Below are 288,358 nucleotides of genomic sequence, written 5' to 3' on the forward strand. Positions count from 1 at the left end.
ACATGGCCTGCTTGAGATCATCAAATGCCTACTGACAGCTAACTGTCCACTGGACCTTCTTGGACCTTCTTTTTCATTTAATATCATCCAAGGGAGTTACTATAGACCCATATCCTTTCACAAATCTTCTGTAGTACCCAGTCAGGCCCAAGAAAGCTCTGACCTGAGTCTGGGTAGTTGGAGCAACCCAGTCCATGATGGTCTGGATTTTGTTCTGTAATGGTTGAACCTGGCCTTCACCCACAAGGTGTCCCAGGTACACAGCTTTGCTCTGCCCTATGTGGCACTTAGTAGCCTTGATAGTGAGGCCTGATTTCTGCAGAGCCTCCAAAACATTCTTCAAGTGGACCAGGTGATCCTCCCAGGTGCAGCTAAAGGGAGCTGTATCATCTGGATATGCTGCACTATGGGCCTCCAAACCTGTAAGGACTTTATTCACCAGCCTTTGGAATATTGCAGGTGCATTCTTCAAACCAAAGGGCATGCGTGGAAGCAAGTCTCATACAAATTGAGGTCCAGGCTTTCGTAGTTGAAAAGGGAGGCTTTATTTCAGTGAGCAGGAATACAGAGACCCCATCCAGCAGCTGATCTTGAGCAACTGCTTTCTCAGTTCAAGTAGTGCTAGGCAACCTTCACCACATTCCAGAATCAGGAACCTGTGGTTTACAAAGAAGGTGCAGAACACCACATCACCTCCCTCTTTATAAACAAATAGCAGAAAGAAAATAAAACACAACTACAGAAGAAACAAGTAAATCACAATAAGAGAAATTCACATTAAGCAGTATATTCTTGAAAACGAAGAGGAACCCGCTTTAAACGAAGCGGTCTTGAACAAATCTCAGGAACCACAGATTCACGTCGAACTGACAGTGAAGAGGAACTTGCAGCAGAATTTGCAGAAGAAAAATTACATTTAGCGACCCTGTCCAAGTTCCATATTCTGTGATCACTTGTTTTAATGGCATTTTTAAACACTTTGATGACCTGTATAGGTTGATTGTATTTCGACACGGCAGAGCTTCTCTTAGACAATCTGATCTTGACCCAGTCACCAACTTCAATCAACATATTCTTCACAGCTTTCCTCGAATCATAACTAATCTTCCTTTTATCCTTTTTTTCATTTCTTTTTCCTTTCAACCATCCGTGCAACCCACATTTCCATCAACCAACACTCTCTTTGCAGAAACCCAAGAGGGAGACATCTCCACATTCCCCATTCTGCCCTTAAAGAGTCGAAAGGGAGCCACGCCTATTGAGGCATGAGGGGTAAAACGATATTCTCTTACTTTCTTTTGCAGCCAACTCCCAACAATCACCACAAGACCTAGCTTGTTGTATAGCTTCTTTAAGCACCTTGATAAACCTCTCAACCACACCCTTACTTTGTGGGTGATAAAGAGCAGATGTTTTGTGTTTAATACCCCTTGTTGACAGAAAATCCTCAACCAAACGAGAGGTGAATTGTACACCATTGTCAGACAAGATTGTTTGAGGGAAGCCCTCTCGCTCAAAAAGCTCATCCAAGAACTCTATCACAACAGAAGACTCAACAGAATTCACGATCTTGATTTCCGGCCACCGCGAAAACATATCCATATAGACGATGACATAGCAATCTTGCGATCTAAACTTCACCAGACCCAAGATGTCCAAAGAAATAGCAGCCTGCTCTCTTATCACCATATGTTGTGTCCTACACTTGATCGATTTTCAAAATTGGCACAGTCTGCACATTCCCGCACAAGCCTTTCTATAAAAACATCCATGGAGGGCCACCAGTACACTTCTCTGATTTTTTCCTTCATTTTAGCTATACCCATGTGAGAGGCATGGGCACTCAAAACCAATTTCTCTCTTAGGACATGATGTGGAATAAGTATGCTTCCACGCATAAGCACACCATCCACAACCGCCAACTTTTGGTAAACAGACAAGATATCGACTACAAAATATCGAATGGACATAATATCGAGTTTAAAATATAGGCTGGACAGAATATCGAATGGACAGAATATAGACATAAAAAATATAGTTTTGAAGGTAAGTAATGTAATATCGAATTTTAAAATATAGTCAAAATATCAAAGTACATAATATAGGTTAAGAAAAATATCGAAATTTTAATATAAACATTTTTATAGTGTATTTTATGTGTTAAAATAGTTTATTTATGTTATAATGTAATTTAATTAATGAATTTAATGTTATTTAAATTTTTCGTAATTTAATTCTGTAGGGGGTTGTGGTTTATAGGGGAATAGGGTGGGAAAAAATGTAATTATAATTAATTAAATATGTAAATTTATTTATTGGTATTTGTTTATAAGTAATTGTTAATTTTTATTTAGTAATTAATTAAATTTTAATTCGCAATTAATGTTATTTAATTGATTATTTGATAATTATGTTAATTTAACTAATTTATTTCTGTAGCGGGTTGTGGGTTTATAGGGAAGTAGGGTGGGAAGTAATTTAATTTAATTATTTATATATGTTAATTTATGTAGTGTAATTTAATTATAATTAATTAAATATGTTAATGTATGTAGTGTAATTTAATTATGATTAATTAAATATGTAAATTTATTTATTGGTATGTGTTTATAAGTAATTGTTAATTCATTTGTATTTAGTAATTAATTACAGTTTAATTGCCAATTAATTTTATTTAATTGATTAATTGATAATTTTGTTAATTTAAATAATTTAATTTCTGTAGCGGGTTGTGGGTTTATAGGGGAGTAGGGTGGGAAGTAATTTAATTATAATAATTAAATATGTTAATTTATGTAGTGTAATTTAATTATAATTAATTAAATATATTCATTTATTTATTGGTATTTGGGTAGAATTAATTGTTAAATTATATTCTTTTGGTAACGAATTAAATTTTAAATGCTAAATAATTTTATTTAATTGATTAATTGATAATTATGTTAATTTAAGTAATTTAATTTCTGTAGTGGGTTGTGGGTTCATAGGGGAATAGGGTGGGAAGTAATTAAATTATAACTAATTACATATGTTAATTTTTTTGTGTATGTATTAGATTTTAATTGTTAAGTAACTGTTTAATAATAATGAATTAATTAATTTGTAATTAATTAGTGTTAATAGATAATTAATTGTCATGATTAAATTAAATTAGTATTTGTAATTAATTAATAATTATATTTTAGTAAAGTGGTAATTGCTTTTAATTAAATTTTTTATAGATAATATATATATATTTTTTTAAATAATATATGAAATATCTACTTTCTCTACTGTTGCACTCACTGGAGTGGGAATAGTAATTTTTACCCCTACGCTATCCAACCCTTTCCCTACTGTTGCACTCTCTGGAGTGGGATTAGTAATTTTTACCCCTACGCTATCCAACGCTTTCCCTACTGTTGCACTCTCTCAAGTGGGAATAGTAATTTTGACCCCTACGCTATCCAACGCTTTCCCTACTGTTGGACTCTCTGGAGTGGGAATAGTAATTTTTACCCCTACGCTATCCAACGCTTTCCCTACTGTTGCACTCTCTCAAGTGGGAATAGTAATTTTGACCCCTACGCTATCCAACGCTTTCCCTACTGTTGGACTCTCTGGAGTGGGAATAGTAATTTTTACCCCTATGCTATCCAACGCTTTCCTTACTGTTGCAGTCTCTGGAGTGGGAATAGTAATTTTTACCCCTACACTGTCCAACGCTTTCCCTACTGTTGCACTCTCTGGATTGGGAATAGTAATTTTTTCCCCTACGCTATCCAATGCTTTCCCTACTGTTGCACTCTTTGGAGTGGGAATAGTAAATTTTACCGCTACGCTATCCAACCCTTTCCCTACTGTTGCACTCTCTGGAGTGGGAATAGTAATTTGTACCCCTACGCTATCCAAACCTTTCCCTACTGTTGCAGTCTCTGGAGTGGGAATAGTAATTTTTACCTCTACGCTATCCAATACTTTCCCTACTGTTGCACTCTCTGGAGTGGGAATAGTAATTTTTACCCCTACGCTATCCAACGCTTTCCCTACTGTTGCACTCTCTGGAGTAGGAATAGTAATTTTTACCCCTACGCTATCTAACGCTTTCCCTACTGTTGAACTCTCTGGAGTGGGAATAGTAAGTTTTACCCCTACGCTAGCCAACCCTTTCCTACTGTTGCACTCTCTGGAGTGGGAATAGTAATTTTTACCCCTACGCTATCCAACGCTTTCCCTACTGTTGCACTTTCTGGAGTGGGAATAGTAATTTTTATCTCTACGCCATCACACGCCTTATCTACTGTTGCACTCTCTGGAGTGGGAATAGTAATTTTATAATTCCGCTATCCTACGGTAATAATATTGGATATATTTTAATTATATTATCTTACTATATATATATGTTTTAACAAATATGATTGTAACATTTTTTTTACAACTTTAATTAATTATTATAAGGTAATTTAAGTATTTTTAAGTATATTTTAGTAAATAATTTTTAATTTTTATTTAATTTAACATTGTTTTTAATAAAGTCTGTATTTTTACAAACTATATTTTTGTAAACAATATTTTTTACTCGATATTTTTGTACTTACCTGTTTGTAGATACAAAGTCGATATTATGTCCCTCGATATTATGTCAGTGATCCCTTCTTTTACATGCCAAAAAACCCTCAAATGATCATCACAATTTTTTTTTTACAGCAACCACTAATCACCATAGTGATGACTTTTTGTAAGGAGTCTTCAGTAGAGAGGTGTTCCTTCCATTCATCTTCCGAAACCAGACCTTCACTGATCAAACATACATTCACAACCTCATCCATAATTTCTCCAGCAATGCACTCGTTGTCATCAACCATGTCATCATCCACACCATCAAGTCTCAAAACACAATCAGCTAAAACATTTTTGGAACCAGGTAAATACAGTAGTTCAAATTCAAATTCATGTAGAGCCACGCCCCACTTGCGAATGTGGTGAGAGACAAAATCTACACCCTTCTTTGTAAAGACTTCTTTGAGCGGTTTGTTGTCAGAAAGAATTTGAAACCTTTTGCCCCATAAGAATTTCCTTAACTTACGCACAGCCCAGAGCACAACTAGCACCTCTTTTCCAATGACAGAGTGGTTGCATTCTGCGTCTCTTAGGGGCCTTGAGATGAACAAAATGTTTTTTTATATTCCATCTACTTTTTGTAGTATTACTGCTCCTAGACCAGTCGAACTTGCATCAGTCATAAGAAAAGAGGGGTTAGAAGGGTCAAAACTACTCAGACATGGCACATGGTTGAGGTGATTCCTAATATCAATGAATTCTTCTTCACAAATTTTTGACTACTCAAATTCACACCCTTTTTTCAACAAAGTCTATAGTGATAATGTCTTTCCTGCAAAATTCGATATGAATCTATGATAGAATTCTGACATACCCAAAAACTAAATGAGTTCATCCTTGTTAGAAAGTGAACACAACTTGAAAATAGAATCAACAAGTTATTTCTTTAGTTTGATTCCTTCTGCTTAAACAAAATGTCCAAGGAATTCAATTTCCTTGACATTGAACTTACATTTGTCAGCCCGTAAAGTAAGTCCATCATTTTGTAAGTTCTCTAAAACAGACCTCAACCTAGAATCATGTTGCTCTAAATCAGCTCCAAACATAAGCACATTGTATTGTATTGTATCCAGACTTATATATCGCACTGTAACCCTGCGGGCATCCTCAGCAAATTCCCAGCGATAAGGGGGAGAGTCACCGCCTGCCGTCTAGTTGTCAGATAGGTTCGAAACCATTCCAGGGCTACTCCTCTCACCCCTTCAACCTTGCCATGAGAACTGTGTGGTTGACCATATCCAATGCGGCAGACAGGTACAGTAAAATCAGTATAGCTGATTGTCCAGTCTGCTCGTATTCGAAGATCGTCCAAGACGGTCACCAGAGCTGTCTCCATTCCATGGCCTGGGCGGAACTCAAACTGCACGTCCTCCAACTTGTTGTTACACTCCAAAAACTGGAGAGTTCCCTACTGACCAGGCGCTCTATGATCTTTACTGGGTAGCGGAGGAGGGATATGGGTCTATAACTCTTAGGGCATGTTGGGTCAAGTGCAGGGTTTTTCAGCAAAGGTGTCATTATTGCTTGTTTCCAGCTTTCCGGAACCTGTCCACTGCTTAATGATTGGTTGCACAGCTGTCGAAGTATTGGGAATAGTTCACATCCCAGCTCCTTCCAAGTTTTAGGAGGTAGGGGATCCAGAGGAGAGCCAGACAAGACTCCTGAGGCAATCTTAATAAACTCCTCCTCAGAGGGATGCTCGAAGTGATCAAGGCAAGCCGCCTGATCACCAGACTCAGCCCCACACACCCAGCTCTTTTGCTTACTAGTTGACGACCATCCCTCTATCGTGCCAGATATGACAGCATCGTCAATTTTCAGCCCCTCTATAACTTTACTTATTTTGTCCTCAAAGAACGTGGCTAGACTATTACATAGTTCCTGACTAGGTAGGGTCTTGTTATTTGTACATTCAGGACTGGCGACAATATCCTTCACAATTTTAAATATACTCTTAGTACTATTGGGCACCGTCTGGATAATTTCGGCATAGTATTCTGCCGGGAAACATCCTTTACAACGCAACTTTTACCACGCAGTGCCTTTACCACGCAACTTTTACAATGCAAACCATTACAACGCATTGCGCTGGGGGGTGCTCTAGGATAGGGAATAAGTTTAATTTACTATCCAACACCTTCCCTAGTGTCCACGGGGACTGGAGTTGGAATAGTAAATGAAACTATTCACTATCCAGCACCCCAAAGCGATATGTGTTGTAAAGGTTTTTGTTGTAAAAACCACGTTGTAAAGGCATGCGTGGTAAAAGCATGCGTTGTAATGTCATACATCCTATTCTGCCTTATCATTCACAATTTCCTTTTTATATTTGCCTATTTTCTCCTTGCAGAGGGCTTTATCTATCTCTGCATATGCCTTCCTCCATTGCGGCTCTGCCAGTTTACATTCCTTTTTTATGGTCCTTAATGTTTCATTTTACCTCGGGGCAGAGGGTCTCCCCAACTTCCTAATGTTCTTTACAGGAACGACCTGGTCAAGAGTTTCAATGACATGTCCGCAAAAGTTAGCATAATTCTGGTTCACGGATTTCAAGGGATCCAGAAGCCCATTGACCTTAAATATAGAGGATAGTTCAGCCCTCTTCATGAGGCTCTTCCAGTCCCTGCCTAGCAAGTTTCTTCCCCTTATGACAGTATCTACCCTCGAATTAGGGATGGCCACCCGAAATTGGACCGGATAGTGGTCAGACCAGCCCATCGGGACAATATTTTCCATTTTGTCAGAGTCTTTTTCTGCAAAGATCAAGTCCAAAACATAGCCCCCCTTATGAGTACGTCCTAAAACCCGATGTGTTAAATTTAAATTCTCACAGGACTGTATCAAATTATTATACCCAGCGTCCAGACTTCCATTGGCCCACAGGTTGAAATCTCCTCGGACCACCAATCTGGTGTGGATGGGTGCCGTATTGCTAAGTACATCAGCCATGTCCTGCTGATGTTGAAGACAAATTGACACGGGGGTCTATAGCATAATTAGCCCATCCAACAAAGCCCATTGTGTTCTTTTAGGCATAGGCCCAGCCATTCAATGCCTGAAAACCTCATTGATATCCATTGATGAGATATCCCATATCTCCTTAAATATAATCCTGACGCCCCCCTCAGCCACTAGCTCTAGGTTTATGTAATGCTTTATATATAGGTGGTTTACAAAAGGGGGTGGTGATGAACAGAGTGTCTGAATTGAGCAGACCACTCTTACCCAGTCCAAAGATCAGGGCTTGATCCATCACCGTTATTTGTCTCACTGCCCCATCCCAGCTCAGAACCTGGCTATATGCAAATCAGTCTGTCCCTGGCCCAGTGGATCATGGGAACAGGGCAGACTAAACTACCAAGCCAATTCTTTACCAGAAAGGAGACAAGCTACCGGGGACCGGTTTCTGGCATTTCAGCCTCTTCGGCCCGGCTTGCTTGAATCCTGATGGAGCAGTGAGAAAGGGACTCATGTCTGAGTATACCCTGCCACACCTATAGTGGCCAAAATCGATTTACAAAAGACGGCTGTAATGCCAGAAACCGGTCCCCGGGAGCTTGTTTCCTTCCCAGTGTAAGAATTGGCTTTTGTAGTTTGGTTTGCCCTGTTCCCATCATGCACTGGGACAGGAACAGACTAATTTGCATACAGCCAGGTTCTGAAACTGGGATGGTGCAGTGAGCTAAAAAACGGTGTTGGATCTAGCCCTGATCTCTTGACTGGGTGAGAGCTTTCTGCTTAATTCAGAGACTCTGTCCCTCACCACCCCTTGTTGTAAATATTTTTGTCCACCCTAAGCGTGGAAGGGTATTCTCAGATGTGAGACCCTTGCTCATTGCACCATCAGGATTCAAGCAAACCGGGCCGAAGACGGCTGTAATGCCAGAAACCGGTCCCCGGGAGCTTGTTTCCTTCCCAGTGTAAGAATTGGCTTTTGTAGTTTGGTTTGCCCTGTTCCCATCATGCACTGGGACAGGAACAGACTAATTTGCATACAGCCAGGTTCTGAAACTGGGATGGTGCAGTGAGCTAAAAAACGGTGTTGGATCTAGCCCTGATCTCTTGACTGGGTGAGAGCTTTCTGCTTAATTCAGAGACTCTGTCCCTCACCACCCCTTGTTGTAAATATTTTTGTCCACCCTAAGCGTGGAAGGGTATTCTCAGATGTGAGACCCTTGCTCATTGCACCATCAGGATTCAAGCAAACCGGGCCGAAGACGGCTGTAATGCCAGAAACCGGTCCCCGGGAGCTTGTTTCCTTCCCAGTGTAAGAATTGGCTTTTGTAGTTTGGTTTGCCCTGTTCCCATCATGCACTGGGACAGGAACAGACTAATTTGCATACAGCCAGGTTCTGAAACTGGGATGGTGCAGTGAGCTAAAAAACGGTGTTGGATCTAGCCCTGATCTCTTGACTGGGTGAGAGCTTTCTGCTTAATTCAGAGACTCTGTCCCTCACCACCCCTTGTTGTAAATATTTTTGTCCACCCTAAGCGTGGAAGGGTATTCTCAGATGTGAGACCCTTGCTCATTGCACCATCAGGATTCAAGCAAACCGGGCCGAAGACGGCTGTAATGCCAGAAACCGGTCCCCGGGAGCTTGTTTCCTTCCCAGTGTAAGAATTGGCTTTTGTAGTTTGGTTTGCCCTGTTCCCATCATGCACTGGGACAGGAACAGACTAATTTGCATACAGCCAGGTTCTGAAACTGGGATGGTGCAGTGAGCTAAAAAACGGTGTTGGATCTAGCCCTGATCTCTTGACTGGGTGAGAGCTTTCTGCTTAATTCAGAGACTCTGTCCCTCACCACCCCTTGTTGTAAATATTTTTGTCCACCGTAAGCGTGGAAGGGTATTCTCAGATGTGAGACCCTTGCTCATTGCACCATCAGGATTCAAGCAAACCGGGCCGAAGACGGCTGTAATGCCAGAAACCGGTCCCCGGGAGCTTGTTTCCTTCCCAGTGTAAGAATTGGCTTTTGTAGTTTGGTTTGCCCTGTTCCCATCATGCACTGGGACAGGAACAGACTAATTTGCATACAGCCAGGTTCTGAAACTGGGATGGTGCAGTGAGCTAAAAAACGGTGTTGGATCTAGCCCTGATCTCTTGACTGGGTGAGAGCTTTCTGCTTAATTCAGAGACTCTGTCCCTCACCACCCCTTGTTGTAAATATTTTTGTCCACCCTAAGCGTGGAAGGGTATTCTCAGATGTGAGACCCTTGCTCATTGCACCATCAGGATTCAAGCAAACCGGGCCGAAGACGGCTGTAATGCCAGAAACCGGTCCCCGGGAGCTTGTTTCCTTCCCAGTGTAAGAATTTGCTTTTGTAGTTTGGTTTGCCCTGTTCCCATCATGCACTGGGACAGGAACAGACTAATTTGCATACAGCCAGGTTCTGAAACTGGGATGGTGCAGTGAGCTAAAAAACGGTGTTGGATCTAGCCCTGATCTCTTGACTGGGTGAGAGCTTTCTGCTTAATTCAGAGACTCTGTCCCTCACCACCCCTTGTTATATATAGGTGGGCACATCAGGCCCAATTCCAGATCGGACCCGGGAGGCAACCAGGTCTCTGTCATAAACAAGATATCTAGATGATTACTTTCTAATAGTAGTTGAGCTTCTAAGTAATTCTTTGGCAGCGACCTCACATTGAGCAGGTTACATCTTAAGGAATCTACATCATCTTGATACACCTTCACTCCCTTTAATTTTCCAAGAATGCTCTCCATCACCCTTTGAAAATCTGAGGCAGCCGATATTAAACTGAAAGGCATTCTTAGAAACTTAAAAGTACCAAACGGTGTCCTAAAAGTAGTGTACTCTTGACAAGAAGGATGTAGCTTATCTGGTGGTAAGTGGAGGTTCAATCCAAAGAGGAAAAATGCTTTGCTCCCTCAAGAGAACAAAGCATTTCAGCGATGTTGGGCAGAGGATAGTGATCAACGACTACGGCTCTCTTGTGTTCCCTCAAGTCGACACAGTCGAGCCTCACCATTTGCCTTACGAGCCATTACCACCGGAGAGACCCACTCCGTTGCCTCAACCTCTTGGATAATACCCTTCACCAGGAGCTTGTCCAGTTCTTTCTTCATACTATCTCTCACTAAGGGAGGAACAATTCTAACATTAGCAACTTTAGGAATAACATTTTCTTTAACCCCTTCCGTGCTCATGATGAGCTCAGCTCGTCATGAGTCACGGTGCCGCTGTGCTCATGACAAGCTGAGCTCGTGATGACATGCGCAGCGCTAACACGCGGGGCTAATTTCCCGCGGTGCTGAGCGTTCAATGGAAACGGGCGTGCTCATGACGAGCTCGGCTCGTCATGAGCACAGCGCCACCGTGCTGCATCACAAGCTGAGCTCGTCACGAGCACCGCGTCGCCGCGCGCGGCTCCCCTCCCCCCCACCACAGCAGGGGAATTAGCCCAGCAGGAAGGGGTCACGTTTTATCTAATGTACGTAAAGACACTAGGAAATTCCTTAATTAAATCATTAACCAGGACACTTACCACCCTGACAGGTGGCAAATCCTTTAGACAGACTTGAGAATCTTCATTGGGATCAAGAAACACATGGAGATCTCTGTGGTGAAACCAACTTCTAAGTGAGTCACCTTTCATTGACACATAACTTTTGCCCGAGATCACTCTCCCCTTAAAATGTATAGACCCCCAAATGGAACCAAGTAAGTCAATGGTGACACCACCATATCCTTTTGGTCTTATGTCAGGTTTTTTAAGGACAACCTTATCTTGTAAAAACTTTCTTAAAACACTTTAGGAACAAGTGTAATCTTGGCTCCGGAGTCGAACAGCATTTTAACCAAAGCATCATTAATTAGAAAATCCTCATAAAGGCCATCAGGCTTATTTTCAGAAACTTGACAAATAATGACTTCTTCAGCATTGTCATCATAAATATCGACTTCTTTAACATAATTACAGACCATACTAGATCTACAACATTTGGAAACATTACCTTTCTTTCCACAAATTTTGCAAATTTCTTTCCAACCTGGACATTTTTTTAAATCAGCCATGTGACCAGAGTCACCACACCTGTAGCACTTGCCTTGAAACTGTTTTGAATTCCAAGATTTTTGACCTGGAAAAGAAGACCTCTGAGTATGATTCCTTTTTGAGGTTGACTAGACTGTTTCTGATCTATGATATTTTTAGGTTTAACAGCCTTATCTGAAACAGTCTTTACATCAAAGGTATCTTTCTTTTCTGAAGAAGAATCTTTTTTTATAATATCAACACACGTCTTCGAGTGTTCATGACTCTTTGCTATGATAATGACCTCTTGTAAAGGAGGATCATCTTTTTGCCAAAGAGCATCCTAGTCTTTTCTTGAACAAAACCCAGCACAAACTGATCTCTCAGGCATTCCTCCAAAGAGGCTCCAAAGTTGCATGTCGAGGCTAATTTGCACAAGATCGTTATATATTGCTCCATAGACTCATCTTGCCTTTGCATCCTTCCACCAAAGTGATATCGTTCCAGAACAGTACTAATCTTGGGTAGTGCAAATCAAGTTTTTTAATACAAATCTCATACTCATTAAGAGACGCTGAGTCACTATCAGTAAGATCAGGTAGGTGCTTAAAAACCTCTTGCCCCTCAACACCCAAGCAGTGCATGAGTAGAGAAGTCTTCCTTTCCGCACTGACAGAGGTACCACACACCCGAGCATAGTGAACAAACACCTTCTTCCACTTTTGCCAGAGTAGGGGAGGTTCACCTGGGCGAAGAGAGAAATAATGGAGGTGCAGGAACATTTTGCATTCTTATACTAATGAACAGTCAACACATAAATTGAAAAAGAAATAATGTAGCCTGTAAGATCAATCAATTGCTGAAATTAAACAAGCTATGTGCATAAGCATGTTAACACAAATTTTGTTGAGAAAGAAAAAGCTGTGCGCATCAGCGCATAGGATCAGAATTTATTTTGTATTGCGAAAGCACCACAATGATGAGATATCAGCTGTGCATGTCAGCGCAGAATTTCAACACCTTATAGTGACTGACACGCAAACATAATGTAAAAATAGCTGTGCATGTCAGCACCCAAGTTTCAAGGCGAAGCAGATGAACTTTCACACTGACAGGTAAACGAAGTGTGGAATCAGCTGTGCGTGTTAGCGAAGAGTTTCAACACCTTGCAGAAACTGACAAACAAATGTAATGCAAAAACAGCTGTGCGTGTCAGCGCGCAACTTTCAAGCAAAATTCGGCGGTGGGCAAGAGAACTAGAACAGCTCCGTTTCCAAAGAAGGATTAGAGAAACTCACTTAAGATGGCCACCACGTCTTCACATGATGATGTCACAGGAAGACTTAACAAAACCCTTCTTTTATTTTACCTAAGATGGATGCAGAGCTGTCACGCAACGACTTTTGAATCAGGCACATAGAGAGGAGACAACTAAAATGGCCGCCGCGTCTTTGCGTGATGACATCAGGACCAGGCAGACCACCGGTAAAGTCAGGCAAAATGGAGAGCAGGCCACTGCGAAGTAAGAGTAGCAGATAGCCCTTCAGCCCCTTAGCAAAATTGGAGCCCTTCGCACATACCTCGAAGCCACAGTTCACCAAGGCCATCACACCTCTTTCTTCAGGATCGGCTCAACCCCACAAATACTTCATGAGGGAGAAAACCTTGACTGAAGCTTGAACAGCACATTAGGATACCAGGGAACTCGAGTGAACCAGGAGATCCCTTCCCTCTTCAGCAGAAGAAGCAGTGATTGAAGATCAGTGCTCCAAAGGGTAGGAGAAGCATCTGTGGTGGTGGGACAGAGGTAGAACTGTCGTTTTCTAAAGTTGGCTGTTGGGGTCTCTTGTTTTGCATATGTACCTCGTCACCAAAATGTGGAAGCAAGTCTCATACAAATTGAGGTCCAGGCTTTTGTAGTTGAAAAGGGAGGCTTTATTTCAGTGAGCAGGAATACAGAAACCCCATCCAGCAGCTGATCTTGAGCAACTGCTTTCTCAGTTCAAGTAGTGCTAGGCAACCTTCACCACATTCCAGAATCAGGAACCTGTGGTTTACAAAGAAGGTGCAGAACACCACATCATCTGGCAGATGCATCAACGGAAATACCTCCCGGTAAAACTGCGAATCGGTAAAACAGGCCGATACCGAACGCAAAACCAGAAAATGCTATGCATCAAACAATGAATCGCTAAAAAATAAAGAATCGCTAATAACCCCCGCGGTAAAATACCGAATCGCAAAACAGACAATCGGAATTACCGACCCCCAAAGCGGCCATCAGAAATACCGAATCGGTAATAACGAATCGCAATGGTATGCATGAAAATTCGCTAATACCGAAAAACCCGAAAATCGCTATTTAGCATGAGCAAATTAAGGGGAATCACAATCAGGAGGTAAAGTAAACGGAAGGACAGAAAAAAAAATTACAACCCCCTACTGCAGGTGCTCTCAATCAGTAACCCTTCAAAAAAGCCCTGGGAAACCCCACATGTCTTCCAAAATGGCTGCCCTGTACGTGCTTGCTAGGAGGAGGAGGATCAACGCCCAGGGCCAGCGCAGGAGGATGATCCAGGACAGGATCTTCAGGGTGCGCATCACTTTGCTGGGGCAGACCGAGGAACAGGTCTACGACAAGTATAGACTGAACCGTGCCATGATAATGCACCTAATAGCAGACCTGGTACCATTACTGCAGCACGAGACCCGTAGGACCCACGCCATACCAGCCCATGTGCATGTCCTATGCTGCCTGCACCTGCTTGCGTCTGGAAGCTTCCAGGGGGTAATAGCAGAGACTGGAGGCGTGTTGCAAAGCGCTTAATCACGCTTCTTCCACCGGTTCCTAGAGGCCATGCTGACATTAATTAATCGCCACATCACCTTCCCCACAACCCCCCAGCAGCTGACCCGCACCAAACGGGAATTCTACCAGGTGGCACAATTCCCCCATGTCATAGGGTGTGTTGACTGCACGCATGTCCCCATCTGTCCTCCATCAGCCACCGAATACATTTTCCGCAACCGGAAATCATATCACTCTTTAAATGTGCAGGTGGTGTGCAATGCCAAGTACATCATTACGGACCTTGTAGCCGAATTCCCCGGGAGCACACACAACGCTTATAGATTCCGTCACTGTGGCCTCCACAGGCGCCTGATCAACGGTGAATTTGGAGAGGGACACCTACTAGGTACATATTGATGCATCATCATACTCTCCACCCACTCCATCCCCACATGTATATGTTCAATCATGCTGATGTCCATTCTCTCCCCATCCTGCAGGTGACAGCGCATACGCATTGCGTGAATATCTACTCACTCCCTACCTGAACCCAGCGACACCACAAGAGCAGCGCTACAACAGAGCACACATCAGCACAAGGAATGTGGTTGAGCGTACATTCGGCATCCTCAAGAGCCGCTTCCGTATACTGCACAAGACTGGAGGTGCCTTGCAGTACGACCCAGTGACCTGCTGCCAGATCATTGCTGTGTGTGCCATCCTGCACAACATCGCCACACGCAGGGGGATACCCATAGAGGTGGACGGAGAGGATGAACTGCGTGCACAGCAACCACCCCCCCAACACCGACAGGCGCATGTGCCCAACACAGCTGAAGGGCAACGGAGGCGGACATACATCACACGGAATCATTTCTGAGACAGGTAAGAGAGAGACTTGACAACAGGGCTCGATTTGCAAGGGTTTAATGGGCATGGACACCTGAGTGGTGCAGAGAAACAAAACAAAAACATGCTGCTGCTGCAGTCAAAGTCAAACTTAAATTGCACGTCCTCAGAACGGGTGATGCGTGCGGCACTTAAGTCTGGCCATGGCTACGTCACCAAGGACAGTGTAACTTAGTCACATGTTCACTTGCGTTTGCCGCGTACCCCCAGTCTCTTGTCCTGTGACTCCTCGGCTTCTACTCGATGGGAGTCTGTGGCAGTTGCATTGCGGCCACTGCGCCTCCTCCCGCTGGTGTCCGATAGGGAGACGCTGCTGACACTGGAGGCTGCCTCACTACCCTCTTCCGCCCCCAGTATGCTGACACTGGCTGACCCAGGCTGCATTTGCTCCACTGCGGTGGTCACCCTCTCAAGGGCCTTTGCCACATCCCCACAGTAATGACCTAGGTCCACTTGCAGGGACACGGACCTGCGGGACAGCACAGCCGTGCTGTTGCAGAGCTTATCGATGGCCTTGTTGGTTGAAGTCACTGCCAGCATGATCTGCCTGTGGCGACGCCGCTCACTCTGTTGGCCTGCCACTACGGCACGTGTGAGTTCTTGCAGGCACAGCTTTATGTCATTGTTGCCGGCAGCTACGGCAGCGGTGTGGTCACGCATAGCGTCTGTCATCTTGCTAACTTTGTTGCATAGCTTGGTCATGGAGAGTTTCATGGCACCCATGTGTCTCCCCTGCAGGCGCTGGACACGCAGCATCCGGGTCTCCACAACTCCGTACCCTCCGGACAGATCGACTGGTCTTGCAGCACCACGAGCCGGGGTCACAGCCCTCTGCCTGATGCGCTGTCGTGATGATGTTTGGCTGGTTGGAGTGACGACAGCCTGGCGTGGAACATTTGGGGGTGCTGAACTGTGATCAGATTCCATCAGGGGCAGGGAGGGAACATCAGCTCTGCGGCTCTGCGGCTCTGCGGAGTGGCCCGCACTGGTGGTGGTTGTGTTGGTGGTGGTGGTGTCTTGGACTGCGAGTTGGTGGTGGTGGTGTCTTGGACTGCGAGGTTGGTGCTGGTGGTGGTGGTGGTGCCTTGGACTGCAGGGATGGTGGAGGTGTCGACCGCCCTGGTGGTGAAGGGGAGAACATGTCTTCAGCTCTATGTGAGCACTCGGCTTCTGACAACACTGGCGTCTCAGAGATGACGAGGCGGGCACTGTCGTCTGAATCGTAGGGGGATGCATCTGTGTGTGAAACAGTGCATAGTTATAATCATGGTATATTATGTGGAAATAGCAGTGGCATCTCACAATAAATAACATTTTCAGTCTGACAATTGGCCCTTAGCTGCTGTATTCATCTCTGTGCTCTGGCATGCACCCATTCATGTATGGACTACAACTCCCATGGTGCAACACTTTGGTGAGGTTATGTGTTTAGGGCAACACTACATGGGCACTGGGTCTGGCATGGGGGATTGGGCTGGGACTTACTACACGCTGCATTGTTACGCTGCCATGCTTCTTACCTTGTCCTCCTTCCACAGCACCAGAGGTGTCCAGACGTGTGACCCCCACAACAGCTTCCCGTTCTATGGTGGACTCCACTAGATCCTCCAGGACAGTGTTTGGCGTCACGTTGGATGTGCCCCCTCCTGTGCCATCAGCATCCTTGACCCTCTGTGCAATCTTCTCCTTGGCCCTCTTCCTTAGGTCATACCACCGTTTTTTTAGGTCGTCGATGCTGCGGTGGGTGACTCCGCAGGCATTTACCTTGTCCTTGATGCGCAGCCACATCTTGCGCTTTTCTGCTTCTGGCACCTTCAGGGACAATTTGCCAAACAGTCTGTCATTATTGCTGGTCACACACTCGATGAGGATTTCCAGCTCCTTATCAGAAAACTTCCTTTTGCGCTTTCGGTGTGTGTCCTTTCCCTGCTGGGGGGCCTCCTTCTCCATCTTCTCCTGCCTGCCTTGTCCTGCTTGCTACAGGTTCACTCTTGCTCCTCAGCTCCTGTGCTCTGCCTCCTTCTCAGTGCAACTCCGAACACAGAATGCAGCGTGGCTGTCCTACTTCCTGGTTGTGATGTCATCGGCCCGCATCCGAAGCGTCGCGTAATTTGCCCGTTTTCGCTATTACCGAAATCGCTAATACCGGATTCACTAATACCGATTCGGTATTAGCTAACTCGGTATTTGCTACTCAAGCGGGTGAACTTTCGCTATTTAATAGCGATTTTTACCGAATCGGTAAATTTTACCGATTTGTTTGATGCATCGCGGTTTGCATGTCCTTAATAGCGGATCGTTATTTTTCGCTATTACCGACGTGTATTACCGAATGTTGATGCATATGCCCGCATGACAATACATTGATAATGCCCACTGGAGTTTAAAAATGCTGTTTTCGGTTTGGCAACCTCAGCTAGTCTGATTTGTCAATAGCCAGCTGTAAGGTCAAATGTATTCAAGAACTTGGCTGAGGCCAAATGTCAATGAGTTCATCTGCCCTTACACTTGGGTGAGCATCAGTCCTAGTGACTGCATTGAGCCCACTGCAGTCAACACAAACCCTCATTTCTCTTTTACCACCCTGGGTATAAGGTTTAGGTAAGGAGAAACAAAGTGGGTTGCTGAACCGTTCCTGGTTAGGGGAATTATGTGTATTTGGCGTGACCAGGGGTGTACATGTGGTACCCTTGGGCATCCATTTTGTTGGATGTATTTGCCTCACACACCCGAATGGGTGTCATGCTTCATCATCGGCGTTGCTCCTCGTCGGGGAGGCGGTGCAATCCCCGACGGGCTCACCTCAAAGAGGGGCTCTTTACCGGAGATCTTTATTCTGGGGGTCTCCTGCTACGGTTAAAAACGTGAATATAACTCTCTTGGTACCACTAGGTTAGGTATAATGGCACTAGATAAGGTTAGAGAAGAAAATGGTCAACATGTTTCTCGCATCAAGAAAATATCCGCGATTCATCAGGACCTATATAAAATTTAAGGACTTAACAGTCATTCAACAGCATGCTAGTGTCATGTGTGATATAAAAATTATAGGTTTTGGTTACCTCTGTAGTGATATCCTATGCCTAAAGGTCAGGGACAATGCACTACATGAGTGTTCGGCGGTGAGCAAACATCAGGGGAGCCTTTTGATGTGGCTCTTTCATCCTATGTTGCTGCCTCGTGACCTACCCATCGCCGCCGTCGCAGTTAATCAGGGCGAGAAGGATTTGTTCAGATGAGAACCAAGGGCTCGAGACCATCAAAAGTATGCGAAAGGATTACAAAGAGAGAGGTTACCCAGAGACACTACATGAACATGCTGAGAACAGAGTGAGAACCATGTCTAGATCCACAATGTTAGAGAAGAGTGAGAGAGTGAGAGGCAAGAGAGAAGTCTATGTACTTAAATTCTCTACAGCCGCAGCGGCCATAAAAAAATGCATAAGGAAAAGATGGGAGATTATTGAGCAAGAACCCGACTTCAGACAGGTATTTTTAGATAAACCATTGTTTGCACATTCCAGGTCGAGGAACCTTAAGGAGATTCTTAAAGGTCGCGGATATGAAATAAAAGATCTAGGCCAAAAAGGCATGATGAAGTGTCAAAACTGTGGACATTGTGGTAACGTGTTGGTTGGAAACTTATTTGCTCATCCACAAACTGGTAAAAGGATAACTCTTAAACACACATCTGATTGTAATTCCAGTGTTCTGATATACGCAATTAAATGTCCATGTGGACTTGTTTATGTTGGGCATACCGCAAGGAAGGTGAAGGTGCGGATGACCGAGCATAAAAGCATTATACGTACCATGAACATGAAATCTTGTTTGGCTGCACATTGGCATGAATATGGTCACACAATACCTCAACTAAGATTTACTGTGTTAGAGAGATTGGTGGAGAAACCACATGTTGATATAGCGAGACTACTGGCACAAAGAGAAACACACTGGATAAAGTCCCTTAGGACGCTGATTCCCTATGGACTCAATAACAAGATAGAAATGATTTGCTTTCTGTACATACTACATAATTGTGTTGAAACAATGCTTGTTATCTCTTGTACTATAATCACATTTATGTGTTATCAGATTTCATGCTCATAAAACCTCACAAACATTTATTACAGGGTTCCAATTAGGATTGCTTGAATATCTCATATATATGTTATTATTTAATTTTAAAATATTTTACATACAGGCAATTGTTTATTTTTAGTGAAGTATTCATCAGTATTTGAGTGAGCACAAAAGTAGTGAGATTGTGAGATTCGATTCGGGCTTGTTCAGAACAAGCGTGTGCAAATATACGCCATCTTGGATAGAGTGGGCAGGCTTGTAGTCCGTTTTTGATGTTCGCACCAAGGGTGACGTCAGACGCCAAGTACCGGCACTCTGAGATTTTTCAGAATCACCGGGAGAGCGAGTGGTAAACGTTCCGGACGAGCATATGAAAATATAGGTAAGAACTGGGTATTGTAGAGCGGTAGAGCATATAGGTTTTCAGTTTCATCAACAACATGGGTTGCAAGCTTTACACGGCGGTATTATTAGTATATTTCAGATAAAGGAAAGAGACCAAGTCTAATTAGTGTCACGAAAATCTGGACGGCATTATAAAGACAAGTGAGCGAGTATTTGGTGTTACGGACATAGGATAAACTTAAGTAAAGACATAATAACTTAGACATTTACGGACTATATCACTTTTGTTGTAGAATAAAGTTATCGATTATTATTTGGATACAACGCGCTTACCTGCTCGTTGGTTGCTAGTAAAGGTAGGATTGTCAATAAATTAGAGGCATGTTTAGACACACTTGGAAACAGACACGCTTTTTTGGTGAACATTGTTTTGGGCACGGAGATTACATGGTGCAGTTTTATTCTTTGGCTTTTCTGATTTATTCATTCTTTGGTTTCTCAGTCACTGGTGAACTTTTATGAGCATGACAATTGGCATTACACGATATGTGACAACCTAGCTGGTAATTCTCTGGTTTCTGTTAAAACAGATTAAATAACCCACATGCATTATTTGATTAGAAAATGTTAAAAACTCGTGAATCTTCTTAAATGTGATAGACTTTTATGTTATTTGTAGAGCATGCCCCTGACGAAGGTGTATACAGAAATGCATTGGGATATGTCATCATATGTTGATTTGTGGAGAGTTGTTTGAAGATTTCAAACAAACACATTTGATGATGGAAAAAGAAGAATAAAAGCGTTTTTTGAAGAACGAAAACTCAACCACCGTTTTATGACATTTCTGCTTTTGTTTAGCTTTTGGTCTGATTACAATGATTGTGCAATATGATGACTAACAATCATGTGTTTAAATTTTGGAGAGTAATTTATTTGAAAAATCTTTTGATACGTTTGGATTGAAAATATATATGAAAATTAGAGAACAGCGCATCTCGCAATAGTGAGCCAGTGGATAGTGCACCCCATAACACAGGTTTCTGTGGTTTATTCATTCATACTAACTTGACTTGGGCTAGTCAAGATATGGGTCTGCACCAGATGTAATTGCAAAACATTAAGTTTAAAGTGATTTTCAAAAAAGGAGTTCAAATTATTACCATTGTGTATACTTGTTTTCTTTATTGTTCATCACTTTCCTCTCCCCTCACGTTTTGGCTCTTGTTTCATTTATCCCCTCACTCCTTACCTAGGGATGATGGTGGCCAGGAAGATTCCTCAAGGAGACTGAATTTGAAGACCCTGTGAAGATATAAAAAGAAAACCAGGACAACTCAGAAATGTACATTAAAGACGAATGAAGTTCTAACAAAGCCCTAATAAAGTCTATAGGTAGAAGCAACATTTACGTGAAAACCATTTCTTTTATCAACGTCTCACACCATGGGTGGCACATCCTTTTCTGTTCAAGCAGCCAAACTATGGAACTCTTTACTCACCAACATAAGATCCATGGGCAGCCACCTTATCTTCAGAAAACTTCTCACAAATTGGCTCTTCCCCTCATAAGCACCATACGCAAACAGAAATTTACAGCATATCCCTCTGTAGATAATCATTTATTTTTACTATAAAAATGTACCTATCTTTGTGTATTGCTTTGTATAAACATGTAGAATTATTATGTTAAAAAAATGTTTTTTTAAATTAAAGTACATAAAAACACGAAAACCAGGGTTTATCTGGTGCATCTTTGGTCTACATGTACTTTTTCCATTGTGCATCTATGTACCTTCTATGTACCTGTATCTCTGTGTTTATTACTTTCCTCCTGAAAAGCATATTCAATGCACTACCCTATTTCTCAACTTGTACCTCTATCTATATCTTTAATCTACATATACCTACCCCCTTTATGCATCTATATACTTTCAATGTACTTATAGATCTATATTTTTATCACGTTCTTCTAACTCAGCATATTCAATGCACTACCCTATTTCTCACCCTATACTTCTCTCAATATATCTTCTAATCCAACTTTCTGACTCATCTCAAACTTTTTTCTACTACTCTTTCCAATGCACTGCCCTAGTTCTCACCCTAATCATCTATCAATATATCCTCTACACCATTCTCTCATTTATCCCAAACCCCATACCACTACTATGATCCCCAAAACAAACCTTTCATGACGCTCTCTACTCTACCTCTCCGTGGTGACTCGGGGCGAAGCACAGACACGCTACATGTACAAGTGCTTTATTGGTCTAAACACCCTTTTCCAATATGGTACAGTGAGGTTCCGTGACAATTGTAAGTGGTGTTTTCGACTCGCACGAATATGGTCGAGTCTGGTATCTATGAACCGCAAATGACGAGTTTAGTAAGTGTGCGCAGTTTCGCTGTGCTAACTTAAACCGTTTGTTTGTTATGTGGGTTTTTCATCTGTACCCACGGGTTCCATCTTAGATACGGCATCCATTTTGTCTCTTGCCCTCAAGTAGCCAGCGAACGGACGCTGTCCGCTTCGCGACCCTGGGACTCCCAAGATATTTGCGGAAGACACATGTCCTTTGTAAGTGTCTTTATGACGAGGGGGATGATACTGTAAGGCAGATGGCCCCGCTCGAGGCTCATCTCGCCGTGCCGGTTTATTGTCTCAGCCGTGCATCTCATTAGGCACGTCCCTTTGATGCCTGTATCTCGTGTTTCCCGATACCTCCCCTTTTACACCCTTTCCGATCTCCCCACTGTCTCCGTCTTCCTCTGCACCTGTCCTTGTTCCTATTTCGATCTGTTTTACTGCCGATTGGAATGCACTAATGTTGGGAAGATGGTTTTTTACAGTTGGGAACCGCCAAATGTTTCCGCACTTATGTTCCGGACCTTATGTGTATCAAAGTGACCGAAGCGACCCCTCTGGGGGATAATGGTGGGAACCGGGTTGTAAACCTTTGTGTACCATGTTGTCCTATGGGTAAAAACTGTATAAAAGGAGCGATCCACAGAACCAATTTGAAGCAGTCTCCCCAAGTTGCACGAGTTGTACTTGTCGTGATATCTGTGTTCCCTGCAGCAAATAAACCTTGAATCTTTGACGCCGAAGGAAGTGTCCCGTGTCTCTGTCATTCGTACGCCGGAGCAGGTTACCCACGAAGGTTTCAGGTGTTGTGCCCTGGCACCGCTGGGTCTTAAAGAACCCAGTCCTTCAGTTGGCGCCCAACGTGGGGCTGCATCAGTGGTACCGGTCCAAGCCCGACGATCGTGAGGAACTTCGTGTGAAATCTCCGAGGGAAGGTGCACTCCGCTTCATCGATCCTGTTGTCGAAACAAGTGGCCCAAAGACTTTTCCCGCGAAGATTCCCGCCTCCTGACGGCTGCGACGGACTGCTGCCCTGACTGTAGACCTGTTTTGGCGCCTGGCGTAGACCTTGGTAGAGCGAGACGATTGACGGGCCTTCCTGGAGACGCCATCGATCTTTGAGTTAAGTATTTGTGGGTCGCTCCCAGAGTTCTTGGTTGTGGTTACTTAGTGGTTGCATGGTTCCATTGCATTTGTAGTTCTTGGTATTTTGTTGTGTTGTTTGACGACTGCAGCCGCCAAAAACCGAGGGTTTTGTTCTTTGCTGGGACTTGGTAAATCCCGTAACCCTTGAAATTTGTGAAACTCGGCTAGTGTGCAAGATGCCTGGTCGTAGTACTTTGTTTAGTTGTTTCAGACCTTGTGGTACGGATTCCCGACTGGAGGACTCGTGTCCGATACCTCCGGTTGGAACTCCCACTTATGAACTGTACAGCAAACATGGGCTAGGCCCGATTACTTTTAATGAATACTGGATCAAATATACGAAGAAGGACGGTGACCTTCGCTGGCCACCACATGGTAGCTTCGAGGCCCCGATCTTAGATAATCTAGAGGTTAAATTGTTCGCGAAAAAGTCAAGGCCGGCCATGTTTGATGCCTTTCGGTTGTGGCGCAAAGAAGCCCGACAGAAAGAAATCAGACAGACTAAGCGAAATCAGAGAGATAGTGCTGGTACCATTGTAAAGAAAGCAGAGCAGTTTCAGCATGATAAGGAGGTTAGGGAAAAGGAAGTGTTTGACAGATTACAGCATATGACTATAGATAAATGTTATCCTGCTTTGCCTACGGAGCCGGAAAAGAAGGATGAGTCAGTTGAGGATCCTTTAATGTCCTATCTTATGAAATCGCCACCTCCGTACGTACAGGGTACCACAGCCCCTGTGATTCCCCCGTACCTGTTCCTGCACCTATTCTTCCTTTGCCTGTTCCTCAACCTGCACCCGTTCTTCCGACTGTTCCTGCTCCTTCGTCTGTTGCTATTCCTACTGCTCCTCCGCTTCCACATACTCCTGCTCCCGCTACTGCTCCTGCTCTATTAACCCCTGCTGTTGTTTCTGTTTCTACTCCTTCACTTGTTAGTCCTGTGTCCTATACTTCTCCCTCTACTCGTAGTCGTAATTCCCCTCTTGCGGCTAGCTTCTTTCATTCGCTCGGACCTGTTCTTGGGTCCGCTGGTTCAGATGGTCCTCAGAGACGTAGTCAGCTTCCAGGTAACAGAGAACGTGCTTCGCTATATAATATGGCGATGGGTTGGATGACGCACCCCCTTAGAAATCCACCCCGTATTGTACTCGACACGTTTTGTCAGTTCAATATACCAACCCAGAGATTTGTGTTCGAGGAAATGTGCAAGGTCCTTCGCGATCAGATATCGGCCGACGCACCTGACGAGGTGCTGACCGCGTTGTCTGATTTACAGCTTCAGTTTTCGGCTGGACTGATAGTGGATACCAACGTTCGACGAGCCGTTGAACGGTTGCTATCTTTTCGTCCCACTCCTATACCTCAAGCCTTGTTTGTTGAGGATATTGAAAGACAGCCAGACGAGTCTGGTCAATTTCCTATGCGAGAAGTTCCACCAGTATGGATGCCTGGTAACCCAGCAGCAAACCCCCCGATTTTGCCTTTCTTCCAGAGAATATGGATACATCTCCCATGGAAACGCTCGGAAGTATTACAGGTGAAGCAATCTTTGCCTGACCCACGCAAAAATCCTACAGGGTATTACAAAGAATTATCGCAGCTCGTAGATGCTACGGTAATGAATCTTGCCGATATCGATATGTTGTTCGGCAATGTCGTACCGCAACCGGTATGGGCTAAGATTCGCCATGAAAACCATCCGAATGAATTGGGTGGTGCTTGGGCTGCCATTGTAGCGGCAGATGCCGGACAAACGGCTGCTGCTAAACCCGACCAGCTGATTGTTGATCTTCCTCAAAGAATTATAACATTAATGAAAACTCTTATGCCAGCTATGAGGGTAAATTGGGACAAATTGTCAGCTTGTAAGCAAAAGAAGGACGAGAGTGTTTCCGACTTCTTTACGAGGTTCGAGGAAGCATTCATCGACCATAGTGGTCAGGATATGAGCACTGAGGGTGGTCAAAGGTTGTTCGTGGATAAATTTGTTTCGAACTTATTGCCCGATTTGAGCAATAAATTGAAGAATTCAGAAAGTGCATGGGCCGTTTCTACCTCAGCTCAGATATTGGCTACGGCACAATATTATGAGAACAGAGAGAAAGAAGAGAATGACCGTGCTGATAAAAAGACGAAAGAGCTAAAAACTAAAGTGCTGCTTCAGCAAGCGTATCCTCCACGTTCGAATCAGAATAATTCGCAACAAAATAGATCGCAGCCGCAATCGAACCGATCCCAAACTCGTAATGACTCCTCTTCCCAAAGATCCTCGTTAGGGTACAATCAATGTGCTTATTGTAGACAAGAGGGTCACATTAAATTCAATTGTCCTGTTCTAAATGAACGTAATAGTGGTAACTCATCTAGAGGAGGTCGTGGTGGTTCGCAGCAGGCACCACGTGGTAGAGGTCGCGGTGCTCAGAACGATCGTTCAGATACCTCATCCAATTCCGATAATTGTTTTGATCAACGTGGATCGTCGCAAGGACGATCCGCGCAGTACAATGTAGACGATTATTACGTCGATCAGGGAACTGACGACAGTAATTACTAGGACAGCCATAGACAAGGAGAGGGAGTGGTATCAGTTCCGGTTGATCAGAGAGGGCCTTACGTCGCAGTTGCTACATCGGGCGTCGTTGAGCCTTTTCTGTTGGACACTGGTGCAGCGAAAAGTTCCATTAAGCATTCGAAACTCCCTGGCCCACCTTTGTCTGGCTTAACAAATGTTTCCGTTGGATTCTCTGGCGCCCCTGTTAGCAATCCAGTTTCGTGCCCATTGCTCCTTAAAATTGGGCCTCGTGAACTCGAAGCTCCGTTGCTTTTAACCACGGGTTGTGGTGAAAATCTTTTGGGCCTGGATTTGCTCAAACGTTTGTATGCGACTTTGTATTGTTCTCCCGCGGGTGTAAAGCTTACGTTGGGAGAGAGGGTTGTCCCTCCCATGTACTTGTCTCTCGATAAGCTTCCACCGGAATTGAGTTCTCTTCCTGCGTCTTTGTGGGCGACAGGTCCCAACGATGTGGGCCTACTTGATATCTCCCCATATGTTGTTCAGTTGAAATCTAATGTGCGATTGCCACGTATTCCCCAATATCGTATCTCCCTTGATGGTGAACGAGCACTGTTAGCGATCATCTATGATTTGATCGAGAAAGATGTTATTGAAGAGACTCGGGGAAACGTGTGCAATAGTCCTGTACTGCCCATTCTAAAACGTACTGATCCTTCGAAACCACCTGTTTATCGCTTTGTTATCGATTTACGGGAGGTGAATAAAATTGTGGTTCCTCAATTCCCTGTTGTGCCTGACATCACGGCGCTACTGACTCTGATTCCAGCTTCTGCATCGTGGTTTTCGGTGATTGACTTGAAGAATGCGTTCTTCAGCATCCCGATTGCAGAAGAGAGCAGAGACCTTTTCGGTTTCTCTCTCGGTGGACGCAGCTTCCGGTTCAAACGCGCTCCTCAGGGCTACTGTGAAAGTCCATCAATTTACAGTCAAGCCTTGAAGGGTCAACTGGATGCGTTTAGGTTGCCGGCTGGTGCGGCCTTAATCCAATACGTCGATGACCTATTGGTAGCTGCTGATACTCAGGACATTTGCAAAATTGCTACGGTGTCGTTGCTGCAACATCTCTGTGAGTTGAATCATAAGGTGTCCCCTTCTAAACTCCAATATTGTTGTCAAGAAGTAACCTATCTAGGTCACTTATTGTCAAAGGAGGGAAGGAGGTTGACCCCAGAGAGGATTGCAGCAATTGCGCGCATGGCTGTGCCAACAACCCAAAGAGATGTGCGTGCCTTTCTAGGTATTACGTCGTACTGCAGGCAATGGATTCCAAATTTTTCATTGCTAGCGAAACCATTAGTGGCTCTTACGTGCAAGGATGTCTCGACTCCTTTACCATGGACGGAAGAATGTCAGAAAAGTTTTTCTGAACTGCGTGATTCATTGTGTTCGGCTCCTGTGTTAGGTACCCCTGACTATAGCAAGCCGTTTACATTATATGTTCACGAGAGAGAAGGTTGTGCTTTGAGTGTCTTAACGCAACCTTTTGGTGGTAAGCAACGTCCATGTGCATATTTTTCCTCGACCTTGGACCCGGTAGCTAGAGCATTGCCGAGTTGTTTGAGAGCAACAGCGGCAGCCGCGGTCTCCATCCGACAATCAGCAGGATTGGTCATGGATAATATGCTTACGGTGATGGTTCCGCACGCAGTCGATACTCTCTTGATTCGTACGAAAACTCAGCACTTGACGAGTGCGAGGTTGTCTGGGTATGAGTTGACGCTGTTGGCAAGCCACATTCAAATAAAACGTTGTAATGTTCTGAACCCGGCAACTTTGTTACCAATTAGCACAGAGTCAGATGAAGTAGCAGAACATGATTGTTACTTGAGGACTGAAGAAGAAACAAAAGGTCGAGTGGACCTTAAAAACACCCCATTGGAAGATCCGGATGGTACACTGTATGTGGATGGGTCATGCTTTAAGTTGCCGAATGGCGATGTGACTACTGCTTATGCTGTTGTAACGTTGAATACTGTTGTTGAGACTGCAAGATTAAATCAGAATTCTGCCCAAGCTGCAGAGCTGATTGCTCTTACTAGAGCGTGTGTGTTAGCGAAAGGGAAACGTGTGAATGTGTTTACCGACAGCCAATATGCATTTGGCGTCGCACATAGTTTTGGACGATTGTGGAGAGAGAGAGGTTTCTTGACGTCGCATGGTACGAAGATTCAGCATGGACAGCTTGTGAATGATCTCTTGGATGCATTGACGTTGCCTAAGCAAGTAGCGATTGTTAAATGTAGTGCGCATCGTAAGGTGACGGATGATGTTGGTCGTGGTAATGCGTTTGCGTATGAGACTGCTAAGGAGACTGCCCGGAACCTTAGCACTCGAATGTATGTGACGAGTTCGGTTAGGTGGCCTACAGAATCGAGTATGTGTGAGGACACTATCGAGAGTGTGAAAGCAATTCAGAATGAGGCCACCGACACTGAAAAGACGAAGTGGAAAGAAAGTACGGGAAAGTTGGATGCGAATGGTTGTTGGATTGATTTGTCAGATCAGAAAAGATGGATGTTACCGGATGCGTATGTGCTGGCTGTTGTGACAATGGCGCATGGGTTAGCACATATTAGCACGAAAGGTATTTGCAAATTGCTGTCTCCTGTATGGAAGAATGATGGTATCACGAAGTGTGCTGAACGTCTGGTGAAGAATTGTATGGTGTGTATGATGTACAATCCTGGCAAAGGAACCCCAACTCCTCCTGGCAGTTTTGCTCCCCCTTCATGTCCCTTTGAGGTGATTCAATTGGACTTCATCCATATGGAGCGATGCAATAACCTGAAATACGTTTTAGTCGTGGTTTGCGCATTCTCCCGATGGATCGAGGCTTATCCTCTCAAAGACAATACTGCTTTGTCTACTGCGAAAATCCTACTGAAGGAATACTTTCCTCGGTATGGAATGCCTAGAGTCGTGTGGTCAGATAACGGAAGTGAGTTTGTGGGTAGTGTGATGAAGAGTGTGTGTAAGGGCCTTGGAATTAATCAGAAATTCCACAGCGCCAATCATCCCCAGTCAGCTGGTTTGGTTGAAGGGTATAACGGCACCCTTAAACTAAAGTTAGCGAAGATTCAGGCTACGACTGGTCTTTCGTGGCCTGACGCTTTACCTTTAGCATTACTGTCAACTAGGGCGACTGTACACTCCCGAGTAGGGCTTAGTCCCTACGAAATAGTGTTCGGTCGTCCTGCGAATGTGTGGGGGGTTCCTAGGCCAGGTATTTTCTGTGATCTTGAGTATCCAATGTTGATCGATTATCTTCATGACTTGACTGCTAAACTGAGGTTAATTCACCAACAGGTTCACGAAGCATTGCCGACGCAGACGGAGGGTCCAGGCCACCAGCTCCAGCCCGGAGATTGGGTGGTGACGCGGAACTTTTCGCGCAAGAACAACTTGGACCCGAGGTTCACCGGACCCTACCAGGTCCTCCTTGCCACGAGAACTGCAGTTCGTCTTGAGGGGCGGAAGAATTGGGTGCACGCCACCCACACGAAGAAAGTCCCCATCCCGTTGCCAGCAGACTCGTGGGTGAGGAAAGGCATTGCATCAACTGAAACCGAAGGATTGCCGGCGTTTGTACCTTTCAGCGACGCACAACCTGACGGAGAATCCTCAGTGCAGCAGAGAGACACTGTTGAACAATTGTCAGCAAAAGACTCAAGACCAAAACATTCAGCTGATCAACAGGACGCTGTCCCTTCAACGGATCCTTTGTTTGACGAACAGACACGTCCTGGGAAAACTCGATACTTTTTGCGATCTAGCACTAAAGACTAATAAAAGATCCTGCTTTACTGTATTGACAACTGCATTATCCCGTTTTCCGTGATCAGTTTTGAACATTCGTACCATTGTGATTATTTTGTACATATTCATTGAGCTTCGTTCCTTACACTTTTTGCTTCCACAGCTGAGAGACATTGTTTTTGTATACATATATATTGTGCATTAAAGGCCGTAGGGCCGCGCGCGTACTTCCTTCTGGATAGTAGGTTTTGACGCTAGGTTAAAGACCGTCGGTTCCTGGGAACTCCTAGGGATTGACTATTGCTACACAGAACGAAGTGCGTCAAGAAACGTTGCGGACGGTCATAGGGAATGGCATTCTTGAAGTTGAAGGATTTGGAAGGAGCTCAGGCTCATAGATTCAAGCTGCAGCAACTCAGTCGCACCAAATGTTTTATATTCCAAATATTTGTATTGTTTTTGACTGCTTCTGCATTATTGGCGGGTGGGGTGTATTACACGATGTCTTACTTCTTACCTCCTGCTACACCTACTCCTACCCCTGACCCTAAACTTACCTCCACTGCATCTCCCCATTCTTTCCATATCTTACCCGAACACGAACAGGCTAGACGTGCAGAATTCTGCAACAATTCCTTTATTCAGCTCCTCCATCAGCATCAGTTAGTGGTTAACACTACTAATTGTTGGGTGTGTGGGTTGATGCCACATACTACGGATAAGGGAATTCCATATCTGGTGTTACCGTATAGTTCCCAAGGGTCTGCTCGAGCATTTCAGACAATGTTTCGAAGCGCACTGGGTTTCCACCCCATTCGAGAACCACGTTCCCCCTACTCTGGTCCTACCTCGTATCAAAAACCTTTGTCGATAGCAATAGAGGACCTAGATAGCGATATCTATGATCCCTCGCTTATTCCCGAAGAAGAGGTACAAGCCTATAGGGTCCTAAGTAGAGGCGAATATAGTGTGTTCACCAGTGAAAAGCAGCTTAAAAGCTCGCCTCCGATATGGGTCGTACCCCACATTGGTAATTTTTGTCTCATGGGTCGTGGGCGAAGATCGCAAGCCCGACTTGGAGCGAGTGCTTGCACTGAAAATTACATCCTGCCGATGGTCTCGTCCCCTGTGTTTCTGGCTGCCAAGGGTACATACTTTATCTGCCATGATTGTGCATACGCATGGTTGCCCGCTGACTTCATGGGCTCATGCTTCATTGCAAATCTGTTGCCTCCGACGTTCACTGTAGATGCCGATTATCATAAGACTAGAGTTGTGCGAGGCGTAATTAGCGAAGAGGATACTGCCGGTCAAGAGGCAGGAGACTTTTTCAAGGGTTTCCTCCCGTTTTGGGGACCTATGGTTAATAGTAGGAACCTGAGACAGTTGACTCGAGTGGTAGAATCGACTGCTAATATTACTGCCAGTGCCCTTGGTAATATCACCACTGAACTTCAGGCGGATAGGCTTATGACGTTACAAAACCGTATGGTTTTAGATGTTATCTTAGCAGATCGAGGTGGGGTATGTAAGGTGATCCATTCGAGCTGCTGCATTTTCATTCCAGATAACGCCCCAACTGTCTATCAAGCCATCTCGAAGTTGCATAAGATCTCCGAATCCATACACGTGGATGTAGGGGATTGGACGCTACTTGGATGGTTTTGGGGCCTGATGTCGACTTGGGGTTGGAAGATTCTGATGATCATCGGAGTCGTTGTGGCGTTCCTGTTCACGTGTTGCCTTTGTGTGCAGTGCGGTCCTGCCTTATGTGGCCTCTGTGCTACAACGTGTATGAGACAGCCACCTGTTACCAAGGGGACTCGGTTGGACAGAGCTATGCTACAGCAACATCTCGATGGTCTGATGAATATCGAATATGATTCCGACTAGTGCTTGCCTACATGAGGGCAAAAGGAGCGTCTGAGGTTCCGTGACAATTGTAAGTGGTGTTTTCGACTCGCACGAATATGGTCGAGTCTGGTATCTATGAACCGCAAATGACGAGTTTAGTAAGTGTGCGCAGTTTCGCTGTGCTAACTTAAACCGTTTGTTTGTTATGTGGGTTTTTCATCTGTACCCACGGGTTCCATCTTAGATACGGCATCCATTTTGTCTCTTGCCCTCAAGTAGCCAGCGAACGGACGCTGTCCGCTTCGCGACCCTGGGACTCCCAAGATATTTGCGGAAGACACATGTCCTTTGTAAGTGTCTTTATGACGAGGGGGATGATACTGTAAGGCAGATGGCCCCGCTCGAGGCTCATCTCGCCGTGCCGGTTTATTGTCTCAGCCGTGCATCTCATTAGGCACGTCCCTTTGATGCCTGTATCTCGTGTTTCCCGATACCTCCCCTTTTACACCCTTTCCGATCTCCCCACTGTCTCCGTCTTCCTCTGCACCTGTCCTTGTTCCTATTTCGATCTGTTTTACTGCCGATTGGAATGCACTAATGTTGGGAAGATGGTTTTTTACAGTTGGGAACCGCCAAATGTTTCCGCACTTATGTTCCGGACCTTATGTGTATCAAAGTGACCGAAGCGACCCCTCTGGGGGATAATGGTGGGAACCGGGTTGTAAACCTTTGTGTACCATGTTGTCCTATGGGTAAAAACTGTATAAAAGGAGCGATCCACAGAACCAATTTGAAGCAGTCTCCCCAAGTTGCACGAGTTGTACTTGTCGTGATATCTGTGTTCCCTGCAGCAAATAAACCTTGAATCTTTGACGCCGAAGGAAGTGTCCCGTGTCTCTGTCATTCGTACGCCGGAGCAGGTTACCCACGAAGGTTTCAGGTGTTGTGCCCTGGCACCGCTGGGTCTTAAAGAACCCAGTCCTTCAACAGGTCTATAATATGGTAGAGGGGGCTCCGATGTCTTCTCGGGTGATTCCCTGCCCCTCAGTGAAATCCGTCCTCTCCTTCTGCACTCCCGTGCAGGGTCGTCAGGTCGAGGACCCGTCTTGGGGAAGGCGTGTAAAAAAACAAAAAAAACTAAGGACTCTGTTTGAGTGGGTTGCTCAACAACTCAAATGCTAGTGAGGGAGGGTAGGTGAGGAAACACTCAGTGCGTGGTCCGTATTTACAAGTGAGGTGTGCTCGGGGCGGGGGTTCCGGGATAGAAGGAACGCGGTGTCTATCGTGGCGGTCTTTCCCTTTTCCCCACCCAACCCGTGAAACGATCGCGTACCTGCGCTAGCCACGCTCCTCCTGGAACGTGGCTGGGCGACCCACAGGGACGTTGGCCTCCTGGCTCCGACGCGTCTTCAGGCTCCTCTCCTCCTCCTTTGTATTCCGTATGCTTCGGACCTCTCTCCACGCTAGCATTCACTCCAACTCCTCCTCCGGTGTACACAAACCCTGCCCTCTCTCGGCTTCCTGGTTTTGACGGTCCAGTCCCTTCCAACGACTTTGAAGGGACCCATCCACTCTGCTTGGAACTTCTTTGTACTTGATGGTAACAATACCAGAACCCAATCATTAATTTCCATCTTTCTCCATTTCTTCCCTCGGTCGTAATACGCTTTCTGTTTACCTTGATTCTTCTCCAGGTTGGAATATGCTAAGTCTCTCAGAATTCCTAGTTTTGCTTTTAGCGCCTGGGTGTATTCCAACATACCACGTTCTTCCCCCTCCTCCTCTCTCTCCCAGGCGTCTTTAGTCATCTCCAATAATGACCGTGGTTGGCGCCCATACAGCATTTCAAAGGGCGAACACCCTAAACTGCTCTGTTTTTGACCCCTGATAACATAAAGTGCGAGAGGTAATAATTGGTCCCATTCTCTCCCATTGACTTCAAGCATTTTCTTTAGGGTGGACTTGAGGGTACCATTATACCTTTCGACGAGTCCGTCGGTTTGTGGGTGGTAGACAGATGTTCTTATCTGCCTCAGATTTAACAACCCACAAACTTCCCTCATTAGTTTTGACACGAAAGGGGTGCCCTGGTCTGTCAGGATCTCTTTGGGGAACCCTACTCGAGAGAACAGCTCCAGGAATTTTTCTGAAATCCTGCGTGTAGTTGGAGCTCTTAAAGGAAACACTTCTGGAAATCTACCGGTAGATGCATCAACGTTTTAATCTGCGATTTCTTATTTGCGAAAAATAAGGAATCGCATATAAAGAATCGCAAATGGCTATGCATCATTTTTTTCGCAAAATTTTTGCGTTTCGGTAAAAATCGCATTTTTCACAAAATCGCATTATTTATGCGATTCTTTAATAGCGAAATCGCATTTTGCGATATCGCAAAATGCGATTTCACACACATGATGCATCTCATTTACAGCCCAACTGCCTAAAAGCCAGTACAGCAATTAGGCGCAGCTGCCCCTCAGTTTGAAGGTGTGGTAAGGGCGTTCACAGTGTGAGCTGTTCGTGGAGGTTGCTGTTGGAGTCTGGGACTTGCTTTTGAAAATGGAAAATGAGAATCCCGTTGCAGAGGGGCCTTCTCGAAAACGCAAAATCAAGTTCTCTGATCAAGAACTGGAAATACTCATCGAGGAGGTGACTGCAAGACATGAGCAGCTGTTTGGAAAGCTGTCTCTTAAGGTTCCTGAGGCTGTGAAAAGGAACCTATGGATTGCAATACAATCGAAAGTAAATGCAGTCGGAGTGGCACATCGTGATATCAATAATCTCCAGAAAAGGTGGTATGACCTGCGCAGCCGTGCAAAAGAGAAGCTTGCCAAAAGAATGAAATCTTCAAATCTCACCGGAGGCGGGACACCCAGGGATACTGCAAACACTCCCCTAGAAGAAATGGTGGAAGCCACACTTTTGCCGGAGACTGTAGTCGGAGTCACAAACATCGACACATCGGAGATTCCAACTCCTACTGAAGGTAAGTGAATGCTATGTGGGTTAAAAAGTGTGACTTCAGTCCATGAATTACCAAGTAATGATGTGTGTGCTGCATTTTGATTAAAAACTGATGTGCCAGAGTCCCAAAGTCTCTCCCAGTCATGTTCAGAAAGACTTCGGAACAGTGCATTGTGGTAGTTGTAGGTCTTTTGTCGGAGTACACAATGATGAACATTTGCATCACATATAAACATAGCCACATGCAAATAGGAAGGACACGACATCATTTATAGTCAATTTCTTCTTACACTTTAATATATATAGTAATGTTAGTGCAAACCAAAAGTAACAAATGTTTTCCCATTTCTTTGATTCATAGAGCAATTACAAGAACTCATTGAGCATGACTTAAGGGATTTGCACCACCCAGAAGTGCTTGAAAATCAAAATGAAAATGCTCCCAGTACGTCTAATGCAAATTCACTGCCAAGTGAGAGAGAGAGAGTGCGTCAACTGCTCCAGACTGATTCCGAAACAGAGCAAAATGTAAATGTCACACCAAGCCAGCCACAAACCACTCCTGCAGTGTCAAATACAACGATGAGCAGGCGTAGGAGACTGCAACACTTCAGACTGAGTCGAAGTGCAGCGCGTGAAAGTGGTCAGGATGATGATGGAACCTTCACAGGCAATCTTGTGGAGGACAAAATTTTAAAGGTGCAGCGTCTGCAAGGAAAAGACATTCGGATAATAAAAGGCAAAATGGGTCACATAAGCGAACAAATGGGCACTTTAGCAAGCAGTATGAATGCTATGATCAATGTGATGAAAACTGGCCATGAATCAACAGCATTAAAGCTTGACCGGATTGCAAACTCTTTGGAAATAATGTGCAATTTGATGCAAAAGCAACAAAAGATTAGTGCCAAAAAACAGGAGAAACTCTTGAACAGCATGCAGACACATTACAAGGAAATAACTTCCCTTACTAATTGTACCCGTGCCCTCTGCAAGCAAACACTATCCACACAGGTACTTTTGATGAAAACTTTCAAACACATACAAAAAGGTGTGGGGGCATCCCTAGAGACATCTGCCGAAACACAGTCCAAGGCATCCACTGTAAATGTCATTGAAAATGAGGAGCGGGGTAACACCAGTGCTGAGAGTGGCACTTCTCAGCATACCTTGTGTGGCACACGGAGAAGTATAAGGAAACAGAGTGATGCCACTCATGCCAAAATGCACACTGTGAAAAGTCCTGGGAAGGCATTAGGAGTGCGTGGCCACAAAAAATGACATTTCAAAACATCTTGCAGGGTATGCATGTGTTCCATTTTTGATCAAGTTCAGTTGTTCATTTGAACCTGCCTGGTTTTTTGGGCCACAATTTAATTTACATTTCATGTTGAGTACAAGTAATGTAGCCATTCATTTTATTTAACCATTAAAATGCAAACAATTATCTCAACATATACTTTTCGGAGTTTTTCTTACCTCTTTCAAAAATAATGCTGTGTGATCTCTGCCCTTCTCCTCCTGCCCTCTGCTGCCTCTGGTCCATGTGCTCTTGGTTGAGGTTGTGGAGGCTGAATTATGTTCGGAGGTAAAACATCGTCCTCATCAAGTTCGATTCCCCTTTCCGTTGCTAGATTATGTAGCATTGCACATGCAGCGACAATTTTGCAACAAATGTCTGGTTGGTACTGCAATGCTCCTCCAGTTTTATGTAGAATCCTGAAGCGTGATTTCATGACTCCAAAGGTACGCTCTATGACATTCCTTGTTGATATGTGTGCCTGGTTGTAGTGTTGCTCTTTCCTTGTAGTTGGGTTTAGGTATAGAGTTAATATGTAAGACCTCACTCCATAGGCACTATCTCCTGAAATGACAAGCAATGTCAATGTAATGTAAGCATACATGTTTCGAAATTAAAACTGAGTTTGTTGAGTATAATGAAATTTTTACCTAGTAGGTATCCATCTCCAAATTCCCCGGAAAGCAATCTCGCATGAATGGCACTATGTCTAAAGATGAATGAGTCATGGGCACTTCCAGGGTAACTAGCAACTAGGTCTGTAACTATGGTTTTTGCATTACAGATAGCTTGAATATTAAGGGAATGGAAGCATTTCCTATTGCGATAAATATATTCATTTTCAGAGGGAGGACAGATGGGAATATGTGTACCATCTACACAACCAATTACATGAGGAAATTGTGCCATGTTGTAGAAATCCAGTTTGGTCTTCATTAAATCCTGGGGTGTGGTTGGGAATTGGATATGTAACCTTATTCGTTGTAACATGGCATTTAAAAAGGAATTGAAAAATCTGGAAAGGGAACTCTGGGACACGCCACCAGCAATGGCCACTACCCCCCTGAAATGACCCAGATGCAAGGAGGTGCAACGAACACAATACCTGCACATGGGTAGGTATGGCTTGTGTCCTGCGTGTTTGTCTCTGCAGGATTGGGTCCAATTCCTGGATTAAATCTAATATTAAAGTGGCATTCAGCCTATATTTCTTGAATATCTCTGCCTCAGTCTGCCCCAATAACGTTATGCGCACTCTGAAGATTCTCTCCTCTATGAGCCTTCTCCTCAAACCTGCAGCTGCTCTCAGCCTCTGTCTGCGTGCCAAAAAGTAAAGTGCAGCCATCTTGAAAGGCTTGGTCATGGTCTGAGAGGTCCTTATATGCAGTACAGGTGATTGACAGATCCAGTTCTGCCACTTGCTGAAATTAGCACCACGTTCAAGTTCTTCTTATTTTTGCAATTCCTAATAGCGAATTTTGACAAAATCGCAAATTGCTAATTTTGATGCATTGACACGAAATCGCAATTTTAGCAAACTTTTTAGAGAATCGCAATTGAAAATGCGATTCCAAAATATGCGAAACACTGCCAAATAATGATGCATTCCGATGACATGCATTGCATTCGCAAACGGCCGTATATAGCGATTCGCACCGTTTGCGAATGCAAATATTGTTGATGCATCTGGGCACTAGTGTTGTAATCTATAAATACTAGAGCATATTGGTTCCCACGCCCGGTCTTAGGTAGAGGTCCTATCAGGTCCATTCCTACTCTCTTGAATGGAGTTCCTATTATGGGGAGAGGTTGTAGAGGTACAGCTGGGGGGCGATGCGTATTTCTCTTCTGACAAATGTTGCATGCTTGGCAATGGGTTTTTATATCCCATATATCCCAGGCCAAAAAAAGTGTCTTAAGACATTCTGAATGGTTTTTTCACTCCCCATGTGCCCCACTGTTAGGTATGAATGAGCAAAGAACATGATCTGTTCCCTAAATGTCAAGGGTACTAGGAGTTGATGGGATTCTTCTTTATTGATCTGACGGTATAAGAGACCATCCTTGATTAGGAACCTCGGATAGGAAGGATTAATGCATGTCTGAGAACTATGAGCCTGGTCCCAAGCGTTAAATAAGGAAGCATCATTCGCTTGGACGAATCTGAAACTTTTGTCCAGGGTCCACGGCTCAGGGGTAATCAGTGCTGGCATGGGAGTGTTGTCTTTCTGTCTCAGGGGAACCTGGGGATGCGATTTGGGCTGGCCCTGTAAGGTATGTAAGAATAGGTATAAAAATCTAGGGTTGTCTGTCCCTGCAATCAATTCTTCGGGCAACGTATCCATCACCCCCATCCGTATGACATAAGTCCTCCCATCTGACGGATCTAGGAGTATGGTCGCAACGGGGTAGGGCTTGACATCGCCATGAACACATCTAATGTGCACCATGCTATCAGGGATCACTTGGTTGGGTTTTATAAACACCCCCTGTATTACAGATTGTTAGCAACCCGAGTCTAGCAAGGCTTTTATCTCTTTCCCATTCACCCGTACACTCATGTGATATGCGCTCCCCAACTCAGCGGTGTAAAGAACCGATTTAGGTATGCATCCCACTTCCATCGGGTCTTCTGCTGGCTTTATCTGATGGCAGAGTCTGGCGATATGCCCCCATGCCCCACACTCAAAGCATTGGGGCCCTCTAAAGGAGGGGACTACTGGTCTGTTTGTTCTTGGTTTGACGGTTTCCATCACCATGCGGGGTTTCTTCTTAAATGTGGGTTTGTTTGGTTTTTCAGGGTCTCCTACATACAGTTTTGGCTGGGCTTTAGAAAAGATAGTGGGCATGTCAATGGCTTGTTCCGGCGTAAGATGTGAGTGCTGCCGCAGCCATTTCTACGTGTTAAAAGGAAGAGCGTCAAGGTACTGCTCGAGATAGATCTTATTCATGATTTCTTCCTTGCTGCTTGTGTTTGGTGTTAGCCACTTATCCACGGCCATTTTCAAGCGGAAAAAGAGGGTTTTGGGGTTTTACCCGGGCAACCCCCGTTCCCTATGGACCCTCACCCGATATGCTTTTGAGTCTAATCCTAGGTGATCAAGTATCACCTGTTTTATTTCATTGTATGGGGTGTTTCCGTCTGCAGTGGCCACCTGGTAGGCGGCTTGGGCCTCCCCGGTTAATAAGGGGGCTAGAAAGAACTGCCACTTCTTCATTGGCCAGCCACAGGCCCGTGCAGCTCATTCAAAATTTAACAAGAAAGCGTCAGGGTCTTCCCCTGACGTATACTTCTGTGGTGAAATCCCCGAAGGTCCTGAGTGGGGGTTTCGTTGTTCCGGAGGTACAGGGTGGGAAGGATCTCTTATCTTATGTAAGCCCTCGATCTGGGCCCAGATGGTAGCTTTGAACGTGTCTCTGTCTGCCTCGGCAGAGGTGAGTTGTTGCTCTACTGCCCATCCGAGCTGTTCTTGGCCCTTCACGAGGTTTTGGATTAGGGTGTCCATCTTAATATTGCAGATGGTGGTCAGACTGCCCGCATTCTCCACAAGTTGTGGTGACTCGGGACGAAGCACAGAGACGGTACTTGTACTCAACAAGTGCTTTATTGGTCTAAACACCCTTTTCCGATATGGTACAGGTCTATAATATGGTAGATGGGGCTCCGATGTCTTCTCGGGTGATTCCCTGCCCCTCTGTGAGATCCGTCCTCTTCTTCTGCACTCCCGTGCAGGGTCGTCAGGTCGAGGATCCGTCTTGGGGAAGGCGTGTAAGAAAACAAAAAAAACAAAGGATCTCTGTTTGAGGTGGTTGCTCAACAACTCAAATGCTAGTGAGGGAGGGTAGGTCTGGAAACACTAGTAAGGTGTGCTTGGAGCTGGGGTACCGGGATAGAAGGAACGGGGTGTCTATCGTGGCGGTCTTCCCCTTTTGCCCACCCAACCCGTGAAACGATTGCGTACCTGAGCTAGCCACACTCCTCCTGGAACGTGGCTGGGCGACCCACAGGGATGTTGGCCTCCTGGCTCTGACGCGTCTTCAGGCTCCTCTCCAGCTCCTTCGTATTCCGTCTGCTTCGGACCTCTCGCCACGCTCGCATTCACTCCAACTCCTCCTCCGGTGTACACACAGCCTGCTCTCTCTCTGCTTCCTGGTTTTGATGGTCCAGCCCCTTCCACATCATTGTTCAAGGCGGGGTTCTGAGTGAGCTCTCCCCAGTTAAAGAAACAGTGTTCTATTCCATCCTCCTCGGAAGAATGTAAGAAAGCCGTGCTAGTCCAATCATCCTGTGGTTGAGAAAGAAAAGGAGAGACTTTGTAGTTTTCCTGACTTCCAGCCTCACTGTTTGATATCCGGCTCGTAGCCAGTCCGCCCCTGTCACATTCTCCTTGCATCATCTGACACCTCTTTTACTATACTGATCCCCAAAACAAACCTTTCCAAACTCTTCCCCCCCACAACCCCTTTTTACTAATCCAAAAGCCTCTTCCTACTGCTATGACCTCCCAAAAAATAATCAGTTACTCTCTTATCCCTCCACTATCCTTTTCAATCAAAATAACAGACTAATATGTTCACTTCCCAAATTTCATATTCCACTATACTAATTCACCACTAATCCTGTATGGGTCCCAGAGTAGAGTGCTACTCGCCAAAAAGTGCTTCAACACCTCATCAGAGGTAAGAAAGCATTATATAAATGCAAACCTTGTTCCCTCTTCTATCCCTCCGCTACCCTTATCCATCCAACTGAATAACACATCCACCACTCAAACTACTTTCCTATTTCACTATACTAATTTTCAGCACTAATCCTTTATGGGTTCCAGAGTAGCGTGCTACTCACCCCCCAAAAAGAAGTGTTTCAAACGCATCAGGGGTAGCAAGCGCTATATAAATACAAACCTCTTTCCCTTTTCTATCCTGCCGCTACCCTTCTCTATCCAAATAACTGAATAACATTGTCAGGCTTCGGTCCAGGACTCTTCAGGATTACACCGATGATGTTATGGGCTCCATCTCATGACGGCCCCAAAGTTTGAAGTAGATTACACAGACTATTGGGATAGTCACACGAGGGAGAAATAAGAAAACAGAAAGATAGAAAGCCGGGAAGGAAAGGAAGGGAACAGCGGGGAGGGAGATCTGTAACGACAAGTAACAGATATTCAAACACAATGTTGTTTTGTGAATACGTAACCAAATTCACATTCATTCCCTCTATGTTGTTGCTACCCTATTCTCTGCCTACCTGTAAAGAAAAATACGATGGGCTTTATTTAGGAGAGTTCTAGGAATGGAACAAGGAATTTGGGTAACTGGGAGAAAGGAGAAAACAAGAATTGTGTGTTTTAACATTGGTAATACATTCTGAACGCTGAGAATAGGATTCTAATCATTTTAGGAAACACACCTGGGAATCTTGTCTTATTGCTTAACCAAACCCACTGACAGTTCCTCCGTTCTTTCTCTCCTATAAAATATAAACAGGAATACAACTTGAAAATAAACTGTGCAGCTTTGAGAGTTAATAATTCTTAACCTTGAGACTGTTGATATTAATTATTGGTTTCTCATCTCTCCGGAATGAAAATACAGTGTGCAGAATATAAAGGTCTTTGCCTCAAAACCAAGGGCAATGTATAGCCACTAATGTTCGCAGCTATAACTCAATGCACCGCAAACGTTTAGGCTCTGCGAGCCAATGAATCGTGCACCAGCTTAAGACTCTTAACCTCAGAGCCCACGATACTTGGTAAAGAATCCCCAATCACGGGAAATGCCCAAAACAAAGTCAATAACGAGGGAAGAAATAACCCCCTTTGCTGGTTTGATAACAAAGTTTGATTCTCCTTGAAAACCAATGTTGGGTCACGCTTCAACTCCAATATCGCACTTTAAACACCCCAAGCGGGAAGACAAAGAATCCTGCTTCTTCGTCAAACCCGTAAGACAAATACAGGAACCAAGTCAAGGAGAACATGGAACAGCCTTACCGGACTTCTTTGAGACACGCCAGACACACGAAGAATTATCGGCAGCGTTCTGTAATCCTTGACTCCCTTTACTTCCTGAATGACGTCACCACGTGCAGGACGCCTGACGCTCCGTCTCTCCCGTGCTAGCATGCCGGGAGTGGTAGTTTCTGTCTCCCGACCGGCTCTGATACCTAAAAGAAGAACAGTTCGAGGCTGGCCGTGTGACCTCGGTGACGGCCGTCACGAAGTAAACATGTGAAACATGACAAACATATCCACCACTCAAATTACTTCATATTTCACTATACTAATTTTCAACACTAATCCTTTTATGGGTTCCGGAGTAGCATGCTACTCACCAGAAAGGCGCTTCAACTCCCCATCCGGGATAACAAGCGCTATATGAATGCAAACCTTTCTCCCCTGCTATCCCTCCGCTTTCTTTCTCACTCCAAATAACTGACTAATATCCACCTGTAATGACCTGATAATTCTGCCAATCACCAGGGCATACTGACCCTATCCCCTCTTGGGACCCAAAAGGATAGAACACTTCACAATACTTACCCAAGAAAGGAATAATACTAATGGTTACCTAGAATATATGGCTATTGCTGAGGAGCTCGCAAACCATAAGAACAACGCAGAAACAATAACAATACCAGTGGCGACAACAACGCAAACAACCTGGGAAAACAACGCAAACAAGGGGCCACTTGGTAAACAACGCAACAAAGCCCACCCAGGTGGGACTGTATAAACAACGCATACCCCTCCTAACAATGCCTCGGGGTGGATTACTTGTTACTTTGGCTTTCCCTGGATGAGAGCGGGGACATCCCTCTCTCAATAACTACCTGCAGGAAGGGAAACTTACCATCCTTCCAAAGCTACAGCACTTGGGTCAGAAGGGTCCTGACCTCCCATCCCAAGGAACACAGACAAATAATGATGTACTTTCTTTATTACACAAAGGTAGAAGGACAAAAGAAAGAAATCACTACTATGTCACAATAGGCCTTCTTCACATCGATCCCTAAACAATTGCTAAAATGCAATCAGTATGTACATATACAGAGCTAATATGTATTCAAATAATTGGAACCTGAAAATAGGAGAAGATAGTTAGATAAGAACAGCTAGAAAATAAGAGTTAGTGGAACACCTCACCAAGTTTCAACACATCCCACTTCCACTTTGCCAGAGGGGAGTCCGTTTCTCCAGCCGAATCAGGATTCTCTGCTCCACCGTCACAGCTACACGTCTTTACTGTGATGAACTACCTGTGGTCGAGACCCGAACACTCCCTTTAGTACAAGTAGAAACATTGGTTTAAGCTTCTAACAAGCCTCGCCCCCTGTTCCAATAAGATTCCGTACCACTCCACGCCAAGGTCACAGCATCAGCTAGCTAGGCGTCTTTTATGACTCCGAGGCAGAGCGAGCACATTCCTCCGAGTAGGAACCGGTTTCTACCAGCATACGAAGTGCGAAAAACAAGTGAGAAGTAAAACATGACTCCTCACCTTGAAAAGCTTAGAAGATGGCGACAGCTTAGAAAGTGGAGTCGATTAAGCATAGGCCACTATTCCCGTAAAGAGCCCGAATTAGTATGCAAGATGGCATGCCAAAGCCAATAGGTAAGCCCTGCCTTTGAGCAAGATACAGTTAGACACAGAAATAACATTATAGAGTCTTACTTTACAGCTGGTTCATATCATGCAGGCCTACACAGCTCTATATTAGAGCAAAATATACTAAGATGGTAGTGGGCAATGGTCATAATCGAGCCAATTATCCATAAAAATGGCTCAATCACCACATTCCACCCATGACCATTGTCCAATTCCAGCGAATGTATATAAACATTAAACAGGACGTAAATCAGTACTAGAATAATAGGAAACATAACTAACAGATCGTGATAAAATATCAGGCTGAAACATATTTAAAAGATTAGGTACACACTGGATGCAGCAACAAATAGCAATAGTAAAGGAGATTGCTAACAGTGCACCACCCAAAATAGAACGAAGGAAATTAAAATCAGGCAACCACCCAAAAAGCCAATTAAACCAGCCCAGATCCAAATTTTGACGAACTTCCATGGACAAATTATGCAGAGCATTAATGTGGGACTGAATAGTTCTCAAATGGTCTGACAGATTAAAGCAACACAGGCCCCCAAAAGCGGAGCACCCGTGATCATGTTTCAAAAGAAGATAGTCAATGGCAGCCCTATTTCGTAAAATAGCTCGGCGCTCGCCCTATGCATCTAATAAAAATTCTGATAAAGCAATTGAAGTGTGATTATTGGATTTGACCATGCGACATGCTAATTTACTAATGGCTCTAGAATTGTAAATTGTGAGCCCAGGAATTCCGACAATTGAATCAGCCAGGCAAACATATTCTGACTTAGAAAGCAAATGCATATTAGATTCACAACGTTCATTCAATTGAGGTGCCCTGCGTGCCCGTTCGAGTATGCATAGATGGTAGCAAAGGAAACATAGTCAGGCTGAATCTGGCTAAGGCACATGGTCCACCGGAAATGTACGCAGGAATAAAGGACCAAGACATATTCCTGCAGGAAAATAACCATCCATTTGGCAAAAGAATGTGCTTATAGTAACTAACTGAAAGAATTGTCATTCTACAGGACATAGAGTTACGAACTGAAAGGCACATATGGGGTTTACGATTATAACACAAAATCTGTACATGTTGGGGGATCATGGAAACATTCTCCAATTTAGATTGAATACATTTGCCAATCAATCGTGGGTCATACGTAAAATCAAAGCAACTATCGCCTTCTGCAATGTTATAAGTGGTAATGGCAAAAGTCTGCGGCGGGTCAAGATCAGGTAACACTGTGCAGGAAGCACAATAGTCAGACACTGACAGCTGACTTTTTATCGTGTCGATGTCAACACTGCTATCGACATTTGTAACATTGAAAGCTTTTATTAAGACTGCTGTCGGAGTTGGAACTGAAACCAGGCATGTGGACAAAATGTCTGGGATGCTTCTCATGTTGGACATGCAGAAATAGGAGTGATTCAGAACTTTGGTAGCCAAATTTTCCCAAACGTTTGCGGTGTCAAAAAGGAGCGAATCCGTCCTGCACTCTCTGATAATCGTCTCGCTTTTGATCCTCCACGGCCCATCTCGGCCCCAAATGCACCATGCCGAAAGGAGTCCAGCGACGACACATTCTGCAGCGACAATCCATCCAATGATCTAAAGAGAACAAGTCAAAAACAGGCATTATTCATTTTCGAAGAGAACATTTGTCGGCGGGCACGTGGTCCCATTATTCCTGTCCAGGTTTCATGAATAATATAGTGTTATCACTGCCCGTGGCGATTATTTCAGCTGGTTCAGGGGGTCGATTAGGCGACTGTACCCACACTTTGGCTCCTGGGTTTTTATCAGTTGAGCCAAAACCTCCTTCTCCACGTACAGTTGGGAGGGTTGGGGCAGTCCCTTTTTTTACCACCCCTCCAAGGACTGGCATTATAACCAAATGGGCAACTCGATCACCAGGTTGAACTGTCAAATCCACATCACCACTGTTCAACAGAATAATTTTAATTTCACCTTCATAATCAGAATCGATTACACCGCCCAGCACCTGGATGCCTTTCAGCGAGCGCTAGTCCTGAGCGTGGGGCGATCAGATCAAAGTGTCCTGCTGGCATTTGGACACCAATTCCAGTTATCATGAGGACAATATCTCTCTGCTTTAATACATATTGTTTCAAAGTATGCAAATCTAAACCAGCAGCTCCAGGAGTTGCTCTGTGTGGAGCCAAGGCTCTAGGAGTAATTTCCCAATAAACAATGGTAGCTACTGCTGTATGGGGTTGCACATTCACAGAAGGGGACAACATTCGTATAATGGGTGTATCAGAATTATGTACAGGTTTAATATTAAGAATTTGTAAGACATCAATTAGGTGAATTCTCCAATTATCTAAAGAACCATTAGACATTTTTTTCAATTGATCTTTCAAAAGGCCATTCATGCGCACGATGAGACCCGCTGCCTTTGGGTAATAAGAAATATAAAAAACCCACGCGATATTGCGTTGAGCACAATATTCTTGCACCATCCTCCCTTTAAAGTGTGTGGCATTGTCCGATTGAATTTGTAAAGGCACCCATAATAAAGAGCAATCAAATCCAAAGTTTTCAATGTATTTACCTGAGTAGCACTTTTATAAGGGGATGCAACCACATATCCTGAATACGTGTCTACAACTGTACATACATATTGACAACCTCTGCATGTTGGCAAGGGACCTATGTAATCTATCTGCCAGATCTGTGCTCGTGACTTACCTCGATGTAACTTTCCTCTCACTATCTGTGGTAGCACTGGTTGTCGAGAATGTTGGCAAATAGGACATTGCAAAATTACAGTTTTAACCATATCATGGGGGAGATGTATCCCTCTATCTGGTGCCCACCTGCTAGTAATATTTTCTCCAAAATGTCCACATTTTTGATGTGCCCATCTCGCCAATCCAACCAAGTCAGAATTCTGCGTTTCCACCTCTGCCTCAGCGATCTTAGCATTTTCGTCTGTAATGAGGTTAAACAACTTATCAAGTGAATCAACAGATAAGTGGGCATTCACATGGAAAACAAATACAGTACTTTGAGGAAGCATATACCACATTTCCTTCCACAATTCTTTTCCCCACAATTCCTTTTCATTTATAAGCCAATTATGAGCATGCTATGTGGGAAGCCAACTCGCCAATCCATTAGCGGTCGACCAGGAGTCAGTGTAAATATGACAAACTCCCGGTAATTCCTGTTTCAAAGCCTGATAAACAGCATAAAGTTCTGCAAACTAGCTGCTCTTTCCTTCACCAGTTGTACTCAATAATTTCTGGGTAACAGGTTTATATGATTCTGCCTTCCATTACCTCTTTGCTCCAACATACCTGGCTGAACCATCCGTAAACCACACATGCTTCCTCTCCTCCACGGAGAGATCGCTAAACGACATACCCCACTTAACAGGGGATTCCTGTACTATAGGTACGTTGTACTCCACATCACTGTCTTCTATTGGCGCCTGCACCACCTGCTTATGCAACATCGCTGTACAGTGGCGGCTGGTGACATTTGAAAGTGGTGAGGCGTAAAATGAAAATCGTACAGCACCGTAGCGAGCGAGCCCAAACCCCTTAAAGAGGGTTCGGGGGGATTTCTCCCTGAGAATATTTTGAAAAAAGAGTGGACAAATGGTGCATTTTCATGCAAATTTGTGAAAGCGGGAAGGTTAATAAAGCAATTGTGAAAGTGCAGTTATTACATTAATAAAGTGGTGTCATATAACATAGGTAGCTGCTTATTCATCTTCATCATAACCACAGTGCTTCATAACAGACTTTGAAACACAATGCATTGCTGAGTACCTCACAGATGTATTTTAATAACAAAGTCAAGTCAAGTCAAGTCAAATAATTTATTTAGCGCGCTACATACCCAGAGGGTCTCAAGGCGCTTGAAGAAGGGAGGGGAATTATTTGTCGAATATCCAGGTTTTAAGTTGCTTTCTGAATGCTAGGTGGTTCTGAGTGAGGCGAAGGTGAGTGGGAAGTGAGTTCCAGGTTTTAGCTGCCAGGTAGGAGAAGGATCTTCCTCCCATGGTGGTTTTGTTGATGCGAGGTACAGTAGCAAAGGCTTGGTTGGAGGATCGTAGCTGGCGGGAGGGGGTGTAGAAGGAAAGTTGTGTGTTGAGGCATTCGGGTCCAAGTTCGTAAAGTGCTTTGTGTGCGTGGGTTAGGAGGCGGAATGTAATCCTCTTATTGACGGGGAGCCAGTGGAGGTTTTTCAGGTGACCGGAAATGTGGTCTTTACGCGGAATGTCTAGTATGAGTCTGGCTGAAGCGTTCTGGATGCGTTGGAGTTTTTTCTGGAGTTTTGCGGTGGTACCGGCGTATAGGGTGTTTCCGTAGTCCAGGCGGCTCGTGACCAGTGCGTGGGTGACCGTTTTTCTAGTTTCGGTTGGGATCCACCAAAATGTTTTTTTGAGCATGCGAAGAATGTTGAAGCAAGATGATGAAACGGCGTTGACTTGTCTGTTCATTGAGAGTGAGGAGTCCAGGATGACGCCCAGGTTCCGTGCGTTGTCCGTCAGGACGCAAACTAGCAGCATTTAAATAGAGTGTTCACTTTTTGTAATGAAAATCAGCACGTCTGTTTTTCATGGAAGCAAACTTCTCAATGACTTGAACATTGAAGTCTGGTATTCTTTTAACTAACTCACTCTCTATAGAAAGCATTGCTAAGGATTTCAGCCTTTCCTGAATCATGGTATTTCTCAGGAATGTTTTAATTCTATTCAAAGCGGAAAAGGAACATTCCACCTCTGCTGTAGTCAGTCATTGGTGTGGTGATGAGTATTTTTAATAAAGTCACTGTTTCTGTTAGTGTGTTTTGCATGTTAAGGTTCAGAATTAAAGCAAGCAAAGAAATTGCAGTAGTGGCCTGCCGGTATACATGCATTCCATACAGTACAGTTAATTCTGTTCTCAGATCCTCTTTGTTGAGCATAGGGTAAGCATCCACAGCAGTATTCAGTGCTTGCTCAGGGAAGGAAATATCATATTTAGCAAACAGATCACTTCTTAGTAATGTGGCACTCACCAAATGCTTTGTAAAAGAAAAGCGTTCCTTTGCCTGCATAATTATAGTGTCACATATCTCTTTGGAAATTCGGACTAGACTGCTGATGTCTTTTCTGCGGTTAGAGAAAGTAGAATCATTTGGCAGTTTGCTGTCTAAATTGTCAACCTCTTCTCTGACTTTCGTTATGCTTGTGACAAAGTCGTTGATAGCTGTTTCCACATGGATAGTATCTATTTCACGTTTTTGTAACGTTTCATACAGTGTTCCAACTTTTAGCATTATTTCAAAAAACAAAAACAGCAAAAACTGAAACTCCCTGTCTTGCAGTGTTCTAGCAAAGCCACGGGCCTCATTCCGACTTTTGTAGTCAAAGTCTACATTGGCTTCTATGGTGTCAAAACATTTCTCAAGATCAACCCTATATTGGTATATTAGGCGGATTGTACGGATGTGAAAATTCCAACGAGTTGGGCCTCCCTTTGGAATCCTTCTGTTAACAATGGTATGAAGTACCTCCGTTCTTTTGGGGGAGCGTGAGAAGAATGCTGCCATTCCCCCTACATCCATGAAGAATATCTTTGCCTCAGAGATCTTTCCTACTGATTGTTGCATAATCAGATTTAGTTGGTAGGCATAACAGTGCACGTAATGGGCATTAGGGTACACATCTTTAATTTTTTTGTACTCCACCGGAGGTTCCACTCATTACTGCAGCACCATCGTAGCTTTGTGCAATCAGTTTTGGTTTTTGAGGCTGCTCTGGAAATATCAAGTTTAGTTCCTGTAGAATAACTGAAGAAATGCTTTCTGCGCAAGCGTCTTTTAAATGGGTGAATCCATAGAAGCGTTCCACAACTTTGTTGTCACTGTCAAGGTACCGAAAGACCAATAATGTACTCGTGGCCACATCAGTGGTGTCATCAGCCTGAATAGCCACAAAGTCTGTGTTTTTCAGCTGTTGTACGATAGTGCTTTTTACAATCTCTAGCTTGCACTCAAGCAGTTCATTTTGTATGATTTTAGAGGTGCCCTTGAAGACTGTAGCACTTGATAGATGTGCTTCGAATACATGGTCTATGCTTGCTATTAAGTCCACAAGCCCTTTGAATATCCCAGGATTTGCAGAGCCTTCCGATTCATCATGCCAGTAAAGCCAGTTCAAAATCACCACAGAAACGAATGCAGTCAATGATTTTTGATAGCACGTGTCTATTCCTATCAACTGCTTCATTGTGCTTCCGTATATTTGTTTGGTAGGCCTCGCTTATGTGGGCTTCAATCGGTTTATCTCCCAACATTCCCAGTCTTCCCTGGTTTCGTGTGTGCATGCTTCTTTACTTTATCTGACAAATGCTTCAAGTCTTTTACTCCTTTTTTGGCCCAAGGAGTTTCACCACCAAACAGCAGGCAGGGGAAGCAGAACAGAGTATTTGTTGAAGGACATCCTGTAAACCAATCAACTTTTGTGTACCAGGTGTTTGTGAAAGAACGTGTGTAAAGCTTCCCTCTGTCTAGGGAACTTTGTTGTAGGTTTATGTCTGGCCGGTGTGGTCCTAATTGTTTTACAATTAGTTTGTCTTCACGTTTCAGTCCAATGAACAGCTTTGCAAGTAGATGCTGTACTGTATTCATGGTGTTACCAATGTTAGTGTTACCTGTCAATAATCAAAGTACAACGTATGAGGTTTGGTGCATGTATTTAGACGCCACCCACCATGTACGCAACTTACATAGCCCTTGACTACTAGAATGTAAAATATAGCAGTAGTTTCCTTACCTTAAACACTGGGGTTGTTGGCTGTGTTGTAGCGGAAAAGGAGGTTGGCGTCTCTTCTTCTTTGCTTGATTTGCCCAAAAATTAGTTCGGCAGCCTGAGGCTTTACCAAATGCTGAAAAGCAAATACAACAAAATGTAGTAGTGTCAACCAAACACCCCGACTTTTAACAAAAGCATTCAATCTGTAAAATATGGGCAGGCATGTACAGTGGTGTAACACAAAATGACCCCCCCCCCCTTGCAGAATGTGCTGAAGCACCCCTTAGTGATCATGATGCATTTCTTTGATCATAAGTGCTTCTTATTACAGAAAAAGTTGGGTGGCGCAAAAACAAATCTTACCCTTAGAACAAGTAGGCTTTCGTAAGGGTCACGGAACGCTGGATAACCTTTCCGCTCTTCAGACAATTATAGATAAATATATAAGGGTACGTGGCGGAAGAGTTTATGTGGCCTTTATAGACTTCTCCACAGCATTTGACAAGGTTGACCGTCCACTGCTGTGGAGAAAGCTCTCTGCTATGGGAATGCCGCCTTATCTTCTAGATATGATCCAGTTGCTACATACAGACACCTGGTGCCAGGTCCTGCAAGGAGGAGATAGGGGGCTCTCCAAGATTATCCCCTCATGTAATGGCCTTAAGCAAGGCTGTCTCCTTGCCCCGTTACTTTTTTCGTTATATATTGCTGATTTACCTGCTTCTCTCTCCTCCTGCGATGGTATAGCTCCAATCTTGGGCGGAAAACACATTTCATGTATGTTATATGCGGATGACATTATAATAATGGCTCTCATGCCCAAAGGTCTCGCCAAACGCCTCCTTGCTCTACATCAGTATGCAGTCGCTCATTTTTTAAAAATGAATGCATCCAAGAGCAAAATTATGTGCATCACAGGCCGGAAAAAACATAAATTTAGGAACTTTACCTGGTCTGTGGGAGATGACAAACTGGAGGTAGTAAAGAGTTATGTTTTCCTTGGAAAATTAATTTGTGATAATCTAAGCGCTAAACCCCATACCGATAACAGTGCCCGGAAGGCCTTAGCCCAAGGGAGAAGCTTAGGTGCACTGTACTCGGCATTGGGAAGAAGGCATTTTTCACATTTATTGGAGGTCTTTAGGGCAAAAGTCCCTTCCACCCTTCTATATGGTTTAGAACTAATTGATATTAAGCACTGGGATTTCTTAAATAAGGTGGAGGGAAAATTGCTAAGAAGCATATCCACCGTCAGTTCTGCCTGCTCCGTGGCAGCTTGCAGACTTGAGCTTGGCTTGCGCAGCAGCTGGGTGCAGGGCCTGGCAGCTGTGGTACGTTGGGTCGCAAGCATAGCCAGAGGAGAAGAGGGGACTATGAGGTTCCTCCTAAAGACTGAACTATTGGGAAGTCTAGGGGAACACTCCCTAATTGTTAACAACTTTAGAAAAGCTGTATCCCTCTTGCAGCTGGAAGAGAGTACTCTCTTTTCTCTTCCTGTATCCCAGCTAAAGTCTGTCCTGAAAGAAGCTACTTGGGATCTTAGCTATAGACTAGACTTTACTTCAATCTTTGCTAAGAAGGGTGTTAATTTTCTTACCGATTCATTCGCAAGAAAATCCGTCCAACCCTACGTTACTTGGAATTTACCTCATGGTATTCGGAGATTTTGGTTTTTATTGAGACAAGACTTGTTACCCCTAAATAATCTTTTGTTTAAATGGTATGGAGTATCTGCAATTTGCAATTTCTGTCATCAATCTATTCAAGATCGAATACATGTACTCTTTATATGCCCAGCGCTGCGTCCTTATCGCAGCAAATGGTTAAGACAAATATGTCTGCAAATGGGCATTGTAAATGCGAATTCTTTTATGAGTGCCTTACATAGTCCCCTAATGAGAGATTTTGCTTCCATATCTATAATTTTTTTTAATGTTTTTTAGAAATTTTTTGAATATTGGCATGCCTATCAATGTGTCACTTTGTGTTCTAGTAATTGCTATGATTTGTCTACCCTCACTGTGAATGGTATTTTTGTATTGTACTCTTTTCTTATGTGGACCTCTAAGGAGTTCCAAAACATAATAAAGATTGAAATTGAATTGAATACAGAAAAAGTTGGAGACCCTTGGCTTAAGTGATCCACAAAGACTTGACCCTGTACACTGCACATTACATTTGGGTTATACATCAGGTTTCACCTTCTTATAACAATACACATGAATTTTACTAAGTGGGCTAATGCAATTCCTTACATTGACCAGTACAGTCTAGGGGGCACACTTTTGGTTCCTATGTGTAGTCTACATGCAGACGACGATCATCTGAATTATTAAGGGACTCAGATCACACTCCTGGAAAGTGGTTAAGCCTGCCTTAGCATTGCTTTTGTAGGCCATGTGGACTTCTAGAAGGTTGACGTGGGCAAGCTGGCATAAGCTCTGTAGTCTGGAGATGAATATGTCACAGTCATAGACATGCCATTAGGAAAACGGACCCTGGAACCAGGAGGACAGCTTTGCACTTTGGCACAATTTCGATAACGATAAAAACACATTGTGCGCAGGATGTTGGAGTACTGCCTAACTAACATACAACAGCTGTAGCACTTAGTTAGCAGTTGATGTATAAATTATAGAGGTAAAATCTTCTCCAGTGAAAATTAATCTTCCTTTGAAACAATACATGCACTATGGAAAATATGCAACACATAAAAATTCAAAGGAAGACTGAAAACTGGTATTTGATGCCACCCACCATGTACACAACTTACATAGCCCTTGACTACTAGAATGTAAAATATAGCTGCAGTTTCCTTACCTTAAACACTGGGGTTGTTGGCTGTGTTGTAGCGGAAAAGGAGGTTGGCGTCTCTTCTTCTTTGCTTGATTTGCCAAAAATTAGTTCGGCAGCCTGAGGCTTTACCAAATGCTGAAAAGCAAATACAACAAAATGTAGTTCTGTCAACCAAACACACCGACTTTTAACAAAAGCATTCAAACTGTAAAATATGGGCAGGCATGTACAGTGGTGTAACGCAAAATGAGCCCCCCCCCTTGCAGAATGTGCTGAAGCACCCCTTAGAGATCACATCACGATTCATTTCTTTGATCATAAGTGCCTCTTATTACAGAAAAAGTTGGAGACCCTTGGCTTAAGTGATCCACAAAGACTTGACCCTGTACACTGCACATTACATTTGGGTTATACATCAGGTTTCACCTTCTCATAACAATACACATGAATTTTACTAAGTGGGCTAATGCAATTCCTTCCATTGACCAGTACAGTCTAGGGGGCACACTTTTGGTTCCTATGTGTGGTCTACATGCAGACGACGATCATCTGAATTATTAAGGGACTCAGATCACACTCCTGGAAAGTGGTTAAGCCTGCCTTAGCATTGCTTTTGTAGGCCATGTGGACTTCTAGAAGGTTGACATGGGCAAGCTGGCATAAGCTCTGTAGTCTGGAGATGAATATGTCACAGTCATAGACATGCCATTAGGAAAACGGACACTGGAACCAGGAGGACAGCTTTGCACTTTGGCACAATTTTGAGAACGATAAAAACACATTGTGCGTAGGATGTTGGAGTACTGCCTAACTAACACACAACAGCTGTAGCACTTAATTAGCAGTTGATGTATAAATTATAGAGGTAAAATCTTCTCCAGTGAAAATTAATCTTCCTTTGAAACAATACATGCACTATGGAAAATATGCAACACATAAAAATTCAAAGGAAGACTGAAAACTGGTATTTGACGCCACCCACCATGTACACAACTTACATAGCCCTTGACTACTAGAATGTAAAATATAGCTGCAGTTTCCTTACCTTAAACACGGGTTGTTGGCTGTGTTGTAGCGGAAAAGGAGGTTGGCGTCTCTTCTTCTTTGCTTGATTTGCTCAAAAATTAGTTCGGCAGCCTGAGGCTTTACCAAATGCTGAAAAGCAAATACAACAAAATGTAGTTGTGTCAACCAAACACACCGACTTTTAACAAAAGCATTCAAACTGTAAAATATGGGCAGGCATGTACAGTGGTGTAACGCAAAATGATCCCCCCCTGTAGCACGTAGTTAGCGGTTGATCTAGAAATTATAGAGGTAAAATCTTCTCCAGTGAAAATTAATCTTCCTTTGAAACAATACATGCACTATGGAAAATATGCAACACAAACAAATTCAAAGGAAGACTGAAAACTGGTATTTTGTTGTTTTTGTCATTGCATCCAGATATATGATACAACAAGTAACATCATACTTACAAGAAGTCAGGATTACTGGCTTTGTCGATGGTTGTTAGTTGCAAAAGATAAATAAGCAGCAACTGTGCCAGACAATTAAATTAATTGATACATAAAAATGCTGCTTTTTTCAATAGGGTCCCCTGAAAATTGGGTATCTTCTGTCAACTTACTTTTTACTTTGCTTCAATTAATAAGCCTATAAGAACGAAGAACGCACAACAACATTTTACATTGCATGTTTAGCGCTGCCCGACCCTCATCATGTCAACTTTTATATTTACCATACCTGCACAGGTCATGCCATGGTACTTGCCTTATATAGCACGAAACTGTATAATAAATCACCAAGACCCTGTCCAACACGAAAAGGAGCAACAGGCCTCAGTCATATGCAGCAGGGCGAGAGAAGCATGTCATCGTGGTTGCATTAGGAAAAAACAAATGAACAAGGCCAGGGCAACCCAATGTTATGTGCCTGACAAGCAAGTTAATATGGCCCTGTGCAGGAGTAACAGAATACCAGCTACATGTGCAGCAAGAGCAGCAGCATGTGCAGCAGTCTGTTCTCAAAGCATGTCATCAGAACCATGAACACAAAAAGATCAGCTCACCAGGGCTATATGCCACAAAAAAATTGGTGCTCGGAGAGCAAGTAACCATGGCCTTGTGTGGCAGGAGACTGTGTGCAGCATCAGCATGAGCTGCTCACTTGGGCCTGTTTAACAAGAGGGGGTGCAAGGGCGTGTGGTGCAGCTGTAGATCTGGTGCAACATGCAAATATGTTGTCCACTGCAAACTTTGGACACACCTCCCTAAAATACCCCCAATCCAATGTGGAACTACAATCATCACCCAATCAAATTAAATCATAAGAAGGCAAAAGGGGCCAGGGCGAGATGATATTTCCTATGCACCACAAGGGCTGCACAAGCCTATGTCGCGTGCCTGCCAAGATGTGCACGTCGCTAAGGCACTGATGCAGCAGGAAAGAAATTCCAATCCTCCCTCGGCACTGTTTGAAACTGAGATTGATGATTTCAAGGTTGAGGATTTTAAAAACCCATTTCAAAAAGGCATCTCATCCATTTTCCATCCATTTTAATTAATGATTTCAACTTTCTGGCTTGCCATGAGCACGTAGCCAAGTAGCTTGTCTCCTTTCTGGTGAAGAAACGGCTTGGTAGTTTAGTCTGCCCTGTTCCATGATGCACTGGGCCAGGGACAGACTGATTTGCATATAGCCAGGTTCTGAGCTGGGATGGTGCAGTGAGATAAATAACGGTGATGGATCAAGCCCTGATCTTTGGACTGGGTAAGAGTGGTCTGCTTAATTCAGACACTCTGTTCATCACCACCCCCTTTTCTGAATTGCCATGAGCACCCCACATCCCTCCCGTGTTAAGGGACACGCTTTAGGTACACTGTGCTCACACACTCCTTGTTTTCGTCATTTCCTCCCCTCCCCATTCCTTGGACAGGTCAGTTTCGCATTGTTTTCATACGCGGGCTCCAGAAATTACTAAATAGGGTAATTACGAGCCCCAGTTTAAAATGGGAATCAGAAAGCAGGTTCGGCACACAACAGTTGTCTCTCGTTTAACTGCAGACTCTAATGACACTATATACGACCCCCAAACAAAGCTCAAACAAACAAAGCTGACCAAGTGTTCGGTTCAATGGGGGTCTATTTTAGATCACATTGCACCACAGAGTACAGGAAAACATCTCCTAGCCAGTCAGCCCAGTAAGCAGTGGTCTTTACAGACAGATATGGGTTCTCTGTTGGGGCCTAGAGCACCACTACTTCTGGACAATCCTATCAATTGAGCGGTGATATTATTGGAAGTATTGTCTGCACTTGACTTAATTTCACTGTGTTGCATTGTGGCCTCTGCCATCGCTGCATCATTTTTCTAAAAAGGGGAAGATTTATGTCATAAGACCCCCTGAAGTTACCAAGCATATTTCTCTAAAATTAATGAAGCCTTACATTGTTTTCTAAAATATGAATTGTTTATAATTGTATTTATTGTAAGATAGCTGCACTGACTGACTTAAACGTTCTGAAGAGGTGTTAGCCGGTTCACTGAGCTCCTAGTAGCACCTTGATCCTGTGCTAGCTGCAAAAATGGTCAAATCAAATCAAATCAAATAAATTTTATTTGTTTTGGTACTCGACAGAGGACCACAAATATAAAACAGTTTACAAAAGAAAAATATGATCAATAGTAATTAATATAACGTTAGAAATGACTTTAGAAATTTATAAAAATTGTAACATACCCATTTGTTGGGTGGTTGTTTACACACAAGTAGCAGATTTTTTACTTTCACAATTCTACATTTGGTATATATCGGGTCAAGATATCTTGACCGTGCTGCAACAATATTTGGGTAAGGACATACAAATAAGATATGCTCAATGTTCTGATCTCCTCCTTGACAGAATTTGCATTTCTGAGATCCGTCTGGTGACCATCTAACAGTAAAGGTTTGCACGGGAAGAATACCTAAGCGCAACATTGTTATTGCCCTTCTTGCACCATGGGTGAGGGTAAACCCTAAATATGGCTGAGTGTGCTTGTAATCCAATGTTTCAGTGTAGAGTTTATACGAAGTTAGCTTACTACAATGTGCAAAATCAAGATCGAAGCTCAATCTAGATGTAAAACATTTTAGAAAAAGTTTCAGTTGAGAGGTAGACCAGGTGAGCAAAATATCTTTGCTAAGTTTAGCAATTTCAAATGCCGCTATCATGTTCCTATAAAAAGTAAGCTTTGTTGCATCTGATTCAAAGGTCTCAGTCTTTAGCAAAGAACGCAATGATCCTTCCTTTGCATGCAGAATATGATAAGCCCATCTGATGACATTGGCGACAGCTGTAGCATAAGTGCTTGTTAATGAAAATTCAAGTCTAAGCGCTTGAACTGGTGTTGACTTTGAAACCTTCAGGATTTGTTTCAAAATTTTCCCTTCATTTAGGTCCATATAAGACCATTGTTTGATTGGTATGTGCTCAGTAGCGAAAGATAAAACCGGAGGAATTTTTACTCTGTACACTTTTAACAAAGTTGAGAAGTGTCTGTTTCCTGTAGCAGAGTACAATCTGGAGAGAGCCCCAGCGTGTATATCTGATTTTCTCTTTAAGTTATTTATCTGTTTAGTATTTTGTAAGTTTTTTGTGAAAATCCTGCCGAGGTAGGTATATTCGTTCACTTCTTCTACTTTTACCCCGTCAAGCTTCCAACAGTATTTAACGCTTTGTTTCTTACAAGAAAAAGCTACCACTTTGGTTTTTGTTAAGTTTGGAATTAAAAAATGGGCTTTTGAGAATTCATTTAGGATGTCTAGGAGCTTTTGTAAGCCAAAGGGCGTAAGGTCCAACATTACTATGTTATCTGCATATAGCAGAGCATGTAAACTTTGTGAGGCAATCTTTGGAGGCAGGCTTAAACTTTGTTGCAGATGGTATGGTAAATCGCTGAGATATAGTGAAAATAGTATTGGTGCTAAGAGGCATCCTTGTTTGAGCCCGTTAGCCGTTCCGATTGGTTTAGTTAATCCTTTTTCACTACCCATTTGCACCTGGGACCAAGTGTTGGTATGGAGATTAATGATAACCTGCAGCAGATATTCAGGAATTCCCAATTTCCTTAACTTTTTCCACAGTGTAGGTCTATCTACGCTATCGAAAGCAGTAGAATAGTCAATAAATGCAGCATACACTGGCTGTGAATTTCTTACGGTGTATTTGTCTAAGATAGACTGGAGAATGGAAATATTGTCCAAAACAGAATGGTTAGGTCGAAAACCTGCTTGGTGCATAGGTATTAAATTCTGCGAGAAGGCCCAACCTTTTAGTTTATCCAATACCTCCGCTGCGAAGATTTTCCCTGTAGCGTCTATCAACGCTATTTGACGGTAGTTACAAGCAGCAATTTTACTCCCCTTTTTGTAGATAGGAATTATAATACTCCCCTGCCATGACTTGGGTATTCTCCCGGTTTTAAAGATATAATTAAAAAGGGGTAGTAAAATCTGACTCCACTCCTTTGGATTTGCTTGCAAGACCTTAATGGGTATTTGATCTGGACCTGACGCTGCGGTACTTTTTGCTTTTCTGATGTGCAATTCTATGGACATTGCTGTGGTATCTGCTATCAGAGAAGATTTCTTTTCCGTACCAATATCCGAGTCGTTTCTGTCAGATTTATTTAAATTTTCCCTGTATAACTCAGTCAGATAATTTTCCCATTCATGAGGTGGAACTGGTATAGCGTGTAGTTTCTTTTTTGATCCTGTCATTTTAGCAATTAAAGACCAATACTTTCGTTGATTGTGATTTTTTGCAGCAATTTGGATATCTACCCAGTTATTATCCTGCATTATGGTTTTATGTCTGTACTTTTCTCTTCTCAATTGATTTTTAATTTGTTGATATCTAGTTGATTTAAGGGAGAAAATTTCAGGTATTGAGCTCGAATGAGTTTATTGAGCGTTTTCCTGATTATACTATTATTGTGCTTCTTATTAATTCTGGTAGTATTTTGTCTTAACATATCTGTGAGAGCACTCTTGAGTTTATTGATAATACATTCAAAGTTTGCCGGTAGGTGGTGGGCGTGTCCGTGGGCGTGAGCGCCGGGGGAAGAGGAACCAGCTGAGCTGCCTGGAGAATGCTGGTCCTCGCAGTCCCCCGGCTCGCTGCTAGAGTTTGCCCCTAGCCTCTACCCGTGGGACTCCAGCTGGGAGCGTTCGACTAGCCCTGCCGATTGCAGGACTCGCTCACACCAGCGAGTCCTCGTTGAGGGGAGGCGGCAGCCAGAAAAGCAGGTTACAGCGTGAGGCGGATTTTCCTTACGTCCCAGTGAGAACAGAGCAGCACGTATCACTATGGCAGAGTTGGCAAAAATGGTCACTAGGGTTGCCCAGGTGCCACGCAGGCCATGGGGAACTTCCTGAAACATACGATAAAAAATACATACGCTGTAATTAAATATGGGATTCTTGCCCTTAATATGTTAACAGTTTTTTTTCCCCACAAAGTAGACTTCGGTACATTTTTATATTAACTAAGTGTTGTGTATTATTTTTAGTGCTGTTTTGAAAGTTCCACCTTCTGCGCGATAAACATGTTGTGGAAGGAAATGAAAGTATGTCTTCCTTACTCAACCCCTTCACAACTTCATTCATCAACAGAACAGGTATTTTTTCGCTCTCTCCAGTGAACCTAGTTACTAACTGTTTATGTCCCGCGAGCTGTTAGGACGATGCCTGTCAAATGAAAGCAAAGGACGAATGGCCGGCAGACCCCCAGACATTAGTAACCCTTGGTGGGCGGTCACGGAGACTCGTGCGTGGTAATTGGGGGTCCGAATGATTCATTTGAAAATTTGGAAACACAATCTTTGATCTGACAGTTTTCAATGAAGGAAACGGGCAGCCCACACATGATTCATCTGGTGTGCAAACTCCTCCCATCGCCCTATCCATCTATGAGACCCTTCCCTCCAACAATGACACACTCCCTCTTCCACTTACCGTCCAATGCGCCATTGAAGCCCAACAACCCATCCCATGTCACTGCCCTTACACACAATCAGGGCCTCACCAGAGCAGGTACTCCACTGACGAGCAGTTTTCCCAAAAATCGAAAAAGCATCGAGACCAAGTAATCGTCAATAGCTGTACTCCACAAAAAATAACACAATAAACAAGCAAACAAACAACTTTGAGGGGATGAAATGTACATACATAAGCGCAGGGCGAATGCTCTTACCCACAACGTGCATCTATTCTAGAGGCATTAGTGTGTACGTACGAATGTTATGAGTGTGGATTCTAACTTGAGTTCAACCTCTGCTTGGATCCATTCCGGGGTTACTCTTTGGCCTGGGGGTTGTTTCCACTTACAAGATAGTTATGCTCTCTTAGTTAAATGTTTGAACTTGAAGGATGCTGCGTGATAGATGTCAACTTAAATATTATATAAAAGCTTAACTTTTATACAATATTTTTCAGGTCCATACCTGCACACAGGTCCGGTAGGATTAGTATTTCACACCGCTCCAATGACAGACTCGACGCCGGTGACTAGGTGAAATGTGAGGCCTCAGACCAGACAGTCTCTGTCCCTCATGCACACGAGTCGACCACGAGGAGACCACAAGGAGGAAGGGAAGGGTGTAGGCGTGACACTAACTGGCCGTGGCCCGGCCCGATTTGCCCAGCAACTAGAAATGCCCAATCACTGAATGGCTTAACACTAAGCCACTACAGTGATTGGGCATTGCTTCCCACCATGTGTACAATGCTCCCACCCCCGCGGTGAGACACTAGACCGTCAACAGTACTGTTACACTAACACTACAGTACAGTACAGTAGTAGTAGCCAATCCTGATGCTGCTCTCTTTAGAGGAGAACTGCTCTCTAAAGAGAGCAGCATCAGGATTCGACTGAGCATGAAAAAAACGCCGCTCTTTTTTTAAGCACTGGGGTATGTTGCATGAGCAAACCCCGTACTCTGCAGTGCTTGCTTTTGGAAAACCATTTAGTTTGCTAGCTGCACAAAGGCAGTCGGGCAAACACCACATGCGCAGTGCACACTGTGCCGGCTACTCCAGCGCCACCCAGTGTCAGACAGTGCATATTACTACTACACATGATTGAAGCCTCAGCTCAGCTTGACACCACGGCCGCAGGCGCAGGGCAATAATTATCGGGTAATTTATTCGAGCAGCGCGTTAATTTATGAAACTTTTATTAACGCGCCGCTCAAATAAATTGCCCGATAATTATTAGTGGGGCAACGCCCCACCGCCCACATGGTAAAACCGCCACTGTCGCTGTATCCTTAGGACCCACTTGAGCCCTGTCCTATAAGTACCACTTCCACTTGATCACACTATCTTCCTGTGCATGTCCAATTCTATGAGTTTTAGGGGAGCTCATAACCTATGCTCCCAATAAGTCGCGCGGCCGCGCGCTTCTGTAGCCCCGAGCATGCAGTGCCATGTGTGGAGCGCGCACACACCGTACATCCCGCCAGAGTTTTCGCGCCTCTGCTTTTGAAAGGCAAGCGGAGCTTTTGATCGGGCCGTTGAGGCCTTTGACATTGGAGGGGAGACCTAGAACACCTTCTGCTCAGCTGCCCTAAGGTCAGGGGTTTCTGGAACAGAATTGAAACACTCATCAAGGAGATCACAGGAATAGACATACACATAGATTTCCCCAACCTAATCCTAGGCTTTATGTCTCCGGCAATCACAACGACAGAGGATCGCGACCTCATCGACCTACTGCTAACGGCGGCAGTCAAAACGGTCCTAAGTAATTGGAAGGACACCTCAAAAGCCGCGCCCCAAGCATGGCTCAACTGGGTCACGTTCGTAAGGGGGGCAGACAACATCACAGCGAAACACTCACCGAAAATCCATAGGCAGGCGAACATGTGGGGACCCCTAGACCATTACCTAACATCACACAAACCCCCATAGGCGCAAAATCCGGACTCAATTGAAGGGACACACTTTCCAGCGTACCGAGCAAGCTCTCTCTCAACCTCGACCTCCTTCCTCCCCTCTCCTCACTACTGTCCGGGGCTGGGAAAGAAATACCAACGAACAACGAACCGTCGCAAAGGAGGAGGAATAGGAAAATGACCAACAGAACATGAACAATCGAACTATTAACCCCCCCGCGTTCCTTTCTTTTTATTTTTCCTTTTTTTCCCTTCTTTTCTTTCTCTAATCTTCCACTCGTGTATATCCCGCGCTCCATGTAAATATATATTTTTTTCTACTCAATAAAAAAAATTACGAAAAAAAAAAAAAAAGGCGAGCGGCGCGAAAATGGGCATTTCCTGATTGCGGTGGACGGAAGACGTTCCTGATTGCGGTGGACGAAAGACGGCGAAAGTGATCACCTTGAAGTGGCAGGTAAGTTTTACAATCTGGGCACTTGCTTTTGCCGCTTCCCCCAGCAGCAAGACCTGCCGCCGGCACTTTTGGATTCAGCTGAAGCGCACGCACTGTATCGTTTTGATTATATGCAACTTTTGCGGACAGGGTGCAAGCCGTGCGGTTGAAGGCACTTCTTGAGAAGTCTTAGATGTGGCTCTGAGGAGGAGAACCTTGATTTATTTATTTTTCCTAGTTATATAGCGCGAAATCGACCCGAAAGTATTGGAGCGCTAGCGCTGTACACGAGCCACACTAAAAACACTATAATGCATTTTCGTTTTTTTTTACGGCATGCTTTCTGCATTAAAGTTTGTGCGCAGGCAGGACCGGGTCTGGTAGGAGCATGAAAATAACAGTAGTAGGAAGCCATCTCCATCTAAGAGGTGACGCCGCAGCCGAGCTCAGTTTACACTTTTAATTTCCTTCGCCGCCGAGCCCCGTTTACATTGTTAATTTCCTTGCTCAAACAAGCCGCTGCACAGTGTCATTGCATTTGGTGGCCCACGCTGCAAATTAAATATGTTGTCTTTGTAGCATTTTGCTATTTACTTATACGGGTCTCGCGCAATAAACAGACCACGCAGTGTCAGCGTAAAAGGCCATTTTATTAGACCAGAACTGCGCATAACAATAAATTCAACAATAACAGTAACAGCAAACCCTCATTCACACATCCCCCCCATTCGTTTCATTCACCCACGTCATCACTAAGCCCTAGCGGCTCCAAACACCCTTCTCTTGTACGTCAATCACCGTCTACCAGCCCCCAGTCATTGCAAACTTCCAATCAAACTTCGGTCCGTCCTGTGCCAACTCCCCCCCCAAGGGATGGGTATGCCCGCTCTTGACCCCCTGTCCCTTCGAAACCTGCCTACCGCTGCTCTGGCCTAAACTGGCAACGCAACAGACCAGCCCACGAAAACCACCTCCAATTGCCGGGTGGGTGGGCGGCCTTTCGAGCTCCCTCCCGATGGTGCCAGGCGCAGAAAAGAGGAAGATCCCTTCCTCCCCCGCGCTTAAGTACCCACCCCCTAACTCCTCCCCTTCCCCTGCCTGGACTATCCCCTGCGCGAAAGACCCCGGGGAAAGACTAGTCTGCGACTCTGCTTTCCCCGGGGCCCAGCATCACGCAATAAACAGACCACGCAGTGTCAGCGTAAAAGGCCATTTTATTAGACCAGAACTGCGCATAACAATAAATTCAACAATAACAGTAACAGCAAACCCTCATTCACACATCCCCCCCATTCGTTTCATTCACCCACGTCATCACTAAGCCCTAGCGGCTCCAAACACCCTTCTCTTGTACGTCAATCACCGTCTACCAGCCCCCAGTCATTGCAAACTTCCAATCAAACTTCGGTCCGTCCTGTGCCAACTCCCCCCCCCAAGGGATGGGTATGCCCGTTCTTGACCCCCTGTCCCTTCGAAACCTGCCACCCAGTGGACCCCCTGTAGGGCGGTACACTGCCCCACCCCCCACCACGGGGCTGTCCGTCCGTCACTGCACAGTCACTCCCTCCGGCACCAAATCGACTCATTCCACAACCTGCTCACCACATCCCGCAACTCCATCATGTACCATGCATTCCCCAGTCGAGACAGATGCACACCGTCCTCCCTAAATGCTAAAGGCTCCTCCAGTCATATCCCAGGATGCGAAATGACTTTAACACCCCTGTCCGCACAGTACAGCCTCATTGCCCGATTAAGTTTTCTCCGGGCCTTCTCGATAGCCCCATGTTTCAAGGCCCCCCTCCAAACTTTCTGGGGGACCAGCTCCGTCCAGGCAATGCAGGCCCCCGCCATCCTTGTTTTCAACACATCCAAGTCCCTTTGCATGAGTTGCAACAGAGCCAGTCCAGACAATTGCACCAGGTTGTTCTCTCCCAAATGAATGATCAACAAATCCGGGCATCCCCTCTGTGGGACCATCTTCGCGAGCCAGGGCAGTAGTGCCCCCCATCGCATTCCGCTCTTTCCCCACCATTTCACCTCGTGCAATTGTCCTTTCAGTCCCAGGTTACGGCCGTAAACCTGCTGGTCAGCGTATTTGGACGCCCAGTGCACAAATGAGTGCCCAACGATCCAAGTCACCATCTTACCGCCCGGGCCACCCACGCAACCTACGAAGAAAAAGATGTTAGAAAAGGCAAACAAAAACAGTGCCACACCAACAAACCTGCCTGGGACCCAACTATTTCCTCACATACTTCTCGCAACAGCGCGACTTCCAACGCCCAATCCTCCTAATCCTGTTCCAGGACCAACCCAGCCGGGCTGCCGCAGTCGCAGCCCCAATGCGAAAGGAATGAGTACCGAAACCAGTTCCATCAATCCCCAGGCGTCCCAAAGCCATACGCAACACCGCCAACAACTGGCCAGCCGACACTCTCGCACCAGAGGCATGGCGGAAAATCTCGCCCCCCCGGGCCCCCACCGACCCGCAGAAAGACCGCCACTCCAGCACCGGGCAAACCGCCCCTCCCGACTCATTCAACCACACCCATGTGCCCCGGCCCACCTGATCCGTCTTCGAGCGGCCCAGCCATATCCCCAAACGCCCCGCATCGACCCGCACATCCTCAAACAACCTGCCGGCCCCCCGACTCGTGCCCAACAACTCAGACACCCGAAACGCCCCAAAGAACATCCACACCATGCACAGACGAAACAGGCCCACCTCGACCCTGTCATAGCAACACTCCGGCAACACCCCAACCAGCCGAACCAACAAGTCAAACGTCACCGCCTCCCTCAGGCGCCCCCTCCTGGCGCCCCTTTCCCGGCCCCACCCTCGCAACATGCGAGCCAGCACTACATCCTTGGTGGGGTCGAAACCCAAAAACAAGACACAATAAAAGGAAATACCAGCCAGCTTCCCAGAAATCGTAGTAGCAGTCAGGCCACGGTCCATACAGGAGAGCACGTAGCCCCTCAAACCCTCCATCACCTCCGACTCCCCACTCACCACACCATCCACCAACCAGCCCATAAAAGAACTAAATTCAGACCAAGCCAGGCGATATGTCCTCCTCGTGGACGGAGCCAACGAACCCTCCACTAGACCAATCATCCTCACTCCCCCAAGGCCCAGATGCCGGCCGGCAGCTCGGTCTTGCAGGCGTCCGCTCCCGGCGCCAGGTGTCGGAACCGCTGCCACTGCGAACGAGACAAAGCATCCGCAATGTCATTATTCGCCCCAGGGACATGCTTGGCCCGAAACACCACATTCAACTGCAGGCACGCCAACATGAATCTTCGCAACAGCCGCAGCACGCGCAGGTCCCTCGCCCTTTGGTTATTAACTAGGTCCACCACCGTCATGTTATCAACGTGAAAGAGCACAGTCCTGTCCCGAAAGTCTTCCCCCAGACCACCAGCGCCACCAGCAATGGGAAAAACTCCAAAAACGCAATGCTCCTGCCCTGCTTGACCCAGGAGGCCGGCCAGCTCTCCGCACACCACCGCCCATCCCAGAAGACCCCAAACCCCGCTGACCCAGCTGCGTCAGAGAAAATTTGGCATTGCCATACCGCCCTCTCCTCATCAAACTCCAAAGGCACCCCGTTGAAATCCTGCAGGAACGTGATCCAAGTCCTCAAATCCATCCTCACCCCTAGGGAGATCCGTACCCTGTGATGCGGAAGCACTGCCCCCGACATGGCCATGCCGAGCCGCCGACAGAACGTGCGCCCTGCCCGCACCACCCTGCATGCAAAGTTGAGGAAACCCAGAAGCCTCTGAACTGCCCGCAAAGGGATCCGCTGTTCCCCCACAGCCCACTCCAGACACGCCAGAATCTCCTTCACCTTAGCTGCCGGCAGGCGCGCCAACCACTCCACCGAGTCCAATTCAATCCCCAGAAACGTGAGGCAACAGCTGGGACCAGCCGTCTTCTCAGGCGCTAGAGGCACTCCAAACTGCACGGCCAAGGCCTGGAAACGCGACAGGGCCAGGCCGCAATCCCCCGACCCCGCCCGGCCCAGGAAAAGGAAGTCGTCCAGGTAGTGAGTGACCTCGCGGCACCCACTCACCCGCACCATGACCCATTGCAGGAACGTGCTAAAAAGCTCAAACAACGCACAGGAGATGGCACAGCCCATGGGAAGGACTTTGTCGACATAGATGGCCCCCCCGAACTGCATGCCCAAGAGCCCAAAATCAGCCGGGTGAATAGGCAGGAGCCGGAAAGCCGACTTAATGTCACACTTCGCCAGCTCCGCACCGGGACCACACAAACGCACCATCCGGACCGCATCGTCCACCGACGCATACAGCACTCTCGAGTCCACCTCTGCAATGAAGTCATTCACCGATCGTCCCTCCGGCCATGACAAATGGTGAATCATCCTGAACTCCCCTTCTTCCTTTTTCGGCACCACCCCCAACGGAGAAATGATCAGGTCCGGCAGCGGCCAGTCATCGAACGGCCCTGCAACTCTCCCCTCCGCCACCTCCTTGTCCAACTTCGCAGCCACCACCCCCGGCAATTCCCTCGCGGACTTCAAATTTTCCGCCCACCGACGCTCCCTGGGACCCTGGTAACCCACCCGAAAGCCTTCGGTGAAACCCCAGAAGAGCCGCGCCGCGGACTCGCGATCAGGATAGCACGCGAGCCACGGGGCCATCGCCTCCACCTTAACCGGAGTAGGCGCCATTCGGGCCAGGCTGCCCCCGGCCCCTAGCGTTTCTCCACTGTTCAGAGGGGGTGGCGAGCGAGAGGCATTGAGTAATGGGGTGCTTCCCGCCGCACTTTGAGCACTCATGCTTGAACTTGCAAGGGTACCGAGAGCAAAAACCCTGACTGTAGCTCCAACACACCCCCGTAGCGGCCCCTCCGGGCTTGGGCGGCTGACCTGACACAATGGTGTTGGGCACAGTTCCGCCCCCCGCCCCGCCCTGGGCGGGACGCGTCGGAAAAGACCGATACAACACAGGTAAACCGCTGGCCGTATGTGTAGAGGCCGATGAGTGCGAAGACGCCATCCATTGCATCCAAAGTTCCTGGTCCACCTCACCCCAACTTTTCTCCGGATCAGCGCTAACCCGTGCCCGAAACTCCTCATCATAGCTCAACCATGCAAACCCACCAAACTGCATCTGGGCCTTACGAATGATATCCATATATTTGAAAAGCGCAATCGCCCGGTCCAGATACTTCTGACAATACACGCTAGCATAGATCAGAAAGGCCGAAGTCCAATTTTCCATAGTGATCGGCACCCTAGGCCGCCTCGTCAGCTCCCACTCCTCCTCCTTGGAACCCTCCTTCGCCTGAACCTCCCGGTGCAGCAACTTAAAAACATCCACAAACTCATGTTTCCATATCTTGTCCCTCATTTTCTCCGACAAGTGCGACCCCAAAGGCATCGCAAACCCCATATAAGGCATCTTCTTCGGGACCTTCACCCCTTTCTCCTCTTTCCCATCACTTTTGTCAGTTTGCACCCCCAGAGTCACCGACTTACCATCCACCTTCTTACCATCCGCAGGTGGACCGCCCGAAGGCGCCCCCCCCTCCCTCACAGACCCATCCCCCACACCCACCGACCTACAGGCCCGCTTCCTCCCCTCCCCACCCCGGGGCGCGTCTTCCCAAACCGCCCACCAGGCACTCTCACCTGTTAGTGCCTCCGTCCGCTCCCGTGGCCGTCCTCTGGACTCCTTTCCACGGGCCTTCCCAGTTCCAGTCTTCTTCCTCGTCCCGGGGTCGACCTGTAACACACCAAGGTCGTCATCCCCCGCCGCGCGGCCTGCGCCTTCCAAGTCATCCCGCACCTTCACCTCTTCCAACTCCTCACTCTCCTCGCTGTAATCCAGTTCAAGCACCGGTTCCAGATCCACTCCCTCGCATGCCACATCCTTCACGGCACGTTTCACTCCCTTTTGCACACAATCGCGGCCACGCGTTCCGGTGGCGCCACTAGTAGCCGTTGCCCGATCCCGCGGAGGAGGGACAGCCGCCGCGGACTGCCCTACTGCTTCCGGCCTGCGTTTCGGAGCCGTGTTGCGCCCCGCAAGGCCCCCCTTAGCTCTGCCGGCAACCGCCGACTTGGATCCCCTCCCGCCCCCCAGGTCGCTCGAACCTGGCAGGGCCCCGGCACCATCGGGCCTCAAAGCCGTGCTGGCCGTCCCTACCCCGGCCTCGCCCTTATGAAGGTGGGCGGCCGGGCCTGACCTCCTCAACCTCGCCTGCCTAACCTCTTCCTCCTGCCTCTCCGCTTCCCTTTCCTCCTCAGAGGTGGGGGTGGGAGGACCCTCGATGTCGTGGCCCCAAACTGCACCCACTCTAGCCCTCGTCTCCTCCGCCCACCTAACCTCCTGAATCTGCTCCAAGATGCGCTCCCCACAGGACCTCTCCTCCCAGGAAACGGAACCCCAAATCGGAGGGGGGAGGGGTGGGCAGTAGCCAAAGAATTCACCCCCACGAGGGAAGAAACCCACCTGCTGGAAACCCTGCACCCAACCCGGGCCGCCAATAGGGACCAGAGCGGGGGAAGCGCTCCGGCCCGCCGTAAACCCAGGCGCCAACGGCCGCACAATGGCCGGGGTGCCCGCCCTAGAGCCCCGGGACAAGTTTATAGGAGTCTCCCCAGACCCCTCCCCCTGCCCCCGCAGCTCGGACCCAGACCCATCCCCTCCAAAAGAGGCATCCACCAAGCGGACCACAGGCCCAGAGGGCCCGCCGCCAACCATCGACCCCTCCAGGTCCAAAGCAGGCCTGGCCGGGGCTACTCCCAGCTCCTCCCCCCGCGCGGCGCCGGCCGGCGCCATCAGGGGCCCGCGGAGCGGAAGCGCAGCAGGCGCGGCCGTCAAGGCCGCCCCCGATGCCACAGGCAAAAAGTCCAGCGGGGGGAAGGGCCGCGCGGAGGTTGTCCTGCGCTTTCCGCCCCTCGCCGTATCCTTGGGAACACCCCCCCCCTCCTGACCGCAGGGTATTTTTCCTTACCCCATCAGGCTGGGCTTTTCTCTTCTTGCTAAACTGCCACGTATGGGATCTCATTGCTTCCTGCTATCTTAGCTTTTGCCAAGAAGCCTTTTTTGGCATTTGAGCGCATTAGAAGAACACCTAATATAATATATATAAAGAAAGTGTGACGAATGACAAAGAATTCAATGAAAAGAAGGCAACGGCAACGGGGAGGGGTGTATGAGGGAATGTGGAAAGTGGAGAAAACGAAAGATAGTAGTGTAAAGAAGAGAAAAAAACAAGAGAGAGAGAGGGAATAGAGTAAGAATTTTGGACAGAGAGAGGGATGGACATGAAAAGGAAACAGTAGGAGTGAGAAGTGGGAGAGACAGGTTTCGAGGAGTGTAGAGACAAGACACGGGAAGAACATTTGAAAGAGAAGGTGAGGGGGTAGCAAGATGAGAACGAGAGACAATGTTGAGATGAACAGAGGTGACAGAAAACAGACCGGACAAGTAACAGAGTGGCGTGAGAAGAGGAGAGAGTCGGAAAAAGGCGCACCGAGAGATCAGACACGAAGAGGATGAGACCGAAAGAGGTGAGAAGCCTTGGATAATTAGGCCGACATTAGAGAAGCATGGAGTAACAGGCGCCACAAAGAGGGCAAACTCCGCCAGGGGAGACAAGTAGGAGCAGACAGAGGTGGTGATGACTGGAGAAGAGGGAGGAAGGCTTGGTACAGAAGGATAGGCAGACATTCAGGAGAATGGGGGTGTAGACATGGGGTACCCCTTAAATTCTGTTTGTTGTTTTATATAGCACAGGCTTCACTCTGCAGGATTTTCAGAGCGCTGAACATAGTTTGTGTGAAAACACCAGGCAGAAGTCAACCAAGTGTTAACTGGACACAGAGCAGAGAAAATACTACTTACATTACAGCTAGTGTTTGAGGAAAGCATGTGGGTTCGTTGCAGTGATATAAGGGGTGGATAATAGGGCATTAGGTTAGTTCAATGCAGTGTATGCTGGATATCAGTCTTCCAGTACACATGGACAACAACTAGGCAGTTGTGCATTAACTGGTAGACGTGACACAGCAGATAACATATAGCCATCCAAGATATGTATACAGGTGCGACAGCCTGGCACGGAGCCCAAAGTACCAAGTGCCAACATCAAGATATAAGGACGTGATTAGAATAAAGCAGCCTTTTGAGTGGGAAACAATTAGTCATACATTGATGACTGGATTGCAAACAATCCAGAGCACAAAGACAGCAGAATATGTGAGTGGGTAGCGTAAAGTACAATACTTTACGTAGGCACCATGGGCCAAAGAAGCCCTAGATTAAATATTAGACATGATGTCACATATGCATGCAGCAGCTTCAGGTGTAGGTAAGGTAGAGCCTAGGATGAAGCAACAATTGCCAAGTACCGACATCAATAAATCAATCTATGAATCAACTAGAGCAGCAGTGCGTGTGAGGCATGCGTATTCATGCAAGAGGGACGTATGAGCAAAGACTAGAGTAAAGGTTCAAAAGCATAGGAAAATGCACGAGGACAGTGTAAGACAAAACAGCGCTGAATAGGGCATAATTGGTGAAAAGAGGCCTCAGAGGCTCGAGATTATTCGTAAAGGAATGGTAATGGGAGATGGTTGAGCCCAGAAATGGGGGAGGTTTGGTACACACAGAGCTCTGTTCCCCAGCAGCGACTGGCGAAGACAGCGGCATGTACCAACTTGTGTCTGTGGGGTGGACGAGTCCCCCATCTATATATCTTAGAGAGGGAATCCCACACTTGTCAGAGTTCAGCCTACTCTAAACGTCACATGAAAGTTGCCAAAGAACTCAATGTGTGTGCAGTTCTGTGGGGCTGGTGCATACAGGCCTGAGACTTACAATACAGACACCTACTGATGCCTCTTTGATTGTGTTCTGAATTCAGTGGAGTAGTGGCAAAAAAGCCATTAAGATTGGTTACATTTTGCTTTTGGGGATATATGTTAGTGTCTTTGAAAGAATAAAAGTGCTGTGATTTTTTTACATATAGAATTGTTTTAATCGAAGTGACATTCCTTAGTCCCAGCACCACAGCGTACATTTTCAAACTAATACGAGTAAGGTTTTTGTGTCTGAATATAGACTGCTTTATAGGTCTCATAGATCTCAATTCACTACATATTCAGAGGGTGGTTGAAATTCAGGATCACCCCTAACAACAACTAAATTAGTACACACTTTGAGTCTTGATATTTTCCATTTTGTGCTTTTAGTTTATAGCAGTGAAGGAGTCCTCCTGCAGGATTACAGCTGGTGTGGTTCGTGGCACACTAGTAGAAGCAGAGGAATAGCTTGCAGACAAGCTCAGAGCAGGGCTTGCTAGTTTTGTGTCTTCTGATATAACATTTATTGCAAAAAATGTTCACAGGACAATTGTTCAGCAGCATGGTAACAAAAGATATTTAAGGGAGAGGATGTATATTTGGGGAGAGGATGTAGCTAACGGTTAGGGCGGGCGACTTCAAATCTGGAGAACAAGGTTCGAGTCTCTGCAATTACTCTCAACATCCTGTGATTCTGGGCAAATCACTTAATCTCCGAGTGCCTCACAAAAATGAATGTGTCCTCATGAAACGCAACAGATGCTCATTTAAAGCACTCTGATACCCGATTTCGGGTCAAGTTCGCGCTATATAAAACTTCAAAAGAACAAGGATTGATGACTAGTCATGTCACTTCCAGACTTCTGTTCCTTATGGTTTTTCACATGGTGACTACCAGGCCTTTGCCATTTCATATCCTCACAATCAATCTTTCTCTCTTTGTAACTCCCTAAATGAATGAAGTCATGCTTTACGCTGCGAACACAGCAGTGTAAATTGTTCGATCATCCAGTTACTTCACATTGTCCGAAAACATTGCAGGAGGCCGTCATAATCTCCCATTGGACTACAGACTCTCTCTGTACCAGGGCGTTCCTCACCGTATGACAGCAAGATTACAGAAGGTGCAAAATGCTGCAACTTGGCTGATCCAAACAGGCTTTTTACGTGGGATTAAAAGGCGGTAGATTTTTTGGCAGTGTTGTTTGTAAACGTGTTCACAGTGGAAGGTGAAACCCATCTAGACATCTTTTGGATTTATAACATTACTTCCCAAATCCAAACCTGCCATCCACTGCCTATTGCCTAATCTGTAACTTGCCTGGAAGTTTAGGTAACCCAGAAATTAGCAGTGAGGTGGAGGTCTTTGTGGTGCAGCAATGCCCAAAGTGAAGGGGGGGCGGGGGTGGGAGAGTGAGCACATTGAGTACCACCTAAAATGTGAGTTGTGCTGCATGGTTACGCACAGACAGACACACACACAGACAGACAGACAGACAGACAGACAGACAGACAGACAGACACACACACAGACAAACACACACACAGACACACAGACACAGACAGACACAGACAGACAGCACAGACACACACAGACAGCCACAGACAGACACACACAGACAGACACACACAGATAGACACACACAGACAGACACACAGACAGACACACACACAGACAGCCAGCCACAGACAGCCTGAGAGGGCCGACCAAACAGTCATTGGGCACTTTGGTGTGGGCAAACAACTCCTCCCCTGATCGGAGAGTAGCCCAGCCCACCCACCAGCCACAAAGCAGCAGGACACGCCAGGAAGCATAACATGATAATAACTTAAAAGTTATTATCATATTATGTTTCTTTTATTTACACTGCTTAAAAGCAGTAGGGGATGCTCCACTGCCATAGAGGAGGAGCCGCCCCTGATCAGTACAACAAGAAACAAGAACAACCACATTCAAGGACCCTTTCAATCAGGATATAAAGCTCATCAGAGCACCAAACTCCAGCCCAATCAAAATTGTGGGAGACTCCTTGGAGCTCGTTTTACACATCACAGAAGGTGTAACACATAATGCAGATTTGTAGACCAGTTTAACGTAATGAATGCTAATAATGAAGCACATGGGCACATTCCTATTTGCCTAAACTGGAATCCCAGGTAACTATTTAGTCTTTTTTCCTATTGGAGTATCTGGCCAGTCCCATTCATTGTTTGTAACTCGTAGAGCCTTTGCTAATCATCTTGTTTTAAATTGCAGGTTTGCAGTCTGTAAGGTATTTGGATTTGAATGGTCAGGCGTGAGTACCCACAAAGACAAGGTAATTCTGTTTATGTTCCACATTTGATTTTGGGGGGTGCTGGGTAAATAGATTCACAATCTGCACCCCATTTCTTTTGCAGTTTTGTGAGACCGTGCTACAAATACAGTTGTACAGGCAGACGTGAGTAGAGGCAGAACAAACAGGTAATTGTTTGGTAGAGTTAAACTGTGGTGCAGCTTGTACATTGTAGTTTAACAACATACCTTACCTATGTTTTCTTCCATTGCAGGTTCCGCAGACAGTACCCCACACATTTGAACGGGCATACGTGAGTACAAGCACAACAGGTAATTATTTGGTAGAGTTAAATTGTGGTGCAGCTTGTACATTGTAGTTTAACAACATACCTTACCTATGTTTTCTTCCGTTGCAGGTTCCGCAGACAGTACCTCACACATTTAAACGGGCATACGTGAGTACAAGCACAACAGGTAATTTTTTGGTCGAGTTAAACTGTGGTGCTTCTTGAACATTGTAGTATAAAACATACCTTACCTTTGTTTTCTTCCGTTGCAGGTTTCGCAGACAGTGCCCCACACATTTGAACAGGCATACTTGAGTACAAGCAGAACAGGTAATTGTTTGGTAGAGTTCCTTTATGGTGCACATGGCATATTGCTGTATCACAAATTCGCAATGTGCTGAAATAATCTTTACTTCTATTGTAGGCTCTACGGATAGTGCTACATTTAAGTTTGGCAGGGCAGGGCAGTGAACAGAAAAATCGAGGTAATTGCACTCTACGTTTTGCCCGGCAAAGGCTCAGTACTATGTGAAACATTGCAATCATGAGCATAGGCATCAACTTTAGCCATGTTCCTTTATTTTGCAGGCTTTGTGGCGTAGCAGGCTAAACCCCGTTCTCACAAATATGTTCTAGCGCAAAGCTTTACCTTCTGCAGAGTGCGATGCTTCACCACAAAGGAAGAAATGTTGCCTTGTAGTCAAGGAAGAGTGGATGAAAGAAATTGTGGAGGCTGAGACACAGAAATCACGAAGCAAGGTTCGCGTCCAACTTGGGGAACTTTTTCAATACAGTTCAGACGTGGGTTTGATTTGCAAAACATGTGCCGAAGCCAAGATTGTTGGGGACTTTTCTTCAGGGAAGAAATGGAGTGATGGCTGGAAACTGGATTACCTGAAACGCCATCTAATTAGCAAAGTTCATGAGTCTGCCATTGTGATATTGAGAAACAGAAGTGCTGCTGCCAGGTTTAGTTTTGGAGTGCGGGCAATGCTGACTGAAACTGCCACTGACAAAGCAAATAGAATAGAAGTAGTTGAACGACAAAGATCCCTGCCTGATGCAATAAAGATTCTCATCAACAACGTGTTGCTGGCAGTCAAGATGAACACTTCAATGCTATCTGTACAAGACATCCATGACCACCTAGCTTTGTATGTGAAGATACCAGACAGCTGGCGGAGCAAGAACTATGCCTTTGAGTTCCTTGAGGCCATCAATAGTGTGATACACTGTGAAGGTATGGCAGAACTTCATAATGCTTTATATCACACACTGATAATCGACAAGAGCACAGATATTTCTGTTACAAAAATGCTCATCCTGTACTTCAAGTTCCGACCAGTAACCTCAACAGAGCACAAAACACTGTTTGGGGGCATAGTGAAGCTGATTAGTTGTAATGCTGAGGCTATCACTATTGCTGTGAAAGAATTCTACACTGCCAATGAACTGGATCTCATGTAAATGGTCATGTTCACATCCGATGATGCTGGGTAAAAATAATGGTGTTGCTACTTGCCTTAAACAATCCATTCCCCATCTAGTTGAGCAGCATTGGGTTGCTCATCGTGAAGATTTGGGAGTTGATGATGCCTGGAAGAGGGTTCCAATGATTAAAGTGATGGAGACATTATTGAGGACTGTCTACACTGTGTTCTCCAGATCTCATGCAAGGAAGTCCAAGCTGGGTGAAATGGCATCGGTCACTGATTGTGAAGTGGTCTCTTTTCGACCATTGAATGAAGTCCGGTGGCTTTCACGGCATTTTGCAGTTGGTGCACTAATTCGGAATTATGAGGTTGTTCTTACGTACTTTGAACATGAGAAAGTTGAAGAGAATGATCCAGTTGCTAAATATTGTTACAAAAAGCTATCTGACTCAAACTACCATATATCCCTTGTAGTACTTAATGATATTCTGAGTGAATTTGCATATTTGTGCAAACTGTTCCAAAAAATTTCTTTGACTACTGTAGAAGCTGTGCACTATCAAAAAATATATTCCCCCTTGACCTCTATAACTTTAGCGGTATATATCCAACAATTTGATTTTGGTATTTTAATACATAAGGGCAAACAACAGGAAAAGTTTTTTTAAAACTTTATAATTTTATTATTTTTTTTCTTTAGTTGTATTTCTTAGTACAAAAGTTTTTTTCTCATTTATCGATTTATCACATCAGTTAATATATTTTATCAAAAAACACAAACACTTTCGCAAACCAACGGCTAAGAACACCATTCTGCAATTTGAAAGTTTCCACCCGCATTGCCAGAAGGACTCTATCCCTTTTGGGGAGTTTCTTCGCATTCGGCGAAACTGCACCTCCCTCTCAGACTATGATCATCATAGTAAACATCTAAGTGAAAGATTAATAGAAAGAGGGTACCCCCATCGTCTAGTTCGCCAAGCTTTCAAAAGGGCGAGATTTTATGATCGGGACACCCTTTTAAAGAACAAGAGAAACAAGAGTCAAGACAAAATTGTATGTGTTGTAAATCACTCCACACTCAACTACAAAATTAAAAACATAATTAATAAAAACTGGAGGATACTGGAAGTCGAAGGTGAAACAAATCTAGAAAAACCGTTGGTGACATATCGACGCAACCGAAATCTGAGAGATCGTTTGGTCCACACCAGAAGTAAAATAGTCTCAGTAGAGAAACAAACTACACTGACAAGTGGAGATACGATTCGAGGTAACCACAAATGTGGTAACTGTCATGCGTGTGATGCTGCTATCATAGGCAATAGTCTGTCTCACAATGAGAAAATGATTACTTTAAGATCATTCACAAACTGTCGCAGTAAAAATATCGTCTATTATATCGTATGCCCTTGTGGATTGCCATACGTAGGCGAGACTGGACGCGAATTCAGGCTAAGATTTAGCGAACACAAATCTTCAGTGCGAACTAATAAGTTGACATCACCTCTGACCCAACATTGTACAGATCACAACCACAATGAGTCAGAATTGAAGTGGTGTATACTGGAAAAGATTCAATGTAAGAAAGGAGAATTACCAGAAATAACTAGGAAAAAACGGGAATGTTTCTGGATTTTCTACTTTGACAGTGTCAAAAGAGGCCTAAATGAGAATATTTCGTGGTATGTGACATAATAAATTTTGTAAACAAAACACACATATAGATGTCACATTTTAAATCCCACTGAGAAAATAATGTCATAATATTTACCATATATTGTGCAAAAGGGCAACTAAATCACCATTCAGTAATGGCCGCCGCGTTACTTTAACCATGTGACCATATTAGAAGTGCTCCCAATGATGACACATACCCGATTGCAGAGTAGTGTCAATACCCCCTTCAACACCATTGGGTATTGGTATAAACTTTGTAAAGAAACCAAATATATAGATGCCCCAATTTAAAATCTATTAAAAAAAATAGTGACATAAGATTTTCTCATATATCACGCAAAAAGGTAATTAAATTACCACTCAGAAATGGCCGCCGCGTTACTATAATCACGTGACCGCATTCGATGCGCTCCCGTAGAGGAATTATATCTGACTGCCGATATGCTATCAACATCTCCTTTAATACCATTGGATGATTGGTAGCGAGAACTCCGACCATGTGATTAGTTACTTGGCGCGAAAACTACGTATATAGGAAACAGGAAGAAAAACTACACGTTAGCCTCCCCGAGTAGTGCGAGTGCGGAAACGTTTTTACCGGATGAAAGAGGAATTCAAGTAAGTACAGCGCATAGCGTAGCCAGTAACTTACCACATGCGATAGCATTTTAAAAAGATGAGCGAGCGCGAGAAAATAGTATTGACGAGGGTGCTTTATTTGCCCACCTTTAGAGCATCTCAAGTAAATGTTTCCCTGAACTTCGAAAGGCGCAGTGCTGCCTCAGATCGGCCGGACTTTCAGCCGTTAGAGACCGCTTTGCGGGAGAGACGCATCATACCTATAGATAAGGTAAATTTCGACACACCCGATTATAATCCTAAGATTTGTGTAGTGTAAAACATTAGTAAAATTAGGTTATTGTGTTTTGTTTTAACACCTCTGCAGACACATAAACGGTTTCGAAAATAACAATACTACGGTTACTCGCGTTTACAATCACGGAGAGATTGACTTCACGCTCCAAGTTTCAGACATTGTGAGAACAAGGTCAGTAACACAGAAACCACATTAGCAAATAACTAATATTTTTTCCATCTATATTAAGCATTAGATAGTCAGGGTTTTCGCTGTTTATTTTTTGTGGCCTCTGCAGTCTATCATCGGATCCACAAAAAAACAAGCCTTTGCACCAACAATCAGCAGAAAAAAGATAATATCTGACAAAATAGGTAAGCATCTGGCGCTCAATCACTTGTTAAATCCCATATAATGATAACATCACAGAATAGTGACAGATTCTGTTTCTAATCTCACACAGGAAGTAATACGAAAATAAACCCTGAAGTCAATGTTTGTAGCTTGATAGGAATCCTTTCCCAGAACTAAAGGTACTTTGTTTTTGATCTTAGTGATAATATTCTCAACCTGTCATGCTGATGAAATTAATTTGCATGTGAGAAATTCTTAAAACATGCAGATAAATAGATAATTATATCGTTCTATAGATATCATGTCTTAAGTGATAATATCTTCTACCTATCATGCAACATAAATTGTGGATACATAAGACAACTCGTACCCAATAAGTCTTCTCTAATAACAGTATTCTAATTCTAAACACGTTCATTGATACATAATTTGAGGAAAATTCATATGGTTGGAGTTCTGTGTTGATTATGAGAGTCGCGGGGATGTCAGCCTACTGCCCATTACAGGTTCAACCACAAGAGAGTCATAATAACCAAAGTATAATATGTGTAAATTAATAGTGTTTTCTTGATCATACATAGGGCAACGTAATTGATAACAATGAAAAAAGTATTAGAATAAATGAAACAAATGTATGTCATTTATCGTTACAGATACCTAACCATGCAGGGGCCATAAAAATATTGTTTGTGTATGAGTATTCTGCAAGACAGGTCCTGAGGAAGGCGGTCTACACTGCCGAAACGCGTCGACCCTGCGTATTAATTGAAAAGTGAAAAGATGGTGCATTTTCACACATAAAGCGCCACGTTAAGGGTTTTAAGGCCGGTTTGCAAATTGGAAATACATGCCATAACATGAACTGGTTACACAAGCAAATACACTTAATGGTTAAAAAAGCACAAGACTCCAACGATGGTAACATCATAAGATTTTACTAATTATTCTTAACTGGAGCACTGTTTATTGGGTGGGGAAGTGTTGAGAGCCTATAAAATATCACATATACACAATAGGTTACAAAAATTACATAACAATGTATATGGCCTAGTGCTGTGAATCACTAGGACTCTGGAACGCACACCAAATAATACATTCAACCTTTATACCATTATTATATATCGGTAAGACTGACAGGAAGCTAAAATTAAGACTCTCTGAGCACAAGAGTCGCATACGTAACAAAAACCTAACGTCACCGCTGGCACAGCATTGGATTGAGAAAAACCACAACATAGCTCAGCTTCGCTTTCAAATCATTGAACTAGTACCCCAAAGACTAGGAATGGACAATGCTAAGATACTACTGCAAAGAGAAGCCTACTGGATCCGTAAATTACAGACAATGATTCCTCTCGGATTAAATGATAAGATGGAGATGGTATGCTTTTTATAAAGGTTTAGCAAGTAGGGATCCCCATACACAGCAAAATGCACATTGAAAAACATTTGATTCCACACAAAGACATAGTGTTTTCATGGAATGTATTCTTAAGTAAGGAGACTTGAAACATTGATTTCTGAAGTAATGAGATTTGAAACTTCAACACTGCTCCTTGTGACATATGCTACTCATGTAAAATAGTTTTTTCATCGAATGTACTTTAAAGTAATGAGGTTTGAAACATTGACACTGTTTCTTGTAATTGATGTCATTTATGTAAAATATGCCCATAGTTTGTAAATAGGCAGGGATAAAAACGCAGAAACTGGTTTGTTTAGATTATGGATTTTGTTTGAAAGCACCACTAACATCCAAGACAAGAGTAAAAATTGTTACCTATTTTTCTTTAAAACGAATACGCATAAAATAAACAGGATAGCTGTTATATTATTTTCAGTATCACAAATAGGCTCGTATATAGAATACCAATCTCTAGATTTAACGCGTGTTTGACGCAATGCATATCGAGGCTGCCTAGATCAGTTGCCTTCTACCAATAGCTTAAAAGATCGGTTTTTTGGTCGAATCTTGATTGTTTACGTTGTGTATGTGTTAGACACATAAAGTTTTTTATTACAGATAGGGAAGTCGATCAGCATCTCAGTTCGTCCTAAGTCTGTTGTCTTTGTCTACCCTTGACAAACAAGACAGTTGAAATAGGTGAAGGACTTGCGCGCTCGTTAGAGTTTCCGGCCGGTGAGCTAGGTGACGGTTAACCTCTTCGAAGGAGAACATCAAAATGTCGAACGGTAAGCTGACGCAAAGAATTCATAGTTTATAGTGACTTATCAGGGTGAGAAAGGCAATAATAATAGCCTTCATTTCTCTGTTCCAATAGCATCGTGAACGAAACCACCAGCGAGATCGAATCCTTTATATCTAGACTCGCAGGTAAAGACCATTGTTTATCTTCTTAAACCGTTCCATTGACGGAATACTTAAAATAGTTTATTGATGGAAGTTATCTATTCCATTTAGGTCTCCTTCACGTATGCGAGACTTTTATGATATACAGGTGAGCCCTTTAAATTCCAATTTCTTAAAACGTATATACGCCACTTCTTGGTATTCAGGCCATATGAGTTCCTCAAATATCTATTTTTCCTTCATCTATAGATGTGATACTGACTAATCGACAGGTAACATAAATAATTTTTTTTCTCAGAGATATACTGAAGGACAAGTATCTTTCAGATAAACTTTATATGACCGTCTACATTTGGTTTTTCAGAAATTTGTCAAAAAGGCAAAACAAACTTTACACAGGCTTCATATTAGTCCACGTTTTTTAGGTAAGCACCATTTGAAAAACTCTTGAGGGTTAAATGTTAAACACGTCAAGTAACAGATGAGTAATATTCTCCTTGTTTGTATCTTTTCTTTTTTTCAGACCCCCGACGAAGGGGCATATAGCCCCGAAATGCATTGGCTTTTTTTCTTTTGTTAACCTGTGTTTTGAAAAACTGTTGCTTTTGTTGCTATGTAACGATATTGTTATGAACCTTGGCACTGAACTTGCAAATAACATTCAAGATGAATAATATGCGAATGTAATATATTTTTTCGGTTTTGAGATATTGATTAAAACAAACAGAATGGTATAAAGGTTGAATGTATTATTTGGTGTGCGTTCCAGAGTCCTAGTGATTCACAGCACTAGGCCATATACATTGTTATGTAATTTTTGTAACCTATTGTGTATATGTGATATTTTATAGGCTCTCAACACTTCCCCACCCAATAAACAGTGCTCCAGTTAAGAATAATTAGTAAAATCTTATGATGTTACCATCGTTGGAGTCTTGTGCTTTTTTAACCATTAAGTGTATTTGCTTGTGTAACCAGTTCATGTTATGGCATGTATTTCCAATTTGCAAACCGGCCTTAAAACCCTTAACGTGGCGCTTTATGTGTGAAAATGCACCATCTTTTCACTTTTTTAAGTAAACGTTTGGGGTGACATTTGGTGCTGCGCGCGCGGTCTGGCTCCTAGCGCACATAGCCATGGTTGCAGCGCACAGAGACCCTCCACTGCCTCACACAGAGAAAAAAAATTGGAGGGAACATTGATCATCACCTATGGGAAAATCCCTCATTTATGCAGAAGTGAAATGAGTGCCATTTTCTGTGACAATCTCTTTTGGAAAACCTTCAGAATCAAAGACTCTGGACAAGAACTTGATCACGGACAAGGTATTGGGGGTGTTACAAAACTCAAATGCAACTCATTTGAAAAAGAAGTCTATTAAAACAATAATCTATTGTCAGCAGAAAGTACATCAAAGGGCCCATCAAAGTCAAGAGATAGTTTTGTCCAAGCTTCTTCTGGGACAGAAACACAATTTAAAGGAGTTTTTACGGTTTTCCAATGTTTGTCAGACACTTGACAGGTTTGGCAACTACCTGTCCATTGGGTAATATCTTTATCCATGGCTGTCCACCAAATATTTTCTTTCAACTTCCTGGAAGTTGCACCAATGCCTAAATGACCCTCATGTGCTGTCTGAACATTTTTAAAAGGAAGAGAAACAGGTGGAACAGCCTGGTCACCACGCATGAGAAAATGTTCTACAATAGAAAGTTCTTCTGAAACCTGGGCAAAGGATTTTAAAGGAGCAGGCAATGAAAGTTCCTTAGGCCATCCAGAAACTACCATGTTTTGGCAGCCAAAGAACTTTGTCCTCCTCTGATGTCTTGAGCCAGTCCTTGTGGCTGACAAAAGATGTAACAACAAGCACGTCATCAATAGAAGCAACAACACATTCAGCATCATCAAATCTTGAATTTGAGCAACTGTCTTTGAAAGGTAATCGTTTTTTAAATATTTTTTTAAATCTTTACAATCAGCTCTGACGTTCGGTCCACCAGGAATGTACTTCATAATAAAGTTGTACTCATGTAAATGTGATAAGATGCGGACTGAACTCGCAGAGGCTTTTCCTGTACCAATTCCGTTTAGTAAATGAAGAAAAGGTTTATGATCAGTACACATGTCAAAGTGAGTACCCTAAATGAATGCTTTCAATTTCTCAACAGCCTGGTAACAAGCAAGGGTCTCTTTCTCTATGGTACTATAATTGGATTCAGCAAGTGTTAAAGTTCTGGAAGTAAAACCAATGGTGTGCTCTCCACCACCAATCCATCGACATAGAACTGCTCCAAACCCATATTGACTGACATCTACAGAAATGGAACATTTTTGACCTGGAGCAAATGAGGAAAGAGCAGGTTCTTCAACAATTAATTTAAAGGTCAAACACATAGTGTACTTCTTGATTCCAAACAAAACTTGAATCTTTTTTTGGCGAGAAAGCAAAGGTTGCACAGCCTGAGCATATCCTGCAATAAATCAAGAACAATACTCCATAATGCCTAAAAATTACTTCAAAGAGTCCTTATCCTTGGGAACAGGGACTTGCGAAAGAGCTTGTGTAAGGCACAATTTAGGTACCTGAAGAGGAAATAGTGTGACCTAAATATTCAATTGACTGGGACAAGAATTTACATTTGTCACTGCCTGATGTGACTCCAACATCCTTAAACTTGTTCAGAACTTTTCTTAGAATAACCATGAGTTCAGTTTTACTTTTTGAGAAAATCAAGACATCATATTATATGCTTTCACAGAATGAATACCTTTTAGAATGAGAATCAAAAATGTTTTTAATACACTTGCCGCAGAGGCCATACCAAAGGGTAACCTTAAGAAATTGTAAGTCCCAAAAGTAGTTACAAAAGTAGTCCAACCTGAGAAGTTAGAAAGAGGAATCTGGTGGTACGCTGAGCGTTGATCTAACAGGGTGAAAAATACTGAACAATAATACCAGCTAGGAGGTCTTGGATTTTGGGAAGGGGGTGACAATCTATCAAAACGTTCTTGTTGAGGGAGCATAAATCCGCACACAAGCGAATAGTACAATCCTTTTTCCAAATGATTACAATGGGACTGACCCACTCAGATGAATCTGGGGCCTTAATGATGCCTTCAGAGACCAATTTATCAAGTAACCTTTTGAGGTCATCCATAACACTCAAAGGAATTGACCTATTCTTGTGCGAGATGGGAACTGCATTAGGTTTTAATTTGATTACATGCTCAAATTCGGATATTTTGTCTATGGCAGAACTAAAAGCTTAAGGAAACTCTGAGAGAATGTTTTGAACATCATCATCCATACACTCTGAAATCATAGAAACAGACACATCATTAATTTGCACAGGATTGTCAGACCAGGAATCAGTTTGAGACCCATTCTAGCCAAGTCTTGCCACCCTACCATATTCTTACCTTTGATGGCAACGTAAACTTGTGAAAATCTTCATCCCAAACAGGTTACATTTTCAAAGAAAAATCCAAGCATATCCATTTCATTGTTTCCATATACTTTAAGGATAATATCAGTGCTCTCTAGAGATGTGCGAGAAGCCCAATGTTTTTTAAACAAAAGATCCGAAATAATTGTGACAGGAGCGTCTGAGTCTGCCATCAAGTACGAGATCACCAACTATGACCTGGCATGTGGGATCTTTAACTCTATTAGGCATTAGTTAGCATAAGGGGATCAGCATATATAGAAAGAATAACTCTTTCCAAATTATTTTGTAAGAAACATCAATTTCACTCACATTGTGATCAATATGATCAAAGGCTTTAACAGAACTGACCACATTCTTACCGCTACAGACTGAGTGAAAGTTACCAATCTTATTGCATTTTGTACACCTATTTCCTATAGCAGTGCATAAAGGACTGTTATCAAGGTGAGACCTGGGGCCACATCTGTAACAAAAAGCATTCATTTTTTTTTAACAGGTTTGGAGAAGTTATTTTTGTAAGTAACAGAATTAATAGAAGAATCCACCTGGATTACATTAACAGTAGAAACATTGTCATTTGCAATGCATTTGGATGAAATAATAGCTCTCTCAATACTTTTTGCTATGTCAATAACTTCTGCTAGAGACGGGTCTCTGCAGCTTAGTATAAGTTCTTGAATTTTTTTATAGTAGCAACTATAAACAAATTGATCCCTAAGGTAAGTGTCTAAGCCTAAAGCGTAACCAGAGTTGCAGTTAACAGCCAGAATTCTCAAAGCCGAATTATAATCTTCAACGGATTCATTAGGGTCTTGTTTTCTTTTCATAAAGTTAAAACGTTCAAGAATTACACCTGGTTGATCCAGAAATGTCTTGTTAAGTCGTTGCATAGCGTCAGTATAAATGTTCAAATCATCTCCATCACCAGCTTAAGGTAAGGAAACTAGAAGTTTATCAAAAATGTATTGGCCAGCACTGCCTAAATAGCCAAAAAGAATGGCTAATTGCTTCTAGGTGAATAATCTTCAGCGTCTTTAGCCACTAAATAGTTCTCGAACGAGCTAAATCAAATTTTCCATGTTTCTTTTGGTTTACCAGGAGAAGGTAAAAAATGACTCAGCTGAACTATCTGCTGGTTAGAAGCCATAAAACATACACAGAAGTGGCAAAAAGTAAATGAATAATTCTCACGGTGATATCCTTGGGTAAATAATGAAGGATTGCTTCAGTGCAGAAGTACAGAGGAAATGCTCCACAAGAAACTGACAAATTAAACAGTTTCTTGTTTTGAGATGAACACTGGAGCGTAAACAATCAACAAACACTGCAAATGAGCGGAAGCTTATATATAAAGCCTGAGAATAGTGTTTTGAATAGGGTTTCCTACTCAACCAAGATGGCCGCCAAGTGTGAATTGCGTTATAATGTCATCACGAAATCAAGTTCGAAGATCCGCTGAAGTCTTTATGCAAATTGACTTCCTGCTCATCCAAGATGGCAGCTAGGCGTCAAGTACGTGATGACATCATCACGTTAAACATGATCCGAGAAGACTCGTGATTCTCGAAACGCGACACCGGAAGAGTTAGGCAGGATGCGAAAGAGTAGAAAAGTCAAATTAGAGCTTGTTCATTCTATGCGAACAGAGAAAGGAGGCTCCGAATGAAGATCTGTTCATCGGAGAGTTCGGAGGTAAATCCCATGAATATTCATTAAGTTGGAAAACTGCACAAAATGGGTGGTGAAAGGCTGTAGCCGCTCGTCGCCAGATATAAAGTGTGCATATAATAACAACGTTGTCCTTGAAGCTGTTAAAGAAGCAGTTCAGTTCATGAAGCTTTTATTCGGTACAAATGAATGACCATGAAAGCACAAAATAAAACAGTAAATGTATCATGATTAAAAGAGATTAAAATACAGAAGTTTTTTAAAAAATCCATAAATATAGTACATTAAAAAATCATGTTTTTCCTGGAATAAATGCACTTATTTAAAAACGTTGCAGTATAAAAACAAATATCTGCTGATTGTAAATTTAAAATCAGGCCCATGGCTTCCTTAACTGTACGTACACCATATTTGTTAAGCATAGGTTTCAAAAACATATTACGCTGTTCCCTGTACAATTCACAGAACAAAAGAAAGTGCTGAGTGCTTTGTGTAGATGTAGAGTCACACATACACGGTCCTGTCGGATGTTTCTTAATCTGGGGATGAGCCACTAAATAATGTGCCATCCCGAACCGCATCCTTGTAAGTACAAACTTGTGTGACTGTCTGGTTACCATCAGGAGATACAACGGAAACACTTCACCTGTAACAAATGAGTTATAAAACAGTACAGTAGATAGTGATCCAGAGGCTAATTTACGCTTTCTACCTGCAAATCCATAAAAGGTATTTTTCATTTCAGTCTTAGTAATATTGCATACTGCAGATGGGTCATTAACAATATTAACACCATAGATTTCCGAAAAACAGACAACATATTTAATCCATGGGATCGCTAAAACTTTGTCCATTAAAAGGCAATCTTCAATGACTGATCTGTTAAAGGCCTTCTCTTCCTTAAGCCAGATGGAGCGCCAGACCATCAAAGGCCTAAGGGATAACAAATCACCTAAAAAGTGAATGTTAAGCTCTTGATGGATTAGTTCATTTGAGGTTGAAACCGGTAGGCACAGAAGCTTTTTTAAAAAATAGTTTTCTTCAATTTGTAAGATGTCATGCCGGCTATATCCCCATAATCCTGCGCCATATAGTGCGATGGACACACACCTAGCCTGATCAATTTTGAGCATGTCTAAGGTGCGCCTCTCCCCTACTTTTGAGGCAAATCTAAAAACACCATAGGCGTTCTTGACCATTTTGTTCCGGATATTAGTGAATTCGTTGGACCATTTCCTGTCATTTGCAAAGGTAATTCCCAGATAACAAAATTTGTCCACATGTTGGACTTTTTCATCATCAATAAAAAAGGCATTTGGGCACTTCCTTTTTTTCCCACAGGTCATTATTACAGTTTTCCCTTTGTTAATCACCAGTTTCCTTGCCTTAATAAAGGCTGAGAAGCTATCCATTAGGCGCTGTAATCCTATCGGCGTTCTTGATAGTAAAACAGCGTCATCAGCATATAATAACACTGGGATAGTATCACCATGGATCTGGGGGGCATCAGCCACAACCTTCTTTAAAACATTATCAATCCCGTTAATAAATAAAATGAAAAGAAGTGGGGCCAATACACAGCCCTGTCTAATTCCCCGCTTGACGTCAAAGTTCGGGGTACATTCCCCCCTTTACCAAAACGAACGCAGGTCTGTAGTTTGTCGTATAATCTAGCCAAGAAGAATACTATACCCTCTGGGGCGCCTAGATTGAGCAGGGTGATCCACAGGGTGGGATGGTCCACTAGATCGAAAGCGCTGCTCAGATCTGCAAAGCAGAGGTATAGGGAGCCCTGTTTAGCCTCGGTGTACTTCCCGATCAGCAGGTCCAAATTGATACACTGAACGAGGGTACCCCTACCCCTTCTAAAGCCATATTGGCTATTAGCCAGAATACCCTCCTGCTCAGCCCATTCCTCCAATCTAACATGACCCGACTCATAATTTTGACCGACGAATCAAGGAGGGATATAGGCCGATAGTTTTTGGCCTCTGACCTGCTGCCTTTTTTATAAATGGGTACAATAATTGATTGTCCCCAGGTAACAGGTGCATCACTACAGACAGCAGCATTAAAAACAGTTGCTAACAGGGGTGCCCACAGTTTAGGTTCGATCTTATATACATCGATGGGTACCCCATCAGGGCCCTGAGCCTTGCCTCCTTTGCTAAGTGTAATACAAAATTCTACTTCCTTGGGAGTGATATCAAGTGGCACCACATCCCACCCCTTGGACTCCACCGCCTCTGTTCTATTTGTGTCGAAAATGTTGGAAAAATGGGTTATCCACCCCTCACTAGATACGGTGGAGGTTAGTTCTGGGGTATCATCCGCTTTAAGTAATGGGGAGTTAATTGTTGCCCAGAACAGAGTGGTATTCGATGTTTCGGCAGCTAAATTTAATGAATCCCATGCCTGCAACTGAAGTTCCCTCTTCCTCTCTGTAAGAGCGCGTTTATATTCCAGTCTTGATTTAGCAATTAAAACAGGATCCCTAGGTTTAACCGATAATGCCAACTTCAGGGAAGTTAAGGAAACTGTACAGTGATTATTAAACCATCCTGGGTTCTTCCTCGATAGAGTGTTGGCTTTCCCGGTAAATTTCTTACTAATAGCTAGGTTAATACTATTAAAACACAACAGTACCCTCTCATGATCATTAACATTTGCTAAAATTGAATCGGTTTCTGCAAAGCTCCCCTTAATAATACTACTAGATAAATCCCCGGCTTTATCCCCTGCCCACCTGAGTCTGACACCATTAGTCCTATGGGGTTCCAGGTTAGAAACAGTAGGTCCCACTATAACTGACTTATCTGCCCAGAAAGTAGTTTCCATTGTAATACAATTATGATCACTAGTATTACAAACAACTATTCTTGGGGTGGCGCAACAAGAAATTACATTGGAGGATATAATCACATGGTCAATGACCGAGCCTCCTAGACCGTTCTTAAATGTAGGGACAGTTAGACCATGTTCATCTTTGCAGGGTTCTAGGATTTCCAAATCATAACAGCTCATAAGTTTATGCAATTCATCTCCATAGCTGCCATGGCTAAAATGCGGAGCATCCCAGCCATCATTAGTTGTACCCCGCAAATCCCCAATGTTGAATGTTCACATAACTTAATATTGAAGTCACCAACCCAAATAAAGTCGAATACAACCTTAGAATCTGTACATAGATTTTCAAGGGCGTCAGATAAATCGTGTACCACTTTGGACCTAGTATTGTCAAAAATATTATTATAGTAATTGATCAATATAATGTTTCGAACCCCAGTCTCGACAAGCCAAAGGATCTGCCCATGAACACCCATTTGCAGGTGTTTTTTCACCACAATAGGGCGCAAAATAGATATTAAAACCACAAGGCCCCCTTTAGCTCGCCCTGGGCCTGAACCATAAGCAGGTAGGTTGTAGGACTCAAAGCCCTCGTAACTAATCTCCTCCCTGCTCCATGTTTCCTGGAGGCACAGGATATCATAACTTAACAAAATCAATCCAGGCTGGATCCCTCTCCATGGACCTAATCCCTGCCACATTCCAGCTAGCAAGTATAATTCCATTCAGGCTGTGACCACCGTGGTTGATTTCTCTTCTCCTACAATCAGCCAGGCCACAGACTTCAGCAGTGTTACTAACACCCCTATTGTCCTGGACTACAATTGTACAATCTACAGCCTCGTACCCTTGGCGGATTACTGACTCCGTGTGAATACGAACAGAGTTATCGCTTTTTCCTATATCTTCACCATTATCAAATTCACCATGGGCTAGCGACAAATGAGGCACAGGGAGTCAGTCATTACAATCTAATGAACTAAATGCATTGAATCGATTATGCATTGGTGTCACGAATGCAGGCCCATGTGCCGGTGTAAACAAACCATTCCTGGTACTAGTGCTAGCTGAAGGGAAGCTTTATTCCAGATTACAGCGAACACCACTTGAGTACGTCCCTCCTCAGCGAAATATGGGTTGCCAATGACAGTTACCGGCATTCGTACTTCGTTGGGAAGAGTGAATCACACAAGCATTACATTTCAAAACGACACATGTTTATTCCAGCGCATGCCACACTGGAATTAAACTACGAACCATTCCTAAAGCATATGAACACAAAGGATGCACTGGTAACAATCAGACATTAAGCACAAGTACACCCAGCTCCAAAGTCGGAAGCTTTGGCCATTAGGCCACGTAAAACAGCACACTTTTGTCACTCCCGTTCGGATGTTCTGGTTATTTTAATCCGGGGGCTTCACATTTGAAACTAGGACCCAATCCCGGCGTGGACGCAACATCTTCTGATTTTAGGCAAATACTTTACTCTTCCCTGTACCTGAATACACAAAAATTAACGCATCTGTGGTATCCTAGTCACCGGTTCCTAGGAGACTGGATGCCACTGATTCCAGAATGTTGGGAGTTCGGGAGTAGTTTATTTATTTATAACGCTTTATATACAGAGATGGGAGCTGGCGTGATGTTGTACCTGCAATACAAAGTAGGGAACTTCAAGTGGACTATATTTAACGGGGTCCAGTGTACATGTCCAGTCAACCATATACCACAAAAGTACAAAGTTCCCCAGGGAAAAGAAAGGGCAATGGGTGTATAAATGAGAGAAGAGCAAAGACAGGGGACAAGTGTTCCCTTTTTGGAACTAGAAGACCTCACACATCTAGTTAGTTAGATGTCATGCTTCATCATTGGTCTCCTGCTCCTCGTCAGACTGGCGCTGCAATGTCCGACGGGCGCCAAGAAGGCGCTCTTTTTTGGAGATCTTTTGTTCCAGCCAATGGTTGAGTGCATGTGAGGGGTCTGGTGAAAGTGTAGTCTTGAACGTGAGGTGATTTAAAATTAGGTGCGTCAGTCCACAAAAACATTTATTCGCGTGGCTGGCTCCCTAGGTTAAAAGGGTGGGAGGGGAGATAGGGACTGCAAGAGGCACAGTGGGCTACCTGAACCCTCTATAGTGGTCGACATGTTTCTTGCCAGGTTGGCAATTCTTCAGGACCTAAAAGTGCTCGGTACTACACTGTGTTTAAAAAGAAAAAAGATAAATAAGATAAATAATACAACCTCTTTGGGTCAGTGGGGAGACAGGCCAGAGGGTCCTGCTCATTCAGGGTAACCCCAGGAGAATACCTAGTGGGCCCCGCAGACTGTTCACGTGGGGCTGCTTGGTGAGGAATAGTGCCTCTGACAAGAGCAGCCCGGGTCCGGAGACCTACCCACACGTCTAGCGCCTCGGCGGAGGCGTGGAACAGCTGGTACCGGTTCCTCGTTGCCACCGGGTTTTCCCCGGGGAACTTTGTGATGTTGTACCTGCCTGTTCCCCTACATTAAAACTTTTTCTGCACTAAATCCTGCCTTTGTGGCTCCTATTACACATTTCTGCATTGGAAGAGGAAAGTGAAGATGAATTCTCACCTTCCAGGAAGACAAAACTACTTTTACACAGTTTAGGGCCAGAAGGGTTACGTGTTTATTATCAGATGGAGAAAAACGTCAGAGCTAGCAGCACCAATGTTTTCTTTGAAGCTTTGAAAGACTTAAATACGCATTATTACCCCACTGTGTGCGTGGATATAGACAGATATACATTTTCCAACGGAAGCAGGTAAACACTGAAAGTGTAGAAGATTACGCAGCCGCTCTGAAGAAGCTAGCCATTACATGCAAATTTGGATTACTACAAGATGACTTTATTAGAGACCAATTAGTTATGCATTTGTGTAGTTTGGGTATTCAAGAGAAGCTATGGGTGTGTGATGAGGCACCCTTGGCTGAGGTTACTGCTTTATTAAAAAAAGCAGAGATGTCCAGAAGGTGTGCCAAAGCAGCACTTAAGAAAGAAGGAGAAGTAGTTGGGAAAGTATCCACTGTTCCTAAATAGGAAAGCAAAAAGTTAGAAAAACCTAATTTCATGGAGTTGAACAAAAGCAAAGTAGTTCAAAATGATGGAGTCCAAAATAATAGAGTTCCTACCTGTTTTAGATGTGGCAAAAAAGGCCATTTTGCGAGAGACAAGATTTGTCCAGGATGGAAGTCTAATTGCACATTTTGCGGAATACCTGGCCATTTCGCAAAAGTGAGCAGAAGAAGGCTAAACAAAACAGGTCGCAAACATGTGATGTGTGTGTGTGACAATTGTTTAGATGACAACGATTAAGCAAATTCCTTAAGTGAGGATTGTGTATTGTGCATTGAGGATGGAAAATGTTTCGATTATATTGTTGTAGAGGTATATTCAAATTCACAAAAGAAACCATGTTGTGATGTTACTATTGATGGTGTGTACATTCAAATAGTTGTAGACTCTGGATCCCCGAAAACCTTCATTCACAGGAAAATATGGGAAGAGAAGTTAGTTAATATTCTGAAAAAGAAGTTAAACCCCACTGATGTACATCCAGTCATTTTACAGGTGATTATTTCCCCATGGTGGGGTTTGCAGAAGTTACATTTGAGTTTAAGGACAGATCTGCCTTCGGAAAGCTGTATGTGACTGAAAAGGGTCCGTCAGTCTTGGGATGGAAGGACCAAGGGGCTCTTGGTATTATCCTCGATCCTAACAAGAACGACCAAGTGTTGCTACTTGATGATCAAAACCAGGTTTTGGTAGATTCTTTAAAAAAGAAATGTCCTGGGGTATTCTCTGGTGCTGTGGGCAGGTTGACTAGCATTGTGCACAAAATCATACTCAAGAAAGGAGCTATTCTGGTTTGCCACAAAGGCACCAGGAATATTCCATTAGGGGTAAGAGAGGGAGTTATGGCCGAGCTTGACTCTGAGAAACAAAAAGGAATAATTGAGCCTGTAGAAAGTGTAGAGTGGTTGGCCCCATTGGTCGTCGCTTGAAAACCTGATGGACGTCTTCGTCTATGCATTGACCTGAGAGACCTCAATAAAAACCTCATTGTTGACAAATTTCCACTCCCAAAAATCGATGAGTTGTTAGCACAGTCTCAAGGCTTAAAGTGGTTCTCTACCATAGATTTGATCTCGGCCTAGCACCAGGTTTCGTTACATCCTGCAAGTAGAAGTATCACTGCATTTATCACCTTTTTTGGCTGCTATAGATTTGTGCGCATGCCCTTTGTCCTTGCATTACCCGCTGCCATATTTCAGAGACTGATGCATAGGATTTGTAAAGGTAAAAAAGGGGTAACATACTTTCAGGATGACATCATGGTGATGGGTCGGAATAAGGTTGAACATGACAAGAAGTTAGAACTTGTTCTTGGTAAACTTTCTGAATATGGATGAAATGCTGAATTGAGGAAGTGTAAATTTGCCATGAAGTCTGTAATGTATTTGGGACATGAGGTTGGAGGTGATGAGATTTATCTGAATAAAACTTCACCAAGGTCATCAGGGATGCCCCTTCTCCAACCTCAAAAGAAGATTTGAGGTCCTTCTTAGGCTTGTCAGAGTTTTACCCTAAATGTGTCAAATATTTCTCATCAAAAACTCATAATCTGAAAGTGAGACAAGAATTTAAGCGAAATTCAGAATTGCAAAACGTTTTTGATGCTATTAAAAATTAACTGTGCTGCGCCTTTCCCTTCCAGGGAATCACTCCACTAGCTCACAGTATCATAACCACTGATGCAAGTGGTAAAGGTTGAGGTGCTGTGCTGACACAACAGAATGATATGGGTGAAGAATCCGCCGTAGCCTTCGCTTCAAGATCTTTGACCAGTCCTGAGGGTACATTTTCGGTCATAGAAAAAGAGATGCTAGCTATAGTCTGGACCATGGAAAAGTTTAGGCAGTCCATTTGGGGGTCCAAGTTTACCATTCGCACCAATCATAAGCCCTTAGTGAAGATCCTTACCTCTGAGGGGATCATGAAGGCTACACCTAGAAGTGCTGGAAGGACTCTATGCCTTTTGAATTTTGTGTATGATGTGGTATACTTACCTGGGAAGAAAAATCAGGTTGCTGATTTTTTAAGTAGAGCTCCTTTACCTCATTCAGCTCATACTGAAAATGATTGGGAAGATTATAGTGTAGCAAACATTTGTGAGCTAAACACCTCTGACTGGGAAGATTGTAGCATAGCGACCGTTCATGAAATGGATTCCAGTGCAATGGCTGACTGGGTAGATGAATGTGCTAAGGATACTGTCCTTACTGAAATAAGGAGTTTATTGTCAATGGTTGGCCTTGCAAGAAAGAGGTTCTAAGTCATCACAGAAATGTTTGGGAAATAAGAGAAGAATTATCAGTTGATGAATCCGACCTAGTTTTAAGAGGTGAAAGAGTAATAGTACCTTACGCATTCATTTCATTTATAAACTTTATTCGATTGTTGTAAAAACATCATAAAAGTATACAAGTTAAAACAAATCACTTATAATGTTACACAGGGAAAGTGCATATCATAACATTACTTAATATGTAAACATAAACTAGCAGCAGTAGTTATAATGAATGTATGACTAGAGAACCATACTTTTTCTTGCGGTAATAGATTTTAAAATAGAGGTTGCAGTGAAAAAACATAGATCTGGGCTAGCAAGAGAAAATAAAAGTTTCATAGCATTTCCTGTTGTGAACACAGAATATTTCTTAAACAAAGGTTTAAGATAAAAGATACGCAGGGATTTATACAAGGGACAAATTAACAGAAAGTGCAAGGTACTTTGCTTGGTTAATCCGTCGCATGGACAAGGAGTGGCAGAATGTTTTTTCATCGTTGGGAATGCCACCAGATTGTGTACAATACCAAGTCTAAATCTGGAGAGGACAAATTGATGGGACCGTCTATAGATAACTTTGAGGTACATAGGTAGCCCAAGTCCTTCATCTATATTGGAAGAATAGAAGGCGTGGGTTGAATAGTCTCTTGTTTCAACTTTACGCTTGTTGAATTTAGTCCTCAAAAATTCGCCTTTAACCTCCTGTTTGGATAGAGTAATTACACTTACGCATTGAGGACAAGAATACTGAATACTTGAGATCTGCCACAGTGGACATCTTGGTATTGTGAAATTAAAGGAAAGGGTGAAACTTTGGTACTGGTGGTGGAATATGGACAAGGAAATTGAGAATGTTGTTAGATCTTGTGCTAATTCAGATAAAGCACAGTTGTTATTAAGGCCATCTTTGGGTGATAGGAAAATCCCCAACGGACCTTGAGAAGATTTAAGTGTTGATTTATTGTGCCCGGTGTTAGATACTGGAGTATCTACTTGTAACAATGGACAATTTAAAATAAGTGCCCAGAGGTAAATGACAATATAGAGAGTAGAACTGTTATTGACTGCTTTGAGAATTTATTTTTGAGGGAAGGGATTCCCAAACTTATTTTAAGTGACAATGGTACTCAGTTTTGCTCTGACAAGTTTAACAGTTTCCTGACCAGAATGGTATTACTGGGAAAACGACACCTATATATCATCCAGCTGGTAATGGAATTGTGGAGCAATTCAACAGAGTGATCATGGGCAGCATTTAAGCTTCCACTGGTGCTGGCAAGGATTGAATGAAGGAACTTTTTTAAACTATTTGGGATTTCAGAATTACACCCACTTGGACTGACTATAGTCAAGATAATGTTGCTTGGAGTCAAAAGAAAATGTGTAGTAATTAGTCACCTGCGAATTTAAGGAAGATGCAAGAGGTTTGTAAATTTCACTATGATCAGAAGCATGGCACAAAAGATGTTTTTATTAATCAAGGTGATTGGGTTAGAGTGAAGTTTGGTCACAAAACTAGTAAAGATGGAAGCAAATTCCCCAATCCCTTGCAGGTTACTGGAGTGTATTCTAAAATCTGCAAAACTGAGCGATGGAAAAGTTTGGCATTTTGGTAGAATGGCCAGATGCAACAGTGTTTTGAATTGGGGGAATGTTCATGATGGAGACTAACTTATCCACCAATTGGCTGAGGGATGATGTCACTAACTCCAGTACTGTTGGTAGTGCTTCTTGTTCTCCACCTTTAGCATCCCATTCTGAGCTACTTTTGCCTGGGGGTGATGTGGAGTGTCCCGTTTGTAGTTCTGGCACTACCTCCTGCAAAGGAAGACAAATTGTCCATCCTAGGAAGTTTCAGGATTTTGGCATGTAAAGTTCCTGTTTTGTAGTTTAAAGGGGAGGGGGTGATAACACTTGATATTGCTTATTGTTGTAGTATTTATTGCTTATTATTGTAGTACTTCACATTGCTTATGTTTCTTTCTCTTTATATTTTTCTTAGATTGGGTTCAATCTTCTCATGTCAAACATGTGTTAATGCTTAATAATCTATTGTTGTATGATTTATTGTATTTTCTTAAGAGGGGAGCTGTGGTATCCTAGTCACCGGTTCCTAGATAACTGGATGCCACTGGTTCCAGAATGTTGGGGTTAGGGAGCAGTTACAGAGATTGGAGCTAGCATTATGTTGTACCTGCCTGTTCTCCTACATTTAAACTTTTTCGGCACTATATCGCCCTCCAAGGTCGAGGTTGTCCTATATTAAAAAAAAAATCCCACAAAAATTGAAGAAGTATTTGCGATGCAATAGGTCTTGCATTTGCGAGATTTAAGCTATTGGCATTGTAAATGACAATTACTTTTATTTATCTATTTTGATAATTAACACATGAATAAAAGGCATTGTCATTTACAAAACCAATAGCTCGAACTCTTGTAAATGCAAGACCTATTTAATTTCAAAGAAGCGGCCTCCATTTCCTGGATGCTTGGAAAGTGAAAGCCCACATGGTGCACTAAATGTTGCAGGAAGGCATGTCCTGCCTGCCGTAGGAGAAACACATTAAAAGTAAATAGTGCTTACAGACTAAATAGGACATATGGACATATATTGTAACAATAGAAGTAAAAGGGCCAGTCCTCATGTGAGGTTAAACATGAAGACAAGGTGGTACAAGCCTATCAACGAATCAGAAGCCAGCATTTACATAGGCCTGTGGTTCCCAAACTTTTTTGACCCTTGGCTCCCTTGACCTATTTGGCAGTTGGCCGTGGCTCCCCACCATTTTTTTACCCGCGCACCGGGGTGCAGCAGCGCACCCTTTGGGAACCACTGGTCTACATGAAGAATCAAGCCTAGACGTGATGAATGATTCTGAGAGTAGCAATCACTATTGTAAAACTTTATTTGCAATCACAAAGATCTTATAAAGTACATCTCAATTCATACAACACCATCATAGCGTAGTATAAAGCACTCACACTAAAAGTAACCAGGCTTGAGAAAGGCTCAAGGAGCTCTGTGGCGTTACAAGAAGTTTACGCGGGTGAGCTCTGATCATGGGCGTCTGCAGAAATATTTCCGGGGGGGGCAAATTTTTAACTTCATCACCATCCCCCTTGCACCCTTCTCCCCTCTGCCTTACACCCTTCTCGCCCTCCCCCTTGCACCCTTCTCCCCCTCCCCCTTGTACCCTTCTCCCCCTCCCCCTTACACCCTTCTCCTCCTCCCCCTTGTACCCTACTTCACCTCCGCCTTGCACCCTTTTCTACCTTGCACCATTCTCCCCTCTGCCTTGCACCATTCTCCCCTCTGCCTTGCACCCTTCTCCCCTCTGCCTTGCACCCTTCTCCCCTCTGCCTTGCACCATTCTCCCCTCTGCCTTGCACCCTTCTCCTCTGCCTTCACCTTCTTTTCCGTGCCTTGCACCCTTCTCCTCTCTGCCTTGCCCCCTTCTCTCTGCCTTGCACCCGTCTCCCCTCTGCCTTGCACCCTTTTCCTCTCTGCCTTGCACCATTCTCCCCTCTGCCTTGCATTCTTCTCCCCTCTGTCTTGCACCCTTCTCCTCTCTGCCTTGTACCCTTCTCCCCTCTGCCTTGTACCATTCGCCCCTCTGCCTTGCACCATTCTCCCCTCTGCCTTGCACCCTTCTCCCCCTCCCCGTTGCACCCTTCTCCCCTCTGCCGTGCACCCTTCTTCATTCCGCCTTGCACCCTTCTCTACCTTGCACCCTTCTCCTCTCTGCCTTGCACCCTTCTCCCCTCTGCCTTGTACCCTTCTACACTCCGCCTTGCACCTTTCTCCCCTCTGCCTTGCACCCTTCTCCCCTCCCCGTTGCACCCTTCTCCCCTCTGCCTTGCACAGGGCCGGACTGGGAACCAAAACCGGCCCTGGCAAAGTGCTCTGCCGGAATCCCCTCCCCCCCACCCACCGGGAGGCGGGGTTGGGGGTGCCGCGGAGCTCTTTGCTAGGGCCAGTTTTCGACCGATTTTGTTACAGGGACGATTTTGCAGCTATGCTGCAAAAACGTCCCTGTAACAAAATTGGCCCCAGGGGCCCAAAACTGCCCCCCACCCGTGCGGCGTACCGGGGGATTGCCCGGTGCCCGCTACGGCCAGTTCGGGCCTGGCCTTGCACCCTTCTCCCCTCCGCCTTGCACCCTTCTCCCCCTCCCCGTTGCACCTTTCTACCCTCTTCCTTCCACCTTTCTACCCTCCGCCTTGCACCCTTCTCCTCTCTGCCTTGCACCCTTCTCCCCTCTGCCTTGCACCCTTCTTGGCCACCCCCTTGCACCCTTCCCACCCAATGGAGGGGCTGCCACCTAGAACAATGGCACCATTTGAAAAGCATGATGGACTCCTGTGCCTAAAAATTCATGTGTCCGTCTGTAACACAACTGGTGCTAATGTAAAGCACTCTAATGCCTTCGGGTGGGGTTCGCGCTATATAAAACTGCAAAAAATACTTGGTAGGGGGCCTTGTGCTGCTTTTGGGGAGCATTGAATCAGATGACGTAGTAAAATCACAAAGAGCACGGCGCAAGAGGCTTTTCACATCACCACATAGACAATGACACAGTCAATGACAAACATGGGCGGACAGTGAACGGAGCTTTAGGCTATACTGAATACAGCATGCATGGTGTGGTGCATAACATCACACATGGCAGAACAGCGCATGCGCTGCCCAGGCATTACGTAAAAATTTGAGTTGACAGCTCCCAGCCTTCTCTCTCCTCCAGTTGGGTCAGCCTCCTAAAGTCAGCCCTCGGCCAATGGACTCGAGCAGCCTTTAGCATCCTCTCGCCGGCTGCTCCTGATTGGCTGCGATGTTGCTTTGTGGCTGGGCGTCTGGGGTCCGTGCAGCGGCTCTGTGATGTCACTGTGGGTGCCGTGCCCCTCCTCTGATTTTCTCACCGTTGGCCGCTGTGAGTGCCCGGCAGGCTCAGTCAGTCTTTAGCGCGCGCGCCCCGCCGCACCATGCCCACCGCCTGCGCCTGGGCCCGCGAGAGGAGGAGGCGGAAGAAATCCTCCCGCCGCTGAGGAGCGTAGCAACGGGGGGCCCTCTGGCACCACCGCCGTCTCTGGAGGACCTTGGAGCATACGTGGGTGTGCAGCCATCGGGGTCGCGGCCCCCTGTGGCCGATGCCTCCGCACCTGCAGCAGCAGGGCGCAGCGCCCCCCACCGGCTACATCAGCGCGCCCGGCGAGGTGCCCCCAGTTCCCCCGCGTAGAGTACGAAGCCGGACTGTCGGCCGCGGAGCAGGGAGCCGGGGACCACCTGAGCGCCGTATCAAGTGCGTGCTGGTAGGAGACGGCGCCGTGGGCAAGACCAGCCTGGTGGTGAGCTATACCACTAACGGGTACCCCACGGAGTACGTGCCCACCGCCTTCGACAACTTCTCAGGTGAGGCCCCAGGGCAGCTGTAGCTTTCACCGTGATGTAGGTCAGCAATAGGCATTGGTAGAGATCAGGGTGAGGACTGCGAACTGCACGGGTGGGACGCAGGGGCTGATCTGACTGCACTGGAAATAAGAGCAGATGCTGACCTCGGCTGCAAGATGCGAGCTGCAGGTCAGGAGCGAGGGCGGTGTTCGACCTCCCAGTTAACGGGCCTGAAGGGCGGGTATGGGTTACTCTTCCGACCTGCTTGGGTAGGGGGTAAACAAACTGGATAGTAAAGGTTCCTAAATACGACACGTAAATCAGTTACCGGCCTTACATTGCATAATCTTAACACAAATACCTCTCTCTATGAGGGGCGTCAGGCAGTTAAGCTTTTAAAACCAAAGTTAATTTCTTGAGTTGATTTTCAGGCGAAAAGTGTGTGATTAAAAAAAAATTGTGCTCTTAGGCAAGTGGGGTTCAACAGCTGACAATCAATCACCCCAGAGCAGATATGCAGCATGATGCATTACCTTGGAAAATGCCTTTTTGCCATCCTCGGCAAAGTAGTTTGAGGTGTCCCTTTTCCTCTTTTGCCAACATTTTAATAAAATCAGTTATTACCAACGTTTGTTTCTGAGTTTGCTGTTCTAGTTATGTTGCACTCTCACTTGCCAAACTTTAAACAAATGTAGGTCATCAGAGTTTTCGGACGGGAGGTCCCTGCAAAGAATGTTTTAATAGCCGCCTTGTGATAAAGTAGGGGGAAAGATCGGATGTGTAGCTGATTTCATGGCTTAGACTCAGTCTTTGAGCAAAGTAAAGTTCGAGTGTCAACAATTGAGAAAACTAGCAGATGGGTCGTAGGTGGTCAGTAGTGTTGACTACTTTTGGTGTGAAGTGGGAAGGAGTTGGATTGACAAACTGCAACAGAACTTTGAAGCTTGACCCGATCTTTGCTGTGATGGGCAGCCAGCTGAGATTTTGGGGGTATTTGTAGACGGCTGGGGCACATCACCAGTTTGCCTTCCATGTTTTTCATTTTTAGTGGTCGTGAAGTTAACAACCAGAAAGGCTAATTTTTGCCATGATGGCATAATTTAAAATGTAACCGACTTGAGAGCTCACGCTTTTAGGGTAGAAAAAGATTGAGCCCGCGTTCGACTATGCTTTTATGAATGCCTAGCTGTCACTGCTGCCAAGTAACACACAAAAAAACCTTTAGAAAAAAAACATCTGCAGGTGTACTTCCTATTCTGCTGACCGACAACTACCGATTTAAGACTAAAATAACACCAGTGGAATCGTTGGCATATAGATATATGTGCATCGAGCAATCAGGGTTATACTATGCTACGTTCATTGGCGGTTGACCCCTGGGTGGCCCTCAAGTGCATTTTTGGGTGGCAGGGAGAAACTGCAGTTCAGTTGATGTTTGTTGTGTTGTCTGGTGGGGAAGGTGGTATTTGGTGCTGTCACGAAATTGCTGTTTCAGTTGAATGATACTGCAGTCCGTGGATTTTCCTGTGAACATTAGTGGGATGCGTTCTGGGGGTTCCCATTAAATGGTCACCCTCAACTCGCACCTGGTGTGCTCAGTTTTGGTTGGCATGGGAAAGGGTCCATCTACTCCTAGTGAATACGATTGGGGCTTTAAGTGATTATTCAGTCAATGAGGGTTAATTTATCACGCAAGAACATTACGCAAATTTAATAACAACACTCTCCTTTACAAATGTTTTATTATTAGGATCCTTTACAAATATGTTCTTATTATGATAAAAACTAATTAGTTGGAGTACTGTATTTACCATCTTTTCAGAACCACATTTCCATATAAACTGTAATTAGTCGGAGTTCTGCATTTGCTCTTTACAGAATCACAATTACTATTAGTCACTCTAGGCCAACTCCCCCCCCCAACACCAAAACTGTGTAATCCGTACCATCGCTGTCTCTCTGAATTTAAAATACGTATTTTTCTGCTTAGATCTTTAAACAAAATCAAAGAAGAAACACCTTTTCAAAATGGAAAAATTATGAATAAAGAATCTTGTTAATCAAGAAAATGCTTCTGGGAGTCTGTGTAACTTGTAGTTTAAATTTGAATGTTTATTGTTTCTACTACTACTAAAGATATTAATTCTAAGTGGATGCTGAGTCACATTTTCCCTAAGATAATAGAGAGTTTCCACTGGTTTTGAAGACTAAGATGGCTGGTCCTCAAGATTCGAGCACCACTAAGTTCATAGTAATAATTCACCCACCTATTTGTTGAGTTTGGTACTCTTTTGCCTTAGTCTCTCTCTTGTATGTCAAAAGCTAGATCCCCCTGTTTGATATGTCTCCTTTGATGTGCATATTTCATCCTTTCTTTTATTTATTTCTCCCTTCTTTTTTTGTCTTGTTCTTTTGGAGGATCTGCAGGTAAATGTGGCAATCTAGTGTGTCGAGTTTGTCCAAACATCAATTCTAAGGGACATTTTCTTGTTGATACATGAGGTGTATTCTGATAATCACGAAGAACTTGACAGAGACAATGATCGCAAACCTAGGCAATTCTCACCTTAAACTTGCACTCATGCCTTACAGCACACTCTTTGTCATAGAACAAATCTATTCATTTGACATGAAGCATCATCCCCGATATACTTTTAGATCCAAACAAAGAAAAGCTAGCATGAGAGTGCTTAGCTTGTTAAAGCAATCTTTACAGCTTTGACTGAAAAATAGACCAGTTTCAAATCGAATGAATGTGAATAGGCTTGCACCATCTCCTTCTGCCACAAAGTAAAATCATTCCACATTATCTAGGACAATAGGCTAGAAAAAATAGTCCTTTGCCTATTTTTATGGCTGGTTGCCTACTCTCCAGTTTCAAGATTAGATGGTGCTATACAAAATGAATACATTTGTGATTATGTAATGTATGTATAGGCATTTATATAGCGCACTACTTACCCGGAGGGTCCCAAGGCGCTTCGACCGCTGCGAGACCCTTCCTGGCTTCCCTGAGAGATGGTCCCTTAATGGGTATCTCCAGGGTGAGACCAGGCATCCCCGGCGGTCTGGTGGGGCCGTTAGTGAAGATGAGGCAAGCTAATGCCCAGAGTTGCCGAGTGTGATCGCTGATCAGAGTGGGCACCGAGGCGAGAGAATTATCGAGTCCGCTGACCCTGGTCCAGAAACCTGCCGCGCCGGGAATCGAACCCTGGGTCTTTTCAGTTGGGAATCAGCCCATGGGTCAGGGAATCCTGCATGTAGTATCCTGCTGGAATCCTTGTGTGGTATTCTATGCATGTGCATGGAATCTCATACTGCAGAGCAGCATTCTCAGCTTGGTACCTGCAGGTTTTGAGAATTTTGGTTTTTGAAGGGGAAACTATTGTATGAGACTGAAGGACCGGGATGAGATGTAGCTTGATAATAAACTACAACCCGAAACCAAGCCTTGACTCTGCTTCTACTTCTGTACACTGGCGACAAGCGGAAGCTACTGTAAGGAATTTACGGATTCACCTCAACAGCCTGAACCCAACAGATGGAAACAGCTTCAAGTTGGTTATCAGTAAACAAAGCTTTGTGAGAGCTTTACTCATCAAAACCTAGACTATGCCCTGTTGGAATCAACCTCCCAGGGCTTCCCGATATGTACTGGGATTGATATTGATTGATTGATTTTTATTATTAACCGTGCGGTTATTTAAAATCATTAGTCAAAAGCTAAAATTTTAACCCAACCCCCTCCCTGGACCTCTTATGAACTTTAAAAAAAAACATTTCCGACAGTCAATCTTGTATTGCAAGGTCCTTTTTGCCTTTAATCCGGGAGCTTAATTGTGTTGCAGCAACTTTCCAGTCAAAAGCACATCTTTGCCCATGGGTGTTACGGAAACGCCTTGTTAGCGCATTAATCTGTCTCTGAATTTCAAGCGCTTGTGTAGAATCATTATACACTTGCGTCTAGAGCCTGTACGATCTGGTAAATTAATTTTGCCGCTCTTGCGAGGTGGTGGATATTTATTTCCAAGAAGCACCAATCTGATGCCTCCTTGCATGTTCTGATGCCAAGAGCTCTTAAAATGGGACAAAGCCGCCTTTGTTGTTTGCTGGTCAATTTGGGGCAGCAACATAATAAATGGAGCCAGGATTCCCTTTGGTAGTTTCATAGGTGGCATGAGACGGTTCCGTCTGCTTTTGCCCATGCTGGATGAAAGTCTGCAGTTCTAAGGGACTTGCAGCACAATCTTGTGGGCTTTGACCTGAGCTGCTGCTATGCGTTTGTCTAAGGCTCCTGGAAATGCAGAGTGACCGTAGTTAATGGCCGGAATTAGTTTTGCCCTAAGGATCTTCAGCTTGGGGTCTGCTGTGTGGCTGGTCCAGTGTTGACTTAGGCCTCTCATCGATAGAATTGCACTGTTGATTTTGGCAGTTAGGTGTTTTATATGAGCTGCCGGTGGAGCCCTCTCGTTTAGCCAAATCCCTAGATAATTATAGGCTGTGGTGGTCCCAATTTGGTGATCTCCCAAATTCCAGACTGCTTGTTTTTTGTGGGGGTATCTGCCGAATATCATTGTAGGAGAGTAGGGTCTGCTATCCTATGGTCACCCCAAATTTTTGCTTTTTGCTTCACTGGTTTCTGACTTAATGTGGCTGTGGGCCTGCTAATCAGACCCCCAGCCTGCTGTTCTCTCTCTAAATTGATGCCAATGCACTTTAGGTGCATTACGAATTGGAATTGGTTCACCTTATGAGCCCCTGTAATAGTGCACCCTAGGTGCCCAGGGCATAGGTGTATCCAAGGCCTACCAGGGGCTGCAGCACGTATTGTGCCACCCCTGGCCTGGCCTCCATCTTTGACACAACTGGCTGATCACTCAGCTGGGGTAAGTCGGTGTAACCACCTCTTACTTAGGTACAGTATGTCTGTGCCTAACCCTAAACTGGACACATATGTTCCTATCAGCCACTCCTATGGAAGGCCTCATCAATCCTGGAGGCAGAGTGCTTGGAAATATGTGAGATGGTGCTCTGGCATGAGCTGAGCCTGTCTGCAGCTGTCGGGAACCACTCCCTAAGCTGTTCCGGGATATTGCCATACCATATACTCTTAAGTGCATTATAATCCTCGCGGTTAAATGCTATCTTTGGTTTGGCTTTATCAAAACATGTCGAGTAAGGTGTCATACGAATTGGAATACTATCCCCTCGCCAATTCTGGCGACGGGGATAGCATTCCACCCTTCTAGAGGGACACGACATGTGTGTAGCCTTAACCCCGGTTAAAGTTAAACAGAGCCTCAGCTTCACAAAATGGACGCTGCCACCACAGACACAAGTCTGGCCTCCTGCTGCTGACCGAAACTCGGCAGATGGTGGCCTGGACAAAGGGTTTCCTGCCTTGGGAGGTGCGAGCACCACCCCAGACAGGATTTTGTGTATTAGGTAGGACAGGGCTGAAAAGAATCAGACATGCCCGGGGCACACAAGGTGTCCCTGTGCATAGGCCAGTCCAAACCGGTTCTGGGGCCTTCCAGCCCCAGTCCTGGCGCGGAGCTGGACAAAGGAAAGGGGGTGTAACCGCCCCCCTTCCTGGTTCCTCCCAGAGGAGGGACCTAGTAGGTGATCCACCCCCAGTTTGGGAATAAGAGGGGGAGCAGTGCCATTGCACAGCAGATCATCCCGAAATCAACTTAAAACTAAGAAGAAGACTGGACTTCGACATTCTGCTGCACAGAAGACCGAAGAAGAATCTCCCTTGTGGCCAAGGAGTGACCACCCTGTGAACACAGGTACCAACCAGCAACTCGACGTCTGCTTTGCCGCCGCCTCCCGCCGGAGACCGAGCCCAGAGCCCGACAAGAACTAGACTCCCAGACCTCTCAGAGCCCGATCCACAGTCCCTGCGAAGAAGGGACCCGTGGAGGCACCGAGTGACGTGGGACCGGACCTCTTGAAAGACACTCGAAAAGCTGACTGCGCAGCTTCTGAGGCATCCTCGACGTTGTGCTTTGGGGATTGAGAACCCCCACCACCGAGCAGCCCTTGCACCGAAGATCAGCCCTCCAGCATCTCCACGATCTGCGTGGGGCCCTTTTGCATTGTGCCACTCGACGCGCCATCCCGGCCACTAGCCACGTGGCCAGCGGCCATCTTGGCGACGAACCCGAAGATTTAAACAGCAGGTCTGGTTGCTCCAGACCTACCCAAGCTCCTGTGAAAAGGAGCACCCGCTCTGACCTTGCTGGTCCGAGTGAACAGCATCTTTCAACTTCTGCGTGGCTTGCATTTGCCAAGGCCTGTTTGCTCCGATCAGGTCGCCGACACCGCCAACAGCGAGAAGCCTACGTGGGACAGCTCGTGACCGACTCCTGGACGTCCTCGACCCCGGGTATCCACGTGGCTGCAGAAAGAAGCTACCCGACAACGCCTGTTTGCACCCGACATCGCCTGGTTCCAATCTGGTTCCACGGTAGTCACTGGCTAGTGACTTTGAACACTGTCCCCTCTGCTTTCAGGTCTTCAACTCTTCTGATCCACCCTTGGATCCACCGGAACTCTTCTCATCGAGCCGCCTGCAGCATCTTCAGCTCCAAGCACCATCGACCAGCGTGACGAAACCCGACACATCTTCGACCCTGTGCACCCGCTTCCTGTGGGTGAGGTAACTCAGCTCCGCCGGTGCTCCTGCACTGGTACACATCCCAAGGGCCTGTGTTTCAAGTTTCAGCTCCGTAGGTCACTCGGAAGGTTCCTAACTTTCTAACTTTGTGCTTTTTACGCACCATAGACTTTGTATTGAGAAGTGCGTGCACTTTGAACACTGCACCCGAGTCCCGTGGGCCTTTCCCGACTTAGTTAACTCCAGTCTCGAATAGCTCCAGCGATTCCCAAGGCCCTAGGCCTCTTCACTTTCCTTTAGGTATCTCTTATACCACTTATTTAGTATATGGTTTAGGTGGCCCCTAGGGCTCATCCATATTGTGCAACTTTTGTGTATTTTAAACTGTCTTGTGATTTAACGCTTGTGCTTCTGTGCTCATAAAGAGTCCAGGGGATTTTAATAGTTAATAAATCAATATATATTTTCAATATATATCTGTGTGGTGTCCCTTTCATTTGGTATTCAAGGGGGTTGTGTATGGTATAACAGCTGGCTTCACATGCCTTTCAGAGTTTAGCCTAAGACTGCTTTGTCCACGTTACCACTAGGATAACTGGTCTACAAGGTTGAATTACAACCATCATCATAAGGGTTGCTTGGCATGGTACAAAGTGATCACTAGAATTAGTGAGCATTATATACCAGGCCAACTTCTCACATTGGTGAGCAGCGGATTGGGATCTGAGCTTGCTGTTGTTTTACCATTACAATCTTTGAGATTATCATTTGAAAGATCATACAGGTACCTGCTAGGTACATATAAAACAAGACTAGTATACTTAAGTTCTACTGAACTTAGTTGTTGTAGAGCAAAGGGAGTAGCACACCCTAGCTACAACTACTAGATAGGTTTAGTAGGTAAACACCAGTGTAGGTAGATTGCAACACATCCACCCACACTAGAGCAATGTCTGGAGCAGAGGGGTCCAGTGGACTTACTCCTGTTGAGAGTGACCCTCCAAGGGCACCATCCAAATTTGCTATTTTTTCCTTTAAGGAATTAAGACAGCTTTGTGTCTTAAGGGGTCTGAAGACAGGGCCTTCCCCTACTACAGACCACCTAAGAGAGCTCTTAGACCAGTCTGAGACTCTAAAGCCCTCTAAGGCAAACCCCACAGGGGATGCTGAAGGAGGCCATCCTTCAGAGGATGACACTGTAGACACCCCTACCCCTATCATCCTAGTAGATGAGGAAGCCTCCACCACTGGAGCTCCTCAAGTAGATGTAGAGGAAGAGGAAGAAGAAGAGGAGGAGGAGGTGGAAAGCAGTGAGTCAGATGATGACAGAAATAGTCAGGTGCTGGTCAGTAGGCTGAACCAGGCTAACTTAAGTCAACTTGGGAATGAATCAGGTAACAACCCATTCAGACCCCCAGGTGGACTTAACCAGAGCCATAGGAGGAGAAGGCATCACGCAGGTGAATCCAATACCTCCCATGTCTCTAGAGGCTCTCATGGTCACTCCAGAAAGGAGATGACTAGCCCTCAGAGAAGGGAACATGAGGCCAAGATGAGAGAGGCTGAGCTTAGGATCCAGAGGCAAGAGTTAGAGGTTGCCCTGGCTAAGGAGAAACTTGCTAGAGCAAGACAGCCTAGAGAGAGTGGGGTAATAGAACCCACTGGTGGCAGCAATATCCACAAGGATAAAGACAGGTCTTTTGATAATAGAAACCTGAGTAAGATTGTGCCCCCCTACAAAGCTGGGGATGACATCCATAAATGGATTACTGCAATGGAGAGAGCCTGCAGAGTACAGCAGATCCCTCAGGAGCAGTGGGCAGCAATCTTGTGGCTCTCCTTTGAAGGTAGAGGCCGAGACAGACTCCTCACAGTTAGTGATGGGGATTCTAGAAACTACCTGGTCCTGAAGAGTGCTCTGATTGATGGGTTAGGCTTAACCACTGAACAGTACAGGTTAATGTTCAGAGATACCCAGAAGACACAGACTCAGGACTGGTCTGAATTTGTTGAGTGTGCCACTAAGGCTCTGGAGGGATGGTTGCTGGGAAGCAAGGTTACAGACTATGAAGGATTGTATAATTTGCTGATGAGAGAACAAATTTTAAATAATTGTCAGAACCAGCAGTTGCATCAACATTTGGTTGACTCAGATTTGACCTCTCCCCAAGAATTGGGAAAGAGGGCAGATAAATGGGTAAGAACCAGAGTTAAGCAAAAGAACCAGAACCAGAACCAGGGTGGTGACCAGAAGAAAACAGACCAGAAGGGTGGGGAGCAGAAAGCTAAAGACCAGAAGTCTTCAACAGGGCCCCAAACTGAGACAGAGGGTGGGTCCCAAACTTCCAAGAAGAAGAAGAAAGAAGGTCAGAAGAAACCCTGGTGTAAAACTTGTAAGAACACCTCTCACTGGACAAGTGAGTGTAAAAAGGGTGGAGCCCCCAGCACTGCAGCCCCTAAGGCACCTGCACCCACTAGTACAGTTAGCAGTGTTGGTCCTCAAGCCAAGGGTTTAGTGGGAATCACTTTGGGAACTGAAGGAGATTCTGACCTAGTCAGAACCCTTACACAGGCTGTTCTGGTTTGTGAAGGGGACATAGATTTGACCCCTGACATAAGTCCCAGTAACCTGGGCAAATACAGACAGACACCTTTGATTAACAACAAAGTGGCTCAAGCTTACAGGGACACATGTGCCAGTGTCACTATGGTGACACCTAACTTTGTGGACCCTGGACAATACATGCCAGGCGATGATTACCTGGTGACCAATGCCAGCAATGTCACTACTACACATAGTGTGGCACTTGTTAACTTTTCCTGGGGAGGGGTAACTGGCCTAAAGAAAGTTGTGGTTAGTGCTGATCTCCCAGTAGAATGTTTGTTGGGCAATGACCTGGAGAACTCTCTATGGTCAGAAGTTGAGTACAGGACTCATGCAGAGATGTTAGGGATATCATCACATGTCCTTGCTGTGACCAGGTCACAGGCCAAAAAGTGCCTCTCTGAACCTCAGGTCTTGGATCCTGGAACAATGGACCAAGTACCTCCCAAGAAGAAGAACAGGAGGGTTAAGGCTGCGCCTTCCCAGCTGCCTACAAGTGAGGATCAGGCTTCACAGGCAACTGATCTTGAGACCCCTGAAGGAACTGTCCCTGAAGAACTTGAACCTGATCAGGTTGAGTTTGTGGGGACAGGGGGACTTTCTAGGGCAGACTTGGGGCAGGCTCAGTTAACCTGTCCTTCTCTTGAACCCCTCAGACAGCAGGCTGCTGCTGAGGCTGCTGGGAATGCTCAAGGTGCCCATAAAGTATATTGGGATGATGGACTCCTTTATTCAGAGGCTAGAGACCCCAAGCCTGGTGCTACCAGGAGGTTGGTTATACCTCTGCAATTTAGGGGCTTCCTACTCACCTTGGCCCATGATATTCCTTTAGCAGGACACCTAGGCCAGAACAAGACTTGGGACAGGCTTGTCCCTCACTTTCACTGGCCTCACATGTCTGAAGACACCAAGGAGTTTTGTCGCTCCTGTGAAACCTGCCAAGCCAGTGGTAAAGCAGGTGGAACAACAAAGGCCCCCCTGATACCACTACCTGTGGTGGGGGTTCCCTTTGAGAGAGTGGGGATTGATATTGTTGGTCCAATGGATCCCCCTACAGCATCTGGGCACAGATTCATACTGGTGGTAGTGGATCATGCCACCAGGTACCCAGAGGCAATTCCCCTTAGGACCACAACAGCTCCTGTTGTGGCCAGGGCCTTACTTGGAGTTTTCTCCAGAGTGGGGTTTCCTAAGGAGGTAATATCAGATAGAGGTACCAACTTCATGTCTGGATATTTGACAGCTATGTGGAAGGAATGTGGTGTAAACTACAAGTTCACCACTCCTTATCACCCACAATGCAATGGGCTTGTTGAGAGATTTAACAAGACCCTAAAGGGCATGATTAAAGGATTACCTGAAAAGCTCAGGCGAAGATGGGACATCCTTCTGCCCTGCCTTTTGTTCGCTTACAGAGAGGTCCCTCAAAAGGGGGTTGGCTTCAGCCCCTTTGAATTGTTGTTTGGGCACCCTGTAAGAGGACCCCTGTGTCTTGTGAAGGAAGGATGGGAGTTACCTCTCAAAAAGCCTAAACAGGACATAGTGGACTATGTACTTGGTCTCCGCTCCAGGATGGCAGAGTACATGGAAAAGGCATCCAAAAACCTTGAGGCTAGCCAAGAATTACAGAAAGCTTGGCATGACCAAAAGGCTGTCCTTGTTGAGTTTCAGCCTGGACAGAAGGTATGGGTGTTGGAGCCAGTGGCCCCAGCAGCACTCCAAGACAAATGGTCTGGACCCCATACAATTCTGGAAAAGAAGGGAGAGGTTACCTACTTGGTGGACCTAGGAACTCCCAGGAGCCCCCACAGGGTGCTCCATGTGAACAGATTGAAGGCATATGTCAGCAGGGCAGACATGGGCTTGCTCATGGCTACAGATGAGGGACAGGAGGAAGAGAGTGACCCTCTCCCAGACCTGCTCACTCAGAACCCTGAGGATGGCTCAGTTGATGGTGTGGCCTTAGGTGGCAGCCTCACTGAACATCAGCAACATGACTGCAGACAAGTTCTACAGGCATACAGGCATATGTTCTCATTGACACCCAGTCAGACTAACTGGTGTACACATGTGGTGGACACTGGTGACAGTCTTCCTGTAAAGAGCAAAATTTACAGGCAACCTGACCACGTCAGGGATTGTATAAAGACTGAGGTGCAAAAGATGCTGGAATTAGGTGTCATTGAGCCTTCAGAGAGCCCCTGGGCTAGCCCAGTGGTTCTGGTCCCCAAACCTCACACCAAAGATGGCAAGAGAGAGATGAGGTTCTGTGTGGATTACAGAGGACTCAATGCTGTCACCAGGAGAGATGCACACCCTATTCCAAGGGCAGATGAGCTCATTGACAAGTTGGCTTCTGCCAAATATTTGAGCACATTTGACTTGACAGCTGGCTACTGGCAAATCAGGTTAGCTGAGGAGTCTAAAGCCAAGACAGCATTTTCTACCCCTAGTGGGCATTATCAGTTTGTGGTGATGCCCTTTGGTTTGAAAAATGCACCTGCCACCTTCCAAAGGTTGGTGAACCAAGTCCTCACTGGGTTGGATGACTTTTGTGCAGCTTATCTGGACGATATTGCTGTCTTTAGCTCCACCTGGGAGGATCACCTGATCCACCTGAAGGAAGTGCTTGAGGCTCTGCAGAAGGCAGGCCTCACTATCAAGGCAACAAAGTGCCAGATAGGGCAGAGCAAGGTTGTATACCTGGGCCACCTTGTAGGTGGAGGCCAAGTTCAACCACTGGAGAGTAAGATCCAGACCATCAAGGACTGGTCCCCTCCAACTACCCAGACTCAGGTCAGAGCTTTCTTGGGCCTGACTGGGTACTACAGGAAGTTTGTTAAGAACTATGGGTCCATTGTGACTCCTCTTAATGACCTGACATCCAAGAAGATGCCCAAAAAGGTTCAGTGGACAGAAATCTGTCAAAAGGCATTTGATGACCTGAAGAAGGCCATGTGCTCTGCACCTATCCTGAAGAGTCCTGACTACTCAAGAGAGTTCATTGTCCAAACAGATGCTTCTGAGTTGGGAGTGGGAGCAGTGCTTTCACAGCTTAATGTAGATGGCCAGGACCAGCCCATTGCTTTCATTAGCAGAAGGCTGACCCCCAGAGAGAAACGTTGGTCAGCTATAGAGAGGGAGGCCTTTGCTGTGGTGTGGGCCCTGAAGAAGTTGAGACCATACTTATTTGGCACTCACTTCAAGATTCAGACCGACCATAAGCCCCTCCTATGGCTTAATCAGATGAAGGGTGAAAACCCCAAACTACTCAGGTGGTCCATTTCCCTACAGGGGATGGACTTTACAGTGGAGCACCGCCCAGGGACTGACCATGGCAACGCAGATGGTCTCTCCAGGTACTTCCACTTAGAACATGAAGACACAACTGGTCAAGGTTAGTCTAATGTCCCTGCGTTTGGGGGGGGGTTATGTAGGAGAGTAGGGTCTGCTATCCTATGGTCACCCCAAATTTTTGCTTTTTGCTTCACTGGTTTCTGACTTAATGTGGCTGTGGGCCTGCTAATCAGACCCCCAGCCTGCTGTTCTCTCTCTAAATTGATGCCAATGCACTTTAGGTGCATTACGAATTGGAATTGGTTCACCTTATGAGCCCCTGTAATAGTGCACCCTAGGTGCCCAGGGCATAGGTGTATCCAAGGCCTACCAGGGGCTGCAGCACGTATTGTGCCACCCCTGGCCTGGCCTCCATCTTTGACACAACTGGCTGATCACTCAGCTGGGGTAAGTCGGTGTAACCACCTCTTACTTAGGTACAGTATGTCTGTGCCTAACCCTAAACTGGACACATATGTTCCTATCAGCCACTCCTATGGAAGGCCTCATCAATCCTGGAGGCAGAGTGCTTGGAAATATGTGAGATGGTGCTCTGGCATGAGCTGAGCCTGTCTGCAGCTGTCGGGAACCACTCCCTAAGCTGTTCCGGGATATTGCCATACCATATACTCTTAAGTGCATTATAATCCTCGCGGTTAAATGCTATCTTTGGTTTGGCTTTATCAAAACATGTCGAGTAAGGTGTCATACGAATTGGAATACTATCCCCTCGCCAATTCTGGCGACGGGGATAGCATTCCACCCTTCTAGAGGGACACGACATGTGTGTAGCCTTAACCCCGGTTAAAGTTAAACAGAGCCTCAGCTTCACAAAATGGACGCTGCCACCACAGACACAAGTCTGGCCTCCTGCTGCTGACCGAAACTCGGCAGATGGTGGCCTGGACAAAGGGTTTCCTGCCTTGGGAGGTGCGAGCACCACCCCAGACAGGATTTTGTGTATTAGGTAGGACAGGGCTGAAAAGAATCAGACATGCCCGGGGCACACAAGGTGTCCCCGTGCATAGGCCAGTCCAAACCGGTTCTGGGGCCTTCCAGCCCCAGTCCTGGCGCGGAGCTGGACAAAGGAAAGGGGGTGTAACCGCCCCCCTTCCTGGTTCCTCCCAGAGGAGGGACCTAGTAGGTGATCCACCCCCAGTTTGGGAATAAGAGGGGGAGCAGTGCCATTGCACAGCAGATCATCCCGAAATCAACTTAAAACTAAGAAGAAGACTGGACTTCGACATTCTGCTGCACAGAAGACCGAAGAAGAATCTCCCTTGTGGCCAAGGAGTGACCACCCTGTGAACACAGGTACCAACCAGCAACTCGACGTCTGCTTTGCCGCCGCCTCCCGCCGGAGACCGAGCCCAGAGCCCGACAAGAACCAGACTCCCAGACCTCTCAGAGCCCGATCCACAGTCCCTGCGAAGAAGGGACCCGTGGAGGCACCGAGTGACGTGGGACCGGACCTCTTGAAAGACACTCGAAAAGCTGACTGCGCAGCTTCTGAGGCATCCTCGACGTTGTGCTTTGGGGATTGAGAACCCCCACCACCGAGCAGCCCTTGCACCGAAGATCAGCCCTCCAGCATCTCCACGATCTGCGTGGGGCCCTTTTGCATTGTGCCACTCGACGCGCCATCCCGGCCACTAGCCACGTGGCCAGCGGCCATCTTGGCGACGAACCCGAAGATTTAAACAGCAGGTCTGGTTGCTCCAGACCTACCCAAGCTCCTGTGAAAAGGAGCACCCGCTCTGACCTTGCTGGTCCGAGTGAACAGCATCTTTCAACTTCTGCGTGGCTTGCATTTGCCAAGGCCTGTTTGCTCCGATCAGGTCGCCGACACCGCCAACAGCGAGAAGCCTACGTGGGACAGCTCGTGACCGACTCCTGGACGTCCTCGACCCCGGGTATCCACGTGGCTGCAGAAAGAAGCTACCCGACAACGCCTGTTTGCACCCGACATCGCCTGGTTCCAATCTGGTTCCACGGTAGTCACTGGCTAGTGACTTTGAACACTGTCCCCTCTGCTTTCAGGTCTTCAACTCTTCTGATCCACCCTTGGATCCACCGGAACTCTTCTCATCGAGCCGCCTGCAGCATCTTCAGCTCCAAGCACCATCGACCAGCGTGACGAAACCCGACACATCTTCGACCCTGTGCACCCGCTTCCTGTGGGTGAGGTAACTCAGCTCCGCCGGTGCTCCTGCACTGGTACACATCCCAAGGGCCTGTGTTTCAAGTTTCAGCTCCGTAGGTCACTCGGAAGGTTCCTAACTTTCTAACTTTGTGCTTTTTACGCACCATAGACTTTGTATTGAGAAGTGCGTGCACTTTGAACACTGCACCCGAGTCCCGTGGGCCTTTCCCGACTTAGTTAACTCCAGTCTCGAATAGCTCCAGCGATTCCCAAGGCCCTAGGCCTCTTCACTTTCCTTTAGGTATCTCTTATACCACTTATTTAGTATATGGTTTAGGTGGCCCCTAGGGCTCATCCATATTGTGCAACTTTTGTGTATTTTAAACTGTCTTGTGATTTAACGCTTGTGCTTCTGTGCTCATAAAGAGTCCAGGGGATTTTAATAGTTAATAAATCAATATATATTTTCAATATATATCTGTGTGGTGTCCCTTTCATTTGGTATTCAAGGGGGTTGTGTATGGTATAACAGCTGGCTTCACATGCCTTTCAGAGTTTAGCCTAAGACTGCTTTGTCCACGTTACCACTAGGATAACTGGTCTACAAGGTTGAATTACAACCATCATCATAAGGGTTGCTTGGCATGGTACAAAGTGATCACTAGAATTAGTGAGCATTATATACCAGGCCAACTTCTCACAATCATTATCTTTGTTTTACCTTGGTTAACCGTCAGGTGATTTTCCTTGTTGTATTTCCCTAGCTCTTTTAATGCTCTTCGGAGGGCCACCCTTGTGTGATCCATAACTACACTGTCATCTGCGTACTGAAGGATTGCCAGTCCCCAGTCCCTGTGAAACTAGACTTGCCTCTTTCAGAGCTCCCCCCCCCCCCCGATGTCTGCTGTGTAGAGGTTAAATACGGACGCATCCCTGCTTCATTCCGTTGTTGAATTCGACTTTTGCTGCTCGAGCTGTGGAGCTTATCTTAACTTGTACAGAGGTCCCCTCATGAAGTGATATGATGGCTTTCAATAGTTTAGATGGAACCCCCTAGGCTGACCTTTTACTCCAAAGTTTGTCCCTATCGACTTTATCAAAAGCTGTGCTGTGATCAATAAAACAGCAAAACAACGGCAGGTGCCTGTCTATCACACCACGCTTTGAAAGGTAGGCCAGGGCCATGATGTTGTCCATTGCTAGTGGCCCTTAACCCAACGATTGTCATTGCTTGCAGGTCTGGGGAGTTTACTCCTATTTCTGTAGGTTTAAGTCTACTCGCATGGCTTATGAAAATAGAATAACCCCCAGAGGGACTTCCGAAGATTTTTTTTTTTGCATTTATCCAATATTGATGTCGTTGACCAAGTTTCTTGACAGCAAATGATGTCCCCTTTTGCGAGATAGTCTTGTACTTCCTTGGTCCCTGCTTTTTTTTTAACCCGCGATGTTCCATGAAATGAGGGTTAGTTCTTGGGGAAGGTCTGAGTTTTGGCCTTGGTGTTGATCTTCCTGCACCGACATTACCCTTCCCTCTCTGACAAGGACTTGATTTTGGCTAGGGTTCCTGTTGCCAGTTCTCGCCTCTTGTAGCCTGCTTAGTTTGAATCATTTGCACTCTTCGCAGGTTGTCTCTTTGAAAAATAGAAATATTTATTGGTGTTTTTGGGCGTTCGTTGATGTGTCCCCCCCCCATTTACTGCTGTAAGTGGTACCTTTCGGGATTGATGTGAACCCCGGCCCCTTCGTATAATGTGGGTGTTTCCGCAAGATTTTGTTTGTGTGGCCCTCCCATTGCACTTGCGGCATGATCTCAAACTATGGGGGGGGGGGGATCAAGGTTCGACAGTGTTGTTCATCTTCCGCCCTGTTGTTGTTTCCCAGCGGTCTAGCTTTTTGCTTTTGCTCCATCCTGTGGAGATGTAGTGTGCTCCATAGGGCCTTTATGACCCTCCAGTTCCAATCAGTCATAGAGCCTTATTTGTGTGGCGGAGTCCTCCTTACCCATGCTGACCCTGTTTGTTGTCACCTGGGCGACCGTCGATGTTAATCCTGCTGGGTGTGGTAGGTTGACCTGGTCCTCTTGAACCCTGCCTTGTTGTGTCACACCATCTTTCTCTTTCTTCAGCCTTTTCGTTATCTTCTGGTAAGCCCTGGCTCCTAATCTTCTGTTTGAGATAAAAAAAAATCGGATAGGGTGGCAGTGAGTTGCTTTTCTCCTTGGGTCTACGGCTGTTCAGCATTGCTGGCAGGATAAATCTCCTTTTCATTTTTGATTTCTTCAGCTTTTTCTTCGCCCTCCTTGTTAGGGGTGCTTCTGATCTAGCACCAGTTTCCCCCTCCAAGGTCACTTTCTGCTCTTTGGCTACCTTTGTGACAGATCTTGCCGGAGTTTCTTCAATATCATTCTTTGTCGTGGGTGCCACAGTCTCTTGACTGTTGTGCTCATTTTCTCTGGCTTTTGTTTCCATATCCCTCGCTTAGCTGTGTTCGCCTTTAGTGGCCGCTTTGTGATTGCCCTTTGCCAGTTATTCAATTATTCCTGGTATCTTTAATGATTTGCCTCTGCTCTTGGTTAGTTCCACTATATCCCCCATTATTTCCGGCAATTCAGCCCACTTTTCTATTATATCGGCACATGAGCTTGTCCGAGCTATCATTGCCTGATTATAATTGATTATTGCATCCAGTTCACCCAATTTGCGGCCCTGGTTAGCTATTGATTGAAGAAGGTCAACTTGGACCTCCATTTTAGTTGCTTGCCATATCAGGGCCTTGGCTATTGACTTCTGTGCTTCTCTGATGGTTATCAAAAGGGAGGTATCTTCTTGCTCATCTCGATCCTTCTGGCTTGTTGGTGGGGACATCCCTGCTCGCTCTTTGACCTACTATTCTGCCCCGTCCCATCTCCCGATAAGGTGGGGGGTAAGGTCCAAAGTCTTTTCAATTGTTAGCTCTAATTTTTGTAAAAACGAATTGGTGAGATCTCCTATCTCTGGCGAATCAAGTTATCGGGTCCAGTAGATGAGGCCATTGTGCTCGATCGTGAGATATCTTGCGGACTGGTGCGTGCCCCGCGTCTGAAAGTAGTGGGTGATGAGCCCTTGTTCAGGGGGTTGTAGAAGGGTGCTCGCTGTGTGCGACTCTTGTCTAAAGTTCTGAGCAGTCCTTCTTGTGACCCTTGTTGTTTTGACACTTGTGGGCATCTTTGTCAGAGTCCATCCTCTTTGATTTGATCGGGTTTCCCTTAAGCATTTTCCCTCCGCACCTGTAGAGGATATCTAGGGAATTGACAAAATGACTACCGTAGCTTTTTAGGCTGTTCCTGTGCGCACTCTTCTACGTGCGCTGCTTAGGCCGTGCTCCTCACCACTCAGTTTATCTAAGCCACAAAGCGGAGTGCCTTAACTCCTGCAGCCTTCTCCGTTGTTGCACTAATATATGCTTTTGTACTTTTGTGCTTTGCGTACACTCCTGCTTGCCACGCTGCTCATTCCAGAAACCCCCACCGGTAGCCACAAGCCAGATGTCCTGTGCACCTCAAGCCCTCCTGGTGAGAGCCTTTCCCCTTTCCTCTGCAGGATTTTGGTGGGGCTGAGCAGAGCAGGATCCGGGCTATGTAAGGGGAGGGGGAGGGGCGGTGAGCGTTCAGGCTTTCTCCACTCTCACTCACTCACCCGGGTGCTTTGTGGTGTGGCCCCTCACCACTCGCTGTGCTGCTTGTTATTCTGGTGGTTCTCTGTGGGTTCAGCTCCAATTCCAGCTCGTTCTCGGCACAGCTCACACCCCAGGAAGGTGTCCGACAATGTTAAATTGAAATGTATACAAACAATACTACATAGGTCCTACCTCACCCCAAAAAGGATACATCGGATGTTTGCAGAGGCTCAACACAACTGCCCCCATTGCAAGCGCGATGAGGCAGACTTTATGCATATGCTATGGTCCTCTCCGTGCATATTAGATTATTGGAATAGGGTTCGGCATACTCTGGGGGTGGTCACTCAACTGACGGTTCGAGACAATGCCCTGGAATGTCTCGTGGGGCTCCGTAGGTATAAAAAAAACACAAAAGGTTCAACGGTGTTTCCTGGACCATGTCCTTCTGCTGGCGGTTCGAGGCCTCACTATGAGATGGAAATCCCCTAGGTACCCGACATTATACAGTTGGCAAGAGGACATGATACAGTGGGGTAGTGCAGAGAGTGCGACACTGCATAGGGAGGGGGCAAGGGGACTACGCAAACTGCCTATCTCTATGGAATGGGATGTCATGTTGAAGGCCTTTAAACAACTAGATTTCACCCCTAGGCAACGCACTCTACCATGATGAGATACTTTCCCCTTTTATGGGAATATAGATAGACCCACACGGACCCCAGACCACCTCTCAAGGATCTCAGACAAAGGAAAACACAGGACACCATTGTGTCAATCTAGTGGACGGCCATATGATTCAAGAATAGCAGACCAGGAAGGGGGGTGGGGACCAGCTTAGTTAAACAAGAGTTAATTCATACATTAACATGATTGGTTACTGTTTTCGCTGTCAAGTTCTTAACCCCGAATGTGAAAATACTCGTATGGTCAGATCAGTGGTAGACTGACAATAAATATCTGTAATTAGTAGGTATGATGTGGTCACATATGTATTGTGTATAAGATGAGAACAAAAACAAAATGCCTTACGAGTTGTAATTGATCCTGCTTTTACTCTGTCGGGGTGTTTCAATAAAAGTATGTTTAAAAAAAAGGTGGGTGCATGTCCCTTCTATTTTGTAATGTTCACTCCCACAGCGTTTTGCCTCTGGAGAGAGCAGTGGCGCGCAGAGTGCAGCTGCATTCCTCGTGGGTCAGGTTACTATCTACACACAACCTGCCGTGCTTTCGCTTGCATTCTGGGGGCTGCCCACTATTGCATATGCAACTTTAAAAACATTTTTTTTAGAGCGCTGTGTTTTTCACTACTGCTTACATTTTATCAGTAGTCCACTTATAAGGTCCCAAAGGCGTGACCTATTGGCTATGGCAATGCTTGTCTTTTGTAGTCCTTGACTGAAACTGCTTCTCTACAGATCCACATGACCACAGTTGAGGCTCTAATGGCTGCTGGGGATCCACTGACATTGTGGAATACTAATGTGAAATTAAAAAAGTAAGCTTTTACCTCAAAGATAAAAAAAAATATGTGCTGAACTGTGGAAAAGGTTGCAAAAAACAGTGGAAACCAAGTTCTTGCTGGTTCATGAACTCTTCGACCTTTGGTCTATGTAAAAATGAGCCTTTCTTAAAGCTACCTTTTCCTAGGAGGCTTCCACTAGTGTCCCTTCAACCTCGGCTCTTAATTGTTGGCTGCATTGTTTGTAGCACTGGCAAAGTGCTTATCAAAGCTCTGCAGTTAAATCGATTTAGTAGTTCATGAACGAGTGTCCTGGCAAGTCAGTGCTGCAAAGCCTTCTGTGTGGCAAACCGTAAGGAAAATACATTTCTCTTTGCCAGGACCCGGGCCCCACGACTTCTGTCTCAGGACATGAAGGTAATTTTCTTAAACAATAAGTGGACATAACTTATATAGACCGTTTATGCATATTATGAGGGTTTATATGTATAGCACCGTCCAAGTCTTGCGCTAATAAACCATACCAATTTAATGGCACTGAATTTACGGAACTCGGAAGAATGAGTCTGCTTTAACGGCATTCCTGCTCGCTACCTTGTGTAAATTATACACACATATTTCATAAAGGATAATCTCAAAAGTTGGCACTTCACTCATGTACCCGGTATATATTTTTAGGTCTCGCCTTTACCATTCCGCAGGAATGGGAAATGGGGAGAATTCAAGTCGGCTATTTTCTCTTCAAACCAAAGGGCTTTCAGCCGCGGTTTTCTTGCAGTGCCCGTGAACCACGTGATCAAACATGCACGAGCATTCACGTCCAGGGCTTCTCCTCCCCTAGCAGCACTCCTCCCACACCAGCAACTCTCCCCTCCCACACCAGCACCTCCCCTCTCTCTCTCCGCAAACACAGCCTTGCCCGAGCAGCACTCCTCCCACACCAGCAACTCTCCCATTCACGTCCAGGGCTTCTCCTCCCCTAGCAGCACTCCTCCCACACCAGCAACTCTCCCCTCCCACACCAGCACCTCCCCTCTCTCTCTCCGCGACTTCCCCCTCACACATCAGCACCTCCTCTCTTTCTCCCCGCCAACACAGCCTTGCCGTATCAGCACTCCTGCCACACAGACTTTCTCTTTTGCATTCACGCACAGAAACACGTACACCACAGCCATCACACTCTATCTCTTTTCCTTTCATCCACAGAAACATGCACACGTTCACAACATTTACACGTGCATCTTGCAAGCATACCCAATCTTCCTTAGCTTATCCCTCCCTGTCACGGTTTCCGTTCGTGCAGCAGGTGCAGTGACACCGGACTCAGCAATCCATACTATCACATTATTTCTTACATCTCTGCCACATGCGTTCTTAAATAGCATACCCTTCGTCACTACCTTTTAAGCATACCCAATCTTCCTTAGCTTATCCCTCCCTGTCACGGTTTCCGTTCGTGCAGCAGGTGCAGTGACACCGGACTCAGCAATCCATACTATCACGTTATTTCTTACATCTCTGCCACATGCGTTCTTAAATAGCATACCCTTCGTCACTACCTTTTATCTACACAGTATACTGCTACTGTCTCTTCCGAACCACACCTCTACCTGCAGCACATTTCTGACACATCTTTGTATTTATTTTCACAGTAAATAATGCTGGACGCCCATTTCTTTGGAATATATATCTTATGCTGACTTGGCCTGTCACCTACAACGCTCTACATGTTACTTTTGAGTAAACACCAAGCAAAACTCACCATGCCTCTCCCCTCTCCCTTGCACACACTCTTTCAGAGACACGCTTTCCGTTCGTGCAGCAGGTGCAGTGACACCGGACTCAGCAATCCATACTATCAAATTGTTTTACAATATTTAAATGGCTGGGACACATACACGAATAATACATCTCTGTTCATGTCTCTTTGTTATCCTATCCCAATCACGGACCACAACATGCACAAACAGACAACAGACTTTCTCTTTTGCATTCACGCACAGAAACACGTACACCACAGCCATCACACTCTATCTTTTTTCCTTTCATCCACGGAAACATGCACACGTTCACAACAATTACACGTGCATCTTGCAAGCATACCCACCCTTCCTTAGCTTATCCCTCCCTGTCTTAACTTCAGTCTTTTCATTCATCTGGCCCTTTCGTCCTTTTACTCGCGCAAATACGCACTAAAACAAACAGGCTACACTCTCTCTTTCATGCACGACAACTTTTTTTTTTTATCTTCTTTCTTTTCACCTCTGTAAGGTGGGGAGGGGGCCAGAGTCAAACGTCTGTGGCCTAACCACCCCAGGAGACTGAATTGCTTTCAGCAGAGTCGTAAAGATTGTAATCTGTTGTCGGCCATCCGCGGGGAAATGCAAATGTTAACTAAAGAGACCGAAAGGCGCCTTTTTTTTCACACAAACCATAAAGCAAGGGAAGCAACTTTAGAAACAATATGTCAAGCGGCACGTTCTTTTACACATTCGATGACATGCACGTACAATGGTCTTATTGTTTTATACTTACGTTTCATAGTGAAAAGTTACACACAAAACATGCATAGCAACATCCCGAAGGGCCTGCTTAGGGCATTCACCCACAACAAATCGACCATCATAACACAATATTTTACGTGTGCGGATCAGGGCCGTCCACACGCACCACTGTAACTAACACACAGCCCTCAGACTCTGTCTTTTCCCATTCATCCACGGAAACACGCACACGTTCACAACATTTACACGTGCATCTTGCAAGCATATCCACCCTTACTTACCCTACATGTTACTTTTGAGTAAACACCAAGCACAACTCACCATGCCTCTCTCCTCTCCCTTGCACACACTCTTTCAGAGACACGCTTTCCGTTCGTGCAGCAGGTGCAGTGACACCGGACTCAGCAATCCATACTATCAAATTGTTTGACTATATTTAAATGGCTGGGACACATACACGAATAATACATCTCTGTTCCTGTCTCTTTGTTATCCTATCTCAATCACGGACCACAACATGCACAAACAGACAACAGACTTTCTCTTTTGCATTCACGCACAGAAACACGTACACCACAGCCATCACACTCTATCTCTTTTCCTTTCATCCACGGAAACATGCACACGTTCACAACATTTACACGTGCATCTTGCAAGCATACCCACCCTTCCTTAGCTTATCCCTCCCTGTCTTAACTTCAGTCTTTTCATTCATCTGGCCCTTTCGTCCTTTTACTCGCGCAAATACGCACTAAAACAAACAGGCTAGACTCTCTCTTTCATGCACGACAACTTCTTTTTTTTTTTTCTTCTTTCTTTTCACCTCTGTAAGGTGGGGAGGGGGCCAGAGTCAAACGTTTGTGGCCTAACCACCCCAGGAGACTGAATTGCTTTCAGCAGAGTCGTAAAGATTGTAATCTGTTGTCGGCCATCCGCGGGGAAATGCAAATGTTAACTAAAGACACCGAAAGGCGCCTTTTTTTTTCACACAAACCATAAAGCAAGGGAAGCAACTTTAGAAACAATATGTCAAGCGGCACGTTCTTTTACACATTCGATGACATGCACGTACAATGGTCTTATTGTTTTATACTTACGTTTCATAGTGAAAAGTTACACACAAAACATGCATAGCAACATCCCGAAGTGCCTGCTTAGGGCATTCACCCACAACAAATCGACCATCATAACACGATATTTTACGTGTGCGGATCAGGGCCGTCCACACGCACCACAGTAACTAACACACAGCCCTCAGACTCGGTCTTTTCCCATTCATCCACGGAAACACGCACACGTTCACAACATTTACACGTGCATCTTGCAAGCATATCCACCCTTACTTACCCTACATGTCACTTTTGAGTAAACACCAAGCACAAATCACCATGCCTCTCCCCTCTCCCTTGCACACACTCTTTCAGAGACACGCTTTCCGTTCGTGCAGCAGGTGCAGTGACACCGGACTCAGCAATCCATACTATCAAATTGTTTTACAATATTTAAATGGCTGGGACACATACACGAATAATACATCTCTGTTCCTGTCTCTTTGTTATCCTATCCCAATCACGGACCACAACATGCACAAACAGACAACAGACTTTCTCTTTTGCATTCACGCACAGAAACACGTACACCACAGCCATCACACTCTATCTCTTTTCCTTTCATCCACGGAAACATGCACACGTTCACAACATTTACACGTGCATCTTGCAAGCATACCCAATCTTCCTTACCTTATCCCTCCCTGTCACGGTTTCCGTTCGTGCAGCAGGTGCAGTGACACCGGACTCAGCAATCCATACTATCACATTATTTCTTACATCTCTGCCACATGCGTTCTTAAATAGCATACCCTTCGTCACTACCTTTTATCTACACAGTATACTGCTACTGTGTCTTCCGAAGCACACCTCTACCTGCAGCACATTTCTGACACATCTTTGTATTTATTTTCACAGTAAATAATGCTGGACGCGCATTTCTTTGGAATATATATCTTATGCTGACTTGGCCTGTCACCTACAACGCCCTACATGTTACTTTTGAGTAAACACCAAGCACAACTCACCATGCCTCTCCCCTCTCCCTTGCACACACTCTTTCAGAGACACGCTTTCCGTTCGTGCAGCAGGTGCAGTGACACCGGACTCTGCAATCCATACTATCAAATTGTTTTACAATATTTAAATGCCTGGGACACATACACGAATAATACATCTCTGTTCCTGTCTCTTTGTTATCCTATCCCAATCACGGACCACAACATGCACAAACAGACAACAGACTTTCTCTTTTGCATTCACGCACAGAAACACGTACACCACAGCCATCACATTCTATCTCTTTTCCTTTCATCCACGGAAACATGCACACGTTCACAACAATTACACGTGCATCTTGCAAGCATACCCACCCTTCCTTAGCTTATCCCTCCCTGTCTTCACTTCAGTCTTTTCATTCATCTGGCCCTTTCGTCCTTTTACTCGCGCAAATACGCACTAAAACAAACAGGCTAGACTCTCTCTTTCATGCACGACAACTTCTTTTTTTTTTTTTCTTCTTTCTTTTCACCTCTGTAAGGTGGGGAGGGGGCCAGAGTCAAACGTCTGTGGCCTAACCACCCCAGGAGACTGAATTGCTTTCAGCAGTCGTAAAGATTGTAATCTGTTGTCGGCCATCCGCGGGGAAATGCAAATGTTAACTAAAGAGACCGAAAGGCGCCTTTTTTTCACACAAACCATAAAGCAAGGGAAGCAACTTTAGAAACAATGTGTCAAGCGGCACGTTCTTTTACACATTCGATGACATGCACGTACAATGAATGGTCTTATTGTTTTATACTTACGTTTCATAGTGAAAAGTTACACACAAAACATGCATAGCAACATCCCGAAGGGCCTGCTTAGTGCATTCACCCACAACAAATCGACCATCATAACACGATATTTTACGTGTGCGGATCAGGGCCGTCCACACGCACCACAGTAACTAACACACAGCCCTCAGACTCTGTCTTTTCCCATTCATCCACGGAAACACGCACACGTTCACAACATTTACACGTGCATCTTGCAAGCATATCCACCCTTACTTACCTTATCCCACCTTGTCTTAACCTCAGTCTCTTTCACAACACACATTCGTCACATAAATGCACACCCTCGAAACTCAACCCTGCTGCTCATTCACTTTGCACAGGGAGATCACACCACTTCGCCACATCTTGAAAAATATTTGAAGTACACATTTTCAGACAATATTACACGCCACTTTTAACACATTTGTCACATGACTCCATAGCCCATCCTTCCTACTACGCTCTTCCATCCTTTCTTTTTACATAGAACTCACAACACTTTAAGAAGTAACGCATTTGACGAAAAACACATTATTTAGAACATGCATCTTCAATACTATATACTAACTACAGCTGTACGTGCTCTTAAATAGCACACCCTTCGTCACTACCTTTGATCCACACAGTATATTGAGCCAATTCTGCTGCTCCCTCCTAATGCACGCACAGATCACAACACTGCGACACATATATAAAAGTCTGTGTCATCGGAATTGACAATGTTTGCCAAACTATACACAACTTGGACATACACACTAAATGTACACTACTTCTCAACACACATTAGTGACATGCATCTACACAATCGTCATCCGATTCGGCTAATCACTCATTAGGCACAGGGAGCTCATACCACTTTGCCACATCTCTTGAAGGATTTGACCTGCAAATACAAAACGAAAGTGCCTATGCTTTGTACATATAATAATTCCATGCCTGCACACAATACCTTTCAGACTACGCTGCTCACTCCTTTCGCAAACACACATGCCACACTAATTCTAAACATATCACTAACGCATTACCATCAAAAGAAAAATGTAAGCAAGAGCGTTACTCAGTGCAAGCACCTATCAGTCACTGCTCACAGCACTTACTCACACTGCACACAGGCCTCACTCAAAGTGCACACAGCCCTTTATAACACTTTACACAGACTTCTAACACAATGCATACAGTACGCTATCAGTGCGTACTGCACATACTTACTGCACACAGACAGAACTTACAGTGCACCCAGCACTCACTCAGTGCACGCAACAGGAAAAAACTTGCACACAAGCGTCATTCACACTACAGACAGCCCTCACTAACAATGCACACATCCTTCAAACACACTGCATACAGTACGCTATCAGTGCGTACTGCAATCAATATCTGCACACAGACCTAACGTACAGTGCACACAACCATCAATCAGTCCACACAGACCTCACTGTCAGTGCACACAGAACTCATTCTCAGACTTTTATCAACTCTAAATCCACCTGCACACAGGCGTCACTCGCACTGCACACAGGCCTCACTAACAATGCACACATCCTTCAAACACACTGCATACAGTACGATATCCGTTCCTACTGCAGACACTATCTGCACACAAACATAACTCACAGTGCACACAACAATCATTCAGTCCAAACAGCCCTCCCTGTCAGTGCACACAGGCCTCAGTCAGGAAGTTTTTGTGCAGTTCTTAACAATCTACATAGAACACTAGCCCTCAGTATATGCTTAGCACATGCATACACACAAACACTATACATCCTTTTCTATCACACACAACTGATGAATAGATTACACAGTTACAATATGTTTGACATCTTAGTGTGCCAAGTGCTCTTTTACTTCACTAGCATTTACTGTGAAAGAATGAGCACGAATTCTTAACGTCACATTTAGGACTACAACGCCGCTAGATTTTTATCTTTATACCCACGTACCTTTTACACCCTTCATTGCTTTATACTTTGTTTAGTTTTAAAAATATATGGATAAATATAAGCTTTCCTAGGATTTACGTTACTTTTTTTTCGGAATGCTTCTTCCTTGCTGCGTGCGTGAAGACACGTACATTAACAAGTCGTGCCTCAAGGAGACACGAAAGTCGCTAGTGGCGCCACAATCGAACCTACATCTACATACACATTCACATTTTCACACTTGGGAGTTACACACATTATCTCTGGAGACATCTCCCGGGGCCAAGGGAAGGGGATGTACCTTTCATCCTTTGTCCACTTCCAAACACCTTACCAGGAAACTTCTCCACTTCGCCTATTTAAGATCACGAAAGGCTCATTGTGAGCCATAGCCTTTTTCGTCTCCAGAAACACAAGAGTGACCCACGGGACGACGCTGTATTTGCAACGAAGACTACAGATTCAAAGACACTACGCGACTACTTTCGAATGTAAGTGCATTTGTACTTTTTTTCGTACTACACTTGACTTTTCCTTACAAGTTTAAATTACTTGGTCGTCTCTACATTTCCTTATCTCTTTCTCCTCTCATTTTCAAGCTTTCTACCTATACACATTCTCCCCTGTATCTCTCCACTTTCTAAACAGATATTTTTTCAGCGTTCACTCTTTTAGGTCCCTTTAACAGCACACTCTTACCATTCATTTTCGCCTTTACTTTGCTCACTTCAGCTCATGAATACTTTCTTATTCGATCTTACCCTCCTTCTTATGGTTCCTATAACTACATTGCCAGATCCACAAAAATATTAACCAACACATTTGTTTCATTGACCTCACCCAAAAAATATCAATCGTACTCTAATGAGCATTAAAGATGGACGTAATACATGTGACTAAATTAAGATTTTTCTTTTACAGATACAACACAGACTGTTTTGAAATCATTCTTTACCACTTGTGATCTTCAACAAACAATAATTTAGGTGAGTACATCTGCATGTTACTGTTGTCATACAATTATCTGTCTTACGGAAACGCTTAGTGAAATAAGGGTATTTTTAAACATGCACGAGCATTCACGTCCAGGGCTTCTCCTCCCCTAGCAGCACTCCTCCCACACCAGCAACTCTCCCCTCCCACACCAGCACCTCCCCTCTCTCTCTCCGCAAACAGAGCCTTGCCCGAGCAGCACTCTTCCCGCACCAGCAACTCTCCCCTCCCACACCAGCACCTCCCCTCTCTCTCCGCGACTTCCCCCTCACACATCAGCACCTCCTCTCTTTCTCCACGCCAACACAGCCTTGCCGTATCAGCACTCCTGCCACACAGACTTTCTCTTTTGCATTCACGCACAGAAACACGTACACCACAGCCATCACACTATCTCTTTTCCTTTCATCCACGGAAACATGCACACGTTCACAACATTTACACGTGCATCTTGCAAGCATACCCACCCTTCCTTACCTTATCCCTCCCTGTCACGGTTTCCGTTCGTGCAGCAGGTGCAGTGACACCGGACTCAGCAATCCATACTATCACATTATTTCTTACATCTCTGCCACATGCGTTCTTAAATACCATACCCTTCGTCACTACCTTTTATCTACACAGTATACTGCTACTGTCTCTTCCGAACCACACCTCTACCTGCAGCACATTTCTGACACATCTTTGTATTTATTTTCACTGTAAATAATGCTGGACGCGCATTTCTTTGGAATATATATCTTATGCTGACTTGGCCTGTCACCTACAACGCCCTACATGTTACTTTTGAGTAAACACCAAGCACAACTCAACATGCCTCTCCCCTCTCCCTTGCACACACTCTTTCAGAGACACGCTTTCCGTTCGTGCAGCAGGTGCAGTGACACCGGACTCAGCAATCCATACTATCAAATTATTTTACAATATTTAAATGGCTGGGACACATACATGAATAATACATCTCTGTTCCTGTCTCTTTGTTATCCTATCCCAATCACCGACCTCAACATGCACAAACAGACAACAGACTTTCTCTTTTGCATTCACGCACAGAAACACGTACAACACAGCCATCACACTCTATCTCTTTTCCTTTCATCCACGGAAACATGCACACGTTCACAACATTTACACGTGCATCTTGCAAGCATACCCACCCTTCCTTAGCTTATCCATCCCTGTCACGGTTTCCGTTCGTGCAGCAGGTGCAGTGACACCGGACTCAGCAATCCATACTATCACATTATTTCTTACATCTCTGCCACATGCGTTCTTAAATAGCATACCCTTCGTCACTACCTTTTATCTACACAGTATACTGCTACTGTCTCTTCCGAACCACACCTCTACCTGCAGCACATTTCTGACACATCTTTGTATTTATTTTCACAGTAAATAATGCTGGACGCGCATTTATTTGGAATATATATCTTATGCTGACTTGGCCTGTCACCTACAACGCCCTACATGTTACTTTTGAGTAAACACCAAGCACAACTCACCATGCCTCTCCCCTCTCCCTTGCACACACTCTTTCAGAGACACGCTTTCCGTTCGTGCAGCAGGTGCAGTGACACCGGACTCAGCAATCCATACTATCAAATTATTTTACAATATTTAAATGGCTGGGACACATACACGAATAATACATCTCTGTTCCTGTCTCTTTGTTATCCTATCCCAATCACCGACGGGTATGGGCATCTCACACCCATTTGCCACATCTCTTGAACTATTTGACCTGCTAATTCAATACTAAAGTGCCAATGCTTTGTACAAATAAGAAGGCCATGCCTGCACAGCCTACCCTTCCAATTCTGATGAGCCCTCCTTATGCTAACAAACAGGGGACACTAATTCGAACCATATGTTACTCAAATACAGCACAGGTCCCATAAATGCACAGAATGTCTATCAAAGTCAACTCCTACCTATGCATATGTAGCTCACACTAATTATACATATTGTCCCCTCCATGCACAACATTTCCTTGCTACTCCACTGCTCCATCCTTTGGCACACAAAGCTTACAACACTTTGCTACTTATCAGGAACGTTTATTGCATTAACATTACTGTTTTTTTGGTGCTATTTTACAACTATAACAAGTCTCATGCTAATTGTTATTTATAACAGCAGATGCTTTTATCTACTTTCTTACAACAGTTGACTACCACTTTCACATGCCATTATGAGACTCAAGTATTCGGACTAACAACGTAAAATACTGTCACTCTTTACTTTTGGGGGGTGGAGGATGCTCATAGTGACTATTTTATAGGGAAACTGAGTTATCAAATTCACTTTCACATTAATCAGTTCTCATGCATGCCAAAGCGCACACACTTTGCCGCTTACTATACTCCCTCACAACTTTCCTGTCAGAATGATGTGTTCATAATAATACATTACCAAAAGAAATACCAATTACTTTAACTGGCTCACTAACTTTCATGCTTCCATTATTTTTCACCCTACTTCTTAGCATTTTCTATCAACACTCATTTCATACAAAATATAGAAATGTTTATCTCACTACATTCATTTTTTCTCTACTTCACAAACTGTACTCAGTATGCAGAGCAACAAGCATACACTCTACACATCACACACTTTCACACTACAAAGTTGCTCATGAAAGTAAAACAAGGCACACACACACACACACAATCTATTATCATGCCCTCTGTCACACTCTCACACAAAAGTATACTAACTTTACAAACTACTATTGCATTTCCTTTTTTTTTTTAGGATTTGACGTGTCATTTCATGTAAATAATATTCTGACAATTCATATTACTCTTATTTCAGATTCATCCATTGAGGTACAATCACCCACAAAACAAGGTAAATAATATTCTTGGTTGGAAACAACTATAAATAGTTATTACATAAGTAATTTGACTTACTTCTGTGAATAGACTTTTGAGGGATAAAGTAAAGGGAGTACAAAAAACCATGCATAGATGTTTAAAAGCCAGTTACCATCAAGGCAATACAAGATTTAATAGTACATCTAAAGGGAAGCAATGCTTACCAAATAGTACTTTTGCTATTTTGCACAATGTGTGCAAACCAGTTAATACATGGAACTCCAACGATCTACATTATATCATGGACCTTGGAGATGCTTTGTATCTACAAATGCATTCTTTTAACAATGAAACACTTATGCATCCTGATGATTTGCCAAAATATATAGAGCACAATAATAGGTTTTATTCACTTACTCTACGCAACCCTTTCTATGGAAATGTCCTTAAACGTTTTGATGAAAACTATCCAGATATTAACAGTGCATTGCATTTAGGGATTTCGAAGTACTGTGGGGTACTACTTTGTATGAGTGTATATGTCATTTCTATTTTTAAAAATAGGCAAACATACTATGTATTTGATTCACATAGCAGGGACAATGAAGGCATGCCACATTCAAATGGAACCTGTGTAACTCCAGAATTTCCAACTTTTGAAGCACTTATGGAATATGTAATTAATCTAGCCAAAAAATTTAGAAATTCTCCGCAGGATTGCATACCATTTGAATTAACACCAATAGATGTAAAAGAAATTTTGAAGCAAACATTCCAAAGAGCACTTCGAGTGCACAAGAGAAATAGTCTTTTAACTCCAGTTACTAACATCTTTGGACATACTACTCAAGTTATTGACAATTCTATTTTTGAAGGGAGTTTGCTTTCTTCAGACCCTTTACGTACTGTAAGTAATTGCAGTATTAGAAATACGAGTAAGAACAAGCATTTGGCAGGAACAAGTATTTCTATTATGGGGACAAACAAACAGTCTCTAATAAAAAAAGCAAACTTGACACTTTCTGAACATAGTGCAAAAAATAGTGAAAATACTACTGTTGCACTAGGAACAATTGACAATGTTGGAAATAAAGTACTTCAACCAAACAGACCAACTGGAAGTTTACCTCTGGGACGAAAAAGAAAAGCAAATAAAGCAAGTTTACTTTCTATGGACGCTTTAGCAACTCAAAGTAAGGTGAATAATATCAATACTAGTAAGGAAACTCATTTGCTACAAACAAGTACTTCTATTCTGGAGACAAATAAACACTGTCAAATCAACTTTGATTACTTTAGCCTTTCAGAACATAGTCAGGAAAAAAGGAAAAATAGAAGTGATGCACAAGGACCCATTGACAATATTGGAAATAAAGGTGTTGAAAAAAACACAACAAATGTAATGTTAACGGTGGGAGAAAAACGCAAAGGTAATAAACAAATCCATTTAATTATTAATAAATTCCATCGTGAAATATTGCATGGACCAGAGTATGTTTGTACGATTTGCAACCAGTTGTGGCATAAACAAACAATTAAAAATACTCGCACTGTTTGTGAAACAGACATGTTTAAAAGGTGTAACATTAGTAGCAAGAAAACAAATTTAATTTGTATGACTTGCTATACTTACATCAGAAAAGATAAAATACCACCATGTTCAGTCCTAAATGGCATGTCATTTCCAAATGTACCAATTGAATTAGAATTATACGATTTAGAAGAAAGATTAGTTTCTCCGAGGATACCTTTTTTACAAATTCGTAGTTTACCACGCGGATTTCAAAAATCATTATCAGGTGCTGTTGTTAATGTACCTGCAGATGTCATGACAACAGTTACAATTTTACCGAGGCAAATGAATGATGCCATGACCATCCCAGTAAAATTAAAAAGGAAACTAATGTATAGATCACACACGCATTATGAAAATATTCGCCCAAACACAGTTAAAAAGGCAGCAACATGGCTAGCAACCAATAGTGTCATGTTTAATGAATATGGTGTGACAATTAACCCCGAATGGCAGTATATACCTCCAGAAATCAACAATGTAAATGATAATTCCGACACAAGCTATTCTTCAGATACATCTGAGAACATGGAAGCTGGAAATTTAGATACTATGTTAACAAATGAAACTATTACCTCAAATAGGGTAAATGTTTTAAGTTTAGCTCCAGCTGAATTTAATACACCAAGAGGTTTATATGAGGATAAAGATTCAGAATTTTTGGCTTTCCCTACAATTTATTGTGGAGAACGAAGGCCAAACAATAAGGAAAGACATATACCGGTACATTATAGTACTATTTGCCAATGGGAATTAAGAAGTCATGATAGAAGAGTAGCTAAAAGTATGACTAATGTTTTCTTTAAACTTAAAAAATTACATATTAAGCAAATTCAAGGGAAAATTAATATTTCCATACGGAAAAAATGTACAGATGGTAAGAATATTACTGCTAAAGATATAAAATATAATATTGAAAATTTGTTCCAGTTTAATGAAGGTTATAAAGTTTTGAAAACTATACGCAGTTCACCTCCTTATTGGGAAAGTTGTAAAAGAGATCTTTTTGCTATGATAAGACAACTTGGAATACCAACTTTTTTCTTGACTTTATCTGCTGCTGAAACAAAATGGCACCATTTAATAAATATATTATTGAGAGTTAAAAACTTAAATGAATGCACAGAAGAGGAATTCAATAACATGTCTTGGGAAACTAAATGTCGATTAATACAAGAAGATCCTATTACATGTGCTAGACAGTTTGACTATCAAGTGAGGAAATTGTTTAATTGTGTTTTGATGAACGGGACAAATCCAATTGGGGAAATAGTTGACTACTTTTACAGAGTAGAATTCCAACAGAGAGGTTCTCCACATATACATGCATTACTATGGGTAAAAAATGCACCCCTCTATGGTGTGTCGCCATTAGAAGATGTCAATGAGTTTATTGAGCAATATATTCAATGTAATAAGTCACATGACACTGTTTTACAGCCTTTAATAAATTTACAAAGGCATGGGCACACTAAAAATTGCCGCCGCAAAGAAAAAAGAACATGTAAATATCAATACCCAAAATATCCTATGTCAAAAACTCTCATATTAGAGCCATTGACACTTGAAGGCACAGATAGGCAATGGAAAGATAATCTAAAACGTATCCATGAAGCTATGAATGATGCTACTTTTAGCACACTTTCTTTTGATGATTTCTTAGGTGTTATTAAGATGGATAATAAAGAATATATCACTTCGATACAAACTAGTTTAGAAAAGCCAACAATTTTTTTAAAAAGAACACCAGATGAATGCTTCATTAATAACTACAATAGTACGATTCTAAAAGCTTGGCGAGCAAACATAGACTTGCAGTTTGTACTAGATGCTTATGCTTGTGCAGTCTATATTATTTCATATATTAGCAAATCGCAAAGAGGAATTAGCAAACTTATTGCACAAGCGGCTAAAGAAGTGAAAAACAATAGTAATGTCAAAGAACAACTTAAACACATAGGGAACAAATTCCTCAATTGCACAGAAATTAGTGCTCAAGAAGCAGCATATCTCATTCTTCAGATACCATTACGGAAAAGTTCACGGGCATTTGTATTTATTAATACTAGCCCACCAGAAAAAAGAACTTATTTAATGCGCGATATGGAAACTATTAATTCATTGCCAGAAAATTCAACTGACATTCAATGTGAAAATATTATTGCTAAGTACTGCAAGAGACCCAAAACATTAGAAATGTGTACTTTAGCTGATTATGCCTCAAATTTTAATTACTCCAGCAAAAAAAAATATAACAGAGAAATTAATGACTCCGAAGATTTACTTGCTGAAAGAAACTTTTACAGCTCAGATGAGGAAGAAATTGAAATAGAATGTACAGAGGAGGATGTAGGTATGCAGAATATAAATAGCAAGTATGCTTTAAGTAAGCGCAAACGGCGAAAAATTATACGCTTTCGCAGATTTAACAAAGACAAAGAGCCAGAAGAATATTATAGAGAACTATTAATGTTGCACTATCCATGGAGAGAAGAACATAAAATTATAGCTAACAAGGATACTTACTTTGAAAGGTATCTAATAGTAAAAAAGGTAGTTGATTCCCAAGTTAAAATATATAACCATAATCACGGTGAAGTTACAAATATTACGAATGAAGAGTCGAATGAAAATATTCTATCCCCTCCTCTATCACCACAATTAATACCAACAGAAAATGTAGGTGATAAAGGGAATAATAAAGAAAATCAACATCTATATGATTTGTCATTAGATTTAGGAATTAGAACAATAACTGAAGAAACAAGCTTAACTAACTCCATTCTACCTGATGATAAATACAAACAGATAATGCACAACTTAACTGCTCAACAACTCAATTTTGTTTACCATCACTTGAATTTGTTAAAAACGAAAAGTACTCCATGCTATACTTTCTGCACTGGAGGGGCTGGTGTTGGTAAAAGCTTTCTAATAACTGCACTACATCAAACATTACTACGCTACTATAATACAAAGGCAGGGGAAAATCCAGATAATATACATGTCTTACTTACTGCTCCAACAGGCAAAGCAGCACATAATATTCAAGGCCAAACATTGCATAGTACTTTCAAAATTCCTGTCTCACAAAGTTTTAATTATAAACCACTAAGTCATGAAAATAGAACTTCACTTCAAATGCAAATGATGCATGTTAAAGTTCTGATTATAGATGAAATTTCGATGGTGGGTCAAAATATGTTTAATTTTATACATAACAGACTACAAGAAATAAAGTCGTCAAATGAACCATTTGGAGGAGTTTCTATTATAGCTATTGGTGACTTCTACCAATTGAAACCTGTTTGTGACAGATACATTTTTCAGGATTCTAATAATTTGTATGGCCCTTTAAGTATTAATTTATGGAAAGAACATTTTAAACTCTTTGAATTAACGAAGATTATGCGTCAAAAAGAAGATCTACAATTTGCAGAACTACTAAACAGATTAAGAGAAGGGAAGCATACTAAAGAAGATATTCTAATAATTAAGCAAAGAGAAATGCCACCTGATGAGAGTCTCTTAGAAACAATCCCATACATTATGTCTACAAATGTTGAAGTTAATGAAATTAACAGAATTGTTTTGGATAAACATAGCAAGGATTATCCAGTGTATATAACAGTAGCTAACGATACTGTGAGTTCTGATGTTTCAGAAAATGTCAAAAAAACTATAATTAAGCAATTGCCTAAGGATCCAACAAAAACTATGGGACTTGCACATACATTACACATTGCTTTACAGCTCCGTTATGATTTAACTTGCAATGTGGATGTAAATGATGGTTTAACAAATGGCGCAACTGGTATAGTCCAATTTGTTGACATTATTAACAATACTCCATTTCTAGTCTGGGTATCATTTGACAATATTAGTGTTGGGCAAAAAGCAAGGCAAGAATATAAGCATTTATATCATTCACAAATAGAAAAGTCATGGACACCAATACATGCTATAGCTAGACATTTTCAATACACTAAGAAATTTATTACTGTTATACGCAAACAATTTCCTTTACGACAAGCATCAGCACGTACTATACATCGCACACAAGGGGACACTATTGAGCCACTTTATATACACTTTAATAATAGCAAAATTCATCACTTACATTATGTTGCTATAAGCAGAGCTAAATGTATACAGAACATATACGTGAAGAATTTTGATGATACTAAAATTATAGTACACCCAAAAGTTAATGAGGAAATGGAAAGATTAAGGACCGAAATGCAACTTGAAATCACAATACCACAATTAGATACATACAAAACACATTTCAATATTATAACACACAATATACGATCACTTCAGAAGCATTTCACATCAATGATAGCTGATAGTAACATAATGCAAGCAGACATTATTTGCTTAACTGAGATCAACACAACAAGGAACTCAACTGCAAATGATTTTTATGTAGAACAATATGATCACATGATATTTGATAAATTTCATACATACAACACTAACCATGGGATGATACTCTACTACAAGAAAGAGCTTAGGATATTACCTATTTATGAAACACACCAAGGGATAGACATTTTACATTTTACATTACAGATTCAGGACACAGATTACCTTATTATTATAGTCTACAAACCACCACAGAAACTTATTACAGATCTTTTAGAAATTATTACCAGTATCACTAATTTTTATCCAGCACACAAATTCATCATTATGGGAGATTTCAATGTGGATGTCTCTCAAAGCAATTCACAAACTAACAAACTCATTGGGTTCTTTGAGAGTAAGTTGCAATGTACACAACTTATAGATACTTACACAACAGACTACCAATCTATCTTAGATCATATATATACCAATTACATACTTCAAAGTTATGGTATATTAGAATGCTATTACAGTGATCATAAAGCACTATGGATTTGTATTTAACATTTGTTGTAACTTATATTTCTATTTCAGATGTTGACTATTGAAGAAATCGGTAACATTACTACAAATGACAACAAGCCATATGAAAAACCCATAAGAGTTAATGTGATCAAGTGCTCAAGCAAAACGAATTACAAAAACGCAAAACAAGAAAATAAAGTACTTTTTCTTTTGGCTCTGGCAGACAAAACTGGAACAATCAAAGCTACGTGCTACCAGGAAACTTTATATCAGCAGACACAAAAAACTTGTGGACTACTTATACGCAATTTTATAATTAAAAACAACACAATTCTGATTACTAAGCAAACAAAAGTAACAAAATTTCCAGCAATGACTATAACTCAAGAACTAATTCAAGAAGCGGAAAACATTTTGCAGCCTCCTGCACCATCTGCTTCGCCAATAAAAGAAATAAAGCGGGCATCTTTGAGAAGTCTTATGACAGTGTGTGGCACCATTTCAGAAGTAAGTTGTGGTGATTTCTACTGTTGGTATCGCTGCTTGACTTGTCCGTTTGTGTGTGTTGTGTTGTCTATGCCATTGACAATATTTATTTTCCCTTTATCAGTGTGTGTGTCTTTGTGTGTATGTGTACTATTTGATGCTTACATGTTCTTTCATTTAGAGTGGCTGCAGTTCTGTGTGTGGTCTCTGTAACACATTACATATGGTGGTATGTTTATGAGGGGTCATATCGATCATAAATGATCTGTACAGCAGCCAAATAAGAAGAATTAACAATGTGTAAATAGGTGAGCTAAAGATACACTGCATTTCTAAAAGTAAAGTTGATAGGTGTTTTAAGAAGAGCGCCAAACTGAGACATCAGAGTTAAAGATTTTTTAACATACTTGGGAACAACACCGTACATTGGAAAAGAGCAATAGCCCTTAATAATTATGTCTTCAATGCTTGGAAAATTATTATGTTTCACTTCTGTACTTGTACATTTTTAACACTATTATTTCTTTTTAGGAAGAGGAAAGTAAACTTGTACTCATTAATGGACAACATACGGCAATAAAATCAATTACATTAAAAGATGCCACTGATGACATAAAAGTCACATTATGGAGAGAGGCTACTGATTTCTCTATTAACATTGGAGAATATGTCATGTTAACTCATGTCACAGTACATGAATTTAATGGACAGAAAATATTGAACACGACAAGGCACAGCAAATTAAAAGTAAGGAACACACGCTCTCTCACGCTCCCCTTACTCTATCACTTCAACACACAGACACACACTCACGCTCTCTCTACAACACTCTCTCCACTCTCTCTCTAAAACAGACTCTCTCTAAAAAGAGCCTATCTCTACAACACCCTCTCTCTACAACACCCTCTCTCTACAACACCCTCTCTCTACAACACCCTCTCTCTACAACACCCTCTCTCTACAACACCCTCTCTCTACAACACCCTCTCTCTACAACACCCTCTCTCTACAACACCCTCTCTCTACAACACCCTCTCTCTACAACACCCTCTCTCTACAACACCCTCTCTCTACAACACCCTCTCTCTACAACACCCTCTCTCTACAACACCCTCTCTCTACAACACCCTCTCTCTACAACACCCTCTCTCTACAACACCCTCTCTCTACAACACGCTCTCTCTACAACACGCTCTCTATACAACACGCTCTCTCTACAACAATTTCTCTCTACAACACCCTCTCTCTACAACACCCTCTCTCTACAACACCCTCTCTCTACAACACCCTCTCTCTACAACACCCTCTCTCTACAACACGCTCTCTCTACAACACCCTCTCTCTTTTACACCCTCTCTCTACAACACTCTCTCTCATCAACACGCTCTCTCTACAACACGCTCTCTCTACAACACGCTCTCTCTACAACACGCTCTCTCTACAACACGCTCTCTCTACAACACGCTCTCTCTACAACACGCTCTCTCTACAACACGCTCTCTCGACAACATGCTCTCTCGACAACATGCTCTCTACAACACGCTCTCTCTACAACACGCTCTCTCTACAACACGCTCTCTCTACAACACGCTCTCTCTACAACACGCTCTCTCTACAACACGCTCTCTCTACAACACCCTCTCTCTACAACACACTCTCTCTACAACACACTCTCTCTACAACACGCTCTCTCTACAACACGCTCTCTCATCAACACTCTCTCTCATCAACACTCTCTCTCTACAACACCCTCTCTACAACACGCTCTCTCTACAACACGCTCTCTCTACAACACGCTCTCTCTACAACACGCTCTCTCTACAACACGCTCTCTCATCAACACTCTCTCTCTACAACACGCTCTCTCTACAACACGCTCTCTCTACAACACGCTCTCTCTACAACACGCTCGCTCTACAACACGCTCTCTCTACAACACGCTCTCTCATCAACACTCTCTCTCATCAACACTCTCTCTCTACAACACGCTCTCTCTACAACACGCTCTCTCTACAACACGCTCTCTCTACAACACGCTCTCTCTACAACACGCTCGCTCTACAACACGCTCTCTCTACAACACGCTCTCTCTACAACACGCTCTCTCTACAACACGCTCTCTCTACAACACGCTCGCTCTACAACACGCTCGCTCTACAACACGCTCGCTCTACAACACGCTCGCTCTACAACACGCTCGCTCTACAACACGCTCGCTCTACAACACGCTCGCTCTACAACTGCCTCGCTCTACAACTGCCTCGCTCTACAACTGCCTCGCTCTACAACTGCCTCGCTCTACAACTGCCTCGCTCTACAACTGCCTCGCTCTACAACTGCCTCGCTCTACAACTGCCTCGCTCTACAACTGCCTCGCTCTACAACTGCCTCGCTCTACAACTGCCTCGCTCTACAACTGCCTCGCTCTACAACTGCCTCTCTCTACAACTGCCTCTCTCTACAACTGCCTCTCTCTACAGCATCCTCTCTGTACATCAGACTCCCTGTACAGCAGCCTCTCTGTACAGCAGCCTCTCTGTACATAAGCCTCTCTCTACAGCAGCCTCTCTCTACAGCAGCCTCTCTCTACAGCAGCCTCTCTCTACAGCAGCCTCTCTCTAAAGCAGCCTCTCTCTAAAGCAGCCTCTCTCTAAAGCAGCCTCTCTCTACAGCAGCTTCTCTCTACATCTGCCTCTCTCTACATCTGCCTCTCTCTAAAACTGCCTCTCTACAGCAGCCTCTCTCTCCAACTGCCTCTCTCTACAACTGCCTCTCTCTACAACTGCCTCTCTCTACAACTGCCTCTCTCTACAACTGCCTCTCTCTACAACTGCCTCTCTCTACAACTGCCTCTCACTACAGCATCCTCTCTGTACATCAGACTCCCTGTACAGCAGCCTCTCTGTACAGCAGCCTCTCTGTACAGCAGCCTCTCTGTACAGCAGCCTCTCTCTACAGCAGCCTCTCTCTACAGCAGCCTCTCTCTACAGCAGCCTCTCTCTACAGCAGCCTCTCTCTACAGCAGCCTCTCTCTACAGCAGCCTCTCTCTACAGCAGCCTCTCTCTAAAACTGCCTCTCTACAGCAGCCTCTCTCTCCAACTGCCTCTCTCTACAACTGCCTCTCTCTACAACTGCCTCCCTCTACAACTGCCTCTGTCTACAACTGCCTCTGTACAACTGCCTCTGTACAACACTCTCTCTGAAACACACTGTAACGTTTTTGGGGAAAAAATATAACTATGTTTTGATTTACTACAACAGGTAACAACACCACCACAAGATAATATTGACGTCGAAATATATGGCGTGGAAAGCACAAACGGAGATTGGAGCACCTTAACAACAAAAATAACCAACACAGATATTTTTCAATCGATGGATGTACAAAATCAAACACTTATACAATGGTTTATGTTGGACGAAGAGGTGGATGACATTGGTGAAGCACTACTTCATTATTTGCCTCAAACATGTGAGGTTATATTTTGCAATGGCAAAATTACTAAAATTCTTAAAGAAAAGTCGGAGGAAGATTTAAGTGATTAAGTTAAAACGCTCACAATTACAATTTTTTGACAATGTAAAATAAATAATTATTGATTTGTGTTTAGTGAAAATAAAGATAATATTTTGAACATATCCTGTAGCATGGTCTTTTTCGTTCTGGGTGGGAAAATTTCAAACAATGTTCAATGTGCCAATACTACATACAGAACAATAGCTGTTGCTGATACATTTTTAAAAAGACAATAACTATACAAGACTAATGCTGTGTGGTTGCTCAATAGTACTGTGGGGGGGGCAGAGTGATAATGTGCTGTTGCTGCGTGTTGCATTGCTGGTGCTCAGTGATGTTGTTGTCAGAAGTGCTACTGTTGTAGGCCGGATTCATGCTGTGGTGGTAATAAGTTAACACCAACACAGCACCACTCATCAACAACGCAGCACCACTCATCACAAATGCTTTAATCAGCACCACACTAACATCACTCACCAACACACCAGCATCACTCTCCACCACCACAACAGCATAATTCACCATCAACAAACTATCACTCTACAACGACACTGCACCACTCATAACAACAACACCATTATTCAGCAGACAAACGTCACACAAACAGAGCATGTACACTTTCAACAAGAACACACACCAACAGCTATCAAGGCACGCTTTCAATAGCCACACACCCACACTGCACACTCAACACATCACCCTCACTCATCCTCACTCACTCTCACTACCTCACCCTCAACACCTCACCCTCACTCACCGTCAACACACTATCACACTACAGCCACAAAAAAACACTTACCACCACAGCAACACTTCACTCACCCTCAACACCTCACCATTAACACCTCACTCACCCTCACTCATCCTCAATCACCCTCAACACCTCACCATCACTCACCCTCAACGCCTTACCCACACTCACCCTCAGCCCCTCACCCTCAGCCTCAAACTCTCACCCTCACTCACCCTCAACACCTCACCCTCACTCACCCTCAACACCTCACCATCACTCACCCTCAACGCCTCACCCACACTCACCCCCTCACCCTCAGCCTCAACCCCTCACCCTCACTCACCCTCAACACCTCACCCTCACTCACCCTCAACACCTCACCCTCAACACATCACTCACCCTCACTCTCACTCATCCTCAATCACCCTCAACACCTCACCCTCAACACCTCACTCACCCTCAGCCCCTCACCTTCACTCACCTTCAATTCCTCAACATCACTCACCCTCAACACCTCACCCTCACTCATCCTCACTCACTCTCACTCACCCTCAACACCTAAACTTAAACACCTCACCCTCACTCTCACTCATCCTCAATCACCCTCAACACCTCACCATCACTCTGCCTCAACGCCTCACCCACACTCAGCCTCAGCCCCTCACCCTCAACCCCTCACCCTCACTCACCCTCAACACCTCACCCTCAATCACCCTCAACACCTCACCATCACTCACCCTCAACGCCTCAACCACACTCACCCTCAGCCCCTCACCCTCAGCCTCAACACCTCACCCTCACTCACCCTCAACACCTCACCCTCACTCACCCTAAACACCTCACCTTCACTCACCTTCAATTCCTCAACATCACTCACCCTCAACACCTCACCCTCACTCATCCTCACTCACCCTCACTCACCCTCAACACCTAAACTTCAACACCTCACCCTCACTCTGCCTCATACTCACTCACCCTCAACACACTATCACACTACAACAACACACAAACACTTAACACCACAGCAACACTTCACTCACCCTCAACACCTCACCCTTAACACCTCACTCACCCTCACTCTCACTCATCCTCAATCACCCTCAACACCTCACCCTAACTCATCCTCAACGCCTCACCCACACTCACCCTCAGCCCCTCACCCTCAACACCTCACCCTCACTCACCCTCACTCAACCTCATGACCTCTATCACACACTCACATGCCCACACGCTCACACACACCCACCCTCACACACATCCACACAAAACACTCTCACACATCCTCGCACACCCACTCATGTTCTCAATAAGACTCATAGCCTCACCCTCACCAACAATCACTCACCGTCACCCTCACACCGTCACCCTCACACCATCAGCCACTCACCCTCAACACCTCACCCTCACTCACAATCAACACACTATCACACTACAACGACACACAAACACTTACCACCACAACACCACTCATCACCACTACAGCATAACTCAACAGACAAAGGTCATACAATAAAAACATGAACGCTTTTAACAGTCACACACACAACAACAGCTATCAATAGGCACTTTCACCAGGCATACACACATAACAGTCATCAGTACTGCAGTACTATGTATCAATGAGACTGTTGGTGTCCGAAATACAGATGTGGTAGTGCAGGGTGATGCTGTGTTGTTGCTCAATGTTACTGTGGGGGGGCAGAAAGATAAAGTGGTATTGCTGCGTGTTGCATTCGTGGACATCAGTGATGGCCTTGTTGGGAGAATTGCTACTGTTGTGGTGCTGAGTTATGCTGTGCTGGTAATTATTAAACACCAACACAGCACCACTCATCACTAGCACAGAACAACACATCACAACAACACCATTACTAAGCAGCACACTAACATCACTCAGCAACACACAAACATCACTCTACACCACCGAAACAGCATCATTCAACAAGAACACACTATCACACTACAACCACACACAAACATTTACCACCACAGCACCACTCATTACCACTACAGCATTACTCAGCAGGCAAATGTCATACAATCAAAAAATGTGCGCTTTTAACAGCCACACACACTAATAGATAGCAATGGGCACTTTCACCAGGCGTACACACACATCAGTCATCAGTGCATGCATTCACCATGCATACACGCACACAAACAGGCATCAGTCCACGCTTTCAACAGTCACACACAACACCAGCCGGAAGTCCACGCTTTAGGCCAACTTTATTTACGTTGCACACACAATTACAGCAAAACAAGCATGCTTTGCTGCTGTACAGTACTGCACTACTATATCTAAATGACACTGGGGGTGTGCTAAATACCGCTCTAGTGGGCAAGAGTGATGATCTGATATTGCTCAATCGTACTGTGGGGGTGCCGAATGTTAATAATGTGCGATTGCTGCGTGCTGCTGTAATGGACTTCAGGGATACCGTGGAAAAGAAAATTAATAAACACAAGGCAAGTGCGACCGAAAAACACGTACGGCAAAACGGAACTCAATCCATGGCAACAATTAAACCGAAATAGCAGCCATTGATAAAATCCAAAACACGCTCTACTGAAAGGAGACAGACCGAAGGTAAATGCGAGCAAAACAAGACCTAAAACAATAATGACATTACCTTCACAATAAGCAAATTCATAAACAAAAGTATAAGAAATCACAAATACACTCTTTAAGAAGATGAAAATAAATTTGTCATTACCTGTCGATCGTAGCAGCTAATTCACTGAAATTTAGAAAAAAGAACAACGAAAAGCACAAAGAGAACAGAAACAGTGCATACATAATAATTTAAAGTACAACAATCAACAAACAAAAAAAAAGGCATAGCAGCAAAACAAGTCACATACGGGTCCAAAAAACACAAGCAAAAGCCAAGTCTGAGAAAAAATAAACAGCAGAGTGCGACCTCACTACCTCACCCTCACTCACCCTCAACACCTCACCCTCATTCATCCTCTGATCCTCACCCACAACAACTCACCCTCACTAACTTCACCCTCAACACCTCAACCACAATTACACACCCTCACTCACCCTCACTCAACATCAAGGCCTCAACCTCAGTCAGACACACTCACCCTCAACATCTCACCCGCAATCACCCTCAACATCAATCACCCTCAACACATCACGCTCACTCGACCACAACACCTCACCCTCACTCACCCACAACTCCTTACCCTCACCCTCACTCACCCTCAACACTTCACACTCACCTACACTCACTATCACCCTCAACTTCACTCACGCTCACTCTCACTGAACACCTCACCCACATTCACCCTCACCCACCCTCACCCACACTCACCTTCATGACCACAAAAACACACCCTCACATGCTCCCACACTCACACACCCCCACCCTCACACACACCCACCCTCACAAACAATAACACATCCTCACACACCCACACACATTCTCAATAAGTCTCACACACTCACACTCGCACACCATCATTCACCTTCACCCTCACACCATCATCCCTTAACACTAACTCACCCTCAACATGACTCACCCTCAACACCTCACCCTCAAAAAATAATTCACCCCTAACCCTCACTCACACTCAACACCTTACCTTCACCCACCCTCAACACCTTACCCTCACTCATCCACAACACCTTACCCAACCCCTCACTCACACTCAACACATCACCCTCATCTACACTCAACATCACCCTCACTCACCCTCAACACCTCATCCTTAACACCTCACTCACCCTCACTCATCATCACTCACCCTCAACACTTCACACTCACTCACCCTTAACATCTCACCCTCAGTCACTCTCAACACATCCCCCACTCACCCTCAACACCTCACCCTCAATGACCCTCCCTCACTCACCCTCACAATAACTCATCCTCACTCACCCTCAACACCTCACCCTCACCCTCAATCACCTTCAACACCTCACCCTCACCTTCACTCAACATCACACTCACTCACCCTCAACGACTCACCCTCAGTTACCCACACTTACCATCAAAAACGCAACATCACTCTGCCTCTCCATCATTCACCCACTATCCATCATTCACCCACTATCCATCACTCACAAAGTCGCCATCATTCACCCACTCATTATCATTCACCAACTCCCCATCATTCATCCACTCTCCATCATTCACCCACTCTCCATCATTCACCCACTCTCCATCATTCACCCACTCTCCATCATTCATCCAATCTGCTTCATTCACCCACTATGCATCATTCACCCAATCTCCATCATTCACACAATATGCATCATTCACCAACTCTGCAATTTTAGGAATGTTAGGCCTTTTTCATACACATCCAAAAATTTCACAACGGAAAAAAAGGGGGGCGACGGAGTACTGCATCAGATACGTTAGACACAAAAAATAATTCAAAAAAATTGACCTAAAACGATGCAAGGATGGTAATCAGGCTTCGGACCTAAAATAAAATCTAATTCGTACAATATTACAACAATATTACACAAAGGAAACAAATACAAATATGTGCCAGAAAGCGAGGACGAGGATGTACAAAGACAAAAGTGAAACAGCCTACTTTTTCGTGGGGCAATAAACAAGCACTATTCATCCGGAGAATGGGACGGATTAAAGACAATAGTCAAGTCTTACACTACAAAACGGTACGCATACAACTATAGCAATTCTTCACACAGAATTGCATCTAATATTAAACTCTTTCTCAAAAATACAACTATTCTGAAACAGTCAACTTTTTCTGAGGGCAATAAACAAGAACGATTCATCCGGAAAATGGGACGGATTAAAAACAATAGTCGACACTTACACAAAAAGCCATACGCATAGACAATAGAAGTTATTCACACTTAATTTTTTATAATATAATAAACATCTTACGGAAATACAACTATACTTTCACAAAAAGCAAACACAAAATACATTACATCACTGTACATGTAATTCATACATTGCTACCAATACTAAAGTCAGCAAAGACACAAATTTTCATTTCAGACATCAAGTACGTCAATAACATATTATCCGACTACTTCAGCATCACACTAAAAAATAATGCAGACACAACTTACATCAATATATTACAACAAATTTAGCACTTCAAATTTCAAAAAAAATCTTTTGTACGTCGAATTACCAAAACAACAAAACAAAACATTACATTACACTTTAACAAAACATATACATTACATATCGCCAAAAAAAAGATATACTTTACGTTACATTACAAACAATTACAATTATTACGATCGAAATAAAAACATTTCTAAAGTCTTTAACTTTAACATAGTATATATACTACATTACATTACATTAAAACACACTTAAGATTACATTCTTACCTGTCAAACGACGCAGCAACACCACAGGAACAAGAACACGCCTTCCGCCCACCAACATTCTCGAGTTCTGGGGAATTCCACCGTTGACGTATGCAAATCGGAACGCTACGTCAAAAACGTCGCGCTCCGATTGGCTAAAAAAAAACGTAAACAAAAAACACACACAACTCAAAAAAAAACTAGAGCGCTAAACATAGCCGACGTCGACGTGACGCAAAAGGTCGGCCATTTTGAAAAAAAAACACAAAAAAGGGACTCCACAAACCCGTTACAAACACAACACACTGTTATTACAAAACATACACACTTACATGGAATACAAATTTACACATAAGACCGAACGAATATAAAGGGAACATCTGACACCTTTTGTTAAAGGAAAAAAAAAACTTCATTACTATTAAAATACACACACTCATAACATCACCCTCACACACCAATACTATCACACTCCTTCACACACGCTCAATAACGCTAACACAACATCTCTCTCATAGACCATCAAACAACTTCAACTTCACACACACTTACTCATCCTCACACTCACAAACTCACAACCCCTCACCCTCACACACCATCACCCTCACACCACCACTCAATACAAATGACTCAAAATCACCCTCACACACCCTCACCCTCACACACCGTCAAACACCTTCAGACACACTATGAATAACAACAACAAACACACCTTCAATCACCCTCACACACACCCTCATCCTCAAACAACTTACCCTCACACAAACACGCTCCCCTAAAAATCATCACAACACTCACACTCACGACACTTCACACACTCTCAGACGCAAACAACATCACTCATCCTCACACCCTAACACCCCCTAACACTCATCCCCTCACCCTCACCCCCTCAACATCACCCCCTCAACATCACCCCTCACACACTCACACTCACTCCCTCAACACCCCACCCACACCCACCCTCACTCACCCTCACTCACCCTCAACACCTCACTCACCCTCTACAACTCTCCCTCAACACCTCACCCACCCTCACCCTCACTCACCCTGACAATCACTCACCCTCAACTCCTCACTCACCCTCAACACCTGACTCACGCTCAACACCTGACTCACCATCACTCTCACTCATCCTCACTCACCCTCAACAATTCACCCTCACTGACACTCACTCACCCTCACTCATCCTCACTCTCACTCACCCTCAACGCCTCACCCTCAACTCCTCACTCACCCTCACTCACACTCATCCTCACTCACCCTCAACACCACACACTCACTCACTCACCCTCACTCACCCTCAACTCATTCACCCTCAACACCTCACCCTCAACTCCTCACTGTCAAAACCTCACCCTCACTCACACTCAAATCCTCATCCTCACTCACTCACCCTCAACACCTCACCCTCACTCACTCACCCTCACTCACCCTCAACTACTCACCCTCAACACCTCACCCTCAACACCTCACACAAAAAAAAACACCATCAACACCTCACCCTCAACACCTCACCATCAACACCTCACTCACCCTCACTCACCCTCACTCACACTCACTCTCACTCACTCTCACCCTCAATCACCATCACTCACCCTCACCCTCACACACCCTCACTCACCCTCACTCACCCTCAACTCCTCACTCACCCTCACTCATCCTCAATCACCCTCAACGCCTCACCCTCACCCTCACCCACCATCAACACCTCACCCCAACTCACATTCACCCTCACTCACCCTCACGCTCACTCACTCTCACTCACCCTCATCACCTCAATCACCCTCAACACCTCACTCACCCTCAACACCTCACTCACCCTCAACACCTCACTCACCCTCAACTCCACAGTCACCCTCACTCACCCTCACACGCACTCACCCTCAATTCCTGAACGCTCACACTCACACACTCACACCCCCTCACGCTCACACCCCATCAGCCTCACACCCACACACTCACACTCCCTCACACTCAATGACAATAACTCACAGTCAGACTCACACACCCTCACGCTCACACACCCTCACCCTCACACCCCATCACCCTCACACCCCCTCACTCACACTTACTCACACTCAATGACAATACCTCACACTCACCCTCACTCACCCTCAACGCCTCCACCTCAACTCCTCACCCGCACTCACCCTCACTCACCCTCAACACCTCAATAACGCTCAACACCTCACCCTCAACACCTCACCATCACTCACCCTCAACACCTCACTCACCCTCAACTCCTCACTCACCCTAAACACCTCACTCACCCTCACACTCACTCATCCTTACTCACACTCAAAAACCTCACCCTCATCTACGCAACGCCACTCATCTACTAAAATACACTCAACTACGCAACGCCACTCAACTACCCAATGCCACTCAACTACGCAATGCCACTCAACTACGCAAAGCCACTCAACTACGCAAAGCCACTCAACCACGCAACGACACTCAACTACGCAACGACACTCACACATGCAACGCCACTCAAACATGCAACACCACTCACACATGCAACGCCACTAAACAACGCCACACCACTCAACTACGCAACGCCACTCAACTACGCACACATGCAACACCACTGCCACATGCAACGCCACTCACACATGCAACGCCACTCACACTGCCAACAACACTCACACAGCCAACGCCACTCACAAAGGCAACACCACTCACACAGGCAACACAAATTACACAGCCAACGCCTCACACACAGGCAACACCTCTCACACAAGCAACGCCACTCACACACGCAACACCACTCACACAGGCAACGCCACTCACACAGGCAACGCCACTCACACACGCAACGCCACTCACACACGCAACGCCACTCACACACACAACGCCACTCACACACGAACAACACTCACGTTGCCAATAGATCGCGCAGTACGACAGGTGGAACTATTACAATGACAAATAACAATGCCTTTCACTGTTGTTATCATTTAGAATACATAAAGGGCATTGTCATTTACACAACCAATAGCTCAAACTTTCCTACTGCGAGACCTATTGGCAACGCCAGTGCTTGTTTTTATTGATATTCTTATTCAAATAGATGTCCGCACATGACAATACGTGTTTGGACTTCTAAACGAAAGCGCAATGGTGTTATATCCATGTACAAATGGATCTTAATGCAATGTGGTTTTTTTTTAAGTGAGATTTTTCAAATTATGCAGAGAACTTAATTAAGTGGAGTATCGTATGGTTGTTTACGGAGTGCAGTGCTTCTTTTGAAGTGTAATCCATTACATTTTCTATTTGGATTTTTCAGTGTCTGTGAGACTATAACTTACAACGATCCAATTATTGGTTCAAAAATAATACATTCCACACGGGCTTTAAAGCCGCTAAATAAAACGGATACAATGAACACTCGTGGTGGTTTGTGTTCATTTTATGACTCCATTGGGTATTCTTTTTCACCAGCCTTTGGTGAGGAAACGTGACCAGAAAATGAATGAAGCAGTATGAGCAGATAGCCCCCTTCCTCGGTCACTCACCCACTCCCTCTGTGTTTGCTTTAAACAGCCTCTCTTCTATCCAGTGATTTGCCATTTCATGGGTCGCGGTGAAATCGGTTGAGAACCATGAATCTAGCGCAGCCCGAGGGTTAGCGACTGATCAGGTTCCAGTTTTCAGGTCATTAAATCAGAATTAATTGGAGAGACAGCGAGACAAAAAGGTTGGGGTAGCATGCCATATATTCTCACGGAAAACTTCGAGCCACCCAGACATCTAACTCTTTGTGTTTTTTTTTTTCTTTCTTTGTGTTTGTGTCTTTCCCTCCACAGCTGTGGTGGCCGTTGATGGCAAGCCGGTGAAGCTTCAGCTCTGCGACACTGCCGGACAGGTCAGTGAAGTCTCTTATTCTACATGGTGTGCACAGCATATCAAGCCAGGTGAACACTAGGGTTTTATTGGTGTTTACCCATGATAGCTAATTTTTGTCCGGGTGTAATTTTTTGCCCAGAAATACGTAATGATCAGAAATCTGCAGATGGCTGAGTATCGACAAAAGCCCTAATAGTCTTCATTGACATCTCAAGCTTCGCATCACACATCCGACCCAAAAGTGGAAAGTATAACCTTGTTAATACTTTGTACAAGTGAAGCAGAGGGAGAGAGGCTTCCCACAGAAATCCTATGCAAGAAGAATTGCAGCCGGACATCTGTCCTCAATCAGCTCCACAGCGCCCTAGGGTTTATGGAGGAGGCATGCTGTGCATGGCCTTACCTCTATTCTATTCACTCTAGCTGTACATTAAATATTACATATACTTTGAGTCCAGTGACCCACCACTCCGGCTCTATATTCTATTGAAGGGTAAAAAGTGCCTTCAAGGGAATTTGTTTTCACAACTAAGTTTTTTGAAATGATTTAAAGAGGCTTATAAGGACAATTCAATGGTCCTCTGAAGGACTCTATCCAAAATAGTACTTTTTCTACTGATCAAGTAAACATATACAAACTGTTACACAACATGAAATAAACATTAAAGAACAAACATAAGGCAGGTGTATAGGAAAATATTGAATTTATCATTCAGTTAAAAGGTAATCAATTTACAATACAAATATATATATATATAAAGGCAGGCCTACAGGTGTAAAAATCGTAAACAAATAGATAACTCTGTAGGTCCAGATGTCGCCTTTCCTAATTTTTCAATCTGATAGATAAAAAGGAAAAGGGCGCTGGTCGACGTTTCGGTCTCCTAAGTGTTAGTCTGTGAGACCATCTTCAGGACTGTAGAAATTTATATTTGTAATGACCCAGTGTAAACTGAAACAAAAATATTTACAGTTACAAATATATCCATGATTCGGGACATTTTTTATCTATAACACCTTCGTGATGACAAAAATACATACATCAGAATTACAAAAAAATAGACAACAAAAACCAAACATTGTACATATTTAGACATATGACATACTAATATTTGTCTCATTGCAGATAATGGGACACCATTTTTTGATAAAGACATTATTAGCACAAGGTTTTGTGGTTTCGTACTTGTTATCTCGAATATTCATACTTGATAGTGATAAGACTTAACAGTGCATCAATCTAAGTTGAAGGAAACATAAGCCTATATTGACTTAGTCCTAGTTCGAAACACAAACTTTGCAAGTAAAATGTAAATCATGTAGATTCTGGCAGTTAGTTGACAAGATAATAGCATCAATAGATGATAGTAGAAGGGTAACGTGTGATTAAAATCTAATGCGCTTATCAAAGTGGGCTTAGTATATGAGATACATCATCTTATTTACATACCTCTATCACTGATTGGAAATAATTTTAAAAAAAGCACACAAATGATAGATGAATCCCAATAAGCGGTACATTTTCTGACAGATGCTGTAGGAACAGGAAATAAATCTAAAGTTATGACCTTATTTAGATATGAGTTTATATCGAAATTGAAAAGTATCTGAATACCTGCTATGAGTGTGCTAAGTGCAGATTTAGAGGATTATAGATGGCGAGGGGCGTCCTAGCAGGACTGAATTACATGCCTGTTGGAAATGTTCGCCTGAAACAGTTTTTTTTTTTAGACAATTAATTTGTGGTTGGATAGAGTCTCACAGCGTCACGAGTTCCACATTCATAATTTACCCTAATTTATACTGAGCAAACGTGCCTAGATGAAGAATATAGTTGAATCAATAAAATCTGAAAAGATAAATAAAGATTACTATGTCAATTAGTGTTTATAAATCGGGAATCTCTTTTAATTATAATGTATTATAATCAGTCAATGGTACCTTTTAGAGTGACTGACGCTGCCGTATATGTCTGCCAATGCGGCGTGTAGTTTTGTTAGGGCCAGCCAGAGAAAGTCTGTTTTTAAGTCGGAGAGGGCGCACTGTCCTAGAATAATATATTGAACATTATGCAAACCGATATAGAAAATAAGCTGAGGGTAAAACCGACTAAAACATGACCTAATGGTTTACCTTGTCTGAGTTTAGATTCTTATATAGAGTCTTGTATAGAAGTCCACAGATTAGTTGTAATCTAAACAAGCATTGGAAATGCAATAGGTCTCGCATTAGAAAAGTTGGAGTTATTGGTCTTGTAAATGACAAATATTTTATTTATATTTTGTTTTTTAAAATAGCTAAATTGATAGCTTTGTCATTTACAATGCCAATAGTTATAACTTTAGCGAATGTGACACCTAAAGCATTTGGAATGCAACATGTTTTGTATTTACGTGACTTAAATGGCAGCTCTGGTCGTTAGGCCACATCTCTAGAGAGCAGGAGAGTGCAGCAGGGGAGAGAAGCGCAGCAGGGGAGAGAAGCACAGCAATGCAATAGGTCTTGCATTAGGAAAGTTTGAGCTATTGGTATTGTAAAGGACACATTTTTCATTTATGTGTTTTTTTTGAAAATAGCGAAATTAATAGCTTTGTTCTTTACAATGCCAATAGTTTTATCTTTCGCAAATGTGACACCTATGTGTTGTAGCACTGAGGGTGAGTGAGGGGGTGAGGGTGGGGGATATATCAGGGATGAGAAGTAGAAAGAGAGGAGAGGCACACTGTGGGAAATAGAAGAGCGAGGGCAGCTAAGATCTCTGGTGGCACTTATTTTAGTGAAAACGATCTATTTCCCGCTGCTACGACCAAGGTGTATTCGCCCAGTTAAATGCAATTCACTTGAATGGGTTTTAGAGTTTGGGTAGTTTATCACAACAAGACGGAGGGCATTGCTGTGGGGAGGGGGGGGGGAGGAGAAATGCGACACGGCCACAGCAGGGGGAGGAGCGGGGAGAGCGGCGATGAGGGAGAGACACAGCCTGGCGGCCGTGAATAGTGTGAAGCAGCAGGGACCTTTGAAGTGAAGCTAAGCTTCACTTCAAAGGTGTGGGAGGAGTGCGGCTGAGGCAGAGCGCACGCTGGGGGAAGCTTGTGGGGCGGAGAGGGAAGAGCTGCTGGGGAACAGATGGCTGGTGATTTGATGCTGTGCACGTGCATTTTAGGTCAATGCGCTTGCGCATTGACCTAAAAGCGCACGGGCACAGCATCAAATCGCCAGTTTAGTTAAACCTCTGTTTAAGCCCCTATAGTCTCGCTCCGCTTAATGCGCATTGAGAGGCGAGACCTAAAGTTTTTTTTTTTTTTTGTGTAGGGGGGGGGGGGGGGGTCAAAAAAGCAGACTTTGCCACAGTAATCTCTGGAACTGACGAGTGCTACTTTATGTGCGGGTGTGTTCTTTGTGAAAAAGCAGAGTGCAGTCACTCACAGTTAGCCAATATCTGGAGTGAGCTGCCCCATGCACTACTGCGCAGTAGTGCATAGAGACAAAATGTGTATTATGCAATATATGTTATACATATTATTTTAGTAACATCGGTCTTAGATAACGAAAAAAATTTTAAAAAACGGTTGTATTAACAGTGGATGACAGCATTTTGCCATCTGACAGATCTCACACACACTGATGCTTACTTTCCGCAAAATAAAACTACAAACCTATTAGTAATGTCCCCATAAAAGGACATCCCAATAAACGGCTAAAATAACCCACAATGGTCGATGAACGTACATTCTCTCAAGGCAGCCACAGAGCCTCCATTTTCTGATAGCCCTGGGGTTTTTCTGCCTTACAGTCAACAGCTGGCTTGCACCTTGCAAGGGTACTACAGATAAAGGTTGCACACCAGTAGAGAATGGATGTAATATTTGAAAAATCACAATAAACGGATGCATTTATTTAATCAAAGCCCATTTACAACTGCGGTCCCTCTATCTGCACCGGCAGGTTTCCCCAACTATATTTCACTCTTGTGTGTTAGTGCTGCACATCAAACCAAAACCTATTGAGTTTGCAAGTGCTTGTTAGGCGGGCACAGCATTCTGAAGAGGACTCAATATTATGCAGAGTCAGCAGACACTACAGTAGCAGGGTACTGCCTCTTTTCTAGACCCATGGTGCGTTACTGACATTATAAAATCATTGCATCATCACGAGACAGAAATTGATATCGGTGTGATTAACAACTTAAATGTAACATTGGAAGAAACCGCTTCCGCACACGCCAGTTTCAACAGACCGGTCCACGATGCAAATGGAAAACTAGAGATTAGGAAAGAGGTTTCACGGGAGCTGGTGGAGAGAAAAAAAACCTCCCCCATTCAAACTCAGACAGACATAGGATGTCGAAAAGCAAATTTCCAGACCTTAAGATTGCCTAATAAATAGAAGTGTCAGAAGTGAGATAGTAGGAAATTAACACGTGCCTTCTACATCAGCTGAGGAAACGGCCGGCGGTACGAGTCATACAGATCAAGGACTTTTACTGCACAGTAAGAGAAAATAGAAGACGGGGCTACTTCCTCCGATAAATAACAGATAATTTGAGCTGAAAAGGTTTCAAATATGGTTTGTTCTTAGGCAGCACACAGGGTATACAAGTCCTCTTACAAAATCAGATTTAACCAGCATATCTCCACAGAAACGTTTGGTAGTCATCAATCGATAATAGAGATTGGAGGTTGCTAAATGGAAGTAAAGTGAGAAGGGAGTGAGGCGCAGTGGTTCAATGGCCTTTGCTAGTTTGTCAGATGTAAAGAGGTGAAGCCAGCAACTCAGTCAAAAAAAAAACTGAGCCGTAGCCGGCATCGGGCCAAGATCACAGTCTGAGAAGGGGGGGGGGAGGAGAAATGCGACACGGCGGGCAGGGGAGGGGGCGGAGCGGGTAAAAAAAAAAACAAGACGGAGGGAAGGCAGTGCAGGGGAGGGGGAGGAGAAATGCGACACGGCGGGCAGGGGAGGGGGCGGAGCGGGGAGAGGGTGTGAAAGCAGCAGGGGCCTGGAGTGCGGCTGAGGGAACAGACGGCGAGTGCATTTTTTTCTCGATTAAAAAAAAAAAAAAAGACTGGATCATTAGCAGGTGTGCATAGCAATCTTTGGGCTTAGTGGGCGCTCACAATCGTCCCCTCTACCTTCTTGTATGAAAAAAACCGAGTAGGGAAGTGAGATATGCAACTCAGAATTCAGGAAACTTTAAAGAACAAACTAAATCTCCTACCAAAGCAAAAGATCAGGGTTCAATCCAGTACAAAAAGGAATTCAGAGATGCCCTAAAAAATAAATTGGAGCTAGCTGTTGTACCGCTTTGTTAGCTAGGATTTGCAGAGGTTCCTATCCCGGTTGCAAATGAATGGGAGGAAAGGGAGGGAACGAGGAATCAGTCTTTTGTCTGCAGCATAAAAATGCAAACAGATTCAAGGACACGGAATCGGAAATGTTACTGTAACACGATTGCTCCAAGGACCCATAGTCGGGTAATGCTCTGTTCTTGCAGCATAGGCATGATGAATCACAAAATAAAACTGGCCGCAAACATGGTTGTTTTCGAACAATCCGCCGAGCTATTTCACAAACCCTTTTCAGTAGTTTACGTCTTTCTTCCCTAGAAAAACAAATCCTGGAATTATATAGCCTACTCCCCATCCTAAAAACCAATAACTATGACGCCTGTACCGCAGCATCGTTTTGATCTTTTAATATCTATATAGGTATAAACCACCCAACGATTACTTAAATATTTTACAGAGCGCGTTTTGGGTTGGTACATTTAGAAGGAAATCTGATTTTAGTGTTCTGGCGACCAGATGCAATCCAAAGTATGTTTCCTTTGGTGTCCAGCTAAGAATACTTAGCCCACAGCTCGCACTGTACATAGCCTCTGGACAGATTCGCTTTGAAGAGCAGACCTACTTCGAATGTAAGCTAACAGTAATCAATCGGCATTTATCATGAGAATCTCCCTTGGGCTCTGGTAAAATGTACTTACGTTGGTTTGCATGTGTACGTTAAGTTATAGCATTGGCTTAATGTGTACGACAGCACGAAACCTTTGGTATTTTCTTCCACTGATGACACATTGGGAATTACGTCACCTCTCACATGCAAAGAGCATTGGGAGGGGGCGGAAACTACTCCAAAGAGCATTGCTGGTGGGTTGAGCCAAAGCAGCACTGGCTGTACGAGAAGCGTGTATCACGGAAGATGCTTCGCGTTACTGCAAAGCAATAGAACGGAAGTAACGACGAACAGAAGATCCATTTTTAACGCTTCCTATTACACACACTTCTTGGGAACACATTCTATTCGGTGGTGTACGGAACCATGTCTTTGTGAGGTTTTTTTGCACGGTTTTCAAAACATAAAACAGCATGTTCACATTCTGAGAAGGGGGGGGGAGGAGAAATGCGACACGGCGGGCAGGGGAGGGGGCGGAGCGGGTAAAAAAAAAAAAACAAGACGGAGGGAAGGCAGAGAAGGGGAGGGGGGAGGAGAAATGCGACACGGCGGGCAGGGGGCGGAGCGGGGAGAGGGTGTGAAAGCAGCAGGGGCCTGGAGTGCGGCTGAGGGAACTGAAGAAATGCGACACGGCAGGCAGGGGAGGGGGCGGAGCGGGGGTGTGGGAGGAGTGCGCCTGAGGGAAAATACATGCAAGGCAGGCGGCTGGGGGCATGTGCACGCGCTTTTAAGCTCAATGCGCATGCGCATTGAGCTTGAATGTCACGGGCACTGCAAGGAATCGCCACGATTCCTTGCAAGTTGGTTAAAGACTGTTTAAGCCCCCATAGTCTCGCAAGCTCGATGCGCATGCGCATCGACAGGCGAGACCTAAAAAGTAGACATAGAGAGCACTGAGAATCATAATTTTAAACATTATTATTTAAAGTCTGCAGCCTGTGTATCTTGTAAGATATATGGTCCGCAGAGTAGTAATCTATAAAGATGCTTTACCTTCTATGAATAATTTGAGATAGCCAGCCGCATTGTCAGGAGCACAGGTAATCAGGAAGCAACCGAGAGCATGGACTATCGGGGTATTGAAGCCCGTTTGGAGCGCGAGATAGGACTAGTATGAGATATCGAGCGCCATCTTGGAGTGGTACCATAATCCATGTTAACGTATAGTAAGTGTGTACGGTACCTCCAAAGTAGCAAAAGCGGCTTAATGCTTGAAATTATGTTTCAAAATTATAATAGTCTATTGGCCAAAATATATGGGGGAAACAAGCATTGGTAAAAACCAATAGGTCTCGCCTTTGCAAGATCTGTTGGCTTTGTTAATGTTTTTTTAGCCATGCGGTACTGCAATAAAAAAAAAACACACAATGACGCGGTCAATACTGGCAGCGTCAGAGCATTTTTTTTTTCTTTCAACCATGCTGCACAGCAGCTGCCCTGTTGTACAGCATGGCTAAAAAAAACATTGATAAAGTCAATAGATCTTGCATAGGCGAGACTTACCGACTTTGCCAATGCTACTTATCACTTTATTACTGCATAATTTCCCCATGGCTTAACTTTTTTTGTGCACTGAATTAAAGGCATAAGAATATTTATACTGCTTTTGGCTGCCCCCTCTGACTAAACACCTTTCATCGTAGCTGCAGGTAATCGAGCTTTAAAAAAGAAGACACCGTTATTTTACATGAGTGCTGCTTGATAAAAATTCATTAATAAACATGCAAATGAATCAAATGTATATCTTAATTTAGGGCAATCACTGTCCAGGAAGCAGCTACATTTTTTAAGTGTTAAGGAAAAAAAACCTGAATGATTGAAGGGGAGCTATATATACACACACACGCACACACGCACACACACACACAAACACCCCCCCACACACACACACCCCCACACCTTGTTCTGCCAAATGGCAGGCGCTATTTAATGAGCTGCATATCCAACCTCATTATCCATCAAAATTCCTCTGACCCAGACTTCCATCGACCCCCCCCCCGTTATGTTTTCTGTAGATGTCATTCTTGGAATGACTTGATGTTCCATATGGAATGTGAAACATCAAGTCAGTCAGAGGAAGGCCAGATGAGCTGTAAGGGGGACGTGTTACCAGCCGGTTTCAAGATTAATAACGTGTGCATTCCTCAGTGACAGTAATTTTTCTTTCACGGAAAAAAGAGCGAGGAAAAGGAGAGAACAAAAAAACAGTACCTCTAAGTTTCTTCCACTATTTGACTATGGCAACACAAAATGTCAGTATCTCTACACCACATGCATTCTGGCCAGCTGGTCCAGAACCTACATTAAAATGGACTGAATGGAAAGAATATTTTTTAAACTATGTGGCTGCCATATATGTCTCTGGTAAATGGCAGCAGTATAAAATAAAATAATCCTTTTACATTCTTTGGGGCCTTATTGTTTGAAAGTGTTCAACCAAATGTTAATAGCTCCAGTTGTGAGTGATGCAAATATTTTTGAAACAGCATTGAATGATCTTGATAATGACTTTGCTCCCAAGGTGTGTGTTGGAATTACCAGATATTCATTGTTCCAGCCTAAACAAGAAGTGGAGGAATCGGTGGACATTAATATTGCCAAATTAAACAAATTGGCAATAGATTATAAGTTTGGAGCATTGCAAAATGATCTTATCAGAGATCAGTTGGTTATGCACATTAACAACCATTCCATACAAGAAAGGTTGTGGGTCAATGGGGACTCAATTAGAGGATAGCATAATTGTACACAAAGCTGAAATGTCAGGTAGGTGTGCTAAGGAACTATTAACAAAGGACAGAAGGGTTGAGGCTGTAGGTATGGTAGCAGAAGGAGGATCATTCAGTAGAGCTACGGACATTCAATGCTCATTCAAAAACGTCAAATAATAGATGTTACTGATGTGACAGTAGAGAACTTTTGGCCTACAGCAAAAACTGCCCTGCATTAAAACAGAAATGCAGTAACTGTGGAATTGTAGGGCACTTTGCAGAGGTTTGCGGGAAAAAAAGGGAAATGTTAAGTACATTTCAGAACAGTAAAGGGGAGTGATGACCAGGACACGTGTGATCAAAATGCAATAGAGTACGACAGTGTGATGAATTTAACAAGTAAATTGATTTTGAAACATCAATGATGAGTGCACAAAACAAGTGTGTTAAATGTGCATTGGTGGTGTTAGAATTAAAATTGTTTGCTGATTCGGGTTTACCATATACAATTATTAACTAAGAAATATGGAAAGAGAAGTTTTTGGGAAAAATTGGAAGCTATTTATAGGAGCCGGATATAGGCTTTCTACCCTCGATGCGATAGATAAGAGATGGATATCAGTTTCTGAGGAGCTATTGATAACTGGGCCAACCGCAGATTCCTGATGTCTTGCAAGATGTATGGTGCCTGACCCTAAAATGGCGGCATTGTAAGACGAAGTAGATCACTTTCTTTTCCTGATTTTATCGGGCTTGGTGTTATAGCTGTATAAACAGTGGCAAGGCGGACTGTGTGTACTTGGACTGGACTGTGGAACACTGCGGCGGGGACCCACCATGATTGTTGTCAATCTCCTAAGGAAAACTAATATGGGTACCGGCAGTTTCTATCTCCGAGGTCAGAACCCCTGGCCTTACCCCAAGATGGCTGCCACAGTTTTTCCCTACCACCAGACTATGACCAGACCTTGCTCACATCCCCCATCGGCCTATCTGGTAGCCCCGCCCCTTCTCTGGCTTTGCTTTTACTCCCTCCCCTGCTCCTTCTGTTTCCTCTATCCTTGTACCCTATGTATCTACTCAAAACTGTTTTTCCCGAACGTTGAGACTTTAGCAACATGGCTGATGCTCGGTGGAGTTGCTAGACAGCTAATGAGGAGATTGGCCCTAGTTTCCCCCTCAGCCGTCACCTACCTAGCCGGACATCGGACACAGTTCTTCCTAGTCTCCAGGGTTATGGCTCCTTCTTCCCCGCCTTTCCTACATATTCTCTCATCCTCGTTTGTTGACCTGACCTTAATACAGTACTGTAACTAATGTAATTTTTAACGCAATGTTCCTCTTGTAGACTGCTCGGATACCTCCGGGTCTAACCAGCGCTATATAAACCTTTGTAGATTAACCTTGTAATGCAACAATCCTCTGGTTTTGCCCTCTGATACCTCCGGGTCTAACCAGCGCTATATAACCTTTCTCAAATCAAATAAACTAAAATAATCTGTTTTTCCTGAATGCTGAGATCTGAGCAACATGGCTGATGCCCGGTGGAGCTGCTTGACAGCTAATGAGGAGATTGGCCCTGGTTTCCCCCTTGACCGTCACCTACCCAGCCGGACGTAGGACACAGTTCTTCCTTTTCTCCCTGTTATGGCTCCTTCCTCCCCACCTTTCCTACATATTCTCTCATCCTCGTTGTTTGTTGACTGTACCTTACTATGGTACTGTAACTAATGTAATTTGTAACGCAATGTTCCTCTTGTAGAGTGCTCTGATACCTCCAGGTCTAGACAGCGCTATATAAACCTTTTTAAGTATACCTTGTAATGCAACAATTCTCTGGTTTTGCCCTCTGATACCTCCGGGTCTAGCCAGCGCTATATAACCTTCTCAAATCAAATAAACTAAAATAATCTGTTTTTTCCTGAATGCTGAGACCTGAGCATGACTGATGCCAGGTGGAGCCGCTAGACAGCTAATGAGGAGATTGGTCCTGGTTTCCCCCTTGACCATCACCTACCCAGCCAGACATTGGGCACACTTCCTCAGAGTTAAATCAAATAAAAATTCCTTTATTCGGTTTCCAAGTTTCCATAGAAAACCATAAAAGTTCACAGGTTTTAAATGAGTGTACAAATCAGGACAATATACAATAAAACAAGAATAAAATGCAAAAAAATACAATGAAAAAATCAATAGATCCGATTAACGAAGGTATTTAATCTACGTGGAAAAGTCCATAATGATTTTAACCAAGATTTACTCGGTGTCTGATACAGAGCTTAAGATAGCGTGCTATATTTTTTGCAAGTAGCTCATCTTCCAGGAGTTGTAAACTGAGGAAAGCGGGACGACACCTGCGTAAACCATGTATTTTTAAGATTGGCAATAACCAGGTTTTCCTGGGCTCAGTATAAAATTTACAAAATAAAACTATATGTATCAATCACTGAGGGGAGACTGCGTCACCGGGGCAAGGCGAGAGAGTTTTGGACCAGTCGTTAGGATGTGGGAATGTCACTAATCGGTGAAAGATATTAAACCTGAAACGTGTCAATAATAATTTCTCATGATTGCTGTGAGAAGTTGGCCTGATATATGATGTCTCCAATTCTGGGGGCACCTTGTATCAGCCCAAACAATCCCTTATGGTGTCTGGTTGTCAGTCAACCTTATGGACAAGCTATCCTAAGGGTAGCATGGACTAAGCAGCCTTAAAGGCTTAACTCAAGAGGTCGTGTTAAGCGAGCTGTTTTACCAATCACAATCCTGTAATATCAAATGAAAGGACACCACACAAGTTATATATTATAAAAATATATGTATTTATTACTAGAATAATCCTCTGTACTCTTTATGAGTGCAGAGGCACAAGCATTTAAACAAAAGCACAGTTAAACATATAAAAGTTGCACAATTATGGATGAGGCCGGGGGGCCACACAAACCATATATTAAAAAAGTGGTATAAGTATCACTAATCGAACAGTGGTCAGGCCTAGGACCTGGGGAATCGCTGGGAGCAGTCGGGACTAGCAATGCTGAAGTCGGGAAAAGCCTGCGGGATTCGGGTGCAGTGCTTAAAGCACACACATGCTCCAATGTAAAGTCAATGGTGCGTAAAAGTTACAAAGTTACTGTTAAAGGAGTCTTCCGACTAACCTAGGACGAAACTTTAGACATATACACTAGAGGTGTCTACCAGTACAGGAGGACCGGCGTTGCTGAGTTACCTCACCCACAGGAAGCGGTTGCATGGGTGCAAAGTAGTGTCGGGTTTCGTCACGCAGGTTGATGGTGCCTGAAGATGAAGATGCAGGCGTCGAGAAAGGAAGTGTCCGGTGTGATCCAAGGGTGGATCGAAGATATAGATGATCTGAAAGCAGAGGGGACAGAGTCTGGGTCACTCAGCAGTGACCAGGGTGGAACCAGGAAGGAACCAGGCAATGTCGGGCGCAATCAGGTCGATGTCGTAAAGCTTGTCCCCGCTGCCACGTGGACTCTGGGGCACCGAGGATGTCCAGGAGTGGATCACGAGCTGTCCCACGAAGGCTCTCGCTGTCGGCGGTGTCGGCTTCCGGATTGGAGAAAACAACCCTTGGCAAGCGCAACCCACGCAGGTTTCGAAGATCGCTTAATACTCGGACCAGGAGGGTCAGAGCGGGTGCTCCTTTTCAGGGGAGCGAGGGCAAGTCTGGAGCAACCAGACTCACAAATCAAATTCAAAGGTTCGTCGGTACTGGGGCCGCTAGCCAACGGGCAAGCGACCGGACCAATGCGTTGAGCCAAAAGATGCAGAAGGGCCCCATGCAGCACTCGGTGAGTGTAGAGGGGTGAGCTTTGGTGCAAGAGTGGCTCAGGGCTGGGGCTTCTCAAACCCCAATGCACAGCTTCGAGGGAGCCTCGGAAGCTGCACGGTCAGTGCCTCGTGGTCTTTCCAAGATGGCCGGCCCCACGCTTCAGGTCGCCTCCACGGGTCTCGGCTCTGCAGGGACTGTGGATCGGGCTGTTGGAAGGCAGGAACGCTGGGTCTTGTCGAACTCTGTCGCTCGAGTTCCGGCGGGAACTGCAACAAAGCAAACGTTGAGGTGCTGGATGGTGCCTGTTTGCACAGGGTGGTCACTCCTTGACCACAAGGGAGATTCTTCAGTCTTCTACATCGAGTAGGATGTCGAAGGGTCCAGAGTTTCGTTTCATAAGTTTCAGTCAGGATAATCCGAGTGCGTTGGCACTCTAGGGGGCTGGATTACCTCCCAGGTCCCTCCTATGGGTGGGACCCAGGAAGGGGGTGGTTACACCCCTTTCCCTCTTTCCCTTTGTCCAGGGTCGCACTGGGACTGGGGCTGGTGTGCCCCAAAACCGGTTTGACCGGATTATGCAAGGGGAAGCCTTGTGCGCCCCAGGCACTGTCTAGTTTCTTTCAGCCCTCTCTTCCCCAATACACTATTTCCTGTCTGGGGGTGGTGTAGCACCTCCCTGCGACAGGAAACCCTTTGTCCAGGCCTCCTCTGCCAAGTTTCGGTCAGCAGCAGGAGGTAAGACTTGTGTCGGTGGCAGCAGCATCCATTTTGTGATGCTGAGGCTCTGGTTAGGATTAACCTCGTTTTAGTAAAGTAACATGTCTTCTCTCTCTAGAGGGGTGGAATGCTATCCCAGTCGACAGGACTGTCGAGGGAATAGTATTCCAAATCGTATGACACCTTACACGACATGTTTTGATAAAGCCAAACCAAAGTTAGCACATAACCGCGATGGATTATATTGCACTTAATAGTATATGGTATGGCATTATCCCGGAACAGCTTAGGGAATTGGTCCCGACAGCTGCAGACAGGCTCAGCTCATGCTAGAGCACCATCTCACATAAAACCACGCACTCTGCCTCCAGGATTGTTAAGGCCTGCCGTAGGAGTGACTTATAGGCATATATGTGTCCAGATATAGGTTTAGATATAGGTATACTATATCTAAGCAAGGGGTGATTACACCACCTTGCCCCAGCTGAGTGATCAGCCAGTTGTGTCAATTTAAGAACCAGCCAGGGGTGGCAAAAGCTATGCTGCAGCCCCTGGTAGGCCTTGGATGCACCTATGCCCTTGGCACCTATAGTGCACTATATAGGGGCTGACTAGGTGTCCAGTACCAATTTGCTTATGCACCTAGGGTGCATGGAGTCCATTTTAAGGAGAGAGCAGATAGCCTGGGGCCCTGATTAGCAGGGAACCAGGCCAACTAAGTCGAAAACCAGCTAAACACAAGGCAAAAAATCTGGGGTAACCATAGTCAGGTTTCCACCTTCCTACACTTGCTCAGCTTGTACGTTAGGTAAGGCTGCATGGAAAACGAAGTTTGAATAGTTAGAATGTGTTGTACTGAACTTTTTCCTATCTCCAAGTTTAGTCTCCGCTCTTCCAAATGTGACCTACAGATCTTTTTAAGTGAGCTTCTAGACACTTCCAGCAAAGTTAGAGGGAGCAGATAATAATCCTTCAAGCCCAGGTCATAAAAAAAGTTTTTAACATAAGCAAGCCATTTAATCTTAGACTTATTTTCAAGCAAAAGGCAGTCGCGAAGAAGATTTCGTGATAAATCGCTTTTTGGGGACGTCCAAATGCGGTGCCAAAGGAGAGTTGGTTGGAGTTTAATGATATCTGAAAAGTACGCCATACCCAATTCTAAATGGCAACTAAAATTTGAAGAGCTTTGTGGGAGGGCGAGCAGATGCTTCAGAAAGCTGTTCTCAATTTTCTGGAGAGCATCCACGTTTGCATGCCCCCAGACTCCTGTTTGCATGCCCCCAGACTCCTGCCTCATAACATGCAAAGCTAATGCACTTTGCTTTATATATATCTTAATCATTTCGGGTGCTTGCCTTTTACCCAATCTTTGTGCAAATGCTATGAGGGCGGTCGTAGTCCTCAAAAACAATAATTTCCTTGCCTCAATTGCCTGTTTCCTCGAAGACTTGTTATCGATTAAAATCCCCAAATATGAATATGTACTAGTCCTTTCCAACTTTACATTATTAATAAAAATATCCCTTGTTTTCTTGGATCCCGTGCCTGAATACATTACGTATGTTTTTTTGATGTTAATCTTGAGATCCAAAGTGTCCATACATTCGCTGTATCTTTCTACACTACGTTGAAGCTCTAAGGGTGTTCTGGCCAAAATCACGGCGTCGTCGGCGTAGAGGAGGGCTGGTATTGGCCGAGATCCAATATAAGGGAGGTCCAAGCCCCTTTCCAGCATAGCTGTTTCCAGCCCGTTTGTATAGAGGGTGACCAGGAAGGGGGCAAGGACACACCCCTGCCTAAACCCCCTCTCCACCCTGACCGACGCCGTGAGTTCACCCTCAAAGCCATATCTCACTCTTGCCTTAGCCCCTGAATAGAGCTCGCAAAGAAAGTTGATCAATGGTAGCTCAATTCCCATTTCCAAAAGGATCATCCATAACTTGAATGGTTTACGCAGTTGAATGCCGCTGTTAAGTCGACCTACGTCCATTATAGTTGGCCACCTTTTGCTGCAACATATTTCCCCATTATAAGGGACAAATTAAGTGCTTGATCCACAGTACCCATTTCCTCCCTGAAACCGAACTGTAAGTCAGAAAGTATGTTGTGGTCGTCCGCCCAGTCTTGCATTCGTTCCAAGAGGATGCAGCCTTACCAAGGGAATCAAGGAGGGAAATGGGACGGTAGAATGATGGACTGTGGCGGTCACCTTTTTTGAAAATGGGAACGAGGATTGAATCTGACCATGAATCAACTAGTCCTGTAGCACAGGCTGCTTCGAGCACTTTGGTCAAGATGGGCGACCATAGTTCCGGATTATGTTTAAACAAGTCGACCGGAACCCCGTCGGGCCCGGTGCTTTCCCTCCCTTGCTGGTTAATAGGGCATCTGCTACCTCCTGATGGGTGAGGTTAAGTGCGATTGGAAACGATGTGTGTGAGGGAAACGAAGCCCTTCCTCCGATTTCCAGAGGATCTATGCTCTCACATGGATCTAAGCTAAATATGTGTGAATAATGCCTGACAACAGCATATCTATTTTAGGATGTTCCGTATCACCCTGCAGAAAGGGGGCTTTCTACGACCTTCCAGAAGCTAGCGCTATCCTTCTCTATGCAACTTTTATGGAGTTGATTCCATCGGTCGTTTTTCAACTCTACCTTACGGGACTTTAGCGCTGTATTATAAATCTTTCTTAATTTGATAATTTTGTCCCTATCTCTTGGTGAGTTATGGAGAGCGATTTTCAAACTAGTGTAGGCTTTGGTACAGTCTTTGTTAAACCATCCCTTGGCCACATGTCCCTTGGTCTTTATTTTCTTGAATAAAACAACTTGGATTATTTTAGTGATACTAGAATAGCTAGCAAGGATCTCTTTGTGGGTAGTATCGGAATTTAAGCATTTTTCAATTAGTGGTAACGCCTGCTTTACTATTTTAGACGTTATGGCCACTGGGTCAATTTTAATCCATTTTAAAGCGTAGCCATTAATTCTATCCACAGTTATTGTTTGTGGACCCAGTTTATGGATTGAATTAGGTTTTGCTGGGTTAATAGGGATGGATAAAAGAAGAGTGTTAAGGAAGTGGTCGCTTACGGCATTGTTGACAGTTGCAAATCCATGGATCATTGGTGCCATACTGCTAGAAACCAATATATAATCAATAACACTTGAAAGGCCTCTACCATTAAATGTAGATGAAAATGGGACTGTTGGGACCAAGAGTTCGTTTGCGAAGCCTAGGTCCAGGGAAAACATGATTTCGTTCAGGCGATTGCCGCTAGTTGTATGAGGAAAGTGGGTTAACGCAGTGTTTTGCTCATCCAGAATTCCAGAATTCTTATTAAATCTACTTTTACAGAGGGATAAATTAAAATCACCGCCCCAAATAATTTTGAGGTCTTTTTTGGGATACCTATTTCTTTGTTCCTGCAAAAAGAGAAAAATATCGTTTAGGACTTTCATTAAATCCACCTGCTGTAAGTTATTGTAAAAATGAACCAGGAGATAGTCTGATTTATTTATTTTCAGTTTCAAAACTTGGAAGTTAGTTTCCAAAATGAATGGGACTATGTCCTCAATTTCTACAGTGTTTGAAATAAATATTGTCAAGCCCCCCTTTGGCCTGCTTGAACTTGATGGAACGGCGAGCGAGGTATATGTTTTATAGCCCTCAAGATGTACTTCTGTGCATATCCAGGTTTCCTGAAGGCACAGGATATTAAAAGTTCTTACTAAATCTAGCCAGATGTCATTGGTCGTCTTGGATCGAAGTCCTGCTACATTCCAGTAGATGATATTAAGTAAAGAAATTGATGACACGGGGGAATCTACTAGATTGACATTTACTCGCTCATTTGTTATCGATCCTATTAGTGGAACGTTGATCTCCTCGTTTTGCAGAGAAGTACCTATTTCTGCGTGTTCACTGGCCTCGTCTACAAAAGTGGTTGCCGCTGCGCCCCTAGAGGAGAGTATTGATTATTCCAGTTCTGGTTGGGAGTTATTTAAGTTAGAAGATATTGATTGTCGCTCGAGCGAAGATGATGGACAGTCAATCATTATCCTCTAGGCCTGAAAGTGGGTTAAATGTATTGAACGTTGGGAAACGGTACGGCTGACTGTAATTGGTATGGGAAATGTTTGCCTGAAGGGTTCTTCAAAACGTGATAGTGGGGGGTAAAAGAAGCCTAAAAGTAAGATGTTTATCCCTACTGTATCTAGGAAGTGACACCCACCCACCTCTAATATCTTATTAACTAATAGTGGGGCAGCAAATGTTAGAACTATACAGTCACCTGTTACCATTTTTTCAAGATGGCCCACCCACTGAACTCCTCGTGCCATCTTGAATTCTACAAATAGTTGATCGATAAAACCTACCCTTCTACCTAACCAATGTAGTGACTTATTTCTTAGGGAAGCCCAAGATTCAACCTCTGTGTCCTCCTTTTTTGGAACATTAGCCAGGACTATAATGTAAGGAGTAGCAGCGGGAGGAAGATCCAAATATGGGTCCCAAGGCTGCTGATGGAAAGAAGAGAATGGTGTAATTGAGGTGGTAAGTGGGTAGATCGGAGAAAGATTTGTGGGGGGTCTAAAACCCGATGTTCCTGTCTGATTTTTTTTCTCAGTATCACCCCGTTTCTCCAATTTATTGGGCAGCTGCTATTCTTTAGGCCTGTGCTCAACGGGCGGGTTTTTTGTTACTTGTTTGTCTTTACTATTGTTCCCCTTCTCTAAATCAATGGAAAGAGTTATTGGCGTATTATTTCTTGGCCTTAACGGTAAGCTACCCCCCATATTCCTTGTTCTTTGGGTGCATGGGCCAGGGTGTACGGGCCCCCTTTGTGGAGTTGCTGGTGATAAAATCCTCAATAGTAGAAAGTCTAAAGGATAGCTGATCTAGCCCAACTCTCAAATACAAGTCTAATCTCTCTAACAAGTTATTCAAATTTTTTATGTCGCTAGATATATCTTGGTTCTCATGCGTGGTAGTTGCACCCTTGGTGTGACTTTTACAGCCTCCCGCCGTTTCCTCGCTTTTGGTGTGTTTTTTGGTGGTTTGGACGCCATAGGCGCTACTTGAGCATTAACTATGACTCTCTTACTAGTGTGGGACTCTGTGGAGCAAGGATTTTTAGACTTTTTTTGAGGCGGTTGCATGGGAGAATCACTGTCGATCGATACGATCTTGTCAGGACTGGTCTGAACGCAACCATTACGCACACCTCTATTCGATACACTCGGTTCCAATGCAGTGGCCTCAATTGAGGGTGCGATGTCCGAGCTTAACCTGGATGAGCCTAGTTCTATTGACTCTTCAACTGACATGATCTGCTTGTCAAGAGCCCCTACTGCCCCTGTAGGATAGTTTAACAAAGTTTGCTGGTAGTGGGCCACAGACCCAGCAGCCGAAGGAGCCTTCGGGCTCGGTAGCTTCCTTTTACCCATCGTAATTACCCAAATTACAGGATACAGGGATTTTTAAACAAGGGAAGAAAATATGATCTCTCGCAAGCAGTCCAATAGTTGTTTTAAATTAGACACTGTATACTCAGCAGTAAAATTTTAGACTGTTGCAAACCTAATCGAGTAATTAAATGGAAATGTGGAGCCAAGAGGGTAAGCCCAGCCCAGCCTCAAACAGGCACAGACTGGCAAGGACGCGGGATCCCAAGAAGAAATTAATAGTCCCGGGGGCGGGGCGAGTCCTGCACGCCTCTCGCGAGACCGCGGTGCCCTCTGGGAAACAGAGTCCTGGGCAAAACGCGGTCCGCAGGACGGAGGAGGTGGTAGCTCGCGGCAGGCAACAGTCCCCCCGAGAAACAACGAGGCCCCAGAGCCAGCTAGGGGAAAGAGAAACTCCAGGTGTCCAGCAGAGGTAGCAAAAAGATTCAGCAAGTGGCAGGTATCTGGAATGCGCGTCCCCAGCGTTCCTCAAAGTTTCCCCGCTATTACTCCTCTCCCCCCCCCCCCCCCTCCCTCGAATTTGTGAATCATTTTTTATGTGTACTGTATCTTACTATGCTCTTGTATCTAATGTAACGCTTAACGCAACGATTCTAAATGTAAAGCGCTGATACCCTCTTGGGTCTAGTTTGCGCTATATAAAACTTTATAAATAAATATAACCACAAGGATACAGCGGAGAAAAGTTTGGAATCCTAGGCTACCGATGGTTCACCTTCAGATTCAGGGACAGACAAGCAAGAGCTAAACTACACATAGCAAAGAGGCACACTGGTCCTTGGTTGGATTGGTCAAGGGAAACTACAGATCATCCTGGATCCTAGTAGTCCAGAACAGGTCAAATAGTAGATGAAGGATCCAATGTAGCAAAGAATATGTTAAATGAATTTACTACAGTCTTCAGCACAACTTTAGGCAACCTTAAGGGATTTGAACACCGCATCATTTTAAAAACAGATGCCATCCTTAAGGAGCACATGGTCAGGACCATCCCTATCACCATAAGGGAAGAGGTATCAAAGGAACTGGAGAAACTATTTGAAGCAGGAATAATTGAACCAATTGATTCAGCGGAGTGGATTTCTCCATTGGATGTTGCCAACTATCAGTTTAAATTAATGCCTTTTGGACTAACATCTGAGGCCGCAGTCTTTCAAAGACTTATGTTCAATCTATTCGGGAACTAGTCTTGTATCAAGTTCTTTCAAGATAACATATTGGCCTTTGGTGAAGATAAAAGTAGTCATAACTCCAAGTTACGGAAAAAACTGGACATTTTGGCAGGGAAAGGTTTGACTGGAAATTTCAAAATGCAAATTTGCAGAAGAAAAAGTGACATACTTGGGGCATGAAATTGGAAGCGAACAAATCGGACCAAAAATTTCACTAATCGGTGTCATAAAGGGTGCCCCAGTTCCAAGCAACAAGGAAGAAATAAGATCCTTTTTAGGATTAGTGGAGTACTGCTCGAAGTTTATAACGAAGTTCGCTGAGAGGTTTCCATTTACGTCAACTTTTAAAAAACAAATCTACATTTCCATGGTCAACGGAGCTTCAAATGGAGTTTGACCAAATCACATCCATTATTGATTAAATCCCCGCACTGGATTATTCTAATCCACATCTGAATTGTTGCATCACCACGGATGCGAGTGGCAAGGGATTAGGCGAAGTCCTGATGCAGAAGGATACAGATGGCAAAGACAATGTAGTGGCTGACTGCCTGTCTCGATTAGCAGCTAAGTTAGAAGAATGTGAAGATGCGGTGTGGAATGGTTTCCAAGTGGCGTTTGTACATAGTAAGGGTGGAGATGCTGTGTGCAAAGAAGAGTGGCTTAGTGAGTATGAGAAGGAAAGCGTATTGGTCTAGGTAAAGAATGCATTGATGGGAATTGGCCTTTGAAAAATGAGTTCACTGCAGAAGTCAAACTGTTTTGGGAGATCAAGTCACAACTTACTGTGCAGAACGGCACCATGATGAGGGGAGAAAAAAAATCATTCTTCCACAGAAATTGCAAGAAAGTATAATTGCTTTGTGTCATGAGGGTCATTTCGGAATAGTAAGAACCAATTGTTTACTATGAAGTTTGTTTTGGTGGCCGAACGTGGATGTGGAAGCTGAGAGGTTTGTAAGGAAATGCTTCACTTGTCCGATAAATCATTAAAGAAATTTAGACCTCCCATGAATGATCATTTGGGTCAGAAACAATCTTGAGAGATTGTAGCAATCTATTTTGTAGGTCCGGTTTGAGAAGGGCAGAAGTTTATTATTGTATTGATGGATCTATTTTCAGGATGGCCAGTGGTTGAAGTGATCAATCAAGCTGACACTAATTCCTTTTCAGAATTTCTTGATACGGTTTTTGTTTTGGAAAGACTACCAAAAACCTGTGTTACGTGATAATGGCGTGCAATTCACTTCCAATTCTTCCAAGCAATATAACAAACAAGTGTTTCGTCGGTACTATGTCATACCACGACTTCTTCAGGGCTGTAAATTATTAATACATATCAAAATTAATGATGCTAATTTAAGAGACCGAGAAGGACCACCGAGCGTGTAACACAAATACAGCACTTCCTCCTAATGGGAAGTATGATAGCATCCAAATACATTCCTCGCCCGTTATTGTGAGAGGTAATAGAGAAAAAGTAGTACTATACCCACAGACTAGACCGCAAGTCAAATATAAGTGGTGTGTCAAGAGAGACTGTGTTAAAGGCAAAAAAACTTAAGGTCTCAAGGTATTATATATCCAAAATCATGAATTAAGAAACTTTCGAAAAATAGAAACTCAGTGTGAACAGTTAAGTAAAATCCAGGCACAGAAAGTGATATGGAACAGGAAATAGGACGTGTTCCCCATATTGTTAGGAAAGACCAGTATGAATAAGTAAAGGGTATAATAACCTGTCAAAAGTAAACTTTCTCTATATGAAGTTCCTATGTATATATCCGTCAACTTTAAGTGGACCAAAAGGATATGAGTCCACTGCTGCAACAACAAAGTAATAAAGTAAACCATTCAATACCTATTCGAAGTAAGAAGAGTCCATAAGGCAGCGCATCCTTCTATCATACTCTTGTGTATTGAATGAATAAATACTTTATTGTATGATTACCTAAAATAATTTACAAAAACTAAGCATATTACGATCATGGTAAAAACCAGTAGATTGATAAAAGATAAACGTTTTAAGAAAAACATTTAAAGTGCAAAGAGATTTTAAAAGAAAAAAAAAAGAGAAAGTTAAACATGTACATATGCATCGTGTTGGACAGTCAGTGCCCTAATGTCAGATCATCTTAGCTTATCAAGCTTGGTACCGAATCTTGTGTATTGCTTAACTAGAAAAATTATGCCCCAGTCTGTGTTGATAATTTAAATATAAATAAGTAAAAAAAATAACCTGGGTAATGGTGTGTCATAATTAATGTTGACATCAGCTCAAGTAGCTTCACCCGGTAATTCACTGTAGTATTACCAGGTCTTCTGAAGTCAAAGAAGAAGCAAAAGAACACAATATTAAGGGGTAATACGTGCTAAAACTTCAGTACTATTAAGTGTACAATCCGCAGAGAAAAGTAACTCCCAAAAAAAATCACCCAGCTTTGGATATTACTGTTCAAGAAACCCCATTATTAACATAAATATCAATAATTGGTATCTCCACCTAATAATATAAGACAAAGTTGTGTACATCACCTGACAACTAAATTGGAGTTAGTTGTAACTACGACAAATCACTATTAGAATGCAACATCTTAGTTTCTCGTACTATGTATTCGCCAAGTAGCATGATATTAATATCTAAAAAAACAGGAAGAGGAACAACTCCCCTCACCAAGAGTTGAGACACCACTACTAGTTCCGACCCCGGTACTTAGTAACCCAAGCTCGCATATCACTTACCCCTGCAGTATGTAGCAAAAACACGGCGAGTACGCCGATAAATCTCATGCGTGGAACACCCGCGCGATCTTGCTCCCTCAATATGTACTAACAAAACGATCACAAGTCATACGGCAATTAATACGTTTGCTATCTTAGTAATGTATCCAGAATGGCCCGTATCCACGACCCAGGTTAAAAAAGTAATATCAAAGAGCCAAATAACCACCATGGTATGTACTATTACAAATAACAGAAAGAATTATGCTCATTATAAGAAGTCCAAAAAATACCAATATACACGTACCACACAAGTGACTAAATATGTTTCTTAATACTGTATCAATCGGGTATCTTAACAATGGCATCCTACATGTTGTAAATAGAGTATTGCATACTTGTTAAGTATCCTAAACAGATTGGGGAACACATAAGCCAGTAAGAGGAATGATGTCTGCCATCTTGGAGTGGTTAAATTCACAACTTAAGTGTATAATAAGAATTATATTAAGAGTGAAAATGTGTATATTCATGCACATTTCAGACGAAAAGAGAAAGGGTTAGTCCTGCCATATAGGTAGACATATTAGAATAAAGGTAAAGACTGAGGATAACAGTTCAATGCCTGATGTGTAATAAGAAGCAAGGCGATGTAGACAGAATTTATGCTAACAGATATGGCACTCGAGTTGTATAGATGGCAGGAACAGCGATATAGTTTGTCATAGCACATGTCACTATCTGGAATTGTCTTCGAGCAACTAGAACACTCGAAGGTACCTGAAAACACCAGACCCTCAACATCCATGTACTTTAAAAGGGCATAAGTATACATTTTACACAATTTTGGCAATTTGCATCAGAGCAAATAATGTCCAGTGACTATACAAACATCATAGTTAATGAAAGACCGCATCCGAGTTCTAATTCACATCTGTCCAAATATATGTTATAAACAATTTGAAAGGTCAATGAATACCATATCAGTTATACTTTTCATATGTCCCAAATATTGGTTATTGGCAAGTTTAAAGATCAACGGATGTACACTACAAAATAGCTTGGTGTGTTTATAGCATACATAATATGCAGATAGTACATGTTGGGTAGATGTCACCATAACACAACAATATATTTGTATTAACTTCACATACAGAACAACATCTAATACAGGCTCTAACACATGGCTTTATAAATCTCCTAGAAAATATTGCAGTTCATTGTCAATATTGGTGGCGAGTTCTACAACCTGTAATTTCATGATCCACATTGCTTCCCTTCGCCTAAGTTGGAGTTCTCTATTGCCACCCATACATTGTTCGGCGTATGCTCAATTCCTTGAAAGCTGCACTAATGTCATTGCCAACTAGGGTTGCTGTCTGAATAATCTGCACTATTGGATATTTACAGTCATTATTTTTGAGTGTTCTAAAATGTTTAGAAATGCGTTTCTGTAAAAGTCTAATAGTTCTCCCAATAGAATTTTTATGACAAGAACATATGATAACATACACCACAAATCTAGTATCACAGCCCAGTAGAAGTCATGGTATGAGATAATACAGACGAAACACGTGTTGGCTGTATCCTAACTGAAGATATACCTGCCGATGACATGTATTGGATCAATGTTGAACTGTTGTAAAGAATTTGCGATTACTTTAAAAAGAAATGAATACTTATTGACCCCGACAGAACACTTTGGATTAAAGTTGTCAACGGGGTACACTTGTGTTTATGAACATAATTTACTTTGGACTTTTATGTGCTTGGATTGGAAATTTGTTATAGTTTATGCTCCCTTCTTTTGAAGGGTTTGTTTGGGGTTATATTGCTAAATGGCCCTTCCTTTCCTAGTAGCACTGCTAATACTGTGTCCTACCTACTTTCCCCTATACATATTGCAGAGTGCCTTTAGCCAGTATTACACCTGGTTACCAAAAGAACGTTTTAGCAGCAATCAAGGAATACTTTAAAAAAGTATGTGTGACACATAAGACCACCTCTCTTTACGGTTGAGCGGTTCAATCGAGTGGTGAAGGGAGTTATTCAGTTTGCTATTTCGAGCAATTGTGACTGGAAAACACAATTGCAAAAGACCTTGTGAGCATACAAAGTAATCAGAAACGAAGCAACTGGTTTGTTTCCGTTTGTAATCATGAGGGGCCGCAATCCCAGATCTAAGTTCAATCCAAGTTAGTTACATCAGGCAGGTGTGGAACAATGGTCTCTAGGAGTGCAAGACAGAATGGCAGAGCATCAATTTAAAATAAAAATATGTTATAACAATAAACATAAGGTGAGACCAGTGGAAATTGAAGTGAGTGATTGGGTCCACATAAAGACACCAGGAAAGAGTAAGAAAGGGGAGTCAGTTTTATGAACCGAAAGAATTAATTGAAGTTCTTAACAATGCAGATAGGATGAGCACTGGGAAAGTTTGGAATTTGAAAAGGGTGGCCCACAGTCCTGAAGGAGTGTGTGAGCGGCGTATGCATAATGACCTGGAACAGATTTCACTGGTTGGATCCTGAAGAGAATAGAGATTTGAGACAGGAGTCAAATTCCACCATTGTAAGCGAGGAAGAAGGTGCTGCTGGTTGAAGTGTAAATCTGGACGTGGGCAAGGAAGGCAGATATGTTGAAAGGGTGAGGATGATGGTAGTGAAAAGATCTATTGAATCTAATGATGATTGCATTGAAATGAACCTTGGTGATAGTGTAGACGAGGTGGGGAGGAGTATGGGACAGAGAGTAATGAGACCCATGGTGTGGTTGAAGGATTTTCTGTGTGGTGAAAGAGATTTCTTTTGTAAGGATTAGACTCCTATAGATGGATTAGACTCATATAGATGCATTAGACCTGAAGTAAAATTGTTGGATGCACCTTTTTATAGGGTGACCTCCTTTTCTGTGGTGTATTTTAGCATGGTTCATTGTTAGTGTGTATAAAAAGGGGGGTATGTATTATGTTCTGTAGATGTTATGTCATTCCTGGAGTGACTTGATGTTCCATACGGAATGTGAAACATTAAGTCAGACAGAGGAAGGCAAGATAAGCTATAAGAAGGACGTGTTAACAGGCGGCTTCAAGATTATTAAAGTGTGTACTTCAACCTGCGTTTATGTACCCCTTACACATGACAATCACTTTGGCCCAAGCGACACATCTCCCTGGGCAATGGCAGTTCTGGTGTGCTGATGCTGTGCTGCTGCGGGAGGCGCCTGTTGTGTGACAGGGGGCTTTGGCGGTCTTGGGCTGAATCACAGGCCTGGGTTAGTCCTAGTGATGGTGGGACTATAGCAGATTTTTCCTTGGAGGAAACCCTCCACCCCCACCCCCTCCCTTGCTGCGGTTGCACTCGGCAATTATTGCCTGCTCTCTTTTGACATCGGAGTCCAGACAAAGGGACTGACTCGCTGGCACCTCATCCCAATGGATTCTGGGCAGCCCTGCAGGATACCGAAGCTCTGCCCCACGTGGAACTGTAGACGGTCCACGGAGCATCGCCACAGGCCTTTTGAGCCCCTCCCTCCGACCTGTGCACCTGATCGCTTTGGCTCTGTATCCTGGTGCGACTCCAGTGGGGCAATGGAGTACTGTGAACTGTGTAGGTGATAGGCGCTTCATCCCTGTGCACTCTGGGGAGCCCTGTGGCCTGTAGGGGTTTCTGCTCCTGTGCAGGACCGTGGTTGGCGAGTGGAGTGACTACTGTGCGCCCGACCTTAGGCTCTGCACCCTGGCTTGGCCCTGCAGGGTGACGGAGTGGTGCGGGCCGAGGAGGTCACTGGGGCGGCGGAGTTGTGTGGAAACCGCGCTGTCCGTTATCGGCACAAGCGGAGGCCCACACCTGAAGAGCTCAGGCCAGAGGACACCTGGTGCAGCAGAGGTAGGCAAGAGCCGGCCTACCCCATGTAAATTGATCTGGGAGGAAGATGTGCTGCGGGGAGACGCGGAGGAAGATCTGCACTTGCTGCATGCCTGAGTCTAGACCATCCTGCCTAGGCTTGGCAATTGGGCGTGCTGGGGTGACGATGGGACATGTTATGTCCGCTCCCTCAGTGGCAGAATGGAGCCTGGATACATCCAGGAGGAAGCCGGGTGTGGGGGGAGGGCTGATGTGCTGAAGCTTGGATGGACTGTGATCAGGGGCGCATAACTGATCGTCGCTGCTAAACCAGAGGGTATGCCGTGGCCCTGGACCTAAGGCATAACGTGCTGTTACTGACCTGCCATTGTCCTCTCAGTGATTGGCATTGAACTGTTAATAGCCACACCAGGTGTGTCTGTCGGCTGGATTACCTACGTTGGGGACTCATCCGTGGAGACACGCTGCTTCGAAGGCGCTGACACGAAGTCCTCTAGTGATGATGGCTCCTTGACATTCTGCCTGTTTTGGCTGGGCTCTGCCACACCACCCAGAGTGGCTCCTCAAACTGCGAACAATATCCTTTGAGCCTCCCCAAGGACACATCTGCACTTCTGTGTATTTGTACTGCTACTTTGTGTATGGTACTCCATTTGCAGCAAATCCACTAATCTCTCTTTTGCAACAAAAATGTTTGATCGCTATCCCTGCGCTGTTTGTGACCTGTGCGCCCGTTATGCGTATTAAATGAGACGATGCAGCACTTAATAGTGGTCACACAGATACCTTATACTGGGGGTTTGCCACAAATGCTCACACCATATGCTGACATATACCCCCTGGATGGTTTTCAACCTCTGGCACCTAAGGATGGAACTTTAGGTGGACGAACTTTGTGCCTCTGCTCCCTATGTTATTCAAGTTCTCTTTTTTTGGATATTCAATGGTTCTTTGCTATTGCCTGCACTTCCCTTAACCAAGAACTGCTGTTAGGTCGTCCTGCGACCCTCCTAGCAGGAGCTGTATACTATTTCTAAGTCTGCTACCACAATGGCTAACACCACAATGGCTAACACCGCATTTATCCTCTGGAATATACGGGGCACGCATACTCCTTCCTGTATATATGCAGTATACTCTTATTTGCTCCACTGTTCAGTGCATATATAGTTTCTACAGGAGTCTTACTTGACCCGGAAGGAGGCTGTTTGGGTGCAGAGGCACTGCTGAGGGTAGGTATACTCCACCTGCGCATGTGGTGTCCTGGTGTGGATGAAAGCAGGGGTCCCCTTTGTTGCAGACACCACGTTTGCTGACCGAGAGGGCCAATATGTATTTGTGGACTTGAAAGTCACTATATATTACTTAGAGCCATGTATGCCCCTAATTCTGACCAGGTGGGATTTTTTGGATACTTCATCTGGTGTATTGTTGTGTTGGAATTCGATCCCCTGGTTGCTGGGTGGTACTTCAGCAGCGTCCTTGGGGTTGACCGATGGGTTGCTACCTCAAACGCTTTTTGATTGGCTGAATCGCTGGTTTTTATCATATATGGTGATCGTGCAATGCCCTTATGAGGGTGTACTCCTTTTATTCCCATGCATACGACCTTCACATGCACATAGCGCCTGGTGGTCTCCCTTGACGTAGCCCTCCACCATTGACTTGTTAGAACCCACTCATAACGCGGTTCCCATTACCTGTGGCTGAGCTGGGGTCCGGGACCTCCCCCTATCTCCACCTGGTGGTTACAACTGGTGGCACTAGATGAGCCCCCTCCCGCCCCTCAGTTTCGCACCACCTCAGCAACATTGTCACTGAATATGTCAATATAAATGCTAAAATAACTGACTGGTTTGATTGAATGGGACGCAATCATGGTGACAAACAGAGGCAATTGCCTGGGCTGAACTTGGAACATACGCCGCCGCCACCTCAATCGCAATATCTCCCTGGATGAGCAGGCATTGCTGAGTAATGGGCCTCAGGTGTAGTCCACTACGAAAGGCAGGGACACCTCGCATTGGCCCACTAGGAGTGTACTGTCCTGCTGGAAACGCAGCACTGCCTTAACTACACAGCCTACTGCAGCCAAACACACATTGAGGCAGCAGCCACAGCATCCCATACTGGAGCTTTGTGCCCCATCCAGAACCCTTCTGTACATGCAGAAAGACATACATGCCGAGCTCACGTTTCATTACAGCTCCATAAACACACCAGTGACCGCTTCTTCCGTGGAGGAGATTGACTCCTTCCTGGCTAATGTGACCCTTCCACAAATGTCACCAGAGCACAGAGCAGAAATTGATAGTGATATCATGCCTTTTGAAATTTGTGCCCTTGCCACTGGCAAGACTACGGATCCAGACCGGCTTCTGTCAGAATTCTATAACGCATATGCTCCCCTTCTAGCTCCTCATCTAAAGACACTATTTGATGAGGCTCTGACAGCTGCCTGCCGGCCACACTCCACAAGGCTTTGCTTATATCGCTGCCGAAACCTGATAGGGATCCTACAGCGCTAGGGTCTTACCGACTACTTGCACTCCTTAGCACGGACTAGAAAATACTTGCCAAGATCCTACCGGATCGTTTAGCTCCTTTTGTACCAACTGTGGTGCATCTGGATCAAGACCGATTTGTTCTGGCTCGCAATACAACCCTCAATCTGCGCATACTTTTGCAAATCCTGGAGTATGCCCCTCCTGTCTGGCACCAAGCAGGCTGTCTGGTATTGGATCTGGAAAAAGCCTTTGATTCGCTGGAGTAGGCCTATCTGTTTGGAGTGCTGCTGTGATATGGCCTAGGGGATCTGTTTCATTCAGCGGATAAAACTTCTCTAGACTCAACTGCTGGCCTTGGTAAAAATGGATGGCCTAATATCTGGCCCAGTTCTGATTCACAGAGGCACCTGCCAGGGATGCCCGCTATCCCCACTTCTCTTCTCTCTTGCCATGGAGCCACTAGCACATGTCCTTCATAAACGCACGGTGGTAGAGTAAGAGGACTGTAGAGATGTTTTCTTGGATTAACTTTCCCGGTTTGCTGTTTAGGCGCTGACCAGGGGACGAGCGTTTAACCTGTGGGATATTTCGGCGGTCATCTTTTCTGCTCCGAGCATTCCCTTCACTTTGATTTCAGAAGATACATGGGAGGAAAAGAATGTCTTTGAAGAGCTCGGATAGAGAGAAGAGAGGACTCCTTCCGTGCCTTGCGAAACCTGGGAACCAAGATTGAGGCCCCTGACGAAGGGACGGGAGTCCCGAAATGCATCGGGTGGGCTGTATTTTGAATTTGGATGGTTTTTGCTTTGTTTGCAATTTCATGTTTTATGTTTGAGTCACAAATTATGACTGTTTGAACTATTATCGTTTGTATAACTAATGCTTTGTTTGACAAAAGTTATGCTTTAAAAATCATTTGTTTAAAACACATCATACTGAATTCGAAAGAAAATTAAAATGACATGAATGAAAAATAATTTTGTTTGAAAACTATAATTAAACTGTGAATTTGTGGTATAATTGTCAGTATTAACCCCTCTAGCTGTGCCTGTGTGAGTTCAAACCGCCTCACGGGGTTTGGCCACTTTCACTTCATGTGCAAGGACAGGACAGGCTACACACGGGTTTCCTTTACGCAGACGATCTGCTAATTTATCTTAAGGATATGCATGACGTCCCGGCAGACATAACACATACACTCCACAAGTTTGCAGAGCTCTCTCCCTAAAGGTTAAATGGTTAAATGGGCCGAATCCTGCCTCTTTCTTCTTATCGCCACAATTCCAGATCCTGCGCTTCGTATTAGCGAACCCAGCTGACGTGGCAGCCTGACCTGTTTTGTTACTTAGGCATTCTTATCTGTCCTAGACCTGCTGACCTCCTAGACGGTAACCTCACTCAGGCGGTGACCTCACTGTGGATGCAGTTGGCGTTCTGGAGGTCCCTGTCGCTGGTGCTGCTGTCCCGTTTATTATACTTCACCACCGTTCCCCTTCATATCATGAAGTCTTTTTTTTACGATCGCTTGAACGACCGACTGGGGAGTTCATTAGACATGGCATACGCCACAGGTTTGCCTGTAATAATCTTTACTTACCTACTGATCACGGAGAACTTGGAGTCCTGAATTTTGAGCACTCATAATTGGCTTCTCAGCTGCAGTGGGTGTCTAGATTGTCAGGCTTCAAACTAGTGGACACTGCGACCGGCGCTCCCCAGTGGGATTTGCTACGTCTGCTGCATCTATTCCACCCTTGCTCAAAGATTGCATTGCTCAGTTCCCCCTTCTGAGAGTAGCATGCCGCTGTTAGGGCAGTACTACCATATGCGCCAAAGCTACCTCCACTGGGCACACCACGTGGTGGGATGGTCACTTCCTTGGCAGAAGTGACCCCCTGGCAGGCGGTGGGCCTTCCCACATTGGGAGTCTGGTATTGCGACAGTGCTCTACTTCCTCTGGAAGAAGTAATTGCATATGATGGGCTACCCCTGGGCCAATTTCTACTCTATATTTCCTTCATCAGGGCGATGGGAGCACACTGGGGGAACATGCAGCAAGAGCACAAAACACACCTCACAATTCAGTACTTGCATGTCATGGAAATAGACCACCACTTAACACGCTGGCTTTCCAGCACCCCGCGCATACATGCAGCAGCGCTTCTTATTCTTTGCTATGCCACTGGGATGCCGAGCTGGGTTGCCCCTGTGTGGACAGTGAATTACGGTTCATATTGGCATACCTTGCCTTGGTGTCCCTCAATGCTAGTTTTAGGCTGATCCACTACTATAGATGACTTGCTTCACTTACAGCAAGGTAAATCGCTCTTTCACTGCACAGACACAACTTGTCTTCGCTGCCACTTGTCTGAGGCTGAGTTATTGCTCATGCTTTGGACGTGCCCATCACTTAACCAGTACTACAGGACATCACTGCTTGCATAACAAACTGCACAGGGTGCACATTACTGTACACATGGGAGGTATCTATGGAGTATGCTCCGCCGGACCAAGAAAAATAAGGTCACTATTCTCTTTATTGACTTAGGTCTTCTACTTGCCAAACATCTGATGAGTCGTAGGTGGAGGGCATTGGCTCCCCCTGTGAACTTCGCCTATGAACAGTCAATGAAAACCTGGGCTTGACCTGAGAGCATGACCTCGCTCAGAAAAAATGCAAATACCCACTCTCGGCCAGCTGGGATGATCTATTTATTGAGTTCCAATCTGCCCTGCTGAGTGTGAACACCCTATGGGCGACCCTCGATCCTTGACCACAGCCCTGCTTCCCCACTTGCCCATGTAGGGCAAAGCGCTTCGAGTATACTCCCCTCCCCCCATCACACAGATCCTATTTCAATCTCACATTTTGCGGATAGACTTTTCCCTGCATACTGCACGGGTGTGTGCCTGTTCAAATGTTTGTGGTATTTTTTTGTCCCACATTGTTTGTTGGACTAAAATGTATTTTCTTACAAATTAAATGCCACGTTGTTATAAGTTTTGTCGCAATCTCTTTCGGACAACTGCACGTGCGGACACAGCAGATCTCTGTCCTGGTTAATCTGTTATTTGGCTTTGTCATGTACGCAATGCTGATGCTACAAGAATGCTGTTTCTCTTGCATGCATTTCACTTTGTATGTGGCTTTTACAAATGTATGAAGTTAAAATGTACAATAAAAAGTTTTTTTGTTAAAAAGAGTGACATTTGCACAAGAAGAAGTGTGACCCTGCTCGCAGGCAGGTCGCTCCCCACGCTGCTGCACGGCTCTGCCTGCATTGTTTTTGCCTAATCTTGTATTTTTCCCCTGTGCCTAACTTTCTTTCTTGCCCAGACTGGTTTTTATTCCCCTGTGCCTGTACTTGCTTTCTTGCCCAGACTTGTTTTTATTCCTCTGTGCCTGTACTTGTTTTCTTGCCTAAACTTGTTTTTCCTTCCTGTGCCCAGTTCTCCCGCGGCCCCGCCCATTTTTCCCGCCGCTGTGTCCCTGTGGCCCTGCCCACCTGCAATCCCATTCGCCGCCCAGATCCCGCCTCCCAGCTGCTCCTCCCTCCCAGATCTCCTCATATGGAAGCTGGCGCACCTAAGGCAAGCCCGTCTGTGCCCGTCCGTGCCTGGACCGCTCCCAGGACCCCTGGACACCACGAACGCCACGACGCCCGACACCGCTACGATGCCAGAACCCTCCACGCACTCCACTACGGACGATCACACACCTGCTTCCTGGCCACCCCGAAGCGCACTCGCAGCGCTTTCACCTGCCGGAACTGCAGCTTCACAAGCATCTGCCCCACCACGCTGCCAACCAGGAAAGAACCCAACCACCTCAGATTAATCCTTCTCAACACCCGCTCCGCCCGAAAACATGCCGTTAAACTCTGGGACCTACTCTACTCAACCTCCCCAGACGTCGCCTTCCTGACGGAGACCTGGCTGAACCCCGCCTCGGCACCCAACATAGCCATAGCCATCCCGGAAGGCTACAAGATCACCCGCAAGGACCGCACCAACAGAGCGGGAGGAGGAATCGCCATCGTCCACAGGAACACTCTCAGAGTCTCGACCAACACCGACGACACCCTCAGCACCGTCGAAAACCTTCACTTCCAGATCCACACCGACCCCCAACACCACCCTCAGAGGAACCCTCATCTACAGACCGCCCGGACGCAGACCACAGTTCAGCGACTTCATCGCCGACTTCGTCAGCACACACGCCCTCGCCTCCACGGACTACATCCTCCTCGGGGACCTGAACGTCCACCTCGAGAAAAATGACGACATCAACTCCACCACCCTGATCGACAACCTAGCCAACCTCGGACTCAGACAACTCGTCACAACACCCACCCACTCCGCCGGTCGCGCGCTTGACCCCATCTTCTCCGCAAGCCCCCACGTCTCCTCCAACCATACCACCGAACTCCACTGGACCGACCACCGCTGCAGCCCCTTCACCTTCAAGAAACCCACCACGCACCACCACACCCAACAGATGCCTCACCGCTGCTGGAGCAAAGTCACCGAAGACCAGCTAACCACCACCCTCGCCCAGAGCCCACCCGCCGACCATACCGACCCTGACACCGCCGCCCGCAACTTCAGACAGTGGATCAACGACTGCGCCAACACCCTCACCCCGATCAAGAAACCCTCCAACAATCATACCAACAAGAAATCTAGCTGGTTCACTGAAGACATCCGGGCCTCCAAGCAAACCTGCCGAAAACTGGAGAAGATCTGGCTCCGTGAACGAACACCGGACAGCCACGCCGCCCGCAAGAATGCCACCCGCAGACACCATCACCTCATCAGATCCGCCAAAAGGGCCTCCTTCAAAGACTGCCTAGACAACAGCGCGCACAACAGCAAAGAGCTCTTCAACATCGTGAAGGAACTCTCCAACACCAACGATGTCCCACCCTCGCAAGACCTGTGCGACTCGCTGGCCACCTTCTTCCACCGCAAGATCAGACATCCACGACAGTTTCAACGCCACGACCGCCCCGACAACCACTGAGACCTCCGCCCCCACGACCACCATCCGCACCAACCGCCTGCTCTACTGGACCAACATCAACGACAATGACACCATCAAAATCATGAACACCATCCACTCCGGATCTCCGTCAGATCCATGCCCACACCACATCTTCAACAAAGCCAGCACATCCATCGCACCCCATCTCCGGAAAGTCATCAACACCTCCTTCGAGACAGCAACCTTCCCGGAGAGCTGGAAGCACGCCGAGATCAACGCCTTACTCAAGAAACCCAAGGCGGACCTCAAGAACTTCTGGCCTATTTCCCGGCAAAGGTCATTGAGAAGACCGTCAACGAACAACTGACCCGTTACCTCGAGGAGAACAACATCCTGGACCCTTCCCAGTCCGGGTTCCGCAGCAACCACAGCACCGACACTGCCCTCATCGCCGCCACCGATGACATCAAGTCCCTGCTGGACAACTGAGAAACGGCGGCCCCCATCCTCCTGAACCTGTCATCCGCCTTCGACACGATCTGTCACCACACACTACGAACACGCCTCCACAATGCGGGGATCCAAGAGAAGGCCCTGGACTGGACCACCTCCTTCCTCTCCGGCAGAACACAGAGCGTCCACCTTACCCCCCTTCCGCTCCGAAGCCACCGAGATCCTCTGCGGCGTACCCCAGGGCTCATCCCTCAGCCCAACTCTGTTTAACATCGACATGGCACCGCTCGCCCACGTCGCCCATCGGCACGACCTCCGCATCCTTTCCTACGCCGATGACACCCAGCTGATACTCTCCCTCACCAAGGACCCCCACACCGCCAAAACCAACCTTCACGAAGGAATGAAGGCCGTTGCTGAATGGATGAGGAACAGCCGACGGAAGCTGAACTCTGACAAGATGGAGGTCCTCATCCTCTGATCCAACCCTTCGGCCTGGGATGACTCCTGGTGGCCGACCGCATTGGAAACCGCTACAACACCCACTGACCACGCACGCAACCTAGGGGTCATCCTCGACCCCACCCTCTCCATGACTAAACAGGTCAACGCCGTCTCCTCCTCCTGCTTCAACACCCTCCGCATGCTCTGTAGGATCTACAAGTGGATCCCCACTGAAACGAGAAGAACAGTCACCCAGGCCCTTGTCAGCAGTAGGTTGGACTATGGAAACGCCCTCTACGCAGGAGTCTCGGCCAAACTCATGAGACGGCTCCAACGCATCCAGAACGCCTCTGCACACCTGATCCTCGACATCCCTCGCCGCAGCCACATCAAAACCCCACCTGAGAGACCTACACTGGCTCCCGGTAAACAAGAGGATAACCTTCAAGCCCCCCCCCCCCCCCCACGCACACAATGCACTCCACAACACCGGACCAACGTAACTCAACAGACGACTCCGCTTCTACACCCCCACCCGCCAGCTCCGCTCCGCCGACCTCGCTACAGTCCCCCGCTTCCGAAGAGCGACCTTAGGCGGCAGATCGTTCTCCCACCTCGCCGCAAAGACCTGGAACACCCTCCCCATCTACCTACGGCAGACCCAAGACCTGCTGACCTTCAAAAAACTCCTCAAGACCTGGCTTTTCGAGCAGTAGCAGCATTCCCCACCCCAGCGCCTTGAGACCCTCACGGGTGAGTAGTGCGCTTTACAAATGATATGATTAATTGATTGATTAAGAAGTGATCAAGGCATATTAAGGAGAGCGACACTAAGCATAGACACAAAACCGACAAAGAGCGCGCATGAGGAGTTAATTGGTGATAGAAATGGGAACAACATGTCCTGGAGCCTAGGCTGATGGACAGCTTATTAAGACTCGAGCTATATGACGTACATAGTGGAGTGGAAGGTTAGGAGAAATTTCCACACACATTATCTCTCCTCCAACTATCTATTGCACCCTTCTTCCTTGTATTGTGCCCCCGAGGATCCGCTGGAAAACACACATGTGGAGAGAGGCCACAAATACTGTATCCTGGGATACCCAAAGATTGTTAATAGAATCCAGCAGTTAAAGTACACACAGATTCATTATGTACATTAAACATACCTTCACCCAAAAAGTATCACAAGAATGTATGCAAGTGTTCACGCCCACTGCCCCTGATGCCAACACCTGCAAGCATATTTTTATCACATGGTTTGGGAGTGTATGCTTATTCATACATTTTAATCACAGGTACTGAGAGGGGTCAGTGATAGCTATGTGTATAAGCCTTAGAAGTATTAAGAAGTAAGCTTCCTTTAACTAGAAGTGAATCTAATTTTGCTGAACCGTGCACAAATAATTTAGAAGTCTGACCTTTATGTGACCTGCTTAGAAATGTTCATCATAACTGCGGAATGTTCCGGTTTTTATCAAATGTGTTAATTTTCTAAGCAACATTTGTTTATATTGATCAGACTTCCGATTTTCACGATATTTCAAGTAATGTCTGAATCGAATAATTATCAAAAACAATGTCTCAGCTGGATAATATTTCAAAACCAGACCGTTTCAAGCAGTGGTATTAATCACTATTGGGGAGGGGACAAAAAGAGAGTGAGACCACAACGCTGGTGAGGAAGGAGAAAATAAACTATAATTTCATGAGTAGGTAAAGAGCACTACAGTACATAAATACATAATGACCATAACACACAGGGGAAGCACTTGGTGTGTAAGTGAGGGAGTGGGGCGGCGCAGTGACAAGGAGTGCGAGATACAGCGTGAACGTCGACAAAGTTGAAATAAAATAGAGACTAAGGTGGTCAACATTGCACGTTATATACAGTGTTTGTTAGGTATTCAGGTAAACAGCGTCCCGGACGTTTCACTCGTCATAGCCTAGATTTGCAACATAGAGGCTCCAGTCCTCTTTGAGATGAACTCTCTTTCACGGATTACCAGCTGCATGGTTACAGCACCATCAGCCCACACCTAAACATGGTTTCTGGTTGTTACCCGGACGTGCCTTACCCTGATTTCTACGGCTGGCACAGGCTCCTACAATACGGGGCATACCCTCCAGGAATTGCTGTTTATTCGAAGCCCCTCTACACTTGATCTTCCTCTTACCAGTCCTCTCTTAGCTAGGGCACTACCCTTAAATTTATGGCCATTGTCCTGATGATGACCTGCAATCATTCAGGTTGAAACGCCGTCTACCCAGCCTAGAACTCAGGCGCTGTTGTGGTCAATCTATTTACAAGTGATTGTAGTACATCTTTTTAATCCCTCTTGAGTCATTTACTGAAGGGAAAAAAAAGCCAGGAAGACTGGGATTTCTTTGGGCTAATTGTGTGCAAGAGGAGCAGCTCTGCGTTTGAAGGCAGACTTTGATGGATGTGCTATTTTACTTCATACACCTTCTAAACTGTAGTCCCGACTTTATTGTAATGTATAAGAATATAATTGTCACCTTAGTTGGAAATATTCTATTGCTCATGTCAGCATATGGCATGTGTTCTTTTTATTTTTTTTCTATAGTCCTCATTAGCCTCTTTAAGGGAAAGAAAAAAGCAATGACGTTCTTCCACTTGCACATATTTGATGAGCGAAAGGAGGCCTGAAATCATGTGCTTTTTTTAACCAGGTTGGAGAGAGAGACGGAGATCATAGCTCTGTTTGACCCTTTGATTTTACCTCCGTCTTCACTGTTTTCTTTTTATCTGTCTTAGCCCTCTCACTTTCCGATTGTAAGACTAGATCAAGAAAACCTAACCAAAACCTGGTGAGGTTGAGAAGGCTTAATCATAGGACCACTGAATTCCTCCTATTATTATTTAAGACATCACACCATTCGAGAAAAGGGAGCCAGTAGTCTTGATTTCTTGAACGCTTCAAATCTAAAGTAGCTATATATTTAGTAGAACACAGCCTGCTATCCAAACTGGGGGGAAAAGCATCGACCCACAACTTACAAATCTCTCTCCGCGCCGGAAGCATACCATAGAAAATATATTTTGCCTGATTTTTAACTACTGATTCCACATGTCCGAAAATAACATGCATGACGCTTGCCTCGATATTGAGTCCCAGCATTTCAGACATTGCCCTACTCACTTCTCTCCAGAATAGATGTAGTTTTGGGCATTCTACAAACATGTGGACATCATCCTCTTTCACCCCCGCACTTCGGACAGGCAAATTCACCTTGTCTCCCAAAGTTAGACAATTTCTGGGGCGACCAGTATGCTCTGTGAATGGAAAAGAGATGATTTCTCCTCCGGTATGCAGGTTTTACAATTTTAAATAGTGTAGTCATAGATACTTGCCATTGGTGTTCAGCGATGGCTCCGGCAAGTATTTCCCCCATAGTTCCGCTAGCAGAGTAAAATCTCCATCCTCGATTTCAGTCATTAGCCAATAGATGATAGCTAACTCCTTCTTGTGAGCAGATTCTTGCTTAAGTCGTGTTTCGGGTCATTTTGTTCACCAATCTATGTTCCCGGGTCTTGAAACCAACTTTGCATCTGGAGGTATTTAAATCTGGATAGATGAGCCAGCTTGAAGGCTGCCCTCTTCCCATGAAATGAGCTTGCCATCCGCTATTATCTGCTCCCATCGTAAGATACCCCCCTCTAACAGTTGTTTCGCAAGAGCGTCTCTTGGCCATTCTGGGGAACCTGGTCCATTCCAGATAGGAGCCAAATAGCTATGATAACTGGCTTTTTAGGAATTTCCTGACCTTTATACCATGTCTCTGCAAGCCCACTCAATATCTTTAATCTGTTTAAAAAAAATTTGGGTCAGCGTATTTAAAGAGAAAACCCTCTTTACCTCCTAATTCCAGACTAGAGATAGTGAACCACATACCCCCCATCTTCGTTTGACTAGGTGAGTTGAAAAAACACCTCCCATTTTTTAAAAAAACAGCCCAAGAGTAGAAGAGCAAGTCCGGCAGGGCTAGACCCCCTTTCTCCACCCTCCTTCTCAGCTTTTTCCAAGATATTCTTTGTCCTTTGCTTGCCCAAATAAAAGAACAGAACTCGCTTTGCAGCTTCTTTAACCATTCCTTCCTAAGGGCAGGGGAATGGTATCAAATAAAAAGGTAAGCTTTGGGAGGGCTATCATTTTTATTAAGTTACTACGTTCAAGAAGAGACAGCTGAAGATGAGACGGCATTTTAAGAAGTTTGCTGATCTCTTTCCTGACTTTTTCAAAATTCAGTTTAGCTGTTTTTGTTGATTTCCTGTGCTATCATTACTCCCAGATATCTGATTTCAGCTTTCCCATTCTCCTGTTCGATGTTCCATGTCACGATTTATGGCATGTGTTCTTGAAGAGATGTTGAAATCAGTGTCCGGTCTTGGCATTCTGGGCCCATTGATTTTAGGGGTGGATAAGAGGAAGGCATGGTGCATCACAATCATGCATACATGAGCAAGGACTGCGAGTATAACTGATCTAAAAGTAAATCTGACACTGGTTAGCAACCTTGATCTATATTTATGGTTTTCATGAGTGGTGTGTGTGTATATAAGGTAGCAGTACACTCAGATGTTGCTTTTATGCAGCTTTACCACCTCGTTCTTTTACGGAATGCAAAAACTAAATCGGCAGTGTATATTGTATTCTCGTCCGTTTTGATTACTGCCCTTAAAGAGCATTGAGTGCTATCACTCATTCACTAAGCATACCCATTCATTTGCGATGGTTTGCAGAGACAGTTTTAAGAAAGAAATACTTGAAATGATGAGAATCCCTATGGTAGTTAGAAAGAAGCGTTGACATAGCCAATAGGTCTCGCCTGTGCGAGGTCTTTTCGCTTTGTCAATGTGTTTTTTAGACCTGGTTCACAGCAGCTGAGCTGCTAAGCAATGTGGCTTAAAGTTGAGGACAAAAAAAGCACAATGAAGCGCCCAGTGGTGACTGCAATGCAGCAGTTTTTTTCCAGGCTTCTGTTGTACAACAGCATCCATGCTGCTGTGCAATATATTTGGGAAAAAAACTCTCGGGGAGGGGGGGGGGGGGAAGGAGGGTGAGGAGGAATGAGGGTGAAAGCATCGTGAGGGGGGTAAAGGGATCAGCTATAACGGAAAGCAGGTGGAGGGCAGTATTGGGAAAGGGAGTGGGAGGGTGCGGGTCTCAAATTCATGAAAATTTTACGAGACCTGCAAGTCTACTGACTAGAATAATTTATTCAACCTAACTGAGCTTTCCCCTTAAACTTATCTCAAAATGTGTGATTCTGTGCAAATATTTTATTTCACCAAGTCATCTTTATTTTAAGTATCACATACTAGATCATCTTTAAATATGTGAGTTCAGCATGTCTGCGGTACAAAAAACTGTTTTGCTTGATTTAATAAACTAAACTTTTGCTCTCTGTATGATAAAAATCTAGCTCACATATAGGGTACGTATGACCTATGATTTGCCTCTTACTTCACTAATAGCATGGTCATCGGGGCAGGAGCAGGACTATTTCTCAGTTTATATTGAAAAACTCCCACTTTTAATAGATATATTCCTAAAGCATGATGTGGTAGCACACTGTCATTTACAGACCGATATTTTCAGTTGAAGTGGTCACAAACTTTCCCACTGACCTGCAGTTTTATTAATAAAACTATATAGAGTATGAACAATAATGTGTGGAAATCTGGTTTCAGCAAATTTTTATCATTTGCACATCACCAAGAAAGCCATTATGGTTTGTTTTCATCCTAAAAAAAATGTTGTTTCCACCTCACTTCAGGACTAAAAAAGAATTGATTTGCTAATGACTGAAATATATTTTGAAATATTTGTACAGTTCATTTACAAGCTATTTAACTGTTGTGTGCCCAGCACAATTCTCAGGCTGTTCACTTAAAAAAATCTTGTAACTTTTTCAGACAAGTAAACGCCAATCTCCAGGATAAATTGAGCAGCAATTTGTAAGAACACATAAGCTGACATTTGACCCCTGTCTTTGAACATACAATATATGCAACCCGATAGAAACAAGAATTGTAGGCATTGTTATTTCTCATTCACTTTCTGAATGAATAGAACACCTGTTCTTTTAGCTTACCTTAATAAAATATGACTTGCTGTAGCGAGTGGGTGACTAGATTTCTTGAGGCCGTGGGGGTAGAAGAAATAGTACTTTATTAACCGCGTGAGCAGCGAACGGGAAGTAATTGGGTTGAACTAATCTGTGCTTGGTCCATGCTTCACTGAAAAGGAACAGAAGTGATGGTTGGCTTGCGCTGGCCTATTAGGAGCAAAGAAGAGTGACCATAAAGCCAACAAATGGTAAGCAATGGGCAGACTCTATGCCCTTTGATGGACACAATAACTTTCGCAAGCGAGCTTGCATGAGCTGGCGCAGACTTAACCATAAAAGGATTAGGGACCGAACTTGCGTAAACAGTGCTTGGTTGTCACACTCTGCCGATGTTCCCTTTGCATTGTTGCTCTCTGGGCAGGTACTGTCTTTGACCTGAATTGTCGTTTCGCTTTTGTTAGATGTTCTAAGGAGTGCAGTAATATGGGGATGGTTTGTGAGTGCTTGGATGAAGGTACTTCAGGGTGTGAGTTTATTTTTGAAGGATAATATGGAATAGAGCCATTCCACACCCCAATACCTGGGTTTTTGCCCTCCGAAGCTGTTGGTGCCAGCCTACATTACTGTGCACTTTCTACTAAATCCAAACTTAGACATTTCTTTCCACCTCACTCCTAGGTAATATCATCTGCAAATATCTCCATTCCTTCTCCACACCATTGTTGTGTAGTTCCTATAACCCTATATATGATCTGCGCCTTTAGACAACATAGACTGTTGGATTGGCGTCCAGTCTGATTTCAGACATCCCCACCGGGTATGTTTGCCTGTATACCAGCTAGCTCACAGTGCCACTGCAAATTCTCTTACCATGGAGAGAATAGTTCTTGGCCACCATCGAACATGACAACTATGTCCCATCGGGGATTGTGGAAATAGTGCAGTACTTTTTGCTCAGTCACTCGTGCTCACTTTGTCTCAGAGAGATACACAGAATAAACGATGAGTATGTTTTCAATAAGCATTTATTGAACCAGCGTCATTCTAGGGTAAAATGGGTGTGCTGAAACAACCATAAGACAGAAACTGATATAAATGATTATAAGCACCAACAGAGTAAAAGGATGGTAGATTTCTACCACGTGTACATAGAATGTATGTAGGTGTAAAGCCAAGAATCCCTCTAGGATAAAGTCTACCTCATTACCTGAAGTGATAGACTATGGGACAACGTCTTGGTCTCAAGATTGACACCCCGCAAGGGATGTCGGACCACTGCGAGCTGGAGGGTCTGCGTACAGCAACCTCAGCGTCTCGCGTCAGTATATCAGCATGGAAGTCCTTTTCTCCTCTCTCTGCCTCAGCAAAGATATGGTGCTTGTATACCCAAAGTGGGACCCTCAGGGGATCTACCTTGCTGTGTCATGTCGGACATAGGATGACTGAAGGAATGACCCTTCTACATAGTTATTATGCAGGAGATGGTATTTTTGTAGAGTTTCCAAGAATCCTCATGCATAATGAGGAAGAGGCTAGTTTTCAGGGAAAACCCCACGTCCTTTTAGCAGTACCATAACTAGGTAAAAGGTCCGTCCCAAGAACCGTTATGTAGTGCAATGGCAGGGGAAATATAGGTGAGAGGTTAGGATGCTACCTGAGCCTATATTGGAGTTCTTTATATAGAACATAACACCACTGCATGTCTGACTGGTGTTCATTTGTGCTTGAATACAAGTGCATAGCTTGTTCATGGGGAAAACCTCACTCTCACCAGGCTGTTTACCTTCATTGCCACATATTGTCTCTGCTTCCTCCTTTAGGGCCAGGCAAGATATACGTCCTATAGAAAATCTTTGGATAGACTGGAGCGCCTAGGGAGTTTTATTGAAGGCTGAATGATCGGAGGAATCCTTTTACTGTTGAGCCATGAAAGTAGCTTTGAGGGAGTGACAAACACATTTCTTCAGAAACAAAATATCAAGCTTCTGCACCGTGACAGACCCAGAGATATTTTATGAGCGTTTCTTTATCGAGCTACCTGTTGAACCTATACCTCTTTTTAGCTAATATATTTCGTCCTGCCCTCTCCTGTTGTTGTTTGCCCATCTCCCCATCCACTCCTGCTTCCCTACTTGACCCGTCCCCCGCTACCTCCCTCGTTGCTGCTGCTTTTATTTATTTTTTCACAATCCAATGGTATTGGAGCGCTTCTTCTGTACATTATCTTGCTAACACCATCCAATGGTATTAGAGCGCGTCAAGTGCTCACCAGTTATATTATACAATGACATGTTCATTGTCGTAGGCAAGGGGAAGCGTAAGTGATATGCTCAGAATTGCAAATTGTTCCGCCAACCCGAGATTCAAACCTGGTTCCTCAGTTCTCCTGCTAACATCTCTGGCCGTTACACCACATCCTCGCTTCACTTGAAAGCTCTGCAACTGTTTTTCACTATCACTTCCACAGTTGTGCAACAAGACCCCGTCAACAGCGAACATCTTGGCAAAGGGGAGAGGATGTGGTCTGACGGCTAGATTTCCGACTTTGGTGCTGGAAACCAAGGTTCGAGCCTCGGGGCTGCGTCTACATTCTGTGATTCTGGGCAAATCACTTCATCTCCATGTGCCCAACAACAACAAAATGAATGTGTTCATGTGTAACGTAAACGGTGCTCATGTAAAGCGCTCCAAAACTTTCGGGTTGAGTTTACGCTATATAAATATGCATTAAAAAAAAAATGCCGAAGCTGTTGACCTTTTCAATGTGTTTGTGTTTTAGCTATGTTATCTAGCAGCACATTAGCTGTTGAGCATGGCTGAAAATCACTGAAACAAGTCCTGTGATGCAGCCAGCGCAGGCCATGTCATATCGCTGTTTGTGTTAGGAAGGGCAGGATAATAAACCCCACATGAGGAGTGAAGAAACTCTGGGTTGGCTCAACATCCTGTGATTCGGGGCTTTCAGAAATTTCAGCCATGTTGAACAACTGATGTGCTGGTTGACAACATGGCTTAAAGACATTCACATTGACACGGCCAATAGCTCGGGCTCTGCCGAGACCTATTGGCGTTGCCAATGCTTGTTTAGAAGTCCATTTGGAGTAACTATGCCATGGTACATTTAAGTTTCCTGAAGTGTGCATACCAGGACGTCAACTCCTCGGCAGTGCATTCTTTATTGCATCGGCCCTGGAACTGATCTCTCTACCCCCTCTTGCCAATTCTTTTGCAAATCTGTTTTTATTGAATTTTGACATTAGTGCAACGTAGATCATATGAAATAGCAAGCCGTGTTAGGCGCCACAGTCAACATACAAGGCACAGTAATATCATATAGCATTGTTACAGCTCACGTTTGGAGTTAAGTACAAAGCGGTCAGGCATGTGATTGACCGATATATTTGCGGCCCGTACTAGAACACGGGTGAGGAGTGTGGGACAGGAAAAGGAGAGTAGGAAGGCAGAATGATCACATCATTGTCCACATATTGGGTGCCTTCCAGGGAACAAATGTTGACGAATGCCCATTGCCGCACATACGTGCAGGTACTGTCCCATGAAGCCAGTCGGAGCACAGGTGCTCAGCAAATGAGTGGCAATAACAGGTTCATGGTTGACGACAGAATCTAGAAACAGTACATGCAAAAACGAAATGGGTAAATGAAATAAAAAGGAGGAGTGCACCGTGGAAACAACAAACATAAACATTTAACATTTGGCCTGTAAGCCCCCCCCTCCCCCCAACTCCCCCCCACCCTCCATGGGTGTACCTATCCGTACACTATGTGGTTCATAGCTCATGTTCAAAAACGATTTACTGTTAGCCAAGCCTAGACTGTGTGTTGCCTGAGTTCCGCAGGTAGTGTTTGTCGACCAGTAGGAGATCGATGCAGCTTATGCACTGCTGTCATTCACGGAGCTAAGCACTGCCAAAGGCTGGCATGTCAGAGATCCGCGGTCAGCGTACCTAGGCTGTGTCGTAGTGCGAGGTAGATTGTATCCCAGTATATGGCAATAGGGACCTTACGTAGTCCCAGCATCTCCTTGCGTTTAATAGCGAGGCTCTCCACTTTGGCCCACGCAAGCCTAGAATCGCGCCAAGGTTGTATGTGTGGAGGGTCTGGCGTTTTCCATCTTTTACTAATCAGTCGCTTGGCCACTATCATTCCCAGGTCTATAAATCTAGTTTTGACCTTCGTACTAGGGGTTCTGTGGAATTTGTGTACTAAATATGTGGCCAAGTGAAGGGCAGCTTCCTGTCAGTACTCTCATGTAGCAGAGTGGCTACATCACTCCAGTATTTCCCCACCCTGGGGCAGGCCCAAAACATGTGTAGTAGATCAGCCCCTATCTCTCCGCACCGCGGGCACGCTGCATCTCCGCGGGTAAAGTATTGATTGATTTTCGCAGGCGTGAGGTATGCTCTGTGGCTAATGTAAAGTTGTATCTGACAGAAGTGCATGTTCCTTGGGATGCATATGGGGCTATCAAGCACTCTAGCCCATTCCTTATCTGTGAGTTGGCTACCCAGGTCCTCTTCCCACTTGTGGCGGAGTGTGGCGAGGCTGAGTGCTGCGTGAGCTCGGAGAGAGGCCACAAACCAGCGCGTCCAATGCCTGCCAAGGCACCATAACGTGTAGATATTGTATGGTGAGGTGCGTTCGCAGCTCTGCCGTGACATCCCCCCCATCATTTTGCCGTGAGTGAGGTCACCAGTGAGTGGTGAGTAAGGAACTGCCTGGGCGGTAGCCCTTCCTCTTCCACCAGGGTTGAATAGGGTGTGAGTGTCCCATCTTGGTATAGGTCCCACAGTGTGTGGATGCCTTTGTCATGCCATTCACAGAGTGTGGGTGCGGTCAGTATAGAGTTTCCGCTGGGGGTGCCCTTTAGGGGTATCGCCGGTGCATAGGGGGTAAAGCTGCGCTTCAGAAACCAGCTTCTGCGGAAACACCTGTAAGCTACCACAAGTAGTAGGGGCTCTGGCAGTCGTGGTCGCGCTCCAGGGTGAAACTACCGAACTATGTGTTCCAGGGGGTAAGGTGGCTGTGTAGTTGCTGTATCTGCGCAGTTGCGATTAGAAAGCCACTGCGCTATCCACTGCAACTGAGAGGCTAGGTAGTAATGTTCGAGATAGGGGGCTGCCAGTCCGCCCTGGTCTGTGTGTAGGTCCAGCTTTTTCAGTGTCATCCTGTGTCTAGCAGTACCCCAGATAAAATCTGAGGTGTCCCTCGAAGGCAGTGAAGGAGGCAGGGACATACATGGGTAAGTTCGTAAAATAGTATAGGAGCCGTGGGAGGACCACCATTTTGGCGAGTGCTGTCACTGCTAATGGCAATGTGCTCCAAAAGCACATATGCGATTTGATGGCTGTCACCGCTTTACTGAGGTTCCCATTGTATAAATCTTGCGTTTGACTGTAAAGTTATATTCCCAGATAACCAAACGTATCGGGCATCCAACGCACCAGGGTGCCACCCATGGCGAGTCCCGGGTTGCGGAGACCCTTTTGAAGGGGTAGAGACAAAATTTACCTGCGTTTACTTTGAGCCCGAAAAGTGCAGCAAATTCCTCAAGCAGCTGATTTAGCTGTGCACAATCAATGTCCCAAAGGTAAATGAGAGTTGTCTGCGTAGAGCCACACCTGATTGGTAGCGTCCTCTAGGGGCTCCCCATCCGCCAGCTGGGTACGCAACGCTTCTGCCAATAGCTCCATTGCCAGCGCAAACGGGAGCGTGGACAGGCGGCACCCTTGGCGCATGCCTCTCTGTATGGGGAGGAAGTCCGAGATGAAGGGGCCCACCTTGACTCTCACAGTGGGGTCAGTGTAGAGAAGGCGCACTAGGTGACTGAACTCCAGGCCTAGATCGAATTTTGCGAGCACGGCAAACATGTTAGGCCACTCCAGGTAGTCAAAGGCCTTCTCTAGGTCCAACACCAGCCAGCCTGCTCTGGGCCTTTCCTCTACCGCATAAGTGGCTACTTGAAAGAAGCAACGTAGATTGAGGGAAATGCTGCGTGCTGGCACAAAGCCATTTTGGTCCGTGTTGACCAATCCTGGGACTGCCCGAGCTAGCCTGTCAGCTAGTACCTTTGCGAGGACTTTATAGTCTATATTGAGCAGAGCTGGGGGCCGATAAGAACCCATCTCCTCCGGATCGCTGCCTGGCTTTAATAAGGAAACCAGTTGTGCCTCGCTCATAGAGGGAGGAAGGCACTGCGCGTCTAGGGCCGCAGCGAATACCGTATTGAGGCGCTGCACCAGTGAGACCCGGTATGCTTTGTAGTATTCGGATGGCAACCTGTCTGGCCCTAGGACTCTTACCGTCGCTAGGGTCTGAATGGCCGCGCCAATCTCTTCTTGCGATATCTGCTCATTGAGCACTTTGCGATTCTCCTGTTACTGTGGGTAGCTGTAAAGGGTCAAGGAAACGTGCAAGCTCCCCTTCGGTGGTGCAACATTGGGACTGGTAAAGGCAGGCGTAATGCTGCGTCAGGGCCTCGGGTATATCTTGTTGCGTGGTTAACAACTGACCGGTGGGAGAGCGGAGCGACCCTAACAGGGCGCTTGTGTGCTCTTGTCTGATCAACCAGGCTAATAGCCAGCGTGCCCTATCCGGCTGTGTGGGTATGGGTTGTGTGCACGGTGTAACTGTGGGAGCGGAGTTGCTCCATGTAGTCTGCATGTTTAGAATGGAGCGCGTCTAGGCGCCGCAAGTCGCGGGCCACTCCACCTGTGTTTTCATAGCATATCAGCTGGGTTTCAATCAGTGTAAGCGAATCGGACAATTGTTTATGTATGTTCCATGTTGCCCCGATACCATGGCCCCTGTTTGTCACCTTAAACGCCTCCCATTCGAAGAGCGCGTCACTGGCTGTACCCTCGTTCAACTTGAAGTAGTCAGTGCTCCAGATGGGGCAATTGGGAAATAATTCAGAAGCTAGTCTTTTATTTCAACATTTATACTGGAATATGTCATAAGTGCTAATGGCACATTATTAGTTTCGTATGGCAACATGCTCTGCTTGGATGAGCAAACCGGTAGCTATGCAGTGCTTCTAAATTTTGCAAGCCCATAGCTGAAAACACTGTCCTCCAACTTCTTTAGAAATCTAGATGGAAATAGCTCTATTCAGGGTCCCAGCAAAGGAATCCTGTGATGAGTGTGATTTGGTGCATTGCAAGTGCATTTCATAAAACTTGAGTGTGGGTATGCTGGTTGATGGCCAAGACGATTTACAAAACCATGCATTCTTAATGGTACCTACATTCATGAGGCACTTTAAAAGCAATAACTTCTTGACATTGTGAAGAGAGTGCACCCGAAAAGTACACCAAACGCTATAAAATAGCTCTCTGAATGCTACCATGCCACCATAAAGTAAGCTGCAGATGTCTAAAATGCAGCTGGAATTTTGAGAGCTTCTGCCCGTAGAAGCATTACGTTGCCCTAAACGAGTATGAGATCCTGGTGGTATTCTTGAAACTAATGTTGCAAGAGCTGCAAAGTTGTTTTTGCTTCAGTGTATATTTTGGTTAATAGACTAATCGACTTTCTTTTAGGGCTCTTCGTAACCCTTATGTTGCCCCTATGACGTGCAAGTATGGCATACAGTGTATAGAGTTAAGCAGGCAATCTCTTCCAGAGGGAGCAAGTGGAGGTGTATTAGGATGGGATGATGTGATCACCCAGCCTGTCAATCCATACAACTTTAACAACTGTTTCTGTAGTACAGCTTTTAGAAATATTTGTAATCACTGGAAATGTAACGCTTGACCTGTAGATCAAATGGAGGTTATCGAGTGTGTAATCATACTCTGTGTGCCTGTATTTCACACACCGCCCCCATCACATTGCTAAGTGCTGCGCCTTGACTCCTGTTTAAAGCATCAATGTGGTATTTCAGGCCTGATACCAAAACGCTTCCTACGCAGGCACACAGCAAACGCACACTGCCTGCCAAAGCCTTCTCCACCCATCCCCTTGAGTTTGAATGTGCTATACAAATGTTACTACCACAACCACATGATCTCATTTGTCATAACGCCTTGTATTGTTTTTTGGAGAGGGCGTTGTCCAGAGAAAGACCTGTTACTTTCTAACGGTGCCAGATTTTATAAATGGGCTGAAATGTTTTCTGACCAACACAGCACTGACTGTGGTCTACAGACCCGTACCTTAATGTGAACTTACTAGAAAAAAGCGTAACCAGCTGTTTTAGGGTCTGGCCAACTTGGCGCGCTTTGCGTTTCGCAGATCTGAGACTACCTTTACTGATTGCAGCCTTGTGGCAGGCTCTTTTCCCCATTTTAGGCCATTCTAGAATTTAGTAAAATATAGGTTCATAAGTAAAGAATGCTATGCTGTTGTGTTTTCTTGTTGCAATGAATTATTGTTGCGTGCCTCCTGCCAGGTAGCCTTTGTTCTTTGATTTTAGAATGGCTTGTGCTCAAGTTGGAGGCCTTGACATTTTCAGTGCAAATCCAAAACTTGTTAGGTCTTGACTAGCGTTGGTGCGCACATGCGTAGCTCACTGTGAGAAGTTGGCCTGATATATGATGTTTCCAATTCTGGAACCACCTTGTATCAGTCCAAACAATCCCTTATGGTGTCTGGTTGTAAGTCAACCTTATAGACAAGCTATCCTAATGGTAGCATGGACTAAGCAGCCTTAAAGGCTTAACTCTAGAGGTCGTGTTAAGCAAGCTGTTTTGCCAATCACAATCCTGTAATATCAAATGAAAGGACACCACACAAGTATATATTATAAAAATATATGTATTTATTACTAGAATAATTCTCTGTACTCTTTATGAGTGCAGGCACAGTTAAACATATGAAAGTTGCACAATTATGGATGAGGGCGGGTGGCCACTCAAACCATATATTAAGAAAGTGGTATAAGAGATACCAATCGAACAGTGGTTGGGCCTAGGGAATCGCTGGGAGCAGTCGGGACTAGCAATACTGAAGTCGGGAAAAGCCTGCGGGATTCGGGTGCAGTGCTTAAAGCACAGGCATGCACCAATGCAAAGTCAATGGTGCGTAAAAGTTATAAAGTGACTGTTTAAGAATACTTCCGCTCAACCTAGAAGGACAAAGCTTAAGACACATACACTAGAGGTGTGTACCAGTGTGGGAACACCGGCGTTGCTGAGTTACCTCACCCACAGGAAGCGGGTGCACAGGTGCGAAGTAGTGTCGGGTTTTGTCACGCAGGTTGCTGGTGCTTGGAGCTGAAGATGCTGCAGGCGTCGAGACGAGAAGTGTCCGGTGTGATCCAAGGGTGGATCAAAGTTAAAGATGATCTGAAAGCAGAGGGGACAGAGTCTGGGTCACTTTGCAGTGACCAGGGTGGAACCAGAAGGAACCAGGCAATGTCGGGCGCTTTCAGGTCGCTGACCGGTCGCTTCTCTCTGCTGCCACGTGGACTCTGGGGCACCGAGGATGCCAGGAGTGGATCACGAGCTGTCCCACGCAGGCTCTCGCTGTCGGCGGTGTCGGCTTCCGGATTGGAGTCAACAACACTTGGCAAGGGCAACCCACGCAGGATTCGTAGATGGCGTTGCACTCGGACCAGGAGGATCAGAGCGGGTGCTCCTTTTCAGAGGAGCGGGTGCAAGTCTGGAGCAACCAGAATCACAAGTTAGATTTCGTAGTTGGGGCCGCAAGCCAACGGGCAAGTGACCGGGCCAACGCGTTGAGCCAAAAGAAGCAGAAGGGCCCCGCGCAGCACTCGGTGAGTGTAGAGGGGTGAGCTTCGGTGCAAAAGAGGCTCAGGGCTGGGGCTTCTCAAACCCCGATGTACAGCTTCGAGGGTCACTCGTGGGCTGCACGGTCAGCGTCTCGTGGTCTTTCCAAGATGGCGGGCCCCCCGCTTCCGGTCGCCTCCACGGGTCTCAGCTCTGCAGGGACTGTGGATCGGGCTGTTAGAAGGCAGGCTCGCTTGGTCTTGTCGATCTCTGTCGCTCGAGTTCCGGCGGGAACTGCAACAAAGCAAACGTCGAGGTGCTGGATGGTGCCTGTTTACACAGGGTGGTCACTCCTTGACCACAAGGGAGATTCTTCAGTCTTCTACGTCGAGTAGGATGTCGAAGGGTCCAGAGTTTCGTTTCATAAGTTTCAGTCAGGATAATCTGAGTGCTTTGGCACTGCTCTCATTCTTATACCAATCTAGGGGCCTGGATTACCTGCTAGGTCCCCTCCTATGGGTGGGACCCAGGAAGGGGGTGGTTACACCCCTTTCCCTTTGTCCAGGTCGCGCAGGGACTGGGGCTGGTGTGCCCCAGAACCGGTTTGACCGGATTATGCAAGGGGAAGCCTTGTGCTCCCCAGGCAGTGTCTGGTTTCTTTCAAACCTCCCTGCTACAATCCACTATCTCCAGTCTGGGGTGGTGTGACACCTCCCTGTGACAGGAAACCCTTTGTCCAGGCCTCCTTGGCTGAGTTTCGGTCAGCTCAGGAGGTCAGACTCGTGTCTGTGGCAGAAGCATCCATTTTGTGGTGCTGAGGCTCCTTTTAAAATCAACCGCGTTTTAGCAAAGTAGCATGTCGTCTCCCTCTAGAGGGGTGGAATGCTATCCCCATCGACAGGACTGTCGAGGGGATGGTATTCCAAATCGTATGACACCTTACACGACATGTTTTGATAAAGCCAAATCAAAGTTAACAAATAACCGCGAGGATTATAATGCACTTAATAGTATATGGTATGGCATTATCCCGGAACAGTTTAGGGAATTGGTCCCGACAGCTGCAGACAGGCTCAGCTCATGCTAGAGCACCATCTCACATAAAACCAAGCACTCTGCCTCCAGGATTGTTAAGGCCTGCCATAGGAGTGACTTATAGGTATATATGTGTCCAGATAGGTTTAGATATAGGCCATGGATACTCACAAACTTTCTCTCGGGGGCCACATTTACAGTGTGGTTTATGTCCGAGGGCCGCACCGGTGGGGGCGGGGTCAGTGGGGGAAGGGGCGGGGCTAGAACAACAACAAAAATAAATGTGACTATGAGGTTGATCACAGGTCCCTGCAGCGGACGCCTTCGTCCACTGAGCCACCAGACCCGGCATACACACATCTCCTCTCTCTCTCTCTCTCTCTCTCTCTCTCTCTCTCTCTCTCTCTCTCTCTCTCTCTCTCTCTCTCTCTCTCTCTCGTTCTTTCTCTCTCTCCCTCAATCTCTCTCCCTCCCTCTCTCTCCCTCCCTCTCTCTCCCTCTGTCTCTCTGTCTCCACCTGTCTCCCTCACTCTGACTGTCTCACTCCCTCTCTCCCTCTGTCTCACTCCCTCTGTCTCGCTCACTCTCTCCCTCTGTCTCGCTCACTCCCTCTCTCCCTCTGTCTCACTCCCTCTCTCCCTCTGTCTCACTCCCTCTCTCCCTCTGTCTCGCTCACTCCCTCTCTCCCTCTGTCTCACTCACTCTGAATGTCTCACTCTCTATGTCTCCCTCTCCATCTCTGTCTCCCTCTCCCTCACTCTATTTCCCTCTCGCTCAGTTTCCCTCTCCCTCACTCTGTTTCCCTCTCCCTCAGTTTCCCTCTCCCTCGCTCTGTTTCCCTCTCTCTCACTCTGTTTCCCTCTCCCTCTCCCTCACTCTGTTTCCCTCTCCCTCACTCTGTTTCCCTCTCCCTCAGTTTCCCTCTCCCTCACTCTGTTTCCCTCTCCCTCCCTCCCTCTGTCTCCCTCTCTCCTTCCTTCCTTCCTTCCCTCTGTCTCCCTCTCTCCTTCCCTCTCCTTCCCTTTCCCTCCTTCCCTTTCCCTCCTTCCCTCGGTCTCCCTCACTCTGTCTCCATCACTCTGTCTCCCTCCCTCACTCTGTCTCCCTCCCTCACTCTGTCTCCCTCCCTCACTCTGTCTCCCTCCCTCACTCTGTCTCCCTCCCTCACTCTGTCTCCCTCACTCTTAGCGGGCTCCCTCACTCTTAGCGGGCTCCCTCACTCTTGGCGGGCTCCCTCACTCTCCTTCCCTCACTCTCCTTCCCTCACTCTCCTTCCCTCACTCTCCTTCCCTCACTCTCCTTCCCTCTCCCTCCCTCACTCTCCTTCCCTCTCTCCTTCCCTCACCCTCTCCTTCCCTCACTCTCTCCGTCCCTCTCCCTCCCTCCCTCGCTCTCTCCTTCCCTCGCCCTCCCTCTCCCTCGCCCTCCCTCTCCCCCACTCTCTCCTCTCCCCCACTCTCTCCTCACCCTCACTCTCTCCTTCCCTCACTCTCCCTCCCTCACTCTCCCTCCCTCTCCCTTCCTCTCCCTCCCTCCCCCTCCCTCGCTCTCCTTCCCTCGCTCTCCTTCCCTTGCTCTCCTTCCCTCGCTCTCTCCTTCCCACTCCCTCCTTCCCTCTCTCTCCTTCCCTCTCCTTCCCTCACTCTCCCTCACTCTCTCCTTCCCTCACTCTCTCCTTCCCTCCCTCTCCCTCCTTTGCTCTCCCTCCTTCACTCTCCCTCCCTCACTCTCCTTCCCTCGCTCTCTCCTTCCCACACTCTCCTTCCCTCCTTCCCTCTCCCTCCCTCACTCTCCCTCCTTCTCACCTTCCCTCACTCTCTCACTCTCTCCTTCCCTCACTCTCTCACTCTCTCCTTCCCTCACTCTCTCACTCCTTCCCTCACTCTCTCCTTCCCTCACTCTCCCTCATTCACTCTCCCTCATTCACTCTCCCTCATTCACTCTCCCTCCTTCACTCTCCCTCCCTCTCTCCTTCCCTCACTCTCTCCTTCCCTCATTCTCCTTCCCTCCCCCTCCCTCACTCTCCCTCCCTCTCTCCTTCCTTCACTCTCTCCTTCCCTCACTCACTCTCTCCTTCCCTCGTTCTCTCCTTCCCTCGCCCTCGCTCTCCTTGCCCTCTCTCTCTCCTTCCCTCACTCTCTCCTCCCTCACTCTCCCTCCCTCACTCTCCCTCCCTCACTCTCCTTCCCTCGCTTTCTCCTTCCCTCGCTCTCCCTCGCCCTCCCTCTCCCTCGCCCTCCCTCTTTTCTCACCCTCTCCTTCCCTCACTCTCTCCTTCAGCTTCTGGGCAGGCACACACACAAACACAGCCTCACCGGAGCACTTCACGGGTCTTCAAAAGACCATTCGTTTGTTAATGAGGTTTTGTCACCTCTTAGCCCCCCTGCAGCCCCACTCTGACTACGAAGGGAATCGCCCGGCTCCCACAGAGCAGCAGTCTGAGTCGCGCTGCTGCAGGGGTGTCTGCTGACACTATAAAAAAAAAAATTTTTAAACACGGCTACATGTCTGCAGTCCGCGGGCCGCCAGGGAAGGCTTGCCGGGCCGCCACCGGCCCGCGGGCCGTACTATGAGTACCAGTGATATAGGCATACTATATCTAAGCAAGGGGTGATTACACCACCTTGCCCCAGCTGAGTGATCAGCCATTTGTGTCAATTTTGGATAGCCAGCCAGGGGTGGCAAAAGATATGCTGCAGCCCCTGGTAGGCCTTGGATGCACCTATGCCCTGGGCACCTATAGTGTACTGTACAGGGGCTGATAAGGTGACCCAAGCCAATTTAGTTATGCACCTAGGGTACGTGGAATCCATTTTACAGAGAGAGCAGATAGCCTGGGGCCCTGATTAGCAGGGAACCAGGCCAACTAGGTCGAAAACCAGCTAAACACAAGGCAAAAAATCTGGGGTAACCATAGTCAGGTAGCCACCTTCCTACACTCACTCTGTGAGATTTATTGTAGATAAGGACTTTTAGAAAAGGGCTTTAAGCCCCGCCCCTTATTTCCATTGGTCGGCATCACCGTTCATGGTAACGGTGGCCTGCCATTGGAAATTAGGGGTTTTGGTGAACGCCCTTTGCATCTGTCGCAAAGCAGTTTCTTAACTTTATGGGACCATGTGTTAGAAACACATGGCCCCATAAAGACAAGAGATCCCCATGTTCCATCTCGGACCGCGCTTGTTGTTTTGTATGTTACTCTGAAGCCTAGCATGGCTGTATTCTTTTTTAGTCTGTCATTCTTGCAGCAGACTGTCTGCTTGTATCTTGGGCTTATGGGCCATTGTTTCTGTTCTAGCCTGTTTGTGTATGTTGTTCGTATTTTGCTTGCTGTTATTATTAGTGTTGTTGTGTACAGCCTGTGTCTGGGGTTGTCTGCTTGTATTGTAGCTTGTCTGTGTTTGGATCTTGCTCTCTGTAGTGAACCTGGTTGTCGTCCGGTCTGTCCGTCGGTCTCTCAGTACTTGTATCACTATTGGTGTACTAGCCTGTTGTCTGCCGCGGTGCGTATCTCGCCTTACTGTGTTTGATATTACCACCGAAAGCCAGTAAACTGGAATACAAAGGTTGCTGCCGGTGTTTGGATCCTAGACTTTCTTCTATGTCTGTCATGACTTGTTGTCTGTCATTGCTGCTGTCCTGTCTTGTCAGTGGTTTTGTAGGAACAACCTGTCTGTCAGTTTTTGTATATTAAAGCCTGCTGGCCGTATGTTAGCTTTCGGATTTTCGGCGCACACTAGGTTGTCCTCGCGTGCTGCTGTCACTGTTTGTGTTGTAGGCTTTTGCAAGGGATCTGTATGAATGGGTGTCAGTGTGTGTATATTAATTTGCCATTTGTATACTTGCTTGCTACCTGACAGTGTTCGTGTCCTAACTTTACGCATGTCAGGGTTTGTGTCCATCTTTCTGGATGTCCTGGTTTTGTGTACCTTACTGGCAGTCTGGGGTTGTGTCTAGGACACTGGCTTTTGGTGTCTGTGCCTAGGTAACCGGCTGTTGGTGCCTGTGCCTAGCTTTGCGTGCGTGCTTTGCATATGTGCGAGTGTGTGTTACTCACTCATGTCGGTGTTTGTGACCGTGTCCTAGGATGCTGTTTGTATCCTAGACTGCTCTGCCCCTCCAGGGCTTTCACTACACGAGAGGCAATCTATCGGAGCCTCCAGCCGGTTGGCCTATTCTCTCTGCTATATTTAGCTGCCCTGCTGCTAGTGTTCCTGGCCGGGACCCCTCCCTGCCTATTTTCGTGTTGAGGTAGAACAACACTGAAATAAAGGCAAACAAAGGGTGCAGGCAGCAGATTATACCCCAGATCTGGGGGATTACCCAGGGATTTGTAGAGGGGGTGCAAAGACATGAAGGGGTGCCCTGCAGGGGGCCGCCATCTTGTTTGTGCTGGCATTAGCTGGCATAGAAAAGACTCTGCCTCTTAACAGGAGTCCGTCTCCGCGTGGGGGCACCTGGAATCCCTCCCTTAAAGAAAGAACCCCTGGGTGGAGGCGGTGAGGAGGCATAGAAACCTGGCAGAAATGGAGAGGGTGGTCAAGAAACCTCTGAGTAAATCTGAAATACTTTGTGGTTCCATGCAGAAAAACCTTTGTTTTTTTTACCTATTTTAATTTGCCACATCGATGCATTCTGGGAATTGTAGTTTATTCAAAACCATTCGAGCTTCACACATGCATGCAATGAGTTGTATAAGGAAAGTCAGGAACCGGAGCAGCCGAGGCCTCGTGACATGGAATTAACCTACAGTGCCCAAAACCGAAGCTAAAACGCAGAAATGTATGCACCATCTTAACAGGATGAGTAGGAATGGTGCCGGACATGCTTCGCAGGAGTGTGTGTGAGGCCAGCGATATATAATATTAAAATAATGTGCCCTGCACCCCACATGCAAAATATAATACACTGCATGTTACATTCGAAAATACAGTGGTATGAAACCCTGTATCACACAGCGAATCTTGAGACATGTGAATATTTCACGGTTCACTGTAAAATACGACTTTCAACGTCATAATGCCAGACCTCAAACCTCTTCACAGGGGTTTTCCGTTACCGACATGGAGGACCAAATAACCCTGCAAAGGCCATACAAAAACAAACGGAATTCATAGGTGCTTCTAGAATTATGCGTCATGGAGGACCACCGAACCCTGCAAACGCCATACAAAAACAAACCGAATTCACCGGTGCTTCTAGAATTATGCGACATGGAGGACCAAATAACTAGGCCTGGGCAAAGCACTACGCTACTCTCGTGTAGTTTGCGAAGTTTGCGCAACTTCGCACTACGCAAACTGCACATAGCACAGTGCAAACACGCGTAGTGTAGTGCAGCGGTCATTGTTTTCTTGCTCGCGGTCCTCAACGTCAAGTTGGCGACCACGAGCAAGCAAAATGACATCCTGGCAAGATTTTTTCCTTGTTTGCGATCCGCAACATCGAGTTTCCGATCTCGACCGTGGAAAATAAACCTCCCTGCAAGATTCTCAACCCTGCAACCGGCATACAAAAACAAACCGAATTCACCGGTGCTCCTAGAATTATGCGACATGGGGGCCCAAATAACCCTGCAAACGCCATACAAAAACCAACAGAATTCACTGGTGCTTCTAGAATTATGCGACATGGAGGACCAAATAACTAGGCCTGGGCAAAGCACTACGCTACTCTCGTGTAGTTTGCGAAGTTTGCGCAACTTCGCACTACGCAAACTGCACATAGCACAGTGCAAACACGCGTAGTGTAGTGCAGCGGTCATTGTTTTCTTGCTCGCGGTCCTCAACGTCAAGTTGGCGACCACGAGCAAGCAAAATGACATCCTGGCAAGATTTTTTCCTTGTTTGCGATCCGCAACATCGAGTTTCCGATCTCGACCGTGGAAAATAAACCTCCCTGCAAGATTCTCAACCCTGCAACCGGCATACAAAAACAAACCGAATTCACCGGTGCTCCTAGAATTATGCGACATGGGGGCCCAAATAACCCTGCAAACGCCATACAAAAACCAACAGAATTCACTGGTGCTTCTAGAATTATGCGACATGGAGGACCAAATAACTAGGCCTGGGCAAAGCACTACGCTACGCTCGCGTAGTTTGCGAAGTTTGGGCAACTTCGCACTACGTGAACTGCACGTAGCACAGCGTAAACACGCGTAGCGGTAATTTTTTGCTTGCTCGCGGTCCTCAACGTCAAGTTGGCGACCGCGAGCAAGCAAAATGACATCATGGCGAGACTTTTTCCTCGTTCGCGATCAGCAACATCAAGTTGCCGATAGCGAGCGTAAAAAATAAACCTCCCTGCGATATTCTCAACGCGGGGAGGTCTGGTTTCTCATTGCGAGTCGTCGCGTATGCTTGCGACCGCTCGCGATGAGATACCAGTCCGCGTTGAGAAAGCTGCCGCTCGAGTAAAAATCTCCTAGAGCGGCAGAAAACAGCTCGCACTGTGCAAGATGCCGTTTTCAATGATTGCACAGTGCCGGATGCTTGTCCGCACTGTGAAATCATTGAAAACGACATCTTGCAAAGTGCAAACATGCTACTACGCAGTTCGCGTAGTGCTACGCGTAGCTCGCGTAGTGCGAACTGCACTTTGCGTAGCTTCGCAAAGCGCTACTTAGCAAACTACGCCCTTCAAACGCCATACAAAAGCAAACAGGAGAAAATGCTGGGTTCGTTATCTGATCCGTGGCTTGTGAAATACAGTAAAGGCCGGGCAAGTCAGAGGAGGAGACGGCAGCGGTTCGGTCCCCAGAGCCAGCAGCTGTCACCCCTAAATCCTGAACAAATGGGCGCTGTGTTATCTGAAAAAGGCGACAGCTCTCGAGAAATGTCACACTGCAGCTTGGAGGGAGGCTGGCGAGAGGCGGCTGATGGGGATGACTGATGGAGTAAAGGTGGATAAGAGGCGATAATTATACCCCCCTCCCGCAGTTTACTGTCCTTCCTAAAATTACAATTTTCGAGAATCGCACTTTACAATGCGTATTTACAATAAACCTTTAGTCCGCATTTAAGATGTATGGCTGTACGTTTGCTGAGTCCGGGTGTCTGATTCAATTGAGCTCTTCATCCTTCCAAATTCGATACCCCGGCACGAAGAAATTCTACACGTTAAAACCCATTAAATAAAGCGCTTAGTAAAAACAAATTATAGTCCAAATCGGTGTGTAAACCACATTTTTATATTGTCTGTGATCACCTTTCTTCGAGTAATTGCTGTGTGTAATATCTTACTAATTGGCACAAGGTAGTGACATAGCGGTGACGTGTATACGTTACATTCTCGTAGCTCGTCTTGGATGGTCAACTGAGGTGCCCCAGAGTCGGGCGTCACACCTTATACCGGCCCAGTTTCTTACCCAGCAGCATGCTGCAATTCTTATGTCACACTGCTAAGCTGTAAAGCTACGAGTCCCAGAATGCTCTTGCTCATAGTCAATAATGGCAGGCAGGGTTACATCAGACTGCTGAGTGCCTCATGTTGTGACAGATGTGATTAAGATCCTGGGAGGCCCATGTCCTACCATCGTTCCTCAAACCATTATTTTGAGAGCACAACACATGCCAGACAGTAAGCAGGTGCTGCGACCCAAGGGCTGACATTTTAGGTTCATCTGGATGTTCATGTCCAGCAGCATTTTCTGCATTGTGAGAACAACTCAATACCATGACTAGCAAAAAAAAAAATGATAATAAAGGGAAAGATTTAGTTGAAATTATTCTGGTCGGAGGGTCGGTTGCTATGAATATATATTTATTGTTTTAAAGATCATCTTCTGGTATATTGGGGTAACCTAAGCGCACGTGTTTCACCCACCTTATGCACAATAAGCCTGGGTAGGATGACCAGATGAATCCTTGGCAGCGCGGCACAACTTTGCATGTTAATTTAGCATATTGGTGCATTATGGGAGTTGTAGTCTTGGTTCATTTTCATTGAGCAAACTGGACCAACTGCTGGTGATGGCATATAAAAACAAAGAGTAGGAATGGAAACGGGTCTCCGGTGATGGAGCCTTCTGGTCACCTTAAACATGGGGCTTTGTTTAAGGCTTAACTATAATAGGGCTCTGGTACGCCCAGTGAGAGCCTGGGGCAGCAGGTCGTCCAGTCGGTAAGCATTGAGATCTTCTGCAACCTAGCTGGTCAGTCAGTTCTTTATCTGATGAATGCCTTGCCTGGTTTTAAGCATGGCTGAAGGTGGTACGCGGCTCTCCACCACTGGCACATTCTTACAGTGGCAAATTCTCACTCTGTGGACCGGAGGTTCTCAGACCTGAAGCGCTGGTTGGACATGGAATGCAGCAATAAGTGTCTTTCCCTTGAGATCTGAGGGAGAGAGGTTTGGGGCAGTAGGAGCCACAGAGCATCACTCTCCTCTGTTGAGCTTGTTCAGTGGGTTCGATCCAGTGCTCAATCTTCCCTCCTTGAATGGATTTGTCTGCAAAATAAAAAAGATTTAACTGTTTTGTTTTCCTTTCACTTTTGTTGTCCGTGTCCTGTAGCTCATTAAGCAAGCATTAATGAAGGCAATGGGACCACATATGCATTGGTTTCCTTGCCTTTTAAGTAATGTGATCTGTGTAAAAATCTAGTTCTGTCCGAGAGAAATGGTAGTGAACTTGCTATGTGTGTAGTGGCTGTTAAAGGACCAGCCCAGAGACTGACCTGTTTTTGTGCTATTGTCTTAAAAAGCCTATCAATAAACAGGGCTTTTCCAGGGAAGTGCTGGTCATTGGGTGTTTAACATCATTTTCTTCAAGGGCAATCTTGTGACCTTCGTGAGGCACACAAAGTAGTCTTTCTAGGTGTTTCTTGCAGTGTTTATTACATACATGCTATATTTTATATTTGTTACAGAGCACTGTGAGATTTGTGTTAATTGATTCATTGCAAAGGTATTTGTATTTTTAAATGTCAATGATCGGACGATTCTAGCAAACTGAAATTTAAATCGGAAGGGACGTCTTTTAAGCCCTTTCCAGATGTAAACAAACATTAAAAATGCTATAGGTCTAGCCTTTCATTAAGTTAAAACCATTTCTTTGCTATACTTTACCATTAGCAAAGCAAATGGCTTTAACTTAATCAAAGGCGAGACCTGTTGCATTTTCAATGCTTGTTTTTAGCCTTGCTGCCCCGGAAAAATTGAACTATTATACTAGTTGTTTTGGGGGGGGGGACAGAAGCTTTGTATGGTATTTCGTGATCACCTTCATGTGCACGTTGTGCTGTGCCTGGTTGGCATTTCTTCTGTCCATAGGCCAATCCTTCGTGTGCTTGGTGCTATCTGTCAGGGCCAGAGCAACCCGTCTTCCAGATTATCCTCTCCGTGCAAGCAGTAATGCATTTTTGCTAAATGACTCATTAAAAATCTCACAGCAACTATATTACGTCACTCAGACACTTGGCATGAGTATAACTTGTCCATGTTGTAAATCTTTGGGTGTAGGTATCCGTGACATTACATGCCCTTTCACCTCTTATTGCACGACTGTACCTTTGACACCCGAATGTATTCACGCCAAAAAGACACACACAAAAATAAAAGACAAGTAGGCATATTTCTTAAATGATGCATGTTTTCATTATTGGTAGGCAGACAATCAAAAAAAATAACATTAACAAATAGTTCAAAAAGATTTACTGAGTTAAATATAGCAGTAAACACATGTTGGAGTGGGATTTCACACGTGCTTGATTTTGTTCACTCCTCAATTAGTTGCTGTTCTGTTAAACACTGATTAGAGTAAGGCTTCGAGGTTGCCTAAGCTTTCTTTAAGGGGTTATGGAAGGAGTGAATACGCTGCGCTAGAGAGTATCCACTACTCGTCCCATGGAGTCTTCTCCTTTCCTCTGAATTTTTGGAGCGTTTGCTTAGTGCCCTTTAATAAGTATGCCACCTGGGTTGTGATGTGGGAGCCTTACACTTCTCTGCTAGTTTACAATTGATCAACTAATACCCAACTGTGCACCCCGACACTGAAAACTATACAGGCTGGCTATTCCAGGTTTTGGAAACACCTTGCAGTTGAATTTAATACACTGCTACAGGCTAAGACCATTACCTGGCCATGCATACCCCAGCGGAATCATGATCCATATATTTTTTTTAATCATTTGGCACTTCATCTTTACTACACGATGTAGCACAGTGTTAATTGCTGCTGTATTGGTGGAAAAACCCCAATAAACAGCAGCATGTTGGCTGCATAGGGCTGGTATGAACCAGGAAGAACAAATATGTGCCAGATAGCCATTTTGTAAATCTGGTTGAGGAGGCGAGCTCTAAGACTCTGGAATGCATCTTTTTATTTATTTATTTATTAACGTACTTATTTATAAGCACAACTCTTAATTACAGATTCTTGACCACTATTGACTCGTCAAGTAAATGCTCATGAGTTTTATAATAATAATACATAAATCTTTATTCGGAAGTCATCATAACTATAAAAGCTAAAAACAAACTAAAAAGAACATCATTACAGCTCTAATTCATTAAGAGAAGTGTTGTGCAAAATCGCAAGGTCCAAGCGGCCGTCAGTCACATCTTTAGCTTCTTCATCTAAAAGCAGCCCTCGGAAAATAAGTGACAACATAAAGGGTATGGTCGTTGGGCAATAGCTGCAAGTACATGAGTGAAACCCGGGCTTGTCAGAATTTCATAGCTTTTAAAAGGGGCATAAGAAACAATCTCCTGGGGTTGCTAAAATATTTACTTAAGAGGATAAAGTGTAAAGTGTCCTACGGAGACCTATAGTTACACCCACAGGGTCCTCTCACATTTGCAGGTAATAAAACCGATTGGATGGCCAGCAGATAATGCAGCTGATTTAATCTTAAACTGGTTACTAAAAATCTATCAAAAGGGTTTTTAAGGGTGAATAGATAAATCTCTATTCCCTGTACTGATTTTAGCAAAACATGCCCTCTCGCAGCTGGTTTCACAAGGTCAGTGTGTTTGCAGTGAGCTGTGGCGTGTTTAAAATAAAACTCCTTGACTAGTCTCAGGGTCTGAGGCCTCACTGTGTCACATTTCAGAAACATATCTGCCCTGCCTAGAACCATAAAATGCTCCTTTACACACGTAACCGAGGGATTTTCAGTGCATGATCTAGCGACAGTCTGAAATAATCGAGCGGTTAAACTGCTTCATCCCTAGACCATATCTGCACTCAACACAGCAAGAGCTTCATTGCCACTAAATCTGCTATGTAATTAACTCTTAGTTTGTCATGTACCGTAAACAAGGGGGTGCCCTGTGGGACTTTCAAAATTTGTCTCAAAAACTTATTTTGAGCAACCTGTAACTTATTGTCTACTGTGTACCCCCATACCTTGTTACCATATAAGAACTTGGAGATACATGTAGACTGGTATAACTTTAAGATCAACTTCATGGGACCAAAAACCCAATCTGTGGGCATAGTTGGCAATAGCTGCCATAGCTTTATGCATGTCGCATAAGTTTCTCTCCATCAATTGTTTGCCGTTAAGTTTTGCTTCAAATAAAATTCCCAGGTAGGGGAAAGTCGGGACCTCCGCTCATGAGTTATGTTTGTGGTGATGGTGAAAGTGACCACACCATTAACTTTCTGAGCGCCAAATGGCTGATGAGAGGGTCCGATGGCTCAGTGAGCTAATGCATTCCACTAAACAATTATCTCTTCGCAATCATTAGTCAAGTCAAGTCAAGCGATTTATATAGCGCGCTACATACCCAGAGGGTCTCAAGGCGCTTGAGGAAGGGAGGGGAATTACTTCTCGAATATCCATGTTTTAAGTTGCTTTCTGAATGCTAGGTGGTTCTGAGTAAGGCGAAGGTGAGTGGGATGTGAGTTCCAGGTTTTAGCTGCCAGGTAGGAGAAGGATCTCCCTCCCATGGTGGTTTTGTTGATACGAGGTACAGTGGCAAGGGCTTGGTTTGAGGAACGTAGCTGGCGGGAGGGGGTGTAGAAGGACAGTCGTGTGTTGAGGCATTCAGGTCCAATTTCGTAGAGTGCTTTGTGTGCGTGGGTTAGAAGGCGGAAAGTAATCCTCTTATTGATGGGGAGCCAGTGGAGGTTTTTCAGGTGCCCAGAGATGTGTTCTTTACGCGGGATGTCTAATATGAGCCTGGCTGAAGCGTTCTGGATGCGTTGGAGTTTTTTCAGGAGTTTTGCGGTGGTACCGGCGTATAGGGTGTTTCCGTAGTCTAGGCGGCTTGTGACCAGTGCGTGGGTGACTGTTTTTCTAGTTTCGGTGGGGATCCAGCGAAATGTTTTTTTGAGCATACGAAGAATGTTGAAGCAGGATGAAGAAACGGCGTTGACTTGTCTGTTCATCGAGAGTGAGGAATCTAGGATGACTCCCAGGTTCCGTGCGTGGTCCGTCGGGATGGGTGCTTTTCCAACGGCCTCCGGCCACCAAGAGTCATCCCAGGCGGAGGGGGAGGTGCCTAGGATGAGGACTTCTGTTTTGTCTGAGTTCAGTTTCAGGCGGCTGTGCTTCATCCATTCGGCAACTTCTTTCATTCCTTCATGCAGGTTGGTTTTGGCAGTGTTAGGGTCTCTGGTGAGAGATAGGATCAGTTGAGTGTCATCTGCGTAGGAGATGATGTTGAGGTTGTGATGGCGTGCGATGGTCGCGAGGGGGCTCATGTATACGTTGAAGAGGGTGGGGCTGAGTGAAGATCCTTGTGGTACGCCGCAGATGACTTCCGAGGCCTCTGACTTGAATGGTGGAAGGCGGACTCTCTGGGTTCTTCCGGTGAGGAACGAGGTGATCCATTCCAGTGCTTTTCCTTGGATTCCGACGTTTCTGAGGCGCTGTAAAAGGGTGCTATGACAGACTGTGTCGAAGGCTGCGGAGAGGTCGAGGAGGATGAGGGCGACTGTGTCTCCATTGTCCAGTAGAGTTCGAATGTCGTCTGTTGCAGCGATGAGGGCGGTTTCAGTGCTATGTTTGGCTCGGAAGCCGGATTGTGAGGAGTCGAGGGATTTGTTGGTTTCGAGGAAGGCGGCGAGCTGGTTGTTGACCGCTTTCTCGATGACTTTGGCCGGGAATGGAAGGAGCGAGATAGGGCGGTAGTTTTTGAGTTCGGTGGGGTCAGCTGTGGGTTTCTTTAGAAGGGCGCTGAGTTCGGCGTGTTTCCAACTTTCCGGGAAGGTTGCGGAGTTGAGGGAGCAATTGATGACGTCTCGGAGGTGTGGTGCTATAATGGAGTCTGCTTTGTTAAAGATGTGGTGAGGGCATGGGTCTGTGGGGGATTCTGAGTGGATAGAATTCATCAGACGGATGGTGTCTTCAGTGGAGATTAGGGTTCCATTCATTGAGGGTGTTCAAGGGGGGTGGGGTCCTGCAGAGGGTTGCGTGGGTTGGTCTTCGGGTCGGTTGTCGAAGCTGTTGTGGATGTCTGCAATTTTGTTGTGGAAGAATGAGGCTAGGGAGTCGCAGAGGGCTTGAGAGGGGGTGATGTCGTTGGAGTTGGCTGAGGGGTTGGTAAATTCCTTGACGATGTTGAATAATTCCTTGCTGTTGTGGGCGTTGCTATCTAGTCGGTCCTTGAAGGCGGCTTTCTTGGCATTCCGGATCAGTTGGTGGTGAATGCGGGTGGCGTTTTTGAAGGCGTCTTTGGTGTTGGTGTTTGGGTCTTTTTTCCAGGCCTTCTCAAGGGAGCGACAGAGTTTCTTGGATTTCTTAAGATCATCGTTGAACCAGGAGGCCTTCTTGCTGCCTAGTTTGGTTTCTCGTTTTTTCAGTGGTGCTAGGATGTCGACACTGTTGGATAACCATTGGGTGAAGTTAGTGGCTGCTTGGTCGGGGTTTGGGGAGTGGGCGGGGGGGTATTGAAGGAGCAATGAGGAGATCTGGTCGGTGGTGACTTTGTTCCAGTTTCTTCTCAGAGTGGGTTGGGGATGGTTGTTGAATGTGGACTTGTTGTAGGTAAAGTGAACGCAGCTGTGGTCAGTCCAGAGAGCTGTGGTGTGGCTGAAGGAGACGTGTTTGCTGGAGGTGAAGATAGGGTCGAGTGTGTGACCTGCGATGTGGGTGGGGGTAGTGACAAGTTGTTTAAGTCTGAGGTTGGCGAGGTTGTCCAAGAGGGAGGTGGTGTTGCGGTCGTTGCTCTTTTCAAGGTGAAAGTTGAGGTCTCCCAAAAGGATGTAATCCTCAGAGGGGAGCGCGTGTGGAGTGATGAAGTCCGTGATGTCTTCACTAAATTGTGTGCGGGGTCCTGGTGGCCTGTAGAAGAGGGTGCCTCTGAGTGTGGTCTTGGGGTCGATGTGGATCTGGAAGTGAAGGTGTTCAGTGTTGGCGAGATTGGCGTCTGAGCTGGTTGAGATGCGGATGGATTTCTTATGGACGATAGCGATGCCTCCTCCTGTTTGGTCGGTCCGGTCCTTACGGATGATTTTATAGCCTTCCGGGATGGCAATGGTGATGTCTGGGGCTGAGGAGGCGTTCATCCATGTTTCTGTTAGGAAGGCGACGTCCGGAGAGATGGTGTCTAGTAGATTCCAGAGGTCGATGGCGTGCCTGTGGACTGAGCGGGTGTTGAGCAGGATGCATTTTAGGTGGTTGGGGTCGGATATCTGTTGTGTGTTCGTAGATGAGGAGTTGTTCTTGGTGCCGACGAACTTGCAGGAGTTGCAAGAGAAGGGTCCATGGGTGTGTCCAGGAGCGGCTTGGACGCAGTTGGGGGAGCGGGCGGGGTTAAGGGCTAGGAGGGTGGTGGCATCATAAGTAATGCGGGAGGGGATGGTGGTACGGGGGCCAGGGGGTCTGGCGCTGGGCGCGGTCCAGGCGCGGACGGGCGTAGACGGGCTTACCTTTGGTGCACCTTCGGCGCGACTGGGGCGCGATCGCTGCGCATGAAATCTGCGCGCAAAAGCCACTGTCATAAGTGGATAGTTGAAGGGGAGGGGCGAGGCAGGCTCAGCTGGGAGGCGGGAGCGTGATTGGAGGGACGGGCTAGGACGTCACAGGAAGCAAATGGCTGCAACAACAACAACAAATACTTAACGCAGGGAGAGGTTTGGGCGAGCAGTGGGGCGCTATGACAAAAATATATATTTTATAAAAGAAATGGCTGACATAGAATAGCGCTATGAGCACAGCACATTAAGAGTGACAAGCGGCGCTATGTAATTGGGCACAGAGCAATCACAAAGCAGCAAAGCAGCGCTGAGGACAGAGCGAGTTAAATGCACAATGCGGCGCTATGGTAGTCCAGCTGAAGAATGCAAGTATGACAAGCAGCGTAGGAGAAGCGCTACGATACCCAGCAGGAGAACAGAGGGGAGCAACCGGATCTGCACGAGTCAGGACGGTCACAGCTCTCGGGGGGGAGGGGTCGGTCTAATCTATCTGTGGGAGGCAGGCTCAGCTGGGAGGCGGGAGCGTGATTGGAGGGACGGGCTAGGACGTCACAGGAAGCAAATGGCTGCAACAACAACAACAAATACTTAACGCAGGGAGAGGTTTGGGCGAGCAGTGGGGCGCTATGACAAAAATATATATTTTATAAAAGAAATGGCTGACATAGAGTAGCGCTATGAGCACAGCACATTAAGAGTGACAAGCGGCGCTATGTAATTGGGCACAGAGCAATCACAAAGCAGCAAAGCAGCGCTGAGGACAGAGCGAGTTAAATGCACAATGCGGCGCTATGGTAGTCCAGCTGAAGAATGCAAGTATGACAAGCAGCGTAGGAGAAGCGCTACGATACCCAGCAGGAGAACAACAATTGATTCATCCTATGGAAGCTCAACCTTACAGCCTAACGTTGATTATAATTAAAATGTTGTGCTTCATTGCTTTGTGATCTACAATACTTGATTAGTTGCATGTACAGATTTAAAAGCGTAAGTGGATTAGTGTTCATCGTTGCCAGCCTCCTTTTCTTTCAGACAACATAGATAAAGGAAGGCACTGTATATCAAAATTGTTGGGGCTTGGTTATACAGCACAAATCAATTGCACTAGTTAGCTCTACGAAAGGCAATTTTTTTTTAGATAATGGAGGGTCCCTCTCACTACTTAAAGACGAAGTGTATAGTATTTGCCTCACTTACGTTATCAAGCACCTTTGTGGACGCCTCCGGGCTTACGTTAACCTGTCACCAAAGGGCTTTGTAACTCTTCAGGATGAGAACTTTGAATCTCTGTTGCAAAGCTGTTGAGGTACGCGTTGAGACGATAGAATGTTATCCCAGGATCAGCTTTTGACCTACATGACAATGCTATCTGCTCATTCTACGTGTATTAGACATATGTGCAAAAGTAATCCTATATCTACAGTTAAATTAAACAATAGACCGTGTATCAAAGCAACCCAGCCTGTGCTTATTTGGCAAATTGAAAGTGTTTTTAAAAATGCTGATAAAAGGATCTTTAATAAAAATGCAGTGGACATTCCCATTCACTTACATTAACTTTAGGACTTTTCAGATCTGTTAATTGCTGGGCTAGGATTATCCCACATACACTGGGTCAGTTGCAGTTTAAAAAAAAAAACCTGGCTCCTTAATGATAGTTCTAACTTCCCGCGCACACGCTTCCCAGTTTCAGAGATTTCAGTGCTCTGCAAGTAAATTGTCGAAAAACCATTAGATCACTGCCTAACACAAAATTAAATGGGTTTGAACGCAAAAAGGATATTGTGTTATGTAGAGTTCCATACATAATTTGTGCATGCAGATTCTGAGCAACATTAAATTTAGCTAACCATTGACCCTGTATTTGTTCAGTTACTTAAGTACGCTCTCTTGCCGTTTGTGTCTGATTTAGCCTGACCTGACAACACTGCGGTCTGGAGGATCTGTTACTAACAATTCTTTCAAATGTATGTAGAGTGGTCTTTGCTCAACCTATAAGAGGATTTCTCTCTCACCCCATGCATTACAGGTAAAACACTGCTCATTACTCCACATTGCGCTCACTTCACTTAAATCTGCTGTACATTAGACGCCAAATCTATTTTAAAATATAGTTTTTACATTTTAATACCCAGCACAGGGTGCTATTGTACTCACTCTCGCTCCGTGACTGTCTATGCCTCGTGCTCACTCCCCGTTCCACCACAGATTCTGCCTTTGCATGGAGGGAGCTGGTGAGACTTACGTCTGGCAGAGGTCCCTGGTAATACAGTCTACTCCTAAGGTTACTGAGCCCTTGTGAAGATACATTTCTTCATTCTTTCTGTCTAACTAATGACAACTCTTTTTGAACTCCTTGTTCTTTTAGTCTACGCTCCGTCCCAAGTACTGGGCCAGAACCACATACCCTCCATACCTACAAAATGTTTTTATTGAATTGCAGATCTCTATCTAAACACTCCTCCGAACTTTACATATTTTTAGAAGGTGAACAACCTGATTCATTATTTTTAACCAAAACTTGGCTTCATAAGGAATCTGATCTTGTGCAAACCCTCCCTCCCCACACGTTTACTATATCCAGAGGAAAGACAGTGGAAAGAGGAAAGGTGGAGGCATTGCTATCATCGCTAAGGATTCCTCTAAATGTTGCGTTGTCTGACCTTATACCAAACTGCAAAAACCACTCCTTTGCAATTTCATTCTCTGCTACTCGCACCTTTTCAGGAATCCCAATTTATCGTCCCCCAGGTGCCTGTGGACAATTTCTTAAATCCCCCTTAAAACTGCAGCTACTTGAGCGAGCTCCTCCCCTAACTTTATCCTCCATGGAGATGTTAATCTACATTTAGATGACCCAACGAAATCAGATGCCTCTGAATTTACCCAAGATCTACTTGCTATTCAACTAATACAAAAAGTCAATGGCCCTACTCACAGTAAAGGCCATATTTTAGATCCTGTTTTATCCAATATCGACAAGCATTCAGTGGGTGACCTTATCCCTGTGCCCTGGTCAGATCACTTCCTGATCCCTATTCTTTGGAATACATTAACACAATCCACTGCAGTTAAACCTATCTGTAGCTGGGAACGTCCATGGGCCAAATTACCTTTAGAACCTTGGGTCTTCGCCGTTACAAACACCAGGCCTACGTTAGACTCCAACCCTATCTCGGCCACAGAAAAATTCACCCAGTGGATAGAATCTTCCTGGACGCAATCATCCCTACTAAACCTAGCTATAAAAGGGCAAGAGAGAAAGTGTCACCATGGTATTCACCTAAGCTTCGGGAATATAAATAAACCTGCAAAAGACTGGAAATGAAGTGGAGGAAAGACTACAATGAATTAAGTAAACCGAATTACAGAAAGTCCACAAAACTACCAAACTGAAATCAAAAAAAGCACAAGCACTTTACTCTGAAGTAAAAAATAATTCAGCAGCTAACACTCCTCGGGAAATCTTTTGCATCATGAAGAATCTTCTGGAGCCTCCCTCTCCAGTGATTTCACCTGATGTTACCCCAGCCCGCTGCAATGAACGTGCAGAATCTTTGCACAAAAAATCCAAGCTATATACAATATATTTGCCCACTCCCCCTGCCCTAGCGACTTTCCTTCAAGAGACAATTACTCTCCTGACATCGAACACCAACTAGAGGAACTTCCTACCGTGAACTTGGACATTTTATCAGAAATTTTCTCCGAAGTAAAATGTGTCTCTCCTCTCGATTGGAATGCCAGAAACCGGTCCTTGGAAGCTTGTTTCCGGTCCAGGGAAGACATGGTTTGGCAGTTCGGGCTGGACTGTTCCTATGAGGCACAGGGTCAGACTGATTTGCATATAGCCATGTCTGAACTGGGGTGGCAGAGTGGGCTAAAGAACGGTGATGGATTAAACCCAGATCTTTTGACTGGGTGTGAGTGTTTGATTGATTCAGATGCTCCGTTCATCACCACCCCCTTTTCACCACCCCCATTTGTACCTCTCCTCTCGATTTGGCACTCCCCACCCCCTTTCCCCCTACTCACCTACTTTCTAGTAAAGCCAAGGAAGAAGTATTCCCAGTCATACTGGAAGTGATAAATCTGTCTATTTCCACCGGCCAGGTCCCACCATCTTGGAAACATGCCATGGTGAGAGCACTGCTTTAAAAACCAACCTTAAATCCAGAGGTTCTGGGTAACTATTGTCCCATCTTGCTTCTTCCTGGGATATGTAAGATCTTAGAAAAATATGTTCATATAATTCTTTGAGTGCTTAGAAACCCATAACTTATTGCACTCTTCCCAAACTGGATTCCGGCCTCAACATGGTATGGAAACTGCCCTTCTTGCTGTAATGGAAGAATCTAAGAAAAGTCTCGACCAAGTAGGGGCAATTGCCATTATCCTCCTCGACTTCGGCTCCACTTTCGATAACGTCAATTATGACTCAGAAATGGAGTTTCAGGTGGCATCACCTGGCTTTAGTCTTTCTTAGATGGCAGATCGTTCCAGGTTTTCGAAGGAGGTAACACCTCCAAGAGCCTGTGTCTCAGCTACGGATTACAATCCGGCTAGTCACTGAGCCTCACATTGTTTAATCTGTATATGAGACCTCTCGCTAAGATTGTCCTGCCTTTCAGAATCCGCATCCTCACATATGCTGACGACCCGCAATTGGTGGTTGCCCTTAACCACTCCCAGAACCTCCCTCCCATCTGTCTTGGAATCCTCTCTAAAGAAAGTTGCAAAATGGATGGAATATACCTGGCTTAAGCTCAATGGAGCTAAAACTGAGCTAATGGTTCTGGGCAACCCTCTATCCCTGATTTTGGACTGGCTTGGCCAAACTGTGTTGGCCCTCCTCCAGCCCCTAATACTAAGAATAAAAGTTTATGTGTTTGGCTGGACAAGTCCTTCAAATTCGACCATCAATCAGTGCACCTGTCAGCAACCTGCTATGGCATCCTTGGACTGCTTTAGAAAGTCCTACCTCTCCTTCCCATCACGGCAAGGAGAGTTATGGTCCAGGTGCTGATTCATTCTTGCCTCGACTTCAGAAATTCACTCTATCTTGCAGGGCCAACGATAAGAAAACTACAAGTCATGCAGAACTGCCCAGCTCGTTGCTGCTTAATATTCCCAAAACTCAGTTTGCTGAGCCGACTTTGAAGACTTTACACTGGCTGGCAGTTAATGAAAGAATAAAATTCAATGCTTTATGTATATTTATTTATTTATTTATTTAAAAAGTTTTATATAGCGCGAACTAGACCCAAGAGGGTATCAGAGCGCTTTACATTTAGGATTGTTGCGTTAAGAGTTACATCAGATACAAGAGCATAGTAAGATACAGTACGCATAAAAAATGATTCACAAGCCCACAAGACCCTCTGGGGGAAAGGGCCCCCAATCAATCACTCTCTCATCACTTTCTATCGTCCCAGGAAATACCTACGTTCCGTTAACTTATTTCTAGCCTCAGTGCCTAAATCGAAAAGGGCAAGATGTGGAGGCCGTTTCTTCTCATATAACGCAGCCAGATTGTGAAACACCCTTCCTCCACATCTTCGCTCAGTGACCCACCATCTCTCCTTCCGGAAGCTTTTTAAAACCTGGTTGTTTCAAAACGCGGCCACATAACCACCTAGCCTGCTTCTGCTAGCGCTGGGATGCCTCCGGGTAGCCATGCTCTTAACAAATGCTGAACAATAACAATATTGGCTGATTCATTCGTCGTGCTACATCTTTTGTAGTGCTTAACTTGTAATACATGAGGAACTAGTGTACAACTCAAAAGTACACGTAATCAACACATGACATTTTTTCTCATGCATGTGTTGTATACACAAAGCAATCCTTTTTGCTTCTCGTCTAGCAACCACTTTTAGCTGTTCTGGAAAGACCTTGTGGACCAAACTAAGTCTTAACAGGGAGCTTAGACCAACACATTGCTTATATTTGTTGGCTTTCTTTGCACTGCATTCCATGAGAAATGCCAAACTTTTTTTGCCTCTGTGATCTAGTGAGAGGTTTGCTGCTACATACCGATCGCGTAGACCTACGTGGCTTATGTGTGCAAGAGATGCTCTGGAGTTGTCACTGATGTGTTTCCTGCTGTCCTGAGTATTTTATGTGTCCTGTAACTTGAGTGCTTTTCAGTTAGTGGAGGAAACCCTAATACTTGTCTCATCTGCAGTGTAATTTGTAAGAAAGTAGGATCTGCTTCTTATGGTTACCCCCACTTTTTGCTGATGTAGTACTGTTTTTGGCCTAGTCTGACTGGGATCCTGCTATCCAGGACCCCTGTCTAGCTGCTTTCTCCTTTAAATTGATATGCATGTACTAATTATGAAATTCCTATCACACCAACTTAGATCATTCAATCACAATGTCCAAAATAACATTCACAAATGCAATATCATGTTGAGTGGATATATCGCTCTTTTAATCCATAAGACTCTCTTCAAGTCCAGCCAACACGTGTTTCGTCGTAAGGGTAGGGACCCACGACTTCATCAGGGCTGGGGAAAAAAACAGTATAAACAGATATTGTAGTCCCGCCATACATCGGGTATTGTACATACTACATATCTACTAAATTATCCAAGAAATCATGCAAGTGGGTGTTAGTGCTCAATTTTTCGTTCATCAATATCCAATTAAAATAATACGTGTTTTTCAGAAAGAGTGATAGAAAGTCACTGCAACATTAATTTAAAAGCAATTCATTTAAAGGTTGAAGATAGGGAGGGTGGGAGATAAATATCCCCACTAGAGGAAGAAGGATGCCTCAAGAAGGTAAATAAATATACTCCTCAGTCATTTAAGTAATACCTTCACTCATAGCGTTTCAGATCCCAGCATCAAATCAGTAACATGCCTCGCCGATAATCAATAAACCAAAACCACACGTGACAGTAATCGTCAATAGCTAATGGCACACACTATCCCAGTGCACAAGGACTAATATATATTTAAGACTGAGCATAAGAACTCAGGCCTACCTGATTTTCAAATGGTGGCGAACGGTCTGCTTAGAAATATCATCAAAAAGTATTTTTATATATATATATATATCCCAAATCTCAATATATTCTGACTATAGAGGAACTGTAATGCTATCCCCCAGAAACGTACCTTCTGGCTGGTTATAATTCCGACCCAGCCTAATTCGGCTGGGTTAAATGAATCCTGTCACAATCACGGGTCTTATCTTTAATGTGCGTGCTGTTGGAGAATATGTATATAAACATGTTACATATTTTTCTAATATTCGTACTAGTAAGCTATTTAGGCTACATATCTTTACATATCCAACTATCCTATAGATGTATGATTATTATTCATAGCATCAAATCCACAGGTTATACGTGAACCACCGCTTACCTCTGTAATTGTAGTTCAATATCGTTGCCCGTGTTCTGACCGGGACCCCAGAGTAATAGTCTAGAGGAAGCTGTTGCGTGAGTATCAGCACTGTCTCACGTCGGAATCGATATCTGATTCTCCCGTCACCCCAACTAGTGAATAAATACATAAACGGCGGGAAATTATTTTATCCGTTTTGTGTCATCTCATATAGAGACAGAGAATATTCCGTATACAATGTCATCTTGTTAGTTCTCACCTCGTATTAGGAGGATCCCGTGGACCGGTTTATTACAGCGTCCGTAAGCGGTCTCCCCATATTCGGAAGAACTGTGTCTCAAAACCCGGAAGCGAATAAAAACATAATGGATTTCCGGTCTAAATCGTCTAGACCTAGAGCACCCACCAGTGCATACATTTTAAAGCGCCATCTTAGGTCAGTCAGATTTAAATGACTTCACCAAAGACATCTGGTACGAACCTCGGATTTGGGCAATATTTATATTAGATCATATTCGGCAATATATTTAGCAACGCCCAGCTAATAGCATTTTATTTCAATATTATGTTTTGGTATCAATTATCAAATAGCTGGTCGGTCCATATCTAAGCACCATGACGGGACTACAATTATGTCTGTAGAGTTATTTCTGACTATTCCACAATCTAATTAAATACAACATGCCTCCAAGTACGGGGTTTCACATGTGTACCACATCTATGGATACCATGTGTGATAATGATATATCACCAGATTTGATTCTAGGACAAAATCTCCTTGAGTCATATATAATACCGAAATGTGGGGTAAATTAGTATTTGTAGTTGAGAAGTGTGACGGAAGGACATAGTAATATATTAACTGTTTAAGTCATACATAATTTGACAATATCTGATGAAACAATTACGCAGAATAGATATTAGCCATAGTCAAGTGTACTGATCAAATTGGTGCCGGATCGACAAGACATATTAGATGTACAACAGCTTAAGGTACATATATTCATGTCAGGAATCAACAATGAAAACGCAATTACATATAATTATGACTGGTAAACCCATGGCTCCAGGGTATGCATAACACAAATTTGACTGTTACTTCTTTGTATCTCATATAACAGACACATTGCATTATTCGATATAGAAACATTAGAACATGCAGACATCACAACTATGATACTAATACCAGAATGAGGACTATGGTATGTTAACCCAGAAAGTAATGTAGTTCCTGATCTGAGTTCATCCCGTATTCAACCGCCCGCATCATTAGTATCCATGTAGCTTCCCTGCGACGTAGAGACAATTCTCTGTTGCCCCCTCTGGGGTCATTTCTGACTTGGTCTATAGCACAGAAACTAATAGTTTTGTTCTTTCCTTGACTGGGACATTCATTAATATGTGTGGCAGTATTATATCTTGCGTCCTGGTGTCGAATCGCTCTTACGTGTTCGAATATCCTCTCTTTGAGCGCCCTTTTTGTACTACCAATATAAAAACTACCACATTTGCAGGTAATCATATATACTACAAAGCAACTATTACAGTTAATCATTTGTTTAATTCTGAATTCTCTCCCTATGTAGTTGCAGAATGTTTTGGTTTTATTCATTGCCATGGGGCATAGTTTACACGTCCCACATTCATGAAAGCCAACCCAACTTTTGGTCAACCAGTCCGGAGATGTTTTAGCGATTATTGGATAAGTAGGGCTTACCCATGATTTAATGTTCTTTCCCCTCCTATATGTGATATGGGGTTGTTGGGCAATGTGCTTGTTCAGGGATTTGTCATTCTTCAGTACCCACCAGTGTTTCTTCATACTGTTTCTAAGTGTGATTGCTGCGTCATCATAATTAGTGATGAGTCTAATTTTAGAGTTGGCACTGTCTGCTTTTTGTTTGTGTGTCAGTGTAGCATCCCTAGGTGTTTTGTCAATCCTATGTATAGCCTTCCTAATAGTCTCTGCATCATACCCTCTCGCCATGAATCGGTTTCTCATATTGTTCTTGCATTCTGAAAAATCTGTCTGTACTACAGTTTCTCCGTGCTCGTGTCAGTTCTCCAAAGGGAATGGATTGGATCTGATGTTTAGGGTGTGCACTACCAGCATGCAAGATAGCGTTACATGAAGTCGGTTTTCTATATAGTTTACTCTGTATCTTGTTATCCTCAATGAATATTGTGAGGTCTAAAAATTCTATCTGAGTCCTGCTCATGGAGTAAGTGAAGTGTATCCCCATTGCATTGGAGTTTAAATATTCACAGAAATGTCTTAGATTATCCATATCTCCAGACCAGATGAGTAAACAATCGTCAATGTAACGACCCCAATATATGATGGATTCACTCCACTGAGTACCCCCTGGGCCCCAAATCCACTCCTCCTCAAACCTGCCCATGAACAGGTTTGCATAGGAAGGAGAAAATCTGGAACCCATGGCCAGGCCTTGTTTCTGTCTGTACCAACTATTCTCAAATAGGAAGACATTGTTTTGTAATATAAGCTCCATCATCTTAATTAGCATCTCCGTATGAGCCCACTGGGATGCGGGTCTCTTGTTAAGAAATTTCCTTGTGGCATTCAGCCCCAGGTCTGTCCTAATGTTCGTGTAGAGGGAGGTGACATCTAGGGTTGCCAAGATCATACCCTCCTCCCATGGTAAATCCAATATAATGCTTAAAATATGCTTTGTATCTTTAATGTATGCTGGTAGGTTACGCACTAGTGGTTGTAGGAAGTTGTCCACATATTGTGATAATCTCTCTGTGGGGCCCCCTATGCTAGAGATGATTGGCCTCCCTGGTGGTATTTGCGCATTCTTTTTTTTTTTTTGAAAACCTTTATTGAACATTTGCAATCAAATACAGACAAGGGCCTACAACCCCCAGGGCTGGCCGCTAATCATAGGATCTCAAGTCAAAAGCGTATCGGTTGCAAAGATAAATCGATTTAAACACAGGATAGGAGGTTTTCATTTTTAAATAATAAGTAGAAGAGTCGGGTATCGCACAGTGTCTCGGATCACAGAGGAGGGCGAGCAGAGAAACAACGTGTTCTAAAGAAACTCCCTATCCACTGAGTCAACGAAGTTGGGACATGAGTCATCAGGATAAACTAGCACATTTTGTTCGCTGACTCCATCAGTACTGACCGCCCCAGAGCACCAAAACCCCGAATAATCAAGGTGCAGGTATAGAGACCAGGATGCAAGAAAGCCGAACCCACTACACTAACCCGAAAAAGAAAGGAAAAAAGGACAAGAAAAGAGAAGGAAGAGAAGAGGCCATAGAACAAAAACAAAAACGAACACCCATCCCCACACACCCCCACCCTGCACCCCTGCTGATGACTACGCCACCCCCCTCGCAGCGTGCCTGTCGCCCAATAATAGAACCCGAAATATAGAAGGGAGAGAGAAAGAAAAGACAAAAGACCCTACTTGTGAGGGAAATCGGAGGAGGGCATGTTACTACGGACTCCCGGTCTCCTTCCCCCGTCATGACTAACCCCGCCCCGGACTCCGTTAGATCAAAAAAGACACAGTCCCGTTAAACCTATGCGACAGTGAGAGACCCAAATAACAATCTCAACCCTGGCCCCGTCTATCAAATGCACTAAAGTCATTGGTTAAAGAAAGCCATGTCCACGAAGCTGAAAAAAGTGCGGCAATTCTCAATATGGATGATTGGTGACAATGGCGCCCCTCCCCGTCTCCGAAGCCAAGTTGTAGTCCATCCGCCATCTTGAGAGACCGACAGGGGAGGGGAGTCAACAAGGTCCAAAACAGCAAAGGATAAAAAGTAGACAATTCCAGAATGGGGATATCTTGCAAGTGTTCCAGGGGATACACAATCGGGGGTTTCAGCGGCTCCATAGGGCGATCGGGCACGGTACAGTCAGGTAGATCTGGTATAGTAGGAGCAAACACCGCTTCCAGCGCCGGGTCAAGACAAGTCTCCGAGAAAGATATTAAAATGCAGGCTGATTGCCGGGGCGTGGGTATCAAGTCAGGGTCCGCTCTCAGAACTGTGAGGCCATCAGTCGCAGACAACAAACTGCAAGTCCGGACTGCAATGGTTCCCCTGAGTGCCATGAGTGCCTCCAGCACCGTTCGCAATGACCGGCCAGGTCTAGCCTGCTCCGCTAGCTGCATTTCTTCCTCCAGATGGTAGTCCCCACGGAGTGGCGCCTTCTCCGGGGCAAAATTAGACGGAGCAGGAGTAAGCCATGGGGGACTGAAGTTTAGCAATCAATCATACGCAGCGAGGCACCGACCCGGGGGGATCGACGAGCGATTGCCGAACCCCCGGTCAGGGACCCCCGCGACACATCACCGTGCGTCACTCGTCTCCTCACCTACTATTGAAACACCAGGCAGTTGGCAGTAGCATACCAATCAAAAGTCCGAATGTTCCGGAGAGCGGACCCTACCACAGTCGGCAGTCCGTTGTTGTTCAACTCGGACCCGGCAGAGCTTGCACTCGAGACCCCGGCGTCCCCGCTGGGTTAGGCCTCACACAACCATCGACGTATCTCCGCTCCACGACTGCAGAGAAACTCCGGGACTGCACCACCGGAAAGCAGGTCAGATCACACACACGGATCCGGTGCGGGAACTCAGGATAGTCAGCAGGATAACAGACCGAAAGACTGAGGTCGGTGGAGCCGGGAGACTATGCGGCCATCTTGGTTGGTGACGTAGCTCCTCCCCCTATTTGCGCATTCTTGTGTATCTTTGGTAGTGTATATATGCATGGGAACCTTGGTTTGTCAACCTTCAAGTATGTGAATTCTTCCCTATTGATCCTACCTTCGTGCCACCACATTCTGAGATATTTGTTGACAGTGGTAATAAGTGGTCCTATCTGGTTTTCCCTGAGTTTTTCATAGCATGTTATATCACTAAGTTGTGTCTGTATTTCCAAATTGTAGGCCTCAGTATTCATCACCACGATGTTACCACCCTTGTCCGCCTCCTTGATGGTAACATCGGGTAATTTGCTTAGATCCACTAGTGCTCGGCGTTCCTGTGTACTCAAATTATCAGTATTTTTGATCTTGTGTTTTTTCTGGTGTTTCAAATGGTTATATAAATCCTCAGTGACTAATTTTTGAAATATATCTACACTATTTCCACTGGGAAGGGTAGGGGTCCACCTTGACTTATTATGCAAACCACTTGAGATTGTAGTATCTGGTTCGATATCATGGTCCAGAAGTAATTCATCTATGGACATATGATCCCTATCGATTGATTATCGGCGAGGCATGTTACTGATTTGATGCTGGGATCTTAAACGCTATGAGTGAAGGTATTACTCAAATGACTGAGGAGTATATTTATTTACCTTCTTGAGGCATCCTTCTTCCTCTAGTGGGGATATTTATTTCCCACCCTCCCTATCTTCAACCTTTAAATGAATTGCTTTTAAATTAATGTTGCAGTGACTTTCTATCACTCTTTCTGAAAAACACTTATTATTTTAATTGGATATTGATGAACAAAAAATTGAGCACTAACACCCACTTGCATGATTTCCTGGATAATTTAGTAGATATGTAGTATGTACAATACCCGATGTATGGCGGGACTACAATATCTGTTTATACTGTTTTTTTCCCCAGCCCTGATGAAGTCGTGGGTCCCTACCCTTACGACGAAACACGTGTTGGCTGGACTTGAAGAGAGTCTTATGGATTAAAAGAACGATATATCCACTCAACATGATATTGCATTTGTGAATGTTATTTTTGACATTGTGATTGAATGATCTAAGTTGGTGTGATAGGAATTTCATAATTAGTACATGCATATCAATTTAAGGGAGAAAGCAGATAGACAGGGGTCCTGGATAGCAGGATCCCAGTCAGACTAGGCCAAAAACAGTACTACATCAGCAAAAAGTGGGGGTAACCATGAGAAGCAGATCCTACTTTCTTACAAATTACACTGCAGATGAGACAAGTATTAGGGTTTCCTCCACTAACTGAAAAGCACTCAAGTTACAGGACACATAAAATACTCAGGACAGCAGGAAACACATCAGTGACCACTCCAGAGCATCTCTTGCGCACATAAGCCACGTAGGTCTACGCGATCGGTATGTAGCAGCAAACCTCTCACTAGATCACAGAGGCAAAAAAAGTTTGCATTTCTCATGGAATGCAGTGCCCGATGTATGGCGGGACTACAATATCTGTTTATATTGGTTTTTTTCCCAGCCCTGATGAAGTCGCGGGTCCCTACCCTTACGACGAAACACGTGTTGGCTGGACTTGGAGAGAGTCTTATGGATTAAAAGAACGATATATCCACTCAACATGATGTTGCATTTGTGAATGTTATTTTGGAAATTGTGATTGAATGATCTAAGTTGGTGTGATAGGAATTTCATAATTAGTATTAGATCTACGGATCATCGGTGGGTTTGGATGATAACCCATACCTAGGCACCCAACGACTCTGACTTACCTTAAGGGAGATTCCTATAACTGCTGATATTTGTTGTAGCGCCATTACCATCCAGGAATATCATCCCCCTCTATATTTTCTTCATATGCATGTACTTAAGGTACACTTCAGATTGGATTCTGGGCTACCCTTATTAGTCCCTAGTATATGGTACACCATGTGCCAGGGCATAGGTACCCCAGAGGCCTCCCATGGGCTGAAGCATGTATTATGCCACCACTGAGAGGCCATCCAAATTGACACGACAAGCCTGCTACATCAGACTGTGTAAGCTGGTGCTTGCACCACTTACTTAAGATGTAGGTTCACAATACTTAAATACCTATCTGTCACCAATATGGCAGGCCTTAACAATACTGAAGGCAGGGTGCTGGGTTTTACGTGAGAGAGTGCCCCTGCATGAGCAGAGCCCCTCTGCAGCTTCGGAGACCATTCTCTGGGGTTGTCTGTGATGCATCCAGACATATATGTTTAAGTGCATTATAACCTCGTGGTAAATGCTAACTTTGACACCAAACACGACATGTTTCTAAGCAGCTGTTTTAAACACCTAGGAATCATACCTCCACACCAGTCACTGGTGTGGGAGGTATGGTTCCACCATTCCAAAGGGACATACATGGGTCACCAGTCTACCTGGTTCCAGCTTTCTCGACCTGGCAGTACAAAATGGACGCTGCCAGCCACAGACATGATTCTGCTCTCTTGCTGCTGAGCCAAGCTCAAGCAGAGGAAGGCATGACAATATGCATCCTGTCACAGGGAGGTGTGACCACTTCCCAGACAGGGTTTAGTGTTTTGGGGCTGGTTGGGTGCACTCTGAAAGTGCCAGAAAGTCTGCACTGGGGGCACATTTGGTGTCCCTGTGCATAGTCCAGCCCAAACCAGTTTTGGGAGCCATTTGCTCCTGCTCTGGCGCGGAAATGGACAAAGGACATGGGTGTAGTCACCCCTCTGTCCTGCCCCTCCCCTACGAGGGTCCACAGAATCTTTCCAATCCCTTTCTCATGGGTATAAAGTGGGTTACCTGACTACAGGACTTTAGATTTTACCTGGACATGATTCTGCTAAGAAGAAACCAAGTACTTCGACTGCCTGCACGGCGATAGATGACTGAAGAATCTCCCTTGGAGTAAAGGAGTTAATCCCCTGCAAAAGCAGTCACCCAAACGCATCTGACCGGGTTGCTTCTCTCGAGCTCCTGAGGACTCAGAAGATTTCAGCAACACAGGAGGTGGATTTCCGAAGGTCTTTGAGGTCAATCGGCCCTCTCAGCAAATCTGAGACCAGTATCCCTCGTGGGGACCGTCAACCCTAACCCCTGTGCACCACGCACATTTGCAGTTGCATATGGTTAGTGACAATTCCTGAGCTTGTGCATTGGACTACGTCAAGTCCTGACCCCGAGCAGTATTTGCACCGAAGATTTGCCTCCTCTCCTCGAGTGTCCTGTGGGCTGGTACTTTGCAAACTTGCTTGAGGTCTCCTCGCGATCCCTGGTCCTTTGGCCTGTGGGTCCTGGCGAGGGTGACCTTGTTTGTTCTTGGGCTTACCTGGTTGCTGTAGACGTGCCCTGACTCTCCATTGCATGGAGAGTCCCCTGGACCTTGCTAGTCCACACCGTAACCTGCTTCCTCTGACCGCCTGGGTTGCATTTGCTAAGGCTTGTTGGTGCTCCAACCCGACATCGACCTCTCAGATCGCGACATCCTTTGTGGGACAGCTCACGACCGGACTCTGGTCGTCCTCGACGTCTCCTGGTCTCTCTGGCTGCAGAGTCAAACAAGCCTTCTTCACTCCTGAAGCACTCAACATCAGTGGGCATTCAATTGCCGAATCCCTGGTCACCTGAAGTGACCCACAGTCTGTCCCCTCTGCTTTCAGGTTCTTCCCACCTCTAACCCAGTCTAGGATTCCACCGGACATTCTTCGCCCTCATGGCAGCAGGACTTCTTTGCAGCTCTCCATTGAAAGCGGCAAAGTTCCCGACACCACTTGACCCCTATACACCCAGCTCCTGTGGGATAGGTAACACGGGTACTTCGCTACTCACTGGTGGGTTGACCTTAGAACCTCCTAAGTTCCAAAGGGTTTGCTCGAAGTCCTCTTAGACGTGTCCTTAACTTGTAATTTTCCAACCGTGACTTTCCCATAGAGTTGTACGGAGTACGCATCTGTGTTTCCTCACTGCACCCGTCCTCTGTGGGCTTCCTTTGTCACTTCTCTGGCTGGTTCCTTGGGGTCCCAGCGATTCTACATGCTCTAGACACTGGGTCCAGTTAAGTCGTTGTTGTTATACCATTTTATTTAGTATATGGTTCGGTCACCCCCTCGAGCCCGCTGTGTATTTTGCTATTTACGAATGTTCTATTGTTTCAGTATTGTGTGCTTTGTGCCCTAGTCTCGTATAGAGACTAGTAGAGAGTGTAATATTGATAAATACATATTTTTATATAACCAATGTGTGGTTCTCCTTTCATTTAGGAGGTGATATTCTGGTAAAACAAGCTGCTTTACATTCATTCAAGATTAAGCCTGAAGACTGCTCTCCATAGCTACCACTAGAATAGCTATCAATAAGGTTATCTTGGACCTCATACATCATAAGGGTCGTGTGGACTGGTACAGGGTGCCCACTTTAATTAGTGGACAGTATATACCAGGCCACCTTCTCACAGTAATTCACTGATAAGATGGGTTGTCCTAGTTTTAAGGGAGGCAATAATGTCCATTCTTCTCTGTATTTATTTGCCTTGAATGTTTAAGACCAGCAGTTGCTACTTCTGCATATAGCAAATTCTGTACCATGACCCTATCAAATGACCTTCCGCAGGTGCACCTGTTTATTCAGGCTTTGGTCTGTATTTATCTCTTTGGAAATATCACGACAAGACATGTGGGATGATCATGACAGTCCTTCATTTCTCATTTAAATGTAAGATCCTTCTGGAGTGAGGACTTCAGGAACAAATAGCGCAGGCATGGAGATAATGATTGATATACCTGGATGTGGCTTTTCACATAGGTTTGTTTTTCTTATTAATAATACTCTGTTTTTACCTCTTCTAGGATGAATTTGACAAATTGAGGCCTCTCTGCTACACCAGTACAGACATTTTTCTGTTATGCTTCAGTGTGGTTAGCCCCTCGTCCTTTCAGAATGTTGGTGAGAAGTGGGTCCCTGAGATCCGGCGCCACTGCCCGAAGACGCCCATCATTCTTGTCGGGACACAGTCTGACCTACGGGAGGATGTCAACGTGCTCATTGACCTGGACACCTGCAAAGAGAAGCCAGTGGCTGAGGAGGTTGCCCAGCTCTGTGCAGAGGAAACCAAGGCTGTGTCCTACATGGAGTGTTCGGCATTAACTCAAAAGAACCTTAAGGAGGTCTTTGATGCTGCCATTACGGTTGGAATTCAGTACTCGGATAGCCAGCAGCAGCCCAAAAAGGCCAAGAGTAGGACTCCTGACAAAATGAAGAACCTTTCAAAATCCTGGTGGAAAAAGTATTGTTGTTTGGCGTAGTACTGCTACCACTAGATAGAATCCATTAGGAGCTATATTAGCTTGTTTTTTCCAATATCCTTTGCAAATATGTATATAGATGATGCGAAAAGTATTGTATGTATGTAAACGCTTTAAAGAATTACTTAGATTTTTAAGTGCCAATTCACAGGCATAAACGTGCTTATTTTGTTTTTCTGTTGCTATCTTGTCCCATCTTCAAGGGTACATTGATAAAAGGAGGGCTAATCAAATTTGCATTCCTTTACACAGAGCGCTTTCTTTAAACCTAATCATAGATGCCGGCTAGAGAGTGCTCATCCGCTGTATGCTGTGCATACACTAACGCCGAAGGACCGGCCTAGGCTTTACCTTTGGGCTTCTAATGGATGAGCAGTGTGGACCAATGAATGTGTCTCTTAGAAATGAAAACACACCCTACATGCTTTAAGTGGTGCAGCTATGTTTTGTTGTTCTTTTTTTAGGTATTTTGAGGGAAGTCTTTATCTTGTCGCAACTGAAAAGCTGGTGAGCCGATCTGAAATGCGACTGCACTCCATTTTTGTTACTTACGCTTTAACAAAGTAGTTTTTAGGATTTGTAAGCCACATTGAAGAATATTTTGAATGGTTGGTGTGTGGTTATAAATGTGCTAAATATGCATTTTAAAAGTAACCAATTTCGAGGCACTATGCAACAAGCACTCTACATAGCCAGATATTCAGGATGCTTTGGTGACTGAAGGTCCCCTGCTTTTGCAAAGACTCCGGTCGCACCCACTGATCAAAAAGGAGCACCACACTCCTCTTCTGTCCTTGCTTTACTTTCAAGGGTTGAAATGTTTATTCGGTTTGCATGCTAATCCAGTTTAACCACTGCCACAGTTCAAAACGTTTCAATCACAATGATGTGTTTATTAATAATATAAGAGTAAATACATGAACATACAGATAATACAATCCAACTTTACAATGTAATTAGTAATAGTGTGTATATGTATAAAGTGGTCTGGACCTTTCTGTTTTGGGGAGTTGCAGAATGTGTCTGGTAGAACTTGTTTCTGTAGTGCTCAACCGATCTTGCAATGCCCACCTAGTGAAGACTTGTAAATGCAGCCTAATGTGGTTCATAAGGTCTGGCGTTAGCCAATAACTTTACTTTAAAATTGTATATGTGTATAATTATATATGTGTGTGTATGTATATATATATATACATACATGCATACATACATACATACATACACGCACCGTTTACATAGTAGCTTTCAGTCAGCACTTTTCTGTCTTTGGTGTACTGTTGTGTCATTCACATACTGCTTCCTTCCATCAGCATGGGGCACAGGCTTAGTCCTCTTCATCCACTGTGGGTGACTGAGTGATTGCACTCAGCTTGTGCACAGTGTGCACAACCGCACAGTGAGTAGTTGATTTAATGCCCGGCACCACTTGTGCAGTGCAAGCTTTTACATTCAAAATATTTTAGGTTTTAAATAATACTTGTTTTACTTAGGAAGGCCCTGTAACATCCCCATCACTGCTACCATTCTGCTTGACGGTCAATTGTCTTCATGCAAAAACGGTTCATAAACCAAATAGTCATTGGCAAAATGTCGGCAGCCAAGACTGAAATTATTAACTTAGCCAACGCTTATTTTCTTTGAGATGTGCCTCGTCACATACTGGGGGAAATGATCTGGGTATTATGCCATCTAAAACTCCCTCTCCCAACATATGCACTGAATTATTCCTTTAATGAATATACTAGTTGCCATTTCCCAGTTTTGTGAAATTGGTTTGACAAACAAGGTCTTAATTATTTGGGATTCTAGAGATACCAGTTAGAACCGGACAATTTGGAGTGAACCAACCCCTTACACCTCTTTCTCATTTGGAATTTTAGGTCTCGCCTAAGCCAGTGCGTGCACTGCTCTGGCGAGACATTTTGTGAGTGGGGTTTTCAAAGTGCCACCATACGCTGCCCTCAAGCTTGGGTGCTCGTGCGCCCCGCACGCGCGCACAGCCACCATCAGCCCGCGATCGCGATGACTTTTGCGGCCGCGCAGCCAATGCTTGTTTGCTTTTTTTTTTTTTGCCACGGGCTGCGAACTCTGGCTGGTGTCATCTGGGCCATGAGAAGTCGCTTCCAGATCAGTGCAGATTGCGCCCCGGCCCCAGACAGCGAGATTCACTTAAAACGTTTCATTGCTACTTTTATACGGACCGCAGACCAAGTCTGTCTGTGTAACTTTTATTTGCGACTGACGAGTGGAAGGCAGTGCACACTCCTGAGCTCTGACTTGTCTGGTCATTAGTGCCTCTGTTTCCCCCCACTCAGGTTTCGTTGATAGTTTTATGTGGGCAGTGCGGAGCTGCTGAACTGTCTATGTTTGAACTGGACTTCCTAAATGTGTTTGTAAGGTGGTGTACTGTGAACGATCTGCCCCCGGGAACCACTTTCTCATTCATCGCATCGTACTCCTCTAAGGAAGCCAAAGACAATACTCTGTCCATTGAAATGTGAACTAGGAGTGCCTTATATCTCTCCAGGATACGGATCAGCAGTAGTGATGGGTGTCAAAGAACAGTGCCAGGCTACAAACTAAATGCTCAGAATGCTTCTATTATAGACCCCTGCCAATGATAGAAATTAGTATATTTGGTATTGGGTTTAAAGGGTAGTATTCGTTGACATTTTATTAGCTTTCCCAGCAGCTCATAATAAATATTCACATTAGAGAAAAACTATTTTAAATCATATCACTGCTGTTGGTAAGCAAAGAGACATCACTGGAGTCAACGATTAATTGATGCAATTCTATTCCATCCCTTCACTTGTGGGGAAAAAAATATCCACAGCTAACTTTTTTTTTAGTTTTCATTCACAATCCCAGTCAACTGCCCTAGCAGATGCCAGTCCACGTTCTTTCCATTTCCTGCTGCAAGCTGCTGTAGGGTCCGTCAAAGAGGATTCAGAAGCGAAAGTCTCTTGCCCTATCAATGTCGGGATCCCATCACCGCTCCTCTGCCGTCTCCCTTTATGGTTGGGACATGTAATACCAGTGCCCTAATAAATCCCTCCGTATTTTCATTTGTAATTATTAGGATAAGACTGTAGTGGCAAATAATATATATGTAACCTGCCACCCACAATAAGGCACACTAAAAAGGGGTGTTTGCTGGCGCAGCCACTGTGCTGGAGATCTGGAGTCCTGTAAGGTGGTGCTGGGGACAGGTCTGTGCTGTAGCACAGGAAAAGGCAGCCTTAAGTTTGCCTGCCCCCAAACACCTGTCATCCAGCAGCACAGCCACAATCATGTGACCAAACTAGGCATACACCAGCGTTTATTTGGCAGTCTAACACTTCAGTGACTCGATGACCCCTCTCTTTCTAGGGACACACTTGTTGATGTGCAGCTTGATGTTAGTGCAGTGGTAGCATTTGACGTTATTATTAGTTCTTGATCAGGAGTGCTTGGGTATTAAGAGAGCTCACTTGATGCTTAGGAGTCAAGAGAGGGCACCAGTGCCTCAGGTAGTAAACAACACAGGCATGGCTTAATTTATTTCACAAATGAAGGGACCAGCATTTTTCCCCCAGCATCTGACTTTGACCAAGAACAAAAAAGAAACAAGCATTGGCATAGCCAATAGGTCTCGCCTTTGGGACCTTATAAGTGTTTAGCCATGCACTGGTTGATGTTGTTGCACCAAGGATATTGTGCTGCATAATTAAATACTTATAAGGTCCCAAAAGCGAGACCTATTGGCTATGCCAATGCTTGTTTTTTTTTTTTTTTTTTACACTTGCGCTAGCTAACTGTTAGAACCTAGTCAATGTTTGTGGTAGGAGGCAAGTATGTAAAAGAATGATATGAAAGAGGGCTTCAATGAAAAAGGGTTCACAGGCACATGATCCAAAATAAAACCAGCATTGGCAAAGCCAATAGTTCTGGCATTGGCCATCAACCTTTTTGTTTGTCAAAACTTGTTTTGGCATGGCTTTTGCAAAACATTATGGCTGCAAAGCTTCACGCCTTCACCATTGTAACCAAAAACATGCTGTTGAATATAAAAGTTTTTTTTTCTGGGCTGAAAAGCTCACATTGCCATTGTAGTCCCTGGCACTGATGGGAGTTCTATTGTGGGTGAATGTGCTCCTTATGAATGCTAATGCGATCACTGGCAGTTAAGTAATGGCTGAAGTGGGTTGGGACACTTCCTCATGTTGTATACTGCAGTGGGAGGAATTAAAGTGTTAACGACACACAGACCAGTGGACAAAGAGGGCTGGCTAAAAGTCCCTACACCCAACTATATTACGTGTATATACGTTAGTCGAATCAAAAGGTCTTGGATAGCTCTAGACCTAAAAGAAGGGGGTAATGTCAGTGGTATATTGAGGACCTACCAGTGTCTCACCAAGGCCATGAAAAAAGAGAACATTCCAATGTAGCATCTTATTAACTAGCAGTTGCAGATGAAATCCTCATCAATCAAATGATTCTATTCAAAATGTTTTTTCTCTCAAACGTGAAGTCAGTACCACCAAATATAGGGAAGTCATTGCTGCTTGATTCATTCATGTCCCACCAAGGTGCTTTAAGTTTTCAGAAAGATCACTTGCCAGCTAGTAATCTCAAAGTTAAGACTGGCTAGGAGTTCATAACACCCATATTGTTCTGCTATTAACTGATTGAATGCGTGTTTGTCCACATCTGAAGGGTCTTTTTAGGAGTCAAAATCTTTTATTTGCCTGGCAGGGACAACAGGCTTCTACACATTAAATGGCCCGTCAGTGTGGAAGAAACATGTCCCCTAGATAAATGTGCATATGAATTACATCTGCTCAGTAGGAGTAAGTCGTGTTTTATTCTGCAGTGATGGAGCACATCTCTGCACATTGTTCTTCTTTGGCTTGCTCTACTGTGTTAATTGTATGCTGTACCCCATTCCTTTAGTTTGCTCTTGCTTCATTTAAATTGGTGCAAAGTTTACTACACCAATAAATTATTTTTATTTTTCGTACTGCACTTCTGCCATTTTTAAGCACTGTTGTTTGAGGTATTGGTACTCATCTTACCTATTTTAGGATAAAATGGTAATTCGGCCTGGTTTGGATTTCAGTTTCTGATCTTTAAAACAGTGTAGTTTGGCAGTAGTCATCATCTAACTCTGTGAGTCATCGCGTTACTTCAAACCCTCTTAGTACATATTTAACTACATATAGCTAATTCTAGTTTTTATTCTTTATTACTCTGAAGCATTACACTTGATGGAAATGACAAAAGTACTTTTGTGACTATGCATTCCTGCTCAGGGTGTGCAACATCTTCTCTGCATCTGCCACCTTAGCATGGTTTTGCTCAACGCTGTGAGCTGGTTCTCGTTAGGGCCAGCCATTTTTGTGTCACATAATGAGAACTCTTTAAAAATAAAAAAGGGTAAATACTAACCCATGGTTCCTTTAAATTATTCCGAGTGACTTCAACCGGTCACCTTACTTGGAGGGTTAGAGTTTCGAGTCACCTTGAAAATTAATGACGTTAAAATGCAGAACATCTTGGTTTAGTGGCCTTGAGAGGAGAGTTTATGCTGAACACAATCACAGGCCCCCTTGATCAAACTGGGCAGAGGGATCTTTGAAGAGCTGCCGGCCTGTTCCTGCATGCAATGGAGGGATGTGATGTGTTTCCAAGTATGCCTGCAAATATTCTGGGTTTCTGTTAAAGAACAAATACAAATGTTGGTGGATGAAAGAAAGGAAACTGCGTTCTCCTACAAGTAATTTTGAGAAAGGTTGCTTTTCTTGACAAACCAGTAATTTGATACAAAGGTAAAGTACGTTTAATAGGGAAGCCTTTTCTTCCCTAATAGGCTGGGGCTGCTTGAAATCACAGTTAACTCGTGTTCTGAATTGTGGCGTGACCGGGAGCCTTTTCTATTCCCAGTAATGTGCGTATATGAACCAGATGTGAATGTTTAAGTTGCTAGTATAAACGAGTTACTCTGCCGTGCCAGTTCTGTTCAAACTTCACATCAAAGGAGACCAGGAGGCACTTGGTTACTTTGGTTTCTAATGTGCCTTAAAAGAAGGTGCATTGTCAAGCACAGTCTGTACAAATAAAGTTATGAAATGGAACTTGTAAATAAGATATTTAATAAATTCAGTACTGTATATTTCTAGCTACTGTCCTCGAATGTTTTTACGTCACTGTGAACCAACTTAACAGGGGACTGTTTCTTCTTTTCCTACAGTGTGCTCTGACCAAAATAACATTAAATGCACAGAACAGGCACAGTACAGGCAATAGCAGGGCATTCTTCCCCATAACACAGGGCATAGTACAGCCAGTAGCAATGCAAACACTCCGCAAAGGCACAGTGCCGCCAGCAGCAGTGCACACTCCCGAATGACTCGCATAACCAGCAGAGTACAGCCAGCCGAACTGCTCTCCTCCTCACAAATGGATAGAACGGGCATAGTGCACCCATTAGCAGGTGCAATGTGTAGACACACTCCCAACCCCAGTATAGAACGAATCTAACAAAGCTTCAAGGTTATCCTAAGACGACAAACATCTTGGCAAGTGGACTGAGCACAAACAGTGGTCCTTAACACAGAACATGCACAGCCCAGACCTTAGCAGGGATTCTAAAGCTGTTTTGTTCAGAAACATGGCACCCATTGATGACACAGCATCCTGTGATAGTACTGTCTGTCGGCATGATTAGAGCTTTATGGTGCATTATTTATTTTGAATATAACTTTGTGGCTTACCTACACCTTTCATTTGGCTTTTGACATGGTGTTTCTAAATCCTCGAGGAATCGTAGAAGTGTATGTCTTTTTCAAACTTTTCTTTCTAATCCAAAGGGATTTGGCCACCATGAGAGGAAATCTTTTGAGTTCTGTCGGTGTGGGCTCTACCTGGACACACATAATAGTGAGGAGCATATTGCATGACATATTGCTTGAGATGCGTTGCCTTTGCGAAATATCTGAGGTGGAAAGCAAGAAAAGGCACTGGATCTGAGGATCAGAAAAAATATGGACGCTGTCAGAAAGGCGTATTGGGAAAGAATGGTATATGAACTTGGCTCGCCTGATACCATGACAACTACCATCAGCACCCCTCATGGCACAGATAGAAGAGGAGGACATTGGAAGGCTGTTGCACCTGTTTACTGGCGGACCCAGGGTGCCAGATGGAGTGATTTGACTTGATGATTGTGTTGCGTCTTCAGACTTGTCTGCAACACCTCTGCTTTCTAGTATGGGTGGAGCGTGAAAACAAACATGTATAGCTGGTGTGGAAAGAAGGCTGGTACTGCAGCATTCAAACGCACACAAGTTGGTAGGAGGATTGATTTCAATAAATCCAACTAGCAATCAATTCAATTCAAAAATCCTTTATTCGACTGTCAGAAAAGCAGTCATAAAAGCACAGAAATACATTGTTATACAATTCATTCAAGATTTTTATAACCAATTTTTTTTTAAAGTAGGCAGTTCACCAAAAAGTTAAAAATGCAGTGAGTTAAAAATGCAGTAGGCCAACGGAGAATAAAAATGCCTGTTCAAGACATAATATCATATTTAGTGCAAGCCATCTTGGGATCATCCTTCCATGCTTAATCTGAACTTCCGGGCTGTTTTTAAAAACTTACAGATAAAAAAGGTACTGTCATTAGGCAGCATCTGAAGATATAAAAGTGCAGGCTTAATCTGTACAAAATTCAACTTTTTAAGCAAGGGTTTTAAAAACATTTGTCTTGGACTAGAATAATAAGGACACAGAAATAAAAAGTGAGCCAGGTCTTGTGGAGACATGTTGTCGCAGCCACAAGCTGGCAACACTTGACCTCTGTGTGCTCCACTTGGCACGGCTAAAATCAAATGGTAAAGACCAAATCGGAATCTGCTCAACAGAAAACGGTCGTATCTGGAGATGTTCCATGATAAGTATGGTTCACAGAACACACATGTCTTTATTAGTGTATGATTCCTAACACTGGACTTCTTCATCTCGGTGTCTTCCCTGACAAGTTGTCGCTTTAACATGAAAGTGTTTCTTACAAAATCAACATCCTTCTTTGTAGCATGCTGTGGTGTTAGATATAAGTCCAATCTACCCAGGTCTTTGCAACAGTTTCTAATATAGTTCATCCAGGGTATTTTAAGATGTCCTTCCCAGGTGAGGGCTTCAGCGAGGATGCTATGCGTCAGGGGTATAAGTGCATTGCGCCAACAGTTTAGCCAACAGAGTAAAGGGTTTGCAGCAATTCTATCTCCTAGGTATGGTATACCCAGTTCCTCATGTACAGAGAAATTAGCGGTGCTTTTGGGTAAGCTCAAAACCTGTTTTAAAAAGTTATTTTCTAGTGTACCCAAGGCTTCTACTGGTGAGAAACCCCACAACTCGCTCCCATAACATGCCACCGCTACGCTTTTTGCCTGATATAATTTCAGTATAGCGGACACTGGGGTGTTACCTAATTTGCGTGCAAAGTCCAATATTCCGAAGTTGGTTCTTAGTAACTCGCCTTTCTTTTTATTTATAGCAGGACCCCAAGAAAGTTTGTGATCGAATAGTACTCCTAAGTATGAAAATGTTTTTGTCAACGGTATGCTTTCTCCGTTGACTGAAAAGGGGTATCGTTTTTTGGGGGGTTTTCCAACCGTCATTATGAAAGATTTGGAGTTATTAATATTCAGATCACGTGAGGTCATGAATTGGAAGAAAGAATCCAACAACTTCTGAAGTCCTAATGCGGTTCTGGATATCAAAACGGCGTCGTCCGCATAAAGTAGGACCGGCACCCCTGTTTTCCCAATACGAGGGTAATCTGTGTCCGTTTTTACCAAATGATCCTCGAGTCCATTGATGTACAAATTAAAAAGAAAAGGTGCTAAAATACAGCCCTGTCTGACGCCCCGGTTAATATTAAACTCTCTCGTAACTTTTAGGTCTTTTGTGTACCGTACATTGGCACGTGTGTCATTATGTAGATTGGCCAGGAAATTGATTAGGTTATTTTCCACACCCATATTATGCAAGATTTCCCATAGTTTGCTCCTCTCGACGCAGTCGAAGGCAGAGGAAAGGTCCATAAAGGCCATATACAATGTTCCACCTCTGGCTTGGGTATATTTACCACTTATTAGGTATAGATTCAGACACTGTGTAGTTGTTGCATGACCCGGTCTGAATCCATACTGTGCCGGGGTCATTATGTTATTTTGTTTGGCCCAAGCATTCATCCGATTTAAAAGAACCCCTCCCACTACCTTCGCAACAGAGTTTATCAGGGAGATTGGTCTATAGCAAACTGCTTTTGTTCTATCGCCCTTTTTGTAAACCGGGACAATAGTGGATGCACCCCAAGATTTAGGCGCTCCCACTTCAGCCCCGGCGTTAATAACTGTTGTAAGAATTGGAGCCCATAAGGCGATGTTGGATTTAAATAGGTCTGGTGGAAGACCATCAGGGCCCGGTGCTTTGTTGCTAGAGAGACCAAGAATCCCTAGCTCAATTTCTTTAGAGGAGAAGTGTAGAGGGCTGCTTTCAGGGAAATGAGGTAATTTTTTTGACTTTGGTGCTTCACTCTTAAAGATAGATCCAAAATGGGTGATCCAGTCATTCTCTGGTATGACTGTGCCGAGACTGTCAGCGGTCGGGTCATCAAAAAGAGGTTTATTAATTATTTTCCAGAACTTTGCGCTATTGCCCAGAATAGAGGGGTCGAGCAAAGATTCCCATGTTTGAATTTTTATTGATTTTTTGCAAGAGGCAATTGCATTTTTATAGTCTGCTCGGAGGGCCTTTACCAGTGCTAAATCTCTCGGTTTATTTTTGAGAGCAACCTTTAATTTGCGGTTGGCAGAAGAACAGGCATGATCAAACCATCGTGGGTATTGAGCAGTTGATCCCTTGGCAGTTATAGTCAGAAATTTTTCTATCCTTCTAGACACCACTGCAAAGGCGGATAGGACGCATTCAGGTGAAGTAGAGTCGGTGGCACAGAGCTTAAGTTCAGATTCGCAGTCTTTGGCGACAATCTCATACAACTTATCACTATTTACCAGGTTCCATTTCAAGCGACGGTTGTTATTTACCGGCTTAAGTATCCCTGGATCCTTGATATTATTTTGGAGTACGGAAGGATCGCATTGTAGTTCGAGGTGTAAGGGGTTGTGATCACTATAGGTGCTCATGAGGATATCAAACTTAAGGACCTTTTGGGCCACACCTGCAGAAAGAAGGATATGGTCTATGATGGACCCTGACTCAGATCCTTTGTAAGAGGGATTTTCATAGGTGAAAGAGTCCTCTTTCAGAGATAGTGCCAAGATCATGTTCATGGAATCCATTAAGGTGTTCAGTTTTGATCCACGGTGGCAGTGTGTGAAATGGAGACCTGTTTTAAGCTCACAGCCCAACGATCCCAAGGTTGTCAGGAGAGGGTTACCGCAAATATGCGTATTGAAGTCGCCGAGGAGTATTTTGTCCTGTGGTAGTTTTGTCAGATTTTCAGCTAGACAATTTGCAAGGTTGTCGATGTTACAGTCACTTGGGTTTGCAACAGAGTTATAGAAATTAATCAGCGTTATGTCTTTTTTCCCCCTTCTGAGTGTAACAATCTGAATATTCCTGCTATCCACTTGCACATAATTAATCAGCATTTTAAGGGACAGACTGATAAATATTGCCAGGCCCCCCTTTGCCCTGCCACTAGGTGAGGGGGATGCGTGGACAAAGAAACTTTGGAATCCCTCGATGAAGGTGTTACCATTGGTCATCCAGGTTTCTTGAAAACACAAGATGGTGTACTTCCTAACGAAAGCCACCCATAGTGGGTCATCGATTTTAGAGGCCAGTCCAGCAATATTCCAGGACAAAATTTTGATAGGGTTAGAAATAGTCTCCTCAGATTTAGGTCCTGGGTTTATGTTAGAGAGGGAGCACGGTTCTTGGATTGTCCCTGTCATGTGCTTAGACCTTGGGTTCTCAGGTAATGGATTCGGTTGTAAAGCCATGATCTTAGATGGACTACATACTTCATTCACTGACGGAGCAAGAGCTTGATGTGCTCGGGGACTGACTGTGCAGCTCGATGTCGTTGTGGGGGTGGAATTTACTGCACAAACTAGATGGGAGGTGGCTGTTTTCACAGCGTTTGTATCATTTTCGGAAGAATTCCTTGCTTTAACAAAAAGAGTTTCAAGGAATGGATCAGATGACAGTCAGTCAACCTCGTCTAAATGATCGTAGTGGTAAAGAGCATCATATCTATTGGCAGTAGGAAACCCGTACTCCTCAAATTGTACAGTCGCAGGGTTATAGGCGTGGTAAAAACCGTGCCTTTGCCGTGCAGCTGTCTCAATTGGTTGCTGGTTGTATACTTTGGTTCCCCATGGGTGAGTATATGAGTGGAGATCTAAACCCATTTGACTATCAAGTCTGGGTAGAACAGGGGCCAGCCAGGGTTGGAAATTAGATTGTGTCATATGCCGTCCTTCTTGGGTGTAGTTATATTTGGGTTTATTCCTACGTGAATCTGAGCGGGCTGGATAGAAATAGCTTAATCCCATAGTCCTAATCAAGCTGTTTGTCCCCGAACTCCTCCAATCTGCGATAAATTTTGCCGGTCCTAGATGTTTAAAGGTGACCACGATGCAGTCACCATCTGTGGATTTAAAGCGAGTGCCCACCCACTCTACCCTTTTGACTTGAAGTATAGTACCTATTATATTTTGAGGGAGAGGCCTATGTGTAGAAAGCCATTGCATGACTTTATTCTTCAATTCCTCCCGCGTTTCCTCCCTGTTATCGTCGACTTTGGGCACCCCAATCATGACTATCGTGTAGGGGTTAGCCTGTGGAGGAAGGTTAATATGTAATAGTGAGCTTGTGGTGGTAGGTTTGGCAGGATGAGCTCCTATTTCTTTTAATTGAGTATTAGTTTTAGTTTTAGGAGACGCCGTGCAATTCTTGTTCTTTGGTGCGTCTGTGTTGGTATTAGGTGGATGTCCCTCTGCAGCCCACTCACTGGCCTCGTCATCTTCATCCATTTGATTATTTGGTTCATTGGTTGTAGAAGTCGTTGTGTTCGCAGTGGGTTTGGGGACTGTTTGAGACTTTATAGTTTGGTCTGATGTGGGTAAGCCCTTTGATTGGGGTTTATTTTGTTTTCCTGTGTTCTTTACTGGGTTGCCAGTTTTTTTGGAATTTTTTACATTAAGTGTAGTTGATGAAGGAACAAAAAGAGAGGGCTTGTTAGTTGTGTTGAGCAATCTAAGAATACTGGAGGATATATCATTTTGGGTCCTCTCAAATTTACTCAAAGCCTTTTCTATGGTATCTATCTGATGACTAATAGGTTGAAGAAGTGTTTTAATTAAAGTTTCAATCTCTCTCATGAAGGGGAAGCTTAAGGTACTCTTCTTATCAATATGACCTGTTTCCTCATTAACTACAGGAGTTCCTGAATTAGATTTAGCTTTACCGTCTGAGTCGTATAGATCTGGGGAGGTTGGAAGGGGTCCCCCACGTTTTGGTCCAGTGGGTTCTACTGGGCCTTTCTTCTGCCACATGTCTTTAAGTGATCGTTTGGGTTTACCAGAAGGTAGGTGGATTTTCCGCGTAGGGGGTTTGATTCTGGGCTTCTTCCGTTTAATCTTTGGCGATTTATGTAGCGTTGGTGGTTGAGATTCTGTTAAGACAATGACCGGTAGGGCATTTTCCTCGGTCCCAGCTTCCGATAACAAGGGAATATCTATTGTCTGCTGGTCATTTTTTGCACTATTAGATATGACCATGATGCTATTATCCTGATTATTAGCTGATGATTCCAAGAATGAAGAGTTAGTGGGTTTTTCTTTAATGTGTGATCCAGGTAATTCCGAGAACGATTGTGTGAGTAAAGACTCCTGGGATGAGATAGTGTCATCCATATTTGGATCGTCATAGGTAGTATGAGAGGACAGGTCAGGGAAGCATAGATTAGGTGTCAGGGAGAGTCTCCTCTCAGTGTCCTGAATAGCATCCGCCACAACATTGATGGTTTTTTGAAGCATTTTATCTATGGCGGTTATAGTGGGCAAAGGTGTACTCACTGTTTTTAGCCTACTGGTAGATCTAGTCGCCATTGGTGTTTTAGTTGTTTTGGTCATCGTTGAACAGTGGTTGCATCCCCTTAGCTCTTCAGAGGTACTGGAGTGGGAATATTCTTAGGGTGGTAGCCCGTCCCGGCCGCCTCAGGCCCCTGAGGGCCACAGAGGGCCCGCCCTTTGCCCGGGCTTCGCTCGGCGTCCCGCTCGCGTCCCGCTACGCGTTGCCGTCCTCTATTTGTGGAGGTTGTTGCGGCCGGGGGCGTGGCTTGCTGGGGGCGCGGCCGTGCACACCTGTGCAGCGCGGGGACTCCTGGTCAATGGAGTCCCTGCCTCACGCGCCCCCAGTTACCTTCCGCTGTTCTTCTTATCCTCCCGGTAATGGTAGTTGCTTGATGACGACCTGTCCTGCAGCCTCAACCCCACGCCTTGGCTCCGCGCAGCGGCTCCCGCGAAGCGGGAGCTGCAAGCTGTTAGCGCTGGCCTCGGCGGTCAATCCCTCCTGGGACACAGGGAGGCCGCAGGGAGAGTGGCAATTCTCAAGTCAGGGCGTCGGCGATTTCGGCGTTTCTCGGCGTGTTGACAAGTGGTAGTTCTGGAAAGACAATCCCACAGATTATTGGCAGGGTGCGCTCTTTAACGGAGATTGGCCGGCCGGGGGCGTGGCTTGCTGGGGGCGCGGCCGTGCACACCTGTGCAGCGCGGGGACTCCTGGTCAATGGAGTCCCTGCCTCACGCGCCCCCAGTTACCTTCCGCTGTTCTTCTTATCCTCCCGGTAATGGTAGTTGCTTGATGACGACCTGTCCTGCAGCCTCAACCCCACGCCTTGGCTCCGCGCAGCGGCTCCCGCGAAGCGGGAGCTGCAAGCTGTTAGCGCTGGCCTCGGCGGTCAATCCCTCCTGGGACACAGGGAGGCCGCAGGGAGAGTGGCAATTCTCAAGTCAGGGCGTCGGCGATTTCGGCGTTTCTCGGCGTGTTGACAAGTGGTAGTTCTGGAAAGACAATCCCCTAGCAATCACTCTGGGTAGCATTCCAACCCATCGTTCTTTTGTCATCCATACCACTTCAGTTTGGACCCAGCGATATGTGAATCAGTCAGGAACCTGCTCCGATAGGAAATGGCCAGCCCATGTCCTCCCTGAATGGCAACTCATGTCACACAAGACTGCCCACCATGATTGAGCTCTCGAGTTGAATGTAGCTCGGTTCCAGTGGCACAGGGAGCAAGGGACCCATGTCTGGGCATACCCTTGCCTCTTGGGATGTAACATCAAACACGCAAATGGTGATAGGAGGAATGTCTGCAATAAGTCTAACCACTACCATTCACTCTGGATAGTATTCCAAAGCATCATTCTTCTGCCCACTATGCAGCCTCAGATAGGACCGAGCCATATGCAAATCAGTCTTGACCCTGCTTCAAGAGGAATAGTCCAGCTCGAACTGCCATACCCTCCCTGAAACTGAACACATGCAACCTAAGACTAGTTTTGCCCCGATAAAGGCTCTTCAGTCGGGTGTCGCTTGATACTCCAGCATTAACACACCACTGATTGACAACATAAGCACTAGGCCTATCGGTGGCACTAGAAAAGGGTGGGAGGGTTAGGATGGCTATAGATTTACAAGAGGACAAGGATAGTTAAACAAGTGCAGTATCACAATTGAGCTTGTGCCAGAAGACATAATTCACCACATGCTGGACCTGAGAAGTTGCCAGTAGGAGTGAAAGTTTGAGGGCCCAGCAAGAGGCATGACCGGTTGGTCAGCTGTATTGCAATTACAGTAAAGATTGGTTATTCATTGTCAAGATACCCTTGGGTGAACGTGCGCTTTACCCATGTATTGCAAAGATACCGAGCAAAAGGGTCAATGTACCTTATGTGTGTGGCTGCACTTCTCTTTCCAGAAGAGTAGCGTCTTAGAAGATGTAGCTACCCCTGCCACTATAGTAAAAGAGGGATCACATGTAGGGTTATCGAATGAACGCAACCTCCATAGTTGCCTACCTGACAAAGATCACCAAGCGTTGTATGCTATACATACATTTTACCAATTTGCCCTCAGCAATGATAAAGGAAAATACTAGAACAGGGTCTGATTTCTCCGCTGCCCCCAGGCCAAGCTCTACTCATTGGCAAAACATCCATTATTCTAAACAGTAGTACGGGGATTGAAGTCTCTGCCCTAGATACATGATCTATGACTCTCATACAATTGTGACTACTTTAGCTAGTGTGCAGGAGACTGTTTAACTTCTGACAGAGCTGAGGTACCCATGACTGGTTTGGGGGGGGGGGGCGGGGATGCGATGTTGATTTTTCATATATCTGTTCAGCTAAAGTTAAAGGAAATTGGCCAAATTTCTTGTCCGTACCTGTTTCAGACACACAAAGACATGAGAATAGGTGTCCCCTAGCAGGAATAAGCACTGTTGGTAGCAGGAGCTAGCCTTCATGTAAGCTACATTAATTTGGCGCATTATTGCTTTTTCCCACTTTAGTTCCACGTTGAAGACTGCTTCTAAGTGTTTCTTAGACAAGCATTGAGAAAGGCAACAGGTCTCGCTTTTTGACCTATTGGCTTTGGCAGGGGTGTTATCCATGCTGAATAGCATCCTGGAAGCTTAGCAGGGTGGCAAAACTTTTTTTTAAAAAAAGCTTTTAACATGACTGCCCATTTTGTAGGTGCATGCATGCAAAATTACGTAGGTGCCTTCTTTTTCTTTTTAGTTATGGATCCGAGTTGGGGAAGCAGCATGGAGGGTACAGGGAGGCAATGGGGAGAGCTTCATGGGTGAGCGCAGCAGGGAGGGGGAGAGAGGTATATAAAGGAGACTGCTCGTAAACACACGCTCATCGAGTGCTCAATAAAAAAAGGTAGTGTTTGAAAAGCAAGCAGTGGAAGAAGAGCTGCCAGCCAATCAAGAATATTGTAAAGAGGTAATGCTCCATGGGAGGGACAAACGAGAGATTGAAAAGTTGGGGTACAAACGAAGCAAACAAGAGTGACAAAGAGAGACAACCAATGGTAGGGCTCCAAGCCCCTCTATGTTCATGGTAGGTCACAACATGCCTCACAACGGACAGTGCATACTCTGTCTAGTAAGCTCAGGGCCGGACTGGCCATAGCGAGCAACGGGCAATCCCCCGGTGCGCCGCACGGGTGGGGCTGGTTTTGGGCCCCTGGGGTCCATTTTTGTTACAGGGCCTGCTGCAAAAACGGCCCTGTACCAAAATCGTCAGAAAACCGGCCCCCGCAGAGAGCTCGGCGGCACCTCCAACCCCCCGAGGGGGGGCGAGCAATTTGCCAGGGCCAGTTGAGGTTCCCAGTCGGCCCGGAGTAGGCTTGACCTAAAAAGAGGCTAAATAATCAACAAAACAGGAAAAGCATCTACTAGAGGAACTGAACCTGCCAGAGAGAAAATCTCTCTTAACTAATGAGCATACAAGTGTAGTGGCAAATAACACACAACAAAACATGTTGACCAAGACCAGAAAAAAATGGCAACGCAGAGAACACCTGGATGCAGAACTGATCATAGAAACCCAGAATCATGACTTGTATGTGAAATTTGTTTTTGCATAAAAATAGATAAATCAAATAAATGTTGGTTCTGCAGTTCAGAGTTGAAGATTGTTTCACTCTTGGTTTCTGAATATCAACAGATTATGTCAGAAGACTATTATAGAAGCAGGTGCAAAGTAGCTCCATGCATCAATTGGCAATCTTGTAAATATTATAACATTGCAGTATCAGAGAAACATATGAGAATCATGACCTGAGACAATTATAGAAAGAAAGTTACTATTATTTGGGGAAATCACAATGCCACCCATACAATTATTTTCTTTAAAAAAACACACATGATGGAGAAATTCACACATCCGGCAATCGTTCGAGCTTTCAGGCTTCAGACAACTTTCATTCTGTCCTATGTACAGAAATAGAAATAATGCAATTAAATATGTGAGGGAGCACTCATATAATTAAAATGGTGTCCAAACAGCATACATAGCTTCACATGTTGTAGGTGCAGTGGGATAAAATCGAACAAGCGTTGGCAAAGCCAATAGGTTTCGCCTATATGAAATGTATTGGCTGTGTCAATTTTTGTACATTTTACACAGGAATGTGAATTTTGCTGGAGGGAGGGGGAATTGAACCCTGATTCTTTGACGCTCCTGACTGCCACCGCCATTTTACTCACAACGGTGTGGTCTAGTTGTTCAACGCTGGCCCTGTTAAAATGGGACGCTGCGCTAGAGCGCAGCGGACGTGCAAAAGGCGCGCCTAAGGGAAGCCTGTCTGCGCCCGTCAGCGTCCCGGAGGAGGCCGGGCATGCTGCCAGTTTTGTTCTGGAACAACCCAAAACAACTAGTTATGGTAGAGACTTCCTTTTAGATCTCAACAAACACCTGGTCTGCAGACCTCACCTCAACATGATGGGGAATAATCTTTCCCAGGGGTGCAAAGACTGTAACTGGACTGTTGGCACTTCCCTCAGTGAGCACATACTTACTAGGGACACGAGTCCCCCCAGCATTAGATCAGATGTCTCTGGTAACTTTTTTCTGGGATTTTTTACTGAATGTCCGTTCCTTAAAGAAATTTGAATTTGAAATTTACAATCTGTTAGCCGATTCCTCCCCCGACCTGGTGTTTCTCACAGAAACTTGACTAACGGACACCTCTAATTCCACTATTGCTAATGCGGTTCCTCGGGGCTACCAGATTATGAGGAAAGACCGCCCATTGGGGAGAGGCGGGGGGTTAGCCATAATATATAGGAGTTCCATGTCCTGTATTCCTTTAGCTAACTTGGAAATAGAGGGGGCTGAGTGCTTGGGGTTTCTACTAACGACCTCAGGCCACCAATCCATGGCAGGAGTAGTTATTTACTGCCCCCCCCCCCCCCGACCCGCAAAGAGCTTTCTAGACTCTATTAGCCTTATTATTTCCCCTATTGCAGGTAAATACAGCCACTGTGTGGTCCTTGGGGACTTTAATATCCACATGGATAAGCCACTGGATCCTGATTTCAAGAGACTATGCGAATCATTTGACATTCTGAATTTTACTCCCTATGTCTGTCTTCCTACCCATGACAGAGGGCACTTACTTGATCAGGTCTTTTCCTCTTACCAGATTTATGCCAATGCCCCGCGCCTTAACTTCGTCCGATCACCATTTGGTCATATTTAAAATTCACAGAGACCTTGTTAGGTCCCAATCCTTAGTCAACGCTAGGAGGAGCCATAGTTTGAGGCCATTCCATCTGATAACACCTGAGACTATTCCGTGTGCCTTAAGCCGCTACCCGATTTCCTCAAGTGGCGTCTTGGAACATGATGTGCAGTTTTTAGAAGGTTGGCCTTCAACGCCAGGCATTGGAACTAGTCCCCCCCCCCCCCCCCCCCCTCTCTGAAGGTTGCTAAAACCACCAGTCAATCTGCTCCTTGGTTCACGGAAGCTCTAACTGTCAGTAAGAGGACCTGTAAACATCTTGAAAGAGAGTGGCGGTGGAACTATAGCTCCTCTGTTAAATCAGTCTATAAACTTGCTCTGAAAAAACATTATAAAAAAGTACGCGAGGAAAATAAACTTTTTCTAGTAACAAAAATTTACTTCGCTGCCAACAAAAGTAAATCCCTCTTCAATATTGTAAAAAGTTTCTCCCCCCCTACGTCTACCTGTCGTCCGTTTGCCCCTACTAGCGACTGGACTGATCGTATGACTGGTTTCTTTTACAAAAAAATGTAAATCATCCAGGATTCCTTTACTGTATCGTTGTTGGACCAGGAGGATGTTGGGGAACCTCTTTTAGACGTGCGTTCCCATTCTACCGTCTCCCTTACCGAGTTTCCTGTGATTTCCCAGGAGCAATCTTTGGTGCTTCTAAAATCTATGAAATCAGGCTCCCCTTCTGACCCTTGCCCAGCCAAAGTCCTGTCTGCTTTAGCGGAAGTGATCAACCCTATAGTGAACCCAATTTTGAACACTTCATTGCGGGAAGGGTCCATGCCACAAGCGTGGAAACATGCCCAAATCCTTCGGCTACTAAAGAAACCTACGGCAGACCCTCAGGTAGCCAGTAACTATCGGCCCATCTTACTCTTGCCTTTTCTCTCTAAGGTTGTAGAGAAATATGGTAACTGAGTTTTAACGAATTTTGTGGAAACCAATCATTTGTTGCACCCTAGCAAGTCAGGTTTCAGAGCTAACTTTAGCACTGAAACAACTCTGCTAGAAGTGGCGGAAACAATTAAATCTACGCTGGATGGAGGTGGTAATGCAGTCCTGGTTTTATTGGATCTCTCTGCAGCCTTCGATACCGTGCCCCACAATTAATTACTGCAAAGACTCAGGGAGAGCGGTATTGGCGGCACGGTATTGAGATGGTTTGCTTCTTTTCTGGGTAACCGCTCCCAAACCATTTGGTCTCCTCCTTTTGCTGCAGAGATCCCTCCTATGAACGTGGGTGTCCCCCAGGGATCTATATTGAGACCAACACTATTCAATTTGTATTTGGCCCCTCTCGCCGAGAAATTTGGGGCTAAAATAGTGTCTTATGCTGATGACACCCAGTTGTTGTTTACATGTGAGAAAGGCACCGATTTTAATGGCACCTTAATTAATTCCTGTCTTTCTAAAGTCTTCTCTTAGTTGAGTTACAATCATCTAAAATGTAACTCTGAGAAGTCTGAGATTATATTTTTTGGGGCCACGCCCTTATGAAGCCTGGCATACATGGTGGCCACAGGATATGTCAACCCCCCCCCCCCCCCGCCCCCCCCTGTGTCATCAGTCTCCAAGGTGAAAAATCTAGGAGTCAAGTTGGATGCAACCCTTTCTATGAAGGCCCAAGTTCATACTGTGGATGGGGCCTGTTTTGGACTGCTGAGAACGCTGCGTAATTTCCTCCCCTTGCTCTCCTTCCCTTATAGGAAAAATGTTGTTCAGGCCCTGGTAGTCTCTCGATTGGACTTAGTGAATTCCTTGTATCTCGGCCTCCCGGACTACCTCTTGGGCCGACTACAAGTGATTCAAAACGCAGCAGCTAGGGCCATCTTTTTGATAGGGCCCAGAACCCATACCACCCTGCTTCTGTCCTCACTGCACTGGCTCCCAGTGTAAAAAAGAATACATTTCAAGGCCCTGGTCCTGGTCTTTAAAGCTTTCCACAAGATTGGAGCACCCTACCTTGGGGATAGATTTCAACCCTATCTTCCCCAGCACCCAGAACCCATACTACCCTGCTTCTGTCCTCACTGCACTGGCTCCCAGTGCGAAAAAGAATACATTTCAAGGCCCTGGTCCTGGTCTTTAAAGCTTTCCACAAGATTGGAGCACCCTACCTTGGGGATAGATTTCAACCCTATCTTCCCCAGCGTACTCTTGAGATCTTCTTTCCAACTTCTGATTACGTTCCAAAGGTTCAATTCTCCCGGGTAGGGGGCAGAACTTTTCATGCTGTGGCTTCTTTGTTGTGGAATAGCCTACCTTTCGCCATCAGACAGTGCCCTGACCTCCTCACTTTTAGGATGAGTCTGAAAACGTGGCTCTTCCAGCTGTGAACTTCAGAGTTATGGATGTACATGGTTTGATGTTCTGTGGTCTACGTTTTCTCCTCAGCGCCGGGACACTCCTGGGAGTAGCCGCCCGCTCGACAAATATAGATTAACATAACATAACGGCAATGCAGCTGCTGTGCGACATGGCTTGGAAAAAAATGAAAAAAACGCTATGACTCAATCATTAGGGCTTGCATCATAGTGCTTTTAAAAAAATGTTTTACACTTAAGCCATGCTACACACTGGATCAACGTCATGCAACGTATAAAAAATATTGCTAATAGAATTCAAATAGGTGAAACCCATTGTCTTTGCCAACGCTTATATTGATGGTACATGGACGGTAAAAGAAACAACATGGACGGCTGTAGGGAAGTGGGTTTCTGTTGCAGTCCCCCCACTTTTTGCATGATAACTGATGCCCTTTTACTTGGTGTGCCCTGGGTTCCTGCCAATCAGATACCCAGGGCCTGTGTTCCTCCCCTAAAATCTGTACTAAAGCCTAAACCCAATTGGCATCTCTGGCCACAGGTATGCCCCTGGTAAATGGTACCCTAGGTACCCAGCGCACTGTGACCAGAGAAGTATCTTGGTACAGACCTAAACAGAGTCGACATGGCACACATCCCTGTGTGCCATGCCCACAGCCACACTGCCCTGGCATACATCAGTCACCCCTCTAGCTGGATGCACTGTGCCAGTAGTGTGGGCACGGGTGCATGAGCCCTGTGCCACTACAGTTCCCAGGACCATTCCTGGGCACTGTAAGTGCAGTGATGCCATTGAGAATATATGGTGCTGGAAGGTTGTCAATACGAACTCCACAGCACCATAATGGCTACACTGAAGACTGAGAAGTTTGGTATCAAACTTCTCAGCACATTAAACCCACACTGATGCCAGTGTGGGATTTAATGTAAAATGCACTACAGAGGACATCTTACAGATGCCCCCTGAAATCTAACCAACTACCAGTGTCCTGACTGAGAGGCTGCCACACAGCAGACATGTTGCTGGACCCCTTGGTAGAGAGTCATCCGCTCTCCTGGGCCTGCAACAATGCACATCCTGGGACGAGGTGTTAGGTCTCCTCCCCCCAGGATGGACAGAGGGAGTTTCAAAGGCATGCCATGCCGCCTTTGTGAGCTGACAGGCGGGAAAAACAAAGGAAGGGAAGGGGGTGTGCCAGCCTCTGCCAACCCCACCCCTCAGGTGGGAGAGGCGAAGTGAAGCACAACTCCGGGCTCCCGCCATCTTGAGGATGGGGAGCCCTGGCCAATCAGAGATAGGCTCCTGCCCCCCCTCCCACAGGAGAGGAGCAGAATAGGGGGTGTACTCACCCCAGGACAGGGACCCATTGGTCCCTGCCCATACCCTACCTGTAACACCCCTACATTTAGTATTTAGGGGCACCCTGAACCTTCCTTCAGCAGATCCCGATTTGAAATCAAGAAAGAAGAACAAGAAGCAGGACGACCTGCCGTGCAGCTGCTAACAAGAGGACAATGCCAACTGAATTGGCCCCAGCCCTACCGGACTGTTGATTCTCGAACCTGCTCCTGCTAAACCCCGGCGTCTCCTGCTGACAGCAACCTCAAACCCCGAAGGACCTGCCTGCCTTCCTCAACTAAAAGACGGGGACTCCCATGAGCAGTGGTTCTGCTCAAATAGCAACACCCCTGGTGCCAGCCAGGAACCGCGAATCTAGCACACTCTGCACCCGCCGAGCCCGGCCTGTGCCTGAGTGAACAAAGACCCTGAGGACGTCCCCCCGGCAATTGTGACCTGAAATCCAGTGCCCAAGGACCCTCCACGACGACCCAGACGACGCCTGCAGCCTCACAACCAGGGACCCCTCCAACCGTGACCAGCTGAGGGTAAGATTTCCTGACGTCAGAAGACACCCCTGCTCCCGGCGCCCTACGGCCCCCTGTGCCCAACTCCTGGATGCCTACCTATCCTCCAAGATCCCAACTTACCTCTCAAAGTGGTGGTTGCTCCTGAAGAATCTCTGTCCCCGAGCCTGCAGCCTTTGTTCAACTTCCAAGTCTTCTACTGAATAACATTGAGCGCCGACGGCTCAAAAGCACCCTGGACCCGGCCGCCCGAGTGCCCCTGGCAGTGCAACCTTTGTCCTTATCTACTTCCCCCATTTGCCCTGAGCAAGTGACCAGGAACCCAACTCCCACAGCCGCGTGGCCTGCTTGCCAGCAGTCACCAACCAAAGGCCCCCCTGCTGCCCATAAGCTAACATTGGGCCTAACTACCTCTGTGCTGCTGAGGGTGTAACAACTGTACCTACCTAACCCTGGGAGACCCTTGAGTCTATGCTCAGAACCTTAACTCTGCCAGTCGAGTACTTACCCAAAAGCCTATGACTCACTTTTTTTCCATAGGGTAACATTGACTGGTTTCACTTGGTAATTCTTCTAAGTGTAGAGTTTTGAAAATTTAAAATATTCATCTAAAATCAGCCGAACAACGAATTCCGATTTACTCACTTGTTATCAGGAGAGATCCCAGTGCTGTATCTTGGTGCCAAACACTGACCCTGAAAAGTAATTCTAACCATACTTGCCAGTAACTTGAATTTCCTTCCATAGGATAACATTGCCTGCTTTTTGCTGACAAAGTAGATTTTTGAAACTTACAAATATTAGTTTAAAATTGCCTGTATGACATAAACAAATTCTTTCAATTGTTTACAGGAGATGCACCAGTGCTGGATCCAGGATCCAACCCTGAGTAAGAAAAAGTAACGATAACACTACGTACCTGCTAAGTGAATTTCCTCCCGTAGGATAACATTGGTGATTCTATGTGAAAAAGCTTTTGTGTCAACCTTTAAAATACAATAATATTCCTTAAAAATCACTACTGCAATCAAAACGCTTTTACTCAACTATTTACAGGAGATATCCCAGGACTGAATGTAGGATTCAGTCCTGTGGTTAGAAAAGTAATCCATAAAGTAAGTAATTGCATTTAACTAGAAATTCCCATTGAGCTCAATGTAACGTGTTTGAAATTGTGTTGCCTATTGCAACAACTGTAACTATTGTATTCAAAAGTCTATTGCCTATTTGAAAAGTACCTAACTAAAGTAACTCATTCTGAGAAAGTATATTTTGAAACCTTGTTCTTTCTAAAATAAAACAACTATATATTTTTTTTATACAAACAATTGGCCTAGAGTTCAATTCTTGAGTGTGTGAGACCATGTAGTGTACAACAAATGCTTTACACTGTCCTTTGATACTGCCTTACTGTTCGACCAAGCTACCACTTTAGAGAGTAAGGTTATATCTAACTTTAGCCTCTGCCAAACCTCTGGGGACTGTGGACACTGTACCTTTCTTTGGTCCAGTATATACAGAGCCACTTTCTTACAACTGCGTGTGCAGGTGAGATAGGAAACAATATGGACTAGTGGTGGGTGGCAAAAGAAATAACATGGCCTAGAGTGAGCAGGTGGGAAAAGAAAAAACATGGACTGGGGAAAATAAACTAGATGAGTTGGTGGGTGGGGAAAGAAAGTACATGGGCGGAAGGCAAAAGAAAGAACATGGATGGTGTGTACGGGTGGGGGAAGAAATAACATGGATGGGGTTGGCGGGTGGAGAAAGAAGCAGCATGGATGGGGAGGGAAAAGAAGCAACTTGGGCAGGGGAGAGATAGAAGAAGCAATATAGGTGGTGGGAAAAGAAGTAAAGATAAAAGAAGCAACACTGAAGAAGCACATGCTTAAGAAACCGATATGAGAGATGGCTTGAAAAGACAAACCCTCTTATGGAGTGCTTTCATGGCAATAAAAGTAGCTTCAAAAACTGGAGCACTGAGAGGCCAAAAGTATTTGTTTGATGCCTCGAGGTAGAGTCAATCACAAAAAGAGGATATGATGCAGGCATGCCATGACAAACGGGAACAAAGCAAATTAGAGCAATCCTGTAGGTAATCAATGACAATCTATAGGTGGGCTGTAAGCCTACTGTATGTATGTAAAAGGTTTTGAAGAGATAATAAAGACATTGTGTGAGCGAAACCTAAAAATGGTTGGCGAAAGCAAGGATTTTCATACACCAGTTTTACAGCAGAAGTTTTTTTCAAGATCTCGAAGCATCAAGAATATCTTCTCATCAAGTCATTTTATTTACAAAGAAGGCGGATGATAAAATAATCAATGGAAGAGAGCTTGGGTGCAGTTAGCCTCAGTAAAATATGGAAATAAAGACATTGTGTGAGCGAAACCTAAAAATGGTTGCAAATTAATTTGAAGTCTATCTTTGACTAAGGCAGAAGCATTTTATGAGGGGAGACTGATGCCTTTTGATGAATTCCAAAGTAAGTTATAGAAGTAAGGTTAATGTCTTAAGAACCATGGGTACATGTTAGTAGCGAAAGCAAGGATTTTCATACACAAGTTTTACAGCAGACGTTTTTGCAAGATCTCGTAGCATCAAGAATATCTTCTCATCAAGTCATTTTATTTACACAGAAGGCATATGATAAAATAATCAATGGAAGAGAGCTTAGGTGCTGTTAGCCTCAGTAAAATAAGGAAATGAAATGCTTAGCATGCAGAAATGTATATTAGCATTAGCAACAAAGTTCATTATGAATAAATACTTAGGCCCTGATTACGATGGTAGAAGGCCCGCCACCGGCAGCCTGTCGTTGGTGGGCCCTCCGCCACCGAACTGCGGTTTTCCACCCGCCAAATTACTATGGCGATGCAAACATGGCGGTCGGAAAGACCGACCACCACTGTTCCAATAGGCAGTCATTTTCGACCACCTGTTGGAGCAGCCACTTTGCACAGCACGGCAGCACCCATGTCGGGATTATGATATCCATTTTCAGCCGGTTTTGCGCGGTCAACCCGCCCTGAAATGCAGGCAGAAATTGACTTGGGGGCATGTAGTGGGCCCCCCTAATCCCTGTGCCTGGGGCTAGAGCACTGGGGGCACCTATGGTGCCCTCCTACATTACCCTGCACCATGTGGCAGGGAAATATCAGAGGTGCATTTTTAGCATTGCCACCCGCCACAATGTTAAATATAGCAGATGCGACTGCCGCGTAATTGCATATGTGGGACCGCCGCCTTCTAGGCGGGCGGTCCCTATCCCCCGTCCGACATCGTAATCAGGCCCTTAGTTATGTTTGATTAGATTACACTCCTGATAGCAATGTATGAATTACCCAATTCGTAATAGCAGGAATAAAGTGGGCGCGCTCTTTGTACCAGGACAATTTGCAGGGTACTTTATCTACATTCAGGGGGCATACACGAAGGGATGAAAGAAGTAGCCGAGTGGATGAAGAACAGCCGCTTGAAACTCAACTCAGACAAGACGGAAGTCCTCATCCTGGGACCATCTTCCTCCGCCTGGGATGACTCCTGGTGGCCCCCTGCCCTGGGCAGCGCACCCAAACGAACGGACCACGCACGCAACCTGGGCTTCATCCTGGACTCCTCCCTCTCGATGACCAGACAAGTCAACGCCGTCTCGTCCTCGTGCTTCAACATCCTACGCATGCTCCGGAAGATCTTCCGATGGATCCCCACCGAAACCAGGAAGGCGGTTACACAGGCACTCGTCACCAGCCGACTGGACTACGGTAACACCCTCTACACCGCAACCACAGCCAAACTACAGAAGAGACTCCAACGCATCCAGAACGCCTCCGCACGACTCATCCTGGACATCCCCCGTCACAGCCACATCTCCGGACACCTGAGAGACCTGCACTGGCTCCCCGTCAACAAGAGAATCACGTTCCGACTCCTCACCCACGCACACAAGGCCCTCCACGACCTGGGCCCCAAGTATCTCAACAACCGCCTGACCTTCTACACTCCCACCCGCCAGCTTCGTTTGACCAACCACGCCCTCGCCGCCGTTCCACGCATCGGAAGAGCCACCATGGGAGGAAGATCCTTCTCCTACCTGGCAGTCAAGACATGGAACTCCCTCCCCATCCACCTCCGTCAGACCCAAGACCACCTCCCCTTCAGGGAGCAACTCAAGACCTGGCTGTTCGAGCAGTAGCAGACTCCCCTCCCCCAAGCGCCTTGAGACCCTCCGGGTGGGTAGCGCGCTATATAAATTTCTTGATTGATTGATTGTTCATAAGCACCCCATTTTTCCGGCAGCTAAGAAGGCCTGAGATTTTGTACACACATCTATTGGATTCTGTGTACCTATGCGCTATGCCTGGATTTTGTGTACAAATCCGAATGTGTGCTTCAGCACATTGATCGGAGACCTTGATATTTTCTGTGCACCAGGCAGAAAGTTGTCCTGGAAGTCTGTGTTCAGATTAGAAAGCCTGGGAACTTTTTGCACTCAACAGGAACAAAGAGGCTCTCTGTACAGATCAGGGGTGATTGAAAGATGCATACACTTTAAAGACAACACAAGCCCTTTTCGCAATGCTTTGTTTGGTTTTATTTCAATCAGATACATGTCTGACTACAAGTCAATAGCTTTGTGTTTGCTGTAACAAATTAACAAGACTGTAACACTATGAAACCCACTTTTCTTTAGAGCACTACTAAAGGTTTGCTGATGGTGGTGGGTAATGTGGTCGGCCTTTCAATAGTAAACTCAGGTTCAGCGTCAACTAAACTTTTGGGGGCTAAGTCGCATGATTTCTTTTTTAGGTACGCCGGACTGCGGCTGCAAAAACAAGCATTGGGCGGATTTATATATATTACTTAAACTTTTCGTACCAAGTTATACGGTTGCAACTGGAAGATGCAACCCAGACAACTTTGCATCTAAGGTCTCACCAGTGAAGACAGGGTTTCTCTTGTCAAAAAGAATGCACTGTATACGAGATCAAGATCACAATTATTAAGGGCACGTTGCTTGGCGAAGGAGTGCATGATGGCCAGCAGAAGAAGCAAAGGTCGTCCTGAGCCCTGCGCACACAAGGGGCTGTTTGTGGCGGCACCTGGTGGGGAGCAGCAGTGGTCGGGAGCAACAGGAGGGAGGAAGTGAGGGACGGCCCTCAGGAGGTGATGCGACCATGACGCAAGCTCGGGCCGGGTGACTCTAAGCAGTGGAATGTGTTCATGGAACGGTCACACCTCCAAGAATAACTGGGAAACCGCTTTAGCTGTCCTGAAAGCCTCAAATAAACAAGCACACTTGAAATGTGTGCTGACACAAAGACATTCAATAAAATACGCTGGACAAAAAATATCAAAAAGACCAAAAAAATGCAGCTTACAAGCACGCTTGAAATGCGTACTGACATGAGGACATTAAATAAAAGACATCGGACTAACAAAAAAAAATTAGGAAAAGACAAACCGTAAACGCTGTGCAGGCAAATCTAATAAAAGAAGTTTCACCCACCGAAGTGGATAAAAGAAGTATTTAGGTCATAGGAAACTGATAAGAGAAACACACAAGGAAAGAACAGTAAATAGTATGCAAAAACCAATAGAAACTGAGGAAAAGTAAGTGGCAAGAACAGCAGCAAATGAAAAGTAAGGGCTGAATGTAGGCCCCTTTTAAAATATATTAAATACAATAGATTTCACAAACACAGCCAAAATATAACTATCTTGGAGGAGCTGCTAGAAGAGGAATTCAAAAGAAGTTCTTTAGCACAATAAAGGTATTTTGAAGAGGAGAGCAGATATTTTAATGAATTAAAGTAAAACATTGTACAGACAGGCTGTGGTTCTGGAAGTTGCTCTTTCTTCTCAAGTCACATATTCAAAACTTTTCCTAACTTGCAAAGATTGCTCCATTTAGTGCTCATTTACGGTGGCTCGATAATCATGGAAGAGAAAAAGGATCATGGAAAGATTTCTGTCATTGTTATTTGTCTTTTTCAACCATGTCTCAGAGGTATAGGTTTCCTACAGAAATCAACAGAAACACACGCTTGTTAGCAAGAATGCTAATCCAGACATTTTCACAGAACTGACATTCAACCCATTCTCACAATGCCTCAAGTTACAGTTTTTTCTTTTCCACAGCTAATAATCCAATTAGAAGTCTCCTCTAATATGCCGTAATCTAGAGAAACAGTATACAAAAGGACCCGGTGTTGGTCTTGTTGGACTGACCACAGTGTTCATTTCGGAGAAGCACAAAAAAAACTAAATTTACTACCTCCCTATGTGCTTAAAATGGATATATGCCATTTTTATCCTGAGGGTTTGATCATATCTTTGCAAATCAGTGAAGTTGTAACGACAAATGTTAATGAGTCGCTGACAGTGTAATGTTCATTAAGGTAGTCTTTATCTATAAATCATGCAGAATTCATTTTCCAAAAAGGATAGCTTAGAGTCCTATCAACTGCCTTGTTCGGTTGGTTCACAGATGATTTAAATGTTTCGCTTCCATGTCCAAGGACATCGCTTAGTGCCCATAGTGCGCTGGATGCATTATACCGTCAGTGACCTTCATGAACCATTTGGGTTTCGGATGTCAGTATATGAAAAAAACAATCACTAAATGCTCCCAATTATATTGAAAAAGTCAGCCTTTGCACACGCTTGCTACTATGCGACTTCCTAATCAATCAGCTGTATCACGTCTGTTTTTTAGTTAGTGTTAATAAAGCATTATTGTAAACCGCAAAAGCAATACGGGCTGTTGCAAACATACCGTTTGATACTTTGTTCAATCGCGGTCTCGAAATCGAGTGAGTCGCTTCCAAAGCATCCGGTTTACATTAGTCCAAAATAGCTAGTCCCGGGTCGCGGGTCTCATGTAGTCTTGGAACAATGTCGTCTTCTTTTTTTTATTTTTCATTTATCATGGTAATGTACTGTTGAACAAAACAAGGGGTATGAAAAATACTTATGTCCTGGCTTCCAACCAGCAAAGTTTTACAGAAATAATGCTCAAAGCTGGAACGAGGGCTTATGGAAATCAATGTCATTTTTTAAATTCGTTTTTTTGCTTCTTCGTACAAAAGCCATATGTAAATCATGAAAAGGACGACAGTGTTCTTTTTGGTCCAATAGTAAAAAAAGGGGGGTTTGCATGAGAATAAAGAGAAACTGCTGGACCTCACTCAAGAGGAATTTCAGTTTTTTTGACTATGTTAAGATAAAGATCAATTGCAATGAAACAATTTTGGTAGGAGTGGCCAAACACCAAGGTGCAGTACCTACAAAAGGGAGCTCCTATTTATTAGTTGAAAAGATCTGAAGTCAAATTGGTTCACAAGAGAGTCCGACAACCGTAATCCCTTACCAAAGACGGTTTATAAAGTCAGAGTGTGATTCTCACAAGGGAATTTGTTAAGTCCCAATCCCTTAAAAAATTACGCAACATTTGAAAAATGGAGAATTTACAAGTTATGAAGTTCTGTCATCTCATTTAGTCCATCCAATGCTGTTTTGAAGTTCACTATTAAAAAGGCTTCTCTCTGATTCAGTTTTCTTTCTATGTCTCCCCCTCTGATGTCTTGTTCAACTGGTGATATTACATTCCATCGAAGGTTGTTTTCTACGTGTGTCTCCTTTAACCAATGGTTAACCAATGGAGCAGATAGTACCCTCTTTTTAATTCTAGATTTATGCTGGGTAATTCAGAAATTGTCTTATAGTTGTTTTTTATCAAGGGTGTGTGAAGAGTTGCCCGGACAATTTGATTGGCAATGCTTTTTTCTTTTTCGAAAGTAAGTAACAGTTCTGTAAAGGATTCACCCAAATTTGTAATCGGGTGTCAGTTCTGATTGATCATCTTTTTCAACTGATTGGACTTTGTACAAAATGTGGATACTCAAACAAAACGCTGCAGCTTGATATTTTCCTTTTTGCGTAATAGTTATTCACGTTGTGCCCACCACACTCTTTTCATCTAACATTTCAACATTTTTTTGGGGTATCCACATTCCTTGAGTTTATCTATTAGATTGTTTGCATGGAATTGATAGTCCATTTTTTCAGAGCGGTTTTGTCTTATACTCAAAAACAGACCAAACTGTAGTTTGTCTCTCAGGCTGCAAGGATGATGGCTGATGATGGTGTGGTGTAGTGCTTTGTTGCTGTCAGTTGGTTTTGTATGAAGTTTGGTCCCTAACACTCCATGTGATGCATATACCTCCGCAGCTAAAAACGTGATACGTGATGGATTATTATGGCCACTGATCTTAATATCTGGTGTTCGATCATTAAGCCAATTATGGAACTTTTAAAGTGCATCTTCATATCCAGTCCAAATAAAAAATATATTGTTGATATACCGTACCCAATTAGAAATGTGATGTACAAAAGGTTTGTTATTGAAGATATTTTTCTTCAAATCCTGCCATGTAAAGTATAGCTAATTCCGGCGTGAATGGACAACCAATGGCAGTCCCCTTCACTTGAATGTAGAAGTAATCGCCAAATCTGACATTTTTCTTTTGAGCAAAACTAGCCAGATTCATAATGAATTCTGTTGGAACTTGTTCAGGCTTCGGTCTAGTCATAAGAAATGATTTGATTGCCGCTCGCCCATTGGTATTTGTGTGCATAATGACACTACATCAAATGTCACAAGTCTCTGATTCACTTCCAAAAAACTCTTTCCTTTCAATTTTATTGATGAAGTGCATTGTGTTTCAATATTCTAGATATCTCTCCTTGAATTTCTCCAGTAGGATCGCCTTGAACTCTTCTGTAAAATTCAGGGTCACCAATTTGTCTTGTGGCTTCTTCTTGATAATCAGTGGTTGCCCAGACCACCATGGCACCACCTTAGTCTGCTGGTTTATTCACGATTGTAGAATTGTTTCTTAAATTTGCTAAAGCATCTATGTGCTTTTGAGATATTGTGTTTAACAAAGTTCTTTTTCTTTTCCATGTCGGAGATGGCTGAGAGTACAGTGTATTTAAATGAGAGAATCTCTTTCGGTATTTTGTGAGATGGGGGACAGAATGATGATTTGTTTCGTAATCCCGTACTTTCATAGTTTTGTAAACCGTCATTTTGTAAAAAGAAAGCCTTGAGTCGTATTTTTCGAAAAAACTCAATAACTTCTCTTTTCATTCTTACAAAATCAGTCCTTTTAGTTGGTACATAGTAAAGTCCTTTCTCTAAAATGAGTGTGTCTACTTTAGTTAATGACCTGTTTGATAGGTTGACGATAGGGGAGATTGCTAGGTTTAATAGTACTGCCGCCTCGTTGTAATTTCCCATTGTTGGTTTGTGTATCTGGTCCTCCCCCAGGGTCATTGCTCGCCTCTTCCTAAAAAAAGGTTGTTGTTGTTTTTGGTTCCTTCCCTGCCTGTTGGAGTTCCCACTGCCTTCACCAGTATCTGATACTCCTGCAGAAGAGGAAGTAGTGTCCGAAAAAGAAATACATTTATTCCTTGACCTGGCATAGTAGTCGGGTAAAAACCTTTTAACTCTAGCCATGAATAATAATCTGGTTGTTAGTACGGATATGTCGTTTCTAAAGATAATTTCTTTTCATCCTTCTCAAATTTGAAACTTTTTTGATTAATCGTTAAGTCCTTAAATTCTGATATTTCTTCGTCAATCTTTGCTAATGATGTTTTTGCATCTGACATTGATTGATTGTCTTTTATTTCTTGTTCAAGAGCTGAAATGTCCAAGAGTTGCTGTTGTGACAATCTTTGCACAGTATCTGTTGTAAGTGCCATCAGGTCCCCACTGCATTTTGTGCCGATACAACTGTAGCCTTTTTATATGTTGCATCCTCAGTGAAAACAACAGGAATGTTCCGCACTTGTAGTCCATACACTTCTGGAACACATTCAACTTTACTGTTATGCCAAGGGATCCAAGTGTTCTTATCTCACCGATAATGTAGAAGTCCTGGGAAAGCCTTCTGTCACCTGAACTAGTTGCAATGGTTCAACAAGCATTTGCAATGCAATAGGTCTCGCATTTGCGAGAGTTTAAGCTTTTGACATTGTAAATGACAATGTCATTTACTTATCTGTTGTGATAATTAACACATAAATACAAGGCATTGTCATTTACAATGCCAATAGCTCAAACTCTTGTGAATACGAGTCCTATTTCATTTCAAAGAAGCAGCTGCCATTGTCCCGGCTTGCATGGAAAATTAAAGCTCACATGGCATGCTGAATGTTGCAGGAGAGGGCCTCCCCTGGGGCCTGCATTAGGAGAAACTGATGAAAGAAAATAGTGCTTACAGACTAAATAATGTGAAAACAAAAGTGGGGTTGGCTCTGATCAGCAAGGCTGAGCCTATACAACAAGTAACAAAAGAAATGCCAGTGCTGATGATATTTATTCAATTATCACTCTTAACATCCACACCAAGAAAACTAATTCAAAATGGGGTATTTGCTCATTACTCGCAATTTTTATTTTTGAAAATTAACAATTATTACAAAGTTTTTCTATTTTATAAAAAGAGAAGCATGTAAGAAATGGGGACACATCAACAAACCACATTCAATAGAGACTTCATGCATTCTAAGCCTTCAATCATATCACAATCGACAGCATTCATCACATTCATATCTCAATCAGTCATACCACATACTACCACTATAGTAAAACAAAGGATATACTGGATCTGCACAAATTATACAATCATTTAGTACAATTTAAAGAAATTACATTCCTATCTGTTGATGAATTTAGAATCATTCTTTAGAACTTGATACAGTAAAAGGTAATGTACATAGGATGGTGAGAAATCAGGGAGTAATAATGCCCCCTAGATACTCAAGCAGACCAGTAAGACAATGGCCTACGCGTTTCAAATCCCCTATTGTTCGTCAGGGATTCTCATCAGGGCCTCAGAAATACCCAATTGACTGAATATGTGGTCTAAGGAAGTCAATATACTGGAGGCTTCTCTAGAGTGAAATGACCTTTGTGAATTGAAGGCAACCGCCAAAAATGAAGAACTGTGGCCTGGATGGAGAGGAGGGGACGCTTTGTATTTCAATTTTGTATTTTCTACTCGCCTAGGTCAATATTTCAGAAGGAAATTATATCTTCGAAGACTGGAGTCGGTCTCCGTAGCGTGTTATGGAGGCAGCGTCAGCACATACCATTTCAGTCGGCGTGTGCTTAGGACTTTAATCCAGCAAGGTTACTCCAAACTCTGTGGCTGAGTAGCTGGGCGCTACTTTTTCACGCAGGCGCGTTTGCGGTGGTCAAGGGGCAGCGTCAGCACATCCCTGTGTGATTGGAGAGTGCTTACGGGGTCAATCCCACACGGTCTCTCCACAATCTGTCGGCGTGTAACGGTGCACTATTCTCTCGCGCAGGCGCCCTTGTCTGCCATCACTTGGAAACCCAAAAAGAAAACGAAGAAGTGCAATAGTAAAAAGAGAATGAAGAGTATTAAGAAAAAGAAATTGGAAAAATAATTGGAAAAATAAGATCTAGAGGCTGTCAATAGATCCACACTAGATCAATGGAAATATAGATGAGCTATTAAATATACTCAAACTCCAAAGTTAATTGAGAAACACAAATACCTCGCGGGCGAAAGAATAGTGCTCCGTTACACGCCGACCGATTGTGGAGAGACAGTGTGGGATTGACCCCGTAAGCACTCTCCAATCACACAGGGATGTGCTGACGCTGCCCCTTGACCACCGTAAACGCGCCTGCGTGAAAAAGTAGCGCCCGGCTACTCAGCCACAGAGTTTGGAGTAACCTTGCTGGATTAAAGTCCTAAGCACAAATGAAATGGTATGTGCTGACGCTGCCTCCATAACACGCTACGGAGACCGACTCCAGTCTTCGAAGATATAATTCCCTTCTGAAATATTGACCTAGGCGAGTAGAAAATACAAAATTGAAATACGAAGCGTCCCCTCCTCTCCATCCAGGCCACAGTTCTTTATTTTTGGCGGTTGCCTTCAATTCACAAAGGTCATTTCACTCTAGAGAAGCCTCCAGTCTATTGACTTCTTTAGACCACATATTCAGTCAATTGGGTATTTCTGAGGCCCTGATGAGAATCCCTGACGAACAATAGGGGATTTGAAACGCGTAGGCCATTGTCTTACTGGTCTGCTTGAGTATCTAGGGGGCATTATTACTCCCTGATTTCTCACCATCCTATGTACATTACCTTTTACTGTATCAAGTTCTAATGGATGATTCTAAATTCATCAACAGATAGGAATGTAATTTCTTTAAATTGTACTAAATGATTGTATAATTTGTGCAGATCCAGTATATCCTTTGTTTTACTATAGTGGTAGTATGTGGTATGACTGATTGAGATATGAATGTGATGAATGCTGTGTCGATTGTGATATGATTGAAGGTTTAGAATGCATGAAGTCTCTATTGAATGTGGTTTGTTGATGTGTCCCCATTTCTTACATTTCTTACATGCTTCTCTTTTTATAAAATAGAAAAACTTTGTAATAATTGTTAATTTTCAAAAATAAAAATTGCGAGTAATGAGCAAATACCCCATTTTGAATTAGTTTTCTTGGTGTGGATGTTAAGAGTGATAATTGAATAAATATCATCAGCACTGGCATTTCTTTTGTTACTTGTTGTACAGACTAAATAAGGCATACCGTATAACAAAAGAAGTAAAAGGGCAAGTCATCATGGGAGGGTACAAATGAAGACAAGGCGTTACTAAGGAGGGACTAACAAGCCTATTAACGAATCACAATTCAGCATTTACAAAGGACAATGACACAAACCAATGAAAAATATGGGCGGAGCTTCAAGACCATACTCGAATACAGCATGCCTCGCAGTGCAGCGCAAGCACTGCTCAGGCTCGACCTAAAAAGGAATCCGCTTTGTTAGAGCGGCCACCACTGTGCCATGAAGCAAAAAATCTTGGTTTTGCTAATTTGTAGAGACGTTTCAAAGCTCATTCTTCTGCTGATGTCTCTCGCTTGACTCATAGCAAAATGTGCTTTTTAAAAGGCGACTGAAGTGTCATCTGTTTTTCAAAGAATTGAAGACTTTATTTTCACCTCTCCTCTATTATTCCAGGCTGATCCCATAAGACATATTTTCTTGATGCCTTGAATTCAGCCTTAAATGCTGTACCAGTAGTTCTTAACCTGTGGTGCGGGACTCACTGAGGTCCGTGACGCCTACCAAGGGAGTCCGCAAAAGCTTAGAGGATTAAATAACACAGATTAATAAAGTGCTTATGAATAAAGGAGCAAAATATAAAACTGAAAATTTTAAAACATTCTGCAAATGTGAAAGGGTTTGAAATTGGAGACTAAAATTTGACTTTGTGACTTCGATTTATTTGCATACATCAGAGGAATGCCTGCTTTTTTCCGAAGTTCATCCCACACCCACCGCAGCGTCTCAACCGTGTCTACATCTCCCCTAGGACACTTTGCCTTCACACATATGGCAACCTGCAGTGGTACCGGCGCAACAACGTCCATTTCCACAGCTACGTGTGGCTGGAACGGGGTCGGTCGTACCCAAAAATGGAGAAATTGAGCCTGGGCCCACAGGGCGTAAAGATGCATGTCTGGAGCCCCCAGTCCTCCCCTTTCCAAAGGGCAACGTGAGTATGTCCCAAGAGACCATTGCCTGCCCACCTGCCCATGTCAGCGTTACAAGTTGTGATTTCAGTGTGGCAAAAAAGTGTGACGTGAGTGGGATTGGGATATTCACATTGAGGTACAGAAATGTGGGCAGTACAATAATTTTCGCTAATGCAATCCTCCCTGTTAGTGACAAGGGTAGCCCTGCCCACATTTTCACCTTGCCTTCCAGCCATGTCATAGCCCGGCCATAGTTCAGGTTCCATATTTCCTGGAGGTTTCTGCTAATCCAGATGCCTAAGTATTTAACCTCCTCAACCTCCCATCGCAAGGGGAACTCCGAATAGACCAGTGGGGTACTGCCTGTCAAAGGAAACACAACTGATTTTGACCAATTGATACAGACTCCGGCCAAACCTCCAAATCGGATGAACTCGTGTAACACAGGATCCAGATTCAGTTCAGGGTCAATGAGATAAAGGGTCACGTCATCTGCATATAAGGAGATCATTAAACTCCTGGAACTGAACCCTATCCCCCGTGCAGTATGGTGCTGTCGGATACGAGCTGCCAGCGGCTCCATTGCTATGGCAAAAAGCAGCGGGGACAGGGGGCATCCCTGCCTTGTTCCCCGCGAGATTGGAAAGGGGTACGAAATTAGGTCATTCAGTTTTATACAGGCACAGGGGGCAGTGTATAGCAATTTGATCCTGCTAATGAAAAGCGTACTAAAACCCATCCTTGTTAAGATGGAGAATAAGCATGGCCATTCCAATGTGTCGAATGCTTTCGTTGCATCCAAGAACACCACAGCAGCGTGGACACTGGGGTGTAGATAATGTAGTGTTGAAAAAATGGTGCGTAAATTGTGCGATGTTGAGTGTCCTGGAATAAACCCCGACTGGTCAGGGAGAGCTATAAGGGGCAGCAGGGGTTGAAACCCGTCAGCTATGAGCTTGGCTAAGATCTTGACATCTACATTGATTAAGGAAAGGGGCCTGTAGGAGTCCAAGTCGTCTTCTAGTTTACCTGACTTTAAAAGTGTGACTATCATGGCCTCCCTCATAGTGTCTGGCAGTTTCCCCTCTTCTAGTGACTCTTCGTATACCACTAGTAACTTTGGAGCCAGTTCCTCTACGTATGCCTTATAGAAGGCTGTAGTAAGGCCGTCAGGCCCAGGAGCTTTGTCCAACGACAGACCCTGTATTACTTGGGCAACATCTTCGACGGAGATCGGGAGATCCATATATTTCCTATATGTGTCATTAAACCAGGCAAGGCTGATCAAATCCAGGAAAGAGTCCAGCCCCTCCGGACAAACATTTTGAGTGGCAGTATACAAATTAGAATAAAATCCCGAGAAGGCTTGAAGGATCTCTCTTAGACCTCTTACCCCAGCGCCAGAACTGCGACGCAACTCATGTATATACGTCGCAGCTCTGGATGGCCTAGTCATGGCAGCTAGCGTGCGACCTGGCCTGTCCCCCTCTCCATTTCTCCTAGCCTCTGCATATTTCCCAAGGAACTTTACCTCCCGTTGTGCCTCATCAGCATAGTCTAGCAGCTTAGCTTTAAGCAGGCCGGCAGTGTCACTACCTTGTCTCAAGTGACTTGATGTCGGACTCCAGGGACGCCAACGTCCCCCTAATAGCTTTAAGGACCCCCGCTTGCCGGGCAATGCATTTGCCTCGAATTACTACTTTGAAGGCGTCCCAGAGGATGCTCTCAGCATCAACGGACCCAGTATTTATCCGGAGGTAGTCTTCGATATCCTGCCTGATCTCTTCCTTGAATGCTACATCAAGCAGAGCATGCGGAGGAAGACGCCACGAGAACGCACGTCTTGGCATGTTTGGGAGTGATATTTGCAGAAGGCATGGGGCATGATCTGACAGGGAGCATGGCAGATGCTTTACCGCGACTGTATAGGTAGCCATGTCTCTGGACAGTAGCCAAAAGTCTAAGAGGGACCATGCATTATGATGGTCTGAAATGCAAGTACCTTCCCTCAATGATTTATTTCTACTCCTCCAAATGTCGATAAGTTCGCCGAAGGCCACGCTTGCTGCCGGGTGGAGAGTCCTGGCGGTACCCTTTCTGTCCACCTCATCCTCAATGACAGCATTAAAATCGCCTCCCCATAAAATCGTGTCACAGCCAAGCGCTCTATTTTTGGACCATATATTATGAAAAAAGTCAGGAGAATCAAGGTTCGGATCATAGACGGCCACAATAAGGATAGATTGACCACATAAGATTCCCTGCACCAGGACATAGCGCCCCTCCGGATCCCTTTGCACGAAACCCTCTCTCCAATCCAACCCCCTCTTGAGCAATACAGCAACTCCCCGAGCGTAATTAGAGTAAATGGCCGAGTAAGCATTACCCCATCTGCTATGACGAAGTCTGGGGGACGGTGCATTATTCAAATGCGTTTCCTGTAAAAGACATATATCAATATTATGGCGGGTTAAATATGCATGCACCAATCTCGTTTTCCTGCCATCATTAAGTCCTCGCACATTCCAAGTTAAACAATTCAACATAGATTCAGGGTGTGCAAACAACTACCATATAGAGCCTGTCAGCAGCATTCCAGGACATGTCACCATATTTGCATAATGAAACAACGGTTACGCACCAAATTGTAGCTTGACCAGCACTTAAAAACCAAACATCCCCAACCATTCCCCCCCTACCCACTCCAAATCCCCAATCAGGTTGCAGATTACCCTCCCCATATTCAACCCACCAATAGGTAAACATCAAAAATTGGGAACCTTCCCTCGGAGGCGCGACGATGCCAGCGTACTACCTTGCATCGTGCAAGGTGGTCGGCAGATCTGCGGAGACCTCAGCTCGCCCTAGACCATATCCAGTCACAAAAGAAGAATCAAGAGGAGCTGACTTAGCAAGTGAGAAAGGGCCCAAACCAAACATGAACTACAAACCTAATATGGACCCTTAAGTAAATGTCAGAGTAAAGAGTACACATCGGTCATACAATACCCCTGTCAGTCATTATCACTTAGGTGGCCTCCTGTGGCTTCCGCCTCCAGCTTTTTGGACGCTTCCCCTCCCACACGTTTTGCAAACTTAAGCGCCGACTTTGCATCCGTGAAGAAATGGTGACTTCCATCCACTGAAACCTTCAGCTTGGCCGGATAAAGGAGAGAATAGGGGGTTTGCAATTGTAACAAGAGTAGTTTAGCAGGGAGGAATTCCCGTCGTGCTGCCTGCACCACTGGTGTGAAATCCGGGTAAAACGACAATGTGTTGCCCTTATGCGTGATACGGCCCTTCTCCCTTGCCATGCGAAGGTTTAGATCCCGATCTTGATAATTTAATAATTTCGCAATTATTGGCCTGGGTGCTGTTCCAACGGAAGGCCTCGGCCCCAGAGACCTGTGCGCCCTTTCCACTGCAAATACCGCTGAGAGATGCGGGTCAAACAGTTCACGAAGCAGGTCAGTGATGTATGTTTCCATTTTGATGATAGCGGTCGTCTCCGGAATGCCTGTGACGCGCAGGTTATTGCGTCTCGATCTCACCTCCAAATCATCGTTTTTAGCTCTTATTATCTCCAGCAGCTTGTCCATTTGAAGCAGTTGTTCCTTAGTCTCGACTTGGAATTCGTGACACTCCGTATGGTGATTTTCGAGAACATCCAAACGCGTTTCATGTGACGTCACCTGCGATTTGACTGCATCTAGTTGGGATGTTAAGTTCAATTTCAATTTCAAAGCTTTATTCGATTATTTATAACAATCATAAAAGCGTACAGTGTTAAAAATACAAGATAAAATACACAACAAGCGGCATAAATTACAATAAATGAAGCAGCTCAGTTGGAGACAAATATATCGGCCGCACAATCAAATATTAACATATAAATCAGACTTAAAACACCAGACTTTTTCTATGGGACACAGCTTTTAGAATAAAGGTAGCGGTAAAAAAACAAATATCCAGAGTATCAAGTGCAAATAGTAGTTTCATGGCTTGAGCAGTAGTGGACACAGAATATTTCTTAAAAACAGGTTTAAGATAATGTAAACGAATGTGCAGGTATAGAGGACAGATAAGCATAAAGTGCAGTGTGCTTTGCTAGGTTATGCCATCACACAGGCATGGAGTTGGGCTATATATTTTCATCTGTGGGAGAGCCACCAGGTTATGGGCAATGCCTAATCTCAACCTAGTGAGAACAAACTGATGAGATTGTTTGGTGATGACTTTTAAATACATAGGCATGCCCGGAACAACCATCATGTTAGAATGGTAAAAAACATGGGTTGAAAGGTGGCTACATTGGACACTACGCAAATTAGATTTGGTCCCCAGAAAAACATTTTTAACCTCCTGTTTAGGTACAATGACAGCGCTCAAAGGGTCATCAAAAATGTCCAGGTTAAAAATGTCATTGTAAGATGTTAGGACATATTTTAACCAGGGGATCTTACGGGCATTGTCCAACCGGAGACAGTCTAAGATGATTCGCCTAGTGAATCCTGTCTCGTCCTTTGCCCAAATTGACCTCCAAACCATAAGGGGTCTCAAGCCCATTAAATCTGTGAGATAGTCCAGCCCCACCTCTCTATGACTCAGTTCGGTAGATGCCGAAGAGGGGAGGCACAGGAGTCTTTCAAGGAACTGGTTCTCTGTAACTTGCAGATCCCCATGGTTGCAGTAGCCCCATACACATGAGCCGTATAGGGCAATAGATGCACATCTATGTCTGTAGATGTTTAACATATCAGGGATGCGACGACTGCCCAATTTAGATGCAAAGCGAAATACTCCCGAGGAGCTTTTGCCCATCTTGGCCTTCACGTTTAAAATCTCAGTTGCCCATGTCCCTCTACTATTAAAAGTTATGCCAAGATAACAAAATGTATCCACTACCTCAATTCTGTGGTCATTAAAATGGAATGGTTTAAAAAGTTTCATCTGTTTCCCGCAAGCCATAATGAAAGTCTTAGAGTTATTAATTTTTAGTTTTCTCCCCTGAATAAAATCATAAAAATAATTCATGAGGTTTTGGAGTCCATTCGGGGTTCTCGAGAGAAGGACCGTGTCATCTGCATATAGCAGAACTGGGACGGGGTGGCCATCAATCTGTGGGGAATCTGCTTGTACCCTCTTCAATTCGGACTCCATAGAATTTATAAAAAGGGAGAAAGGTAACGGGGCCAACACACAGCCTTGCCTTATGCCTGATTTAACCCTGATTTTCTTGGTACATTCCCCTGCCTGACCAAAGCGGATCTGGGCTGAAAGTTTATTATATAGTCTGGCCAGGAAGTATATTATTGCTGGCGGGGCTCCCATTTCCAGTAGAGTGGACCATAACAAGGTATGATCCACCAGATCAAAAGCGCTTGAGAGGTCAGCGAAACAGAGAAATAGTGAGCCCTGTTTCGCTTTGGTGTATTTCCCTATAATGAGGTCGAGATTGATACACTGTTCTATTGTCCCATGACCCTTGCGGAAGCCATATTGAGATTCTGCTAGAATTTTATTGTCCTCCGCCCATTCCTCCAATCGCGCTAGTAGGACCCTGCTCATGATCTTAAGTGAGGAATCCAGAAGGGAGATAGGGCAGTAGTTCTTAGCCTCTCCTCTATCTCCCTTCTTATAGATCGGTAGGATTATGGATTCGCTCCAGGTAGATGGTGTACTATCCCTGACTGATGCGTTAAACACCTGGGTCAGGAGCGGGCTCCAGAGTGCCTGGTTGGATTTATGCAGGTCAACCGGGACCCCATCCGGTCCCGGTGCCTTCCCCCCTTTGCTCTTACTAATGCTGATTTCAACTTCTTGGAGAGTAATCCACAGGGGTAGCTTAGGTTCAAAAGGGGCGGCAGAAGAGCTAGCACAATCCTCCCCGGCCAGGTCAAAAATTTCTGTAAAAAATTGTACCCAGAGGGGGGGCGTGGCTTGCAGCCGAGCATGGCGGCAGCATAAAGGAAGAGCTCCGGTGACAACATGGCCTCTTCAACGATCCGGACATAAATCCGTACTTCACATGACCTCTGTGGAGAGGACCTGAAACCTGGGACAGGGCGGGACGGACGGCCGTGACTCCGGTGAAGATAGAACACCGGGAACCCAAGATAGAGACAACGGACCTGGCGGCCTAGAACAGCAGTGGACACCAGGGGCTGGTGTGCAGCAGAGACTGACCAGAAGTGCCAGGGACCCGGGCGAGAGACGCCGGAAGCACCCGTCCAAGAGGGAGCACAGGAGAGATACGGAAGAGGTGCGCCGACGGTGGCGGTAGACATCACCGCAACGGTGGGGGCGCCTATAAGTGCAGAGAGTCGAACCGGGACACTTCTTGACAAAAAAGCCGGACTGCGGGCAGCGAGGAGAAACGCGAAGAGAGCTGAACCCGGCGGGCCGCCATATTGGTACAGTAAATTGGGCCCCGGTGATAGAAATCCTCCCGCGGCCGAGGTAGGACAGCGGGAGGTGCCGGAGAGCTGCATCAAGTAGCGCATTGGGCCAAAGTGTCTGGAGCCTTGCAAATCACAGCCCTGCATGAGGAAGGAGCCAGGCGGTGATAGAGGCATAACAATACCGGCGGGCCGCCATCTTGGTGCAGTGCGGAGGACGCCCAACACGGACATAATCTTGATACACATGTCACAGCCTGACTGCCGGTTGCACAAGAGCCCTGACACCCGGGAACTCACTCGGCAACATCATAACGACAGAAATATTGGAGCAGGGATAAGTAAAGGCATAATGAACACATAAACAGCCTGGTGACCGGTGAACTATACTGATGGGCACAAAGGGGCAAGCGCTGAATCGACACTGAATCTGGGAGGCTTGTGGGGCAGAGGGAACCTCACACAACTGACACAGATAAAACCTACGGCCAGGAAAATACAACGTGAAGGAGGGGTTGATACCCCCCCCCCCCTGCACAAGCCGGGACTTGGTCGCAGCTGCACCATTGGAGCAACGCCGTTAACTCAGAGGGCGCAGCCAGTGACCGCTAACTCAGTAGGCGCAACTAATGGCACAACACTGTTAAACCCGGTGAGAGACAGTTGAAAGCCGCGGAAGACCTCGGGGACATCGACCATTCATCGATCCACTGGCGGCGGCAAAAATGTCGGGCAGGGGGAGTAAGAGCAACACTACCCAAACCAGAATTGACTGATTTGCACGCGACAAGAATGCCTCTCCTTCCGCGGACGGGAAATCTCCGGCAGGCAAGTCAACAGAGGAAGCAGGCAGCAAGCAGGCCACACTGGACGACGTGATGAAAGCCCTGACGCAGGTCCAAGTGACGGTAGGGTCAATATCAACCGAGATCACATTTATCAGGGCGTACTTCCATAAAATGTCTGAAAAAGTAAGCTCTATGGAGGTTGTGACGAAATCCCTAGTAGAGGATGTCTCTGAACTCCAGGCAACGGTGGAGAAGATAGCTGCGGAAAACAAGGCACTGCAAGAACGGCTGGACGACCAAGAGGGGCGCTCCAGACGGAACAACGTAAGGATCTTTGGGGTTCCAGAATCAGAAGGTACGAGAGCAATGGACCTCTATGTGGAGGAGTTGATACAGAAAGAACTTAAACCCAAGGGCCTGTCCACCTTCTTCTCCGTCGAAAGGGCCCACCGGGTCCCGGGAGGCAGACCGAACCGGGTGCAGCGCCGCGACCGATCCTGGCTCGACTGTTCAACTTCAGAGATCGAGACGCCATCCTACAGGCGGCGCGAGTGGCACCACCAATTAAAATCCAAAATTCCACACTGGCCTTCTTTCCGGATTACACGGCCGAAGTTGCTCGTCGTAGGAGAACGTTTCTGGACATTAAGAAAGAACTCAGATTGAGAGAACTTCCATACTCCATGCTGTTCCCGGCACGACTGCGTGTAGTGGCAAACAACAAAACCTGGTTCTTTGATACCCCTGAGGTCGCTCGAGATTGGCTGGACGGCTGGAGACCAGTAGAGCCGCCGCGTCGGACACACAGAATAAACAGGAACCAGGAACCGAACAGCTGCACAAGCTCCCAAGCGTCAGGACGCGGACCAGAAGACAGATCCCCGGTAAGAGACAATACTGTCCAGGCCTCGGATGACAAACAATAGACACCTGGTGCGAGATAACATTTATACCAAAGGCCTGACAGAACGCCCTGGATACTAGGTGGGTGGCGACCACGGGGAGGAAGAGAGGCAGTTGTCTCCGGAGCAGTCCTTTCCCCAGCGAGCAAGTATTTTTGACTATGGGAAGCACTCTGCCAAGTTGGGGAAGCGGGCGGGGGTTAGTCCGTGGAGCAGGGGAGCAGGGAGGGGGGAGGGAGGGAACGTTTTGAAGTTAATGTTAGCATTGATAGTCATCCCTCACGCCACATGGTACACGAGCGCACCGACTAAAGAGCTATTCCTACGCCTCAACATAGAACGCTATATAAACACTGAAGCCTGTAACATGGCAGCTAGAACACTACCCAACCAATCCAATGGCCTAACGGTTACACACTGCACCCACTGAGGGCGAGCCTACGACAGTTGAAGTGCCTCCCCTGCGCATGCTTACTTGGAACGTCAGAGGATTAGGAGATAAAATAAAGAGGGGGTTGGTTCTGCAAGCAATTAAACGCCAGGGCCCCGACCTAGTACTACTCCAGGAGACGCACCTCACGGGAACAACATGTAAGGCACTTGACAGCCGCGGATACGTGATGGCAGTGCATGCTGAATTCACGACAGGCTCCCGGGGGGCGGGGATACTCATGAAAAAGACGTCACCCTTTATAGTAGAACACCGCAAGACGGATGACCAGGGTCGGTTCGCAGCACTACATGGCCAATGGGAAGGGAAACCCCTCAACGTGGTTTCCGTTTACATCCCCCCGGCACTCCAATCTGTTGCTTTGCCTGCCCTGGGTAGATTCCTTCTGGACCTTCCGGAAGGCGACACAATCATAGGAGGGGACCTCAATGCAATAGTGGACCCAACACTGGAGACATATCCCGTTAGAGAACGTCCTCGGGGCACTGCAACGCTCCCAGGATTTCTAGAGGCAATGGGCATTACAGACGTATGGAGACAGCTAAACCCCACAGCGACCCAATACACATACTACTCCGCTGTACACAATAGCCTGTCACGTATTGACTATTTCTTGTTCCTAGGGGTTGGAATGGGGAAAGTAGATAAAATAGAAATCCTGCTGAGAGGCATTTCTGACCATTCACCAATATCCCTGTCCCTCACCACCAAAGAGAAGAAGCGAGCCAGAATTTATCCATTATACCCGAACTACTTAAAAATCCCCAAGATCAGGAAAGACCTTAAATTAGTGACCACACACTATTTCGAGGAAAACGCGGGCTCAGTGTCCTCTCCCTCGGTCTTGTGGGAAGCGTACAAAACGGTCCTGCGGGGAGAAGCGATAGCCACTTCCGAGAGATATATACCCCAGAGCAGGAAGTCACTGCTCAGGCGGCGTTAAGCTCGCTTGAGAATATTGAAATCCCCAGGCTCCCACAGGAGGCAATGCAAGAGCTAGAGGCCGACCTGACAGAAGATGAAATTCAACAGGCGATTCGGGCGCTACAATCAGGAAAAGCGTTAGGGCCCAATGGAATACCCATAGAATGGTATAAATCGATGGCCGACACTCTCAGTAAACCATTACTGGAAATGTACATGGAGAGCCTGGAAAAGGCGGAACTGCCGCTAGACCAGCGCACCGCAACGATTGTAGTCATACCAAAGCCGGGTAAACCTCGGTCTGATTGCTCCTCGTATCGCCCCATTTCCCTACTTAGCGTGGAGGCCAAGGTTCTGGCAAAACTACTAGCCAACCGTCTGGTACAACACCTGCAGACACTGATCCACCCTGATCAGTCAGGCTTTATGCCTCACAGGAGTACAGCATTGAATCTCAGGCGGGTACATGGGGTGCTGGCACGAGCACACCTTCTCTCGGAAAAAGCAGTGATTCTCTCCCTTGATGCCAAAATGGCGTTTGATCTAGTAGAGTGGGAATATCTATTTGCGGTATTGGCACGTATGGGCTTCGGACCGAAATACATAGCATGGATACGACTACTCTATACGAAGCCGGTGGCACAAGTGGTAGCTAATGGTCACGTCTCGCAGATGTTCCCGCTGGGATGGGGGACGAGGCAGGGATGCCCTCTGTCACCCCTGCTTTTTGCCCAGGTACTAGAACCCTTAGCAATCCTAATCAGAACAACACCGTTACTCAAAGGAATCAAATGGGAGGATGGGTGGGAAGATAAAATATCCCTATATGCGGATGATATGCTGATTTATATGGTTGAGCCTGAAAATGGGATCCCAGCATTGTTAAATCTCTGTAACACACATGGGAAGTCGTCGGGCTATACCCTGAACTGGTACAAGTCGGTGATATACACTCTAAAGGGTCTGGATCCGGTGCTACCATCGGATTGCCCCCTTACAATGGCCCGAACTCCTTTAAATATTTAGGCATTGTTATTACAAAGAGTGCCGCAGACTTCTTTGACAAAAACTTGAAGCCGCCTATGGAACGTCTTCGTGCTGATGTTAAACACTGGGTGACCTTACCACTGACCCTCCTCGGGCGTGCAGACCTTTATAAAACGATGGCACTACCCAGATTCCTATATGTATTGGAAAACACCCCATATCCCATTGCACCGCGATACTTCAAGCAGGTCGCAGCTCTGGTCACAAACCTCCTCTGGAATAATGGCCCGGCACGTATAGCATATGATAAGATGACTAAGAGTTGGTATGAGGGAGGTATAGCATTGCCGAACATACAGCTGTACTACTGGGCAGCCCATCTTAAAATAATAAGCCAATGGATACATACTCCAAGAAGTGACCCAGCATATAGAGCGGATTGGTCACAGCTAGGGACGGACTGTATGCTCTCAGTACTATATAACAAATCGCAAGTTAAGAAACTGCTGGGACCGACGCAACACACAGCGGCCGTGTTGCACATAGCACAAACACGACTAGGTTGGAAGGGGAAAATCACCAAACTAACACCACTTTGGGACACCAAGACATTAGGGAACCTACGGTCTAGTAAGGGATTTACGCAATGGGACTGTATAGGAATCTCCACAGTTGGGGACTTATGGGACAAAGGCACGGTGGTCGCATTTCCGCAGCTCCAACAACAATATGGCCTGGGCCCGACAGAGATGTTTAGATATGTGCAAATAAGACACGCACTGCTCCAGGCGATCCCAGTAGGCACTGATATACCAGAGTCCTCACCACTGGAGGATAGGCTGTTGACGGATTATATGCAACAAAGCGCGACCTCCCTCACATATAAAAAACTGATAAACAACCTAGGGGACCCTACAATAAAAGTACCAGAAAAATGGGTGGGAGAAATAGGTGAGGTCACTGAGTCAGAGTGGAACAAAGCACTAGCATCACCGAGAGAAGTAGGTATCTCAGCAAAATTCAGATTAGTGCAACTTAAAATTTTACATCGCATTTACTACACTAGGACCTTGCTTCACAAAATACATAGGGCACCACATCCCTTTTGTCTTCGAGGATGCGGGGAGGAGGGAACGATGTACCATACACTCTGGGATTGCCCGCGCGTACAGGAATTCTGGAGACAGGTTATGCGCACTGTCTCACAAACGCTTAAGATCTCCGTTCTGCCAGACCCTCGCAAATGCTTATTGAACATCTGGGACCCCAATGATCTGGATAGATATGGTCAGATATGGGCTACCCTGGCCATGATGGTAGCTTAAAGAGACATTGCGCAAAAATGGGGGGCGCAGGAACTGCCTTCAGCTACTAGGTGGAGTAAAAACATGGACTTGCTGATGGTTACAGAAAGGGCGGTGTATGTGCTCAGGGCATGCCCCCGAAAATGGAATAAGGTATGGACAGCATGGAATATTTATAGAGGAGAAATTTGTGAACCCTTACCGGAAGAAGAAGACTTGGACTCTGATGGGGACGATGAATAGATAGCTGGGTGGTGGTTTGCTAAAATTACTGAACCAGACAGGGCAACGTTCAAATACGGATTTACCGAGCTGCCTAACATGAAGCAGGTGGAGTGGCTAGAAGTCGGTGTGTACGTGAAAAGACTACTTAAATGTGATGACTCTTTTTAGTTTTAAGATTTAATGTTCTGATGGTTAAAATAATGTACTGTACAACACAGAAGGCCTTTAAAATGTACTACGAGACGTGACTTATGCATACACGGTTGCGTTATTACTTCTTACTGTTTGAAACCGGCTAGCTATATACAAGATCGAGCAGTAGACACTATGAATATACTCCGTATGGATATGTGATTCTGAGATGAAAGTTCAAATGTAACCTTGTGAATACAACTTATGCCTTAAATTTCAATAAAGATTTTCCCAAAAAAAAAAATTGTACCCAGTTTTCCTCACTAACTTGAGCTGATAGAATAGGGAAATCTTCCTTTACGAGAAAGGGGCTATTGACCGTGTTCCAAAAGAGCTTACTGTCACGCAGTTCTGCTGCTTTAGTTAAGTTGTCCCAGGCAAGCTCCCTTAACTCTTGTTTTCTACAGGTAAGGTGCTTTTTATATGTCGACCTGAGGTGTGTAATGGACTCCCTGTCTCTGTGTTTTTTAGAAAGAGCCCGCTTAAGTTCTTGAAGGGGTTTAGTGCAAGCACTATCAAACCAACCCATGGCTGCCTTCTTCGATATGCCTTTGGTGATGGTAAGGGATCTTTTTATGATGGAGCCCCATTCCTCAAAATCAGCAATATTGCACTGAGGGGAAGCATCTGAGTCCTAACATTTAAGTATCACTTCAGACCCCACTCCCACAATTTTACGCAGCAGCTTCTCCGAGTTATCCCCACACCATTTGATACGGATACCATTCTGCCTACAGGGGATTAAATCTTCTACTATCGTGCGCTGAACATTAGCCGGGGACCCCCAGATAGATGTCAACATAGTGATGGCATTATGGTCGCTACTGCCAAGATCTACAGCAATCGGGACCGAACAAAGTGAGGCAATATGTACAGATACCAGTAGATGGTCAATAACAGAGGCCGTGTTCATTTCTACAAAAGTTGGTACAATGTTACCCTCATTATCTGTAGCAGGGTATTGAATCAGTAGATCAAGGTTAAGCATAAGGCAATTAAGAGAGTCGCCATAAGGTGTATGTATAAAATGTGCCCGGTTTTCCCCATTATCCCCGTCAAACCCACATACTTTAGTAAAGGAGTGGGGCTAAGTACGAATATTGAAGTCCCCACCCCAGATGATATAAAAGGACTTATGGGTATCTTTACAGATATTCCTAACTGCAAGATCAAGCTCATCCACGACTGAGGTATTTGTAGCATCGAACAAGTTATTATAGTGGTTGATCAGCAAGGTTTCATGACCCCTTTTGCGTTCTAAGCTTAAGATTTGCGAATGAAAGCCCACAGTCAGATGCGATTTTACACGAACAGGAAAATTCACAGAAAGTAAGGTTACAAGCCCACCTTTAGCCCTGCCCATTGTGGACCTATGTGCCGGGTTGTTATATGACACAAAACCATCGAAAGTGATGTCAGTTGTTACCCAAGTCTCTTGTAGACATAAGACGTCAAACTGGGAGAGGGATTCACTCCAGCCCAAGGACGATATTTGCCGACTCCAGCCAGCAATATTACAGCTAGCAAATTTGAAGCCGGAGGTACATGTTGTAGGTTCTGTAGACTCAGGGACACTAATGAATCCTATTGACGGCAAGGTTTCAACAGGGGTGGCCATAGATACTGGTGGGTGGTGTGTGACATGGGGGTCTGCGCTCCGGGATAATAAATGTGTACGGGTAAGAGGCATTATGGGTGCTGGGTCCTTTGGTATACCTTTACCCATAGCATCTCGTGAACTATTACCAGTATCAGGGAGGAGGGGGTTTAAGACATGAGTCGTAGGTAGTCAGTCGACTTCATCTAAACCGTTGAACAACTAAATCGGTTAAAGTCACAAAAAGGGGTCTCTGGAGGCAACAAAACCGGTCTTGCATCATACATTCGATATCTGCCCATCCGCTCAACCCTAGTCCAATTGTCTCGGCCTCGATCATGGTACAGGGGGTTGGGGGGAAAGAAAAAAGACACTGGTAGCGTCTCGATGGTGGAATCGAAGGATCTATTAAAACCTGCACAAATGTGCGAGACCGTTCTAGGGTCTCTGAAACTGACCGTAATACAGTCCCCATTTATAGTCTTTCTAGTTTTACCCAGCCAAGGCACCCTTCTAACCATGATGATTTCATTGTGAAAGTGGGCCGGGAGAGGTATATTCCAGTTCAGCCATCTGACAACTTTACTTTTAAGGGATTGAAAATTCTCAGCTTCACCAGCTTCCAGTGGAGGAGCTCCGGCCAAGACTACCATGAAGCGGTTAGCTTCTGGGGGCAGGTCTGGCATGCGCGGTCTAGGGGCGATCTTGTCGGGTGCTGGGGAAACTATTTGGCCATCGGTTGTGGCCCCATTAGTAGTGGCCATAGATTGTGCTGGTCCTACGGGTAGCAGAGGGGGAATATTAATGTTGCTATGATGAGTAGGGGCTAAATGGCCTGTTGGGTGACATAAAGGGGGAGCGGCGTCATTCGCTAAAGGAGGACCTAGGACAGTGGGAGTAATTTGAGGGTTACACAGAGTGTTAGGCTTAGGGGATCTAGCTAATATGGCAGCTGTGGTTTTCTCAATATTGGTAAGACGGAGTTCTATGCGTTCCATTTTAGACTCTAAGGGGAATAAAAGTGATTTAAAAAGAGCTCCCAGGTTTTCTAAAGTTAAGTCCATGCTAGGTAGAGGTTGGGATAAACCTAGTGTGTGGTTGGGGGTATCGTGTTTAAGCTTGGCTGTTTTAGATTCTCCACCCAATTTCGTATTGTAGGGCCTTTTGCGTGTGTTTAGTTGCGGCCCCTTCTTTAACCCCATTTGGCTTAATGTCACAGGTAACAACGGGGTCAGAAGAAATGGACACATTATTATCAAGAACCATATCAATTTCTGGGAAAATTTAGTTGACCAAAATGTCCAAGTCATGAGCCCCCGGGTTAGGTTAGACTCCGTAGATGTTAAAGATGGGCCAACCGCGGCATTATTAATGGACTCGGTGGGCCACTCGCGAGTTTTGGCATTGGCTAATGTTCCAAGGGAGGATCTCTTAAAAGCTGATAGTTCCTTAGATAGGCATTTTTCAAGGACATTTATTTCAGTGTCAATTAGGGTATTAGCTCGAATAAAAAATTTCTCCATACCTCTGGCAATGGCCCCTCCAGCTATGGTAGACTTGCTCCTGGTTTCGCGACAGGACATCTCCCCACACTATGAATGACAAGGGGATGCGGCAGAAGCAAGGGGGGGGGGGGGCTCTGGTCCGGTCAAGTCCGGTCACGAACGGGCACAAATGGGCCCGCCCTTGGCCCGGGCTTTGCCCGGCGCCGCCCCGCGCACGGCCCGCGATGCGCGGATCGCTACCTGGCTATATAGTTGGTGAAAGGGGCGGGAAGAGGAACAAGGTGCGGCGGTTGGGCTCCCGCACAGACTGCTGGTCCTCGCAGTCCCGCTCCCACGGCGATTTTGCAGGCAATCCTCCGGGCAGCGGTCCCTCAGTCGGCAGTGGTCCGGAATAAATTAATTAAGAAGCAGAGTCCCAAATAGACTGGCTGACAGGGAGAACAGAGTCGCAATCCACCTTAGTCCCACGGCCGCGAGCCGTTATGTGCTTGGTGAAGGGGGCGGGAAGAGGAACCAGGTGCGGCGGTTGTGCTCCCGCACAGACTGCTGGTCCTCGCAGTTCCGCTCCCACGGCGATTTTGCAGGCAATCCTCCGTGCCTCGGTCCCTCAGTCGGCAGTGGTCCGGAATAAATTAATTAAGAAGCAGAGTCCCAAATAGACTGGCTGACAGGGAGAACAGAGTCGCAATCCACCTTAGTCCCACGGCTGCTAAGTTATCTAGCTTTGAATCTATATTTCGAAGGCTGGAGGGCATGTCTAGAATGAGGGTTCGAAGATCTGGACCTTGGTCATCTGCAGCCTGGTCCAGAGAAGATTCCGCTTGCGTTTCAGAATCGGGTTCGCCCTGCTTGTTGGAGCGTTTGTTCTAGAAGGTAAGCTTGGGCTGCTTAGCGTCCTGCCACCCATAGTGATCCGTACTCAGGGTAGTGCGTCAGGAAGGATCTGTGGATCGTAAATAGCCTGGCAATAGCTAAAACCTGGGGCGAATAAGGACTCCACCAACCCCTTAAATGACACCATGCAGTCCAATGCAGCCGTCTACACACAGGAGGCAGGAGGAGGTGATAAAGCGCACCACGATCCCCTTCAGCGATCTGCCACAGCTCAGCAAGCCCCTAATATCCACAAAACAATGACCAGCACATTTGAGGCGCAAACTGGGGGGAATCCCGCTTACCGCGGTCTCGCTCGTGTTCCCACAGTCCGTTTCCGTCTTCTCCTTTACATTCCCAGCACAGGGCTCCGCGAACTGCAGATAGTTCAGGCAATGTAACACTTTGCTCACAGGTTTAGACGCTCTCCCCCTGTACACCCACGTAAGTTTGCACTGATGGCCATGGGCACACTACACCCCTCACGAGGACCACGAGTGCTTAGTTCTTGCACGGGCTCCGAAATCTCAGGCCAGCCAGTCCGTGGGTGAAATAAGCATGGGCATTACCTCGTTTGGCTCACACACAACCTCCAGCAAATGCGGCAGTCCATTCACCACTCCGCAACAAAGGCCACGAGTAACGCTACACAAAATGACGGCCGTCGCTCCGTGTATGCAGCCGTCAGAGCCAACCTCAGCTACAGCCCCACAGTTCTCTCATGGGCACGCAAGTGTGGGATCCGCTCCTTCCCCACAACACAGCTGTCCAATCTTCTTAGCGGCAGTGCAGCAGGCTATTATCACCCAGTATGGCAATCCAGGCGACGCAATGTGTACGCTTCCGCCGGTCACCTCGCGGGTGGACTCCGATGACCCACAGTATAAACAGCTCTCACCAGTCTTCTGCGCCGCACCGGGGCATCCTCAGAAGCTTTCCTGCCCCCACAGCTCTTTAGCAAGGGATCCAAAGGTTCGCGACAGTTCGGAATTCAGGCCGCTTCCTCCGCAGCACTGAGGGCCTCTGAAGCCGTGGGCTCAGGTGATCAGTGCGTCCGCCTGGCAGCTTCCATATCCGCCCACGGCCCCTCGACACAAATTCCGGAGCGTCCTTTCCCAGCCCCACGGAGTGCAGGGGCCGTAAGATTTCACCAGACAGCTCCTCAAACACCCCACCTTCAGCTCATGTAGTCTGGGCGGTGCGAGGGCTCTCCGATCGCCAGGATAAATGCAGGATTTCAATCCGACCGGCGGAGCGCGCTTACAAAGCGGCCATTCCGCTGCTCAGCAGGCCACGCCTCATGGAGGAGCCTGTTAACCTCCGCGCACACTTTTTACCAGCTGCTCCTCCCGGCGGCGTGGGATGACGCTTCAGCATACCGCACTGCCACTTCTAATCCCCTCAAAAAGTGGGATTAGAAGAACCAACAACTGCCCAGCCTTTGAAAATTATGCCCCATGAGCCTACTACTCGACTCCCCTGGGGCAGTACAAATCTGATAGTCTAACCGCCAAATGTGTCATATGTGACAAAAGTTAGCCTGGAAGTTGAATTCTATATTAGCAAGCCTTGTAGGCCTAGCAGGCTAATCATAGATGATCTACAGCTTCGCCCAGAGTGAAAACCCTATTTAATCATTCTAAAGGATGTCTGTTGGAAAATGAGGCAGCATCTGTGAGGCCTGCACAAATAACATGACTACATTCGTCCTTCACTGGAAAACAAACACCCAATTGTAGCGCCTGACTCTCAGAGAGTAGCGTTGCAGAGCAGTCTGAGGCAACCTCAAAGGCGGTGGTGTTGGCTAGTAATCGCCATTTGCAGGTGCGCAACAAAAACACTCAATAATTGATTGTCCAGTCTGTACTTTGCTTTATAAAAGTAAGAGTACATTTATTAAATACACACATTACTCAATACTA

The 288,358-nt window shown here is 45.0% G+C and overlaps 2 protein-coding genes and 1 pseudogene across 2 annotated transcripts; all 3 read left to right on the forward strand.

Moving 5' to 3' along the window:
* Positions 1-74,290: 74,290 nt before the first annotated feature.
* LOC147708399 (uncharacterized) lies at positions 74,291-75,214 on the forward strand (annotated as a pseudogene).
* Positions 75,215-98,449: 23,235 nt separating this feature from the next.
* Positions 98,450-240,322, forward strand: RHOU (ras homolog family member U). The gene is made up of 3 exons (XM_086927116.1): positions 98,450-99,041; positions 150,267-150,325; positions 233,704-240,322. The coding sequence occupies exons 1-3, from the start codon at positions 98,780-98,782 to the stop codon at positions 234,157-234,159; spliced, it is 777 nt and encodes a 258-aa protein (XP_086783242.1). The 5' UTR covers positions 98,450-98,779; the 3' UTR covers positions 234,160-240,322.
* On the forward strand, positions 129,954-140,519 carry LOC147708401 (uncharacterized). The gene is made up of 4 exons (XM_086927115.1): positions 129,954-129,980; positions 136,464-136,901; positions 137,412-137,627; positions 140,143-140,519. Exons 2-4 carry the CDS (start codon positions 136,464-136,466, stop codon positions 140,425-140,427), a joined length of 939 nt encoding a protein of 312 aa, XP_086783241.1. The 5' UTR covers positions 129,954-129,980; the 3' UTR covers positions 140,428-140,519.
* Positions 240,323-288,358: the final 48,036 nt, after the last annotated feature.

Source organism: Lissotriton vulgaris, chromosome 6, assembly GCF_964263255.1.
Source record: "Lissotriton vulgaris chromosome 6, aLisVul1.2, whole genome shotgun sequence".
NCBI lineage: Eukaryota > Metazoa > Chordata > Amphibia > Caudata > Salamandridae > Lissotriton > Lissotriton vulgaris.

Excerpts from the sequence above, each read along its gene's own strand:
- RHOU (XM_086927116.1), top strand. The coding sequence starts at position 98,780 with ATGCCTCCGCACCTGCAGCAGCAGGGCGCAGCGCCCCCCACCGGCTAC. Across the intron at positions 99,042-150,266 it reads CGCCTTCGACAACTTCTCAG|CTGTGGTGGCCGTTGATGGC; the intron begins GTGAGGCCCCAG and ends TTCCCTCCACAG. Across the intron at positions 150,326-233,703 it reads TCTGCGACACTGCCGGACAG|GATGAATTTGACAAATTGAG; the intron begins GTCAGTGAAGTC and ends TACCTCTTCTAG.
- LOC147708401 (XM_086927115.1), top strand. The coding sequence starts at position 136,464 with ATGTTGACTATTGAAGAAATCGGTAACATTACTACAAATGACAACAAG. Across the intron at positions 136,902-137,411 it reads TGTGTGGCACCATTTCAGAA|GAAGAGGAAAGTAAACTTGT; the intron begins GTAAGTTGTGGT and ends ATTTCTTTTTAG. Across the intron at positions 137,628-140,142 it reads CAAGGCACAGCAAATTAAAA|GTAACAACACCACCACAAGA; the intron begins GTAAGGAACACA and ends TTACTACAACAG.